At 39.1% G+C, this 212,110-nt stretch overlaps 3 protein-coding genes and 1 long non-coding RNA gene across 9 annotated transcripts; 2 read left to right on the forward strand and 2 right to left on the reverse strand.

The window, feature by feature from the left end:
* Positions 1 to 2,497: 2,497 nt before the first annotated feature.
* On the forward strand, positions 2,498 to 161,077 carry magi3b (membrane associated guanylate kinase, WW and PDZ domain containing 3b). Of its 6 annotated transcripts, XM_077198017.1 has the most exons (23): positions 2,498 to 2,951; positions 3,089 to 3,543; positions 104,616 to 104,732; positions 123,462 to 123,581; positions 132,087 to 132,293; positions 135,412 to 135,586; positions 137,161 to 137,240; positions 138,107 to 138,164; positions 138,255 to 138,367; positions 141,719 to 141,913; positions 143,117 to 143,731; positions 149,700 to 149,731; positions 150,708 to 150,867; positions 152,180 to 152,274; positions 152,403 to 152,595; positions 152,707 to 152,886; positions 154,266 to 154,451; positions 154,905 to 154,992; positions 155,146 to 155,251; positions 156,391 to 156,528; positions 156,843 to 156,978; positions 157,214 to 157,298; positions 158,111 to 158,916. In XM_077198017.1, the coding sequence occupies exons 2-22, from the start codon at positions 3,237 to 3,239 to the stop codon at positions 157,264 to 157,266; spliced, it is 3,354 nt and encodes a 1,117-aa protein (XP_077054132.1). In that variant the 5' UTR covers positions 2,498 to 2,951; positions 3,089 to 3,236; the 3' UTR covers positions 157,267 to 157,298; positions 158,111 to 158,916. The 6 variants fall into 6 exon arrangements, with proteins under 6 accessions (XP_077054132.1, XP_077054128.1, XP_077054129.1 ...); XM_077198013.1 differs by lacking the exon at positions 157,214 to 157,298 and having other exon boundaries at positions 154,254 to 154,451; positions 158,111 to 161,077; XM_077198014.1 differs by lacking the exon at positions 157,214 to 157,298 and having other exon boundaries at positions 158,111 to 161,077.
* Positions 161,078 to 173,057: 11,980 nt separating this feature from the next.
* Positions 173,058 to 184,695, forward strand: LOC143706267 (membrane cofactor protein). The gene is made up of 12 exons (XM_077197988.1): positions 173,058 to 173,380; positions 174,381 to 174,566; positions 174,667 to 174,766; positions 174,847 to 174,917; positions 175,131 to 175,310; positions 180,932 to 181,105; positions 181,507 to 181,608; positions 181,695 to 181,730; positions 181,990 to 182,025; positions 182,654 to 182,711; positions 184,196 to 184,265; positions 184,489 to 184,695. The coding sequence occupies exons 1-11, from the start codon at positions 173,317 to 173,319 to the stop codon at positions 184,242 to 184,244; spliced, it is 1,056 nt and encodes a 351-aa protein (XP_077054103.1). The 5' UTR covers positions 173,058 to 173,316; the 3' UTR covers positions 184,245 to 184,265; positions 184,489 to 184,695.
* Positions 184,696 to 185,236: 541 nt separating this feature from the next.
* Positions 185,237 to 190,420, reverse strand: LOC143706268 (uncharacterized). Its single transcript, XR_013192959.1, has 2 exons — positions 190,296 to 190,420; positions 185,237 to 188,459 (listed from the first exon to the last, which is right to left on the reverse strand). It is a non-coding gene; the product is annotated as an uncharacterized LOC143706268 (long non-coding RNA).
* Positions 190,421 to 194,283: 3,863 nt separating this feature from the next.
* On the reverse strand, positions 194,284 to 209,940 carry LOC143706289 (uncharacterized). The gene is made up of 8 exons (XM_077198039.1): positions 209,788 to 209,940; positions 200,333 to 200,416; positions 199,560 to 199,711; positions 199,315 to 199,395; positions 196,030 to 196,150; positions 195,513 to 195,565; positions 194,911 to 195,060; positions 194,284 to 194,811 (listed from the first exon to the last, which is right to left on the reverse strand). The coding sequence occupies exons 1-8, from the start codon at positions 209,885 to 209,887 to the stop codon at positions 194,638 to 194,640; spliced, it is 915 nt and encodes a 304-aa protein (XP_077054154.1). The 5' UTR covers positions 209,888 to 209,940; the 3' UTR covers positions 194,284 to 194,637.
* Positions 209,941 to 212,110: the final 2,170 nt, after the last annotated feature.

A 212,110-nucleotide genomic window follows, 5' to 3' on the forward strand; every position in this document is an offset into this window, starting at 1 on the left:
AGAGATCTAATAAACTATTTTATTTGTGTTCCCATTCACTTGGATAGGCTACGTCACAATAACAAAAGACTAAAACACAACACAATGCAAAGCGGGGGCAATGCAATGCAAATGCATTTTAAATAGGCTACACCTGTAAAAAATTGTGGATTTTTTTTCGATAGGCTATTAACAGTAAATTGGGCCCTATACTTTTTCTTTGAGTGAAGAATAAGCTATTTAAATATATTTTAGAATACAAAATCACTCTTTTTAATAGTGTCAGCATCAATATCCAATATGCAATAAGAGCCAACTAGACTTTTATTATGCTTTTATTGTGTTTTTCGACAACAAATTCAATTCAACTGAAACAACACTGAACTGACCTCAGCTGATCAATGACCGTTTTTCCTTTTAGAACTGCTTTACAGTCTAAATGAACTCTGCTCGTATCATTAAATATTTTTTTCATGTTATCATTGCAAAGCCGATTTGAAACATTCAAGATTGTATAGAGCGCTAAATAAATAAAGGTGACTTGACTTGACTTAATTGTAACTGCATGGAAAAGCAACTGGAACATTGTTCATAATTTCACCTTTTGTATTTCACAGAAGAAAACAACATGAGGGTGAGTAAATGATGACAGAATTTGCATTTTTGGGTGATCCCTTTAATTACCAAATCTGTGTAAATGTTTGAGTAGGATTTTTTTGAGCAAATGCAGTTATTATTTTGTTTTGTGGTAGTTATTTGTTCTGCCACATAAAAAGAAAAAACATCTTAAAGGTTCTGCATTTGGTAGGCTATATGTTATTTGATCTCAACTGCATGTGTGAGTGGGTTGGTTTATATAAATAGCTCAGAGCTTGAATCTACCTAACACACTGAAATTAGTTTTATGTCTGGTCTTGTACTATAGCAAAATTAACCATGTCTACACACTTCCTGTTGTGTTTCCTGTGTCTGATCTCAATACTCATGGGAAATACAAGTGTTCTGCGTTTGGAAGTGCACAGGCTGATTTGGAATTAAATTGGATCCCTTACAAACTCGAGAAAGCACTGTTTGGATTTGTCTTGACTTGTCTGTAATTAATAAGGGAAGTGAGCGCATGAATAATGTGTCTTTGTCTTAAACCATGACAGATTGAATGAAGCAACTCAAGTGTAGTTACAACAACATACCATAAGGTGGCAGCTTTGAGTCTAACGCTTCACTACAGGACTCTGCTATTAAAATAATTGACCCTATAATTTGATTACAAGATGAAATATTCACTGATTACTTGTGATATCCTCACCTAGGCTTAAGTTATGATTAAATTACTTAAGCAAATTAATATGAGAGAAAGAAAAGAGGCAAGCACCGACGTTACATTTATTACTTTATCATATCTGGTATGTGAGCTAATTCTGAAATGTTCTTATACATTTATGTAGGCTATTTGGCAGACACTTATCCAAAGTGACTTATTGCATTCAAGGTATACATTTGATTACTTCATGCATTCCCTGTGAATCGTACCCATGACCCTGCGTTGCTAGCACCATGTTTGATAGTTTGAGCTGAAAGAATAATGTTAATCTTAGCCTATTATCTAAAAAAAGTACATTACTTAAAAGAAAGAAAGAATTTTGGGGGATTTGTAGTATAATACTTTGTTTTTTGACATTCGGGATTCTTTGCAGATTAGAACAAGTTAAAGTGTCTATGTTTTCTTTCATTAATGAAAGCAGACTTGTATAATTTTGTTTGTAGCAAAAAGGAAATACTGGCAATTTTTCAGAAATAAAAGTTACTCAATATTAATTAAATAATTATTGCACATTACTTTAGCAGCTTGCACTTGCGTTATGTTATTAATTGCATTTAACATTTCTGAGCAGGACAACAAGCAAAATTGATCATATCTAGAGTATTCAATTATAGTGATTTGCTGATTTTACCTCAATATAAACCTATATTATATATATATATATATATATATATATATATAACAGTGGCAATGGAAATATTAGGCTACATAAATGTTGCATAATTTTAGCCTAACAATTGCTTATGGCTTGCTGCTAAGTAGAAAAACTTGCAATTTTAATATAGAATTAACCCGTTACAGGTGAGGTGAGCGTTTATATTTATCTTACAGCGTCTTAGTATCCTACTATAAATTCTGATTGAAGGAGTCGCGTTCTAAGTACGATGATACTTAAGATACAATGTCTGGAGAGTGAGACATTGGAATGAAAGTTTGTATGTCTTTAACATTTTCTAGTTGACTGTCAAAATGTATGAAATGTAGGCTATATACTGTCAAACATTTTTTTTTCTTTTTTTCTTTTTTTGATATGGACCCATGGTTCTGAAATAAAGAAATATACATACATATACTAAGTCGGTTTTATAATTGTTTCATTTGGATCTTCATTAACTAAATCAGTTGAGCTCTGTTTTCATAAACCTCCACCCGAGAGCCATCCAGTCACAGGCCGCACTAGCTGTGAGCGCGCGCGCGCACACACACAGCTTCAGTTGACGAATAGAAGCTGAGCGCAACAGTAGCCGCCGTGACTGGAGATCTGAGAGATCAACCGCCGCGTATGACAACATCGCAGGGACCATTTGAGGCGATAAACACACATTCGACGGGTAATTTCTCTAGTAGGCTATTCATCAAGGGTTCATAATGTGTGCAAAGCTGATAGTTCGGGCACAAGCAAGGAATGAAGAAGCGTCAGACGCATCTACTCACTGACTGGGAATCGCGTTTCGTAGACTAACCTGAGCTTCGGCCGAATATCTCGAAGACAGCCGCTTCGCTGGCTCTTTATACCCGTCAGACACTATTTAGCCTCTAATTCCCTTTATAGACACGCGTTTTTGTTACGCTGTACTGACAGACACGTTTAACAGTGTTTCAGTCTAGTGCGCTTGAAGCTGTGCATGCAAAACCTGAGTGAACTTAACAGGTAAACAGTTTAACTTCATTCTTCTATTGATTGTTGTTTACTTTTGATATTATTTTGCATAATGTAGCTATTGTATCCTCGCGCATTCGTAAAAGAAGTTTTGATGATTTAATCAAATGTTGTCTTGAACTAATAAGGATGAGCCTTATGGAGTTATCACGGGCTGGATGGCGTTTCACATCCGCGCGCTGTCATCCCCTCACCGGGTAAAGTGAACGACACACCGGGAAGAAAGGCTTCAAAACCTGTTAACGTGGAACTGCACTGAAACTTAAAGGATAAAGGATGTCTAAAACGCTGAAGAGGAAGAAACACTGGTCCACTAAAGTGCAAGAGTGCGCCGTGTCCTGGGGAAGCGTTGGGGAGTTCGGTGATGTTGTGGAGATCCTTGGAGGCGCTGAGCGCGGGGAGTTCCCGTTCCTCGGTCAGATGAACTTGGACGTGCTGGTGTGTCACGTCGGGAGACTACCGTACTACGGGGATGTGTTATTGGAAGTGAACGGGACACCTGTCAGTGGGCTGACGAACCGAGACACGCACGCGGTGATGCGCCACTTTCGGGAGCCGATTCGAATTAAGACTGTCAAACCAGGTAAACTGAGATAACTTGTTTTTGCTGTTGTTGTTGTGGTTGTTGTTGAAAATCAATGTTGCCAAACAATAACTGTTGCCAGGGGAGTTGTCGCTCGCAGCGCAACCTTGTAGTTAATTTTTACATTTAAAAGGACACTTCATCCAAAAATAAGTGTTTATAGCCTACTTTGTACACACCATCATTTGCAGACGCACATGATTTTCTTTCTTTTGTGGATCACGAAAGGTGATTAGTTGGTTTGCTTATTGATTTATTTTTATGTATGCAGAATGTTCACGCTTTTCTCGATTCAATACAAACAATAAAGTGGATGGGGACTGAGGCTATAGCGATAGCCAAAATTAAAATTTGGGTAACACTTTACAATAAAGTTCCATTTGTTAACACTTGTTAACATACAACTAACCAAAATACTTAATTGATGTAGTCACACTTTAGTTTAAGGTCAAATCCTCACTATTAACTAACCATTAACTACGACTTTTGCCTCAATACATTTCTAATTACTGCCCTATTAATAGTTAGTAAGGTAGTTAAGTTTAGATATTGGGTAGGATTAAGGGATGTAGAAGATTGTCATGCAGAATAAAGCATTAATATGTGCTTTATAAGTACTAATTAACAACTAATATCCTAGTAATATGCATGCTAATAAGCAACTAGTTAATAGTGGGAATTGGACCCTAAAGTGATTTCATTCATTTTATATTGAACAATCACTAATCCATTATTAAAAGCAAAAGTTGTAGGCTATTTGGTAATATGATTTAATTAACCTGAGCTAACATGAAATAACAATGAACCGTTGAATTTTTAATAACTAAAACAAAAATACATTATCTAATGTTAACTACTAGAACCTTATTGTAAAGTTTTACAGAAAATTCTGTATTAACTCAAACTCATGTCACTTAAAATCTGAATGACTCTATCTCTTCTTCTGTGGAACCCAACATAAGATCTTTTGAAATGTGCCTAGGTGTTTTTTGTTGTTGTTGTCCATATAGAATGAAAGTCAAAGGGGTCCAATGTTGTTTGGACCAAATGTTCTTTCAAATATATTTTGACTTCCACAGAAGAATTAGTCATACAGGCAGGGCTGGACTGGGACTAAAAATCGGCCCGGGCATTTTGGCCCAGACTGACCCACTACATATAATCATAAACACAACCGATCTTTTCACAACCCTGAATATGTATACTAACTCCTATTAAAACCACTAATGCCATGTAGCCTAATGAGTGAGTAGGAATGAGTAAGAGTTAATAGATGAAATAACTACTAATTGTAAAATACAATCGAACTACCCCACAATGATGAATCCTAAAACAAGCTATAAGCTGCATTGGCATAGCAATACCAGTGTTTGACAAATAATTTTTGGTAAATCTGTGGTGGGTGGACCTCTGTCCCTTTAGGGGGGTTCGGGGGAGCCCCCCGTAAGAAAAATTTGTGCTTTTTAATGTTAAATTCATCAATCTGGTGCACTTTGAGAGTTAAAAATTAAGAGCTCCAACCCTTAATCGGTGGGCAAATTGAACAAAGAAAAACTCAAAGCTGTGATATAGTGTCTGTCTGCATTACACTACTGCATAATAATAGTTATAATATTAATTCCATGACAGTAATAGCCATATTGTAAAACAAATGCACTGAAAAATAAAAGGAACTTTCATAATTAGTTTTGTACTCATTTCCATGCTTGAAAGAGATACACACATGATCTTTTATTTTGGCCGAAAACATGGTTTACAAACGCGTCTCATTACAATTCTAGTAAAATGCGTAATCATCAACTATGCCGATGTGTAAATAATGCGTAACTGGGTGATGGGTTTCTACACTCATAGCCTACCTAAGTGTTCTGAAAGTTGCCTAGTTCTGCTTAACACAGTTCTCTACACTCACTCATTCTCTCCTGATCCTCCTCAATATCCTCATCAGACACTTGAAGGGCCCGTTTCTTTTTTTCACGCTATTTCTCTGCACATTCCTTGTGTTTCTTCTCCATCTCTGACTATTTTGACAGATACACACTGACACTGCACGTGCACTCAGAGCCCAAAGGGGGAGGAGTTTAAAGATGTGATTGGACCAGCCCAGTGCCAATCAAGAAAAGAACCAATGGGCCGCTGATCTACGTGTTTCATGGGCCGGTCTGTTAAAAAAAAAAAAATACTTTTTTTGTCCAATGCATTACACCGGCACAAAGATCCCAGCGCCACCAATTAAGCAAAACTAAACGAATGGGCCGCCGATGTACGAGTATTATGGGCCGTTTAGAAAAAAAAAAATGTTTTTATATATATTTTTTAAAGAATGATCTGTATCGGCCCAAAAAGCACGTCGGCCCACCGGGCAAATGCCCGGTATGCCCGATAGCCAGTCCAGCCCTGCATACAGGTTTGGAATGACATGATGGCAAATTAATTTAATAATTTTCCTGTTTGGGTGAATGCAGAGTACCATTTAAAAAAAAAATTTCTAGCTTATATGTCATTCTATGTCATTTCATGCCCCTCTTAACCACCAAAACAGTGTGTACATTCTGTAAAACATATTTTTTTATTGTTTCATGGAAGAAAGAAATCATCCCTGTCTGGCACTTCAAGGTTGAACTGTTCCTTTAAGACTGACTTTGTAATTTCTACATCATGGAACACTCAGCCGATGGACAAGTACTTTGCCGAACAGCATCCAGAAGAGTCTTTGTTCTCTCCCCCATAGTGGTTGCACCACATGCCCTGGCTTTGACATGTGCTACACTTAAAGTTTCGGAGGCACAGTGTTTGCCTTAGGGTTGGTGGGGTGTAAACACTCCACACATCTTATAAATGCATGAGTGTCATTTCACTGTTGGAGTGTGTATTGATCAAAGCAAGGGGATCACCTTTACATAGGACCGGCCTGTGAGCACCTTACTGGTTTATGAGGGCATGATGAAAAAAGGGAGGACGACGTTGTTACCATGGACACAGAATATCTTAGCATTATTGATGGGTCGAATGAGTGTATTCTTAGCAGCAGGAGGGGAAAGGCACAATATGTCAGAGTTGTTATGGAGATAGGAGGATGTTATTAGCATGTAGATGTGAGAGTTGTTGCCATGGAGAGAAGGAGAGGGTACAGAAGGATAGCATTAACTGGATGGTTGATTGTTGAATAAATGAGAAGTATCTGGGATTCTGAGAGCATCCACATCAGTGGCAGCTGAGGCCCTGTGGCCTTTAGGACATAAACAAGTTTATCCCGTCTTCCGTGGTTAGGGTGAGTTTATGTGAGGCTTTTGTAAGATTGTGATAATTGTAAGGAATTTACTGATTCTTGTTCTTTACAGCACTCTGATTACATCTGATGAGTTTGAGACTAATTTGAGGATATTCTTTTACCAATTCATTAGCTCATTAGAGTTGCTGGCTGAAGTGATAACTATTGAGTTCAATAATTATTTGGTAGTTTTAGGACTGATTCAAACCAGTAACTCATGAGTTTGAAACTGATTTGTGAGTTTTGGACCAATTTATTAGCTCATAAGAGTTATTAGTTTCACACTGTTAAGAGGAGTGAATGAGTTGTTGGAAGATTTAAGCCAATGACTCATGTGTTGGAGGCTGATTTGTGTGTATTTTTAATTTTTTTAACAAATTCATTATCTTATGAGTGAGTGAATTGTTAGATTAATTTAAGTTAAGTTAATTCTGTCATGACAACTCCCGAGAGATTGGTATGGTTATTGAGATTGGCATGGTAATGGATATGGCAATGGTAATGTATTTGGTCTTGGCGGAATAGATCTGCTACACTGCTGCAGAGCAAGTCCTGAGACTTGCTACTGTGAATACATTCACAGACTTGCTGTGAGCATGTAAGACACGCTGCTGCTGCTGCACATGTAACATACATGAATTAACCCCGTAGCATATCTATGCAGGTGGAGCTGGGGAAGAGGGAGGGTTTTGAAAGCACGCTGCAGATTGTAATAGCAAACAATGCCAAGTATTTGAATATTTGAGCAGCAAGCTCATTGGACGCTGATGCAACAGCAACCAATCATCTGAGATTACGACATGATTACTACCAGTAAGTTAAAGACCCATCAGCCTGCACCATTCAGAGTTTCATGTCAGAACTATGTAGTAATTCACGAGTATTTTTGCTCATGATTCTAGCTCATAACAGCCATAAGCAATCAGTTCTAGTTATCAAATGAGTTTTTAGATTGATTCAAACCAATTACTTATGAGACTAATTTGTGTCTATCATTCATTTTATTAGCACATGTGTTTTGTTTGTAAATAAGGCCATCCTGCTGAACAATTCATTATTATTTTATATGTATAAGTGGTTCTTAGTTCCTGACCCTGTTTAAATGGGTTTGTGTGTGTTCAAGTGTGCTTTTGCGTTAATGCAGTTGTTTAGTACTGCTTTTGTCTAGCTCTTGATTCAAGCTGCACAAAGAGAATCTCATTTGAAATGCTCATGAAAAAAAAAGTACCTTAAAAAGTACCGTACTGTATCCTCTGTTGTGATGTGTGAGCACAGTAGTATGTAGGCCGCTTTGTGTGTTTATGTGCATGTCGGTCTACCATGTCCAGGTCTCATATGGGATTCAAAGCATGTGAATAATAGATGGAGTGAGTGAAATGCCTATACACACTAAGGATCAGCTGATAACAGGAAATGATGCCGCAGTCTTTGCCACAGGCACAAAAACAGCAGTTCTCCCTCCACCAGCTGCTTCATCTCCCTCTCGGACTACCTTTGCTTTCCTGTAGTCCAGCGAGGGTATTTCTTTGTGTGTCATTGGAAAATTTCTATGGTTATTTCTTCAGGTGTATTGGGATGTAGAATTTCTCATTGCACATCTGAACAAAGTTGCAGTAGTTCTTTTATGCAGCAGGTCCAGCAGATCAGTTGTGTGCATTAAAATGCATCTATGACTTCATCCCTCAAGCTTTCGCTGATGGCTAAAGCAAGATAAGCTTCATTGACTGCATATATCGATTACCACAGTGCACAGGCATTTTTTTTTAGAAAAAATTGCATTTACAGTAAAGCACTTAATGGAAGTCTAGACATTCTGGATAAATGGTTAAATGGCAAGTCTATATATTTATTCTTCAAAACAGAAATGGGTGGTGTTTGCACTGTATAGTTGTATAAATTGTCCTTTTAGTTCTAGGTGGATTAGCTTCTGGCTTCTTTATGTAAACAGTGCATTTCTGGCATCACTGCGAGTATCATATTAATGATGACATGAGTTAAAATGCTGGATTTTAAAATGCACAGATTTTTTAAATTTATTTTATTTAGCCTTTTAACTCTTCAAGTCTCGTGTTAAAACTTCATGTGGCTATACTTTCTAAACTGTGTATATTTTTATTATTGCATCATATCCATTATTTTACTGCTTTTTTGCAAACTGACATGAGTTGAAAGGGTTTTCTATGGTAATTAACAACCGGTTGCAGATTAGCATTAACATTAGCCTTAGATAAGGCGATTTGACCTTATACTTGATGCACTTTACATGACTTCAGAGGAAAATTGTTGTTTATTTAATTCAAATTAGAAATGGTTACTGCTGTGTTCAAATCATCCTAGAATGAGTTAAGTGCACATGAACGCCACCATCAATTTGTAATTATCAGTAGGAAACTTGGCAGAAATAAATTGTTTTTAATCAGAAATTTTGATGCATTTTTTTGGTGTAATGTTAATTAAGAGTAGCAATAAAACTTGCCAGAAAATACTATTTATTTATTTGGCAGCCTGATAATAATAAATGCACAGATAAAGCATTGATTGCCGATCTAATGTGCATTCTTTTGCTCTTCATTATGTTGCATGAGCACTAAAATTCCTTTTCTCTTTGTCGGGAAGTGAAAGAGAGAAAAATGAAATTGTACCCAGCAGGTCCATTTTATTAGACTAAAATCACTTAAATAAACCCATCATATTGTAATCTCGATTTCTGAACCGTAAATAGGAACTTCCCTGGAGAACTTGAACGCAGCATGTCATCGACAGTGCTCAAACCTCGCGCCTCTACTTTAGGTGGGCTGCACGCCATCGTTGTTGTTTTCCAGAACTAGCATCGATGTGGGAATTCACAGCAATTCTGATTCATAGTGCTTCTGAATTGTGCTATAGTTTCATCTCTCTAGGAGTGAAGTGCTGTAATTGCAGCAACAGTTTTAGCTCTTTGAAATGGAAATTACCCAGAGCCTGCTATTCCACTGTTCATATAATGAGAAACTGCATTGCTTTGTCCAAACAGCGTACCTTTGATTAGAACATATGAAAGGTTAATTCGACCTTTCATCTGGGCCAAATTAAGTTATTCCTTGCATGGAATATCACCTCCTAAGGGCCTTACATGCATATAAAGACATGTTAAATTGATGGAGGCCTTGCAGCTCTATGACTCAGAATAAGAGCAATAACACTGATTGACTGTTTTAAATGGATAGCACACCAGGGCATAGTGTTATTTTGACTTTAATGAGCTTATTAAAGCTTTAGTTAAAGGTTTTATTAAATATTACCCAGCACGCTAATTTATTTTGATAAACGATCTAGTTGCATATCAAAACTGTGATTCAGCACTTACTTTAAAGGTGTTAGCCATTGTGTATCCTTTGCGCTGTCTGCAGCCACGCTATATTTCATGCTAATGAAGAATGTTCCAGCTTATTTACTTACAGGGTATTGTGCCTAGGTAAAGATCGCAGCGTGGAGATAAACCACTGTGGAATTGAGGGACGCTGTTTGTCCCCCTTGTGCTGAATGTCTCTGCAACCTCTAATTATCATTGCAGCCTCAGTATGTGATGGAAGGGAAGGACCTTGTGGTATTGTTTTCAAGCTATGGGAAAAAATGTGCACATGTCAGGAATGCACTAATTAGCTTAATTTAACTACCGGCAGACTTCTGCAACAGTCTTGGTGTAACTAGGAGCACCGAGAGTTCGTCAACGTGGAGTAGGCCTATGTGTGCCTGCGGCAAAGCAAAAACCTGACAGCAAGGACTCAAGAATTCAGCACACTTACCGCAATGCACATCCACTCTTCTTTATTAGCGTTTCTCTCCTCTCTTTCTTTTCAACCGCTTTTCTTCGTTCCACATCTCTTCACTCTCTCCACTCGTAACTTCCTGTTTCTGTCCTTTGAAGATGCTAATCCCATCTTGTTGGCAGGTGCACGTCAACCAAATGAACTGTCAAGTACAGTAGCTTGTCAAAGGCCCCGATTGAAAACCGAATTCATTAATCGCTGATGAAGTCGTCCTTAAAGGGAAATTCACCCGAGCTGCAGTCAGAACTTTCACCATGGGAGTTGCTTGCCTGTTTGTGAAATATTCCTGATAATACAAACTGAAAATGGATTTGACTTATCTATAATGAAAGTTGCCAGAAGTTCCTAGTTAGTGTTTGCCTGCTGATTATATTTACATATTTAGTGAGCTGTCGCAGATGCAGAAAAACCAATAGATTGTGTGCAGTAAGTTTATTAATATACCTGGATGCTTGTTGTTAATTTACTTAGATTGTTGTGGATGTTCTGTACATAGATACTATTATTAATAAAATATTACTGTAAATAATATTCACTTTCATGCAGCGTTTACAATGCATTTCAGCAGTCGAGCTTAAGGTTTGGTTTGTACTGCAATATTACAGTATCTGTATACTGAGCAACACTAATGTGCATACTGTGTGGATTGCAATAAACACTCAACGTATTTAATCACATGAATTATACATATCTGCTTTTTGGGTGTCCCATACAGAAATGTAATATATGTCAATATATCTAAATTACATATATAATGTCAGTGCCCATGTATGTCTGCTGCCTATATGAGAATATATGCAAAATTCATATATATAAAACACAGACATATATGAAACATATATTTCAAAATATAGCAAAAATGGCCGTTTTCATGTAAGTGCCATATATTTTCCCATATATATGTATGTCACATATTTATACTTAATGTTGTCCATATATGCGAGAAACCAATACTATACTGTAATATATGCAGATATATGGTATCATATATGGATGAACTCAAATATTTTCTTCACATGTTTGGACACATAAATGGTCATATATGTTGCAGGCATATATTGTGTTCTCAGATAAGTCAAATATATGTATAGATATATGTCATGCTATTTAAAATATAAGTACATATATGGCCATATATTACATTTTTGTATGGGATCAACTTATCAATACATAATATATAGAGTAAAATGTCAAAATCTGTCTCTGTTCTGTGTTGCATCCTTTTAGGGTATTAAGATTCTGGTGCATGTGACAGATCTGCGCGACTGTACTGTACACTAACCTCTTGTTAGCTCATAAAACAGCATCACCAGCTGTGTTTATGGGGGAACGGATTATACTGTATCACCTCCAAATGGCACATGTGGTGGCCTTTTTGTCCTGTCGTTAATTACCAGCATTAGCCTGGATAAAACTGATGGATTGTGCCCCATATACAAGAGATGAATCTGGGCAAATGTTTCATGTGTGTGTTCTTTGTGTGCCATATGTGCTGACGGCGTCACTGGATTTAATATTTGGCAACGTTAAGACAGCAGATTTGTAGGAGGCACTTATGTTTCATGGAAGAGAGTGATATATGTTTGGGTGTGGTTTCAAGGATGTAGAGGTGTTATTTATGTAGATGTTTGTTAAGGGGGTGTGGCCATATAACAAAAGGCAGATTTGCTGTAGAATAAGATCAATGAGGGAGGAGATGTTGAGCGTATCAAAGGGTGTTCTCCACAAACCAATAGACACTATTTTTTTCACGCTCTTTCTGTTTGGAACACGTAAGTCAATAATAACCGGGAAAATCTAGAATATAAAGGTAAAATTAGAGACTTTGGCAAATGCTATTGCCATTCATTTATTTCTTGTGTTGAACACACAGGAAGAATATGTAAGCTGCTTTTTCCAGTATATTGAATGTGCTAACCATTCACAATCATTGCATAAAGAGCAGCTTGGATATCCAGCTCAGGATAACTGAATTTATGTTATTTTAGTGTATATATATATATCTGAAATTATAAAAATATAAGCTAATTATATATATATATATATATATATATATATATATATATATATATATATATATATATATATAATTTTTTATATTATATATTTTTAGTTTTCATTAAACTCATTTTGGTTTCCATTTTTGCGATTTTGTATATGGTTTTGTCAGTTTTATTAGTTTTAAATATTTCAACTTAGCTTTAATTTATCTTTTATTTTAGTTTTACTTATTTAGTACTTCACCTTATTTTATTTATCTTAGTTCTAATTCTTTAATCAAGATTCTATGTTTAAGTTTTTCAACTAAAAATTATATTTCATTTTATTTCAGCTTTATTTAAATTAAAGGGTTATTTCACCCAAAAAGGAAAAAAAACATGTCATCATTTACTCACCCTCATGTTGTTCCAAACCCTTAAGACTTTTTCTCATCTTCGAAACACAAATAAAGATATTTTAAATGAAATCTGAGAGGTTTCTGACTCTCCTCACGTCTGCCATTGTTGGGCCACACGCCCACATAATCATGAGAAAGAAAAGAAAGGAGGACATGCAAAAAAAGCTTGCTAGGAAAATGCATTTAAGAAATGTGACACGCACCCTTGAGAAGGCAAGTTGAGTGACTGAGAGGTAAAAGGAAGCTCTAATGAGGGAAGTGAGGCATGATTGAGTAATCGATAGGGGAAGAGTGGACTGTGTGTAGTTTATTTGTTTTGCTCTAATCCCTAAAAGAAAGGCTGGACATGACATCTGCTATGGGCATGCACCACATACAGAACGCATTTATATTGTATTTCTGTTGTTTACCCATAAACAAATCATAAACAATTTAGAGCTGCCTGTTAATGTGTTCATTTTAGACAAGTATATCAGCTTTAATTTTTCATTAATTTAATGCAAACAACTAAAAGTATACTGCTGCTAGCTGCAAAACCTATTTTAGTACTTATTATGTTGTTTCTTTTCCTTCAAAGTGAATCTGAAAAAATGGGGAAAGAAAATTTACAGAGGTCAATTCAAAATTTTAAATTATCACATACACAAATGACTGAATTTTTGTAATCTGTTGGTAGCCCTCGGACAAACACAAAAGACAGCATCATCTCCACAAATACCAAAAACTGATTAAGATCAAACCGTAGAATCCGTTTGTTGCTTGTTGTGGTTAACACAGGAACCGGCATAATGCCAGCTAGGTCCTGTTGGCGTAACATTTCTTTCCCACAGAGCCCTGCTGCATGCACACTACAAGAGCTGAACTACAGTTGGCTGTCTGAACAGTTGGTCATGCTGGCAAGGGCAAGTCTGTGCTGACGTCTATGTATGTAAATAATAATTACATAATTGAGGTAAGGATGATACGCTCTCTGTCTTCCCACAATGTATTGCAAAATGAATGCATACTCGGGATAGCATTCGAGAGAGTCAGTGTCAAACCACACATGCTAAGATTATCACAGCATGCAACAAAATTAAAGTGTGGCACCAATTAAAATTGCAAAAATAATTGTTTCTCAAATTTCAGCCCTCTCTGCGTCTGCTATTTTTCAGGAAAAAAAGGTGGTCCTGCTGTAAACTTGCCCGATTAGTTGACAAATGTGCCACAGATCCAGTTTGCACAAATGTTTTTCTGTCAGTTGTTTGTGATATTATTACCCTTCTTCATTATTGCTATAGATGTTAGATGTTATAATAAATATGTATTTTCATAACGTTGGCGAAATGTTATAATGTGGATATTTTGAGGCTATTTCCCTAATTGTTTTTTTTTGGTTAGAAAAAATCTACTAAAATAAAACGGTAAATTGGAAGTTTTTTCTTGATTTTTTTGGATTCATAATCAGTAAACAGTACTTCATGTGTTCATTATTTGTTTTATCTTCAGCATAGTATTGTTTTCTACACCATTTTAAACTTATGATGTAACCAAAATGCAATGTTGGGAAAATGTTTTTTGCTTGTTGGGTATAAACCTACGAACATCGTATTACTCAATGGTATCCCTGCACACTACACAGTGATAATAGAAAGTATTTTAACATTAAAATTATGCCAGTGGGCTTACTGTGGGGCAAGGAAACACATTTCCGGGTATGCAGAGTTTTATGACTCCCTGACATACGCTTTTTCTCTGTGTCACTGTCAAACACACTCCTTTCACCCTTTCTCTAGCACACACATACACGTACGCAGTATATGGGGATTACTAGTATTATGTAACCCCCAGTGCAGACATCCTCACAGGGACATTGCTTTCTGCTTGCTTGCAGTAATCCAGAGCGGCTGTGTCCCTAAACATGACAGAGACTGATAACAGGGCTGACGTGGAAGGGCAGCAGGTCATTAATATTAAGAGCTGGACATACATGGGTCAAAAATGGCATGCCAGTGTAGGATGGATAGACTAAGTGGTAGGATAAGACATAGACCGATGGGACTCTCGGGGATACCATAATGTAATATGTTTTATTTCAAACAAAGGTAAACAAATAATTATAGGCAGCTACAGATTGATCTATAACCAAAGTCCAGACTTCTTAACATTTACGCAATGAACAGATGGCATCATATATCTCTGTACTCTTCTTTAATCTGCTTAAGACCCTTTTCACTGACCGTGATGGCACGTTTTAACGGTCATCTGCATTATAAATTTGTAACGTTTTTTATATTTACATTTTTTAAAATATGTCTGTATATTTATAACACAATACTTAGTATTATATTACCTTTGCATCAAATTACAAAAAAATTGGTTAACGCTGCTGTGAAGGTGTTTCTAATACGGTGTTTCTATCGTAAAGTTCACATCTTTCTCTCTTCTGACTGTGGTTATCAATCTCTCTCTATTTTCTTCCTCTTTTTGAAAGTTTTTTTTGTTGTTTGAGCAAATGGCAACACAAAAAATATATTTAATGTGTTTTCTCATTCACCGTGATGGAATTTTACCCAACTATGACGACTTCCGCTTCCGAGAAACCCGAAAATGTGAAATGGTTCTATACCTGGATCATTCATTCATTCATTCAACTTTTCATTTCTTAGTACTATTTTTGTGTACTTACTACTTACCCTAAGAATTAATTTTTTTAGCATGTAACTTATCTCACTTCATTTGCTCTACTGACTTATACTAGTTAAATAATAATAATATTAATAATAATAATATGCTGTTTGCTGATGAGAGACTCTGTGCTTTTAGTTTTCTAAGCAATTTGGCATATGATTTTTACCTGGTGGGCGATAAAATGTGCAAAAGAGTCATACAGTTACATGAAAGTGTACTTGAGGCATATTGACTTGGAAGTGGGCTTTAAGGATTTGAGCATTTCAATTTTGTTTTGGATCGGCTAATGGATGAATAAAGATTTCACTATTAGAAAGTACGAAAAATACTGTTCAAGTTGATTAGTATGCAGCTTAGCCAGAATTTTTTTTTCTTTTCCCCTTAAAAATTGATGTTGTTGGATGTTGCATCATGTGCTGTCGAGTATCTGGACTTGTTCTCTGAGGCTAACAGGGTTTGTGTAGGAGTGTGTGTGTCTGTGTTTTCAGAGACCCTGTTTCCTCATAGACACGGCTGACTGCACCAGAGGTCTACACCATCGGTACACATTCAATCAAATCGTCCATAATGTCGTCCCAAACAATTAAGGAGCTCAGCAGAAATTGCCCTTATGTGTGATAAATGATGCATCACATTGTTGTTTTATATGGATCTTAATATTTAATTTAGTTTGTGGATAACAGGGTTATGCCATCCATAAACCATTAATGGATGTTCCTTAGATGCTCGATCACTTTTTTGGCTTCTAATGTTATGAACCTGCAAATAATATGCAGTTTTTAATACTAATGTTATTGTTCCTTTAGGTGACGCTAGTTGCATCGTGTTTCATGATTTTTGAGTATCCCTCCATGAGCATTCCATTTAAAAGCAGCGTGTGATGTTAAAAATAGTCCACATTTTTGTAATGTTTCATTTCATTGTGCTGTTTTTGTATGCAAGAACACATCTTGTGTAAACTCCCCCAAAGACATGTGCTATAGATCGAAGTCAGATGATTCTGAAACCAGACTAATTATAAAAGATCTCCAAGTTTAATTTGTTGCCTCTTTGTAAAGGCAACCAACCAAAAAGGATTTGTGGAATTCAGACAGGACAGGGAAGTTTTACACTCCGAGTTTCAGAGTTGCTGTTTGTTTCACACACTCCTCAAGTATATCTGCTGTCCGTCATTCACTTAAAACCGGTCTGACCCGAATGAGGCATGAGCAATGACACAAGCATTTGTTGCTAATCAAATACTTCAGGTTTTAAAATAGTCTTTTCCACAGACACCTCATGGGCAGACTGAATAAACCTTCCCTTCCCTCTGCTGGAGGTGCGTTTTAAACTTTCACCAGATGTTTATAGGTGTAGTTCACCCAAATATTGAAATATTGAATATTGAAATAGCCATGGTAGCTGTGGTTGTTGACAATATTTATTTGTATAGAAGTAGAACATTTTTATTATTTGCTAACCATAGTAAATAGTAACCAAAATGTCGTTGTGATGCTGCTGTTGTTGCTGCTGTTCACAGTACAGTATAACTGTGATGGCTTGATATTTGCCACTTCTGCTGTCAAAAAAGAAGTCAATATTGATATTCTGATCTTTAAATATAACTCAGGCTCCTCCTCCAATGTAAGACTGTGGGATTTTCTTAGTTTTATCATCTACAAGGTGAATATCATATTAGGAAAATTGCTTAAAACAAAAGCACATGATTTGGGGGTATCAGTCATTGTCTGAAGCACAAATGACTCGTGATGAGTTACTAACGTTCAATACTAATGTTCAGGGTAAGTGGTTTTTAGTGGGTTCTAATCCATAACCCTTAATATTTCCAAAATATACACTACCAGACTTTTTGCAAACAGTGATGAAGCAAATGTGAACTTTAATAAGATTTCGACCCTGAATGTTGCCCATCAGCGATGGAGCCATTCGTAGCTAAAATTGTATTGAGTATTTGGCAATTAACACTTGTTAATGATGGTTTGAGATCCTCATAAAGGGAATCGCATCATTAAAAATAACCTTTAAATGAAAACACAAGCATGACGAAGCATGAAAGGTTAATCTGTTTTTGTCAGCATATGTTTAAAAATGGGTGGCACGTTGAAGAGATCTCTACTGCCTTTATATCTGAGGATGTAAATGCCATTTCTTATCTGCATATGTACATATATTGACCTAAGAGAAGCATTTGGACATTTACATCACACTTTGAAAATGTATATATGTCATTGCATTAGATAATGTTTTAAACTCAGGGGGGACTTATAAAAAAAAAAAAAAGATTGCACAAGCATACAATTATAGATAATAAATATGGTTCAGAATGTAGACGGATGCTCCTTTGTTTGAAATTTTGTCTCTTATGCCATGACGATGCCATTAAGCATCCAAATGCTTTTTGGACCCACTGCATTGAATTGTATGTCCACATGAATTATATCCATGTCCTCCTCCTCTTAAACCGGTTGTTTGATGGACCAGTATGCCAACATAATGTATACTAAACCAAGATGAACTGCTTGAATTTCTCTTAAAATGTTGTGGTGGCAATCTAACTGATGGAAGGGATGGAGTTTCTCTCGGTGGCTTGATATAATTAGATTAGACCTGAGCACCAGGTGATTTGAGACTAGAGTCCCAATGTTCAGATCTCATTGTGATTGATTCACATATCCGGTTGTTGTTTCAGGTTTCTTCGTATGTCATGAGAGCAGGCCACAGTTATTAAGGGGCTGCAACAAAATTTAGCCATAATTTTGACTCAAAGCAGCTTTAAAAGATCACATTTGATCTAAACAGGCCCCCGGCAGCTTACTTCATTCCTGGGGTGGGAGAATATAGCGTTTTCCTGCACCTTTCAACTCTCTAAACCAGAAAGAGAGCAGAAGAGAGAATGATAGACCCTGAGGCCAGTGGCTTTCAGACGGAGGTCTGGCTTGTCCTTGTTATTCCCTCGTTTCCCCGCTCTATCCCTCCTTTGCCCTCTTTCCTCTGTATTTCTCGCCAAACTGTTTCTATTATTGGGCAGCATTCACATTGAGCCATCAGACGCTGCCATCTGATTTAAAGTGGCAGACCACAGAGGCAGCCGAGCTTTCTGCTCCAGGAGCTCTCTCTTTCTCTCTCTCTCTCTCTGCATTTCTTTCAAAGTGATTTGAAACGTCACTGCTTTTATTTTAGATATACAGGATTTCGAAACCCCTCTCATGTATGCATGTGTGTTATCATTTGAAAAGCTCAACACATCCTTCTCAGAGTCAAGCGGTCTCCACATTGTGGGTGTTGCTATGGGTTACGTCCCCTCCGGGTGAGTCAGAGGCCAGTGGTGCTGAAAAGATGCGAGTCTCTTTTCATGATACTCATAATGAGTGTGTGTGTGTGTGTGTGTGTGTGTGGAGTGATTCCAAATTGTTTGTGCATGTTTATATGGCTGGATATTAATAAGAACCTTGATTATGTGATGCAAAATAAATGTTGCACTTCATGTCAGCATTCATGTCGGTTTATGTGATATAGTATTTACTTATATTAAATACTAATAAAACGGAATAGTCTGCACTTCCCAGAGTTCCCTAATATGTATTTGTGAATATCCATATAAATAGGTTTAAATGCACCAGCTTGTGGCTATTGCACAAACATATATTCTCTCTGTATTCGGAAAAGCACACTACCATAGTACTCATACAATTTCAGACTATATTTAGTATGTATACAGTTAACCACGATTTTGATTAAAGAATATTCTGTATTTTCTTCAATTAAAATAAATTGTAATTTAGGGGGATTTTTTTTCAAAGTTAGATTTTATTAATATTAAAATATATTAATAAATAATTTTAAGTCATCCTGTGGTCCCCATGGAAGTTGAGAACCACTGCAATAGGTCACACTGTGAAAACCATGGTATCCTGTAATGCAGTGTGCTTGACTTTACCTTGCATTTTAACGTGTCCTTTAATTTGACTGCTAAGACATTTTAATACAAAAGTGGAATTAAATGCAAAATGAATGTATTTATGACATTTGCTGAATTTAACATGCAACTTAATGAGGTCATGTGACCACAGTGTAGCATACTCTTGAATGAAAACTTTCCATAATGCATGTTTCACAGGCTGTTTTCTTTTTCTAAGACATTTCTTAGAGTAAAAGAATAGCTTGTTATGTTACAAGGCCAACTGGCTTTGCATACCTCTGTGCACGAATGTATGTGACCTGCTAAGGAAAACTGGCTTGGCCTGTTTCTGGATGTGTGTGTGTTTTGTGGGTGTTTTCAGTTACATAAACCAGAGACAATGAGATGGCAGAGCAAATTCTGTAAAAAATGTAAAACGTTTGAGTTTTGGCTTTGGTGTGGTACAACTGTGCAAACCGACAGAACACTATAGTCTGTCAACAAGAAAATAATCACCTTCGTACACTAGTTTTTTAGCAGGCATTTTTAGGTGTTTCTTCGAATATGTCACAGCTCGTATTAAGAGTCACACATTTCGATTTCAGCAGTAGGTAGGGCAAAAAAAGTACTGTATAGAAAGTTGAACTTTTACAACGTTTTACCTCCTATTAATGTTGGAATAGCAGTCAGGCATAAACTCATGTTTGAAGTGTTTCAGTCTTCCACACTGACATTTGCCAAAGCTCTACTGTAGATTTCACCTCACTTATGATCGTATCTCTTTGAGCGCAGATTTGACTCTTTTGAGCTCGCTCTTCTTTTTTTCTGCTCCACATCGCTCTCATTCTTTCCCATGCTAAAGGCAAAGTTCAGCATGGTGTGTATTAAACGTGTACACACACACATAGTGTCTTAAGTGTTCCTAAAATAGAAGTAGCCATGACAGCTGGGGTTGTTGACAATATTTTTTTGTATAGAAGTAGAAGATTTGTATTATTGTCTAACCATAGTAAATAGTAACCAACATGTTAAGGTGCTGCTGCTGTTGTTGCTGCTGTTCACAGTACAGTAAAACTGTGATAGCTTGATATTTGCCACCTCTACTGTCAAAATAGAAGACAATATATTCTGGTCTCTAAATATGACTCAGGTTCCTCCTCCAATGTAAGTCTGTGGGATTTTCTTAGTTTTATCATCTACAAGATGAATATCATATTAGGAAAATTGCTTAAAACAAAAGAACATGATTTGGGGGTATCAGTCATTGTCTAAAGCACAAATGACTCGTGATGAGTTACTAGCAGGGTAAGTGTTTTTTAGTGGGTTCAAATCCCTAACCCGAAGTATTTCCATAATATATATATACAGTATATATATTATGGAAATACTTAGGGTTACATTAAGCATGGCATTTTGACGGCATTTTGAAACTATGGTACATTTGTGCAATAATGTTTACTTGCTTTTTGAGCAATATATTGAAGCTCACTTGCATGGAAATAGAAAACAAACCACTTGAATATCTAGTTTCTCACTTGTCCACCCTGCGGAGTTCCTTAGAATTGGATCGATTTGTTTGTGCATATCGACAGCAAAGCACTGTTTCAATTCAACATGTGCTCCTGGGAGCTCGGTTAGAACCAGCTGCTATAAAACGAAAAAGGATGCAAATGTCTAAATGTCTCACTGTGACTTGAGGTATCGTGGCCTGCTGGTGAGACAGCTATTTGTTGCAAATGACTCATCCATGATGGTCAGTGAAGTGGATGCAACACATTAACAAGCCGGAAAAATTCTTAAGCTGCCTGCGGTGGTCCCATTTACTTGTGTTTTGCCTGTATTAGCGGCCCAATCAACGTCAGCACTTTATGTTAGCGCCACAGTTTCCGTCGGCCTGGCATCTGGCGATTGACAGCGTTACGTATAGTGTTGATGTTGCTTTCTTTCCCACATACAAATGATGGAATAGGAGCAAAGCAGCACAAGATGTTGACGTCTGATCTGGAATAGTTGTTTACAAGTGAAGTTTGATGGCTGTGGGCGTTGCGGGAAGCAGTTTCTAGTCTGGAGCATAGTAATCAAACTGACACTTTTACTCATTCTGAACACATTTAATCGTGTGATTAACAGTGTTTAAGCATTTGAATGGTAATTAATTAATTAGCCATGTCATTGAACAAAAACAATTGTTCAGGCTCATTTTTTAGGACTGGCTGAGTGTTTAATTTGGTTAAAATAGCTAGGTTTTAATGTTGTGATAGAACGTTTAGGAGAATGAGATTGTGTAACGGTTGGATCAATACTAAAATTTGGTCTGTGGTACGATATCAGCATCTGGTACCTCAGTATCAGTTACGGATGTGACGGTCAGGGAAATTTTCCCACCAGTTACTTGACCTGTGACAACAGCAGTAATACCGGTATCACCGGTGTTTAGACTTTTTATGATGTGCTTGTGTGTGTTTATTCATTTATTTATATATTTAAATTGTTTTAGATTCAATTATAATATATAAATTGCCATATAAAAGTTTGGGGCGGGTACGATTTTTTAATGTTTTTGAAAAAAGTCTCTAATGCGCACCAAAGCTGAGGTGGCTTAAATGAAAAAAACAACACCGTAATACTGTGAAATATTATTTCCATTTAAAATAACTGTTTTCTATTTTAATGTATTTAAAAATGAATTTAATTCCAGTGCTGTTACAGCTAAATTTTCAGCATCATTACTCTAGACTTCAGTGTCACATGATCCTTCAGAAATCCTTCTAATATGCCGATTTGAAGCTTAATATTATCAACGTTATTGTAAACAGTAATACATTTTTTTTAGGATTCTTTAATCTAATGAAAAGAAATAATTTTTTCTAGCTAAAAATCTTTTGGATTTAATTTAATGTAAGAGATTTGCTTTTTAATTAAATCAAATTGCACAGAAAAGGCAAATGAATCTTTATTAATTAAATAAAATTTTCCCTACACTGATTTTGCAGCAGTCATCCGATGGCTTTCTAATTATTGTTTGTACAGAAATGTGATGTTTCATACTTGTTGAGCTTTGGTGATAATTAAAATCCACTGTAGAGTGCAAATGACTGTCATTTACATTACAGAATGAAACTGTAAATTTGCTAAACATATTTAATGAATGTCAACTTTTACGCTTTACGTCATGCAGTTTGAACTGTGTTGGATAGCAGTGCATTGTTATCCGGATGAGGTCCTGAAATATGTAAAATTCTTATATCAAACCTTGGCAAATTCTTGATACTGCACAACCCTAGTTTGTATGCTGCCAATAAAATGCTTGTTGTTAGCTCAGGTTTTCTCCGTTAGCTCTGATCGTTGGATGAGGAGAATTCCAGATGCTGTGTGTGTGTGTGTGTGTGTGTGTGGGTGAACCTCTGATGTATTTTTAGCCTTTTGCATTATGAATGCCTGACAGGCTTGCCAGCGCTACTCTCTACAGAATACCGTTCCTTTTACCTGTGTATGTTCACACACACACACACACACACACACACACACACACACACACACACACACACACACACACACACACACACACACACACACACACACACACACACACACACACACACACACACACACACTCACACGTGTGTGCGGGTCGTACGGCATAAGTGATAGATCATAATGTGTGAACCAGCACCTGTTCTTGCATGTTTATTGGGAATTCTGCAAAAGTGGAAATCCATTTTCCTGCTTTATCCTTGAACTCTAAACTTATCATTCTTTTCATCTAGTCTACCTCACCCCTCCAATTGGTGAAAAATAGCACCTGCGTTTCTCACACATGCATAAAACCCAATTTTAATCACTCTCTCACATCAAACCCCAGGGCCTTTGCTGCGTTTGCATGAGTGTCTGTTTGTTGAAGTCCACGTTTGTTAGTTTAGTTTAGTCGTAACACTCAAAACCCGTCAAATACATGTTTCACCTAGTGAGGAAATATTCATAATAGCCTAAACACAAATGCTTATTTTCTATCTCCGTCCCCTGTACATCTCTGCGTGTGTATTTGAGAGGGTTACTAGAGGCGCTGTCTTGTCTCTATGAATGTCTCTAAGTCGGAATAAATCCTCTTTAAGCTCTGGATTTCAGACGTGCATGTGGTGCCGCTTGCGTCCCATCAAACAGTAATGCCTCTGGACTTTTCCAGCATCATCCGTCTATCTCTCTTTCACTATTAAAACTAAAGCATTCCAGCTCAGTCATACTTCACAGATGGTCAGCAAGCACTCCAGGAACCTGGATGTAATTAGCCATAGCTTGGTGAGATGTGTGTGATGTATGGCTGACGTGGCGTGCTTTTTTTACAGGTCCATTTCGCCAGCATTTTGAGCTGATCATCATAGGGTTATGTGTGTGTGTGACAGTGCGTGACACATTTTTTTCTGCTCCTGCTAAAATCGAATAGAGAAAAATTTAAAGACACAGTTTAGCCAAAAATGCAAATTCTGTCATCATTTGTTGACGGAATGTTGTTATAAACGCATGTTGTTATAAACCTTTATGACTTTTTGTTTTAAAAGGCCATTCTTTTCAGTTTTATTAAAAACAAAAACAAAAATGAGACAGACTGGCGCTCAAAAGTTTTAAACAAAGAAAAGAACGATGGAAATATATTCCAAGTCTAGGCTGATATGTAAGTTGTTATCCAATGAAAATCATGACCTCTACCCTTGCTTTCCTCGACACATTCATGAGAAAAATAGCAAATGTCCGATTCATTAATTAATCATCTTTTAGTCTTTTCAATGAATCATGGGATTCCGTTCACAAAACCAGTTTGTATTTGTTCATGAATCTGAATCACCTGATTTATGAATCACCTGATCCATTGTTCATGAATCAAACTGATTCAGCTTTTCAGTGAATAACTTTTATATAACATCAGAAGACTTAGAATATTGTATATATATCACCACATTTATGATACCAATATACTTCTATATATTCTTTTTGAGTTCCACCAAAGAAAGAAAGTTTGGAACAACATGGGGGTTTGTATATGATGACACAATTTAGATTTTTCGAGTTTGGTTTAAAGATGAAAAATTTACCAGCAGAAAACACAGAGAAGCTGCTGTTCTCTATATGTTTTTCTGTTGTCTCTTGTCGCGTTTATATGTGAATTGCGTGAGCTTATTTCGTCCATTAGATTGAAAGATCTGGAAAAGCCCATACATTTACCCATCCATAGACCTGCCGCTTGAAGAAATCAGAACAGAATTGGTTGAAAGTGGACAAAAGAAACCCATTAAAACACCAGGTGTAAATGGGAATGTGTCTTTATCGTGTACTTGTGATCCGATCGACCAAAACACATCTTAATACCATGTGTAAACAGGGCCTAATATACTAACTACATATATTATTACAATATTACAATATAAATAATAATAATAATAATAATAATAATTCATTACATTTATATAGCGCTTTTCTCTGCACTCAAATGGCTTTACATGGAAGGGGGGAATCTCCTCAACCACCACCAATGTGCAACATCCACCTGGAGCCATTCTGCGCCAGAACTCCCACCACACACCAGCTTACTGGTGGAGAGGAGACAGTGATGAAGCCAATCAGTATATGGGGATGATTAGGAGGCCATGATGGACAGAGGCCAATGGCAAATTTGGCCAGGATGCCGGAGTTACACCCCACTCGTTTCAAAAGACATCCTGGGATTTTTTGTGACAACAGAGAGTCAGGACCTCGGTTTAACCTCTCATCCGAAGGACGGTGCTCTTTGACAGTATAGTGTCCCGATCACTACACTGAGGCATTAGGACCCACACAGACCACAGGGTGAGCGCCCCCTGCTGGCCTCTCTAACACCTCTTCCGGCAGCAACCTGGTTTTCCCAGGAGGTCTCCCATCCATATACTGACCAGGCTCAACCCTGCCTAGTTTCAGTGGGCAACCAGTCTTAGGCTACAGGGTGATATGGCTGCTGGCCAAATGTTTCATGCATAATAATGATTTGGCTCTGGATTGGTCAAATAGATTTTCACTGATAATGACACTCTTTTTGGGGGCACCTTTGTGATAAAGCTGATAGCATCTTTTAAAGACATCATAGAGGAAAGAGATAAGTTTGCCTCGCAATTTTTCGATAAAATGACACTTTACAAGTTCATGGTCAATATTTTGTCTCTGTTCTACTGGCTTAATATGGTGTGATGTCAAATTGTGTTAAACAATGTGTGAAAAATCCATTGCTCCATGGAAGATGTTACTGGGGAGAAATAAATCTGAAGGGATGCAAATTACAGATCTAAAACGTCTCGGTTACGTATGTAACCCTAGTTCCCTGATAGGGAACGAGACGCTGCGTCAAACGCTGCGGGAACGCCCCTGCGTTGTGCGTCATGAAGCACGTATGGAATCAGCCCAATGGAGAGATGAAACGTCATAGGCGGGTGACGTCATCGACCAGGAAACTATAAAGCACCCCAAAAACACAAGCGCATTAGCTTCTGATAGGCTTGAAGGAAGCGCTAACGGGAGTGCCGGGAGTATGGCGGAGCGACGCAGCGTCTCGTTCCCTATCAGGGAACTAGGGTTACATACGTAACCGAGACGTTCCCTTTCAAGGGAACTTCGAGCTGCGTCAAACGCTGCGGGAACGCGAATACCCACGTCGCCATAGGACCAAATGACCGTCATGTGAGACTAGCGCACAGAGGACGAGAGCACCTGTGCCCCAGGGGTAGAGCTTAAGTCTAGGTCATAGAACTTAATAAAAGTATGCGGTGAAGACCATCCAGCCGCATCACAAACATCACTCAGGGAAACCCCCGACAAAAGAGCTTTAGAAGCAGCCATACTCCTGGTAGAGTGAGCTCGGACAACCAAAGGTGAAGGCTGGCCAGCCGACTCATAAGCAAGTGAGATAGCCTCAACCACCCACTTGCTCATTCTCTGTTTAGACGCCGGACACCCCTTCCTGGGTGGCCCGAAACATACAAAAAGTTGTTCTGATTTCCTCCACAGGGCAGCTCTGTGGACATAAGCGTCTAATGCCCTAACAGGGCAGAGTGAATTAAGTTTCTCCTGGTCCGATGACATAAATGGAGGAGGACAGAAAGCCTGCAGAACCGTAGGTCTAACAATATTAGTAGGAACCTTAGGAACGTAACCTGGTCTAGGATGCAGAAAAGCTTTAACCATGCCAGGTGCAAATTCCAGGCACGAGGGTGAAACCGACAGAGCCTGCAAATCTCCGATTCTTTTTAGTGAAGAGATAGCAAGCAAAAAGATAGTCTTAAAAGTGAGAAACTTCTCGGGAACTTCTTCGATAGGTTCAAAAGGAGCTAGGGAAAGACCTTCTAATACAATGGCCAGATCCCAAGTCGGCACCCTCGTACGAACTGCTGGCCTCAGCCTCAAAGTGCCACGGAGGAAACGAGTTATAAGCGGGTGTCTCCCAAGAGAAACTCCACTGAAAGGGACGTGGTAAGCAGCTAGTGCCGCCACATACACCTTTAGTGTGGAGGGGGATAACCCTGTGGAGAAGCGCTCCTGCAGGAATTCCAGCACTGCACCCACTGGGCAGTTAACTGGGTCCTGCAGGTGTTCTCCACACCAAGAAGTGAAAAGTTTCCACTTCAAGGCATAAAGCTTCCTCGTGGATGGAGCTCTGGAGTTAAGAATGGTCTCAACAACCTCGGTTGAGAGACCGGAGTCTATGAGCTGGGCCCCCTCAGAGGCCAAGCCCACAGTTTCCACAATTCTGGGCGGGGGTGAAGTATCGTGCCCCCCGCCTGGGAGAGTAGATCCCTCCTGACCGGGAGCTCCAAAGGAGAACCGTCCAGGAGAGAAATCAGGTCCGCAAACCATACTCGGGCCGGCCAGAACGGGGCTACTAGTAGTAGACTGACCCCGTCCCGGCGGACCCTCTCCAGAACTCCTGGTAACAGAGCAATCGGGGGAAAGGCGTACAGACGTGACCTCGGCCACGGCTGCACCATAGCATCCAACCCCAGGGGGGCTGGAAGAGTGATGGAGAACCACCGATGACAATGAGTGGTCTCCTTGGAAGCGAATAGGTCCACCTCGGCGCGACCGAAACTCAACCAAAGGAGCTCCACCACCTCGGGGTGGAGTCTCCATTCCCCTGGCCTCGGCCCCTGCCTCGACAGGGAGTCTGCTACCACATTCAAATACCCAGGGAGATACATTGCTCTCAGAGATAGTAGCTTCCCTTGGGACCACAGGAGGATCTGACGGGCCAACTTGTAAAGCCGGCGAGACCGCAGGCCCCCCTGATGATTTATATAAGAGACCACCGACGTGTTGTCTGATTGAACTAACACATGATGGCCTCTCAGGTCTGTTAGGAAGTGTTTCAGAGCCTGAAACACAGCCAACATCTCTAGACAATTTATGTGCCACGAAAGATGATGATCCTGCCACAGACCTTGGGCTGGGCGACCACTCATGACCGCCCCCCACCCTGTGAGGGAAGCATCCGTCGTTAGCGTTATGCGACGACAAAGAGCCCCCAGCACAGGACCTTTGGATAGGAACCAAGTTTCTCTCCACATGACCAGAGCACGAAGGCAGCGCCGCGTGACTTTGAACGTGCGGAGCGGATTTCCCCTCGGGGAGAATCCCTTGGTCCTGAGCCACCACTGTAGCGGTCTCATGTACAACAGGCCGCAAGGTATAACGTTGGACGCTGCTGCCATCAGACCCAACAGTCTCTGAAACTGCTTGACAGTGAGTAGCTGGCCTAGCTTCACTTGTTTCACAGCTGAGAGAATCGAAGCGATGCGGGTCGGAGAGAGTCGCGCCCGCATCGATACCGAATCCCAAACGACACCCAGAAAAGTGGTCTTCTGGGAAGGAGATAATACACTTTTCTTTGCGTTCAGCCTCAACCCCAACTTTCTGATATGAGCGAGGACGACATCTCGATGCCGAACCGCCATCTGCTCGGTCTGAGCTAAAATCAACCAATCGTCGATGTAATTGAGAATACGAATGCCCTGAAGCCTCAGAGGCACTAGTGCTGCATCCATGCATTTCGTGAAAGTGCGGGGAGATAAAGCTAGGCCAAACGGAAGAACCCTGTACTGGTACGCCTCGCCCCCGAAGGCGAACCTCAGGAACTTCCTGTGTTGTGGAAGGATGGACACATGGAAGTATGCGTCCTTCAGATCTATCGTGACAAACCAGTCCTCGGACCTGATTTGAGACACGATCTGCTTGATAGTGAGCATCTTGAATTTTAGCTTCCCTACCGAGCGATTCAATATGCGCAGGTCTAAAATTGGACGCAACCCCCCATCCTTCTTTGGAACGATGAAATATCGGCTGTAATAACCTGACTCCAAACTGGGAGGAGGAACCCGTTCTATAGCCTCTTTTTGAAGGAGCGTTTTCACCTCTTGTTCCAATACCAGAGCCTGCTCGGGGCCCACCACTGTGTGCAGAACCCCTCTGAATTTTGGTGGACGACACCTGAACTGGATAGCATAACCCTTTTCTACTGTCTGCAGGACCCAATGAGATATTTTTGGAAGGCTTTTCCACTCTGCCAGAAATTCTACTAAGGGTACCAGCCTCTCGAGACTGGCCTCTGGTGTAACTTGAGCAGCAGACGCAGCGCCCTGTAACGGCGCACCGGCAGGGAACAACTGGTCTGACCGCTCTGAGACCCTCCTCAGAGGGAGCGAGCGTCCCTCGGGAAAGCGCTCGCTGGGATCGTCTGTGCCCCGGCATAAAGGCGGGGTTGGCAGAACGAGCCCCTGAGGGCACCGAGGAGGAATGGGCACCGTAAAAAGAGGTGAACACCTTTCCGCCTCGGTGGGGACCACCCTCAGCATCCTGAACGGCTTGGCGTCAGGACTTCTTCTTAGCCGAAGCCTTCTTAGCCAATATAACTGTCCTCAGATCAGTTCTACTGGGAGAAGGCTTCGGCTGAGAGTGTCGCGGCTGAGCCCACTGTCCAGCAGGGGGAGCACGAGACGCGACACTCTGCCTCTGCTGCGCTCTATGTGATGAGCTCGAAGACGGCCGGGGCTGCTCCCGCCCAGCAGCCCCAGGGACATGAACTTTAAGGGGAAGAAACTTTTTAAAAGCTGCAGTTTGTTTCTTTTCTTCTTGGAATTTATCGATAACTGAATTCACAGCATCACCAAACAACCCCATGGGAGAAAGAGGAGCATCTAAAAGAAAAGCTTTTTCTCTCTCTTTAATATTAGTCTGATTTAACCACAAATGTCTTTCTGCGGCCACCAGAGCTGCCATAGAACGACCCATTAATTTGGCCGATTCTCTGGTGGCACGCAGGGATAAATCAGCAGCCTGACGCAGTTCACGAACTACGTCAGTACTGACCTCCTCACTCTCACTCATGTCCCTTAGCAGATCAGCCTGGTATGCCTGCAAGATTGACATAGTATGCAGACATGACGCAGCCTGACCTGCTGCCGAATATGCTTTACCCACTAAAGCCGAAGTGTTTCTTAAAGGCTTGGTGGGTAATGCCGGTGCCTTAAAAGATGATGCTGCTTCGGGGGAGAGATGGCTCGCAAGCGTCTCTTCCACACGAGGCAAAGCACCATAACCATGAGCCTTGGCTCCCATAATATTAGCGTATGTTGAAGTCTGGGGACTAAACACTCTATATGACACCGGTTTTCTCCATGATTTCGACACCTCGGTGTGGAGATCATGGAAAAACGGCAGGCACCGGCGTGGAGGCTGCACACGTGACGGCAAAAATCTCTCATCCAACTTTGATTTAGAAACAGACTCCTGTCTAGTCACTGGCCATTCAATATTAAGTTTTTCAACAGCTCTTGTTAACACCTCCATAAGCTCATCACTCTTAGGAGTGTGGGGTGGCGAATCCTCCACATCTCCCTCAACACTAACAACATCAAGTTCCTCAGAACTGGATAGCTGCAGCATTGGTGCCTCAGCCCGAGCGGAAGAAACCGCAGCGCGTGCTTCCGAACCCGGGACTGAGGCACTGGATCTCACAGGTGAAGGGAGAGATAAGGCAGAGCCCGTCTCAAACCCCGCTGTGAGATCCATCTGCGATCCCCACGATAAGCGCCGCCGCTCTGCCTCGGCAGAAGCGGGACCCGAACCGCGGGGAGCGCGCACCGAACCGCTCTCCTCAAAGAGCGACCGGCGGGAGCGGAGCGTCCTTAACGGCAAACGCTCGCAATGCTCACAGTCTGCTCCCTCGAGAGCAAACTGGGCATGCTGAACTCCCAAACAAACAACACAAAGATCATGTGTATCCCCGCTCGTTAAATAACGCGAGCAGGGAGGAACACACTTTCTAAACTGCTGTTCGTCCGCCATAATCTCTCAATATATATATATATAGGGATAAATTGTTTGTGTGGTGCAGGGTATGTAAGACAGACAATATCACACAGGGACAGATTCACATGTAGCGCGACTGAAAGCACAGAAGCTAATGCGCTTGTGTTTTTGGGGTGCTTTATAGTTTCCTGGTCGATGACGTCACCCGCCTATGACGTTTCATCTCTCCATTGGGCTGATTCCATACGTGCTTCATGACGCACAACGCAGGGGCGTTCCCGCAGCGTTTGACGCAGCTCGAAGTTCCCTTGAAAGGGAACTGGCATCCTCAGCACTACAGCTGCACAACTTCATTAACTACAGCGACATGCTGGATTAGGAAGTGTCTACATCATTTGTTTGTGTTGGAGTCCAACCAAACACACAGCTTGGTTCTGTCACTTTACCTTTCTGTCTGTCTTTATTTTTGCCGTACAATTGCTTCTAAATTGCTAAAACTAATACTGCAAGCTTTGCTTTTTAAACCACTTATATTGTTGTGGTTCTGTGACTAATTTCAGAGCCTGTTCAATTAAACTGAATGAATTTAAAACACTGCCATTATTAAAATCTCATTTGTGTGACTTAGTTCTGTTATGAGGATGGAAATGAAATTAATCTCTAATTGCATCACTTATATAATTTATCTAGAAGCATCTCTTTTCTAATTAAGAGCCAACATTGTAGAAGCAGTCCTTTTTTGAGAAAATCTGTGTTTTGAGATGTGTATATGCAAATATAATGTGTATAATGTGTATGTAGGGGTGAATATGCATGCATGCATATGTGTGTGTGTGTGTGTGTGTGTGTGTGTGTGTGTGTGTGTGTGTGTGTGTGTGTGTGTGTGTGTGTGTGTGTGTGTGTGTGTGTGTGTGTGTGTGTGTGTGTGTGTAAGTTGTTTTAAAGTTCTCAAGAAAATGTGATCATCAACACTGCATTTCATTATTTAATTACCTAAAAATATGGGTTGTTAAATATTGATATTTTAAATTAAATAAATAATGCAATCAATGAACAATTAACCTTGCACACCAGCGGTTAATAGATAGGTTTAAAGGCTAAGAGATCTATTTAAAAACAAAAAGCAATGTACTTGAGAAAATGTAAAATATAACATAATACATAAACCATTATAAAAAATTATTTATTGAGCGCAACGTTTCATGCGACCGAATTTTTTCTATTTTTGCAAATACAGATAGTGTGTGGGTTTTTCTTGTATTTTAAATTAAATAAATTAAAATAATGCATGCAGCCTTTGAGTATAGTCTTTTCAAGTATGTAATGGTACGGCTTTATTAAAGCTGGTGAGCGTTTTCTCTTTATCTTGTTAATATTGCTTTTATTATGAATGGCAAAGCAGACAACAGGTTAGCTCTCACAGTGTAAGTGTGATCGGTTGTGACATCAAATTTTTGCCACTTCTATTTAGATTCACTTAAGATGTAACTGTTTACATTGATATCTTGTCAAGAATGGATTGATTAAGAAGTCCTTTCACAGAACGCAGCGTTTGAAAAGAGTCACTTGCTAGTCATTCAGTCTTTCAGTGTGGATTTAGTTTTTATAGCAGTATGTACAGAGTGTGTTGCTTGTCACCTTCATGGCTTTTTATACAGTGTCGACTCCGAGCCACCCCTGGTTGTTCCTGGTTGATCAGTAGAATACATAGGGCTGCCAAGAAAACCAATCATTTGACAGCATGGTGCCCGCTCCATTGCCTGTAGGTAATTGAGGACCCTTCTTTGTCTTGTGTGTTTCTTCTAGTCCCCTGCCATAATAATTATGCATGCTCAGACAAGGTTATTGATTGTCTCTGTAATACTGGAGGGAATTGTTCTCAGTCCCAGCTGGGTTTGGAGACCAACTTTGTGCATCTTGTCATGATGAAGTCACTCAAATGGAGTTCTTTTCATCAATGACCTCCATCTCTTCTCTTTCCATGCCTGTTTTCCTGGTTTCTCTTCCATGGGTGTCCTCTAATGCCACCAAATAAGCTTGACATATAGAATTGGCACAGTTGTAGCAACACATATATTGGCACACAAAGTGTGAATTCGGTCTCCCCAAGGAACGTCGTGGCAATTGTCGAAACTGAAGCTGTTAATCTGATGGAATCAGATATTTGTTCTGGATTGATTAAGAGAGAGGGAGGACACAGACGCATTAGAGCTTCACTCAGTACTCTGTGTATGCCAACTACGTGTGTGTCGTCTTTGCTCAACAGAGCGTGGCTACAAATCTCAGGGGCATAGCCACCCCCTCCTGCCTTGCAGATAAACAGCAAAAATGTTAGGCGCAGTATTGATGTGCTTCTTGTGCATTTGTACATGGTATTTGTACAATATGTGCACTTAAAGCTGAAGTGTGTTAAAGAAGTGGTTGTCTCTGTATATTATGCTGAGATAGCATAAGTAAGCCTTTTTCAGCTTGCTTGGTTCTGGAAGTATTTTTCCCACAGGGATTTTTGAAATGTCTTTGATTAACCAAACCAGCTGCAAGGTGAATAAAACTTTACATTTGGGATTTTTACTTTCGGAACTCGACTGTTGCAATTGTAATGTTCCATGTATTTCAGCATCCCAACCAGCCCAACACAGCATTATTGGTTCGTCTAAGTGGTGTGCGTTTAGGAGCAGACTGTCTGTTTCTAATGGAAGATGGAGGATTGTTTGGGAAACTTGAATTTCATTTGGTGATGCTAGGGGAGCAGCAATTACACACTTAACTTAAATGAATTCTGTTTGAATGGACCCTGATTCATGTTCTTATTTATATACCATAACTTTAGGGACGTAGAAATCTTTATCAATCCTCAGGAATTGATCGAATCACAGGTAACAAAGTTCAATAATACTCAGGCACACAATTCCACCGCACAGCTCTTGCTTAAGAATAAATGGCAAAACTTTGTCCTAGAAAGACATTTTTAATGTCAAGTTTATTTATAGATGTGACTTTCAATAAAAGTATAATCATTTGTAGATTTGTGGCAGAATTTAAGTCACAAGCTTCAAATGTGATCTCATGATCTCATGGTGATCTCATGATCTCATGACATGGACTAATATATCAGTTTCCCACTGTTTGTTTACACTAACCATCCTCCTACCACTGCTTCTTTTCTTTGTTTTGAAAAGCAAACTTTATATTTATCTATTTCGGGTCCTTATTAGGAGACGATCAGCACACTAAGCTTTGTGCCGTGCTTCTAATCAAGCAGTAAAAAAGCCCCTTCTCACGCCCAAAACAAGCTGTCTGTGTATGAGAGTCCAAAGCGAGACGTGGGACAATGTTGTCTTGCTCTACTTTACATATAATGAGTAGAAGGAGAATATTAGTTTGACACAACAGTCATTTATAATACTATATTCAACAGCAACAGCTTGTTCAGTGCGTCATACATCATTACGGTATTTCTACGTCATCGCACATGCGTAGAACTTTCCAGTTTCGGTTTTCAATCCCATCAAGTGTTTACATGTCCCATCGAACGGATTATAAAAGATTAAATCCACCCCTTACAATCCGAATACAATTTCAATCGGATTTGACCAATTCATTCTGATTGACGTGGTTAAATGTGACTTTTTTATTCTGACTGTGCGATTACAATCCGAATATTAGGGTCCATGTAAACACAGCTATTGATTAAAAGGATTCGATTTCAGGGGCTATTTACACAACACCATTTTCAACTAAAAACGTGAAAAACTTTTTATGCGTTTTGGCGTTTTTAAAAAAGGACACCATTATTGTCTCCTGTTAAACTACAAAAAGGGTGATTTGTGAAAACAGTGATGTCATTCTAACATACATTATCCCCATTTTTGTCCTCTCTTCAAGAGTCACACTGGGATCATAACATTTTTCAAGTTTTTGAAAATGATACCATTATTGTCTCTGTGTAAACTCCATCTACAACAAAAGATGTTTATGCTCATCTGTATATTTTCTCCCATACCGCTTCCATTAAATACACTTGAAGTCAGCTCTGTCTTGGGTACTTTTTAGAGGAGTGTTAAGCTTGCGGCATAGCTATGTACCTGTACACATAGTGAGGGCAGTAAAATCATTTTGACAATGTTGCACTCTTTACGCGAAATGCAAAGGAAAAATGTGTATCTGTTATTAGTACATCGCTGTCATATAAACGTACCCTTAGAAGCCTTTTGTTGATTTTGTGCCTCAGAAACATCAGCAAAACCAATGTGTAAATTGTTGTTTTGAGCTTAATGCAATATTTGTTTTTAATGGTTTACACATTGTAGATATTAGTGTCTATCCAAATGTAAAGAACAGAATGTACTAGATCAGTTATTTGATATGCCCATGAAATATCCAGTTGGCGTGTTAATATCCTCTTGTGTTTAGCCACATGGTTTATGAGGCTATACATACATGTGTTTACTTATTTATTGTAAAGTATTAGTGTCCAAAGCACCGCTGTTCCCTTTTAGCTTTAGCTCAGCCCACCGCCTGAAGCATACCAAACAGAATGGCTAAGTTTGTCGTAATGTTTTAATGCGATTATGTGGCTTTGAGTCTTTTCAGGTGTCATTTTTATCTTCTTAGCGGCTTGTAGTCTTTCATTTATCTCTCTCTCTCTCTTTTCCTCCAGCCTCTCAAAGTAAACAGCCCAAGTGTTTTACTTTCTTAACCTTGGCTGTACTAAGAAGCTTTGTCAACACCCACCACACAAACAAACATCCTTTGCTATAAAACGTCGTAATTGTTGAGTAGATTGACTTTCCCTCCCATCATCACGTAAGATCCACAGAAGCCGTCTTATTCTCGGTTTCTTGTCTGCCATTGCAGACAACAGAGTAATTGGCCTTATCTTCTGAGGCGGTGGATTTGCCAGGAGTTACACATAATCTTATTATCCAACCAAACACACAACAGAGAAATGAAAGCACTTCCCAGCATTCCTGCTTGTAGTTGGAATCCCATGGTTCCAGAGACAATGAAAGAGCCCTTTCCAAGAATTCAATGTCATGCATTAATTGTCTGCTATCACAGTTATTTTTGGGATGTTTGTGAATGATACCACACAGTTTGTTTATATAGCAACATGCGCCTTGTTATTTTGGTCAAAAATTATTTTATTTATAATACAAGAAAGGAGTGAAGTGCTCTATTTATATTCTGCATGATATGAAATCATTAGTATTCATATGTTCATATACAGATACAACATCTTTTATTCAAGATACGTCTTTAATTTTTGGTACTTGTGTTCTTCTGTAAATTACCATTTAAAGTCAACATGAAATCAAAATTGACATTTTTGTATTTTTTTTAATGTAATATTGCAGTATTTATTATAAATTATTTATCCGTGCACATAATTATTTTTTTTAAAAATGCACGTACCCTTGTAATATTTAATCTTTAAAAATAACGTCCTCTCCCTGTTGCAGCGACATCTCTTCTCTTCTTTGATGATGTGTTTAATGACGCGAGGGCGGGGCAACCTGTCACTCACATGACATCACAGTAAAAGCAAACCACAACCATCCAATCAGTTCCCAATGGACAAAATCAAATCCCACCTTACATTTTTTCTTGTTCGAGAAGCAATTTTATTCGGATATATGTCACAATAGGGAAGAAAAAACTGTTGCAACTTCTGTTTCTTGCCAACTTTAAGCTTGATTGTTCTAGACTTCTTTTTGTGTGTAATCCTTATCAAAATGACTGTTGAGGCAGTGATACACATAGGATTGTGCTGATCAACTGCCTGCTTCAACAAATTCATTACTCAAGAGGCTTGTTCATTCTGGAGTGTCCATTTAAAAAGGTATTAGAGGGGTTCTTCGGAATGGAATAGTTTTTGGTGGAATAATTAGTGCTACCTGATTTATTGCTCTCTTCATAGTGAGTTATTGCTAATTTTATATTTCCTGGTCTGCTGCTGTGGACTTTGGACTGGAGTGAGGAGTTTCTTTGGTAAAAACAATGATCCTGTTTTCAAGAAAGTTTTTTTTTGAAAGGATGCTTTTGGTTGTAGTTAAATATTAAACAGGACAAAAATTAAACACATCTGTTAAATATATCTAAATCTTCCTCTCTTTTACTATTTTTAAGTTTGAGTACTTTAAGTAAATTTTTTTTTGGTCAGGACAGTAATAGAAAAAGCACAAGTATATTCTTATACCACATTCATTCATTTTGGTCACTTTTTTTTGGTCAAATTTATTTATTTGTTTGTTTGATCATTTTTTATGGTTTGAAAGGACAGTAATAGGCAGATGTGTTATTCCTCTGCATCCCTTGTCAGAATGGCTGCTATGACACTCCAGTCATCTATTACTGGTGTTGTGCTGTCAAAGTATGCTAACATACATCATCCCCCATTTTTGTCCTCTCTCCGAGTCACACTCGGGTCATTACGATGTGCCAGAGTTGTTTTAGCGTGCCAGTCTCCACTGAGTCGTTATTAGATCAGTGCGATAACACACCACGACAACTCACAAAACGCAATTTCACACTCATTGAGTGCTATCAGTGGTTAATGAGATGCCTCTCGTTGGTCCTTACCCCTTCAGTTTACCCCTCCTTCATCTCTCATTTCTTTTCATCTCCAATAGGCACCTGTCACTGTGGATATGAGCACGGCTGAACACTTGAAATCAAGCACCAATTACGGCATTGGAAAGCATTTACGGACGGCCAAGGCTATTGATAGCACTTCTTCATTGCCTTGTTTTCCAATTTAAAGACCTTCTCCATTGGCCTGAGCTTTTTTTGCTATCAAATGTGGACCGCATTCATCTAGAGAGTGGAGAATACGTGAAAAAGCTCATTGAAGATGTTACCTTGAGAAGGTTAGAATGATTAGCCCAAATTAAAGGACTGTCAACTGAAAGTGGCAATTTAGTACAATTTAAAAATGTGCAAAACAATTTACACATTTTTTGGGACAACAATTTACTAAGTTTTTTCTTTGCTATTTCACGTACAGATGACAATGTTGTCAAAATGATCCCCGTTCACACGGATCTGCGAAACCGATTAAAAACGCTGTATTATGCTGCCAGGCCAGTAGTTGGATCTCACTTTGTAAAGAAACACTACTTACCTATAGACTGAATACGTAATACACATGCACATGACTTCACCCTTTTCACAAATTCGTGTTTTTGTAGTCTACACGGAGACAATAAATGTATCGTTTTCAAAAATTGCACTTTGAATCCTGTCTTCAAAAGTTTGCATTTTCAAGGCCCCCAAAATGCAGCTGTCATGCAAATGAACAGCTAAAACGCATAAAAAGCTTTCCGTTTTTTTTCTGTTTTTGAAAACGGCCCCTTAATCGTGCCTATTGAAGCGTATGGATCTTCCAACCATACAGATTCACACAGACAGATAGATTCAGTTAAACCATTTCTAAGTGCTTGTGGAACAAGATGCTGAAGAAACAGCATGATGCAATGAAACAGTATGCCTGTCTTTTTGAACAGACTAACATTTAGTTGTTTTGCTTTGACGAAGGTTTGTTTGCTTAAGCATTTCCCAACACTCATGGGCAGCATTGACTCACACGGCCACTCTGTGCCAGTCTGTCACCCTCTGCCCACTATAATTTTATAATCTCTAGGGTCTGACCTGACCTTCCGCCCAAATCTTACTGATTCATTTCAGAAAAGTAGCTGTCTGTGTGGGAAGATGATACTTCAAGTTATTTATCTCATCACTTCCACATTTTCCATAATGAGAATTAAAGTAATAGTGTTAATTGGAACAAATTGTGAATATTTAATTTGTGACTTTATCGCTCTGTCGTTGCAGGGCGAATGTTTGTCTCTGAGCGAGAGTGGAGGAGTTTTCTCATAACTTTAAAAAGTGGAAGCGTGGGAATTGCAGTTGCCATGTGGTCTCAAAGCAGATAACAATAGAAAGGGACATAAGAGACATACTTCACAATGATATGTTGCATGCTTTAAGGAAAAGTGATACCAGTGAAGCACATCAGATCTATGCTGCAGTTGATGTGAACTTCACATGAATTTATGGCTTTTCACGTATGAAATGAAGATGGCATTCCATGTGCCACAATGAACACAATTTTGCACTGAATTGTTTTTATATACTTATAAAATATATTGCTATATAAGTCCATCTGCCCATTATACTTTTGAATGATAACATTTTAATTGTACTAAGTTTTTTTTAAATTTTTATGCCAAATGTTATGTTACTAAAATTTATTTATTAATTGAAAACTTGTTTTACTAAATCATTGTCAAATAGAAAATATAAATGCAAAATTTATAGGCTAAATTCTGCACAGTACTCAAACTTGCATCATCTCAAAATTGTATTTGTTGCAAATACAATTTTTGAGATGATGCAAGATTTAACCTATAGGCTAATTTTGAAATTTTATTTTCAATGTTTCTGTCATTCGTCCTTCCTCAGGCTTGAGGCTGAGGTTAGTTGATTGTCTGAAACATTGCAAATTAAATTTTGAGATGATGCAGTTTGAGTAGTGTGCATTTTTTTTGCAAGTAAATTATTTGTCACAATCTTTAAAGTATTATGTCAATTTTTATCATTATTTTGGCTGGTAACACTTGATTTTAAGCCGACAGTTAGATTTTACTTACTCAAACAAGTACTGAGTAATAATAATTAACTACACTACTATAGAGTTACGGTTAGGGTTTGGTTTAGGGTTAATTACTTGTAATTATGTATAATTTACTGTTATTACCATAGCAGTTACATGCAACTATGTCACCTTTTGATAAAGTGTTGACTTTATCTGACCACTCTACTCTCTAGATATTATATTGATGTTTTCCATAAAATTGATCTCATTTGGAAGGATATTACAGGAGCCATTCAAACTGTTGAAATACTGATGCTCTTCTATCCGTTGAATTGCTACTGTTGCAGCGGTAGTGTGCCAGACATCCATTTTTAAACTGCTAAAATGACCTGGAAGTACTTTAATGTTGCAGTTGAGGGCTATTGAGCGTGGAGGGCTAATCTCCATGGCTCATGCTCTTCCTCATGATCCACATTAGGACAAAACCGCTGGCCGATGGTGTGTGTCAAATGCAGCGGAAGTCATCCTGAAAGGACAAACTGAGATTACAGAGGACAAACGGTTTATTTTCCAACACAATGCTGTAGATAATGTCTTAAATTAATGACCCAGCATATGATGAATCGAGATTAATGTAACATACAATTGGTGCTATGAATAACTATGAAAGTGTCATGTGGAAGAGCTTCCGTTTAGATATTTCTCAAAGAAAGACATAATCGAAAATGTCAGCTCAGCAAGAAGCAGCTGACTTCCTCCCGCCCTGTCTTTTGTATTCCTTCCTTAGAGAGTCTGTCCCCCAGAACGCCGGCTCTTTCTAGAATCCCGTGACCTTGAGCACATTACCCAGCTTTCCTTTTGTGTCCCTCAGTTATTGTCCTTTCGTTCCATTTTTTTGTCTTGTTGCATTTTATTAAATCTGTTAGCTGTGAGCTGGTGGATGAAATCTGTGGAACTCAGATGGCTTTTTATAATACGGTGATGGATCATATTGAGGGCTTGATGAATCGTGCCATCATTACTGTAATGAAATGTTTTCCGGCGACAGACATGATTTTCACAGAGCAAATTGAAGCAATAGAAATGAGCAAAGCAGCGCTGTAACTGACTTGGTTTGAAGCTTAAGAGGAATAATCATTTTTTGTATCTATATCTAATATGAATGTGTATGTGTGTGAGAGTTTGGGTGATTGCATTTTTATGAAACCTATTTCCGGCCACATTCGAAGCTGCTGTAAAATAACCAAGATGAACACACCTATGACTTTTATAATGCTCATTTGCTCACCATTAACGGTTCAGCTAATGAACTCTGCTACATTGCTGAATAATAGTTCCCTTTCGTTGTCACTCCGAGTTACGTCGGATGACGACGAATGGGGTTTCGCTTAGAAAGCCTATCAACTTCGAGTATTACAAAACGAGCCAATGGCAAAGAAATGCCATGGGTCTGCGGAATTTGCATGGCGTAACTCCGCCCCACCTCGTGGGTATAAAAGGAGGGAGCCGGCAGCAAGCAGATATGTTTTCGCTTCGGAGCCAAGTGTATTCTTCTCTCCACAAGCCATCTCTGAATTGTCAGCTTTACAAACGAGTACCTCGAGTGTTGGTGTGACGGCGATCTACGGCGAGAGCGTGCTTCCTGCTGATCTGTTGCAGTGGTCTGCCAGTCGGTGCGTTTCTCCCCGGGTGCTTCAACACTTGAGTTTTCTCTCACTAAAAGAGCTTACACGTGGCACGTCTTTTTAAAGATGTCTCGCCCGTGTACTTCTGGTTGCGGCAGATTGGTATCGGACTCTGATGGGCACGAGCGTTGCATAGTATGTTTGGGCATTGATCATGCTAGAGCAGCGCTCGTGGATGACTCATGTTCTCTCTGTGGGAACATGACCATCGCGTCATTACGGTCGAGACTCGGTGAACTCGCAAGAGTGAGAGTCCCCTCATCCACCCCCCGTCCTGCGGCTGGTGGCCAGGGTGATCTGAGGGTTACGGTCTGGAACAAGGCGCCGACTATGATTGCTTCATATGAGACCGCTTCAGCTTTGGCTTCGCGACCGAGTCCCGAGGTGGGCATGGCAACACGGCACGTTCCGAGTACCAGTTACTCCGACCTGCCGTCAGTTCTTCACCCCGTGGACGAACCTCGATTTTCTCAGGGCCGGTGTCCCCCTGGCTCGAGCTTCCCGGCATGTTGTTGTCTCAACAGATGCCTCCACCACGGGCTGGGGCGCCATGTGCAATGGACATGCTGCTGCGGGCTCCTGGACAGGACCCCAGCGGCTATGGCATGTCAATTGCCTCGAGTTGTTGGCAGTACGCCTTGCCCTGCACCGCTTCCGAGCGTTGCTCAGGGGTCAACACGTACTAGTCCGCTCAGACAATACCGCCACTGTAGCGTACATCAACCATCAGGGTGGTCTACGCTCCCGCCGTATGTCACAACTCGCTCGCCACCTCCTCCTATGGAGTCAGAAGCATCTGAGGTCGCTTCGAGCCATCTTCATTCCCGGAGCGCTGAACTGTGCAGCCGACGAGCTCTCACGGCTTCAGCCCCTCCCTGGAGAATGGCGACTCCATCCCCAGTCGGTTCAGCTGATTTGGGACCAGTTCGGGGACGCGCAGATAGATCTGTTTGCCTCTCACGACTCGACCCATTGCGCCCAGTTCTATTCCCTGACCGAGGGCACGCTCGGCACGGATGCTCTGGCGCACAGCTGGCCGCAGGGCCGCAAGTATGCGTTTCCCCCAGTGAGCCTTCTTGCGCACACTTTGCGCAAGGTCAGGGAGGACGAGGAGCAGGTCATTCTGGTTGCCCCTTACTGGCCCAACCGGACCTGGTTCCCCGAACTAGTACTCCTCGCGACAGCACCTCCCTGGCCGATCCCTCTGAGGAAGAACCTTCTTTCTCAGGGACGGGGCACCCTATGGCACCCTCGTCCCGATCTTTGGAACCTCCACGTGTGGCTCCTGGATGGGACGAGGCAGGTTTGAGTACCCTACCACCGGCGGTGGTGGCTACCATCACTTCCGCTAGAGCGTCGTCCACGAGACACGTCTATGCGTTGAAGTGGAACCTCTTCGTCAACTGGTGCTCTTCTCACCGTGAAGACCCCCGGAGATGCCCGATCAGTGTTTTGCTTTCCTTCCTTCAACAGGGGCTGGAGCGAAGGCTGTCTCCCTCCACCCTGAAGGTCTATGTTGCCGCCATTGCCGCACATCATGACCTCATCGAAGGTAAGTCGGTGGGGAAGCACGACCTGATCATCAGGTTCCTGAGAGGAGCGAGGAGACTAAATCCTCCTCGTCCTCCTCTCGTTCCCTCTTGGGACCTCTCAGTGGTTCTAACTGCCCTGAAGAGTGCTCCCTTTGAGCCCCTGCAATCAGTCGAGCTTAAGTTCCTGTCTATGAAGACAGCGCTCCTGGTTGCACTGGCCTCCATCAAGAGGGTTGGGGACCTGCACGCATTCTCCGTTGACGAAGCGTGCCTGGAATTTGGGCCGGCTTACTCTCACGTGATCCTGAGACCCCGGCCTGGATATGTGCCCAAGGTTCCTACCACTCCCTTTCGGGACCAGGTGGTGAACCTGCAAGCGCTGCCCTCGGAGGAGGCAGACCCAGCCTTGGCACTGCTCTGTCCAGTACGCGCTCTCCGCGCCTATGTAGACAGAACGCAGTGTTTCAGGACCTCAGACCAGCTCTTTGTCTGTTATGGTGGGAAGCTGAAGGGAAAGGCTCTCTCCAAGCAAAGGTTGTCTCACTGGATAGTGGACACCATTGCTTTGGCTTACCAGCAGCAAGGTCGACCGTGCCCCCTTGGTGTGACTGCCCACTCCACCCGGAGTGTGGCGTCCTCTTGGGCTCTAGCGCATGGCGCCTCGCTAACAGACATCTGCAGAGCTGCAGGCTGGGCGACACCTAACACATTCGCCAGATTCTATAATCTCCGAGTGGAGCCTGTGTCCTCTCGTGTACTCGCTTCAACCAGCTAGTACCGGACCCGCTCAGGTGTCTTCGCTTGCTCGCCATTCCACTCCACGGACTGGATACGTGCGATATTTTCCTCAGGTGAGCTTCTCCGAAAGCCCTGAGCTCCTCCAGCACTCCTGACGTCGGCGCCAGTGTCTATTGCCTGTGCGTCGGCTAGGTGCCTCCCGTGTGCATGGTCCCTCCTCTGAGCGACCCCCACATGTGTATTTCCACTGTAAGCCTCTCTGAGCGTGTGTCTTTCCTTTGGCAAGCCATCTTGCCACCCCTGGGGTTGAAATATTCCACCTGCGGCTGGACACCCCAGTGTTTTCCATATGCTTCCTTCGGGTCATATGTGTATTCTCTAAGTCCCCCCCCTCCGGGCTGGAATTAATTGCATACTTCCCCTAAGCTTGGGATATGCTTCCCAGTGTACCTTGGTATTCCTGTGTTATATGGAGTCCTTTGTCCAGGCTGACAGGGATCTCGATTTACGCAGGGCACTGGAAGACAGCTGAGAAGGTGGCGTGATTAGACTGGTAACCCCATTCGTCGTCATCCGACGTAACTCGGAGTGACAACGAAAGGGAACGTCTACGGTTACGTATGTAACCCTCGTTCCCTGAGTAGGGAAAGGAGACGTTACGTCTGCCTGCCACTTTCCGCTGTACCGCGGGGATCGCCTGAGCTCAGTCTTGGCTCCTCAGCGAAGAAACATATCTGCTTGCTGCCGGCTCCCTCCTTTTATACCCACGAGGTGGGGCGGAGTTACGCCATGCAAATTCCGCAGACCCATGGCATTTCTTTGCCATTGGCTCGTTTTGTAATACTCGAAGTTGATAGGCTTTCTAAGCGAAACCCCATTCGTCGTCATCCGACGTAACGTCTCCGTTCCCTACTCAGGGAACGAGGGTTACATACGTAACCGTAGACGTTTTTTTGGCATCATTATTACTAGTACATGTAATGATTTATTGAAACTGACATTTATTCCCATATTCATACAATAATCCACAGTAATCAAGGTTAATAGCACTGCTATAAAATCAGTCCGGTTGGACGTTGCAGTGAATTTGACCATCATTGAGGGGAATTAATGTCGACATGAAATTGAAATTTACTATTTACTTTATATGTTCCAGGTCTTATTTGTTTTCCTGACGGTGCTTTTGCATTCCCAGTATTTCATTTTCATTATATTTTAATGAGTGGTCTGAATAATCACTACAAAAATACCTTTTGTATTCCATGCAAGGTCATCCTTTCTAAATCTCCTTTCCACAACAACTATTTAAAATGTCAATGTCACTATTTACATTTTTAATTTAACTTAATTAAATTTAACTAAATTTAATTATTTTATTTTTTATTTTATTTTATTTTTCTCTAGCATGTTGTATTTTTGTATCACCTTTTGTGTTCCATGGAAGTGATTTGGGTTTTGGGGTGAGTAAATGACGAGAGATTTAATTTTAATAAGACTATTCTTCTAAGTATGGTTACATCAATGTAACACAGTCTCTCGTGGCTTTATTCTACCCTAATTGCTTAAGGCCTCACATAGTTGGATCTAATGTCCATCGTTGAGCTATGGATCTGTGAATTACCTGTGATAGTCTTTCTGTACCCCCTTGAGACTTCCACTTTCCTCATTTCTCCATCCTTAGTCTCTTTATTGCAGTTCACATCTGTTTCACCAGCTCATCTAGCTAATTCCGGTCTTGCATTAAGTTTTCATTACAGTTCTGTGCACACGCACATCTTGTAAGGTACAAGTTAATTAAGTTTATGCATTTTCTGGCACATAACCTAGGCTTACGCCGCGACGTTTGATTTATGCTGTCGACAAGGACGATCTATACTATAGCTGTGTGGAGGTGTAAAAGGATAAAGCAGAGATGAAAGCCTCAAAGAGTGTGCCCCAGCCCATCTGTTTCCTCCACCGACGCCACCAGTGTTATTTGTGGCGTGTTTTCAGGTACAATAAGTGAATTTCAGTGACAAATCTCATGGCTGTTCAGTGTCAGTGATTGAAGTAGAATTGCATTCTTTTGCGCACGGACTAGATTGTGCAATTATTTACTGACCTTGAATCAGTTTCTCCCTGTCAGATACAAAGCTACGTCGTGTATACACTACCAGTGATGTGAACAAACTTGTTTTGACGTCACAAAATAGAAAACAAGTTCATAAAAACGACACTGCCCACTTATTAAACAGCAGCAAAAGTTTTGATTAAACTTGGTTACATTTTTCACCCTACTCTGCCAGTGTAATGATTGTAAAATTGTGGCTTTTCCTTTTTTTTAAATGCATTAGCTTGTGAATTTTAAACCAAGGGCCATTTGGGAATTATTGCACATTACATACTGTGGTCTCCTTTTAGATGAAGGCGTGCTGGGACATTATAAGAGGCTTCAACCTAAATTTCTTTCCGGATGCACCCTTATATTACAGTTTGCAGAGTTTTTTCCTACCAGCAGAGTCCACCGAGAGCAGGGGAAAGTTTGATTTCCTCCATAATTACAAAAGTGCTGTGAAACGCAGCCGTTTCAGAGCAGTCTTTATTACCTCTGAGTCTCAGGAGGAGGCTGGCCAGGGAAAATATTCTACAAGAATCACTGTATTAGTTGAAGACGACTAAAAATACCCCAAACACTGGTACAAATACAGATCCAAGTTCAGCGGTTCTTGGTTAATTGATCTTAAATGCATGGTTATTTTATTAGTAAACATTGCATAGGTAAAAATTAGGGCTGGGAAAAGATTAATCGCGATTAATCGCATCCAAAATAAAAGTTTGTGTTTACATAATATATGTGTGTGCACTGTGTATAATTATTTTGTATATATAAATACACACACATGCATGTATATATTTAAGAAATATTTGCATGTATATACTGTATATATTTATTCATAATTTATATTATATATAAATATACATTTTTTATATGTAAATATAATTTTTTTCTTATATGTATACATGCATGTGTGTGTATTTATATATACAAAATAATTATACACAGTGCACACACATATATTATGTAAACACAAACGTTTATTTTGGATGCGATTAATCATGATTAATCTTTTCCCAGCCCTAGTAAAAATTAATCATATTCCTTTAAAACTAGATAGCAGGATTGTATATTCAAAATAAAGTTTCCTCAGTAACTCTTTGCAGAGCCTTGCTGTTTAACAAGCTTCTTTTTTATGAAATCCCATTTTTCACTGAGTTCTTTAGTTTGCTTTCATGGTTCTTTGAAGATAAAAAAAAATCTCCAAATGAATACCTAAAGAATACCCCCCCACCCCCCCTCAAATTAGAACATGTATTTTTTGAGTTCTGTCATAAAACCTGCTATGATACCTTGTTGTCTGCATAGGCAATGTTGCGTGCCACACAAATACACACACATGATGTGTATCAGAGAGGATTGCAATAGAGTTAGTGTTTTGCCAAACTAACACTGCGATAATCGCAATTATATATACATATACTATGTGTTTGAGTATATGTGTGTGTATAAATATATAAAAAGTCTCTTATGCTCACCTTAGCTGCATTTATTTGAATAAAAATTCAGTTAAAACAGAAATTATATTGTGAATAATGTGAAATATGATTACAATTGAAACTCTTTCTATTGTAATATAGCTTAGAATAGAATTCATTTTTGTGACGAACAACTGAATTTTCAGCATCATTAATTCAGTGTCACGTGATCCTTCAGAAATCATTTTAATATGCTGATTTGATGCTCAAGAAACATTTATTATTATATGCAACAAGGTAGTTAGGCAAGGAAGCAGGCAGAGATTAGGATCCATGTGCAGTTAGGTTTAATAATAATTATCCAAAAAAGAGAACAAACACAGGGAGAGCAAACAAAGAAACACAGAACGGGAGCATATACAGCAAACAACCACTGACAGCCAAATAAGGGAAACACAGGGGTATAAATAAATGAATACACAAGGGGTGATTGGCAAGCAAGAGACACCATAAAACAAACAGGAACTAATCAACAAGAAAAGCTACAAAGGACTACAAAACATGGCACAAAATATAAAATAACACAAATTCCAGGGTAGCACAAGACAGGAATAATGACAGGAATCAATGTTGAAAAAAATGACAATTCGACAATTTCATTTCGAAGTTCGAAAGAACAGCATTTATTTGGAATAGACATCTTTTATAACATTACAAATGTCTTTAAATGTATAATGTTTAAATGTACAAATGTAACTTTTGATCAATCCTTGCTGAATAAAAAGTATATATCTTTTTAACAACATTTTACTGATCCATTTATTATATATAAAAATATAAACAAAATATATATTATATTTTAATTATATATATTATATATTTATAAAAGTAAAAATAAAAGAAATATGTTGAAATGATTTTACTGAGCATTTTACCTGAGTAGTACTGTATGTTTGTGATGGCTACTTCACAATATAGCACACTGGGTTTTGGACCAGAGCTACTGTATAGTGTAGGCTGTGTTTTAAACATTGAAGATGTTGTTTTCACCAGAACTGTGGTTTGTTTCTCAGATATGAAAGTTAGCGGGCCTCATTTCAACTTGAAATCAGAGCGAGTGTTGTAATCTTTCAGGCGAGTCTTTCTTGTGTCATCTACCTGTTTCATATCCATTATTAAGTGCTGATTTTATCCATGCGCCACTGCCTTTTTTCCCCAGCATGCACTACTGCAAATGACGCTTATGTGAGACACTGAGCAAATTAAGTCAGCAAGTCTTTGTCATTCACACGACTCCTCCTTTGAGATGCGTTCCTTCATTCTGGATCTCCCCCCTTTTCCTTAGTTCTGAATTGCAAATTTCTTTTGGGATTGGAAAACTCCTGTTATCTGTGTCTTTCCTCTCTGCTTTGACTTATTCAAAGCACGAGTATTAATCTAAGACGTCTCTATAGGGGGAGAGATAACTATCTCCTTTGGCGCATGGAAAGAGAGAATTGATTAAGACGGAGATGAGGACGAGGGACACATGAGATTCAGAGGAATACTAAGGAAGCTTGTGTGTTTGTTGCTGTGGGAATTGTGCCAGTTTGACAGCAGGGCTGATTGGCACTTGCCATGGGTAAACTACACGCTATCAGCAGCCTGGCACCCGACGTGTGTGTAGCGTGCACGCGTACACCAGCGTATGTTTTAGGATGAATAAAGCAGGATATGAATGCTGCCCCATTGTCCTGGCACAGCTGGCATCTAATAAAGCTCACCAGGGACTGCGCTGCCATACTGATGCATATTTATACAGAATCAGCAGCAATGATCTACATGATTTATGTGAGGTGCATGAAGGGTATAGTGAAAGTGATGGGAAACCAGGATGGGCCCTACATGGCTCCTGCGTAAACTGATGAGGCAGATCTTGCACATTTATATACATGTACACGTATATTGGATGAAACGGGGGATATTTAAAGTCAACATGTAATCACAATTGACCTTGTTTTCATTATCAATACATGCATCTTATTGCACAATTTCACACACACACACACACACACACACACACACACACACACACACACACACACACACACACACACACACACACACACACACACACACACACACACACACACACACACACACACACACACACACACACACACACATCTGGCTTTCAAATCTGATTAGCTAAGAGCTTTTTCCAGACATTCCCAGTATCAGCAATGGAACCTTTTCACTGTTTGTATCACTCCGCTTGCGGCGACTGTCATGGAGGTCGAGCAAACCCACCATATTTTAAAAAACATACTATTGCTGTTGTGTCATGATTCATGAAATGTTGTTTTAATAGTTTTTTAGGCGAGAATGTAATTATTTAGACCTCAAATATGTGACTCATATATAAACATATCGCCTGTTTTACAATTAGTTCAGACGCTTTCGCAGATGTGATGTGCGTCCGTTCAGCGCTCATGTTCCTGCCGAGAACAGCTTCATCTCGGCCAGTCATGTATGTAGATAGTGGTTAAACATGAGATGGAATTCATTTGGGGTATATTAAACGGGCAATTTTTGGTTTTCTGTTTTCAGTTGAAAACGGTGTTGTGTTAACAGCCCCTGAATTAAAAACTAATGATTGTTTACAATGGAAATGAATCAGTACTGAACTTAAACCAGACTGGGACTTGTTGCATTCATTTCCTGTTATCACTGTAAAGCTGCTTTGAAACAATCTGTATTGTAAAAAGCGCTATATAGATAAACGTGACTTGACTTTTATATGTATAATATATGTACAATCGCAATTGATCGATTTGACAGCACTCTACACCACTAAACCTCATTGCCTTTTATGGTATAGTTTAAAAACCCAGTAAATATCTTCTTTTGCGTTCCGCTGATGAAAGTAAGTCTTATGAGGGAGAGTAAACAATGACTGAATTTTCATCTTTGGGTGAACAATCCCTTAAGGCAGAACAGTTGGTTTTGAGGGCCATTTCATGTGGATCACATGATTTTCCTTCTTCTGTTCACAAAAATAAAAAGTCAGGTTTTGAAACCTTGTGAGCTTGTAAGGGGACTTTAGGTGGTTAAGTGTGTATTAAAATGTTCTTTGTATGTTTGTACGTCTGTGAGCGTATGCACACATAACTGGTCAAGATTTAAACTAATAGGCTGTGTGATTTAAAAGCTGCTGTGATTAAACTGTGATTTAATTAGATATGCTGCTGATAATGGGAGTGCCTGAAACGGCAGAGCTTAATCATTTACGTGGATAGGGAGGGAAGGAAAAGCAAGGGAATGAGATGAAGTGAGGGAAAGGCGGATAAGTTTGCGATTGATATTCTTGGTAGCTGCTCATGTTAGAGCGAGAATGTACATTCCCTCCTGGTGGTTAAAGGGACTTTAAATCAGGACAGGAACAGACAAGCTCTTGAAGGCTGAGACCAGACAGGCCACTGATCTGCGGTCGGGCTCTCTGCCATATCTTACAGGCATTTTATGCCTGGCCTACCAGTCTTACCCTAGACAGTCAGTATCTTACCAACATGTAAACCATTGGAAGGTCGACTTTTGAGGATGGTCAAAAGGGGAATGCTAGAGCAACATTGAGGTCCCTTTAAGGCAAATCGGTTCACAGCGGCCATTTTGGTAATGTCCTCAGGCAGCTTTTTTTGTAGGTTATAGGCATACAAGTACATATTCTACATTTAATAGAGATTGAAAATATGTCTTTTTAACAGTTTATTTTTTATTTTTAGCACCATAGTGCAGCTCTATATTACCCTTATTTTTATACTTTTAAATGCTTATATGAAACCAGACCTTTCCTTTAGGTTTAACCTTGTGATTATTAAGTTTATTAAGTATTATTAAGTTTTTGTGAATTTTTTGTGATTATACCTATGTGAAAAGGTAAGCTTAACGGAATGATAAATATTTAAAATGTAGTATGCAGGACTGTGTATTTAGAAAATGGCCTCCGGTTTTGGAAATAAAACGTTATTTTGCAGTTTTAATCCATTTTGTGGATTATGATAAAATTGGATTTGTGGGGTTTTATAAAAAATATCTTAACTCTTGGCAGTTCAGTCAAATTTTCGAGGAGATTATATATATTTTTTTGTGGTTGATATATCTCACTGGAAATGGAACACAATGGACACATATTGTGTAATGCATATTTAAATCTAGTAGGTCATGCTGTGCACACAGAAATTACATGAATATACTTACTGTATACTTCAAAACATACATATATACTTTATAATTCAGTGTTGTGTGCTAGTATGTTGTCTATTATACCCTTAAAAGTACAATGTTTCTTAGCAGCACAATGCAATGAGCCCTGGGTCTGTGTTGTCAAAATGTGATGATAATAACATAATTTACATTTGTGAAAGTAGTCAGAATAACCTGGTTTCCCAGAGCTGTGCAGCCATCTGTGAGAGGGAAATAGATTCTGTTATCCAATTCATTTGATTATCATTTTAAACGTAATAAACTTTGGCATGTAACTCATCCCAGTCCTTTTGTGCAACAGATAGGATACCTCAAATCGTAAAGCTTTAGGAGAGGTGTATTACTTTTCTAAGAGATCAGACTTGGTGGAAAAATGTAATTACTCTGATATTCTGGTCCCTAGATATGATTCCATTCCTACATAGAGATTTGAGATTAGGTTCTATTGACTTTGGCCACCAAGCAACACCTTAACAACTGCATAGCAACACCCTTGAAACCACTCTAGCAACATCCTGGCATCATGCTTGCAAATTTTGTGCAAGAACCACTCACATTTTCTTTTTTAGAGTTCATAATGTTCTCAACAGAGAGAGAGCGAGAGAGAAACAGATGGGAATGTCACACTGCTTATCAAAGCACTGTTAAGAGACCACATTAGCCAAATCTTGTTTATTACCTACTGAATAAAAGAGGACGGCAGACCTGGCATACCGCACTGGTGTGCTCACATTGTGCAACATTGTAGTTACAGACTTTTTCTTGTTTCCAACGAGCACTAAAAGGAGTGGGTGGCAAACAGACCTTTGATGTCAGAGTGGAACCCACGGGCACTACCTTCCAGAGTTGAGAGAGAGAGAGAGAGAGAGAGAGAGAGAGAGAGAGAGAGAGAGAGAGAGAGAGAGAGAGAGAGAGAGAGAGAGAGAGAGAGAGAGAGAGAGAGAGAGAGAGAGAGAGAGAGAGAGAGAGAGAGAGAGAGAGAGAGAGAGAGAGAGAGAGAGAGAGAGAGAGAGAGAGAGAGACCTAAGTAGGTCACACATCCTCAGCTGTAATGGATTCACATTTAGTTCTGCTCAACAACAAGTAGGGCTGGGCAGGGCAATGTAGTGAAAAACATCTCAGCATTTTTCGTCCTATAATAATATAATTAATATAATATAATTAAGAAATTACTGCAATATATTAGAATTATATTTTAAAAATTAATTAAATGGAAAATTAATTGAGTTGTTGTCAAGTGTCAGCCACACCCTCAGCACCAGATTCCTATACACGCTCCCAATCACCTGATTACACTCAATCATCAGTCACTAGAAACCAGTGCACCCCAGTTCACATCTGCTGGTCTCGTCGGTTTACCCTGAACACCTATCCGACTACCCACCTGTGTAAACTCACCACTGTCCAACCGTCTGTCTTCTTCAGTCCTCTACATCTCATCTTCCAGTCACCTGTCATCTCCTCCTCTAATAAGATAAGAACAGTCATTCTCCTGCCAGTTTCATTCAGACGATCTACATACCAGTTTCTCACCTGTTTACATCCTGTGTGTTTCAATAAACTCTGCTTCGATTTTACTTCTGTCTGTATTCTTCTGATCTGTGACATCAAGTAGATTTTAAAAAAAAAAGTACAAATCTAAACTAGTTTAAAATGATTAAGACATGTGTTTCCATGTACACAAAAGTGTGTGCACCTGTGTTTGTATCTTTTAATGTAGCTACAGCCTTAAGGCACTGAGCAGTGTAGTCAATATGGTTTGTAAAAATACATTTTCTTGTTTATGAAAAAATGGGCAAAAAATATTTATATTTTTAACGTAGTATTGAATATATATATATAAATAGTGTAACAATGCTTGCCTTTGATATGGGAAGGGGTTTGATTGCTCCTAGAGCAGTGCCAGAGACGGGAAATGAATCCTGTTCAGTGGAAAAGTGGACCGAAGAGATCATTCCCAGAGTGCTTGCACTAGCAGATGTCCTGATGTTTGCTCTTTAGCGGTCATGCTGGACTCCTCTGAGAGAAGGTAGATTTATTTAGCAGCGTGCTAAATGGACTCGTGTATAGATTTTAAAATGCCTAATGCTGTCTGTCTAACTGCAGCACAATGGCTTCATAATGTATGCATCACCACAAGCTTTTGTAACCAGAATGATGAGACCTTTTTCTATACATTTAAGTATTTAATGCATATTTTAAGGGTATTATAGGGTTTTGTTTAACCACATATTATGTATGCTTGTGTGTGTTTGTGTGTGTGTGTGTGTGTGTGTGTGTATATATATATATATATATATATATATTAGTGGTTTTCCAAAGTTAGTAGCATTTTCACTGGCCATCACTTGACATCCATACCATGGGAAAAACTGCCATGTAGATTTTTTTTAAATATTATCTCATAATTTGGTATCAGATATATTGGGGTGCTGTCACTTTAAGACCTGACGCATGGATCCATTTTACACTTTATGCCGAGTTCAGACTGCACGATTTTCAAAATAATCGTGTCACGGTTGTTTTCACACTGCGTGACTATCTGGGGTAACATTCAGTTGCTGGTGTGTTCCCACTGCACGAAGGATCGGCGACAGGAGGTTTCACACTGCATGACTTTACAAAAGAAAGAATCGCCGACAACTTCTCCCTGGTCCGCAAACTACGTTTCACAACCAAACAAACGCGAGAAGTGATAAGGAAATAACGGAAGATCACGCGTGCGTGAGACCGGAGTTCTCGCGCGACACTGAATTTGTTATTAAAAATGATAGCCTACAAGAAGATTGCGATCCAAATTGTCTGTGCGCTGATTTGCAGCGAAAATTAGAAAAATAAACAGTTTATGCAGGAGGAAATGGTTGGGAAGACGAGGGGAGCAAGGACTGTGTTTTGCAAAGAGAGTTGGGGGTAAATAAATAATTTTGCAAATGTCCTGCTGTTGCTGCTGGTCATGCAAATGCTTGTGCTTTGTTTCTGTTTGATATAATTGTAAATATAGGCCTATCTATTAAAATACTGATATTCTGGTCTATAACTCCTCCCTGAACATCCTGCTGTCCTGTATCTTGCTCTCTCATTGGCTGTCGGTCATCGCCGATGTAGTTTTCAGTCAGAACACTTTTCACACAGCAGGATTGTGAATCGCCGACAGGTCCAGATATTTAGCATGCCAAATATCTCACGGGCGTTGGTGACTCGTCGGCGATTCTCTCAGATCGTGTCTTTGCTCATTCACACTGCGTGATTGTCACTCGCGTGAACGAGCACCGATTTGCCTGTGATTTCGGGCATTTGTCTGCGATTTCTCAAAACCTGTCGGCGTGCTAAAATCGGGGCTAAAATCGTGCAGTCTGAACTCGGCATTATACGTGTTTTTTTCTGAACTGCATTCACTTAAACAATAACATTTAATATTTAACAATATTATTGATCTGCCTGCATTGAAACCATTAAATGAGAACTGAACTGAGCTTGACGATGACATCACTGTTTTCTCCAGAGCAGCTTGTAACGCGCTGTGTCTGGAGGAAAAATATTGATTTCAATGAGTTCAACAGGGAGCAGCTCTTAAAGGGGCCAGACCTTATTTCCACTTGTTACAGGCTATATATATATAAATTAACTAAATTAATAACATTTTTAAGCTGGACTAATGGTGCTATTTTCTTCTAGATCTGCTGTACAGCAGAAAATATCTTTGTTGCATTATTTTCCTGTTATCAGTGACCTGACTTACTGTCTAGGTGAATATTTGTCAAGGCTGGCATTTTGACAAAATGTGTATTTGACTGTTTAAGCGCAATAAGCAGCAAAAAAACACTTCAATGTAGTACTGAGAGGCGGCTTTATATGCTTGCACTTTGGGTGTGAGTGCAAAATCTGTTTGAAGGAGTCAAATTAAATCCAATACACACAATGCTAGCTGAAATTCAAGCCCTGTAACCCCAACAATATTCATCCGGAGCGAGCAAATGAAACGAGTGAGTTAGGGGAGGCGGGTTTGTGTGTCAACTCGCTATTGGAGAGATGAGAGGGCGAGAAAGCGGTATGGTGTATCTATTCTGTGGAAAATAAGTGCTGGAAGCATTTCAGATATTTCAGTATTGGTATGTATCGAGAAATATTTATTTTTGACAACACTACAATTTACTCATGGCTGGAAAACTAAACATTAAGGGTGCTCCGATTGATCGGTCGCCGATCATAATCGGCCGATAATTGCTTTGGGATGTGTGATCGGCGGTCTCTATAAATGCCGATCCAGAAAAGCCGATCAGATGACGCAAAAATCGCGAGACAATTTTTTACGCGCTGGTAAAAATTGCTTAGCCGGTCTGGTGTGTGTGAAAAAGACAATTCATTAGCAATCTGCAATGTGTGTACCCTGCCGCTGCCCGCTTGTCAAACTGTGCAGCCTCAGCTCAACCCGTAAATAAATGCATCAATCTGCAAGTTTGTGAATTCTTAAATGGTCTAGTGTTAGATATTTTACCAAGCGTGTTAGAGGTTATGGGTTCTAATCCGCACTCGCATAGGTCTTTTTTCTCTCATCAAAACTGAATATGTTCATCAGTGGTTACAGTCTATATCAAGCAGGGTCACGTTTGTGTGCATTTTATTTTGTGATTTCACCGGAATGAATAGAGAGTCTCCACAACGGCGATAGACTTAAAGCAACACTATGACGTTTTTGCGGTTATGCTCTCGGGGTCCCCCTACAGTTGGGAAACAGTATTGTCTTCTACTACTGTCGTAAAATCTGTCATGGTTCCACCAGGCAATACACGTGTGCATTTGTTGACAAGCCGATACTGTCTTGAGTTCTCGCGGGCAGACTGCCAGCGTTGCGTGTGAAATGTCTTCATCCCAGGTACATTGGCATATTTTTCAGCATGTCATATGAATATAATTTCATGGGTTTTATTTTTTTCAAACGTCAAAAGATCGCGTAGCTCACGTTTACAAGACAGCGTCATTATAGTAGCCTATTGTCTACTGTTTTACATAACGGATATTCAATTCAATTCAATGTTTGTGTGGTAGGTATAGCCATATATCGTCAATATTATAATATCAAGCTACCACAGATGAATCTGCAAATTTGAAAATCGATTTGCATTATAGCCAGAGGCAAGACACTTTCACCAGAAAAAATAAATACACAAACATATCAGCCTGCAGACATTAGGATAGTTATCCTGAAAGATTATTTATTATAACCATCGTAAACTAGTATGTTAGTGTAGCTACCAGATTGATAATTCGCTATGTCGCTAAGATGTTTTATTTATTTAGTTATATCCGTGGCTCAAGTTGTGGGACACGACTTCACTGGATCTAAACAAATCAATTATATATCATTATATTATATATCAATCAAATTATATATCAATCAACTATAGATAGTGACCAGTAGTGGTGGCTTTCTTAATCTATTTAAAATAATTTTGCAAGGGTTCCTGCAACAACAACAAAAATTGATGCTTAAGAAGTAAGCTTTGGAGAGATATGAATCTAATAATCTCTATCCCCCCTCTCTCTTTCTTTTCCTCATTCTCCCTCTAAATGCCCACAAAATCTGACTGAGAATCCCAGAAAAAAAGCAAAGTTATAGATAGATACAGATATGGAAGTTGTTAGTTATTTGTATTTTTTGTTGCTGTGCACTTTACTACCTGTGGTCCTTTAAGTGTATTAGAAAAACTGATGGCTGACTGACTCAAAACAATATTTTGGCTGTAGCCTTTTTTGTTGCAGTTTTTAGTTTAAAGTAGTCTAAAGCTAAATTTAAAGACTCAGATGTTCTGTCTTTTATCTTTATTTATTTATTTTATATTCTACAGGAAATATGTATTTGTCAAGCCCTAAGCTGTTCCCAATAACCAAGCAGAGGCTGCTAAGTTCTGGACATGTGGCTTATGCTAAGTTGCTTGCAAATAAATACACAGCTGTCAATTCATGATACATTGTCTTCTCTTAATTGTAAAACTAAATGTACATTGTTGTTAAATATAGTTTAATAAATAATGCTAGATGATAAATAGAAGGCTTCAAATAGACCCTGTAATCGGTGATCGGTATCGGTATCGGGTAATACAGTTTCCAGTAATCGGGGATCGGTGATCGGCCCCAAAAATCCTGATCGGAGCACCCCTACTAAATATTAGCCTGTCATGTGTCGGCCTAAAACATGGCTTATCATTTGAAACATGGTAGTAGAATAATGTTAGCCTCTTTAAATGTCCACTTGCTCTAGCGTTAGTGTGCACTATTATTAGACGCATAACCAAGTGTTCTATTATGTGCAAGCTAAATTAGTACAGTGCTTAATGCGTGATGTTTAACTTGTGCATTTTTCTCTCGCATCCACTTCACCGTGGAGATGACAAATCAGCGTCAGAAAATTCGTTTATTGCTAAATTATTAAAATGTTCAGACAGTCCCCTTCCTGTTTTTTCCCACAAATTCATAATCGTTACTTTTGCCGGGTCACTGCAGCAAGCTTTATGTGTACGCTTGAGCACTTCATTTATATTTGAATGGCTCATTATTGTGGTTTAGTATTTTTCTGTAATGTAGAACAATGTTAGCAATGTTATAATCTTTCTCACTCAAACTTAGTGATTTTCCACCCCGCAGTGTATATTTAAGTAATTAAATTAATAGCATAACATGTGACTAGTCTGCTAATGGCTTAAATGAATGACTACTAGCCGACTGGAAAAATCTTTGAACGAGGACAGCCCTACAAAACAGAAAGTCCAATACTTAAGTTTGCAAGGCATAAAATCACTGTAGTGACACTGCAGTACTGTCAACTGGCTGGAGTCACTCTCACAATGGCCCCGGGCCATCGGAACATCCTTATTTTTAAGCTCTGCGTAACAGAATATTGTTCAAATGAAGTGATTGTCAAATCGGACGCACACGCACGCACGCACGCACGCACGCACGCACGCACGCACGCACGCACGCACGCACGCACGCACGCACGCACGCACGCACACACACACACACACACACACACACACACACACACACACACACATACACACAGAGGGCAAGTGATCTGCACTGTTAAGGCATTATATGAGGCTCTTAAAGGTCATTTCACCATCATACATATTAATTTGTTTCGCACTCATTTGTTATTTATGTCTAGTTTTATCCGAGTTTAATATAACTATTCAGCCTATAATTCACTGCGATCTCCGTCGTGTATGTGTATGCGTATGTTTAAAGGAGATGGAGACAGATATAAAAGGCAGTTGACCATGTTTATCTGGTGAGCCTCTCTTTAATGAGCCACTAATTAATGATGAATGTAGATTTCCCCTTAAAAATGTGTGTGTGTGAAGTTGATGTGATGTAGCAGCGCCATGTCTAATTGTTCTGTATACTTCATGATTTGCAGAATTCTTCTTGCTCTTCATTAAGGGCTCTATGGCTCGGGTCTAATCTCATGTATAATGTATAGCGCTGTAGTGTTAGTCTCTCCAGAGCTTGAATTTGTCTCAGTGAGAGCGGGCCTGGTGCTTTGATGTATCACAGTGATTAGGTCTTCCTGTCAAACACCCACCACATACACACACGCTCACTGAGGGCTTCAAGTCAGTGTTAGACCCTCATTAAAAGAACTACAGTGGGAGATTTGAGGGCAGGTTGCTGTAGCGTGTGATAAATGTGTGCGCAAATAGTGTGTTTATTATTTTATAGGACTGTAGAAATGGAGATCTGTGGAAATGGAAAGCAAAATGAGATAGAGAAAGGAAATTGGAGGGGCTGTTTGTGAATATGATATTTCTAGGATACATGTAAAAAAAAAAAAAGGTATGTACCATGGAAATACCATGTTTTTAATATATATATATATATATGTATGTGCATACACTCAGAAAAACTGTGTGGGTTCAGGACACTATAGTTCATTTATGTAAGTGAGGATAGCAAAATAAAGTAAACTGTGACATACCCAAAAAATCCTTCCCACAGTGGACTACCAGTAAATTTATAAAAATATGGGACCAAAAATTATTCAGACACTTTGACCTGACCATGTTTTGCTTAAGTGTTTTTTCTTTAATTGCTAATGCGACCTTTTTACACCACAGACTGAACAAAATGAAACATTGCTTGGTGGTTGACCTTAATTGGTATTATCTAATTGTGTACTTAAATTTACCCGCTGACAGTTGACAGATATTCAACCTAATTTATTTGTGAGACAGTCTAACAGAAGACTGGCCAAAACCAGTGAAATATCAACTGATTTGATAACTATGAGTTCTTGTCATATTTTATTACCATTTTCTAAACTACCGAATTTTCCGCACTATAAGGCGCACTATAAGGCGCCTTATAATCCGGAGCGCCTTATATATGGATCAATTGGTTAATTGGATCAATTGGTTAATAACGCTCCGCGTTATTAAATTCACCCGCGAACTCGCGCTCGTGTCCATCTTATGCCCGCTCTGTCACACGGCCAGTTCAACCTCGTATAAATCAGGTTATGTCCGCTCACGAGCGCTCACTCTTACTGACAGACATACGAACAGACAGACTGTCCCCGGCGCTGCTCGCGCGTCACAGAGTGTTCATAAAGCGTTCACAGTAACCGGGTCGTCTCATTCAAAACAGCCAGCTGTTGCTGTTAGCGAGCTGCCACACATGAATACTCATATGAGTCAGGCTGCGAATGTAAGTTACGTGCCCGCCCCAGCGCGCTCACGCTTACTAATAAACGCCTCGCCTCCGGTGCCGCGCACTCGCTACAAAGCTCTCAGAAAACGTTCCCCGTTCAAGCCAAGGTAACGGGGGCGTCATATATGAAACAGCGTGCCATCGCTGTCAGCGAGCCGCCGCACATGAATACTCATATGAGTCAGGCTGCGAATGTAAGTTACGTGCCCGCCCCAGCGCGCTCACACTTACGAATAAACGCATCTTTATTAATACTACTTACTAATAGCACTAATAGCACATTAAATAGCACATCTAGTGGATGCACAACGCAAACCCAGTCAAACGTTTGACTGCAGTATCTATGCGCCTTATAATCCGGTGCGCCCTATATACAGTTAATGTTCTAAAATAGGTCACTCATTGAAGGTGCGCCTTATAATCCGGTGCGCCTTATAGTGCGGAAAATACGGTATATCGAATAGACTGTGATATATATATTGTTATACCACATCTTTCTTACACCTATACCATACTATCAAGATGTATTAAAAGTGCAGGAAGCGATTTCTGAGAAACTCTGTTGATATTTGAAATCACCAAAACAAACATGCCCCTACCCAAAAGGATCACACCCCTTATCTTGAGGGGTAACCCCTTATCCCCCCCACCCCGCATGAATGGACACACCCCTTACTGCTGATTGGCTAGAAGTGTGCTTTGGTGCTCGGGCCGATCCACTTTCAACAGCGTTTTTCAGAAATCGCTTACTGTACCTTTAAATCAGTAGATGAAGTGATATCTTTAATAGGGGTAGGGTTAGAGTGTAGTTATTATAATAGGAGTCAACATGACTGTTATATGTTTTGACTCTCTAATTTAGCTATTAAACATGCAACATTTTCTTTATAGAGTGTTAAGCATCACAGAAGCACACAAACGTGCCTGTAAGCATACACACAAGAAAGTCGAGGGTGTATCTACCTTTAATTATATGAGGGTGAATTGCTTTGACCTGTACCTGTGGTGTTTGGCTCTCACCACACGCCTCTTCCATCCACTTCGACACACATACCCACACGCACATTTTGTTGTCGTACTAAAGGTGAGGATACACTGGTATTTATTTATTCATATCATTGATGTTATCACCATGACTATAAGCGTTTGTAAACACATGACACACTGTTTTCCAGCTAGATGTTTTCAGCCTTCAATCCAACACGAAGTGACAAGCTATGCCAGCTCCTGCTTGTGTGCGTGCGCGTGTGTGTGTGTGTGTGTGTGTGTGTGTGTGTGTGTAGCATGCCCCTGAGCCCCAGACGGGCATTTCAGTTTGCCCTCAAGCCTTAGTGGCATCAGACATCAGTAGCACCCCTGCTGTCAAGCGACACACACACACACACACACACACACACACACACACACACACACACACACACACACACACACACACACACACACACACACACACACACACACACACACACACACACACACACACACACACACACACACACACCACCCTTCACCACATGTTGATTATGGTATGCTACTAAACATTAGATGTGTGTGTCTCAATTGTCACACACCATAAATCTGGAGTATAAACCTAAGTACATGTATAGCAACTAACTTTTTTAGTAGTGTGACTGTAGCTTTTTTTTTAATAAGCTCTGTTCTCTGTGTGTGTGTGTGTGTGTGTGTGTGTGTGTGCATGCGTGTGTGTGTGTGTGTGTGTGTGTGTGTGTGTGCGTGTGTGTGTGCATGCGTGTGTGTGTGTGTGTGTGTGTGTGTGTGTGTGTGTGTGTGTGTGTGTGCGTGTGTGTGTGTGTGTGTTTTTATGTAGTTAATCATTCATATTTTATGTACATTTATATAATTGTTTTTTTTTTATTGTTAAAGTCCATAGTTTAATTTTATTTCTTTTTTTTTGTAAGTTGTAGTAATGCTATTTTTATTTTAAATAGCGTAAACTTTTGTTTCAATTCCTTTAACCACTGCGTACTTTCAGTACTTCACAACATGTCAACATTTTTCATTATGATTCTTTGCAAGGTTGCAGTCGATCACAAAATCAGAAATTTTGTCACAATTTGATCTAATCTGAAGTAATTTGTTACACTTTATAATCATTTTTCAAAACCATGCTGAAGACAAATTTATAATGTTAAATTTATTCTGTTTGCCACTGCTGCATCAATTCACACCAAAGGGGATCTTTGTGATATTTAGTGTTTGTTTTTTCCACCTAAAAATAATTGTTTTGATTATTGAATAAGAATTAAATGTGTAATAGTAAATTACTGGTATAGTAATAATCAAGGCATTGTGATGCACTTTACACCCACATTCACAGCTGATTGTCTTGCAATAAGAGTCTCTAGCTCAAACATATTTCCACTGACAAATTTTGACCCTGCCCATGATTTTCTCTTTCCTTTTTTCTTTTAATCTTTTGATCCTGCATCTTAGTAGTGCAATGATTAAATCCAAATTAGTGGAATTTTTTTTTACCCTTTTTTTACAACTTTTATATGTTGTATATTAAATTACTCTATATTAACTTCTTGTTTACAGAATTTATAGAAGCTATGACCTTAGCCATGCTGATATATGTAGCGATTGTGTGCTTGGCTTATCTGAATCAAAGATTTGCAAGGTGCATTATTACAGAGGTCTTTCTTCGACCTTATACATTCATCAACACCCAAAGGCATGCCATTGCCATGGGAACTGCGTAGGCATTTGAGACTAGGTTTCTTATGATTGGCTCTCCCAATTGTAATGGTTTTCATATGTGCGCTGCAATCTTTGAAGTTGATTTTGAACATGGACCGTATGACTACCAGGTGTCATCGCCATAAACAGCCACAAACACCAATGCTGTTTTGGCACAGTCATCATAACTCTGGCCAAAAGCTACGCTTGACAATGATGTGCTCACACACTCATCCTGCAACCATGGAGACATTCTGAATGTGTTTTTATCTGAACTACAAATATTAGCATACCCTCTTACACATTCCCCAAGGGTAAATGAGGGAGGGAACAACACATGAAAGCAAAGAGAGGTGGGACAAGAGGAATGGGCGGTCATGTTGAGGACAACTATGGCGGGCGAGAGCGGAGAAAGCATTTCACTCGATCAGTGCTGTCGTGAGGGGAATGATAAAAAGGGGGCAAAGAGAGAGAAACGTTTACTGCTTAATTGGTACAGAGAGAGCAGATAAGAAAAGAAAATGGGGACGTTGAGGGTGAAATTCTGAGAGACCCATAAAAATGGTCCAGGTTGCTGATGGTGCCACTGGACTGGGTGACAGATACTTTATAATACTTATACTTTATTCAGAAAGGATGAAAATTGAATTGATCAGAAGTGACAAGGAAAGACATTTATAATGTTCCAAAAGATTTTTTTTATTTTAAATAAATGTAGCACAACTGTAATAAGTAGCACAACTGTTTTCAACATTGATAATAATAAGAAATGATTTTTGAGCACCAAATCAGCAATTATTTCTAAAGGGATAATGTGACACTGAAGACTGTAATGATGCTGAAAATTCAGCTTAGGCCATCACTGGAAAAAATGACATTTTAAAATATATTAAAATAGAAAACTTTAAACAATAGTTGAACATATAGGTCTGCAAAGTTTCAAATATCAAAATGCAATGCAAATGGAGTCTTCCAAAAGAAAGGACCAATTCTGAACTGCCTGAAATGAGTCGTCAGTAATTTCAGTCTTACTTCCTGCTCGAACCCGTAAATTTGTTAAAAATGTGATTAATGGCAGCCTATGGTCTTCATTTGCTGTCTATGAACATGAACAACATCTACTCTCTCAAACACTGTTGTATCTGAGGCCTGGAAGAGTTTGGTTCACGTTGTCGACAGCTGCTGTTTTTTGTGCTGTGAAAGCAAATTCACCTTGCATGTTGATACGGCAACACCTACGCCATCATTGCTGTTCGTATCACTATATATACTGTTCTGAGGAAGCCTTCTCAGCTGAAATTCAAATTTCAAATTCAAATTTCCGGCACGTTCTGTAAGCGGTAGACCAGTCACAACAGACTGGGCCATCTGACCAGGCTCTCGGAAAGGAGAGGTTTAGAGGGACCGAATCCTTGATCGAACCGTTTCAGACACTGTGAGAAAAGAGGTGATGCTGCAATGTTTATTATGAGAAAATTAAAGTTTTTGACCTTGGATGCATGTAAACCTATTGTAGGAGACCTCCAAACAAAATTAGGAGCCTTTAAAATACTGTAGCATATATGGGCACTTTATGTTGTAATAATATTTCAAAAATATTTCAGTAATTCTTCAAGTGTGTGGATGCCTATTTTTACTACACGCACATTTTAGTCCCATGACTAACTTCAGTGCTCAATACACCTGTGATGCACGCTGCAGTTAAATACCATTATACATCAAAAGTTTAGTAGTCCCAGTAGGGGGCGAACCTGAGCTCTCATATACTCTCATATACACTGTCTCCATTAGCAATGTTTCATTTGATCCCTGTGTCCTCATGTAATGGGAGGATCAATCATATTGAGAGCAATGAGGTGGGGAAATGCAGTCCACCGTTTGAGAGCGCAGAGGTTATGTGCCCAGTTTTTACAGAAACTCATTCCATTTTTTTTCAGTGTCAGGCTTTTGATGGGATGCACCACGGTAAACCAGGCATGGCTCTCCGTCACTGTGCGTCCAGCGTTCTGCTGGGAAGGTAATAGCCTGTGTCGCTTATATGACATTTCAGAAAAGTCTTTTCCGCAGCCTTTACTTTGCTCTAATGATATTTATCTAGATATTAATGCAATAGTTCACCCAAAAATGAAAATTCTGCCATCATTTACTCACTTTCATGTTGTTCCAAACCCATATTACATACAGTAGGGTGATTACTTTATAAAGAATGTACTGGTCATTTTTAATGCAGTTACAGTGAATTGGAGCTTTATAGATTAAAAATGACACAAAAGTACTCCTTATGAGACTTGTGCACTATCTTATTACGTTTGTTGAGGTCATAGGATATCTTTATTTGAGGAATAGACAGAAATTACCACCAAAATGGTCTAAAACAGTTTACAAAGCTCTTTTGTCAATCATTTATCACAAAACACCCTTTTTAGCTCAAATCAGGCTATAAAGCTATAATTTTCAGGTTGGTTCAGCTAATGTTCATGCATGTTCTGGTGTTAGGACTGTTGTACAGACCAGCTGACGCCCAATTGGCTTGTGTAATTGAAAGGCGAAACTTCCACCGCAACCATGTTGTTCTTCACATTCAATTTTCCCTTGTTTTCTTGTCCTCCTTACAATGTCTTTGATCGTATTCAACAGTTACCCTTGGGGCCTTTTGTCTCCGCTCCACTGAAAGAAATTGCAAGGCTCAATTCAACTCATATCTTCCCTGGAATTCACCATTTATATTGTAGAAATTATTTTATTATTCCTAAAAATGGTTGTCAAGGATACCAGGAATTAAGACTTTATGGTTCATAATAGTTCCACAACAAATGCTGACTCCCCGAAAGCTATAACCATGTTTGTGCTGAACTCCAGGAAGAGGATTACATTGTTAAGTGGTATGAATTTCCAAAATGTTAGCACAGTTGATTAAATTCATCATTGTCGCCCCCAAAAAAGCCTTGACGCTTCTTCTACAACATTCTTTGGGCTATTTGTCATAATAAATAAAGGTTTCTGGCAGTTTAATTAATCTTTAATTAATTCAACCCCCGCTAAGGGGATCTTGGCACTTGTGTCCAGAGAGAGCAGCAAGAGTCAGCAAAAGCTTGAGAATGAAGTGTGGCTGCTGTCAAACTCGGTTTTTGTCTTTTTCAATGAAATTAATACTGCATTATGCAGATCTATTTTGGTAGCAGTGCTGCAATTATAAAAATGCAACATTAGCGCTCATGAAAGTGGTAAATGCATTCATTAAAGGAATATTCTGGGTTAAATATAACTTACTGTAATCTCTGTAAACTGGGATAAAATGTGATTTAATTAGCTGTATTGTAGAATAATGGTACAAGAAAAACTGGAGGCTAATTTGTAACAGTTTATGCTGTCAGAACAGTGTAAGAGTTTAATATTTTAAATGTTTCTATTCCGTATTGCGGGTATTCATCTTACAGACTTACATTGTTACAAAACTACTGTATACTAATGGAGGAGTCAAAATGATTGCTGTCCATAGAGCTTAAAGGTTTATGTGATGTCAGTAATAACTTCTGCACAGTTTCGGAGTTGAAAAATCACTAATTTATGTAATCACTCCTTTAATTTTTACTTAACTAGGAATATTCCTTTAATGAGTTTACATGGATGTGTAAGTTGTTCTAAGTTGTTCTGAAAAGATGCACACCTTTTGCGGATGAAGTTGTCTTTGTGTTTTTGTAAATGGTCATAGGTAATGAGGCTTTACTAATAGAGTGTAGAGCTCAACCTTTAGAAGATTGAGTTGTTTTGTCCCTCATTCTGGTCTCTCTCCTTCCCAAGTGTCTCTGTTGTGAAATAATATCATCCTTCACTGTGATGTCCTCAGCTGGAGCGTTATAAAACCAAACAAAACCTCATTATCCAGAAACTTGTAGCTAACTTTCATAAGTTACTGAATTATTTTGTCTGAGGTGCCATTTACTCTTGCCTTCGGGAATATCTTTACTTAAATTTGTTGCTTTAAGATGAGTTTAAGTTCAGTTGAGTTTAGTTGGTAAAGTTACAAAAGCTCTGTTCCAAAACCTAATTGCCTACATAGACAGCATTTTAAGATGACATAGGCACCCTCCCTGTGCAAGGCTGTCCCATAATGTAGATGTTTTGCTAAGATGGATGGTGTGAGCTAAACTCTAAGGGTGTGTTCACACTTGTAGTTCGGTTCTCTTGGTTATTTTGGTACAGACCAAAAAAGAAAATGATACATTTAATCCTGGTTATAGCGTTCACACTGTCATTGTCACTGTTCAAACTTGTCGAACATCCAAAACAATGCTGTGTGCTGGCCTAAATGCACTCACTGTATGTGTGTACATGTGATGGGATATGATGGAGCTGACAACTCGTGAAAAGCTTATGAAATGTGTAAAGGAGTCAAAACAGCGGCAAGAATCCCTCCGTCACACACACAAACAAATACCTGCTGCGAGGAGACGTGGTTCTGATGCCTTTACTGATCCATGATGGGAAACATCATGACTATGACTAGAAAAACAGGTATACTTGAGCATTCTGTCCTTTTTATGACTTCCTTCCTGTCACTTCCTGTTATTGGTTTGTTTACATGTCTTTGCTCCGTGTTGCATTCATATTTCAGTCGAACCGCTCCAGAGTTCGTTTTGAAGAGGACCGAGACCCATCTTTTTTAGCATCTCGGTCCGTTTGTTTGGTGCGCACCAGAGTTCGGATGGCAGCGTTCACACTTATTCAAATTAATCGTACTAATAGGAATCGCACCAGGGTTCGTTTTATTCGAATCAAACATGCCACGGTTGAATACACCCTAAAAAAACATTGGGTGTATCATGTATCAAGCGTCTATTGCAACACGTTCCAGGGATGGCGAATTGAGAGGAAAATACATGCTCTTCTGTAATAAATAAAATATATTGATAAAAATGGTAAACCCATCAATGAAATGGGTTGTCATCCAACATATTTGTGTTAGAGTATTGTTATTTTAGCAACATTCTAACATCAAACTCAACTGAAATGAATTCTTAGTTGAGTCTTTTGAATGCTATTTTGTGTAGAGTTGAGTGCTGAGTGTTCAAAAACACAGAAGAAGACTAAACCAGAAATGCAGTCTCATTGTAATAAGATTGTGAAAATGAGAAACAACCTCAGATAGCATCTAAAAATATAGGATAATTATAGATTAATATGAGATTAGTGAGCTTAATCAGATTAGTAGCATGAAAAGTCAATTAAATGAGGAATAATCGTGCTTCTCTTATTGCAGCTGCAGTCTAGATGGATAAGACACAGGAGCATGTAGTCTGAGCCACACACTGTTAAAATTCATCGCATGATGTGAGATATTTACTCAGCAAACTCTTCCGCCCAAATGCCTCTCAGATTTGACAGCTGTGCCGAGCACACACCTTTTGAGGAGGCTGCTTATGTAACGTGTCAAAACTATAAACTCTATCTTCACAAACTCCCATCAACCCCTCACCCTAGATGGGTTTGTTGGAGCTGATGGCTATCCAGATCGCCCCCATCTCAGTTTGTTCTGTAGTATAATGAATACACTTTGTATGTCACAATGGGAGGCTGAAATGGAATTTTGTTGTTTGCCAGAATAGAAGACAAACAAGTTTTGCTGTAACACATGGTGCAGTGAGTTTGAACTATTAGCGTTTACAGAGACAGCACATAAGCAATGCTCTTCTCTTGGCAGCTGAAAGCAACAAACAGTACCCGAGTTTGTTTGCTGTTTACACTTGAACTAACCTGCAGTTGAGGTAACATACAACGAACTCTCTCTGAATCTTGTGACCTAGAAAGATAGTTTGAATGTTGCATGGTAAAATCTTGAAGGTTGAAGGTATTTATTTAATAATGTATGTTATTATTATTACATTAAAGCATACATTTGAATTTATACGAAGTTACATCTGTACTTGCGTTACTAAGCCATTACTATGGTGCTTGAATGATTTCTAATGCATTGCTAGGATGTTGCTTGAGCTCTGGGTGGTAACTAAGGTGTTCTGGTTGTTTTTAGGTCAATGCTAGGAAGTTGATATGGTGCTGTGTGTGTAAGCTAGGGCATTGCAGTGCATTTCCTTTCAGGGTGGTTAATAGGCAGTTGTTAAGGTGTTTTTAGTGGTACTAGGCAGCTTATTGAGAGTTCTAAAGGGATTTTAGGGTTGCTAGGTAGTTGATAGGATGTTGTGAGTGGTTGCTAGGGTGTTGTGGATGTGTGCTAAGACATTGAAAGGCATTGCTAGGGTGGTTGATAAACGATTACTAAAGTGGTTGTTTTGGTGGACAGACAGACAGACAGACAGACAGACAGACAGATAGATAGATAGATAGATAGATAGATAGATAGATAGATAGATAGATAGATAGATAGATAGATAGATAGATAGATAGATAGATAGATAGATAGATAGATAGATAGATAGATAGATAGATAGATAGATAGATAGATAGATAGATAGATAGATAGATAGATTGATTTCATGTGACGTCACACAGTGGTGCGGCCGCCATTTGTAGGACCGAATTGCAACATGCCGTCTATCTGCTTTGCTGTAAACTGTGATAACAGCAAATCACAAAGATTTGACGTTGATCTAAACTGATCTTGAATAAAAGTAAAATTAGCAAATTACAGGTTAGCTAGCTAAATTAAAACATGTAGTTTACAACTGGAACACATATAACCTTATTCTAGACCATTATCTATATTTACATTAGTAACCTTAGTTATACGTTTGGCAGGATTATGTTGTTGTTACCTGCTTCAGTATGCTAAACTACTGCTCACTGTTTCTGCCTTCATAAATTGTTTAAATGAATAGATTATTAGCTAACTGCATGATTTGTATACATTTCTGAAATGCATAACTTGGACACTCTAAATTGTAATGTAGACACATGCATTTTCTGTAAAGCTGCTTTGAAATATTGTGAAAAGCGCTATACAAATAAATGAGATTTGAAAATAAAGGTGTCCAAACGTCATTGATAATGCAAGAGATGAGCTTTACGACATTATTAGCATTTCAGTTCAGCGATGCTTTTATGTTCAGCAATTCAGCAATTACTCGTGTAACGTTAATATCGCTTAACAGAGTGCCACTTACCCTTCCTTTTACCAAGAACGTTTTCTTCATGGGGGCATTTAATACAATGCTAAACCGATGTCCAGCAATCGATTTAAATAGTACATTGGGTTTAATTTGTCATTTAATGAGATCTAATATATGTTGTTAGTACTGAGAATAAATACATAGATCCGACTGTGTACACATGTACTTTGATGGTCCAGTGGCAGACCTTTTGCCAAGCGTGTCAGAGGTTCTGGGTTCTAATCCGCACTCGTATAGTTTTTTTCCCCTTATTAAAACCGATTATGTCTATCAGTGGTTGTATATCAATCAGTGACACATTTATGTGCATTTTATTTTGTAATTTCACTGGAACGAATAGAGAGTCTCCGAAACGGATTAAAGCGCGCGTCCATGTGTAGACTGTGCGGTGTGCGCGAGTCACGAGAGAACACTTTTTCTGCACCACTGATAGCAGAGTCAACGACCACTTTGATCACTTGATTTCAAAAACAACACATTTCAGCGTGCTAGATCACCTCTTATTTAACAAACGAACGAAATGAATGCACTGCAAGTTAACTGGAGATGTTTTATTTATTTGTATTGGTACATCTGTGCCGCGAGATGTTTCAAAAGTGGTGGGGACAATATCGACCCTAGCAAAAAGTGATGGGGACATGTCCCTCACGTAAATTACGCCCCTGCCTTGAGAGCTTCGCCGTTGTATGGAGAGGGATTGTGAATGAGGAAGATGTAATTGTCAGCAAACGTAAAATTAGGCAAGTTTTTACTAGACTTTAGTGGAGTCAGCAGTTCGTTTAACAGTAAATACGGATCTACACCTAAAGTATCTATTTTATTTAAATACCATTGCTTTTCATCTGTAGTGAGGTGTGCTATTTTAGTGTGCGATATCTTTCCGATCACCAGGGAGAGGTTGCGCAATTTAACGCAAAGGTCCTAAAGGCCACAACAAAAAAGTCACGTGACTGAAACCCATGATTTGATTGAGTGATTGATTGATAGATAGATAGATAGATAGATATAGATCTATTTCTACAGTACTCCCAAGTATGTACGATTTTCCAGGACAACATAAGAAAAGGAAGATTTGGACCAGTGAAGTGTTTAGAATAGATTTGACATCGTCATCTTCAAGAAGTCCTCAGGTGTGCGGTTTTGACTAACTATATTATTTATCACTAGCTTGCCTTGTTGTCAAAAGCTGAGCGTCAGGAAGTTTTTAAGCATGCATGTGTACAGTAACACACACTGTTGCCCATTAAGACTTGCTCTCTCATGTACCTGCAGAGGGTGAGACATTCTGAATAGGGGATCATTATTAATAACACGGCAGTTAGAAAACATATGCATGCACACAAAGTTCACTAACGAGGGCAAGAGAAGGGAAGTGCTTCTCTCTCTCTCTCTCTCTCTCTCTCTCTCTCTCTCTCTCTCTCTCTCTCTCATACATTATCTATAATCGCACTGGAAACTTTACCTCAGAGAACCCATTCTATGAGTAACGGAAAACATTGGTTCCAATTAATACTCTTTTGAATGGACTTCGGGTCAATTGTTTCTATATATAGATGAGATTATCATTACATCATAGCTTCTTTTTGAACAACAGACAAAGTTAGTTTTTGCTTTATTCCATATTAAATTTGTTGGACATAGCAGGTTGCTGAATACACATCCTCACATCTAATGTCTAAGAAATATTCTGTATATAAAGGCAATGCATCTTTGCTTAAAGGGATAGTTCACCCAAAAATGAAAATTCTGTCAGTATTTACTCACCCTCATGTTGTTCCAACCCTGTAAGACCTTCGTTCATCTTCGGAACACGAATTAAGATATTTTTGATGAAATCTGAGAGCTGGATCACTCTCAGACATAGAGCTACGTCACACGTAGGCTCACTATTGGCCGACGCTGGTCATGTGTGATGCGTGTGACGTACAACAACAGAAGCGTACGCTGTTAAGCTAGTAACCTGACTCGAGGCCCAGAGAGAAGGAAATGAATAGTTGAAATAAAGTCGTTATTTTTTTTTTTTTTGCGCACAAAAAGTATTCTCGTCGCTTGATAAACTTAAGATTGAGCCACTGTAGTCACTTGGACTATTTTAACGATGTCTTTAATAAGTTTTCGAGGCCGGCAAGTTCAATCCCTCAAGAAGCCTATGGACTAGTATGGAGGAGTGATCCAGCTCTCAGATTTCATCAAAAATATCTTAATTCCTGTTCCGAAGATGAACGAAGGTCTTACGGGGTTGGAACAACATGAGGGTGAGTAAATACTGACCGAATTTTCATTTTTGGGTGAACTATCCCTTTAAATACACATTTCACCACGTGAGTAATACTAATTCATAGAATTAACATATTACTGTAGACAAAGATGTATTTTTTATTAGAATTACATGATTTTTATTTACGTATAATTTCATGAAGAGCCGGAAAACACAACCGTTCTGAATGCAGGTCTTGTTAGATAATTGATGGTCATTTAATATTTTTTTCCTGCATTTTTTGGATAATTTATAGCTCAATTTGAAAGAAGTACTAATATACAGTAGATCAGCTCTTTTCTGGGATTCCTGAAGTTTCTCGGCCAAGCGTTTATTGTAAACTGTGATTTAATGTATAGTGTATTGATTAAAATGTTTATTTACTTTTATTTTACCTTTAATCTTCACAGCAAGATTTAAGACATTTTTAATGCATTCTCGGTTTTGTATTTTATTGGATTGTTTGTCTCTAGTTTACTGGAATTTCTTCATTCTATCCTGTGTATATCTGTATTTTAGGACTGCTATTCATCGCAGCACTGCACAATACAGCACATGCTGACCTCTGCATGCACAGCTGTAACTACATCATCACACAGACACTTTCACTATCTGCAAATATTGTTTTGACAATTGTATTTTGTTTCTTCTCCTGTTTTCTAGGAGATAAACAAACCGACTTTGACTTTGACTGTGACCGCTAACCGGATTGGTTCAAAATCTCCAACCCCGACCACACTCCTCTCCACGATAAACCCTCTCACCTGGCATCTTACTCTCTGACCTTCAAGGCTTTTTGCACTCTTTGCTTGTAGCTCATTGGTTGTAGAATTTAAAATGATGGAGGAACAGAGAGAGAGAGAGAGACAGAGAGAGAAGGGGGGTGGGGGGGGTGGGGGTGTCATTAACAACGGTGAAAAATCTTACACAATTGCAGCAACATCCTTAATTAGCACTCTGTATGGAGGCGCAACGGTCGGTTGCAGGAAGTAAAAATCCCATTCATTTTCTCCATAGAGAAATTGATTTTTAGGGATACTGTATAAACCTTTTAAGATGAACCTAATGTGAGGTCCGAGGTTGATAAATGATGATATAATGTTTGTAGAGAAGGCACAAGTTAGTGTGATTTCAACTTCTTATTTTAAAGCACCATGTTTGATTTTTGAATTCCCAGTGAAGTGCTATACTCTCTCCTGAATAGAGGCGTCATATTCAGAAACATTTCTGTGAGCATTGAAATAAGAATTGCAGCAAAAGAGTTCTGCAGTGTACGTCTAGTCCAGGGGTGCCCAATCCTGCTAATAGTCCTATAAAGCATTCCGAATGGCGCAGTTGTGTCTGCTTACACTGAAATGATATGTGTATACACATGCATATTAAATTGTCATAATCACTCAGGAGTTTTATATTGTACTACTGTTTCCGATCAAAATAGATCTATCTATCTATCTATCTATCTATCTATCTATCTATCTATCTATCTATCTATCTATCTATCTATCTATCTATCTATCTATCTATCTATCTATCTATCGTTCGTTCGTTCGTTCCTTACTTTCGTTCTCTTTCGTCTGTCAGTATGTGTAAGTCTTCGCCATTATAATTTTTTTGATAATACTATTGGTCACCCTTTACATGTGTTTACAAATATTTAACAAATGAAAAGTTTTAAAGGAGCTTGCGACTTGTGTCAAACCTCGTAACTCGTAATACGATGCACTTACTACCTCAGATGTGGCCAGTTTTATGACAGACAAAACACATACGTGCGAAATTCTCCAAAAAGTTAATTTGAGCTTGATTTTAGTAAAATTTTAATATAATGACACATGGAAGTGTCTGACCATATAAAGCCACAACATCAACTTTGACAACACAGTGTTTAATTATTTAAATAATACATCGTTTTTTCCCGTTTGCTGAAAAGTAGCGTTTTTGGAGATGCGAGATTTCAGCCCGACAGCACCGATATTCACATTTTATACTCACAATCAATTGTACTCTGATTTATATTGTACCGTTTGTCATTTGCAAATCTCCATAGAATAAGTTGTTTCATACAGTATTTTACCTTTGTCTTTTTTCCATTTTTCAAATATATATATATTGGAATCGATTGTTGTAATGCTGTGATTTACCTCAAAGCTGGTAAGTTTGGTTCATGCATGGTTTGGAAAAATACATCTAAAAGGGATGTTCAAAAACACCTAGACAGAACTTTACAGGCTTTCAAAGATAAATTGTCCACTTGACTTATTATTGACTTGTCAGTTGCTGGATGACTAGCTAACCATCCCTTGCAGATAAATAGACAGAGGTTTGTTCAGTCAATCAGATGGTCTGACAGATTGATAGATGCCTTTCGCAAAGTCCTTTCATATTTATGTTAGAAATCCTTTTTGTGGAGGCTTTTGAAAGTCTTGGTTATACTATAAATCCATTCTCATGTAGACAGCAACTGCTTGCCATCATTGCAACAACTCGATCTCTGTCTTTGTCAACAACAGGCTTGCCACATGGCTCCCTATTTAGCTTCAGTGGATCAAACGCTTGACAGTCTTTTCCTTTGTAACTTCCCTCCTTCCTCTCTGCATTCTGACACAGAGAGCTCTCCTTATCCTTGTATATTAAAGTAACAAGCCACAAGAGGTTTCCCATCCGGCTTAAAAAAATGCTGTAATATATAGCTTCGGATTCATTTTTGATGTATATCACCAATATTATATTATGACAATATGACATCAAGGTTGTTAACCCACCCCCAAGTCTCAATAATATTTAGGTCCTTCATTCAATGCAAGACTATGCAAAAATCCAGCTTTATCTAGGAGCAGAATACACATCATGACACTCACATTTTGTCAAGTGGTTGTTATAGTGCTGAGAAACAACTATACTATGCGAGAACAAACTTTGAAAGATCTTTGAAAGACAGATAAGAGAGAATGACCTGAGTTTGTTCTCAAAGTGAGAAACAACATTGAATTTTCTGTTCTGTCAGCTTTGAATTATTTTCTGTTCTACCCATTTTCCCTTATGTGCCTCATTTTCTCATTGTCTAACTCTATTTTTCTGTTCTGATTAGCTTTGTTCTCTTCAGCAGTAACAGCTTTTTGGTCATTGTGCCATTAGGCAGAAATCATAACTCCCTCGCCTCACTGTTATGACAGACCGAGCGTTCACATTGCCATGAAAAACATACGAATAATGGCTCCCCACACTGCTTTCAAGAATAACTGCATGCTGTGTTCATGTGCCTGTCTTAGCGATTGTCGTAATGGCTCAAATCTGTCGTCAGCGAGAAGCTTTATCAGGACTCTTCCGGGGACACGGTCTCAGAGAGGTCGGGAGTGCGTTCAGAAAATAGTGATTCAGCTGTCTTACCGCTCTCCTCAACCTCTTGTTTTCAATCCGTTCTGCAGCCAGCTGTTTTTCGACTCTCACGTTCCTGCAATGATTGTGAACTGCAGTTTTAGCTTCAGAAGTGCTGTCACCTTTGAGCGCTTCAGGAGACATTTGCAGGAACATTTTAGAGCTAAAGACGGATAATTTGAGTCACATAACCAGTGACGTCTAATAGATGCATGTGTAACAGGCCTCCTCAGCAGTGCTGTATAGAGAATCAATGGGGAATCGGAGCACAGCTGAGAAAACGAGCCCTTATTTAAGCTGTCGGTGACAAACAAACCAAATCAGGCGGAAGTGCCATCTGCTCCTGAACAGTACAGTATATAGAAGTTTAACCAATTAGATAAATGTGCTGTCTGAGGGGGAGGGGAAGGCTGTAGGATGGCCTTTATAACAGTTTACCATGGTAACCAAGGTTCCTGCCACATTTATTGTTACTATAGCAAAATTGTAAAGGATTATAATGGGATCTCTTTGAAGGGGTCTTTCACACAGTACACACACGCACGCACACACACACACACAAAAACACAAACAAACAAACAAACACCTTAAAAAAAGACATGCTTCAACAGCCAAAAATGTCCAATAAAGACCAATAATAATAAAATTGTACACACACACACACATATGTGTCTGTGTGTGTGTGTGTGTGTAATTTTATTATTATTATTTTGGCTTAGTGCTGGGCGGTTTAACCAAAAATTTATTTCACGTTTTTTTTCAAAATTATGCCGGTTTTCCAGTTTATGACGTTTTTTTTTCATGCATAATCAGGTGTTCAAAGTATTTTCTACTGGTTGAGAGAGGAATTACTGCAGTAAATTATACACATTATATTCGCGCTCGCGCATTATATTAATGTACTTTTGCGCTACAATAATGCGCTCTCGACATTTGTCAGGAAAATAGCGCCAGAGTACTGCAGCATCCATCTTCCCTGTAACGTAACACCAGAGCACTGCTGTTTACCCATAGACAGTAAAAGAAAACTGCTGTTTACCCCCTGGCCTCGCAGTCGCTGCTTAGAAGTGCAACATTGTAAAGGGTCCGTCTGAAACAGTGTCGCGCAGCGTAACGTTCGTTCCGAACGTTGTGTAATTAAATAAATCGGCATGGCGGTATATTCAAAATTAATATCATAACAAAAATATTCACCGGTTTTCGGTATGAACTGGTATACCGCCCAGCACTATTTTGGCTGTTGAAGCATGTCTTTTCTTCATGTACACAAATACATGAACACAAGCTCCTCTAGTAGGGATATGCAATAACATATCGGCTATCAGCTATTACATTTTTTTATTGCATCAGCCAATATTGGATGTTAGTTGTACATGATGCTCATTTCTTTTTTTTTACACCTAAATCAATTTGACACCTTAACTGTTAAATGTAGGGTCTTTATCAAATGTCAAATGACTATACATTTTAAAAATGTGATGTCTAAATTAAATGTTAATTATTTTTATTGATTTTATTCTTTTATGTTTTTATTATTTATTTAGACTAAATAGAATATAATTTTAGTTGGTCATAATATTAAAATAATTATCGTAGTGAATTTTAATCTTTTAATTCTTGATGCTCTTTCATGCATTGTGTTTAAGAATGCAGTGTATAATAGAATTCAAGTTTGTGCCGTATTCTTGCCATTTCTGCAAGATGTTCTATATTGAATTGTAGAATTTGCTAAATGGTGTTTGAAAAGAATAATGCTATAAGCTAAAGTGTATTTACAGTACTTTTTCCTGTTAACAGCAACTGTATTTTTATGGTATTTTTAATGGAAAACATGGCACATGGCTCAAGTAAATGGAAATTTCTTCTCTCATTTTAAAACAAAGAACACAAATTATAATGCTCCTGTGCCTTCTGTTTGTTATGTGTCTTTTTTTTTTGTGGATATGTCCTTGCCATGGTTTGTGAGCACTGAGACATGAGGGAATTTAGGCAGATTATGAAGCTGCTCTGCCACTCCTGATACCTATAAAAGAAAATAGAGAAGGACAGAGATAAGCTAAAGGAGAAAACTAAAGGAAAATATGTCAACGTTAAAAGGGTTATGAGAAAAAAAGGCAGAGATGAGGAATGACCAAAGGTATTGACAGATGAAAATGGGAAATAAAGAGAGTGGCATAGTGATAATGTTCTCTAAAACCTCTGGTCTTCCCCCTAACAAATTCTCTGTCTTCCCTTGACAGGATTATTATATTATTACCTCATTTTATTGGAGGAAGAAGAAAGTAGGCGAAGCAAAGGAAGAGAGAGAGAAAGAGCGATACAGAGCATCTGTTTTATAGCCTCAGACGGCTCTGCCTCAGAACTCACAATCCAAGAATTTAAGCTGAAAATGATGAAGAGAGTCCAGACCTTTGTTCTGTTGAGGCCAGGAAGAGATAGAGTACTAAAGATACAGTAAAAGTCTTCTTCTGGAGGTCCTTTTTGACCCCAGGATGTTAGCTGAGTGCTACTTAGCCACAAGTTAGAGACAATTAAAACATATTAAATGTTTAATACAGATTTAATACAGATTTCACTGTGAATTTGCATGTGTATTAACTCGAAAATGTATCTAAGTCTGATTTAAGGCATTTTTTTAATAGTTTGTAATTTTATAATGCTTTTATAATGATTTTTAAGTGAATGTAAACAGGCACGAAATGTAATATGGGATTTGTGCATTGGATCTTGTAGTTTAAATGGAGCCCTCTTGACATTGCAGTTGACATTATTTCAATTAAATATGCTGTCTTCTCTGACTAATGTCCTTAGACATTAGCGGCAATAGAGATGATGTGGCTCAGATGGGCTTTTATTAAATTAACATACAATTAAAAGTAAACAAAGTGGTATTATCATCATTTGGGAAGTGAGATAAAGGTCACAAAGATCCATTGTGATGGTGGACCTTTAGCAGCGTCAGTCAGGTTATATTCACTTGGTGTGACCCTTCAGTAGCGTTTCTTGCTCATTTTGCTCTACTTGACCACATGTGCTGTGTCAAAGTCACTCAATCGTTCACTCATTCACGATTCCCTGTATAGTCAGTGCCACATGGTGCACCATATTGGGAAGCAATGAATGCAAATGAATGAGCGATTCTGGATGCTGATATAAATATTGTATGCTGGAGAGTACTCCGGAGTGGTCTCGATGCCTCCTTACATGTAACTCACTTTGTAATCCCGAATCAATATAAGCAAGCATACTTATTTTACATACTTATATCATTTTTGTATGTTTTTCAGTGTTGTGCAAGTTACTCCCAAACTGTAATACATTATATATTACTTGTTACTGTTATTTAAAAGTAATTAATTACCTTACAATATTACTGTCTCAGAATTGTACGTTTCATTACTGCTGTATTACTTTTGAGTTACTTTCACCAAAATAACTATACAAGAGTAGAACTTAACATTCTAAAATGACTAGGGCTGTAAGGATATGCCATATCATATGAAACCGAAATCGCGACACTCAGATCCACGAACCTGCAGAATCAAGACACACCCCTTCCAACTCCCAGCGTTATCAATACCGTCCAGATCCAAAATACCACATCTTTAAATTACTATTAGTATTATCTGAAGTTAACTTAACATTATAAAATACGTAGACCTACACCACAAAACTAGTTGAGGATAAATTATTTAAAATTTGGGAATTCCAGCGTAATGGACATTACATTTGCAGTCAAAACTTGAAATATAAATTCTCAGAAAATGCATTAATACCAAAATATTGAAACGTCTGTTTATCCATAGGCTCCTCCCTGAAAGGAGTCCAGACATTAGAAAAATATCAGTCTACACATGCGTTTTATATTTAATATTAGGGAAATAGACAGTCATGCGTGACAAAAAAAAATCTTTAACTTTTAGGAGGCAACGATTTTTTTGTTGTTGTAATTCTGTGAATTAAACTGCGCAAATCGGATGAAGAAGGGTTGGCTCTCCACAGAACATAAAATATTCATTTTATTTTATTTTTCGTGTTCGCATTTATGAGGAAAAAACAATGTTACAGACGTGACAGTTCTCCGTTATGGACGCGACCTCTATGAAGCGGCACTAAAAGACTGCTTTAAAACTTTCACAGAGACCTTACACACACAAAGCCTTTCTTTAAAGTGAATTTCGTTTTGTATTAATTGTATCTTAATTTTAATCAATGTTTCGTCAACCAATTGCCTGGATTTAAGCGCGTGAACTGGAGCGCGTCTCATAAATGAACCGAAACTCAGCGTATAAGGTAGCCTATTCACGGACTTGAAAAATATATCTATATTGAAATGTCTACTTGTAAACAGAACAATTCAAAACGAAAGAAAACAGACTGCTCTCTGCTTATGAAATGAAATGTGCATTTCTCTCTGGTGCATTCACTAGGCTACTGCGAAGATCGCGAGGCAGCATCGTCAACTTCATCTTGACTTTATTAATAAACAATTAAAATGTCTCCTTGCTATATTTGACATATTCATAATCATTGCTTTTGCCGGTTCTTTGTGACAGCTTTTAGGTGCTTTATCGGCAGCGCCGCCGCCCTTATGAACGCGTCACCACCGCATCAAAAACATGATTGCGTGATGAAAACATGAAAAATAGCACATAAACATAGCCTAACTGTTTAGAAAAAAAACACAGAACGAATAGCCTAATGCCCATACGTCCATCTCGCGAATGTATAGTCTTCTTCATGCCATCTTCACCATTAGCTACTTTTCCACTGGCCAGCGCGAGCACAGAGGCCTAAATCATACCTCACGGCACTCCTGTAAAAAATAAATCGCTATACAAATATATCAGACGCTGCCATTTAGTCTTTATTTACAGACTTGGACACCACACGCGGCTATTGACTGACAGTGTTGGGAGTAACGCGTTACAAAAGTAACGCATTACAGTAACATATTACGTTTTGCTGTAACGCAGTAGTGTAAGGCATTACTAATCAATTTTCAGTAATATTTTACTCGGTACATGTTCGGTAAGGCTTGCGTTACAACAGACTTTTAGTTTTAATTGTAAAACAAACAAACAAACAAACAAAACAAAAAATACAGCAAGACCGCCAGACATTAACGAATGAAAGATGCAAGTAGGCTAAATTACCTGTTCGTGGTCAGTCAATAGCCGCCTGTGGTGTCCAAGTCTGTAATTAAAGACTAAATGGCAGCGTCTGATATATTTGTATAGCGATTTATTTTTTACAGGAGTGTCGTGAGGTATAATTTCGGCCTCTGTGCTCACGCTGGCCAGAGGAAAAGCGCCTAATGGTGAAGATGGCATGAAGACTACATTCGCGAGATGGACGTATGCGCATTAGGCTATTCGTTCTTTCTTTTCTTTCTAAACAGTTAGGCTATGTTTATGTGGTATTTTTCATGTTTTCATCACGCAATCATGTTTTTGATGCCGTGGTGACGCGTTCATGTAAGGGCGGCGGCGCTGCCGATAAAGCACCTAAAAGCTGTCACAAAGAACCGGCAAAAGATTTTGAAAATGTCAAATATAGCAAGGAGACATGTTGATTGTTTATTAATAAAGTCGAGATGAAGTTGACGATGCTGACTCGCGATCTTCGCAGTATTGAATGCACCAGAGAGAAATGCACATTTCATTTCATAAGCAGAGAGCAGTCTGTTTTCTTTCGTTTTGAATTGTTCTGTTTACAAGTAGACATTTCAATATAGATATATTTTTCAGGTCCGTACAATTAATACAAAACGAAATTCACTTTAAAGAAAGGCTTCGTGTCTTCTGTGTAAGGTGTCTGTGAAAGTTTTAAAGCAGTCTTTTAGTGCCGCTTCAGAGCGGTCGCGTCCGTAACGGAGAACTGTCACGTCTGTAACATTGTTTTTTCCTCATAAATGCGAACACGAAAAATAAAATAAAATTAATATTTTATGTTCTGTGGAGAGCCAACCCTTCTTCATTAGATTTGCGCAGTGTAATTCACAGAATTACAACAAAAAAATCGTTTCCTCCTAAAAGTTAAAGATTTTTTTTTTGTCACACATGACTGTCGATTTCCCTAATATTAAATATAAAACGCATGTGTACTGATATTTTTCTAATGTCTGGACTCCTTTCTGGGAGGAGCCTATGGATAAACAGACGTTTCAATATTTTGGTATTAATGCACTTTCTGAGAATTTATATAATTATATAAGTTTTGACTACAAGTCTGCAAATGTCATGTCCATAATGCTGGAATTTCCAAAATTTAAATAATTTATCCTCAACTAGTTTTGTGGTGTAGGTATACATATTTTATAATGTTAAGTTAACTTCAAATAATACTAATAGTAATTTAAAGATGTGGTAGCATTGGATCTGGACGGTATGGAAAACGCTGGGAGTTGGAAGGGGTGTGTCGCGATTCTGCAGGTTCGTGGATCTGAGTGTCGCGATTTCGGTTTCATATCGCATATCGTTACAGCCCTAGTCATTTTAGAATGTTAAGTTCTACTTCTGTATAGTTATTTTTGTGAAAGTAACTCAAAAGTAATACAGGAGTAATGTAACGCATTACAATTCTGAGACAGTAATATTGTAAGGTAATGAATTACTTTTAAATAACAGTAACAAGTAATATATAATGTATTACAGTTTGGAAGTAACTTGCACAACACTGTTGACTGACCACGAACAGGTAATTTAGCCTACTTGCATTTTTCATTCGTTAATGTCTCGCGGTCTTGCTGTTTTTTGTTGTTGTTTGTTTTACAATTAAAACTAAAAGTCTGTTGTAACGCAAGCCTTACTGAACATGTACCGAGTAAAATATTACTGTAATGCCTTACACTACTGCGTTACAGCAAAAAGTAATATGTTACTGTAATGCATTACTTTTGTAACGCGTTACTCCCAACACTGATGTTTTTTATATTTTAATTTATTTTTATTTAATTTTTATTTAATTTTTATTTTTAAATTTTATTAAAAAATTATTATTTTATTATTTTTATGCAATCTTGAATATGTCCCATCCAGGCTGCTTTCGGGTAATATACGTCAATTTTCAAAAAAAAATACTCAAGAAGCATAGTTTTCTCATCCTTATATATATATATATATATATATATAAGGATGAGAAATGTTGTACATACTGCTATATATATATATATATATATAGCAGTATGTACCAGAGGTGGGAGTAAGTCACACATGTGCAACTCACAAGCAAGTCTCAAGTCTTAACCTTCGAGTCTCAAGCAAGTCCAAGTAAATTTTTTAAAAAGGTAAGTCAAGTCAAGTCAAGTCACTGCCTTATGTCAAGCAAGTCAAGTCAAGTCGTAGCTTGGGTCACAAGTCACTGGCAAGCCATACAATAGTTTGACGATTTCACTGAATTTATATATTAAAATAAGTTAAAACTACAGAAGTTGTGGACTATGGTTTTATTTGCAACATTTTTATATATATATATATGCATTTCCACATATAGCTGAGTGGTTACTACAATAAAAATCTAAATGTAACTGAAATTAGGCCAACATTAAAGCATGAAAAAATAAATATGCCTCAAACATTGCAGAAGACCATTAAAAGGTATTAAACAATTCACACTTCAAGTATAATTCCTATGCGACCAAAGGCATTCTTCAAACTGGCATCCCCTTAATAAAAGTTTTTTATTTTTAATTATGAAATTAAAACCGCCAATAGGTGGCGCCAAATTACCGTATTAATGTACAAGTTATAGAAGCATTCATTTAACTAATGTTCAAAACGGCAGATTCGTTCTGGAACTAAGCAACTAGGTCACTGAATCAAAAATACGCATAGCTCTTTCTGTGGCTTGTTTGGAACTGTTGTCATTGGAGAAATCGAGCAAAAACAGAAAATATTTGGAATATTAGGCTATGTCTAATTGTCACATGACAATATTCACTGTTACTGAACTGTTTTATAGAATCATTATCACATTTGCAATCGCGTCAATATTCTGGAAATATTTTTAATATAATATGTTATAATTATGAAAATAACTCGTACTAGGGCATTTTTTTCACCACATTTTGAATTTTGGGTGCCATATTAATTCTGCTGGCATTTTGATAACATCTAATGTAACCCCTGATAACATCTAAACCAGCTTTAAGAGAAACATAAAACAAGACAACACATTAACAGTTCCCTATCGAGAGGTCTCTCCTATTGCGTAAGTAGCTTACGCTATGGGAAAACTCCTTTTCTCGAGAATATTGAAGTCTTTATGTAAAACGCATTGCAGCTGCACAGCTGACAGCAATGAACGAAGGAAGCTCGGTCATTGGCTGTGCTGCGGCAACTTGCTCGAACCAATGATGGGGCGACTCTGAATGCGCGACCAATGAGCACGCTTCGCGCCCGCGCGCGTCAGAGCCCGCCAAGATGGGCGTGGCCAAGAGCTATTTATTGTGCGCCCCGTCATGAGAGTTCTTTAGATTTAATCTCCTTCAGCGAACACCTTCTTCGCTGGATCCTCCGGATTATTGAAGCCTTCGCCGCCGTCGAAAAGCATACCAGCGGGATTGATACGAGGACGTCGGCACCTTCAGCCGCCTTCGAACGCCATCCTACTGAGCCATCCGGCGTGACACACACGCAAGTATCTTTACATCTGTTCGCCCCGCGACACTTGTAAAAGAGCAATTTTCAGAGGCGTTGTTTCAAATGCCTTCCTGCGCGTCGTGCAGAGACCTTCTCCCGGACGGGGATCGTCACATCATCTGCGCTCGCTGCCTGGGCCGGGACCACGCAGAAGCTGCTTTGACCAAGGGCGGATGCCCGGAATGTGATGACCTGGGTCTCTCCGCACTGCGGGCTCGCCTCGCCGCTTTCGCCGTGAGCGAGCCCATCGCCCCCACCCCTCTGTTTGAGCCGCGCACTAAGAAAAAGCGCCGCTCACAGAGGCTTCCTGAACCGGAGCTCAGTGACGTCACGCCGAGCCAGTCTCCGCGTGCTTCACCGCCGCTCTTACCTTCCCCACCGCCGGTTCAGTTCACCCAGCCGGACCCACACCCCTCTAGCAGAGCGGTGGGCCTTGTGACTTTCGGCGTGTCCGAGGACGATGGGGGAATGGATGACAGCTTGTCCATCGACGCTGCATCGGACGACTGGCCGGGCTCCACTCTCGACCCCGCCCCGTCGACGCTAGATAGCACGAGCGGGGGCTCCACCATGGATACGGAGATTATCCGCGTCCTCTCGAAGGCCGTAGAGGACCTCGGGCTCGATTGGTCTTCTCCCGAAGAACCAACCCGAAGCCGACTGGATGAGTGGTTTCTGCAGGGGCGCCAGCAGGCCCCTCGGCAAAGGCCTTCTCCCTTCTTCCCGGAGGTTCATGACGAACTCACCAAGTCATGGAAAGCCCCCCACTCTGCGCGTCTGAAGCCTTCTTTTTCTTTGTCGCTCTCCTCTGTGGACGGCGCGAAGGAAAGAGGCTACGAGGGAACGCCGCCCCTCGAGGAGGCCGTGGCCAATCATCTCTGCCCGCCCTCCACCACCGGATGGAAAGCCAAAGCTTCCCACCCCTCGAAGCCCTGCCGCACTACTTCTGCTCTCGCCGGTCGCGCCTACGCCGCCGCCAGCCAAGCTGCATCTGCGCTTCACTCAATGGCGGTACTTCAAGTGTTCCAAGCTAAGCTTCTCCGCTCTATGGACGAGTCTGGCCCCGAACCCGAAGCCTTTAAGGACCTACGCAGCGCAACTGATATAGCTCTGCGAGCCACGAAGGCCACCGCCCAGTCTATTGGCCGCGCCATGGCTAATTTGACTGTTCTCGAGCGCCATCTGTGGCTGACTCTGACGGAGATGAAGGACGCGGATAAGGCGCCGTTTCTCGACGCGCCTATCTCCACCAGCGGGCTGTTTGGACCGGCGGTTAAAGGTTTCGCCGAACACTTCACTGAGGCCCAGAACGCTTCACAAGCTATGCGCCATTTCCTGCCCAAGCGCTCCAGCTCATCGCAGAGCAGACAGAGACCGCCACAGCCGCAGCGGGCTAGAACAGCTCCCACCGCCTCTCAGCCCGCGCCTCATGCTGACGCTCGACGCCGCTCGCGCTCCCACAACCGCAAGCCGCCTCCTGAGCGACGGGGTCCTCGGCCCAAGATTGTGCTGAACCCTGAGCCTCGAAAGCCGTCCTAGCCACAGGAATGAGAAGAGAGAGTGCGTGTCTCGCAAAAGCCGGACCACTCTCTCTGCAAAAGCTCAAACATTACCAAGTCCCCTTACAGGCGGCTGGAAATGTCCATACAGCAGTCAATGGGCCAGTCACAGAGCTCGCTCACCTGCAAACAAACGCCGTTTTTACGGCGACGCACAGAAAACACAAAAAGAGTCTTTTTCTGCCTGTGTCACTAAGGGTTCACATGTCCACAAAGTGTGCATTCCCAGATACTGTCAAAACAGTGCCAAATTCATTCCCAGCTCAGGCTGCGCGCCCCATGAATGTAGATCACGTGCCTACGGTCATGTAAGCACCACTACACACAAGCACTGTTCACACAGTTATGAATTCATCCCCAGTAAAAGCGGGAAACATTATAAAAGTGACGCGTGTGCCTACCACTGTTTATGCACCCCCACTTATAAAAACTGTCCTTACAGTGTCAAACACAACCCCAGCTCAGGCTGCGAGTTTTACAGACATAGCGCGCGCTGTTGTAAGCACAGACGCGCCCATTTACTCAGCTGCTCAGCGCGCGCCCGCGCCTCTGAGAGCTACGAGCTCAGGCGATTCGCTGGCCGGGTCCCTACGTCACAGCGGCCCGCCCCTAGCCTGTATTCAGCCCATATCTGTACACGCAGCGGCATGGGAAAACATTCCAGATATGCCGAAATGGGTATTGAATATAGTAAAGCACGGATACTCGCTCCAGTTCGCTCGCAGACCACCACGTTTTACGACTGTGTTCGAGACGAAAGTGAGAAAGGAGTGTTCACAGGTTCTACGCACCGAGGTGCGCAAACTAATAGAAAAGGGCGCTGTGGAAACTGTTCCCCCCTCTATGAGCGAGGCAGGTTTTTACAGCCGCTATTTTCTCGTCCCGAAAAAGGATGGTGGTCTCCGCCCCATCCTAGATCTCAGACACCTGAACAAAGCACTAATGATTCGCTCGTTCAGAATGTTAACAACCAAGCATATCCTCGCGCAAGTACGCCCAGGAGATTGGTTTCTCTCAGTGGATCTGAAAGATGCTTACTTTCACATTCCAATAGCGCCTCATCAGAGGCCGTTTCTGAGATTCGCTTTCGAGGGACAGTCTTACCAGTACAGAGTACTTCCGTTCGGCCTGTCCCTGGCTCCCCGTACATTCACGAAATGTATGGACGCAGCACTTTCCCCCTTGAGACGAAGGGGAGTGCGAATACTGAATTATCTCGACGATTGGCTGGTCCTAGCACAATCAGAGAGTCAGTTAATAACACACAGATCTTGGATTATCAGCCATTTAGAATGCCTGGGTCTAAGAATCAATTTTGCAAAAAGCATACTATCTCCCAGCCAGAGGATTTCTTTCCTGGGAATAGTTCTAGACTCGATGCAAATGACAGCGCGTCTCTCATCAGAGCGCGCGCTCACGTTCCGGCGCCTTGCAACATCATTCAGGGCGGGCACACGCGCCCCCGTCAAGCGGTTTCAGAGGATGCTCGGTCTCATGGCCTCAGCATCGGCCGTACTCCAGCTAGGATTGTTGCATATGCGCCCTCTCCAACACTGGCTCAAGAGCCGCGTTCGGGCCACTTTTTAATCAGAGCGAACCACGGCTGTATAAAAGCCCTGACGCACTGGAAAGCCGCCGACTGGTACCAGTCAGGCGTGAGTCTGGGTGTGAACACAAGGAGAAAGATGATAACGACAGATGCCTCCAAAATAGGTTGGGGGGCCCTTTACGAGGGCAGGCCTGTCTCCGGCTTTTGGTCAAACCCGGAGAAGCGCCTACACATAAACTGTCTGGAGATGAAAGCGGTCGCTTTGGCTCTCAGAGCCCTGCTTCGACATCTAAAAAACAAACACGTCCTGGTCCGAACGGACAACATGACGGTAGTGTCGTACATAAATCGCCAGGGTGGACTCAGGTCGAGCTCCATGCATTCAATGGCCAGGAGACTCATTTTATGGTCCCAGCACAACTTGCGCTCGCTGAGAGCAGCGCATGTGCCAGGCCCCCTGAACCAGGGGGCAGACATGCTATCCAGAGACAAGATTCTCCCAGGAGAATGGGCTCTCAACCCGCTGACGATTCAAAGGTTATGGAAAACCTTTGGCAAAGCGGAGATCAACCTCTTCGCCTCCAAGGAGAACGCGCACTGCTCTCTTTTCTTCACGAAGAGCACGGACGCGCTCGCCCAGAGCTGGCCGAGCCGCCCCTTATATGCCTTTCCCCCGATCGCAATGCTGCCACAGGTCATCAGTCGGGTCAGAGAGGAGAAAAACGCAGTGCTTCTGATAGCCCCACTCTGGAAGAACCAAACATGGTTTCCAGATCTGATGCAAATGCAATCTGCACCACGGCCGATTCCACTGAGGCCAGACCTCCTCAGTCAGGCCAGCGGGATGATATTTCATCCCCGCCCCGATCTGTGGGCCCTTCATGCATGGCCCCTCAACGGGTTCCCAGGAACCTCACGAGCGGAGCGCTAAAAACCATCGCTGAGGCGCGGGCGCCCTCCACGAGACGCTTATATGCCCAGAAATGGAAAGTGTTCAGTGACTGGTGTAATGCCAAGGGCCTGAACCCTGAGACATGCGAGATTACGAACGTACTCGCTTTTCTACAAGGGCTTCTGGAGGCGGGCCGCACCCCCTCCACGCTCAAAGTATATGTGGCGGCCATCACAGCGTCACACAACCCTGTAATGGAACGTCCATTGGGAAGAAACGACCTAATTATTCGTTTCCTAAGGGCCGCTAGGAGGATGAACCCTTCACGCCCCCCCTCAGTGCCGATCTGGGACCTAGCTACTGTCCTAGACGCTCTTAAAGGGCCCCCGTTCGAACCACTCCGAACCGTGCACCTTAAACAGCTCTCGCTCAAGACTGCGCTCTTGCTGGCACTCGCCTCGGTCAAGAGAGTGGGCGACCTGCACGCGCTTTCGACAAGCGCTGCCTGCCTAGAATTCGGAACTAACGACTGCAGGGTCGTCCTTAGACCGAAACATGGGTATATTCCTAAAGTGCTCACCACTCCCTTCAGAGCACAGGTTATCTCCCTAACTGCGCTATCGTCTCCAGCAGACGAACACGACGCTAATCTACTCTGCCCCGTAAGGGCTCTCAGAGTGTATTTGGAGCGTTCTGCCCTATTCAGACAGACAGAACAACTGTTTGTATGCTTTGGCGGCCGTACGAAAGGTTCCGCCGTTTCAAAGCAGAGAATCTCTCACTGGATAGTTGAGGCTATAGCGCTGGCTTATGAAGCTAAGGGACTTCAATGCCCCTGGGGAGTCAAAGCACACCAGGAGTGTGGCTTCTTCCTGGGCATGGTCGAGCGGGATACCGATTGAGGATATTTGTGCGGCGGCAGGCTGGGCCTCACCGTCCACATTTATCAGGTTCTACAACCTACAGGTCCCGACATTGCATTCCAATGTACTATCAGCATGATACTAGTTGAACTACGAGTTCGTATCTAGATTATGTATGTGCTTGTGTCACACTGAGCGCCTTCTAGCCACTCTGTATTTTTCCCACATATAAAGCTCGCCTCTGCCAGCTAGTTGGATGATAACTTTGCTTTTCAGCTCAGGCACCTGCCTCTGGCTATCACAAGGCGTAGTTCAGCACGCACGGCGTTTTGCATGGTGTTCCCATAGCGTAAGCTATTTACGCAATAGGAGAGACATCTGGAAAGGGAACGACTCGGCTACTAACGTAACCTCGGTTCCCTGAGAGGAGGGAACGAGTATTGCGTAAGCTGCCGTGCTTGTGCTTGGTTAGTTCGCTTCAGTCGTTTTAACCTAAAGAACTCTCATGACGGGGCGCCCAATAAATAGCTCTTGGCCACGCCCATCTTGGCGGGCTCTGACGCGCGCGGGCGCGAAGCGCGCTCATTGGTCGCGCATTCAGAGTCGCCCCGTCATTGGTTCGAGCAAGTTGCCGCAGCACAGCCAATGACCGAGCTTCCTTCGTTCATTGCTGTCAGCTGTGCAGCTGCAATGCGTTTTACATAAAGACTTCAATATTCTCGAGAAAAGGAGTTTTCCCATAGCGTAAGCTACTTACGCAATACTCGTTCCCTCCTCTCAGGGAACCGAGGTTACGTTAGTAACCGAGTCGTTTTCTATGTTGTTTTTTGTCATTGGAAAGAACGACATATTTGGCTTTAAAGCATGATTTAAAAAGAAATGTGGCAAATGTTATACAAAACATATGACATCATTAATTATCATTTAAATATTGACAACATTAAGCTACATTTGAAAACATAATTGTGTATAAAGAGGCATGCTGTTTTGACCAATATTCTCTCTAGATTTAAAGATAGTCAAATTAACTATAACAAACAGGTTAAACAAGCCATAGCTTGCTTTTAGACGTGGTGAATGAAGTTCGACTGTTTGAGGTTGTGATGGTCGTCCGATATCCCTTGCCAGTTATTATGCGTACAGCAAATCTTCTTGTATGAATATAGTCAATTTCTAGTATTTATGTCCAAAAAGAAACGATGCAGGGAGATGTTTTTGTATTTAGCGCGCTCACCGCGATGTATGTTTTTTCTGGGCTTGTGCAGTGTCACGCAATCGCGCAGAATCTGATGACTGGCGTCAATGGTTCCGTTGCTTTCATTTTGTTCATCAATTGATGTTGCGATGATAAATGTATATCAAGTCATTCTCGAGTCATACAGTTCAAGTCAAGTCAAGTCTCAAGTCATTGGATCTCAAGTCAAAGTCAAGTTGAGTCATTTTCTTAATTTAGTCAAGCAAGTCTCAAGTCCTTAAATTTGCGACTCGAGTCTGACTCGAGTCAAGTCATGTGACTCGAGTCCCCCATCTCTGGTATGTACAGCAGGCACTGGTGCACTACTATGGCCATGCTTAAAAACTGCATTCATCTCCAAGTCACATTAATTCATCAAGCCATTAAAATGGTGCAAATATCAGCTCCTCATGTAAACACTATGATAATTCCTGTTTTATCCCTGTCAAAATAAATTAGAATGATGTGATATTTCAGCTTTTCGTGGTTGGTAAATCCTGCTTAATTCAGGGGTTCTGACGGGGACACCTGCCTTTCCACCCAAAGGTTATGACAAATAAAGGGTCATGCTGTGTTTATGAGGAGATTATGGTGCTTTATGAGACCTGGCAGCATCGCACAGGGGTAAAGACGAGAGATTATGGGTGAGGGGTTTAGTGGTTTATGGCATCTGTCTGCACATGTTCACACTTTCATTCTTAAAGGGGTCATGTCATACATTTTTTATCATTATAGTTTTTTTGTTCGTGGTCCCTGTTTTTTTTCTGTTGTTCCTTTAATGGATTCATTTTACAAGGAATCAAATTTCACTAGATCTTTTAAAATGAAAGAGCTTGATGAACTATGAAAACATATTGTAGCTTTCAAAACTCAAAACTTTTCCCCAGCCCAAAAAGTCTGATCTTAACAGTTTGTGCGGAACATTTCAGTGTGGATTGGTTTGTGATTTTGTTGCGATGTAATGCAAGCTGTTGTCTATACAATTAAAAACTACATTTCACACAACAGCAAAGCTGCAAGCTGGTGTGTGAGCACTGAAATGCACTGTTTATAATTTCCTATGCAAAGCGGGGGTTTCTTAAAAGCCACAGTGGCATTTTTTTTTTGTTCAGAGAGATGTAAAATGCCAATGAAAAACTAAAATATGACTGTATGCTGTGAAAATGGCCTCTTTTATATGAAATCAGTAGTGATGGGGCCAAGACCGCTTATGCCGAGTCCAAGTCAAGACCGAGTCTTTGAAGAGTCGAGTCCGAGTCGAGACCGGGTCCCTTGGTTTTCAAATACAGTCGAGTCTGAGTCAAGACCGAGTCTTTGAAGGGCCGAGTCCGAGTCAAGACCGAGTCTTTGAAGGGTCGAGACCGAGTCCCTTGGTTTTCAAATACAGTCGAATCTGAGTCAAGACCTAGTCTTTGAAGGGTCGAGTCCGAGTCGAGACCGAGTCCCTTGGTTTTCAAATACAGTCGAGTCTGAGTCAAGACCGAGTCTTTGAAGGGCCGAGTCCGTGTCAAGACCGAGTCTTTGAAGGGTCGAGTCCGAGTCGAGACCGAGTCCCTTGGTTTTCAAATACAGTCGAATCTGAGTCAAGACCGAGTCTTTGAAGGGTCGAGTCCGAGTCGAGACAGAGTCCCTTTGTATTCAAATACAGTCGAATCTGAGTCAAGGCCGAGTCTTTGAAGGGCCGAGTCCGAGTCAAGACCTAGTCTTTGAAGGGTCGAGTCCGAGTCGAGAGCGAGTCTTTGAGGAAGCAAGTCCGAGTCGAGATTTTGTCTCGACATGTCAGTTTTGATATTCATGATTTAATATCACCCCAGTTAATAATCAACAGTTAGGCCTACAGACTAAGCTAGATTGGGAATTGTTTAGAGGAGCAGTCTTAATGTCTTAATATGGACTATCCTTTTACTATCATTAAAAATATCCCTACCACCTGCATCATCTTCTGCCTATTTTTCTAAAATGCTTCAACAGTGCTGCTCTTTCATCAACATGTTAAGCCCACAATGTCTTTAATCATAGTTTGGACATGCAGAGCAAATAAAAATTTTCTAGTGGCATGTCTAAATTAGTAGGCTTAGCTACTTTATAACATTTTCCAATATTTCCCAATTTTAAATATTTTGACAATACACTCGAATTCAGTATCTTTTAAAACTTAATTCCCCCATAACTAGTGATGGGGACGAGACCGCCTATGCCGAGTCCAGGCCGAGTCTTTGAAGGGTCGAGTCTGAGTCAAGACCGAGTCTTTGAAGGAACAAGTCCGAGACGAGTCCGAGAAAGCAGAAATCGGAGAGCAATAAGCAGAGACCGGACTCGAGTACTACATCACTAGAAATCAGCAACACCTCTCTGGCTGGACAGGTTAATCTGGTCAATCAAAAGGGTGCGCAAAAACTTATGGTAACACTTTATTTTACATGTTACATGTAATTACCATAGTAATAACAGTAAATTATGCCTAATTACATGCAATTAACCCTCAACCAAATCCAAATCCTACCCTAACCCTATAGTAAGTGGATGTAGTTAATTAATATTACACTGTACTTAAATATTCAATTACACTTTAACAATGACACCTTAAAATAAAGTGTAACTAAACTTATTTATGAGTCTGAAACTCATATGTTGAATTTAGGGCAAGGTAATGCAACAATAACACATTAACAATTTAAAAACACCAAAAAGCAACGTTACCTTATGAATCACCCAAAGTTCAAGCCAGGGTTGCCAGGTCTGCGGTTTTTCCCTACACCAAAAATTAATTGTTGCACGTCTCCCATCCAATAATCGCAAAGAGCTTTGTGCTTTGTTACTTGTGATAAGAAACATAAACATTTGTCAATCTTTTTACGAAATTCAAACAATAAATGGCATGTTGATGCTCTTAAATGTGACGTGACAGATCGCTGTAGCGCCTCAGTTCAAGTCTTTTCTTCCACTTTAATAAAAGTTATAGCTAGAAAAAACAAGCAGGAACAATAAAAGGTATGTTAAAAGATACAGTATAACTTAATGAAATGAATCATGTCTCATGTAATCGCTCAATCAGTGTTTCAACTGCAGAAAGAAGTCACTAAAAAACAGCTTGTGAACAATGTGTTACTTTGTTGCATTTACCTCAGAAGTTATCCAATGTTCATCATTAGTTAGCTATAAATAAACACTCGAGAGAAGCTTAGTTAGAGCTTCATTTTTTAATTATATATGTGCGTTTGAATAAATTTGCCATAAAGATAAGTGTTTATGAAAACTACCTTATGTGCAACTGATTAGCATACAAATATTTCAGTTTTTCTTTATTCATTATTCTTCATTATTATATCTGAAAATAAACAGAAGTTGAATATAATAGCTCTGTTGTTAATTTTAACCTCTAATATTATAGTAATGTACAAAATGAGAGTTCCCTGTATAGTTTGCAGCATTATTTGGGAGAGATTTTTTTTTTCCCTTAAGAAAATCAAACTATCGGTGTCAGCAGATATTATTCTGATTAATCGGCTATAACGTGTCGTGAGAAATTTAGTTTTAGTGCATACATCTCACCCAACTTCATTGTTTCTTGTTACAAATCAGATTATTTAGATCAGTATTGTAAATGAGTTCAATCTGTTCACTTAAAAAAAAAAAAAATATATATATTTTTTTTTTTACAAAAGATGAAAGAAAATGTGTTCCCTTTCAAGGGAACTCGAGCTGCGTTGAGACGCGGTGGGAACGCTCTGCATGATTGCGTCGTGAAGCACGTGTATAATCAGTCCTATGGAAGAGCGAGACGTCATAGGCAGGTGACGTCATAGACCAGGAAGCTATAAAGCACACCAGAAAACAGACCGCGACAGCTTCTGTGCCTTCAGCAAGCGATCTGTGTATTCTTTCCTTGTCATATTAATTGTTGTCTGTCAAGTTGCAATATATATATATTATGGTAAAAGAGAGCAAGCAGCTTTGTGTTGTTCCCTGCCCACGTTATATCACGGGTGGGGACACACACATCAGCTTATTGTTACTATTTGGGAGTGGAGCATGCCACAGTCAGTTCTCGAGTGGGCTGACTGTGAGCATTGCGAGAAGCTGTCCGTGAGGATGCTCCGCTCCCGCCGGGCGTTCTTCGAGGAGGACGGTTCGGTTCGCGCTCCCCGCGCGGGTCCCGCGGTTGCCGAGGCACGGCGGCGACTCGCATTTTGGGACGGATCGGACAGCGGGGTTGGGACGGTCTCCGCCCTATCTCAGCTTTCACCTGTCAGATCCAGTGCTGGCGATTTCCAGTTCCGAGGAATTGGTATCGTTAGTGTTTTGTTTAGAAAAAAGAGAACAAAACAAATAAAGATATTAAGAAAAAGGCAGATGTTTGAGTTTTCAATAAATAAATAGATAAGTCAGCTCATAACTCTGTTGAATAAAGAGGAGCTTTACAAGGAGGTTTATCTAGTGCTTTGCTAGTTAAATATTTACTGGCAAGCTGAACATTATGAGAGTGAAAATAAAAAGAGTTTATTAGATGAAATATATCTAAAAACAGAAAAACTCTGTATCTCAGCCTCCTCGTCGGGGACTGCTGTTTTTCCCTATCTCCACACTGAGGTGTCGAGATCGTGGAATAAGCCAGTCTCTATTTTATGTGTTTAATGCCCAAACTTCTAACTATAGTAATGCTTTGGGTATTAAGTATCATGGTATGACAGTGCCTCGGTTTAAAGAGACGCTTGTGAGCTTTCTCTCTCCCAAGTCGGCGTCATCGTTTTTTACCCCGACGCTACTCACCTGCCATCTTAAATAAATAGACTTTATTAGGCAGCGCTGGTGGGTAAAATATAAGGACATGGATGATTGTGAGGATGTCAGCACTGACGCTATTCGAGAATTGCGTCGTGCAAAAACAGATAAACTATACTGGGGAGGGACGGTTTCGAGAAATCGTTTCTCCTCGGCACCCTCTGGGGTGCGACTCTCTGAGGAGAGTCGCAGCGCTGCCAGTTCGGTTATTCCCTGCCGGTTCGCCGTTCAGGGCACCGAGGTGTCAGCGTCCCCATACGATCCTCCAAGGAGGGTCGTAGAACGGTCAGTTCGGTTGTTCCCTGCCGGTTCGCTGCTTCAGGGCACCGTAGTGACTGTTCAACCAAATCCAGAAGCCAGTCTTGAGAGACTGGTTCCCCTAGTAGAATTTCTGGCAGCGTGGAAACTACTGCCACATATTTCTCAGTGGGTCCTGCACACTATAGGAAAGGGTTCAGAATTCGGATCTTGTCCGCCCAGATTTATTGGGGTCCTCCCCACTGTGGTGGACCCCGAGCAGGCTTTGGTTATGGAGCAGGAAGTACTGACACTTCTGCAAAAGGAGCTGTAGAAGGGGTTCCTCCTCCCGGCAGACAGTCAGGGTTTTACAGCCATTACCTCCTGGCCTCTTAGAATCTAACAAAATCTATTGAATCCTTTCTGGTATTACCAAATTTAGTGGTTAATTGACTCAAGTTGTATTTTATTTAAATTGCGTCTCAATATTGGGGACAATATTTCTACTATCCGCTGAGCTTGGGCTGTAGCCCAAGTTGATGGGCTTTTGGGCCTACTAGGATCTTGACAAACAAATCTGTCACCATCAACATTTGCAACTTTCTTCAACTTCCGGTACGTCCTGGTAAGACACATTATGCCGCCTAAAAATGCTAAAACATCTCCTTGTGAGGAGGATGCTGTTGTCACAATGAGTGTACTCTCCCAGTTAATGGAGCAGCAGAGAGCGATCTATAAAGATATGTTAATGCAGCAGCAAGATAACTTCAAATGTTTCATTCAGCTGATCATGGATGAAACTAACAAAAGATTGGATGGTGTTATCAGAGATGTACAGGAGCTGAAGACCAGCTTGGAATTTACCCAAACAAAGTTTGAAGAGGAGAAGATGGGATGCACTGAGATTGAGTCAAAGATAAGGGCATTTGAGACAAACATTACTACTTCCAAGCAGGAATTGGATGTAATGTTCAACAAGCTTGATTACATTGAAAACCAGAGCAGGAGAACAAATATTTTAATTGATGGCATTGCTGACGAGAAAGGAGAGAATTGGTGTGAATCAGAGAAAAAGGTGCGAGATATGTTTTCAAAAAACTTGGGCTTAGATGGAATAAATATGGACATTGAGCGTGCCCAGAGACTTGGTCAGTTTCAGGAGAGGGGAAGGCCAAGGAAAATTGTTGTCAAACTTCTTCGCATTAAAGATAGAGAGCTGATTCTTTCTTCTGCCAAGAAATTAAAGGGCACTAAGATCTACATTAACGAAGATTTCTCTGAAGCTGTGCAACTGGGGAGGAAGGAGTTGTGGCCGAAGGTGAAAGCTGCCAGAGAGAGAGGTGATAAAGCGAGTTTGAAGTATGATAAACTGATTATCACCCCAAGGGATGGACAAAGTCAGTTATTGGCCTAATGAGCTTTAATGCTCAATTTTATATATGTTTGTGTACATGCATGTGTGTCTGTGTGTAGGACTTATATGTATGTAGCCTACTTGATGAAGTTAAAATAACTTAGGGTACAAGATATTCAACTAGATTATAATATAGGACTTTAATTGAAAAAAAAATGTACCTTTAATTAAGATCACCAGAATAAATAAATTGCCTAAAGGTTTAATCCTTGCACATATTAATATATGTAGTCTTAGGAACAAAATTCAAGACCTGTCTTTATTTTTGCAACTGAATAAAATAGACATACTTATGATTTCTGAAACTCATCTGGATCACTTCATAGACAATTCAGATGTTGATATAGGGGGGTTTTCAATTTATAGAAATGATAGAAACAGGTTTGGAGGAGGTGTGGCCATTTATATACGAGATCATTTCCCTGTTAAACTGAGACATGACTTAATGATTGATGATGTGGAAGTGTTATGGTTACAGGTACATCTTCCACATTTAAAACCTATTATTCTTGGTTGTTGTTATAGGCCACCTAGTGCCAGGATAGAGTATATAAATGGTTTATGTAATATGCTAGATAAGGTGACTGAGGAAAATAGAGAGCTATACTGGTTGGGTGATTTAAATATTGATTGGCTGTCTGATATTTGTCCTTTGAAGAACAAGCTTAAAACCATGACAGACACCTGTGGTTTATCTCAATTAATGGATCAACCAACAAGAATTTCTAGTAACAATACAGGATTTTCAACATCAAAATGTATTGATCATATCTACAGTAATAATCCCGATATGTGCTCAATACCCATTTCTGTAACAGTTGGCTTTAGTGATCACAACTGTATTGCTGTCTCCAGGAGAACTAAGCTACCTAGAGCCTGTCCTAAAATTATTATGAAAAGATCTTATAGGGTATTTAATGAGGAGAGTTTTCTAAATGAATTGGATAATATTAAATGGAATTTGATAAGTGACATTGATGATGTTGATGCATCCCTTAATTTATTTATGGATTGTTTTATGAGAGTTGTTAACAATCATGCCCCATTGATGAAATTTACAGTTAAAGCCAAAAGTGCTCCTTGGGTTGATACTGAGTTAAGGAGTTTAATGGCTCAAAGGGAAGAGGCTAAAAAGGTTGCAGTTATTTCTGATTCTCCTAAGGACAGAAAATTGTATTGTATTTTAAGGAATGAGGTGACCAAGGTGAACAGAGTGAAAAAGAAAGAATATTTTAAGAAGAGAATTGATGATAGTGGTACAGATAGTAAGAGAATGTGGAAGGTACTCAATGAAATCATGGGGAAAAAATCTACTTGTACTTCTTTTGTTGAAGTGAATGGAGTTTATTTGACTAAGCCAATACAGATTGCAAATTATTTTAATGATTATTTTGTTAATAAGGTTTCTAATTTTAGAGAGACAATGAAATACAATGTTGATTACAACTCAGTTGAGCTAATTGAAAGGTGTATTATGAAAGATAAACTGTGTAGTTTTGAATTTCATCAGGTTAATGTTGTGCAGGTGAAAATGTTGTTGAGATCTTTGACTGTTGGTGGGTCTGTTGGCACAGACAACTTGGATAGTCGGCTGTTGAAGTTATCAGCTGGACATATTTCTAAACCAATCTGTCACATTTTCAACAGATGTTTGATTAGTGGTGTGTGTCCAAAACTTTGGAAGGAGGGTAAGATAATTCCTTTACCCAAAGACACGAAATCAACTTTCTGTGGTCCAAATAGTAGGCCTATTAGCATCTTGCCTATTCTAAGTAAATTATTGGAAAAGATTGTATTTGAGCAAGTGCAAGATTACTTTTCTAACAATGATTTGACTACGATGTTTCAGCATGCTTATAGGTATGGTCATTCCACCTGCACTGCAATGACACAAATGTCAGACAGCTGGTTAACATCAATTGATAACTCAATGCTAGTGGGTACACTACTACTAGACTTCAGTGCTGCCTTCGATGTGATTGACCATGACATTTTGTTTTCTAAACTTATTAGTTATGGTTTTACTTTCTCAGCAATCAAGTGGTTTAAGAGCTATTTGTCGGAGAGGTCGCAAAGAGTTTATTTTAATGGTGCATTATCTAGTAGCAAGTCCCTGGATTGTGGTGTTCCTCAAGGAAGTTGCCTCGGACCTTTGTTATTTTCAATTTTTACAAATGATATGCCGTATATACTCAGTAAGGCTACATTGACTATGTTTGCTGATGATTCTACTCTTTATTATGCAGCCCCTACATGTTCAGAGCTTAATCAGGTTCTGTCTAGCGAGATTAGCAAATTGTATAATTGGATCAAAACAAATAAACTTGTTCTAAATATTTCAAAAACTGTGAGTATAATATTCGGTTCTAAGTATAGATTATCTGATAATCCTAAAATTGATATACAACTAAATGCCAAAATGTACAGCAAGTAAAAAAGGTGAAGCTTTTGGGACTTTGGCTTGATTCCACATTGTCATGGTCGGATCACATCAACAAAGTTGTTGCTAAAATGGGCAGAGCTGTTGCAGTAATGCGTAAATGTGCACAGTTTTTAGACTTACAGTTGTTTAGTCGTGTTGTTTGTACATTGGTTTTGTGTCATTTGGATTACTGTTCTGTTGTATGGTCTGCTGCATCAAGCAGTCATTTAAAAAAAATACAAGTGGCGCAAAATAAGGCTGCAAGACTGGTTCTCGGTTGTTCTTCGAGAACTGGTGTTGCAGAGATGCATGAACGTCTTGCTTGGCTGGTGGTCAAGCATAGACTATCTGTTAATATGTTAGTATATTTTCATAGAATTATTAACACTCGGATTCCTAAGTTTTTTTATGATAATATAATTTATTGTTCAGATATGCATTCACATTACACAAGAGGGGTGAATAGTCGACAGGTTTGTTTACCCCTACCTAAATCTGACTATATAAAGAGGACTGTGTTGTATAGGTCAATTGTATTTTGGAACACTCTTCCAGTTGGGGTTCGTGAAACCAAGGGAAAAACTGGTTTTAAAAAAAGACTTAGACTGTATTTGTTTTCAATATCATAATATTGTCTGGATTGGTTGAGTGAGGTTGTATTATTTGCTATGTTATTCTTTATGTGTATTTATATATGATATATTTGGGAGTAATTGTGATTGTAATTATTGGCTTTTGGATGTATTGTTTGGACCCCAGGAAGACTAGCTGCCGTCTCGGCGTCAGCTAATGGGGATCCTTTTAAATAAACAAATAAAAAAATAAACCTCGTTGTTCCGAAAGAGGATGAGGGGTTGCGTCCTATTCTGAGCTTGTGAGCTTTCTCTCTCCCGAGTCGGCGTCAACGTTTTTCACCCCGACGCTACTCACCAGCCATCTTAAATAAATAGACTTTATTAGGCAGCGCTGGTGGGTAAAATATAAGGACATGGATGAATGTGAGGATGTCAGCACTGACGCTATTCGAGAATTGCGTCGTGCAAAAACAGATAAACTATACTGGGGAGGGACGGTTTCGAGAAATCGTTTCTCCTCGGCACCCTCTGGGGTGCGACTCTCTGAGGAGAGTCGCAGCGCTGCCAGTTCGGTTATTCCCTGCCGGTTCGCCGTTCAGGGCACCGAGGTGTCAGCGTCCCCATACGATCCTCCAAGGAGGGTCGTAGAACGGTCAGTTCGGTTGTTCCCTGCCGGTTCGCCGCTTCAGGGCACCGTAGTGACTGTTCAACCAAATCCAGAAGCCAGTCTTGAGAGACTGGTTCCCCTAGTAGAATTTCTGGCAGCGTGGAAACTACTGCCACATATTTCTCAGTGGGTCCTGCACACTATAGGAAAGGGTTCAGAATTCGGATCTTGTCCGCCCAGATTTATTGGGGTCCTCCCCACTGTGGTGGACCCCGAGCAGGCTTTGGTTATGGAGCAGGAAGTACTGACACTTCTGCAAAAGGAGCTGTAGAAGGGGTTCCTCCTCCCGGCAGACAGTCAGGGTTTTACAGCCATTACCTCGTTGTTCCGAAAGAGGATGAGGGGTTGCGTCCTACTCTAGACCTGCGTCATTTAAACAGCAGGTTTCAGAATCTTAAGTTCTAAGTATTGTTACGTCCAAGGACGTATTCATTGTGTGTCTGTAACACACTAGGAGTGTTATGTGCATGTGTATTCTCTTTCTCTTTTCTTGTGCCTTTGATAGGATTAAGGGCTACCACCTGTGCTCGTTAAACTGTGAGTGTTGTCCGCGCACTGATTGGTGCGTGTCCTGAGGAGTCTAATAAAGCAGCAGAGAGAGTGCTGAGGAAAGGGAGAGACATCGCGGCGTTTGAGGTTGTTCCGCTCTCCAAGCCCAGACAAGTGAGCGCTGGTCGCGCTCTTTGATGTGTGTGGTCACAATGTGTGTCCTAACGTGACTCTTGAATTTATTTTTCAGTTATGATTAGTTAAGAGTTTGTGGGTAATGTAGGGTGGAGGATACCCAGAACTTTTCTCTTGTTTAATGGTTAGTTAGGGAGTGAGGGAAGTTATCTGTTTTGTTTTGTTTTCTGTTTTGTATAGGTAAGGTAATGTTATTCCCCTTTTAGGTAGAGGTTATTTTTGTTTTCTTTTGAATTGGGCCCTCCTCCCGAGGTAACACTTTTTGTTTTGGATTTATTTGTAATGTGTTTTGTTTACTTGATGTTATTAATTTTTTTTGTTTAGCTTTGTCAAAGGGTACAGAAATAAAAGGCAGACATGCCATTTCAAAGTGAACTTTGTTTGATTATTTGGTGAATCTGGGACTGGAGAGCTGGAGATCCTCAAAGTCTCTTCACTATTTGTTCGTCGTTCCCTATTATCCCCTGGACAAAGAGGGGAGACGTAACAGTATGCTTATGCTAAAAATGATTGTGTCACAGACTCAGTCCGAGACACTGGTTTGTCACAATAGACTTAAACGCTTACTTATCTATCCATCCTCATCACAGGAAGTTCTTGAGGTTTGCTTTCAGGGGCGAAGCATACCAGTATCGGGTTCTTCCATTCGGCCTAGGTTATCACCCCGCACCTTTACAATATGCGTGGATGCAGCTGTGGCTCCTCTGAGATTCCAGGGCATTCGCGTATTAAATTATATCGACGATTGGTTGATTTTAGCTCAGTCAGAGCTTTTGGCAGTTCAACATCGAGATGTCGTTCTGTCCCACATAAGGAGGTTGGGTTTGCGCCTCAACACCAAAAACTGTACTCCTCCCAGCTCAGAGGACCACTTTTCTAGGTGTAATATGGGATTCGACAACATGCAAGCACGTCTGCCTCCTGCACGTATTTCTGCGATTCTCAGCCGTAAAGAATGTAAACTAGGTCAGTCATTCACTGCAAAACAGTCTCTGAGACTGTTGGGGCTCATGGTAGTTGCGTCCAACGTAGTTACTTTTGGCCTTCTGTACATGAAACCCCTTCAGTAGTGGCTCAGGACCAAGGGGTTTTCTCCGGGGGAAATCCGTTTTTCGCATGATCAAGGTCACGCGGCTATGCCTTCGTGCCTCGGTCATGTGGAAGAACCTCGGTTCCTCGCCCAGGCCCAGTGTTGGGGGCTTCTTGTCGACGCATAATGCTTTCGACGGATGCTTCCCTCACAAGTCGGGGGCAATCATGAGTGGTCGTTCGGCGAAGGGTCCGGACAACACACTGATGGTCTCGTATATCAGATCAGATATCCTGTTGAGGCAGGGGCTGTGGCCCTGGGAATTGAGACTTCACCCCGAGGTGGTGGAGCTTCTTAGGGAGAACTTCGGTCAACTCAAGTCGACCTTTCGCATCGTTTGTACAATGCATTGCCCTTTGTGGTTCTCCCTCACGCATCCAGCTCCGCTTGGACTGGACGTGATGTATTAGGTGTGGTTGACGCTACACCTGTACGCATTCCCGATATCTTTGCTCCTGGGAGCTCTGGAGTTATGGATACTGTGGGCTCGGCCTCTGAGGGTGCCCAGCTCATAAATTCAGGTCTCTCGACCGAGGTCGTGGAGACCATACTCCAGTCCAGAGCTCCCTCCACGAGAAGACTAAATATGCATTGACATGGAAACTGTTCTCTGCCTGGTGCAGAGAACGCCATCTGAATCTTGTTTCTGCCCTGTGGTACAGTACTTGATTTCTGTAATGAATGTTTCTTTGCTGGGTTATCTCTGAGGAGAGATCCTTAATTTCGTCTTCTCCGTGGTACATGAGGCTGAGGCCTGCACGTACTTGGATTTGCACCTGGTTTGGTGGTAGTATTTCTTCACCCCAGGTCGGGTTGTATTTCTTAGTTCCCTACTAAATGTGCGGGTCATTTGTGCTCCAGGCCTTCTGTCCTCCACCTTTAATACCCCAGATCAGGAAAAACTTAATCTGTTATGCCCTGTCCGGGCTTTGGATGCGTATGTCCACAGAGCTGCTCAGTGGCTTATATTAGAATAATTATTTGTCTGCTTCGGGTAACTTACGATAGGTTGCCCTGCATCTAAACAGATAATGAGCAAGTGGGTAGTTGAGGCTATCTCACTTGCTTATGAAGCGGCTGGACAGCCTTCACCTATGGCTGTTAAGGCCCATTCTACAAGGAGTATTGCTCCCTCTAGGCTTTAATTTCGGGGGTTTCCCTTCAGGACATTTGTAATGCGGCAGTTGGTCCTCACCACATACATTTGTCAGATTTTATCACCTAGACCTCTCCACTCCCGGCGCTAGGCTGCTTACTTCTTAGTGTGCGCAAGGACTTCACACAGAACGGGCATTTCTCATTATGGCGTAGTGGGTATAGGGTTCCCACCGCGTCTCAACGCAGCTCGAGTTCCCTTGAAAGGGAGCGTCTCAGGTTACGTATGTAACCCTGGTTCCCTGAGAGGGAACGAGGCGCTGCGTTCTCCTGCCATACTTCTTGCATGCCCTGATCGACTTGCCTCAGACTTTTTCAGAAGCTGTCGCGGTCTGTTTTCTGGTCTGCTTTATAGCTTCCTGGTCTATGACGTCACCCGCCAATGACGTCTCGCTCTTCCATTGGACTGATTATACACGTGCTTCACGACGCAATCACGCAGAGCATTCCCACCGCGTCTCAACGCAGTGTCTCGTTCCCTCTCAGGGAACCAGGGTTACATACGTAACCTGAGACGTTTTCTCATATGACCTCTTCAATGAAGTTGTGCGGTTGTACTCTCTCTCTCTCTCTCTCTCTCTCTCTCTCTCTCCCTCTGTCTCTCTCGGTTTCCCTCCATTTTCCACCCTCAGTCTTTTATCAGCAAACAACCTCCTTCTTCTTCTGCAGAGCAACTTTCCCCAACTCTCTGTGAACTCTTCCAGAGTTGCGTCTTTGGAGTTTGGCAGAAAGAGGGAAAGAGAGGCTTTTAAAAGTTCTATGTGTAGAGGTTTCATTAGGTTTCACTTTTCACAGTTGCTGCTTTCGACACTGTGTCAGCTTGTTTGTGAAGTCTTTTCTGAGTTAGCAAAGCTTATGAGACTTACGCCGTGTGTTTTTGTGCAGCTGGCTCTCACATGGAGTGTGCACGTGTATGTGCAGAGTAAGATGTTACTCTACTCCTAGAAATCAAGTACTTTTCGTACTAGTAAAAGTACTTGTAGGAAAGCAAAATCACATATGCCATATTTCAGTTGTTTTCCTCTGCAGTAAGGAAATAAATGGTTCCATTTTTATGCTACTCATAAATGCTACTCATCTCATGATTTTTAGATTTTTCTCCTGTAGTTTTTGTTAATCTCTTAAGGTTTCACAAGAGATGTCAATGTCTGAAACTGCTCATGGTTTCAGTAAGAATGCTCTTTCTGTGTCAACATTTCTCTCATTTTTAGAGACAATCATCTGATTTTTTTCTCTCTTTCAGTTTTATGGTTAAAGAACACAAGTGAGAACCCCATTAAGTCTCCTTATCCTTTGAAAGAGCATCCTCAGAGCAATAATGTATCTCTTTTGCGAGTCTACATTTTAATGCCAAGCTTACCTACTTCTGTTTCCATAACCTTTGAAAGGATTTATAAATTTCCTTTTGCCTTTCTCTCTCCCCCCCCTCCCCTCCAACTCCCCCCCCCCTCTCTCTCTCTCTCTCTCTCTGCAGGTAAAGTGCTGAACACTGATTTAAGGCATTATCTTAGCCTGCAGTTCCAAAAAGGATCAATCGACCACAAACTGCAGCAAGTGATCCGAGACAACCTGTACCTGCGCACCATTCCATGTAAGACACACACATACACACCCAATCTAGTCATTTTTATTCATTTCACTATGTACTTATTTGCAACATTGTTTTATACAGTGAAAGCAAAAATTATTCAGAGACCAGATATAAGGTTTTTTTGTTTTACTAGTGGGTGCAGGACACTATAGTTCATTTATGTAAGTGAGGATAGCAAAATAAAGTAAACTGTGACATATTATACCCAAAAATCCTTCATACAGTGGACTACTAGTAAAATGTATAATAAAATTGGGACCAAAAATTATTCAGACACTTTGACCTGACCATGTTTTGCTTAAGTGTTTTTTCTTTAATTGCTAATGCAACCTTTTTACACCACAGACTGAACAAAATTAAGCATTGCTTGGTAATTGGTTGACCTAAATTGGTATTATCTAATGTGTGCTTAAATTTACCCGCTGACAGTTGACAGCTATTCAACCTAATTTATTTGTGAGACAGTCTAACAGAAGAATGGCCAAAACCAATGAAATATCAACTGATTTGATAACTCTGAGTTCTTGTCATATTTAATTACGATTTTCTAAACTATAGTGAATAAATTGTGATGAAGGTGTCTGAATACATTTTGGTTTGATTGTATAATATAATATAATATAATATAATTGTAGTGAAACTCAGCGTGGGTGTAGGAAGAAGAAGACAGAGTCGGCGGAATTGGGACTCGCACTTTATTTAGAAACAAAATAAAAGAAACAAAAAAAGGGGCGCTCGTGCGCCTTCACCGTAGTGAAACACTACAGCACAATATATGAAACACTCTGCCCGCTGTACCAGCTCAAGCTGTATGTCTCCAGCTCTCACAGTTCAGTCAGATGACCACTCTTTCCACTTTAGCAAAACTCAGTCCGTTTGATCTGCAACTCTTTCCACTTGAATAAACTCAGTCCGATGCCAGCGTGTGCTGCGGGTCGCGTGCGAGTCCCAAGCCTCTCTCTCCCTGCTCACTCATTGATGGCAGCTTATATGCGGTCTCCACGCCAATCACTGCAATCAGACACAGGTGTTCATCATCTGCACTTGAAAAACTTACTCACCGCACAGCCCGCTGACTCGTCTCTCGCTACAGACTTTGCGAGACCACGCCCCCCTCGCCAAAATAATATAATATAATATAATATAATATAATATAATATAATATAATATAATATATATATATATAATATAATTTATTTATCGCTCACAATTGCTTTGTTTATAGCCGACTGATTCTTTTGTTTATTTTGCTCACATTTGATTTGCTTAGAGCAAATGTAGAACATTGAGTTCCTCCACATTACAGTTACAATAAAACAGATTGAAAAACAAAACCTTTGAATCTCCTCTTCTTTGTTCAGGCCATGGGCCTGTTCACTTAATGGGCCATTAGCCATTGGAGGAGTGTCTGTCACACCCCTGGTCTGAATCTCATTAATATTGATAGGCCATTACCACTCCCACGCATAAACCTCTTCTGACAAAAAAACTGTTTTACAAAGTTTAAATCAATGTATTGTTTTATGTGAACGATTACGCAGGATGATTTTCACATCATTTTGAAGCCAGAACTCGAAGCGACAACATCCATTAGTCAAAAGTCTTGTGGACACATATTTAGTATGTGTTTTGTGGTCTTATTTCAGCAACTTTCATTTTTATTTTTTTCAATAACCATGCATAAACATTATTCTCTTAAAAATACAAACATGTACATACATGTTGCTCACATATTACGGTAGCCCCGATTGTGCTATATAGAGTGAATTTACACCTTTGCCATTAACATGTTTATAAATAACTGAAATAAGCACAAATGTCAGAGCATGTCAGAACACCTCCAGGACCCAGAAAACGCGTCGGACCCCAGAGGGATAATATAATATAATATAATATAATATAATATATTATAATATAGGGATCCTTCGCCAAAAATGCAAGTCCGCTTCGACAGAATTCTCATTTTTGGATCATTGAAGCATTTCATGAAATTTAAGAAGAACATATGTTCTCTCCATCTTTCTCTGGCAGTCTGGTTATCTCATCTTACCTCTCAGTGTTTTCTCATTTGGTGTTTGGAGCAAATCCTTTGGCCATTTCTCACACTGCTGTGTCTTTTAGTGTAGCTGTGAATACAGAGGCTGTGCTCTCCTGTTGGTCTGGCCCTCTGCAGCACTCCACCAGCTCTCCTCTGATGCGCCCCATGAGATGTTTGCTGTTTCTCTGGAGAGTTGTGGAGTGGGTTTCTGAGAGCATGTTTCTTCTCCAAGCAGTAGCACACTGCTCATTACTTTCTCATTCAGCTAGTTTGTTATTCCTTATTTAGTCTAATTTAATAAGTGACAGTGACAAATGTGTCATAAAACACACTGAGGGGGCGAATTCACAACGACACTTTAGCAAGTGGTATTTCAGAAATTCTGCAACTTATTCATATACGACCCGCGGTACGATCTGGATAGTCCCATTTGAATTAGGTTTTGTTTTATAAAATAATTTCAGTGTTTTTTGGGGAAACACAGCTTTCTTTGCAATTGTAACTTATTATAAAATGTGCCAGAAGTCCAAACATATTACAGTAATTGGTTATTGATTTACAAATTCTTTTTAATGAAGGTTTGTCACTATACCAAATAATATACCGGCAGAATAAATTTGTGCTAATCTGGTAAACAAAAAAATAACTGAGCATTTTTGAAAATTCAGTTTGATATCTGATTATGGTAACGGTTTGTAATGGTTCTCGGTTTAAAAATGATCCATACCGTTCTCCACCCATGGTTCGGCCACGCACTTGTACCGCGGTTCATCTCAAATCTGACGACGCATAGGCATATGGTTTGTTTAAAAAATAACAATGCGTTAAACGGACAGACAGAGTTAGGCTAATGCATGTTTCTGTTGATGGATACACATTCCTCTAAACTTTGTTCAATGCGCTATTGCTCTTTAATTGTATGCTCTAATATGACCAGTCATTTGCGCCGTCATCACCAGGGTGTTGATAGCGCTGGTGAGACCTGAACTGCACATGTTGCAATCTGTTACAATCTGTCTAAACTAAACTAATTTAAGCCTTGCCAATTCAAGCCAAAGCTAACTTGCTGTGAGAAGATTTGTGTTCACTCATCCGAAGCACGCTTCTCAGACATCGTGCAAATATTGAGATCTCTTTCAAGTCTTGCGCTTGAACGGACAATTTCACACAAAGATTATGTCAACATGCCCGTCTTGCCGAGAATCCTAGCAAACATACTGGGTTATATCTTAAGTGAACATAAACAGTCGAGAAAGACACCGCATGTGTATCAGCATCAATGTACAGAATCCGTACATTATGTCTTAAAGTGACAGCAGCCTAATATTCCTGCTGTCTGTGTTTTTAATGTTAATCAAACAACAAAAGACAATGAGATCATCCACTGCTCTTGACTGAATAGTTTTTGCAACTTTAATAATAATTAATCTTTAATTTATACAGTGAAGATTATATGTAATGTTGTTTTACATTTGATTACTTTTTTCAATTTCTGTACCTGAAAACTACTGCTAGATACCTGAAAAACATGAAAAGCATGTTTATTTTGTTTGCATATTTGATCTATTGTATTTATTTGTTCTGTAGCTTGTAGATTATTTGTTCTTATTTTCTATTTTTATTTGACAGTTTTGACAGACTTAAAACCGTGATAAAAACCGAACCGTGAGTAATTTGAACCGTTACACATCTAGCAGACACTATGAGTAAAAACAGTAAAAACATTGTGGAACTTTTTTGAATTAGTACAATTAAAATAAAAACCAATTATATTTTAATATATTGGAATATACATACATTTGTGATGGCAAAGCTGAATTTTTTAGCATTACTCCAGTCTGCAGTGTCAAATGATCCTTCAGAAATCATTATAATATGCTTATTATTATCAATGTTGCTTAATATTTTGTGTGGAAACAATTTTTTTCGGATTCAGCATTTTTGTTAAAAATTGAAATTCTTCCATACCTCTAGCTGTTTCTTGCTTTTTGCAGCTCTTGTCACTCTAAATTTTCCTCTGAAGGATTGTAGTGTTAGAAATGAGCAGCAAAAGTTTATTTTTAACAATCCATGATCATCAAGATCATCACCAGTTTGCTTCGGCACATTCCAGTACAGATTTTTTCTGTGAACCTGTCACAACCTAATGAAGACTATTGCAAAGAGGCTGTTACTGAAGGCAGCCTGAGTTGGTGCAAACCATATTAGACTTGACAGCAAACGCGCAGCTCTCGAATAAAAGCGCAGCAAAATGGCGTTACTCAAATCACGTGTAAAGAGGGCGTCTGTTTAGATGTCTTAAAGGCACAACAAAAAAAAAAAAAACTGTTTATTTTTAAAGGTGAAAGAGAAGGTAGAAAATGGTTGTAAAAAATAAACTTTTATTGATATTAGAAGTGGATTTGAGGGAAGGTGACCCATTTTAACAACTTGAAATACAGCCAGCGGAGACTGTTTAGTTGTGCATTTTATCACTGGCAATAACTGTAGCAGCTTTTATATCCCAGCTGTCGAACTGTCTAATAATATACTTTTTGATAAACGCATTTTTGTTTTATTTCTAAATCCGTTGAAGTTTAAAAAAGAAGAATTAATTATAAAAAATTCCCATTAGAATAAAGAATTACTCTTTGATGTTTTTGGAAAATTAGAGACAATCCGAATTAGCATAAAATGACAAAAATAACTTCCATTGGGTGCCATTTTAAGCATGACATCTTCTTCTCTTTTCCTTAGGTCACTCTGTGCTTGGCCTAGTTACTCTCTCTCTTATCTCTCTTTACCTTAGTCAGTAAATTATGAAAAGAGCCTGAAACAGCAAAGTAAAGAAAAGAGTAAAGAAGGGAATAAATGAGGAAAAAAGTCAGAAAAGTAGAGGAAAAAGGGAGTTGGAGGAAAAGACAGCCTCTGGTATTTGCAGTCACAAAGCTGCTTTATGGAGCTATGAACAAAAGTTTTTAAAAGCTCCTCTGATGGAGAGGAATAAAGAGTAGCCTAAGGTGCCACTCATATCCCTTCTCCACCAGAATGTGCCGGGGCAGGTGGTCGCCCGAGGGATCTGTGGACCTCTTTCAGAACCGGCCTGTGATTAAACTGACTTCAGAGGCCAACAAAGATGAACCTGGCTGTTCTTACATAACCTGTTTACAAGTCTTTGGGCTCACAAGAGTTTCCACTACGTCAGAGAGCAGTGCAAATGCATTCATTTCTTCTGAGATGTTACTGTATGTTGCAAGGACGTAAAGGGAAATACACAAGAGTTTGCGGAAAAGGCGTTGCATTATGCAACCAAAAGTCTGGAATAGTTGAACATTCTCTGATGTAGGTATTTGTTGAAAAATGAGAATTTTAAGAAAGTCAAATTCCCTGATTGTTCACATAATTTTAAAGGGGTGGTAAAACGCATCTTTTCTAAGGCTTGATTGTGTTTGTGGGGTGCACTGTAATATGTGTTCATGCTTAGTTTTTTAAAAATTGGATTATTTTTCATATATTTTACCTTTATTCTACACTGCTCTGCCCCTCTTTGTAAAAACAGTCTGATGGTTTTTCTGGTTCTATGAAGCCAGTCCCTCACACTACTCAATGGGCTCAGATTGGTTAGCTGGCCCAGTGTGTTCTGATTCGCTAACCGTCTAGTGCACGTCTCCCGGAAACGTCAATCCCCGTACCTTTACCGGTAGTTTGTGCTTTGGTGTATTATAAACAATGGCGTCAATAAAACCAATCGGACCCGGGGAAACGTTAGTGAAGATGATCGAGCAGAACCTGTTCGAGAACGGCTGTTAAACGACGTTTCAGAAAGGTTTGTTTTTTGTTGTTCTCTCATTACTTTTTAGATACGCTGTTATTTAATTGTACTAATTATTATAGAATTACAAAAAAATAAGCTTCATAAACAAGAATTTCATATAATCGTTCTAACAAATTATACTACAGTCCTCACAGGGATTTTTTTGAGTTTCTGACTGTATGCCACCGTTACTTTTGTATTTTTAGAACGATTGGAAACCAATATCTGTCGACAGAACTACTGACCCAAAACGAACACTAAACATCGGCTGCCAAATCAAAAAAGGAACCATGTTTAGCATGCCTGTAGATAAACAAGCATGTAGATAAACATAAAAGCTCTAATCAAAGAATAATTTACATTAATTCCAAGTTCGCTGTTGAGATTAAAAAAAAGTTTGTAACGTGTTTGTCGGATAACGTTAAGTATGGATGAGCATTTAACAAACCAGCAGAACCAAACAGCGTTGTCATTTGTTTACTTCCTTGCTACAACGTACAATTAACAATACAAACTATTACAGGAAAACACATCAACGAAAAATAAATCATACTTACAGGTTGTGGCTCGTAAACAACAGTTTCTGTTTTTAAAGTTGGAACTGCTCCATCTTTCAGGACAAGCCGATGTGCGAATCCTGCATTGAGCTTGCGAAGATTGTGAAAGCTTTCCTCCGTAACATGTGCAGCACAGAGAGCGAGATTTGGGTCATAATTACGAGGGACCGAGTCAAAAATACATTTTAACCATTGATCCCTAACTCCCTCGTCCCTAGGAAGGCTGAACAAAGTGGACCTGCAACCGGGATGAGAATAACAGCAGCGTTTCGACGCCATTGTAACAACTCATCTCCAAAACAGTAATATAAAATAGCCTCGGCCCGCTTATTAAGTATTCTCGGAGGGGTTTATGTAAATAATGGGATTTGCTGACGTCAGCAACTCCGGAGGAATGTCGTGTAGTCCAAAACCGGCTGTTTGCTGTAGTCCTTAGAAATTGAATTTTTTAAAAGCAAATATCCCCCTTTGCTTTGAACTTAGAGCGCTGTAACTTTGCATATGTTGTTTATGCTCAAACAGCAACATTACACACTAGCTAAAGTTAGAAAAGTGAAATTGTGTTTTACCACCCCTTTAAACTGGCCTGGGGCCAATTGCATAAACTTAGCCACTATGTTAAGACTGCACCTTAGTGTGACCAACTAGCAGTTAACCAAGAGATAATCAATAGAACTTTTCCAATTCAATCTAGACTGATCTACCTTTTTATGTAACTGACTTTAATTTAGACGACTAACTTTCAAGACTAGTCAAAGCAGTTTATGGAACCGGCCACAAGTTCTATGTAACTATTTACATAGTCTATTTGTGACTTTTATGTAACTATGATATTATAAATTTGATTTTTATTTTATCTTTACTTAAAAAGCCATTGCTGTCTCAGAAAAACATCAAAGACAGAATGAAGTTTTGGCAGAATATGGGAAGTTTGATTCTGAGTGGTTCAGCAGAGTTGTATGGTGTGAGGAATCACAATGAAACATGAGTTGCAAATTGATACTCCAGAGCAGTGTCTTCGAAAATCTGCTGAGAAATATAATAATAAATGCATCTCTACCATACCAGTGAAGCAAAGAGGAAGATGTGTCATTGTGTGGGGAGCTTTGCTAGCTGCTGGTATTGATGAACTACTTCACTGTGAAAAGTCTTTTAATGCTTTGGAGTACAGGAGAATATTGCAGAATAAATTGCTTCCCACTATAGAAATGTTGTTATCTAAAGAGGAATGACCAGGGGCCTCATTTATAAACGTTGCGTACGCACAAAAGAAGGCGTACGCCGCTCTCTACGCAATAATTGGTATGTATAAAAAGCAAACTTGGCGCTAAAATGTGCGGTCCTTCACGCAAGCTCTGACCATGGCGTACGCACAAAAACGGGTGAAATGAGAAATGGCGACACCGTCGTCAGATGGAAGAAACACGTGAAAGTGTGTGAAACTGTAGACCGTTGTGTAAAATAAATGGCAATACTGCCTCTCATAAATAACACGAAGACTTCACAAAGCAAGTCTTACAATTAACAGCCTACACGAACACCCGTTTGATCGATTTGCAACAGAAATGCAAATTAACGCATGTTTGCAAAAAGAAAAGTGAAATATGTTCTGCAATAATATTGGCATGTTATACAATTCATCCCCATAAATAAGATGATAAACAGAACGAAATAATGTACAAAACTGATATTCTCGCCGATGTGTCCGTCTGGCGGAGCAGATATAGATGCAATTAGATAGTCAGTCAGATAGATAGATAATTAGGGAGATATATAGATAGATAGATAGATAGATAGATTGATAGATAGATAAATAGATAGATAAATAGATAGATGTATTATTTGTCCACTGGGGAAAGTTGTTTTCATAGTTAAAATGTATTTTTTAAATGTCGGTGTCCCCTTTCCCCCACCCGTGGCAGACACATTCTGGCGATGGAGCGCTAGAAGCTTTTTTGCCTCGACTTTGATGTTCGACCATTTCTTTTTTATTTCGGCCACAGTCCGAGGTTGTGAGGCTACAGCATTTACGACGTCTGCAACCTTTTGCCACGCAAGTGCCTTTTTGGCATTAGTAATGCCCACACTGTGCCCTCCAAACAACATTTTTCTCCTCTTTTCCAACTCGCCAACGATAACTTATACTTCACATTGAGTGAAGTTACGTTTTTTTGATTTCCTCTCTGTGTTTGCCATGATTTCGCAATCGATGAATATGAACTTGTGGGCGTTTCACGGACTATTTACGGGCAACTATGGGCGTGACATGAAGCCGCAAAAGCCGCGCTACATTTAGAATTGATTGTGATTTATTAAGGGAAAAATGCGTAGGATGTGCGTGCGCACGGTTTTATAAATCCGAACAACTACTAGACACCGTTCCGCTATTGGAACGCTTAAGCTTCATCCTAATCTTCATGGCTGTTGTCTACCTGCAATATGCTTACCTTGAATAAACATTTGTTATTGTTTCTCACTACTTTTCCAAGTCTTTGTATCCTGAAAGATACACTCTTATTCTCACCAAGGGTGAATTTATTTGATCAAAATACAGTATAACAGTAATATTGTGAAATATTATTATGATTAAAAAAAGTTGCTATTTTAATAATGTAATTTATTTCTGTGATGCAAAGATGAATTTTCAGAATCATTGCTCCAGTCTTCAGTGTCACGTGATCCTTCAGAAATCAGAACACATTCAGTCTGCTGATTTGCTGCTCAAGAAACATTTCTTATTGTAAAATATGCACAAAAGAAAATTGTTTTGCTGCTTAATATTGATTTTAATGAGAACAGCATTTATTTGGAACATAAATCTTTTGCAGCATTATAAATGTCTTTACTGTGGATTTTGATCAATTTAATGCATCATTGCTAAATAAAAATAAGTTCATAAAATGTCACAACAATCAGCTAAATTTACAAATGATTTTTTTTTCACATTGGAAAGAAAAATGGAAAGGAAATCTGTGCAACAACACGTTTAACAACATCTCTTATCCTCTACTACCTTCTTTATCATTATTTTATGGACATTGAACAAGGTAATGTCACGTGTAGGAGAGAGGACCCAAAAGCAAAGGGCAGTTTGACAAAGTTTATTAGTTCAGGCAAAATAACACAGGTGGCACATAAGGCGAATAAATCCAACTGAAGAAAGTCTCATCCAAAGGAAAACGGAAAGTCTCTCAGTAATAGAACAGAAATGTACGGTCAGGACCGGCAACGGGAAATCCCCGGAGGATGAGACAGGCTGGGTCCGTAGAGAGCACGGGAACGCCAATCCTTGACCACTCACGTTAGCTGAAGAAGTAACAAAGCAGAGACGAGGTAACACGGTAGACAGATTGAGGCACGCACCAGACAGGACACGACACGACAGGGTTTGGTTCAGCAGGTACACAGGTACGTAACCTATGGCAATAATCTGACAAAGAACAAAGGACAGGGAAGACTAGAAATAGAGAGTCTAATCAGAGAAAGAGGGAACCAGCTGGGGAGGAGAAGAGGGAGAGTGATGAGGTGATGAGAGACAGCTGAGAGCGGCAGAGATAATGAATGGGAATGTGTGTGTGTAAATGGATGTAATAAAGAGTGTGACCAGGAGAGGGTGGTAGAGTGTAAGAGGAGGATACCGGGATCATGACAGTACCCCCCCCCTCAAGGAGCGCCTCCTGGCGCAACGGAGGAGGAGGACTGGCGGGAGCGGTAGAAGTCATCGATCAACGAGCGGTCCACGACGTCCCGGGAAGGAATCCAACTTCTCTCCTCAGGACCGTATCCTTCCCAATCAACCAGAAACTGATGACCCCGACCCCGGGGGCGCACGTCGAGAAGTTTGCGAACCCTGTAGATGGGAGCGCCTTCAACACGGATAGGGGTAGTGACAGGACGGGGAGGAACACGAGTAACGGGTTTAATACATGATACGTGAAAAACCGGGTGAACGCGTCGAAGATTGGCAGACAATTTGAGTCTGACTGAGACAGGACTGAGTATCTTAAGGACGCGGAAAGGCCCGATGAATTTAGGGGCCAGTTTACGCGAAGAGGATTGGAGAGGAAGATTAAGGGTAGACAGCCAAACCCTCTGCCCAACGGAATAACGGGGGCTTTTGACACGACGTCTATTAGCGGCCCGCCGGGTGCGAGCACGAGACTTCAATAGAGCAGACCTGACCCTTCTCCAAGTACGCTTAGCACGTTGAATGAAGGCTTGTACCGACGGCATCTTAGAGTCTGTATCTTGTGACGAAAAAAGCGGAGGCTGGTAGCCGAGACAACACTGAAAAGGGGATAGACCAGTGGCAGAAGACGGAGCGGAATTAAGTGCGTACTCCGCCCAGGGGAGCTGCTCTGACCAGGAAGCCGGATTGCGGAAAGCGAGGCTACGGAGAATGCGACCGATTATCTGGTTTGCTCGTTCGGCTTGGCCATTGGTCTGTGGGTGAAAGCCGGAGGAGAGACTAGCCGACGCTCCAATAAGGCGACAAAACTCCCTCCAGAACAGGGAAGAGAACTGGGGACCCCTATCGGAAACGACGTCGGAGGGAAGACCATGTATCTTAAAGATCTTGTCGACGACAATCTGGGCGGTCTCCCTAGCAGACGGGAGTTTAGGTAAAGGAATAAAGCGGGCGGTCTTAGAAAAACGATCAACGACAGTAAGTATCACGGTGTTCCCCTCAGAGGAGGGGAGACCCGTGATAAAGTCCATGGCGACGTGAGACCATGGGCGAGACGGTAACGGAAGGGGACGCAGCAACCCGGCCGGGGGAGAATTACCAGATTTAGTCTGAGCGCAAACGGCACACGAAGCGACGAAACGGCGAATGTCGCGCTCACGAGAGGGCCACCAGAATCTTTGGCGGACCGCGGCGAGCGTGCCCCTAACGCCGGGATGGGCAAACAGTTTGGATGAATGGCCCCACTGAAAGACCGCGAGACGAGCAGAAGGAGGAACGTACAAAAGACCCTTAGGACAAAGACGAGGAGTAACGGCGTGGGCCAGAGAGCGCTTGACCAAACGTTCTATTCCCCAGACAGCTGCGCCCACCACCACGCCCTGAGGAAGGATCTCCTCCTTATTGGGAACAACCTCTGGGGAAGCAAACTGTCGCGAAAGAGCATCAGGCTTGAGGTTCTTAGACCCGGGGCGGAAGGAGATGGAAAAATCGAAACGCGTAAAGAAAAGTGCCCAACGAGCCTGATGAGCGCAGAGCCTCTTCGCGGAACGAATGTACTCTAAATTTCTATGGTCCGTCCAGACAACGAACGGGACTGAGGCACCCTCAAGCCAGTGACGCCACTCTCCGAGAGCTAAACGGATGGCCAATAACTCGCGATTGCCAACATCATAATTTCGTTCGGCGGGCGAAAGACGATGCGAATAGTAGGCGCAGGGATGAACCTTCTCATCAGAAGATGAGCGTTGGGAGAGAATAGCTCCAACGCCCACCTCTGATGCATCAACTTCAACAATGAACTGTCTAGAGATATCAGGAGTTCGTAAGATCGGGGCGGAGGAAAAAAGGGACTTGAGGCGATCAAAAGCTGTCTGAGCTCCCTCCGACCAGGAAAATCGGACCCTGGCGGACGTGAGGGCAGATAGAGGGGCGGCGATCTGACTAAAGTTACGGATAAACCGACGATAAAAATTTGCAAAGCCTAAAAAACGTTGAAGAGCAACGTGCGACTCAGGCACTGGCCATTCCGTGACCGCACGGACCTTGGAGGAATCCATGCTAACGCCCTCAGCGGAAATTACCGAACCAAGAAATGAGATGGACTGCGCGTGGAAGGTACATTTCTCGGCCTTAACAAACAGTCGGTTCTCGAGGAGACGTTGGAGAACTTGTCGAACGTGTAGAGTGTGTACTTGGAGAGAGGGAGAGAAAATTAAAATATCGTCAAGGTAGACAAAAACGAAAATGTTCAACATGTCTCTGAGCACGTCGTTAATTAACGCCTGGAACACGGCGGGAGCGTTGACCAGCCCGAAAGGAAGAACGCGATATTCAAAGTGTCCTAAGGGGGTGTTAAACGCCGTCTTCCACTCGTCCCCCTCCCTAATGCGGACAAGGTGGTAAGCATTACGAAGATCTAGTTTAGAAAAGATCTTGGCCCCCTGCAAGATTTCGAAGGCAGAAGACATGAGAGGCAAGGGATAACGGTTCTTGACCGTGATGTCATTCAAGCCTCGATAATCTATGCAGGGGCGTAATGTACCATCCTTCTTTTTAACGAAGAAAAAACCCGCACCGGCAGGGGAGGAGGAAGACACAATGGTACCAGCTTCGAGCGAGTCAGAAAGATACTTCTCTAGAGCTTCGCGTTCGGGGGCGGAGAGAGAGTAAAGTCTACCCCGGGGAGGGGTGGTGCCAGGAAGGAGGTCGATAGCGCAGTCATACGGTCGATGGGGAGGAAGAGAAGTGGCCCTGGAACGACTGAAGACCGCTCGAGGATCATGGTACTCCCGCGGGACCCCGGACAAATCACCCGGCTCCTCCTGAAAGACAGAGACAGAAGAGACAGGAGAAACAGCAGACATCAAACACTTGACATGACACGACAAATTCCATGAAAGAATTGAACCTCTAGACCAGTTAATCTGAGGATTATGCTCGACTAACCAGGGATGTCCTAAAACAACAGGGTTAAAAGGAGAATGCAAAACTAGAAAAGAAATTGTCTCTTGATGATTACCAGAGATGGTGAGACTCACCGGAGCAGTGGCAAAGCGCACTCTAGAGAGGATACTACCATCAAGGGCGTGGACAGGGGTGGAGTCTTTACATTCAATGAGGGCAATCCCCTGTTCTCGAGCCCAAGTCTCATCCACAAAATTTCCCTCGGCTCCCGAATCGATCAAAACCGGACAGGAGGTGGACAACCCTGGCCAGCGGAGAAGAGCAGAGAAAGTAGTGCGTGCGCGTGACGGAGGGTCTAGGGTTGAAGCGCTCACCAGTAACCCTCTCTCTACTGGTGAGCCTTGGCTTTTACCGGGCAGGAGGCGACACGATGGGAGGCGGAAGCGCAGTACATGCAGAGACGAGCCGTTATACGGCGCTGGCGTTCGGCCGCGGAGATTCGTAAACCACCCAGCTGCATAGGCTCGGAGTCAGTGAAAGGCGGCGGTGTAGAAGAGCGAGCCGGGGTAGAGAAAAGTGCCCTCTCAAGGCTGCGGCTGCGGCGGCGCATGTCGAAGCGCCTCTCCACACGAATGGCCATATCAATAAGAGGATCCAGTCGAGTGGGTGATTCACGGGCGAGGATCTCATCCTTAATGTCAGCATTGAGCCCTTCGAGGAAACGGGCTACTAAGGCAGGCTCGTTCCAGTCACATGAAGCAGATAAGGTACGAAATTCAATCGAAAAATCTGCTGCTGACCTTCTCCCTTGACGAAGCGTAGACAAAAGACGGGAAGCCTCCGCTCCGAATGCAGAACGGTCAAAAACCCGCAGCATCTCCTCCTTGAAGGAGGAATAACGGCTGAGACAGTCAGCCTCCGAACTCCACACAGCTGTTCCCCACTCCCGCGCCCGGCCAGCCAGCAAGGAGATGACGAAGGCGATGCGAGAGCGATCCTCAGCGTATGTGGAAGTCTGTAGTGAAAAGACAACCTCACACTGAGTCAAAAAGGATCTACATTCCTTGGGCTCACCGGAATAGCACGGCGGGTTGTTCACTCTCGGCTCAGGCGTGTCACGGCTTCTAGAGGTGGAGGATTCCACTCGGAGGTGATTAAGCTGTTGTGAGATATCGGTCATGCGAGTAGCAAGAGAATCCATGGCATGGTGAGCGGCGGCCAGTTCATCCTCATGACGGCCCAGCATGGCTCCCTGGATCTCAAGTGCAGATTGAAGAGGACTCTCCCTTGCTGGATCCATTTCTGGTCAGATTATTCTGTCACGTGTAGGAGAGAGGACCCAAAAGCAAAGGGCAGTTTGACAAAGTTTATTAGTTCAGGCAAAATAACACAGGTGGCACATAAGGCGAATAAATCCAACTGAAGAAAGTCTCATCCAAAGGAAAACGGAAAGTCTCTCAGTAATAGAACAGAAATGTACGGTCAGGACCGGCAACGGGAAATCCCCGGAGGATGAGACAGGCTGGGTCCGTAGAGAGCACGGGAACGCCAATCCTTGACCACTCACGTTAGCTGAAGAAGTAACAAAGCAGAGACGAGGTAACACGGTAGACAGATTGAGGCACGCACCAGACAGGACACGACACGACAGGGTTTGGTTCAGCAGGTACACAGGTACGTAACCAATGGCAATAATCTGACAAAGAACAAAGGACAGGGAAGACTAGAAATAGAGAGTCTAATCAGAGAAAGAGGGAACCAGCTGGGGAGGAGAAGAGGGAGAGTGATGAGGTGATGAGAGACAGCTGAGAGCGGCAGAGATAATGAATGGGAATGTGTGTGTGTAAATGGATGTAATAAAGAGTGTGACCAGGAGAGGGTGGTAGAGTGTAAGAGGAGGATACCGGGATCATGACAGGTAACCCCTTTTAACCTCGCCAGTAGATATTCACAAATCTGTAACCAGCGCTGCTGTTCCGATTCCCTCTTCTTGTGGCATTTACACAGTTGCTCTCTAAGGAAAATGTAAAGGAGCTTGTTTTTAATATTATTTGCTCTCAAGGTAGAGTCAAGTCTCCTCAGACACTTGACTCTGGCATTTTACTTTGCTGCATCTAATGTAAATGTCCTTCAAATGACAGTAGAGCCTGGTGGCATTTCCTAGCACACAAACGAACAGAGCCGAGAAATGTCATCTTTTATTTTTGGCCTTTTATTCGCAAGAAATGCCACCCTCAGATGTCTCTTATGAGAATTTTGCTGCTGAACAACCCACCTCTGAAATTAGGTCCATATGTGTACTGTTTCTGTTTGATATTTTTTGAGCAAACACACTCACGCAGGCTTAAACACACAGAATTAACATTTTTATCTTGTTTTAGGGGTAAAAATGCATGCTTTTGAGTTGATTGGAGAAATAGTTCCCCGAAAATTTAAATTCTCATGATGTTGTTCCAAATCCATATTACTGTTGTTTGTTGACACAAAAGAAGAAATATACAGTGTGATATACGTATATATATATGTTAAGCCAGGCCAAGGCTTAGTCTTACCATGGCCATGGACTTTTCTCACTCAAACCACTGCCTGCTGCTGCTTCTGATTACTTTTAGAGGGAAAAGCTGCCCATAACTGCTGGTATTGGATCAGTTTTCTCCGTAATGATAGCATTTTGTTGAAACATATTTGGCAAACGATCCAGTGTGTATCTGTGTTTGCACTGGAGAACTTCAAAGGTTTCAATTTACAACATGGTTTGCAGCATTTAGCTATATAGCCAATCACAGACATATCTGTTGATTTCTTGAACGCAATGGCCAATCAGAGGTGTTTAAGTGTAAGCACTGAACAAAAACTCCAGGGTTTTGAGTGGTGAGTGGATTCTGAGTTCTGCACACTCGCAAATCCTCTCATTATAACAAACTAGGGCTGGGCGATAAATCGATTTGCTCGATTAACTCGAATGTGTAGTTTACGTCGACTTGTTTGAATGAAAATCGGTTTTCTCTTTAACATCCGCCGACGCTCCCCTCTGGGCTCCCAAACTATACACAAACAACATGGCAAATGAACAAGACACACCCGCCAAAAACATTTACAAACTGAATCCGCAGGGCTTCCAACTCTCACGGATTCACTATGAGACTCACGCAATTGTCGCTTTTTACACGCTCTCACGCCACACATCCATTTCCTCACGCAGAGAAAAATCGCAAAGCAAAGAGGACACTGACACCGACAAACAAGACAGAGAAGGTTATAATAGATATAAAACAAATTCTCAGCTCTCAGATTCTGTCAATTTAATTATGAAATTCAAACAATAAACACTGTTTTGGCGCTTGTAAATGTGACGTGACAGATCTCAGTTCAAGCGGCACGTGAACCGATCATCTGTTACTCTTTGCTACTAGTTTATAGTAAATAAAAATGAATGATCAGTTGGTAATTTGAAAGATACAGTTCAACTTACCGAAATGTAATAAAATCGATCGATCAATGTTTTTCAACCGCGGAAAGAGGTCCATAAAACAGCTGGAAAACAATATGTCATGTAACATTACATTTACCTCAGGAAAGCCATTTAATGACCAAAGCGAGTTAGTTGGACTTAAAAAAATTGCTAAAGTGAGGAGTATTTTGCTAAATATGATAACTATGATAACTAATTACATATTTATTATATTTTTACCTATATCATTCAAATATTATAACGTTGTTATTATAAAAAACGCATTATATTTAATTTGAGATGTTATTTTTAACCTTTAATAATAATACCAGCTGATAGGGCTCTGTATGTTTACAGCATTAGGTGAGATATTTTTTTGGGAGGAAAAATAACATAACACATTATTGTATCTACTGTACCTAATATTTATCCAAAGGAATTGATAATGAATCAAGATCAGAATCAAATCTCAAGAATTGAATTAAAGGGGCATTCAGCAGCTATTTCAACTTAATAAAACCGTTTAGAAATCATTTGGATGGTTTAATAACCTGTTCAGGTGAAAAAGGTGACTTTCCCCGCTCCCCTCAACGTTCCTAGGCATAAAACCAACCTTGCAACATGGGGACTAACGTCCCGGTACGTTGGAAATAGGAAGTCTTTTGAGAAGCGAGAACGAGCGAGAAACACAAACTGCTTTACGGCAATTCGACATAAACACACACGCCGCCCTCAATGTGTATTATGTATTACCCACCTCGGTAGACATACTCCAAACGATAAAGTTGGCCGGCTCTGATAATAACAACTGCACATGAGCAGCGGTAGAAAGGGGGAGAAGGGGGCCGCAAGTGAGTTTTCTTACGACATTGTTGTGAAATATACGCCCCACAGCTGTAGGGGGAGCTCGTTGAGACAATATGCGACAACAAAAGCGAAAATCAGCGAAGAAATAGCTAGAGTTGCCGAATGCCCCTTTAAAATTGTGAAATTTGTGTCAAGCAATAATAAAAACAGTAGCATACCAGTCATTGTACCATGTAAACATTCTGTTGTCACTAAACTTAGTACAATTCTGTTTAGTTACCAAATGTTTTGAAAATCACAATACACTTATTATGTTTTTTACATTTTATGTTATGTTACATTATGTTACATTTTCACTGTTTACAAAGGCAGGGCCTGCCATCTTGTCTTTTTGGCTTGTTGTTTCTGATTGCACTTTAACCCCAAGGGGGAAATCCAGATCAAATCCCAGAAGGGAAAATCAAAACAAAATAAAGTTAAAACTTGTTTTGAACAATTTCTTTGTCATCTACAGATAGATTTTAAGAAAGAAAAAAAATCAATTTAAATCAGAGATCAGATTTTTACTCGGTTCGAAACTGTTTGCCGTGAGAGCCAAATCGTAGCGCTGCCAGTCAAGACTAACCGATTCATGATTTATTAGCGATTTATTATAGAATGCAGAAGTCGGAAATTATAATTTTAGTACATTAGGCAGGCAATAATATATAATTATATATAGGCCTGTATATTAAAAAAAAGGCAGCGGGAATTCTCCCGGTGCTCCCAATCCGGGCCTGTCTTTAGCCTCACCATGGAGTTGGTTCACCCTCCGCCTATGATTATAGATCAGCTTGAACATCCTGCAAAATATCTACTTTTGTGCCTAGCTGAAGAAAGAAATGTATACAAGTTTGGTACAACATTAGGATGAGTAAATGTAGTCTGGGCTGAGAAACCGAAGGGTAAAAATAAAGTATTACTATAAATATAAAGATTACTACACTGCAGACACACACCTTTTTCAAAAGTGTTGAATGCTTCAGAGACTGAATCTCATTGTACAGTCTGTGCACACTTTCCACCTCTGTGTCACCATCTCCCTTGTGAATAAAGCGATCTGTGACTACACTATGCTCGAATAACACACTAAATAACACAAGATTTCCTCTGATATGATGTAATATGTCCTTGTTCTACTAAGTTTGGCTAATACTGTACATCACTCTGTGTGGCAATCCCTCTTTTTTTAAACCACTTTTCCATGTAACCCGTCCAGTTTCCAGATCGTATCTATGGGAGTTTGAGATCAGTTCTATTTACAGTTCCGAATGGAGTGCACTTGTTCTCAAAGGAAATTCTGAAATGCAACCAGGGAATCCAATTTTAATTTTGGTCAATCTGAGGCTGTGTTTAGACAGACACAAAGTTTGCAGCAAAGGGGATTGTGGGTGTAGGATATTCTTACCAGAACTAGTTTACTGTCACTAATTGTGTTTGTTTTACTGGAAGGTACCACTCGGATGCCCAGAGATGGGGAGGTTCCAGGAGTGGACTATAATTTCATCAGTGTGGGGGATTTTCGTATCCTGGAAGAGAGTGGATTACTGCTGGAGAGCGGAACATATGATGGTATAAAACACACTCTCTATACTGATATTCTTCACACAAATATCCCAAACCATGGACATGAATGTTACCTCAGATCATGTGTTGTAAAGATGCTAGTTGTTTTCCAAGTCTTCCTGGTAGACGATATACTGTAACGGGTGAATAATTCACATCAAACGCAGTTTTTTATTTAAAAGAACCAAAGCCTAAAATCTAAGCTTAACCAAAACTTAATCACTATTCTTATGCTGCAACATTTCTAGAAATGCACATTTAGTGTTAACATTTGACACATTTGTGTTTTTTGCCTGACTGAAGTAAACTTTGACACCAAAACCTCTAGGCATTCATTTTGTCCAAAAAGAATTTCATGATAGTGCAGCCTCAAAAATGTACTGTATGATGGATTTAGCCTCCAAATCTTACAGGCAGAGTCAGTGAGTCAGTTAGCACAGGTTTACACCATGCAAACAAGCTTTGCGGAGCTTGAGGAAAACTGCTGAAAAAGTACACATAAGGAAGACAAAAGTCCCAGTCTGTTCCCTGTAATGGCACTTTCCACAGATAGATATATACTGTATGTGTATGTATGTGTTAAAGGAGCTGTGAGTGTATGTGTGTGCATATACAGGTCCTTCTCAAAAAATTAGCATATTGTGATATGTTCATTATATGCAGTTCATTATTTTCCATAATGTAATGATAAAAATTAAACTTTCATATATTTTAGATTCATTGCACACCGACTGAAATATTTCAGGTCTTTTATTGTTTTAATACTGATGATTTTGGCATACAGCTCATGAAAACCCAAAATTCCTATCTCAAAAAATTAGCATATCATGAAAAGGGTCTCTAAACGAGCTATTAACCTAATCATCTGAATCAACTAATTAACTCTAAACACCTGCAAAAGATTCCTGAGGCTTTTTTTTCAAACTCCCAGCCTGTTTCATTACTCAAACCGCAATCATGGGTAAGACTGCCGACCTGACTGCTGTCCAGAAGGCCATCATTGACACCCTCAAGCAAGAGGGTAAGACACAGAAAGAAATTTCTGAACAAATAGGCTGTTCCCAGAGTGCTGTATCAAGGCACCTCAGTGGGAAGTCTGTGGGAAGGAAAAAGTGTGGCAAAAAACGCTGCACAACGAGAAGAGGTGACCGGACCCTGAGGAAGATTGTGGAGAAGGACCGATTACAGACCTTGGGGGACCTGCGGGAGCAGTGGACTGAGTCTGGAGTAGAAACATCCAGAGGCGTGTGCAGGAAATGGGCTACATTCCCCAGGTCAAGCCACTTTTGAACCAGAAACAGTGGCAGAAGCGCCTGACCTGGGCTACAGAGAAGCAGCACTGGACTGTTGCTCAGAGGTCCAAAGTACTTTTTTCGGATGAAAGCAAATTTTGCATGTCATTCGGAAATCAAGGTGCCAGAGTCTGGAGGAAGACTGGGGAGAAGGAAATGCCAAAATGCCTGAAGTCCAGTGTCAAGTACCCACAGTCAGTGATGGTCTGGGGTGCCATGTCAGCTGCTGGTGTTGGTCCACTGTGTTTTATCAAGGGCAGGATCAATGCAGCTAGCTATCAGGAGATTTTGGAGCACTTCATGCTTCCATCTGCTGAAAAGCTTTATGGAGATGAAGATTTAATTTTTCAGCACGACCTGGCACCTGCTCACAGTGCCAAAACCACTGGTAAATGGTTTACTGACCATGGTATTACTGTGCTCAATTGGCCTGCCATAGAGAATCTGTGGGATATTGTGAAGAGAAAGTTGAGAGACCCAAGACCCAACCCTCTGGATGAGCTTAAGGCCGCTATCAAGGTATCCTGGGCCTCCATAACACCTCAGCAGTGCCACAGGCTGATTGCCTCCATGCCATGCCGCATTGAAGCAGTCATTTCTGCAAAAGGATTCCCGACCAAGTATTGAGTGCATAACTGAACATAATTATTTGAAGGTTGACTTTTTTTGTATTAAAAACACTTATTTTAATGGTCGGATGAAATATGCTAATTTTTTGAGATAGGAATTTTGGGTTTTCATGAGCTGTATGCCAAAATCATCAGTATTAAAACAATAAAAGACCTGAAATATTTCAGTTGGTGTGCAATGAATCTAAAATATATGAAAGTTTAATTTTTATCATTACATTATGGAAAATAATTAACTTTATCACAATATGCTAATTGTTTGAGAAGGACCTCTATATATATATGCACACACATAGTATAATTTATTATATAAAAAATATTATATTTTGTTATATAATGAACAAATATTTTCATTTTTATTTTATGAATTGTTCAAAGAAGTAGACACACATACTACCATTCAGTTTGGCGTCAGATTGTTTTAATAATTAATACTTTTATTCAGAAAGGGTGCATTCATTTGATCAAAAGTGACAGTATAAAGACATTTCTAATGTTACAAAAGATTTATGTTTCAAATTTTCTATTCGTCAGAGAATCCTGAAAAAAATGCATCATTCTTTTAACATTGATAATAGTAAGAAATGTTTCTTGAGCACCAAATCAGCATATTAGAATGATTTCTGAAGAATCATGTGACACTGAAGACTGGAGTAATGATGCTGAAAATGTATCACAGGAATAAAATAAATTTTAAAATATATTAAAATCGAAAAAGTGTTCTTTTAAATTGTAATATTTCATAATATTGCTGTTTTTACTATATTCAAATAAATGCATGCCTTGGTGAGCATTAGAGCCATTTTTAAAGAACATTAAAAATCTTTTGAAAGGTACTATATTTAATTTTTTTTCAGAGGACTTTCTTTTTCCTTTTTCCCTAAAGAATAAAAGCAATGCGTGTTTGTCCTCCCCTCTGCGGTTTAGTTGGTTTGAATGTCTCTGTCCTGAGAGACAGATAGCGTGCCAGGCGAGTGCATTCACTGTGGCCCCATGTCGATAATGGGACCAGGGACTCATGCCAGGCAAAGCCTGCTGGGACAGGGAGCCATGCCAGTAAGAAATGTAATATGTGCTGTGCTTTCGAAGAGGGAGACTTTCTGATCTTCGGACACACACGCATGCATGAAAACACACATGCATACTCTAATCTCAGCAAACTGTTCCCCAAAGGAATAGTTCACCCTCAGTTACAATCAGGTTTTACAACATATTTACTTTAGAGCAAGAATGATATTTTACCTTTGATGCAGCTTTATATAGGTTTACAACATCTAATGTCTCAATGTGGTCATGCTTGAGCAATAGCAAACAGTTTCTATGCCTTTCAGATTCCCTCATTCCAGTAGTGTTGATAAATTTACAACCCTCAAGGCAGCTTTTAATGTAATCCTGTCTAAGCAAGCTTGGTTGAATTAAGAGTTGATCCTGATCAATAAAGATTTAGCACTCCTTGTAAACACACAGAAAATCTCAGTGGAGGCGATCTGTAAACATGAATAGGCTGTGGCACAATTCACTGTACTTATTGCCTGTTGAGTCACATGTCAACACCATTCTATTCCAATAAATAGATAGATGTTCTCTGCTCACATGGAGTAATGCTCATTGAAAGATCACATATATTGTGTCTGAATATACATGATAAAAATGTTGGATTAAGAAACTTAAGTCTATTTTTAGGGCAGATAAGTTGTTTATTGACAGTTATAGATGGGGAAAAAACATGTCTGGACACATTCAAAAATTACATTAAAATTAAACATTTTAAACAGTTTAAATATGCAAATAATGCAAACAATATTATTATTATATATTATATATACAATATTATTAAAATATAAATATTATTAATTTTCTTTATTCAAAGTATGTTTTTTATTTTGATTTATGGGGTGAAATAGGACATTTTTCTTAAATTAATTTGCAAAAAAATTGTATACATTCATAAAATGTTTGCAGTATGGTTGCTACTTTGGTCCACTTAAAGCCTATTAAAAAAGCCTATAAAACTCTGTTATCTGTCCATATCTATCTATTTTGATATTATAGCTGCACTTTATGTGCACCAAAATATTTTTGAGATCATTAAGAGAACGCTGGGACAACGTTCACCTCGTTCTCAGATTATTTGGCTCTCTGCAGATTACTGGCGACAGATGACGCTGTAAATCTGCTCAGATACTGAGAGTAGCACAGACCTTTATGATTCTGTCATGGTTAGCTGAGTGCATGGGGTGATTAATCAGGGTTACAGCTAGGGGTGGGCGATATGGCAATCACTATTTTTTCAGGCAGAATGACAATCCAAAATCTTATCACGATTCTTTTTAATGTTGGATTTTAAGACTTTTTTGCAAAGCACTGAGCAATGCAGCCAAACTAATTTCCCTATTTGAAAAAATGTAACCTTACAAGGTAACAAAAGAAAAAAAGAAATACAATGACAGACCATAGACTGAAGTAGGGGTGAGCACCTTATTTCACTTTATTTTATTTCATTATTTGATCTTTTTTTATTAAAAATAAGAATAAAGATGCAAATGGCAAATAATATTACAAATACAATATAAGGTACAAATTAAATAAACAGTGCTTTATTTTTTTCTGCTCCAGTAGGTGTATTTAACAGTAACATGCAAGTAAGAAATTGAATACATGTAAAAAATAAAACACTACATATACACTGTATAAATTACACTGATTCTTATTAAAGCCCATGAAGTTATTCAGTCAAGAGCAGTGAGTAATTTTCTCTTTGCAATTTGTTTGATTAACATAAATGACATAGATGGCAGTAGCTTTATTAGACTGCTGTCACTTTAAGACCGAATGTACGGATCTAATATACTGACACGCATCCGAATTGTTTACGTTTACTTACGATATAAATGTATTTATGTAATTTATTGTGGTGTGAGGAGAACAGGCCAGGTGTGTTGATGAGAGACCAGTGTTAGTTCTAGTGTTAACACTATGCTCAGATCACAATATTGTACAGATTATTAACATGTATCAGGCAATAGCAAAGCTAGTATTTGGACCCTTACCTGCATGTGTTGTGTCAGCCATTAGGAGACAGTTTTCCAGAGGTAGTGGGGCTTTATAAAGGCTTTGAATGGCCCCATTTTGGTGACGATGAATAAAAAAAAATCACAATCACAATTGTCTTAACATTAAAAACATTAAAAGTTAAAGGGGTTTTGTACAGATTGAAAATGAATTATATAACTATTTATGATAATAATAAGTTTCGGCTGCAGACTAATAACAAACACAAATGCATTACATTAAAAGTTTATGTACACTAAGTGATCTCTTACTGATCCGTGACTATCACGTTTCCCACCGGCGGCCACAACAAATGCCGACGACGGACCGGGCGGACCCGATGAAGGAGCTACACACTGGGGGAGGAGTTAGGATTAGGGTTGGGGTTAAAATTAGTCAGTCAGGTACTGATTTCAACGAGGGGGGTAATAATTTGGCATAACACAGGCAAATGACTCCATCTGGCGACGTAATGTGACGCGATGTTGAAAAAAAAAGTGTTTTTTTTAACAGTCAAGGAAACTGTCACGTTTCCTACTAAATTTGTGCCCTTATGTCTTGCAAAACAATTTTAAATCCTGCATTAAGTTTTCATATGGTATTTTCATACAAGGTTATATATTACCTGTACATAACCTGTATATGACCTGCACTGTGCCCTTTAAGTAGCCTACTTACGTGGTTTGACAGGTTTTTAGTTTGCTCACGTTTCGGGTATAAACGTTCAGATTATGACAGAACAGCGTGCAAATAAAAGTTTAACTGGCAAGACTTTAACACTCATGCAAATAATAAACTTTTGTGATGGCGAAGATTTGCAATGTCTTGTGAGTGCAACCCTACCGCTGCGTTACTAAACGTGATATGAATGAATGTTACATTGTACAGTATATTGGGATGGTGGTGCCAGAGCTGCAACAGATGAATGTGCGCTGTAACATAATACTATGATCTCTCTTCAAACGCAGATCGTGGAGACAATTTAATCGTTCAGGATCTGAAATCGTCATATCCCTACAGCATAACGCAGCCTAGCATTTATTTCAAACCATGTTAAATAGGTTTCAGTTTTCCAATTGGGAAGTCTGACATCAAGCAGTCTATTTGAGTTTTATTAGTCCAATTATTCCAAATATTCCAAGTCGTATGTAATGTGCCATTAACATCTAGTGCTGTTGTAGTCAGACCAAGACCAGTGTGTGTTGAGACCAAGACAAGATCAAGACTTTGAGGGGTTGAGACCGAGACTGGCCTTGAGTTCTACAACACTATTAGCATCACATCTATTCTCGCATTGAAATGTTTGGAATTTTTTTTGTTTTTTAAAAGAAGTCTCTTATATTCATCACCAAGGCTGCATTTATTCTATCACGATTCAGTAAAAACTGTAATATTGTGAAATATGATTACAATTTGATATAATTGTTCTCTGTTTGAATATATTTAAAAAAGTAATTTTTTCTTGTGATGGCAAAGCTGAATTTTCAGCAGCCATTACTTCAGACTAGGGCTGGGGATCGATTCAGATGTTCCAATTTGATTCGATTTCGAATGCAAGCTCTCAATTCGATTCGATTTCGATTTTTGATTCGATTTTGGTTCTAAATTTGATTTTCGATTTCGATTCCGTATTCAACTCTCAATTCGACTCAGTAAATATAGATCTAATACAAATCCCATATTTATAAAAAAGAACAGTGAACATAAGTTTACAAGTGGTTCATTAATAAAAATAAATTAAGAGCTACAAACCTGTGTATTACACTTTTTATTTTAGGTACACTTGGGTACATTAAAACAGAACCCAACTCTATATTTCAAATGCATACAATGAATAGACAGGATTTTGATGCAAGATGAAAAATTTATGCTGAAGTCTGAACAGTCGCATGCCTTGATCAAACAGGATCAGGTTATTTTATGTTTAAGATAAAAAAAACATAAAATCTCACAGCATTAGCTGTAACATGGAGGCTGCAAGCCTATGAACAGTGTATGAAAACTAATACTGGCTTTGGGTGATAGATAAATAAATATGGGAAAAAAAATTGATTTTTGGCCTTTGAGAATCGATTTTGAATCGACCACATTTTAAAAAACAATTAATCTAAAAATCGATTAATCAAAAAAAAATTTTTTTTCCCAGCCCTACTACCTTCAGACATCATTCAAATGTTGGTGCTCAAGAAACATTTCTTGTTATTATGTTGAAAACAGTTTTTGCTGCTTGATATTTTTGTGTAAAATTGTGATATATGCTACTGTTAAAAAAAGTTTGGGGTAAGTATGATAAAAAAAAGAGGGTTGCTTGCCCAAAGTTGTTGGTTGATTTAAATGTTGTTCAGGCAACCTTCCTGTCTAATTGTGCTGTAAACCATAATAAGCTGCAAACTGGACAGGAATTTATCCTGATTTTAAAATGTGTCTCTCAGTGAGACTATAGTCTTGGTAACATGCTGTTTTCGCATGATGACGCACATAATATATAACAAATGTTGTGGTAGCAGCACAAACACTTTTCTTACACTGTGGCACTGGAAAGAAGGAGATCCATTTGTATAATGAAGAGAGACAGAGAGGGAAGGAGTGAAGGGTATTCATCACTGCATATTCATGAGAGGTGAGCGAAGTTGTCAACAGTAGTTAATTGCTTGTGAAAAATCCTATTCCCACATGGTTTCAGTTTCTATTTGCTAATTAAACTCTTTAGAATTTACAATCTAAAAAAAAGAGGATTAATCTTTCGACTGTTTACAAGGATTATATTTACATTGGCAAAAGATGAAAATGTGACCTTAAAAAGCTGTTTTTCTTTTTCTTAAACAGACGCTAATGATTTCTAGGGGCAGCATATTTATTTTCAGGATGAAGGGAGCGAAGAAACAAAACAACAAATTTGGATAATTTAAATTAATCTGTGTATAATTGGTGAAGGTTGAATGGTTGATTTGAAAAGACGCCTTTCCATTGACTGAATCTAATCATACTGAGAGTGATTTCTTTAGTCTTACATCAAGAGGGAATGATGAAGCACAACCCTTCAACCCCACACCCCACACCCCACACACACATGCATTGACATGTACCATCAAATTAGTAATTAATTTAAATGCATTATGCTGCTCCACTGATTGGCTGTATCATTGTTTCTGATGCATATTAATGAACTGAATTTTGCATGAGATGATAGTGGGAAAAGTTTCATTACTGAATCCAGTGGTGAGTGTAATTACTTTCAAGGCACCACTGAATGGAAAGTATAACATTTCACACTGCATATTAGATAGTCGACACCTAGATCTACATTTTTTGAGAAAACTGGAACTGAGGAAGAAAGCGGAGGTAGCGATAAAGAAGCAGATTTGCATGTAGCTCCTGTCCCAGTGTTACCAAATCAGCTGTTTCATCAAACTAAAGTATTTGTGGCTTTATAAATCAAAGCTTATGTAGCAAAAATGTTACACAAACCCTCACAAGTATCTATTTTTATGACTTTTTTAAAGATGTCATGAATCAAAATAAGTTCTTTATTTCTCCAGGTAACTTCTATGGCACACCCAAACCTCCTGCGGAGCCAAACTTGGTTCAGCCTGACCTCGTTGACCAGGTTCTGTTTGAGGAGGATTATGGCTCCGAAGTCCAACGAAAGCGAACCACCTCTGTCAGTAAGATGGACCGCAAAGACAGCGTGGTCCCTGAGGAGGAAGAGGATGAGGAACGGCCACAGCTCCCAAATGGCATCCCAGGTCAGTGGATGAACTTTAATGTGTGTGTGCTTGTGTTAACCACAATCTGTATGACTGCAGAGATAGATTTTGGTCTAAAAATTAGTCACCCATAGTGACACAGATTGTGCAAAAAACGTACAATATACATCTTAGGACTTCGGCCCAGTGTTATTTTAGTAGTATTTATATAGTATTGTATTATTTTTTCAAATTTTGAATTAGCTTTTGTTTTTCTATGTTCAGTTTTTATTTCAATTGTAGTTTAAGATTTGGTAATTTTTCTATATGCTTTTACCTTTTTTATTTTTTTATATATTTCTATTTAGCTATTTATTTCTATTTATTTTTATTTTTATTTTTAATAATTTCAGTGCTTTAACTTAAACATTTATTTTTGATTTTCCTCTAATATTAATATTGTATTTTACTATCAGTTCTTTATTTAAAGTAGTCATACTGCAGGATTGTGACGCAAAATATGTGTCAGAAATTAAGATTCATCGCAAAGGCGATTGGCTATCGGGGAGCATGTCAAATGAAGTGATCAAAGACTGCAGATTTTGCCCTACAAGAAAGATATCTTTAATATTCCTGAAATTTGTCTCAGACAGCAAATCTTTTCCAAACTTGCTGTGTGCTTGAGGCTTTAACCTGCAGTCTGCTTAACTCATGTGCAAATGATCAGTCTCAGGCCTTAAATGATCTCTCAGAGAAGATTCTTGTCCTTTACTCAAGGAGAACTCAGCACAGAGAGGCAAGCTTTGCTTAAAAAAGAGCAAAACCCTCCGCTCACATGCTCTCATTAGTTCACCTTATAACCTTATAATCCTTTTGAGATCAGCGGTTGTGCATTCAAGGCTCGAGGCCTGAAATTTATGCTCTATTTGTATACTGGAGTAATTCAGTTGCATTTGGTAAGCGAGTCATTGCTCCACTGCTTGCTTAATGCGTGAATGATTCATGTCCATGACCCTGGTGTGGATCTGCCTTAAACATAAATGAGTTTTTTAGACGTTTACAGGGCTTTAACTTTTAACCCTTGCTTTTGACTTTATACAGTATAAGCCACAAATGTCCCCAGGAGGAACCAAGCTTATACCCTCAGGTTTTTTTTTGCCTTAAATTATGTTCTTATACTATTCTTCTGTTGTGTATATCGGTTTGTATACAAAATGTGTGTTATATAAAGGTGTATAAACTGATTTAAACTTTCAGGCCTTGAGTTTCACCAACATAAAGTACCATGGCAATTAATTTATAAAATTACTATTGTATTTCAATCTAATACGATGGAACCTCTTCAGTACCCTTGTTTAATCTTTCCGTAAATATATGGTTGCCTTCTCTTAGCCTCATTGACACAGTTGTTGTCTCCTGCTATTAATTAAAAGCTGTTGTGTTTGTATAGCTATGTTTGACTGCTGGGACTGGTGAGGTCTTTCCCCCCCCCAGCATTGGTATAAGCCAGTGAAGAGGGAATTGTTGTTGAATATTCACTGAAGTAAGTAGTCCCTTGGCTCATGTTAAAAGAGTCATTTAATGGGGAGTGTCCTTGCTGCAGAATAGTGTCATATTTGCTTTAAAGGCTTTCTGCCACTTCAAGTGTGTTTAAAGAGAGAGAAAATGGCAGTGAATTAGTTATCATGCATGCACACACATACTTACTGCTTTTACATACAAACACAGAGAGCTGATGTTACCACAGGCATTTCTTCCTATACTGTAGATTTCTTTTAAACTCTTGTCATATTACTGCATAAAATGATGTACATTTAGTCAATTTTCAGATTTTGAAGGATGTGTAAATCTATGCAGAATCCATCAGATGTGTAATGAATCAGAATCAGATCTAAATTAGTAATGCGTGGTAAGATACCTTAAATCCTATTGCATGCTAATAACCAAGTCAAATGTTATTTTTATTGCACTTTTCACAATACTGTTTTAAAGCCACTTTACAGAAAAGTGTGATGTTAATGTTTGTAATATCTTAATATTTTCATGCCTTTCCACATTTTGCAGATTAGAGCTGGGAAATAATATAGTTTACATTTTGTGACGATAAAAGCAATCAAGCAGTTGAGATACATATGCTATAGTGTATATTGCCCTACCTGAGTATTGTATGCATGTGGAAGTTTGACGTGCTTATTATACATACAACTTTATAAATAGAGCTGGACAATAACAAAGTTGCATTTAGCAACAAAATAAAATCAGGCAGTTGAGATTTTCTATAGTATACAGTGTATTGCTTTACGTGAGTGTACTGTATGTATGCGGATATAGTTGGACACAATAGGAGCCTTTGCAATGTTTTTAGCATGAAACGAGCCTCGCAACAGAAGGGGCCTCCACTTGTGCTCGAAAAAGAGCCCTGCCCCTCCATGTCTATGAATGACCCAACTACTCACTCATAAAGACACCTGCTTTGTACCTGAATGAATCATCCGTTTTAAACGAATTGTTTGACTGAATGATTCAATGACTCACGCGTTAAGACAATGATTTTGCAGTTTCAGTTTCATATTCAAAGTATCTTTTCAATTTAGATGAGGGGCTGAGAGAGTGACGGAAACTGAATGTTGTTCAATATATATATATTTATATATATACAATTTTATATAAAGAGCTGTGCGATAATAGAGTTTACATTTTGTGAAGATATAAACAATCACAAAGCCGATTGTTTTGTTTATATTGCTATATATATTGCTTTACACGAGTATACTGTATGTATGCAGATTAAGTAGGATGTACAATATATATAACTTTCAAACTATTAATATAGTTACATTTTTTTGATGATATAAGAATCAGGCAGTTTGAGGTTTACGATTTTATATATATATATATATATATATATATATATATATATATATATGTGTGTGTGTGTGTGTGTGTGTGTCTATATATATGCAAATTTGATACAAAAATGAAAACTCAAAAAATATTTATGTATAATTATTTTGTATTAATAATATTTTAACTATATCAATAATTTGTGGTTATATATTTTTCTGCTATGTACCTGCAACAGGAAAAGGTCTTGTTTGCACACCATCCTACTTTGACATGCAAAATATCACCCGACTTAGTTTTGCATTATATTTTTTTGTCGTCTTTCCTTCTGTAGGGAGGACAGAGGAGTGGAGGAAAGCTGTGCCCAGCTACACTCAGTCCAGTGGTGGAGGCAGTGGGACACTGGAGCTCCGCACCTGGAGCTCTTTACCCAGAGACGACAGCCTGGAGCCCCTGCCCTACAACTGGGAAATGGCCTACACAGAGACGGGCATGGTTTACTTCATAGAGTGAGTGTGTGGCCATAAGAGGAGAGATTTAGCCTTTATGACTTTATAACTGCATGAGGTCTGTTGCTGTCACCTTCTGGTTTACCGCATTCATAAATAATAAGACTGTTCATAGCATTGAGAAAATTGTATTTGAAAGGTGAATTTCAACGTTCAGTTACGTGATACTATTCGTGAGATTTGAGAGTAATTTTCAGTAATAATTTTTAATTATAAGAATAAAATATTTCATGTTATTGAAAAAATCAATTTATATATTCTGTAAATGATAAATAATATTAATAATATCCATTATAGACTTCCTTTTGGATACTTTGAACCAAATGTCTGTCTACCCTTGAACCGAATGTTTACCTTGAAGTGTTGATGTTTTTTTTTTATTGTTACCACATTGCTTAATGCCGTCTGATTTGACACACTGTATATCACAGGATATTGTTTTCTGTGTTTATTATTGTTTTCATGCCACTGAATGTCAAATGGGATTTGATGCACTATACACAATACCACAGGATATACTTTTATTTGTTTTTGTGTTTTGTTATTTATAATGCCACTGTAGTATTACTGCAGAGTGTTTTCATCTTTATTTTATTTTTGCCGGAGGCTCTTGAAGAGATATTTTGATGCAGTAGTAGTATGCAAAGACATTATATGTAAATTGTATATTTCTACAAAGGTTTTATTTACTGTTTTTAAATTTTCTGCCCAATATTCCCTTTTTTACGCAGGAATATTTATTAGCAAGCAACGCATTTTCCCCTCCATAGCACTGCTGTCAAGATTCTTTTCAGGTCGAATCTCAAACTTCATCAACATAGTATTCCAATTTCTATTTTCACAAACAGCATACTTTATCACTTTCTCTCCCCGTCTTGCTGATATCTGATGTTTTTCTCACTTTTCTCAAAGTAGTGTTGCTTTTAAAAGTCAAGAGCAGAGCTGTCAGAACAGAATAAATATAGCTTGCAGTGTGGCCTAGATGCTCTTTAAAGAACAGAGTCAAAGTTCTGTTTCTGTGTGTGCGTTTGGGGTCGCAATCATAAATATTTTAGCGGTTCCAAACATTTTCCAGTTCAGTTTATAAGACTCATAACTACAGTCCATTAAAAATCTCACACTCTTTGACCTGCCACGACTTTGTAATGCGACTTTCTTTGATGCATCACATTAGCCCAAATCAGCAGTTCTCAAACTTTTAAGTTAATGCAATGAGAAAAATAGACCTAAATAATACAATTATTGATAAAAAGCACTAACATTGAATTAATCGACTAATTGATCTATTCATAACAATGAATTAACTAATTATGATAGCATACATTTTAAAATATAGTATTTCTGCGGTTTCGATTTAATAACGTAACTCATTTGCATCAGTGAACATTCGATGCTAGCGATTAATCAGTTCATGAAGGTTCATTAGCTGAAAGTAGCAGCCTACTTTATTTTAATAAACAAAACAAAAGAACAAAACAGTCTAGCAAAATTTTGGTGAGTTGGGGTGTTAGGTTGTAATTTGAGTTATATTTACAGGTATTTTAGCTAATTACATTTTTTTGTTTGTTTCATAGCCACAACACAAAGTCGACTACGTGGTTGGACCCCCGGCTGGTCAAAAAAGCTAAGCTCCCTGAAAAGTGTGAGGATGGAGGTGAATCATTGCATCTACACATTTACACATGAAGCTCCTGTATGACAGATACATGCATATGCAAATAGAAATTCAATTGCATTCTATCAGATGTGTGCAGCCTTCCACATTCACATGCCGGCACACATAGCAGAGGGCATGATTGCATAACCTCATCTGAATGCATTCACTTCCTCTTGTCTTTTCACATGCACACATAAGCACACATGATGTCTAACAAAATGTAGCCGCTCTTTTAAGCGAGTTTTATAGTCCTGTGCTATATGCTCACTGGTGCACAATACTTTTCTTTGAGTGTGTGTGAAGCTCTCTGTAGCGTGAACAGCTTTTTTTTTTCTCCTCATTAGTTCATTTGGGCATAATGTACGTACAGCAGAGGGGATACACACACACGCACACACACACACACACACACACACACACACACACACACACACACACACACACACACACACACACACACACACACACACACACACACACACACACACACACAAACACACACACACACACACACACACACATTTCATTTATGAATGTTTTCAGTCATTTTTATTTATTTAATTATCCCCACCTCCCCCCTCAAAAGTCAATATACTATAATGTTAGTTAACGTGACATTTTTGCACTAAACAAAAATAGTCATTTATTTACTTTTAGGTAAAAACACCGTAGCTTTGTTATGATTGGCTAACCTATGAAAGTTCAGAGTATTTTTACATTCAAAAGACCAAGGAAATTTGATTCTTCATGATATGACCCCTTTAAAATGCTGCATGCTGTTATTAATGATGTAGTGGCAGCCAGAAGCGTGCGTTTGTGTGGATTTGCATATAAACACAATCCTCTTATTCCTTCATCATCAGAACTTCCGTACGGATGGGAGGAGATTGATGACCCGCAGTACGGCACGTACTACGTTGAGTAAGTGTTATGATATGATTGTATTTTTTTGAATGCTTATTAAAGTATAGGTTAGCGATGTACTTACAAAGTTTCCCTGGTCTTCCTCAGTCACGTAAACCAGAGAACCCAGTTCGAAAATCCGGTTCTGGAGGCCAAGAGGAAACTGGGTTTGGACACTGCAGTCGCAACCCAGACCCAGCAGAGGGCAGCACCTCCTCCAGGTACAAGCGCACACCTCCCCATCTGTGAATTTTAACTGAGTTTATGAGTGTAAAGGAAACAGCAAAGACACTCAGCATGTTCGAATTTCCCGACAGCAGCCCGGAGACAAACACACGGGCTGCTCACTGTTTGAATGATTGTGTATATGAGGGAAAGAGGACAGAAAGATAAGATTAAAGAACAGTGAGTCATCTGCCATTCTCAATATGATTAATTAAAGATTCTTCCATTACACTGGATGCATTATAGATGTGTTTGAGCATGTGCGCAAAAAAAAAAACCTGAGGAGGAGAGAGTGCTGTTTTAGGGTGAATGAATGGGGATATAAATGTTATAGAGATTGCTTTGCAGCACATCACAGGCTGCATTAACATAAAAGAGAACATTAGAGCATCCATCACGCATTCACATTGCCTCTCTTTGATCAGTCCCTCTCTAAAACATGGCTTTACTGCTTCATATTCATTCTGAATTTCTGGAAACAGGGACTACTGTCCATTCGGGCCAGTAAATCCATATCTACTGAAGTGAACTGTGGTTATCGAAGCAAAGATGACAGTAACAGCAGGGAAAAGGATGACACATGAGTCTGAGGGCCTTGATTGGATGGAGCCTAGTGTAAAATAGACCCTCTATTCAGTCATTATGGGTTGAGGGAAGGACAAGGGAAAGCACATTTTCTTTTACTTCACTGAAACGGTCAGTTACCATGGCAGTGGAGAGACAAGTTTTATTGCATTTGATAAAAAAAACGCCAATCAAGTGTCATCTACAGATACATGATGCTAGAGCTTTCTCAGAAATATGTTCACCAACATGATTTTAGTGGATGTATAAACTCAGTTATCCCTCACATCCAAAAAGTGTTTTATCAATTTTGAATAGTATATTTATTTTTTTACCGTTAAAAACCTTTTGCAAATGTTGTGACGTTCCTAATTTTTTACAGTTTCTAAATATTACCATAGTATTTATTATATTACAGTACCGTTCAAAAGTTTGGGGTCAGTTATCTTTATTCAAAAATTAATAGATTTATTCAGCAAGGATACATTAAATTGATCAAAAATGACAGTGCAGAAATTTATGATTTTATAAAATATTTCCATTTCAAATAAATGCTGTTTCTATTTATCAAAGAATCCTTGAAAATACGGTTTCCACAAATCTATTAAGCAGCACAGCTGTTTTTAACATTGATAATAATAAGAAATGTTTCTTGAGCATCAAATCAGCATATTAGAATTATTTCTGAAGGACCATGTGACACTGAAGACTGGATTAAGAATGCTGAAAATTAAATAAATTACATTTAAAAATAAATTAAAATAGAATATATATAATGTATTATATATAATAATATTTCACAATATTAATGTTTTACTGTATTTTTTGAAAAAGAAATGCAGCCTTGGTGAGCAGAAGAGACTTCTTTCATAAACAATAGAAAAACTTACTGATCCCTAACTTTTGAGTGGTAGTATGAATAAAATAAATATACATTATTTGTGATTTATATGTATTTTATATAACCTATTTAATTATTATACTAATATTTAGAATGTTAAAACAAAAATATTCATATCATAACACTGATTGTTTTATTATTAATACATAATAATACATATTCATATATTTTCATATTCTATTAATATAACGATTAAGCCAAGCGGACTAACAATAGGTTGCAGTTACAATAGGTGGCACTAACCGACAACTAAAGTTACTTTTGATTAAGGGATGTGGCATGCTCAACTCTTTCAACAGTACTACACCCCCCCCCCCCCCCACACACACACACAATCATCATTTCCTCTCTTTTCTCTAATCTGTCCTGTCAAAATGGCTAAATCAATGTTTTGATTGGCCTTCCTCCCAGTAATAGAGATTCTCAGCTGTCATTACAGCACATGCAGTCAAAGCACACATGTACATTCTCTCTCATGACACATACACACACACACACACACAACCCAAGCTTCTTTTTGCTCAGTATGATTCTTCTTTTATTTTTCAGCGATATAATATCTCATCAAAACAGTGTGATGCTCACTGTCTTCTAAACTTCACTGGTGACTTGGCAAACTGTTTCTATCTTTCCTGAAAGGAAGTACAAAACATGTGCGTCAGCGCAGTCATGGGAGTAAAACACAAACAGTTTCCCCTATAACTTTCGCTTACAGCAGTGGAACATTAGCTAGAAAACTCCACACCCTAGTGATGAAAGTTTATGAAGGTTATCCAATGCACTCCCTCAGTAAGAGTACTTGAGGTTGAGTCGCTAATGGTAAATGTTCCTGTCTACGCTGTCAAAGAGAGAGTTGTTAATGGTTATGTTTACTACGCCAGATGTTTGGAATGATTTGCTGTTTAAATTACATATCAGTCATACATAGGAGATTCTTGCTCAAATAAATGATGGTTTCATGGAATCTATCTATCTATCTATCTATCTATCTATCTATCTATCTATCTATCTATCTATCTATCTATCTATCTATCTATCTATCTGTCTGTCTGTCTGTCTGTCTGTCTGTCTGTCTGTCTGTCTGTCTGTCTGTCTGTCTGTCTGTCTGTCTGTCTGTCTGTCTGTCTGTCTGTCTAGAAATTTCACAAAGTTTTTTGCAAATTATCTAGTGGCACTTAAAATTTGCTGCACATGAAGCAGTACCGTGGAAAGGCAAATGAATCATCTCAACCATTTCCTTATTTTTTTGAGGAATCCACCTATTTTTAGGAAACCACTAGATAAAAAACACCAAGATGCACATAAAATGTAAAAATGCATATAAAAGCGTATGCGTTTAATTGAGGCAAATAAGTTATATAAATCCTAATTACATTTGAATTAAGGTTCATTTTTTAACCCTGTTACCCATTTATATAGTGTCTTTCATTTTCTAAAACAAAATCTACAATTTATATACAAAAGTGCAAACCTCATATAAAATTGATAGAAAATAAAACCATTTAATTTGACCTCCTGAGGTTAATGGTCCATTAGGCATCTCTTTTCTATTTGTTCAAAAAGATAAAAGTCTAATTTATGTTTCAGGTCTGTTTTTTTTACCATATTAGTGAAAGTATCCCATAATGGGCTTTGGTTACTGATATTAGGAAAATAATAGAAAAAAGTAAATGTGTGCGTTTTGTTTGTGGACTTCACACATTATTTATGGATCTGTCATACATTTTGAAAACATGTTTAACAGCATTTCATGTGGTGTATTTGTTGCTTGTATATATCAAACACATCTACTATATCAATGTCTAGTTGTTTACAGTTTCGTCTTTGTTCATATTTGATGTGAAGTCATCACAGATGTTCTTCTACTCTTCTGTCTCTGTAGGTGGAGCGGCTGGTACGCCTGGATTCACGCGGGACCCCACCCAGCTGAAGGGGGAGCTGTATCACACGGCTCTCAGGAAGAGCCAGCAGGGGTTTGGTTTCACCATCATTGGTGGAGACCGACCTGATGAGTTCCTGCAGGTGAAGAACGTTCTCTCTGATGGCCCCGCCGCACAGGACAACAAGATGGCCTCTGGTGAGTGATGCCTAGTTTGGTAAAAGGTGTTTAGGGAAACATCCACAATTCACATTATGGATTATTAGAAAGTTAACCTATGTGTGACTTAATTATAATTGTTAAACTGGGCCAGGAGAAGTATGTTCACAATAAAGAGCTACACCGTTTACCTTCAATGATGGCTTTATTTACTCACCTTCATATTGCTCCAAAACCATATGATATTATTTTTTTGTAATATAAAAAGTTTGATATTTTGAAGAATCTTTTTTCTATAACAGTCTTGTTTTTAGTATTATTTATATGATATCATATTTTTATGAATATTTTGAATTAGCTTTTAGTTTTATATTTTCAGTTTTAATTGTAATTTTAGTGTAACTTTTGGTAATTTTGTCATGTGCTTTTGTCAGTTTTATAGTTTTATTTTCCAATATTACTGTAGGTTGGCTATAGTTTATTTATTTCTAATTAGCAATTTTAGTGCTTCAACTTATTTCAGTTAGTTGCCAATGCAACTTTCCTGACTTTTGTTTAGTTTAAATTTTTTCATCTAATATTTATATATTTCTATAGAAAATATATACATATTTAAATTTAGTTTTAGTTAAAGAAAAACACTTGGTTACATATAGCAACAGTTCATTGTGATCACAGTGGTAAGATCCCAAAAACCTTTATAAAAGTATGCTGACTCCACATGATAACCAAAACAGTCTGAAATTTACGTCCTTATTCACTCATAATATTAAATTCCAGTGAGCTGTTATCTAGAGAACTACTGTGGATCATTGAGTCCATGAGTGAAAAAAAGAAAAAGTCTGATTCATGAACTGGATCTGCTGATTCATTGAAAATAAACCAATTGAATAGAATAATTCATTCACTGATCCCATTCTAAAAAACCTGGAATATGCCACATAAGTCACACAGACTGCTTGGTGTGTCTGTCATTTTTGTAGCTTATCAGATGTGTAAATAAAAAAGATCTGTTTGAAAAAAATCATCAAAGATTCATAGAGAAATATACAGGTTTGGAACAACATAAGGCTGAATAAATAATGAAAGAATTTTCAATTTTCGAACTATTTCTTTTATCTATTATCTTTCAAAAGCACAAATGTATTAGAAAAGGTGTTCATCCACTTTGTAATGATTCTTTTCTTCAGTTCTTTCTTTACTCATTCCCATGCTGTCAAATTTTCTCTATTCTAATCCAAGGTGATGTTATTGTGGAAATCAACGGCACACTTGTCTTGGGCAAGACGCATGCTGACGTGGTCCACATGTTCCAGTGCATCCCAATTAACCAGTACGTGGACATGGTCCTCTGTCACGGATACTTGCTCCCCCCTGACGTGAACGCGGACAGCGAGGACCTTCCTCCTCCTCCTCCCCCTCCGACAGGAGAGATCGTAACCGCTGTACCCCTCATCAATGGCCAGCCGCTGCTGGTCAAAGGTGACGCCCTCCACGGTTCCTCCCAAGAGCTTCACTATGTAACCACAGACGCCAACGGGCGGCCGGTGGTCACTGCGCTTCCGGGAGGCATCAGTGCCAACGATAAGCCAGAGACGGGGATGCTGCAACCGGAGCTGGTGACCGTTCCAATCGTGAAGGGGCCTGGAGGATTTGGCTTTGCCATTGCAGACTGTCCGTTGGGGCAGAAGGTGAAAATGATCCTGGATGAGCAGTGGTGCCGAGGACTGCTGAAAGGAGACGTGATAAAGGAGATTAACAGGCAAAATGTGCAAACGCTGAGCCATGTGCAGGTGGTGGATATACTGAAGGACCTCCCTGTGGGGAGCGAGGTGAATCTGTTGGTGTTGAGAGGAGGTAAGAGAGCAGGAGGGTGTATGGAACATCCCGCTGATCTGTTTAGGCCATACACATGGACTACACAAACAGAAGAAGCCGAAAGTTTACACTAATGGTGGCTCTTGCGGCGATACTGAGAATGCAATGCCCATTTCTTTTGCATTATGACATGCATTCTAACACAAAACACAGCATAATGTAAAACGCAGCTAGAATCCTTTGCATAATATTCCTGTAGCTTAAACAATAAAGCATGGGACTACAACACTAGGTTTGATGCCCAGGGAACTCATGTTTATTTGTGTAGCACTTTTCACAATACAGATCGTTTCAGACAGCTTTAGAGAACATTCAATTCAATTCACGTTTATTTGTACAGTGCTTTTCACAATACACATTGTTTCAAAGCAGATAATTTACAGATAATGCATGAGTCCATATTACAATTTAGAGTGATCTGTTTTCAGAGGTGACTGTCTAAGTTATGTATTTCAGAAATGTACATATACAAAATCACAGTTAGCTAAAGATAAAATGCTAAACGAATAAAAATGTAAGATGTATTAAGTTAAACAAATTAATAATTTAAGGCAGAAACAATGAGCTCATTGAAGTAATGAATACTGAATATACATGGTTTTACATTTATTCATTTAGCAGACGCTTTTATCCAAAGCAACTTACAATTGCTATGTATGTCAGAGGTCGCACGCCTCTGGAGCAATTAGGTGTTAAGTGTCTTGCTCAGGAACACATTGGTGTCTCACAGTGGATTCGAACCCGGGTCTCTCACACCAAAGGCATGTGTCTTATCCACTGCGCCATCACCACCCCTGGTGGGTTAAATCACAAAATTCATACCTGAACTGAAACAAATGAAAAGCAGCTTGATTGCAATGTAAGTCACTTTGGATAAACGTGTCAGCCAAATGCATCAATGTAAATGTTCTTGTGTAGAGTATGTTTTGGGCCTTTGGGTAGTTAAAGAGTTTAGGTAGTGTAGCCATAGTAGGTAGGCATATGGTGACCATTAACAATTTCAAGGGGTCTTATCTTTTATGAAATCTTTATTTATTTTTATTAGTTGGTATTTTGTACACTTTCAAACTAATACTTTCCTCCGCTCTCCATCATACACACACACACACACACTCAAAACGGATCTTAAGCATTCCTAGTAAAAACCCTGCTGAAAAGACTTTAAAGATTTTAACTTTGACAAGCATGAAGTGAATATAAATGCGGAAATGAATAACGTCTCGGTTACGTATGTAACCCTAGTTCCCTGATAGGGAACGAGACGCTGCGTCAAACGCTGCGGGAACGCCCCTGCGTTGTGCGTCATGAAGCACGTATGGAATCAGCCCAATGGAGAGATGAAACGTCATAGGCGGGTGACGTCATCGACCAGGAAACTATAAAGCACCCCAAAAACACAAGCGCATTAGCTTCTGATAGGCTTGAAGGAAGCGCTAACGGGAGTGCCGGGAGTATGGCGGAGCGACGCAGCGTCTCGTTCCCTATCAGGGAACTAGGGTTACATACGTAACCGAGACGTTCCCTTTCAAGGGAACTTCGAGCTGCGTCAAACGCTGCGGGAACGCGAATACCCACGTCGCCATAGGACCAAATGACCGTCATGTGAGACTAGCGCACAGAGGACGAGAGCACCTGTGCCCCAGGGGTAGAGCTTAAGTCTAGGTCATAGAACTTAATAAAAGTATGCGGTGAAGACCATCCAGCCGCATCACAAACATCACTCAGGGAAACCCCCGACAAAAGAGCTTTAGAAGCAGCCATACTCCTGGTAGAGTGAGCTCGGACAACCAAAGGTGAAGGCTGGCCAGCCGACTCATAAGCAAGTGAGATAGCCTCAACCACCCACTTGCTCATTCTCTGTTTAGACGCCGGACACCCTTTCCTGGGTGGCCCGAAACATACAAAAAGTTGTTCTGATTTCCTCCACAGGGCAGCTCTGTGGACATAAGCGTCTAATGCCCTAACAGGGCAGAGTGAATTAAGTTTCTCCTGGTCCGATGACATAAATGGAGGAGGACAGAAAGCCTGCAGAACCGTAGGTCTAACAATATTAGTAGGAACCTTAGGAACGTAACCTGGTCTAGGATGCAGAAAAGCTTTAACCATGCCAGGTGCAAATTCCAGGCACGAGGGTGAAACCGACAGAGCCTGCAAATCTCCGATTCTTTTTAGTGAAGAGATAGCAAGCAAAAAGATAGTCTTAAAAGTGAGAAACTTCTCGGGAACTTCTTCGATAGGTTCAAAAGGAGCTAGGGAAAGACCTTCTAATACAATGGCCAGATCCCAAGTCGGCACCCTCGTACGAACTGCTGGCCTCAGCCTCAAAGTGCCACGGAGGAAACGAGTTATAAGCGGGTGTCTCCCAAGAGAAACTCCACTGAAAGGGACGTGGTAAGCAGCTAGTGCCGCTACATACACCTTTAGTGTGGAGGGGGATAACCCTGTGGAGAAGCGCTCCTGCAGGAATTCCAGCACTGCACCCACTGGGCAGTTAACTGGGTCCTGCAGGTGTTCTCCACACCAAGAAGTGAAAAGTTTCCACTTCAAGGCATAAAGCTTCCTCGTGGATGGAGCTCTGGAGTTAAGAATGTCTATGAGCTGGGGCCCCTCAGAGGCCAAGCCCACAGTTTCCACAATTCTGGGCGGGGGTGACCCGCCCAGCAGCCCCAGGGACATGAACTTTAAGGGGAAGAAACTTTTTAAAAGCTGCAGTTTGTTTCTTTTCTTCTTGGAATTTATCGATAACTGAATTCACAGCATCACCAAACAACCCCATGGGAGAAAGAGGAGCATCTAAAAGAAAAGCTTTTTCTCTCTCTTTAATATTAGTCTGATTTAACCACAAATGTCTTTCTGCGGCCACCAGAGCTGCCATAGAACGACCCATTAATTTGGCCGATTCTCTGGTGGCACGCAGGGATAAATCAGCAGCCTGACGCAGTTCGCGAACTACGTCAGTACTGACCTCCTCACTCTCACTCATGTCCCTTAGCAGATCAGCCTGGTATGCCTGCAAGATTGACATAGTATGCAGACATGACGCAGCCTGACCTGCTGCCGAATATGCTTTACCCACCAAAGCCGAAGTGTTTCTTAAAGGCTTGGTGGGTAATGCCGGTGCCTTAAAAGATGATGCTGCTTCGGGGGAGAGATGGCTCGCAAGCGTCTCTTCCACACGAGGCAAAGCACCATAACCATGAGCCTTGGCTCCCATAACATTAGCGTATGTTGAAGTCTGGGGACTAAACACTCTATATGACACCGGTTTTCTCCATGATTTCGACACCTCGGTGTGGAGATCATGGAAAAACGGCAGGCACCGGCGTGGAGGCTGCACACGTGACGGCAAAAATCTCTCATCCAACTTTGATTTAGAAACAGACTCCTGTCTAGTCACTGGCCATTCAATATTAAGTTTTTCAACAGCTCTTGTTAACACCTCCATAAGCTCATCACTCTCAGGAGTGTGGGGTGGCGAATCCTCCACATCTCCCTCAACACTAACAACATCAAGTTCCTCAGAACTGGATAGCTGCAGCATTGGTGCCTCAGCCCGAGCGGAAGAAACCGCAGCGCGTGCTTCCGAACCCGGGACTGAGGCACTGGATCTCACAGGTGAAGGGAGAGATAAGGCAGAGCCCGTCTCAAACCCCGCTGTGAGATCCATCTGCGATCCCCACGATAAGCGCCGCCGCTCTGCCTCGGCAGAAGCGGGACCCGAACCGCGGGGAGCGCGCACCGAACCGCTCTCCTCAAAGAGCGATCGGCGGGAGCGGAGCGTCCTTAACGGCAAACGCTCGCAATGCTCACAGTCTGCTCCCTCGAGAGCAAACTGGGCATGCTGAACTCCCAAACAAACAACACAAAGATCATGTGTATCCCCGCTCGTTAAATAACGCGAGCAGGGAGGAACACACTTTCTAAACTGCTGTTCGTCCGCCATAATCTCTCAATATATATATATATAGGGATAAATTGTTTGTGTGGTGCAGGGTATGTAAGACAGACAATATCACACAGGGACAGATTCACATGTAGCGCGACTGAAAGCACAGAAGCTAATGCGCTTGTGTTTTTGGGGTGCTTTATAGTTTCCTGGTCGATGACGTCACCCGCCTATGACGTTTCATCTCTCCATTGGGCTGATTCCATACGTGCTTCATGACGCACAACGCAGGGGCGTTCCCGCAGCGTTTGACGCAGCTCGAAGTTCCCTTGAAAGGGAACTATTTATTCTTTCAGACAAGCCTTTGTCAAGCCATCATTCAATACGTCTTCTTTTTAGTAACATTACACTTATTGCAGTTACATACATTTTATTGTTACTTCTTTAAATTCAAATTCTGTATCATGTTTACTAATTTAAATTCAATCAAAATTCAGAAATTGAAAAATGTATTTAATTCCAAATTCTTAGAAGAGTACACTGCAAAAAGTCACTTTCTTAAGCCCTATTCGCGTTTGAGTAAAAATTCTAATCATTTGAGTCAATGTCTGTGATTTTATGTACTGATTCGGACGGGACTACATCTCGGTGACGTGTTTATTACAGAGGTGGTAGTGTGTGTTTTCTATATATGGGCGTTATAGAAGGTCATATACTGTGCTTGTGTGCATCACTTGTAAGTATATGTCTTCTAATTTATTATTTGTTGATATAATTTAGTAAATGAGTTTATAGCAGTGGATGTTTATAACAAACCAGCATAAATGAGCAGAGAAATCTAGACAAATATCTTACTCTTACCTGACACTGATAATAAAATGATCAGTGTTCGCAGTTTTGTTTTCTGATAAATACATCAACATTATTATGTTTTTTAATAAATAAATGTAAAACAATCTGCCAAAGGGGTAAGAAAAATCAACTTGTTTTCTCTTTAAATTAAGTTGAATTGAATTCTACCCCCATTGTCAGATTTTTCCCCCTTATTTTAAATATGCACTTCACTTAATATTTGTACATTTCTCAGAAAACAACTGGCATCTGTATACTGGTGAGCAGCTCCAGTATGCTGGTCTTTTCAGCAGGGAATTGCACAAAAGGCTCTTTCCCCTTTTGTCTCTCTTTTTTTTATCTCTCCATTTTTCAGCAGGTGAGAAATCATTTCCATTCTCTTCCCTCTTCATAATTTTACATTTTAGCCACACTTGTTCTCCTCTCCTCCACGCTCACTGATCATACTCGGGCTGTGTTTCTGTCTCTCAGGAAGACATTATGTAAGAATGATGGACCGTTGCTTCTGACACACTGTGGGGTTGGCTTGGAATTTGGGAAATGAGTCTAGATTACAGGGCAGGAGAATTTCAGGATGTGTCTGCAAAGAGTTTGGTGAGGATTTATTGTCTGCTGAACGAAACAGGGAGGGGGGAAATGAGACAATGCTTTAATCAGTTCAATTAACGCTCAAAGACTTGAGTGAGTTGCGTCATTCATGGTTTAGCCGTTAAATTCAGTGGAAATCACACGAATCAAGAGAAAGACAGAGAAAACAAAGGGAATGAATAAACGGCGTGGGTTCTGAATTGACAGATGGAAGTGTATCTGCGTCATTGTTTTATGCATGACTTCTGTCATTTGCAATGTCTCTCTCCCTGGAGAATTCATGTGTAGTATCTATCATCATTTTCTCTTATGTACATTTATTTTATCCATCTTTAATGGCTCCTGGATGATGCATGTGTCATGATTAACTCAGCTCGGAATTGGCTCAGGAAACACCCCACTTTAAAGCACTTGAATGACGTTTCCTCCTTGAGTAGCTTTTTAGTTAGATGGATGTGAATTAATAATGTAGAAACAATGTATTCTCATGCCTTTTTCATGTTTGAGAGGCAACAACCATGAAGTGCTGTCATTATAATAAGGCTAGAAACTTTCTCAGTAATGAGTTACTGTTTTTTTTCCCATCTGTATGACTCTCATTTGCCTTTTTTCTGTTTCTAGGTCATACATCACCAGTGAAGAGTTTACGACCTGTGAGTATGATAATAGATTTATTTAGAGGTGATTTAGAGGTGATAATGACCTTGTAGAACTGAGAAAAAGGCAGAAAATTTTGTTTGTGCTTATGAAATTTCGTCTAAATTATTGCTGGTTCTATTAACATAGAAACCACTTAGAGCAACTTAGAAACGCCCTAGCAACCACCTAAAATACCTTAGAAACCATAAGAAGTAGTTATTTAAAACCCAGGACACTATAGAAACAACCTTGTAGTAAACATACAAAAAAACAAGAAAACACCTAACAACCACCAAGAACACAATAGGAATCCCCTAGCAACCACCCAAAACACCGTAGAAACACCATAGCAACCAACTAAAATACCGTAGAAACCATAAAAAGCAGTTATCAAACACCCAAGACACTATAGAAACCACCTTGTAGTAACCACAAAAAAACAGTAACAACAAAACACCTAACAACCACCCAAACACCATAGAAATACCCTAGCAACCACGCAGAACACCCTAGAAACCACCTACAAACATCTAGGACATCTTAGTAACCAAATTAATATCATGGTGGTGAGTTTTGTGTGGACAACATCACTTACATTTTCTACAGTAAATGTAAAAATGTAGTTGCTAAAAATGTAATGCTTTAAAAATCCTGTAACTTGACCAAAAGCAAAAACATTAATATTATGGGCGTGTTGGGCTTCATTTTCCTATGGGTTTCGTGAAATACACTGTTTTTCAGTGTCACTCTTAAAGTGGAAACTGTATTCGCATATGAATTTTTTTTCTGCTTACCAGACCATGAAGGCAAGATCCAACAATAACAATGTTTCTGTAGTCTATCTGTATACACATGCTTGCATTCTCTCAAAAGACACACCCAGCAATCTGTTTTAAATGTTGCTTGTTCAGGTCCATATCTATGTTCACTCTGCGAGTCACTGTGTGAAGTGCTATTAAAACATGTTTTATTCCCCTTGTATTCCAACAGAGACCGGGGATGAGTGCCAGTACTGAGACTCTGGACCGTTGCCATGACATCATGGTTCCCCAGGCTTTGACCTATCACTCAAACACACTGCCATGTAGCTCTCCAAAACAAGACGCTTCCCTCCACTACAGCAAGCCCAAAGCTTTGCCGGAGAGCATAGGTGAGTCTCTGCTGAACTGAGACAGCAAGGAGGAAACTCTTTTATGTTACAGCACCATGATGTTGAAAACATTCTGGTAGGTGGGTCCCCAGCCAGGATTGAAGTTATGGGAAAATAAAAAAATAATATTAATAAAAAAATAAAAATAAAATTAAATATTTTAGAATAAAGATATTTTCAATATATATATAACACTTCGTTTTTAAAGGTATTGTTCATCCAAAAATAAATTCTGTCATCATATTCAAATCTTGTTAACAAAATGTTGTTCACAAAAACAAAATAAAAATAAAATTTTACAATGTGGTCATCCTGGTCTTACAACGAAAGTGGTGACAAAAAGAACAAAACACTGAGGAACACTGTTCAAATCATGATACAAACAAGAGCTGTGGGCAGATGTATTGTTCTTGCATATATTGCACCAGGATTAACAGATTTATGAGTAGAAGATTTTCAATTAATTTAAATTTTGTACGTTATTGAAGGGCTTTGGAAGACTTTTTATACTTTGGAAGATATCTTTATGGTACTTTTTTGTGCATTTGAAACTTTACAGTCACCAACCACTATGGCATGGAAAAGAGCAACTACTTCTCTCTTTCTCCGACAGTGTTTTTTTAAGAAAGTTGCGAGCCACCGCCAGCATTTTTGATCATTTTCACAAAATTTTCATGCCCGCCAGAATATTTTGTTGCATGAATATTGGAACATGCATTATTTTTTTATTAACACTTGAATGTGGGTAAGTTTCGTAAAAAAGCAACATTTTGAGCAAAAAGCTGAGAAAATCTTTTCTTTTTTTCAAAGACTACATCTGGATCGGATTTAGAACGATGAACAAAAGATAGATGGAGTAGATTGAGTCCTAAGGTTGCACGGTGCTAGAACTCATCCTGGGTCGACATTTCATTCGGCAACGTTAGGCAGTTTTGATTTATATGCTGTTTAATGTAGATGATTGTGTTGTTTTACATAATCCATCTCCTTATATGCTATCGCTTGTTTCTGCTTCTTTTTCGCCTGTGTTTTGATCTGGAGATTCAGTACTCTTTCAGAGGGTGTCATAGCGCCCCCTACCATTTAACAGTGAAAACACAGACAGCCGAAATTTTTTGTCAATAGCAAGGAAAAAGTTAATATCAGCATTTGATCAGAACTATCCTTTTAATTTTTTTGACCTGAATGCAGAGACACAGAAAAAGTCTGTGTTCAATTGAATTGTTTTTACTTTTTTGTGATGAATTGATGAATATGGTTGATTCCAATTTATTTATCATACCTCCATGTAAATCTGCCTATTGTTATGCAGCACCATACTCTAAGGAGTTGGACGTGTTCATTAAGCGAGATCAGGACACAGGCTTTGGCTTCCGTGTGCTTGGGGGAGAGGGCTCAGAACAACCAGTAAGTCCTTCATACTTCTGTAACCAGATTACTAAATATTTGTATACATGGACTGTATTTATGTGATTTATTAGCAGATCGACTTTGTGTCTTAGCTCTAAAATGAGCTATCCGTCTAATTTCATTAGGTCTACATCGGTGCCATCATTCCCCAGGGGGCGGCGGAGAAGGAAGGCCGTCTGAGGGCCGGAGATGAGCTCGTTGGCATCGATGGCATCATTGTAAAGGGGAAATCTCACAAACAAGTTCTGGATCTGATGACTAACGCAGCATGTAACGGACAAGTGCTTCTTTCAGTGCGCAGGAAGGTCATTTACAGAGGTGAGCACTGCTGACTGACATGCCTTAGACATAAAAACCAGTGCTGGAGTGTAATTAACTGCCCGAATAGCTTTCATTAAAGGTCAGTCTGTGTAATCTTCTGCTCTATAGATGCCACAGTGGATGTTGGGAGCGGGGCAATGACACTTGTGAATGGCTCACCTCGGCTTCCCCGTATCCAGGTGCCAAGTGTCAAGGACCAGGAGTCATTTGATATCACACTCCATCGTAAAGATAATGAGGGCTTTGGATTTGTCATTCTCACCTCAAAGAGCAAACCGCCACCTGGAGGTAACAGCAGATTCATTGACATTATTACCACAACATTTTTATATTACTAGGATTTGGAATCAAGAACCGGTTCTCATTCAGAACGGTTATATACTAATATTTGATGTGATCTTCAGTTTTTTACTACATAATACTATGACACTGTAGCCTGGATGCCAGCCGAACTTAGCCCCACCCACAACATTTGAGGATGGGAAGTTCGGTCTGGACTTGATCCGTTGTGAAGCAAGTATGCCTGAACCAAAGCTGTTCGGACCAATCAAATTGTCAGGGCAGGCTTTATAAGATGATGGACAGATGATCAACCGTAATGTAACTATCCACGTCACCAAAGAGCGCTTGGGTTGAATTCGTTTACAACAAGAATGGCTGCCGCTTGATAATTTAAATGTGTAGATTCAGCCATCGCGTCTGTTATAGAAGATTCAGACAGTGCATTAATTTTAAAAGAGGAACAGAGAACCGCAATCAAGGCATTTGTCAATCCATTTGAGTGCAGAGACATTTTCTTTCCTGGTTCGGTTTAAACACGCCCCATAATCATAGCCCAGTGGAGCAGTATCAGACTCACATTCTGACTAGAATCGGAGTATGACGACGTCAGGCTAATGACACTGTTTCCTTCACCAGAATTTCACTGCTAATCAATTTTGTGGTTGTTTTTAATTAATTGTTTAAAAAGACAAATTTTGAAAAACTATTGTTAGAATACACATTCAGAACAGTTTTTTTTGTAATTTAAAAATAAATAAATGGCAAAAAAAGGATATATATATATATATATATATATATATATATATATATATATGGATATTTAATTTTTAAAAACATTAAAATATTTTACCTGAGTTCTTACATTTTATTTACTTTTAATATTTGATTTAGTTTTATTTTATTTTATCTTATCTATCAACAACTAGTAAAGTCAACTATTTTTAAATGTTGTATTATTTATTTATTTATAATTTAATCATTTAATTTGACCTTAATAATGGTGGTTTAATGTCATGTTGACCATGTGCTGTTCTTTAAATGTTTATCATTTTGCATCTCAAAGTTGTTTCTTTAATCTTTTTTATCACCGCTACACCCATACACATGTAAATGGAAGTCTGTGGCAGTTGTATCAAAACTTGTTGCTGTTTTTTGAGCATCTTGTGTCATCAGCATTCCATTTGGCATGTTATGTTAAATATACATTAGTTTTACTTTTTAAAGTGTTTTGGGACCCATGCGCTCTCTTCCATTCCGCTCCATCCAGCAGTTTTGCTGAGAATCAGAATTGTTATATTTCCTACGATCAATTCATTATTTCTATAAAAAAAAAAACACAAGCCATTCTAATTCTGCTAAGTGATTTGCCTAAGTGTGTGTTGCAGTGATTCCTCATAAGATCGGTCGAATAATCGAGGGCAGTCCAACTGACCGCTGCGGATTGTTGAATGTGGGAGACCGCATATCCGCTGTGAACAGTCAGTCCATTGTGGAGCTCTCCCACAACGACATTGTTCAGCTTATCAAAGACGCGGGGAACTCAGTCACGCTCACCGTGGTTCCTGAGGATGGTGAGTGAGATAATGAAATGTCTCATAAATACTGCCGCTGTACATATTCCTGCATTCTCAACCTGTGCCTCATGCTTTGATTTGTCACACTAGGGCAATGATGTAGCTTCAATTAAAATGCTAATATCCACAGCAGAATTTGATATTAATTATGCATGCATATTTAAATTGAACGTTTTAAAAAGGGCACTTAGACCAATTACTTGCTTATTTCAAATACAAGGCATGAAAATACACAGTTCATTTTTCTCTGTCATGTTTAATTGGTGTTGGCTCATAGGTATGAATATCATACAACAAAAAAACATTAATTGGCAGAGGCTTTTGGAGTTAAAATGTTCTTGATCTTATGTATTTATCATTAGTATGTTATAATACAGAGGTAAAAAGGACTTTAACACTTGAAGTTTAGCATTTCATATGACAATCAATCTGTTTTGATTGGCTGTTTAGAGTACAAAGGTCCGCCCTCAGGTGCAAGCTCGGCCAAACAAAGTCCAGCACCACAGCACAAGATTTTCAAATCCACTCAGGATGAGAGGTGCAGTCCACTATTACATATTTAAACATAAATGTGCTTATTTCCTATTTGTTGTAAATTCATATAAAAGCCAATATAATTAACCTCCAATCACATATGGAGGATTTAAGCCACCCTGCCTTCTGATCTACAATACATGTTACTTATGTGCAGATATAATTTGGATATGGATAAGATCAGGGATGAGCTCATCTGGACGGAATATAAAGCTCTCCCCATGAGTGAACAGGGAACATTGTGTGTCACCAACTCAAAACAGGTAAGAGTCACAATTATATCTTAAACTGTACCTAAACTTTATTTAAAGTCATCACATCTAGTGTAATTTATGATGCAAAATATTTTTTTTTAATGAAAATAATTATATACTAGTATATTATGTATAGTAGGGCTGGATGATATATAGTTTGAGCATCGATACTGCGATGTGCGCACACCACAGGATGTGCGATGTCAATATAGGGATCGTAGTCCAGCAGCCCACTAGTTCGGAACGCAGATAAATTGCAAAGTTTAAACATCATAGAGTGAAAGTTTATCATTTGCATGTGTTTTTAAAGTCCTATCTGTTTAAACATCCAAGCTCAAGAAGACTGGAATGCACACAGAGACGCGCAGACAGCACGTGAACACCGGATTCAGTTCTCTTTCGCTTCTTTTTTAGCTTGAACGGACAAGTGCACGCAAAATTAAGTTAAAATGCTGAGTATTTTCAGTTGATTATGTGTTGTAAACAATGGAGAGAAAAAAACGTATGCGTATCATTATATTGGATCCGTGCATTCATCTTAAAGTATACCCGCAGCTGTTTGTGTCACCAGTGTTAATCAGACTACAAAAGAGAAAGAGAAAAATCACTTTTGTAGCTTTAACAAAGGTAAATTATATTAATGAATTAATTATACTGACTATATTTAATTTATACAGTGAAGAATGCAATGTCATTTTAGATTTGATAATTCAATTGAAAAAACATAAAGCACTGCTAATTTCATTTGTATCTTTGTTCTATTGTATTTATGGTGCCTGCGAGGACGCTCTTGGAATTGCTCCGTTTATTATTATTATCTTTGCTTGTAATGTGTTTATTATTTTCTATGCAGATGTGCTCTGCTACAAAATCACTCCAATCATCCTAGAACGATTGATTCTTAACAAACAGAGTCATTCAAATCATCTGGTGAAATTGTTGTCATATCGCAATATATATTGCGAAAAAGCAAAATATTGCAATGTCAGTTTTTTCTAATATCATGCAGGCCTAAAATATGTCATACTTTATACATATACTAGGTATTTAAGCCAAGACTAAAGTAATTTAATCCAGGGTTATACTGTACTTCATATATTCATTCCATCACTGGAATAATTTGCATTTTGTGTGTATTTTCTACCTAGGGCTGTATTGCGGTTGAGTTGGAGCGCGGTCCTCGTGGTTTTGGCTTTAGTCTGAGAGGGGGAACAGAGTATAACATGGGCCTCTATATCCTACGGTTGGCTGAGGACGGCCCCGCTCTACAAGATGGCAGGATACACGTCAGTACAGAACACCACTCTTTAATAACTCACATATTGTGGATGGAATCGGCAGACTTTTTGCATTTTCTGCAGCAATTTTGGGGAAGCATCTGCAGAGTGCAGTTACATGTAGTAAAAAGTTAAGGAGCTTTTTAAGGAAAGCTGAATACTACGCCTTTTTTTAAAATCAAAATCAAAATGTGTCAAACCGTTGTTTACAGATGTCTTGAGAAATGCTTTTTTGTTTTAAGTGCTGTGAAGTACAACCTTATAAGAAGGTGACAATGTTTTCCATGAGTTTGATGATCTTACGCCTGAATGTGTCTCTGTAGGTAGGGGATCAGGTAGTGGAGATCAATGGAGAACAGACTCAAGGCATCAGTCACACTAGAGCCATTGAGCTGATCCAAGCTGGAGGAAACAAAGTGCTATTGTTACTGCGACCACAAGCCCTCTTATCAGAGAACAGTGAGTAATGACACAAACAGAGGATACTGCTGTTGCTGATATATAAGCGTACTGTAAGAACATCAAGACCACACAAGTTAACTTGCTAACTTCAATTTTCTCTTTCTTTCTTTCTTTCTTTCTTTCTTTCTTTCTTTCTTTCTTTCTTTCTTTCTTTCTTTCTTTCTTTCTTTCTTTCTTTCTTTCTTTCTTTCTTTCTTTCTTTCTTTCTTTCTTTTTTTTCTCTTCTGTGCAGGTTGTGTAAGCTCATCTGCAATGTGTTACTGCCCCCAGGAACATCATCACTAACAGCCTCTTTTCCTCTAGGTCTTTTTTCTTTGGTAATGGGACTTTCACTATACTTTCTATGCTTCCTAATTGCTATTTTTTTGCTTTATTGTCCAAATTTATATTAATATGACATTATATATATATTAGAACTGCACGATTAATCGTTAAAATATTATATAACCCACACAATCTTATTCCTAAACGACAACAATTTACCTGCCTATTAAACCTTTGACAAAATCATATAGGCACTTCCAATAACGAATGTATCGATTACATCGTTACATTACCAGGCGACAAGTGACTGTTAAAAATGTATTCTCATTGAATCATTCATTCAAGAGTTTCGTTCAAAAACGCTGATTCATACAGTAATGAAACAAGTGAAAAAATTAAGAGCAAGTCATTGAATCATTCATTCAAAACTTTTTTTTAAATTATAATTAATTCATATTAATTAAACATTTTTAAATTGACTGCAGTGCTTAATATTTTGTTAGAGCCTCTAGTAAATTACATGTTATTTTGTTTAATTGGCTGTTCAGAATCGGGATCTCTCTTTGAAACAAAAAAAATTGTGATATATTCAGAATCGTGCAGCTCTAATATATACACTAGCAATTACTTAGCAACCTCATAGAGCACTCTAGCAATTACATCATAACCACCTAAAACACTCGAGCAATCACCTAGCAACCACCCAGAACTTTCTCTCAACTACATAGCAATGCATGTGCAGACAACAACAACAACCTAGCATTCTGGAATAAAGCACATGTATGCAAAATCACTCATAATAAAATAGGTTATCATGATACATTTTAATAAGGCTTTAATTAGCTGCAAATCTTTTCACCCTAAGGTTCAACAGGAGATGTTATCCTTCCTGATCCGCCGGTATCCAACACTTCCAACATTCCTCTCAGTTCTCCTCTCCTTCATCCGTCATCCACCTCAGCGAAGAAGGGAACGCCAGACCTGACAAGCTCCTTTGCCCGTTCTCGCGGCTCCTTGGATCTGGCCTGCGAGGATCCTCGCACTAAAGACAGCAAGAGGGAGAAAAGTGCCAAACCACGAAACACCAGCTCTTCCAGAGTCTCGCAGCAACGCCGCATCAAGAGTCGGTCCGCAGAGAATCTCCTTGATCTCGGAGAAACAGAGAAACCCAAAAGCCCATCCAAACACAAAGACAAAGCTCGCAGCTACAAAGAAAATCTGCAACAAAGCACTCAAGACTCCCACAAGAACAGAAAGTCCTGCCAACACAGTCGCTCAGTCAGCCCCCAGAAGTCAAAGCGTGAAGGACAGGAAGTGGTAATTGGAGAAGCGCAGGGACAGAAAGAGGAACGCCGTGCGAAGGGGACACTGAGCGTGGACCAGAGAAAAAGTGATGCTGAAAGGAGGAAAAAACAGGAATCTAGAGGAAGGAAACGAAGTGAGGCCCAAGAACGGGAGGAGAGGTTGAGAGCCGAGAGAAAAGTGAGGAGCAAAGTAGAGGATGAAGCGGTTGAGCCAATAGGGGAAGCTAAGCTCAGAAGCACCCATCAGAAGAAAAAACAGGAGGGAGACAGGAAGAGCAAAAAAACAGAGGATAAGGGATCTTTGAAGGATCAAAGGGAAGAAAACAAGAAGGAAATGATTACAGACAAGGATGAAAACAAAAGAAAAGGAAATGAGAGTGAACACCGGAATGACGACATTGTCACCACAGATGCAGCTTCAGTCACCACTAGAGCGAGTCTAGTGTTTGATCACCCAGGACCCTTAAACAATGGCCTTTGGAAGATCCCTAGTTATGCGCGCATTCTCACTCACGAGGAAGTGATGCGAGATGTTTGCGAGCAGATTGAGGATGCTTGGGATTAGAAGGTTTAGGACCAGAAACATATGCATGTATGTGAATGCTAACGCTTCTAGCTAAGATTTCACACATTGTTATTCATGCATTATAAGGAACATTAGCAGAAACTGTCTGCTGTCGTGGTAGAGCAACATCGGGAAAATAATCTTGCTGAGCAAGTTAGTAAACTTTCGACATGTTTATAGCTAGCTACCTGAATTACAACATATCTGGTTTATTGGCACATACATTTGAAGAAAACTATTGGCCCCTTGACTACAAGACTAAACATCTTGTACTCAAGGGAGTTTTCTTTACTAGTCTATGTCCAATGACTCAGTGTTACATGAACTTGCATACTTGTGCAGAATGTTATTGCCTAACTTCTCTTAACGGGTTTCCGACACTGTAAAAAATCAAGTTGAGAAAACTCAAAAACTTATACAACCAGCTTAAGGACTTTTTTGAGTATACTCTGGTTGTGGAAATTTCTAATATTATCCGATTACTGAAATTGTGGGTCATTCAACTGCAATTATGCATCCATAGAAAGCAAATGCTGGTCTGGGACTTGGTTCTGTCCATCAGATTTTTATTGGATGGAAGTAGGTCTGAATTGGAGCATGCAGTCAATGACTTTGAGTCAATGAGTCAATGAATTTTCATTTCATGCCAACTTTTAGCTCTTGACTTGTTTCAAGCTAGCTATTTGAGTAATAAACAATCTGGTTTAAAGGCACAGACATCCCAAGATCTTACCTTTATCACGTGATTGAATAGAGAGGTTTATAACCACCACAATAACGCAAGCTCTATATGTACCTTCAGCGCATAGGCCAAACATTCACACGTTTGTTCACATACTTTCCACGAATATGTTTTTGGCCTTACACCTTGTTTTTCTCCAGGTGGTCTCTCATCCAGGGGCCGTACATGCTTACGTCTGCTTACAGTAGCTTATGATGTGAACCATGTTCATGTCCTTCTCTTTGGACTGTGGTCAGCATGAGCTTCTCATTGAAATCATTTATAAATGTTTGTAATCAGCAGTCTCACTGTTATACAAACAGACTGATTCAACATGAGGCTTCATCCAAACTGCTTTATGGAGATCATTGATTAATCATCTTGGACAGGCAATTTCTGAGCCTTTGTGGTCAAACGCTCCATTTTAATTTCCTTCAAGCCAGCTGACATTAAGCACCACAAGGAATCTCTTGACATCACAATGCAATCCTTCCTTATGCAATTTAAGAGAACACGGCACGCCCCATCAATCATCAAAACTACAATGCAAGTTTGTTTCGGTTAAAAACAGCACGTCCTTACCACAAAGAATCTTTTTTTTTTTCCTGCATGCAAAGTTAAACACACAAACTCCTTGTTTTGTTGCATGACCCGTGCAGGTTGTCTCCAATGTTTCCGAACCTTGTAAATAAGAACTGTTATGATGATTGGGGGCTTTACCAGGCACTTTTCAGACTGTTCTCTTTCTCTTCCATGTCTTTGACTCCCTGATCTCCAAATATTATAACTGCAAACGACCAGAAACTTGTGCTTTAAGATACCAAGAAGATGATCAAATGTTTTATTTATTGAAATATGTATATGAATAGATACATGTAGCTATAACAGATTGTGACATTGATTTCGGTGTAGAGATCCAGGCTATTGCTAAGCACCGTGGTAGTTTTACCTTGTAGCAACTGTTTTGACTTGTTACAAAACAAATGGTACATGCAAATGTATTTTTAAATATTCTATGAAATCAGAATATATAGTAGATATTTATTTTATCTTTTATTTGTTTCCTGTACATGCATGTCCAGTCTGCTCAAGATGAAGACAAGCAGTGCAAGCAATTCAAGCCCTCAGTTATGAAGCTATACTTTACTTTATGCTGGTCAACCTTTGATTCATGACCACCAAAAGCCAATGTACATGGGTGAACCTCGTAAAGGATGTAAAGGGGTCATATTTCATCTCAAATTCAAAAGGAGATATAGTAACACTTTACTTAAAGACTTGAAGTACAATGCATTAGAAAAGTATTCATAATGTACAGTACATTATAATGCATTATATATTTTCTCATAAATAATTGTAACCAAAGTTAAAATGCATTATATTTCCAGATTCCTTGTTACATCTGAAATTGGTAGCTTGTCATATGTTTTAACGGAAATTTCAAAAGGTGTGTTTAATGGATAGAAAAGTATTATAATTATTATAACAATTATTACAATTGTTACAATTATTTTAACATACAGTGCAGCATAAGAAGAATTAAAAGGCATAATTAATTAATTTAAAAATTATTTTAATTTTATAAATATTTTTGTATTAAGAAAATTAGGCCTGTTTTACCTTTAACTTACACTTAAAATATAAAAAGATGTGTGTGTATATATACACATACATTTTATATTAATATATATTTATATTAAAATAAATACATTTAATATTGCAGTCAAAATCAGACTGTTTTGCAGTCAAAAACCGTTTTTCTTTGGGGAGAAATTTGCTTAAATTTTATGCAAGTAATGTCACAATGCCAAAAATCCTAAGAATAGACTTCATTAGGCTTCATTGTCTTAATGCAAATTAAGGTTTCTTATTTTTTTTCTTATTTTGATTTGGAGGTGAAATAGGACCCAGACAGGTTTTTTGTGTGTGCGTTTGAGATTCACCCTAATGTGAAAAGAATCACTGTCTGAAGTAGGGGAGAAATGATTTTTACTCCTAAAAATAGGATTGTTGCGGGTATAATGTATTCTAACTATCTATTTGATGATCATCAGCTAATTTTGTATATGCTTGCGTCACATGATCAGTTGTGGGAGGTTTCTGAAAGGGCTTATTTATTGGGGTTTTGAGGTCTGAAATGTGGCCAAGATGAATGTGTAAGGTGTGAATTAATAGGAAATGATCTATCAATACCAAAGGACTGGTGGCCATTCCATATGTGTGTAAAGTGACTATGACCTCAGGGTTTGGATATGTAACTAACAGCTGTGTGACACAGCTTTGATATAAAGGATGAGAACGCAAACTAATAACAAAGACAAGATTATTGTTCATGATAAGTTGTGGTGGTGTTACATTGTGTTTTTGTGCATATGTCAGACTTCGAAACTTCGACAACGTGAAGAAATGTTATAAAAGCAATGTTAGCATCTGCTGTACATTACTCATATCAGTGTTCATATTTTAAAGTTAGGCCTAGAATCACCTCATATTAGACTAAATACATATGGTCTCAATATAATGTGGTCTGATTCATGTAAATGTTTAAATATTGTACAGCACACTTTATAAAAAATAGCTGAGTGCTCTCTCAGAACCAAGAATAGAAATATGTAAATTTGTGCCGTTATTTTTCTAAGTAATTATTTAAGAATGGGAGGAAATATTTAAAGTCAGTGTAAAGAAAATAAAATCATATCATGGTGTTCTGGTCATGTAAAGTTTTATGCAAAATCAAATGTATTTTTGAAAAATCAAGTGAGTTCCTATATTATTTGAATGGTCTTTTAAACGTGCAGTAGGTGCTTTCTGAGAAACACTTGATATTTGAAATTGACACCCAAACAAACACACCCCTTTACCCAATAAAAACACACACCTCCCTTCCAAAAATAATGGAACACACTAACAACAGGCAACTGCAGCTGGGGCATCAGACAGCTCGCTCAAGTATGGATGAATCAGCTGTGATTCAACAACAACAGCATATCTCGGTTCTGTGAAACATCAAACAACCAATGTTACTGTACAACCAATGTTACTGTAGTCTGGTTTCAAAAGCAGACACTCAACTGAGACTGCCCTGCTCTCAGTAATTGAAGCTCTGAGACTGGCAAGAGCAGCTTCCAAATTCTCAGATCCCATCCTACTGTATCTGTCTGCTCCCTTTGCAACAGTTAACCACCAGATCCTTCGGTCAATCCTAAAGATGAAGGCATCTCGGGAACCGCACTCCAGTGGTTCAAGTCTTACCTCTCAGGCAGGTCCTTTAGGGTGTCATGGAGGGGTGTGGTGTGGTGTCTAAGACCCAACATCTAGCTACTGGGGTGCCTCAGGGCTCAGTGCTTGGACCACTTCTCTTTTCCATCTACATTACATGACTAGGATCTGTGATTCAGAAACATGGCTTTTCTTATCACTGCTACGCTGATGACACACAACTCTACCACTCATTACAGCCTGACGATCCGACGGTAGCTGCTCGTATCTCACCCTGCCTGACAGACATTTCTGGCTGGATGAAGGACCTCCACCTTCAACTAAACCTTTGCAAAGACAGAGCTACTTGTGGTCCCGGCCAACCCAAGACTTCATCACAACTTCTCCATTCAGCTAGGCTCATCATCCATAACTCCATCAGGGTAAGCCAGGAACCTTGGGGTTGTAAATGATGATCAATTGAACTTCACAGACCACATTGCTAGAACTGCCCGGTCGTGTAGATTTGCCTTACACAACATTAGGAGGATCAGGCCCTTCCTAACACAGCATGCTACACAACTCCTTGTCCAAACACTTGTTCTATCCAGACTGGACTATTGTAATGCTCTCTTGGCTGGTCTTCCAGCTTGCTCTTTCAAACCTCTGCAAGAGATCCAGAATGCTGCAGCCAGAGTGGTCTTTAATGAGCCGAAGAGAGCACACGTCACTCCTCTCCTCACAAAATTGCACTGGTTGCCAGTTGCCGCTCACATTAAATTCAAGTCACTGACGTTTGCCTACAGAACAACCAATGGCACTGCTCCCTTTTACCTAAACTCATTACTTCAGACTTATGTGCCATCCAGAAACTTGCGCTCTGCAAGCGAATGTCGTCTTGTGGTACCATCTCAAAGAGGCACAAAATCTCTTTCTCTGACCTTTACCATGTCTGGTCCCTGCTGGTGGAATGACCTGCCTAACTCTACCAGAGCTGCTGAATCCGTAGCCACCTGCCTGCTTACGTCACGCAGTACCACAACATCCAATAGGAAAATTCAACTGCAGTAGCTACCGTTCAACCTGAAGAGGGCAGCACTCAGACGTTTTTACACCATATATTGTAGAATTAAAACACTTTATACCCAAATGTCAAAATATTTACTCGAAACAATGAACAGCATTAATAAAGCCCCAGTCTTATAGATCATTAAATAAAAAAAAAGTTGTTTTATGGTTTATTTACCCTTTAACATTTCTCCGGTGCTTTTCCAAAATTAACGTGCGTAGCATTTGCCTGATCATAACCCTTTCTTTTTCCAATATATTCCACTGACCCTTTTCTCTTTGTTAATATCTCAGCCATCTCTCTTTCCATAGACTTTCTACAAAATATCCTGCCCTTGCTCACTCTCTCTCCTCCCCATCATAAGTGTATATGCCCCTTATTTCTGATTGGCTACAAGAGTGTTGTGCTTGGTGAATTCACTTTGTTTTTTCTCCTATTTGCAGAGCTAGGACCTTGTACAAACATAATTTTTCATCACACACACACATAATAGACATCTAGCATATATTCACACAATGTTGATTTAAATTTTTAACAGTGTTTCTCAGAAATCGCTTACTGCACCTCTAGAGGGATAGTTCACACAAAAATGAAGATTCTGTCATTAATTACTCACCCTCATGTCGTTCCAAATACGTAAGACTTTCGTTTATCTTCAGAACACAAATTAAGTTTCTTTTGATGAAATCTGAGTTTTTTCTGTCCCTCCATTGACAGTTACGCAACTACCACTTTCACGCTTCATAAAGAGGTCGTAAAACGTATCTAAATTAATTAAGCTGTTTAGTCCAAATTTTATGAACAGACTCGATCGCTTTATATGATGAACAGATTGAATTTAGGCTTTTGTTCACATATAAACATTGATCAGCAAACTCAATCGAACCTGCTTGACGCTGACAACCCAGTTCTGTGTAACACGAGAATAAACCTCATTGGTTCTTGCCAGAGGTGGACAAAAACAATGTACATTTACTTGAGGACTGTACTTAAGTACACTTTTTGAGTATTATTTTTTCTGGAATCTTTTTACTTTACTTTTGAAAGACTATAATCATACTTTTTACTCCACTACATTTCTGTCAAGGTCCTTGAGTAGAAAGTAGTAACGTCAGTCAGGGGATGATTTTGGTTACAGGGGTTGCATTTTGGTTGGAAATGAAAGTAAGGTTGACATCAGATTTTTTTTTAGCTTGTAGGATGTTACAACGGCGTCCCTTGCTGAAGTTCAAATGTCCTGCGTAACACGAGAACAAACCTCATTGGTTCTTGCCTAAAGTTCAATCGTGCTGCGTAACACGAGAATGAATCTCATTGGTTCACGCACGTCAAGCGAACATGCTTGAGCTTCCGTTTACCACAACTGATTTGAGTTTATGAATGTTTATATGTGAATAAAAGCCTAAATTCAATCTTTTCATTATATTAAAGTGATTGTGTCTCTTCAGAAAATTTTGACTAAATCACTCGATTCATATGGAAAACTTTTATGGTCCCTTTTTATGAACTTTTTGAAGCGTCAAAGTGGTACTGTTGTTGCGTTTCTGTCAATGGAAGGACAGAAAGCCCCCAGATTACATCAAAAAAGATCTTCATTTGTGTTTCGGCGATGAACGAAAGTCTTACGGGTTTCGAACAACATGTGTGAAATTAATGACAGAATTTTCATTTTGGGTGAACTAGAGGGTCAACAGCCTACTTTTACTTCAAATAAACTTCAATGATTAGTCAAGCACACATGGGCTCATTTGAACTCTAAAACAGATGTGTCCAACTCTCAGAAAAATCTACATTTTGTGACTTGCCACTTCAGAATAATGATGTTATCATAGTATATAAATTATTCCTTGCTATCGTTTCTATATTTAACATCAAGATAATTTTCTGCTGAGCTTTGGAAAAGAAAAGGCAGTGTGACCAAGCCGAGCGCACACAGATAAGACATATTTTTGACTAATTGAATTATTTTAAGATGACCTGAAGTCATACGATTTTAAAAAACACAATGACTGTGACATTTATTATCCCAGCTCAAGTTGTCTACAGGAAGTCTTATCCCGGTCTGTCACGCCTACAGCATTGTCTAGATAATAAAACCTATGGCCTGTCACACACAAAGTGTAGACTACTTTAATGGCTTACAGTAAAGAAATATGCCAGTCTAAGCAGCATTTGTTCTGCTGAGTTAAGCAGAACACTGCTGTCTCGTTTCATGATTGCTCAGCGATGTGTAAAAGAGTACTCAGTTCCATAGAGACTGGTGGAGGTATTTTAGGCGGTAGCAGAGATATAAAAGAGCAGATAAATGTATAGCAAACCATTGGAGCAGTGGTGGTGAGAATAGATAATAAATGTCTGACAGGTAAAATGTATTAGGATTATTTAACACGCAGTCCTTATGGATTCTGTGAACTGCCACCAGGTGTCACTAACGAGTCGTTTCCATTGAAACGTCACTAATGTGAGAAAAACAATAGCTTGTATGGTATAATGAAAGTTTACACATTTGAACAAATGAACAATTTAGTATATTACAGTAAATTAATTCAAGATTACGCAGCTTAAATTCTATTCTTGTTAAAGTTGAGATGTACCTGTGCTATAGCTAGTACAAAATACATTTGTAAATTTGTATTACATTATAGAAAAAAATTGTCATTTTTTACACACACACACACACACACCACACACACACACACACACACACACACACACACACACACACACACACACACACACACACACACACACACACACACACACACACACACACACACACACACACACACACACACACACACACACACACACAAAAAAAAAAAAACTGACAGCTGCGGATGCCAGAATAATTCTGTAAAAAAATTAAATAAACACAGTAACAATATAAAACATTTATAATACAACAATGTACATTTTACATTTTGAAATTGTATATACACACTCACATAAATAATTTTAAGCATGTAGGCTAAATCCACTAACTTTTTTTTCCCCAGCTGAATTAGCAAGGCTTGTTTCTTTAAAATATACTGACAATGTCCATAAAACAGGGAGTTGAAAAGAAAGACACATGAATCAAAGTTCATCACAAGTACAAGCTGAGGTAAACGCCATTATGGTAGTGTTGGGGATAACGCATTACAACTTACATGAGTTATGTAATCAGATTACCTTTTTCAAGTAACTAGAAAGTAGTGCACTACTTCACTAAATCTGACACCTCTCCTGTCACGCATGTTGAGAAATCATGAGTAAGTGCAGAGGTGTTGTGTGCTCTGTGAACATGATGGCTATTGTAGGTCTAAACTAAATGTGACCATGCATTTACTCATCCCACTTGCACAAAAACAGATTCAGTGTTCCTCAAAATTAATAAAAACAGTGAAATGCAAACTCAGAATATTATGCAAACATGCAGTAATTAATATGTTAAATTATACAAATTTACTGTATTTAATCTCACTTTGCATTTCCTTCAGGCCGAGGTGTATTCTTTGCAATTTTGGTGTGAAAGGGCCTTTCCATTTGCAGAAAATATGTCCCTTTTTAGGGAGTAACAATACTGTAATGCATTACTTACCTTACCTTCCCCAATGGCAACATACATGACACTAAAATAATGCAATGAACGCTCCCTTCAGGAAGTCTAATGATTAAGGGTCAAGGAAACAAAAAGAAGAGAAACTCTGTGGGGAAACTCTGTGGAGTTCATACTTCAGGAGGGAGCAAGGCCAAAATAATAAATAAAAAGTTTCTAACTGAATTTTAATCTTTTAAAATGACTTATAATAAAAAAGAAAATGATAAGAAAAACAGCAGTACTTCCAGTCTAAAAAAAAACAGGAGAAAAGGAGGAAATACAACGAAAATGGCACCCACTTCCCCAAACAGTTCAAATAACAGAAAAGAAATAACAAATTAAAAGTGCAGTAAGCGATTTCTGACAAACGCTCTTGATATTTGAAATCACCGAAACAAACATGCCCCTACCCAAAAAGATCTTGAAAGCTCCGCCCCCAAATTCCCGCTATGCAGCACAGGCACCTCCCTCATGAGTGATTGGCTACAAGTGTGTTTTGCTGCTTGGTCTGATCCACTTTCAACAGCGTTTCTCAGAAATGGCATACTCCACCTTTAAACTGTCAGCAAAAGGTATACCAAAGCACTTTTTTGGGGGCATAAATAGTCCAATACTTTCAGTTCAACACACACTTAATATCAACTGATTAACATCAAAGAAAAGCAACAGTTGGCAAACTGTCTAGGGTAGATGAGAAAGTAAAGAGTCAAAACATAAAAAGTATAGGTTACGACTATAACCTCTGTTCCCTGAGAACAGGGAACGAGACACTGTGTCGAAATGCATTGTGGAACGCCTCAGAAACCCGAATTGCAGTTTCAGACACCTGTCACACCTGAGGCGTTCCACAATGCATTTCGACGCAGTCTCTCGTTCCCTGTTCTCAGGGAACAGAGGTTACAGTCGTAACCAAGACGTTCCCTTTTGTTGAAACGCATTGGAGAACGATATACCAACGCCACCATGCTAAGGGGAGTGCATGCCAGTGGCAGTGACAACTGTCAGAACCAGCAAATTCAAATGAAACGCTAGAACCACTCACCCTCAGGTCACACTGGGGTGTCAGTGACAGCATTCCCTACAGTTATAGCCCAAGCTATAAGCCTCACAGGAAAACCTCCATAAACATTGTTTACCTGCTCAAGGGCCTGGAACCCCAGCTTCAAATTAGAAGGGGTCCCTTCTATGGAATGTGGCTAGGTAACCCGAAGGAGCCCCAGCCAATCACTATTCAGGGGAACATACTCCCCTGAAATGCCACCATTAAGGCCTGACCTGGCGTCACTTACATTGGATACTTCAGCCTGGCCAACTTCCTGTCAGTCCGAAGACAGAGCCTCTGGACACTTGCCTTTAGATAAGGCATCCAAGCCGAGGGACTTCAAAGCTGACAGTTAACCACTCGGCCCAGATCTCAGAGACAGGGTATCCCAGAGAGCATGACTCCAGCGAGGGGAGTTTCTCTGCTCGATCCACGGATCTAGCCAGCGTTTGTGTTTCAAAACACTGAGGAGGCCTGAGAAGGCCTAAGGGCTGATCTAACTGGGTGGCCTCGCGAGAGTCCTACGACCGTCTGACCAGACAGTCCGCGTACTCATAGAGACCTTCAGTGAGGGGAGCACTTGGTCCACCTGGTGGGTAAAACCGGCTGTAGGCAGGATAAAAAGAGGTTCCAGGAGGGAACCAGTATGAATACTTTAGTCGAGCCAAGCTCAAGCTCGCCTTCAGAAGTTGCCTGCTAAGGCCAGCTGAACTGACAGCAAACGGCCACTAGCTCCCCGAACCCAGCATTGCTGGGAAACCATTTACAGGGAGGCCTGGTGAGGCCTACTACCTGATAGCTAGTCAGACTAGCTGTCCATTTGCCTGTCCTTGGGACATTAGCCCTCAGGGAGGCCTAGTGAAGCCTACTACTGTACCTGATAACAACCATATGGAAATTCGCCTTCAGGGAGGCCTAGTGAGGCCTACAACCTGATAATCACATTATGTGGGAACTCACCTTCAGGCAGGCCTGGTGAGGCCTACTACCTGATAACCATCATATGTGGGAACTCACCTTCAGGGAGACCTGAACAGGCCTACTACCTGATAAGCTACATATCTGGTTGCTATGAACCCTGAATCTGGGTGTCAGTCCTAGGGCGGTCAGTCCCTGCAGCCGGTCCTGGGGTTCAGTCTCAGAGCTGCCTGTTAAAGCCAGCCTCCTGAGAGTCTTATGTAAGAAACTAACTGTCACGAACCAGAGAGGTTGAAGACTGAGCTACATGGTGGCCTGAGAAAGGCCTTCTCTTTCTCCCTGATGTCAGCCAGGTTTAACCACAGATGCCTCTCCGTGGCCATTATCGCCGCCCTCAACCGACCGATTGCGGCAGCAGTATGTTAAGTGGCCCGGAGAGCAAGATATGTGGTGCAGCACAGCTCAGCAACCGCCTCAGGGAACATTCCTGTCCCCTGGTCAAGATCCCCCAGCAGGTCGGCCTGGTACGCCTGCAACACCGCCATGGTGTGCAGGGCAGCACCGGCTTGACCCGCTGCCGTGAATGCTCTGTCATTCAAATGTGCTGTAGTCTTCAGCGGTTTGGATTCAGCAGGTTTGGAGTTCTTAGTGTCGACGCCCGCCCAGACATGAGATAGTTCGCAAAAGTCTCGTCAATATGCGGCATCGACACACACCCATGCGCTCCGATCCCCTCAACATCAGCGAAACTAGCCCACTGATGTCAGTGGATCCGAGCAGAGTATGGGTTCTTCCATGCCCTCTCGATCTCCGTGTGAAGATCAGGAAGGAATGGAAGGCTTGTCTGAGCTGGTGGTCCATGGCCGGGAAGAAACCGATCATCAAGCCTGCCTCGGGCGGTCTCTCCCCTAACGCACCGCTACGGCAGCTCCAGCCTGCCAGCGGCGCGTTCCATAACATCCACCTCCTCAGCATACACGGGGCTGGGTGGCTGAGAGGGTTCATATATAATCTACCTGATTATACCATCATCAGCCATCTCCTACTCGTCCTGATGACCACTCACTGCAGGAACAGTATAGGAGAATAGTCTTCCTCATCCACCTCCAACTTACCCTCGTCAGCCACCGAGTCGTCTGAGAGGTTTACACCCCTCTCAAGGCGATCGACGAGGTCCTTCTGGGAACCTCATGATGCAAGTCGCTGCTGTGTCTCAGCATGAGCGGGATCTGAACCACGAGGTTCAGATGCTGAGCCCTCCTCACTCGAGAAGAGGGCCAGAAGAGAGCGGAGCATTCTCATAATCACTCACAGTTTGCGCACGTGGTTCCCTCGAGAACCACGTGCGCAACGTGCGCTTCATCCAGACAGAAAAAGCACAGTTCATGTCACCCTGTGTCAAATATCTTGGGCACGGGTCAGCACACTTCTGAAACCAATCAGCCTTCCCCGTGCATTTAATTTTTCTGTAAATTTCTCTTACTGTAATCCTTCAGCGTTTACAAACAGAATAGTCGAATGTCAGATGAATGAATATCATGTTTGCAAGGTGCCCCTTTTATACTTCCGGGTCGTACGATGATGGAATCATGGGCTGTCGCAGGTCAATAGGATTGTCGTGATACGATAATAGCTTCAGACACCTGTACACCTGAGGCGTTCCCCAATGCGCTTCGACGCAGTGCGATTTCCCTTTCGAAAGGGAACCCTTATAGGCCTAAATAACTGATAACAAAAGAACTAAGAAGAATTATAAAGAATTCAAATGAAAAACCATCCAATGTCAAGTGTCACACAGGGTCTTCTGGGAATGTCAGTTTACGGCCTTTCACTATAAATTATAAGATGGTTTGTTCTTTTTAATCCCCAAAACAATACATTTAACAGTACTGTAAAATTACATGCAATGTTATATCTAGCAGTTTGTCCTTACTTTTAACCAATCTTTTATTGTAGATTTCTTTTTACAGTTAAAATTGCAATATTTTTTTTTTTACAGTGTTCAGGAAACGATGGAAAGAACAACTAACCACTTGCCATTTTTGAACTTCACCCACTTTATACCTTAATGGCTGTGGACAAGCTGATGAAAAACAGAGCAGGTTCTGCTATAAATAAGAAAAGGCAGAATGAGGTTTTATCTCCCTGCTCAGGCGAGGAGAAAATGGGTGGAGTGCGTGTTTTTGAGATAAGAGCGGAGAGCACATTTGGAGTCTGATATAAATGTCTAACCCCTTTTTTGACCGTTTCAAATAGTTGAGGGAAAGGAGGTCATTAAGATCCTCTGGTAAAAGAGGAAGAAAATACTGCGGAATACATTGAAACTATCATACATGGGTGTGCTTCACTTTTTCCTTGGTGTTTATTTTACTTTCTGGAAAGATATTAACATTGATGATCAGAGTTTTTTTCTGTAGGACAGCAGTGGTTCAGCTGCGCCTGGGTTCCCTGTTTGAATCATTCAACTTTTTTGTGGTTGAACATGTTACATAATATATAAACTCATAAACCGTGGTTTTGATTGCTATGGAAGTACAAACACTGAAGTTAGCCATGTATCCCCAAAACACAGCAAGATGTCAAAAAGTACAAAATAAATCATAATGCTGATGTAAACAATTAGACATAAATAGTTACCATAATGAACAGAGGAGGAAAACATCATTGTAACTAGGCACTGTGAAACATAATCACATTAAAGTTTGAGGCGGGATGCTCTTGCTGGGGAACACCCTTACACTGACTCACACATTCCATTTAAATCTGTAGATGGAAAGTGGAGACTGCCTTCAAGACCTCACCAGACTGGATTCATTTGATTCAGTTTTTTTATTTGTTATAGATGCATTCAATAGCAACAGCAGTCATTTATTAAGGCTGTTGTACAATAAACACACTTAATCATGCACACCTTTTGGAGATGTTTTTGCCATGTTTTACATCTCAATGTCATCCACAATGTAAAACGTGCATGTTCAGAAAATACTACTACTATTTCTCCAGTAACCTATGTGGTTGGCTGTACTGCATACTTTCTATTTGTATGGAATACCAGATACATAGGCCTACCAAAACATTTAAAAATATATTTTTTAATGTCCTTGATAAATATTGAGTTCATACAGACAGCATTTATTTGAATATGCATATTTTGCCACATTATAAATGTCTTTACTGTCAATTTTGATCGATTTAATCCATCCTTGCTGAAGTTGCAGTTGTATACATATACCTACATTTAGGTTGCCAAATAAAACCAACATATTATACTGTCAAAAATACATACTTGTTTAAAAGTGTATACTGAGCTGCACAGTAAGCACGCAAGTAATAGCGAGTAACAGCCAATTTACTTGAATGATATTTTAATCTCAGGGGAGGAGGTTTAGGAGGGAGGACCTAGACTTCATAGAATGGGCGTGTTTCTATGGTTGCCTAATGTTTAGTCGTGTATGCGAATCCATGAAGCGCCTTTTCCTTTTATATGTCAGCTTTTTTAAAATTTCATTCTCCGGGAAAGTGACCAGTGAGCATATCATGGGGAACATCTTTGTCCGTGTAGTGTTTTCCTGTTGTTTCATCTTTATGTATTCAGTCCGCTAAATTTTCTTTCAGTTGTTGTATATTTTGGACAAGTGTTTAAAAAAAAAGAAGAAAAATCTATTTTAGAGACGATGACAAGTGTGAAGACTTGGCCGCTGCTTCTGTTGCCGTTTTCACTGCTATCTGTAGTGAAAGGTAAGCTGATTTTCCTCACCGTTGAATTAAATTAAACGTCTAGAGTAGCCTATTGTTTTTAAACCATGTAAGTTTAAACTACATAAACTTTTCAGTGCATTTAAATAGCCTGAGCAATTTATTAAAGAGATGTTTCTGATGTAGTTACACTTTTGTTTATAAAGTATGTAATTTAATAGCTGAACAACAACAAAAAACAACAACAATAATAACAACACTAGCCTAATAGGTCTACTGTTTAATATTTTTTTCTGCGTTTTCAACATTAAGATGTTATGTGAAAAAAAACATTGTTTGGATAAACTGGCTACTGCAAAACCATGAGATAGGTCATTTGGTTGATCTTTTTGTTTGAATTTGATTGAATTTTTTTTTTTTTTTGACGGAATCTCTAAGATTAATAGAATGGAAAAATAACGTTCTGATAACAGGGTATAAAACTATATTTGGAACTTTCCTATAGGTGGAGCCACAATAACTTTCAAGTTCATACACTTGACTGCTTTCAGGCTTTGTAATACAATTAGAAGGAACATTACTACCCTAATTTTGGGGTTGGTAAGATTTTTTATGTTTTTGAAAGAAGTCTCTTATACTATAAATACCGTAACACTGTGAAATATTAGGCCTTGCATTTTTAAAAAATCATTAAATTGCTTTATCTTCCTGTGATAGTAAAGTTTAATTTTCAGCATCATTACTCCAATTTTCAGTATCACATGATCCTTCAGAAATCATTCTGTGTTCTGTGCTTATTTTGTGTTCAGAAATACATTTCTTATTATATTATTAACGTTCAAATTAATTGTGCTGCTTAATGTTTTGTGTAATCCATGATGTTTTTTCAGGATTCAAAAGAAAGACATTTATTTGAATTGAACAGAAATAGTGTCCTAACTATAACAATTTTTTTAAGTCTTACTGACCCTAAACGTTTGAATATTTGACTTAAATCAAGTATTTTGGTTGATGATCTATCTTGTGTCTGTGGTTTATTTAGCAGATTGTAATGTTCCTGATTTGAAAGGCAAATTTATCTTGTCTGCGGAAACCATACAAAGGAATCATTTCCCAGAGGATTCCAAAGCATTTGTGGAGTGTACTAAAGGACAGGAGAGAAAGGAAGGTTCAAATTCAATCACCTGCACGAATGGGAATTGGAGTGCTGTGGAATTAATCTGTAAAAGTAATTGAATTTTTGATTTTTTAATTGGGCCGTTCCCTCTAAACAAAATGGTGTCCAGAAAGGTATATGTTGTAAACTTCTGTGTTTGCACCCATTTCAGAGATAGACTGTGGTTTACCTGAAGTTTCACTACATATGAACTACTCCATCCCAAATGGAACGTTGTTCGGTGCCTTGATACAACCTAAATGTGAGAGGGGGTAAGAACTGCTGCGGCCTCTGCTGTCCATATTGCACTCAAAATGTAGCAAATGACTTATTTCTTTTCTCTTGAAACCAGATATGACCTGGAAGGAACAAGTTTCAGGCAATGTCTTGTATCTGGCTGGAGCGGAAAGTCTAAATGTGTATGTGAGTCCTCATCTTTGCATTCTTTATTTATTTTTAATTTTTTTTCAGTTAACATTTATTTTATTTAAAGGAACAATTTTTTTTTTATAGTTTCAGTTTTAGTAAACTATAATAACCCTTATGCATATTCAATATTAATATCAATGTTGTCTAGAACAACTTTACAAAAGGTCAGAGATGTTGTAACAGCCTCTGTCATCATGTCTTTCATAGTGATAACGTGTGATGAGCCACCTCCAATTGAGCATGGAAAGTTTATCAAGCCCAGGAATGTTCCGGAGTTTGATGATGTCATTGAATATTCCTGCGATGAAAACTACACCCTCTCTGGAAACAGATTCATTACATGTGGGACAAATTGGAAATATGATTCACCACCTCCGAAATGCAAAGGTTAGTTTTTGGAATTAAAGTTTTTACTCCAGTATATTCCAAGCATAAAATCACACACAGTCATCAAATGCTCGACACTGCTGCATTCCTGTCGCTCGAGCAGTAGAGCATGGCGCTAGCGACGCTAAGGTCATGGCTTCGAGTCCTAGGGAATGCATGAGCTGTTTTGAAGGATGCATCGGATGTATCCTTCGTGGCCTTTAATCACTCAGAATCCTTCACACACATTTAAATTCACGAAAATAATTGGATGGAAAATAAAAGGAGTCGGTACTGAGCTTGTCTGAGTTTATTATGAAATGTAAGACAAAAAAAATAAAGGGGACTCTAGCCTGCAAGCCTCAGAAGGACGGGACTAAAAAAGGCTGGTAGGATGCAGCCTTCCATTTGAGAAACACCCTATGTAACTTTTGGCCCTCTAGCATTTAAAAAACAAAACTGCATGTATTATGCAGGAGAACATTGTTTTAGTCATGCTTCGGCTCTGTGTGATGTCCGGTTGAATGTAGTTCCCTTTCAGTCGCTCACGTTCGACATAGTCGACGTGCCGACTGATTGGGATCACGCATAGGGAGCCTGTCATCTTCAGGCCAGCCGATTGGTGTCGATGTCTCTGAAGAGTGTTGAAGTTCTCAACAAACGAGTGTGTCTATGTTCTTCTGGAAGACTCTCCCAGTGCTGGTGGTTCGACAGCGCGAGTGCAGCGGTGATCGCGAGCTTCTGACCTCTCCACTTGTTAGTTAGAGGGCAAAGAAGTGAGTGCTTTACTGTTACAGACTGCACCATCTCCTGTCAGTGTTGCCGCGGTCATTCCCCCGTGTGCTCCGGCACTGGTGAAAGGTCCCATTTCCTGAGCAGCACGGGTGAGTGTTAAGAGCAACACAGGTGAGTGTTGGTGAGTTTGCGTCTTTCTCAAGATGTCATTCCACCCGTGCGTTTCTGGATGTGATCGTTCCCTGTCCCCCTCGGACGGTCACAATACTGTAGTTGTATCAAATGTTTGGGCTTACAGCACATTGAAGCAGCTTTTGTGGATAGTTCATGTTCCCATTGCGAGAACATGACTAACGCGGTGTTGAGATCAAGACTCAACTTGAAGTCCCCATTACCACTCCGCACCCCAGGGTGCCGTGTGGGATGGGTGATCAGAGGATTATAGTGATGGCTTCCCTGCCCGGTAACCAATCTCTGTGGGCCCCTCACTCCTCTATCACACCACAGCCGGTGGAGCTCCCCGTTGAGCGCGCTGGTCCCACTGTAATGGACCGACCAACTATTTAATTCGGGGCCCCTCCAGAGGACAGGACGCCGATTGCAGCATCGGAGGGTGAGCTGACCTCTGGAGATGATGACTCGGCTGCGTAACTTTTTTAAAACTAAATTCCAGCACAGCTCCACAACAACCCATAATGAAAAGACCCTTCACAATAGGTATCGCTTTACAATGAAATCTGTTAGAGAGCGACATATGGCAACTTATCTCTTGAGTAATAAAAACATGACGTATGTACACAATTTCCCGCGAAAACCATCCCGTCAGGTCTAAAATATAAACACTTATAATAGGCTTACCATCGTGCCCCAATCTGACTCTTAAATAGTCTGAGCATGTCTTTAGACTCTGGCGCTGGTGTTGTATAAGCATCTGGGCACAGCATGTTAGAACTGGTGGAACAACTCTAGTAGCCTGCCGAACTCATCTTGCTTTTCTTGCACAACACAGTCTCATTGCCCTTTCTCTTTATTGCATTTTACTGATTTGGTTCCCTTACTGACAGTGTTGGGAAAGTTCACTTTCTACACGAACTAGTTCAAAGTTCATTTCACAAATTTTAAAATGAACTAGTTCAGTTCAGTTCGTACTTTAAAATTTTGAACTAGTTCATTTTTTTCCATGTTGCTGCAAGCTATTATTTTTCAAAATTATTGCCACAGCTAGCCCATATACAGGTGAAATTCGAAAAATGTGAATATCCCGCAACAGTTCATGTATTTCAGAAATTCAAATTAAAAGGTGAAACTAATATATTTAGTATATATAACTATATACAAGGCCTATTCATGATTATACTTTTCAGAGGGCTGACATTTCTGTTTTTAAAATCTTTTTTTTTTATAGATTTCATGTAATATTCTAATTTTCTGAGATTTAGAATTTGGGGTTTTCATAAGCTTTAAGGCATAATCATCAAAATTATAACTTTTGCACGGTATTATAATTTCTCAAGTTTCACCTGTAGAACTACAGACAGCAATTATTTTATCGGCGGGCAAAGTTTGAACAGAAATGTAAGATTTTTCCCATCCTCACCGACCTTGTCATAAAACTCGTTAAAATGATCATACGACGCCTCCTTTCTGCTTTGTGTTTTGATGACACATGCGGCGGTGCGACACTGGTGCCTGGTGTTGCCAGATTGGGTGTTTTTTCGCTACATATTAACATAGACATAATAAATACATAGACGCCCTATTGGCCGCTGGAGCGTACGTCAACGGCGCCGCCATATTGCGGAGCGCAAGTTTATAATACTTATCATTACGAGAATTGAGAAAAATGCCTGTTTCGTGTGCTGCTTGGGGCTGTACAAATCACCACACAATTGAAAACAGGTCTCGAGGAATTATCTTTCACAAGCAAGACTGAACATTTGTTTCTGGTTGTATTTGGTCATGATATAATTAGTAATAGTAATGTTCAGGGGAGAAAAGCCGCGAAATTTAAAAATACTACTGTTATTGTCTGACGAAATGTAGTTTTCATAGTTTTTCAGTCAACAATGTAGTTGTTTAAAGCTTAAATCTGTGGTTTATTCATAAAGATAGCGCCTATTTAAAAATTTGATTTGTTGTGAGATCCAGGCGTTCACCGGGCGCTCAGCGCTCATGTACCCCGCCTGGAACAGCCTTACCTCGGCTAGTGCTTCTGATGTGTGTCGCTGGTTCTGATGTCTCTAGTCTAGTGGTTGAACATATATAATTTGTCTTGTGTATATCTAACGGGCAATCTTTGGTCTCATAAAAAGAGACAGGGTTGTGACATTTTATTTTATATAGCCTATTTAGGAATATTTTAAGATATATAAATTATTTTATATACATTCTCTTCACTGTATGTAGGCCTATAATAAAATTACACACATCTTTTTGTTAAATGTCAGTTTAATGATCAATATTATAATGTTTCATGTTTTTTCATATTTTCTATATTAATCTGCAATTGATATTAAATTGTATTTGCTGTTCTTATTATTATTGTAATATTATACCACTTGCAATTATCAATCTATTACAGTTATGCTGTTAAATGATTGTACTATTCATAGTCACTATTTAACTTATTATTTTTTATTGTCTATATACTTTAATTGATATTTCTTATTCCATTGCTATTATTATAGTATTATACATAAACTATATGCTATTATCAATATTTGTATTATTATATTATGTAGCTACTTATGATATTATATAATTATACTATTCATTACTATTTTATTTGCAGTATACTGCTTGTTTATTTTATTGACTAAACTATTTACTCTTACTTCTCACTTTATCTTATATTTACTATTTGCATTGCACTGTAGTTGTACCATATCATATACCATAAAGGATCCATCAGTTATCTTTGTTATTGCTAAAATCGGGTCAATCAAAGAAAATGCTTTTTCCACGATAAGAAAACTTTATTTTATTTAATGTAAAAATTAAATTATCTTCACAATTCTTATCCAATAATAAAAAGGCAGATAGCCTAAATGACAAGCCTGAGCTTTGACAATTCCTTATTTAAAAAAAAGTTTTATAAGTCTAACTATCGAGATTTTAAATAACTAGAGATGGAACTTTTTGTACAGCACGTACAAACCACTGAAATCAGTTGATCAATGTTTTTTTTTTTTTTTTATCCAGAAAAACGCAGCTCACCGTTTACTTGCATTTGATTACAGTGCAGTCTTGCCCTCCTCAAAATGGCGGACGCGTTGACGTATCGCAGCAACGTTGCAAAGCGGCCAATAGGGCGTCTATGTATTTATTATGTCTATGCATATTAAGGCCTGTTTACGGTGTGTTTTATCTGGGTTTTTGCCTGGAAGGCTCTATAGAAATCTGGCACCCTATTGAATGAAGTTAAACTTAGAGAGCGTGCCGTTCACTGACACCAGAATGAACGAGTTCACAGTAACGTTCATCAGGCAGTAATACAGTACGTTCAGTTCACGTTCGCCAAAAATATGAACGAGTTCATGAACTATCACAACACTGCTTACTGACCTGTTTATTTATGTTTGCCTTAGCTTGCATCTCTAGGTAACCTATACCTGAAGGTCGTCTTTTTCTTGTTCAGCAGTCCCTTCAGGCCTTTTATGATTTATGGATATATATTTTTTTTTTAAAGTTATGTTAGCTGTATATGTTGATGTGATCTCTTGATGTATCCTTATAGAGCAGATTGGGGGTATTAGGTGTTTTTTTATGAAAAATACCAAGCATTTTTGTTTAAAGGTGCTCTAAGCGATGTCACACGTTTTTTAGGCCAAAACATTTTTTGTCACAACAGCAAACATCTCCTCACTATCCGCTAGCTGCCTGTCCCCTGAACACACTGCAAAAAAAAAAAAAAAACACGGTCTCTGCAGACACCCCAGGCTCCACAAACGGCAACAAAAACAAACTGGGCTTACCGGCAGGGCTCTGACCCACACCACGAAACATAACAAACTGTTCCAGCCAATAACCGATAAGAAGGGTTTGGGGGGTTAGTGCGCGGATGAGGAGGAGGGAGGGTCTAGCTAGCCTCCGTTTTGTTTGACAATACTTTAAACGTCAACAAGAAGTGATGTCACCCGACATCGCTTAGAGCACCTTTAAGGTTCACTAACCAATAAGCAGAATCAATTTTTATATTAATTTTACTAGATTTATTTTGGCTCATTAAATTAGATTAATAATAAAACTGTATGTTTATACATATTTATGATTATTATTATTACAATATATTAATATGAACCAAAACATGAATAATTATTAATTATCATTAAAATGCAAATATATCTATGAAATATTGTTTTGAGATCTAAATAGATGAAATTTTATTTTTTATCTCTGATGTGATTTTGGGCTACATGTACCCATTAAACTTAAAATGCTACTGTTTCTGACCTGAGAATGAATAGTTATTAAAATGTAAAAAGTAAAATACAAACCACATCACCAGTTAACACTGTTGTTTCCACTGTTGTGGTTTAATGGGTGTGATCCCCCCCCCCCCCCCCCCCCCCCACCCATTTTATAGGCACACCTGATATTGAAGAACTGATAAACATTTCAGTAATGTTTAAAACAGAAATCTTTCTGTAAATGTTTCTTTCCAGAGAAACATTCTTTTATAGGCTCGGTTTATAAAACGATTTGGAATGTTGTTGACATTTTATTGGGCTCTACTTCACATTACTGAAGTTCCATGCATGCTGTAGTGTTCCAGATGTCTTGACGTGCATCCTGATGTGGTTTCTTTACCATATTTAGCATATTACATTCTGCCAGTATTTACTGCTTCACAGAAGAAAAAAAAAACATTTTTATTGACTTAAATCCAGTTTCCTTTCTATTCTCAGAAATTGAATGTCAAGTTCCTGAAATTAGTTTCGGTAACCAGACTGAAGGAAATCCTCCATACTCTAATAAAAGTAAAGTCACGTTTGAATGCTGGCCAGGTTACAGGATGAAAGGTTTTGCTACATCAGTGTGTGAAGAGAGTGGTTGGTCTGCCCTTCCTGTTTGCGTTCAAGGTAAGCTTAACCTTCTAAAATGGATGGGACTTTTTCCCCAAGGTGTGATTTCATGATATGTGTGACAAGTAGACCCGTACAGATTCTGCAGCGTTTCCTGCGCTGGTTCCAAGGGAAACTCTGCTGCGTTCTCCATTGCGAAAATGTGCCAAACTTAGCTGATGTCAGGGTTGAGGTGGCTGAAATCAAGTGCATTGATATTAGTACTGTATGCTTACTACATAAAGCATACTTAAAAATATACTTAAACTTCACTTAAGTATACTTAATAAATTAATCAGAAGTATACTTTTTTGGTAAAGGTTATGTTGCCCTCAACTGAACTGCTGAGATGTTTACAACATGTTGTATTGAAGAAGGTCGCAAAAGTAGATGATGACATGCTAATATTTTTTTTTCAGTCATCATAACACAGACAACAGCAAGCACTATCACAAACAAAACCACAACAACAGCAACAGCAACAATCACAGCCACAGCCACAGCCACCACCCATTCACATGGTAAGAAGTCCAGCCCATACAGTAGCATTCTTTATTCTGATTCCTCATCATTTGTTATGGTTATGCTGTGATGTATTTTATTGCAGGAAGACATGAAGAACAGCTCATTTTTGAATTCCCCAGTGAGTCATCCGTTAAAGCCAATGATACATCTGCTACTGAATGAAATGTCTGACTGCATCACCCTCAGGGTGCGGTTACTGAAGTCAGAGCTGTGTTTGACGTGCAACATATGTCACCATATAATATAACAGTCAATGATGATAATGAGTTATTTTGTCTTGTTCAAGTTTAAAGTAAGAGGAGTGAGGCCACATATCAATTAAATGCTAATTTTCCTTTTGTTCGTGTATTTCTAATAACACAACGTTGATCTTTCAGGTAGTGGTTCTATGATTGCCATGGGTAGTTTTGTCGGTAAGCATCTGAATGATTTGGACTAAACTATAGACCCTTATATAAAATTATGTTTATTTTTATATATACTTTTCAAAAGTTTGGGGTCATTGCATTTTCTTGTTGTTATTGTTGTTGTAAGAAATTAATGCTTTTATTCAACAAGGACTCATTAAGTTGATCAAAAGTGCAGTAAAGACATTTTTAATGTTACGAAAGATTTCTGTTTCAAAATGCTGTTATTTTGAACATTATATTTATAATTCTGAAAAAAATATATCACCTTTTCTAGAAAAATGTTAAGCAGCACAATCAGAATGACTTCTGAAGGATTATGTGAGACTAAAGACTGGAGAAATGGCACTGAAGATTTTGCTTTACCATCACGAGAATAATTATATTTGAAAATATTAAATTATAGAAAAGAGGTATTTTTAAATTGTAATATTTTTTCACAATTTTAAAGTTTTTACTGCATTTTTGATCAAATAAATGCAGCCTTTGTGAGCTTAAAAGACTTCTTTCAACTACATAAAAAATATTACTGACCCCATACCTTTGAGCGAAAGTGTGTATACACCTCTTACTGTTTACTACACTGTTTAATATTTAATAATATAATATTGTAATATTTTCTTCGTGTCCACAGTCTGTGTTTTCTTAATTTTGGCATACTGCATAGTTATGCGTAACTGCAAACAGAGAGGGTGAGTATATCTTTTAATCTGTCGAATGCTTTAAAGCCATTCTAGCTCAGCTGACCTAAGCATGGCAGACTGTCTCTCTGCTTCAACTGTATGCTGCTTTAGACATGCAGTGACTTGATCCTTTCTTTTGCTGTCTCTTGCATGAATCCCATCTTTTCATATGCTCTTCGTTTATGATAAGGGGGGACAAAAAATACTTCACTTAGATGTGTGTTTTAACTATCAGTCCGGAAGCTAGCTGTCCTTGTGCTTGATTTGTAGTTGATTTGCAGCTCACTTTTAAATAGCCCCTATTATGTTTTTTTTTATATATTACCTTTCATGTAGTGTTTGATATAGCTTTTGTGAATGTAAAAGGGCTGCAATGTTTCAAAGATCAAAGTGCAGGATAGATTGAGTTATTGTCTCCCACGAAGGGGAGGGGGGATTGTGGGGGGTTGTTGGATGGTGGGGGAGAGTCGAACAATTCTCATGTCCTTGGTCAGAGAGGGGTACTATTGAGGGATTTTTAACAAATTTGCATACTGCCAGCCATGGTTTTCATTGGCTGCCCATGAACAACGTCAACTTTGACCCGCCCTCAAACACTGTAAGCTCAGGCCTGGAAGAGTTTGGTATGTGCCATTGACATGGTCATGAAAATCCACTTTGCGCGCACTTTCAAAAGATGAGGACTCAGGCTCGAATTGATATTTGCTTGACAGCAATGCTACAGTTCATTTCACTGTGCGGAAATTCAGATATGGTAATTGGGCGTTTGTTTCTGACGAGCTGTATGCAGTTGACCAATCACAACAAACTTGGGCCATCTGACCAATCAGAGAATTGTAGGCTCTCTGCAAAAAAAAGTTTTTCTCCTTTATAAAACCATTTCAGAGACTGAGAGAAAATAGTTGAGGCTGCAATGTATATTATGAGAAAAATAATGTTTTTTGTTGTTGTTTTTTTTTTTTACATTGGATGCATGTAAACCTATTGTAGGAGACCTCCAAAACAAAATTAGGGCCTTTAAAATAGCATAATAGGGGCACTTTAAATTCTCAATTAATAATTAGTGTCTGTTGTACATTGACAGAAGTTCAAGGTTTCAAGGAAGTCCATTAAAGTCCCATACATTTTTTGGGAATTTCCCAGCATGCTCACCAGGTTGCTAACTATTGGCAAGTAACCTCAATCTCAAAAATAAATTATTGCTGATGTATCAAGTGAAAAACATTACAGTATGTCTGGGCACATAATGATCTGCAGAATGTTTAAAAAAACACATTTTAATTAAAAGGCTTGCTGTCACAAAGGAAAAATTGGTCTGGTGCTGCTAACAAAATGACAAAAATAACTATGCAGAGCTAATGTCTGACCAGATACTAATTACATCCAAACAGCACGCAGAACGGATGGCTAATTGAATATTAACAAAAAATGAATGTGTCCAATAAATAATGTATTATAATGACTCTATCTCCTCGTTTGATAATGGTGCATAGTTCATACAATACTGGAGAAGACAAGAGGACAAAAGGAGAGTATTGCTAAATCAAAGTCTGTAAACCCAAGGTATTTACCTGTCAAATTCTTCACAAGCTTAATATGAGGTTTCTTTTGTTGTACAGTCACAATCAAATGCCTTCATCTCAGACTAATACACTCATAGTTAGAAAGTTTTTTCTGGCATTAGTTGCAAAATAGTCTCCATTAATTATTCTTAATGTCTTGTTGTGTTGAATAACAGTGATGTTTCATTTTCCTGAATGTGTTTTCTCTGGACTCTCCACTTCAGGGCAAACAATCGGACGGCTCCTTTGGTCTAGCGCTGTTCCAGCATGTGGACTGCTTGAAGTTGAAGTTTTAAACTTCAATATTGTATTTTATAAACTAGATATTTTATTTATTCATAATTGCTATATAATGTTTTGGATCCAGTTATTGATGAAAACACAAAATGGTATTTTTGTATATTTGAATAAAGATGTTTTAAATACTTGAATGTGTTCTCCCCTTAGTATGACTAAATCCTGACCTCAGAATTTCCCCATCTCGTAAGCAAGAATCCACCCAAAAGGATCTCCCAAAAGGCACATGTTTCCACTCATGCCTATTCACTTTTTAAAAGTGCAGTTTTAGTCAGACATTGTAAAGTGAGATTTTGATAGTTCACCACATCCTGGATCAGGTTTTCTGTGACCATTGAGGAAACCTGATACCGAACGAGTAGACGTTCTTGATGTGAGAAGTAATAATAATTGTTGCACTCCCCTTTCAAAAGAATTCCTTTTATGTCAGCAGTAGACCAAACAACAATGTGGTTACCAGGACAATGGCAGAGATAGTTGCTGCTATTCAAGTCAAATACTTCATCAACTGTAGAGTCATTTAGACAATGTGCTATTCAGAGACCTTGGCCAATCCCATGAAAGCAAAGAGAAACTCTCAATGTTGTTCTCAAAAAGCTGTAAGATTTCAAATTTTAATAATAATAGCTTTTCTGACAGCTTTTTTATTTTATCAAAAATGTATCAAATGTTATTTGTTCATTTAAGTTTTAATTGTTGAAGAGCAAAACTTGCTGCTTGGCAAGTGTGGAAAACTGGGTGGACAAGATGTTGTTATGTGGTTGCTAATGGTTTTCATCCATTTAATTGTTTCCTGGTTTTAAATTGTAAGTCAGATCACTTAGTCAACATTGAGTCAAAGTACACGCTAAAGTGTAAACTATAAATTTAAGTCTTTTTAAAAAAAAATCCCTAACCTTAGTTTGTTTAATAATAATAGTGATGGTAACTCTTACAAAATGGGTAACATATAAAGCTTAAAGGGGACATTCATCCCAAAATGAAAATTCTGTCATTTACTCAACCTCAAGTTGTTCCAACCCTTTATGAACAACAACCAACAGATATTTTGAAGAATATTGGTAACTAAACAGGGGCCCCATTGACTTCCATAGTATGGAAAAAAATTACTATGGAAGTCAATAGGGACCATCAACTGTTTGGTTACCAACATTCTTCAAAATATATTCTTTTGCGTTCAGCAGAAGAAAGAAATTCATACAAGTTTGGAACTTGAGGGTGAGTAAATGATGACAGAATTTTTATTTTTTGTGAACTAAAAAAGTGAACTATCCCTTTAAAGAGTTCTGTCAGGCACTTCATCGAACCTTTTAGAGGTTCCAATCGTGCGACCATTTTATGGATTTGGTTTTAATTAATTCATTTTGTTTTAATTATTTTTTTATTTTGAATCAATTTTTATGAATTAAACATCACATAAATATAAGAATGCTATAGTAGCCTATAGAAACCCAGTAATCATTTTGAAAAGAGTGTAGCACCACTAAAATCTAAAGGTTTCTAACACGCTAACTGCATTAAGAACAGTTAGCAGGACAACATGCCTTCACAAACTGCAAAGAATGTTTTCTTCTTGTGTCACTGAAATTGAATTTGTAAAATGTATTGCTGATCACAGTAGGTTTATTCCCAGTCTGATTTGGAAGAATGAACCCATTATCAGTGTTAAAACTTCCTTAGTGGGTTTATCTCATAGTAACCCAGGTCTTTTGTTATATGTTTGAGTAAGCCTCCTCATTTACACTGGATCATTTCACACTGCAGTCGACGGTACACAACTTTCCAATTACAGTTGGTCATCTGTAAGGAGACTGCAAAGTGAAGAATTACAGAAAACTTTTAACCATTAGGCCTAAATCAATGTAGTATAATTAAGGATATAATGCAGGCTATGTCATCTTCCTGAAAGGCCACATGAAGCAATAGGCTACTGATGATGATTCATTGTTTAGGGTGTAGCTTAGCTGTAGATTAATGAAGGGATATTGAATGGAGGTGTATTTACCCGCTGTGGTAAACAAAACCACAAGGAGACGTCAGGTCTTACCAGACCAATCAGAATAGTAGGCGGTTTTAATAGGGTCATCTAAAAACAAGTCATTTAATAAGCTTGCTGTTGCCCAATTCATGCACATGGTCAACAAACCACAGGTTTTATGGGATTCAGGAGTTAGGCTATTTGTTGATTGTTCTTTTTTTATACTGTTGCTCTTAAAATTGTTTGGTAATGTAAAAGATCTCTCCCTGGCAGAAAGGAAATGCACATCCTTTTTATTCATTTATCTGAAGTAGCCTATCTTTAAGAAGGAAAGAGCTTCTAGCATTGACATTGATGAATGCAGCACATTTCCTGGGCCTCAAAGATACAGAACACATTTAGCACAATGTCCCTCATATTGTGGACAGCAATTTTAATACGATACTTATACAAGATCTAAAAGTCTGCCTGTTTAAAGTGAAATTTGTTATTGGCGCTCACTTAACAGCAGCTAAAAATAGCACATGCTATGGTTCTCAGTTGCTGGGATCTCAGTCGTTCAATCAGCTGTGTCATGCTCCCTAAAGACAGCAGAATACATCCGGTTTTAATACAACCATTCGTTAGACCATTAAATCCAATCAGCTGGCATCAGTTACAGATGTTGGGAAAGTGATCCCAAGTTCAAAAGTAATGACAAAGTTGACAAAAAGTCGCGGTGTCAGTCTTGAAACTCAGTTATTGAGCGTTGTCCCATTACATGATCGAATATGATTAGGTCTGGGGAATCGGGAGTAGGCCTGGTGAAAAAATGGGTTTCGCTAGATCAGAGTGGAGTAACGCGTTTGGAGATTAGCTATTGTTCGTCTGACTCTGGAGAAATTGAGAAGAACCGTTTCATGTTTTGGTCGGATCGGTCAGTCTGTAGATTAGGCTATTATAATGTATTTTAGAGGTCACACGGTGCCATCTAGTGGTGAAGAATTGAAATGGTTAATGAGTTACGTAGAGAGTGAGCGTCAGGCGCTTGTTGATGACGTCACCAGTTTCACAAGCAGATTTATCTTTCTATCATATTTTTTTTAATCTCTTTGGAGATGAATCGTTATAGGCAAATTTCGCCACCTGTAGTAATGCCATTTAATATACACATATGTGGCACGGTGGGAAAAATATTCAGTTGTCATTTTTGCACTTACAACGCGACCTTTTTATTTTATTAAACGGAGATGCGTAAATTATATTCTTATTTGCGAGGTTCTGAGACGGTTCTGGGGCTGCAGTGGAGGTCCAGGGTGAGCAAGATGAATGTATCAGGTAATTAAGTAAAGATATTTAACAAGTTACTCTGATGTAATACAATTTTGGCACGAAGAATAAAAAAGGATTCAAAACATGCGTTCAGATCAGATCTTTTTGAACTGTTCGTAAACCTGTAACGTTATGGTATGAACTCCCCCTTCCTAGATATTTTAACTGGTAAATTATTATTTATCATGGATATCATCATATTTCCGTGATTTTTATTACAAATATTTATTACAAATACAAATATACAAATATCTGACCACTGCAGCTTCTTAGAACACAATGACAGACTATTTGATACTGGGTATGTTATTATAACAGATATCCTATGATATATTGCATGCCGTGGTACTGCAGTATTGTAGAGGAATTACATGAAGTTGTAGTTTAAGAATCATTATTTTTATTCAATTTATAAAGTTTGTGAAAATCAGACATGGATCACAAATGTTGCAGTAAAATTTCAGTAGTCCACAGCATTTAGGTCTCCCGTCCCATGTGATGTCAGGACCGACCCAAGAACACTGATTTCAAATGGTGCTAGATGCCATAAAGTACTCTATTGCACCATTTGAATCCAGCTTCCAGGAGCAGCATATAGAGGAGATGGCACTGCAAAACAAAATACAGAATAGCCAAATGCTAAAGATGCTATACTACACATACTGGAGCTTTTAGACCTCATTCTGTAAAGATAGTTTTGAAGAGAGTTCTGAACCATACATGCTTTTAATATGTATTGCTGTGCAACTATGGTAAACCTTTTCCCTATACTTTACCTTGAAAGTAAGCTGTGAGATTTTGTGCACCTATACCCATACATGAGAGTCGAGGTGTTATGATTGAATTACTTTAGACCTGAGTCAATAGAATAAGTGTAATAGAAAAGTATAGGGAGTGACCTAGAGGGAGGGAGAGCATTTGTTTACAAGTTTCATTTTCACTTATGTACATCAGTTTATTCTTGGTTTGCTGCAACTGCGCACCTGACCGCTTGTGTAATGCTGATCCAGCTCTTAAAGGGAAAGGCGTCTTTATTGAAGCTTAGCGTCTGCCATTTAAATGGGGTGGAAAAGAGAAAATACAACAGTAAATATACAGTCAGCAGATTGCAAACGGTTGAGACATGCAGTATGTTAGAAGATTAAACAGACTTTTTATTTTGGGATACGGATTTTTTTTATTATTATTTAACCTCGGCATTGAACAGGCATTATTCCCAATATCATTTCATATTTCTTGTGTCGACTGTAAAGTTGTCTTCAGGGACTTGTTGACTTAGGACTATCTTAAACTGTATGGTGTATCACTAATTGTATTGTTGGGTCTAGAATTACTTTTTTTTTATAGCAAAGGATATGAAAGAGGCCGATATATTTTTCTTGGACAGGCCAGACAGGATACTAAATATAACACTTTGTTTTGAAGTGATCTCTGAATCACTAATAACATTATCTCTCCCTCGCCTTATCTCTGTTCTCATAACTCTTATATAACATAATAATAAGCTGGGGGGGGGGGGGGTAAAAAACACAAATATAACGTCTAAACGTCTTTTTTATTAGTAAAATCGCATTTCTGTAAATAAATAAAATATGGGCAAAAGATTATTAGTATGACATGTCTACCTGTTTCAGTACATTCAACAAGCGTATGCGGTCTGACTGCGCCCCCTAGAGGGAAAAGTGCGCACTGCGCTAATGATTTGTTTACCTCGTATAGTCAAGTGCGCACTAGAAAATAACTACTGCAAGTTTATTGTTAAACTCGCTGAATAAGACCGACAATGTCGCAGTTTGACGTCATAAGCATTAATTTATTGAAATGAAGTGTCTATCCTTTTAAAGTTTTGGTGTTAAAACAGGCGACCAAAGGTAGGCTATGTTGCACCTTTTAATGTGTGATCCACTATTATTTCTTGACAATAACACTTTATGGTCTTTACGGTCCCTCTTTAAAACGGATTAATCTGAATCGACAAAAAGTGCGCACTTTTTATATTGACGTACGCAACGCATCTCTTGCTCGCGCAGCATCCCATTCCTGCCGTTGTCTTGAATGCGACGCATCTAGTTGGATGAGACTGGAACACTCACTTATGATTATGTCATGATCAGCCGTTACGCGTTAATGTAAATAAGGAGCGCTCCACGAAATCTCTACGCAGGCGAAATTCCCTAACGAATCTCCATATTGTCGCAATAGCTATGACGCAGTAATATATCTTAACTAATGCCTGTTGGAATAATTATAAGTACACTTCGCTCTCAGATTTCAATTGATGACATCAATTCTTCAAACATTATTTGTCAGATAATATTTATTAACTGTTTATTAACTAAAATACTAAGGTATTTAAAAGAAAAGAACTATTATTATCCTGGTTTACAAACATAAATTAATCATACATATCCAAAAATAATTATTCTACTTACATGGATAGCCTACCTTCAAAAGATTGACTTTCAATGCAATTTTTTCTTAGTTGTCTGCATGCCATGGATGCCTGCACTCTTCCATTGTTTCTGTCCGACCCAACTCCTCAGTTTCCTTTCTTGAGACATAGTCTCCTCGCATCATTACAAGATCCCTATCGATTTTTCCAGTGCGAAATTCTCAAGCCCCGCCCCCCCAGACACTCCCCCGGCGTCTGATTGGCTACAGCGCGTTACACGTTCCAAAACACTTCTGGATCACATGTGCTTGACGCATGTTTACAAACATTGTACAGGTCACATGGTATCGGCCACATTTTAATGCGCATCGCTGGACACTGTCGCAACGTCTCATAGAAGAAAGCAAAAGGTCCGGAGCCCAAGTTTACATGAAACCATCTGTTGTAGCATTCCATCGTGTCTAAAAAGATCTGAAGCACTGCTATCTCGTTTATATGATCTTATAGTAAGGAAAATTGGCAATAACATTTTCTGTCATAACACATAAATCTTTCCTCCATGTTTTAGAAAACATTTATAAATGTTGACTAACTAAATATCAAATAAGAGCATATGCGTATGACAAATTATTTGATCACTTTCTGTTTGTCATTGCTTCAACCTTAGTGGAAGATTTTTAATGAGATGAACTACGTAACTCCATAGTAATATTATTGCATTAATTTTTGTCATTTTACTGGAGAGTTTTTGCATTAGTAATTATTTTAGCTGTTCAAATGATAGGCCTATGTTTAAAAGTCTAAATGAAATCCACATTAGACTATTGTTTATATATTGTCAATATCATTATAAAATATTTTGACCAACCAATAAGGAAATAACAGTTTTCAGTGAAATAATTTCATGTTCATTCTGCCTACCAATTGTAACAATAATAATAATTTTTTAATATACTTTTTGCATCAGAATTGTAGACAACAATAAGAAAATAGCTAATAAAACAAAACAAAAAATCACTTTTATACCCCAGTTTGTTTTTTCACATTTCTTGTTCTTGATAGAGAGAAAACTTTACCAAGTGCATGTTTGTGACAATAAAAAAAAGTTGATTGTTTTACCCATAGACTGGTTTTACATCTTCCTTTTGTCATTGTTTTAAAGCAGATTATTATTGTCCAGTAACATCCTTGCCATGCAAGAGCACTTTATACACACTAGGGGGCACTATTTACTTAAAATACTGTTCACTAAAGCCATTGCTGAAGTTGTTGTCACTCTTACAAAGTGGACTATTTCATAGGTTGCCCACTAATGTAATATTTAATGTTATATTTTTATAATAAAAAATAGGTCAGCTCGGTCGTTTTATTTCAAAAGCCATATTTTAAACAAAGACATAATCAACATCTTATACCGATTCATTGTCATTCTCAATGCAGTCTAATATAGACCCCAGCAGAGACAGAGGCACAGTGATTTATAGTACCGGTATACAGTTGTGCACATATGTGAAAAAGAGGTGGAGGGAAGTGTCTGGGAATAGAGCATGAAGTGTACATGTGTTGGTCGTAAAACTGAGCATTGGGGGAGGGCATGACATCTGGGTGAAACCACCCCTCATGTTCATTCTCATAGGGATTACAGCTGACAGGTTTATCTGTGTGTGTGTTGAGGTTGATGCATTCTTCTGCAGAACAAAGATAGTTGTCTTGGTAATTAAATATAAAAGTTTTTCTCAAACTTTTTCAGGTGGCGGATCATCTATACCCAAGTCAGTGTTGCTGTGTTGAGTAACTAATTGCATTACTTGGTTACTTTTTATGGAATTACTGCATTACATTACATTACATTACTTTTACGTTACCTTTTTCTCACCTGGGCTGGGATTGTTTTAATAACAAAATATATATATATTTTCGTAAAATATAAAGGCCTTTTCACACCAAATGTGAAATGAATAGCCTAATCCTCAGGCTGAAGGAAATGCAGATTACAGGGCGCAGCTCACACCTTTCAGCTGTGCTGTTCATCGAAGGTCAGCTGCAAAGACATTGCTTAATAAAATGAGTTTAAATACATAAAGTATATGTGTGTAATTTAATTATTACACGTTTGCATAATATTTAGAGTCTGTGTTTCACTGTTTATTCATTTTGAGGAACGTTGAATTTGTGCACAAATTCAAACAAACAATGCCTCTGCACTCCCGATGTGGACAGGAGAGCTGTCAGTCAATACATGGGAAAACAAAGTAACTTGCGTTACTTGTTTGAAAAAGGAACTAAGATATTTTTTGTAGTAAATTTAAAAGTAATGCATTACTTGAAAAAACATCCATGATATTATAACACTGTCCGAAACAATTATTAATAATTTAGTTGCTAATGAAGGTAGTGTTACATTTCTAAAACTTTAGTTATTTTCTAGCTGTTGTTCATTTGTCTATTTTCATTGGGTAGGCCTAAATTGACTTGGAATGTTAATGATTTCTGTATTCCCCCTTCTTGACCCCCATTAATTGGTTCATAGTTGGTGGGAAATATCCGCTCAGCCTTCAGTATGCCATGGTAATGTAGGCCTTTCTTCCTGCTGTTGCTGAATTCATAACACACACACACACACACACACACACACACACACACACACACACACACACACACACACACACACACACACACACACACACACACACACACACACACACACACAGAGATACAATACCATAGTAAAAAATGTTCCACAAATGGACTCCACAGAGAGTTTAACACACTTCACTTGATCCCATGACCGTGTGAATCCACTGAAATTTTAAAGCATGTAGCAAGTTTGATGTGGCCCAGGGGACATTATCACTGCCATACTAGTGTTTTCTTTGTTCTAGCCCCACTGTGCTTATAGATATAGTAAAACGTGATGTAAACAGTTCATTCAATTTTCAGGATTTCTCAGAATGTCAAAATAATAACAGCAAATAAAGATACTATACTAATCACTCTAAATTATTGATATGGTGGTCAAACATTATGAAAATTGTGTTTATTCTGTTGCAGGTTAGAACTTCGGCGTCTCCACAGTAAATGGAATGCGACAAACAATTCAACTATTCAGGCATACACATACAATTCCACATGCACAAAACAACAACATATTCATGCAATACCCCCCCCCCCCCCCCCCCCCCTCCATTAGTAACTGAATGTCTAGATTACACACCAGTCCAAAAAGGTATAAAACAAAATATACTTTGTATAAAAATATAGGCAATTACAAAAACCGTAAAGGTAAATGTCATTTGTTCTGTGGCCTATCTGGTCAGTGATGCTGACAGTGATTTATCATTACCATCAAGACATGCAAATGTGTTTTTAGTGAATGACGTCTCTCGCACAAGGTTTTTAGGCAGTACTTGTGTAATGAGTTACCGCTCTGCCACTCATGCTTTTTACTTATTACACATTTTTCCATAGTTCAACTTGTAGAGCATAATGCTAGAAATGGCAAGGTCCTGAGTTTAGTTTCCAGAAAACACACATTCCGAATAAATGTATTTTGAACGGACGAATTGCTTTGAATAAAAGCATCTGCACATTAATGTCTGAAATGCATAAAAATCCTGAACATTACTGAAATAAATCAAATAAAAGTAGCAAGAGGAATACCTGAACATAGGCCATTGACTGCATTTATGTCCCTAAACCTAACCCTAATGCTGTAAGAGTTTTTAGTAACACATTTTTTTACAGTGTCTTTGCTACAAAGTACGTTACTATTCCTTACCCTATAGTAAGTACATGTAATTCATTAATATTACTCAGTACTTAACGTATAATATAATGTAATTAATAATAATAATAATGTAATATAATAATGTATAATGTAACACTGACACCTCAAAATAAAGTGTAACCAAGTTATTTTATGAAACTTAATGCATAATGTAAACAAACTTACTTGATACTTGATTGTTAACCATTACTATGTATGTAAAAATGCATTCTTGAGATTTTGGCTCATCTAAACGTAATGCAAATCCTGTTTATTGTACCGTTTATAAATTACTTAAGAGAAGCTTTGGCATGGAAGATCGAGAATGTTTGCATTGTTGGAGTTTTAAACATATTTGAAAGTGTAAATGTTTGTATAATAGATGTGGTTTCTGAAGGGTTATTCATATTCTGATAACATTTTCAGGCTCAACTGGAGCAGACTTACACAAAAAGCTCTTCTCACGTTACGTTTTTTAATTTTTTTTTATAGACGTTCAGCATTGTTTCTCTCGGCATCATCTCAGTTGTAGTTTTCATCACTCCTAATGTTGTTGTGTAATGTGTATGATAACCCATGAAGTCTGTTCACTCTTGTTGGTCATTGGATTGATGCTGACTCCGAGCCTCTTACATCGGAGTATCGGCAACCTGTGTCTGGGTGGCGGACTGTCCATTGGTCATTGAGTCTGGAGAATCTCCGTTAATGATGGGCTTGTCCAAAGGCTCCTGTTGAGGCAGAGGAGCCACAGACAGAAGTGTGTTGCCTTGGTTATCTTGATCCACTTGGAAGGAGTCCTCAGCCTTGATGGAGACATTAGTTATACATACACAGAGCATTGGCGCTACTACCCCAAGCCTAATTTTGATTAATTTGGTATGTGATTAGACGGTCACACTCACCAGTCGTAGCCCTTTGGATTGTCCTCGATGAGTCTTTAGAAGGTATCCAGCTATTAGCAAAGCGGCAAGAAGCAAACCCGTAATCAGAAGAGAGATCAGGACAATTTTCGAGCGCTGGCCCACGCGAGACACCGCCTCATCGACTTCAACCTATAGAGACAAACCATTACCCACACATTCTCTTTACTACCTGGAAGGTGTTGTATAGTTTTTATAGCATTGCGTTATGGTATTGTGTGAATTAAGTTTATGTGTATTATAGAGTGAGTTTATCTGATTTGTCAGCACAGCTATTTACCTCATAATGAGTTACAGCCTTTCCTCACCCAAACTTAACCCTAAACTAAACCACATGGCAATATGTAGTGTTTCTGTTTCAGAGGCCTAACAGGGCGCATATTGTTCACATGTCCTGGAATCTGGGAGTAACGCTTTATTAAACCACTGCTATGCAAAATCCCAATAGCAGATGTACCAGGCTACGTTTACTCTTCCTTATTTCATACTTCACTTAAGTGTGATTTCTTTTGGATGTGTATGTGCATTCTCTCATTTTCATCCTGTGTATTTCATTACATTACAGAGTTTTCAGTGTTGCGGACCTTATCCGTAATGTTGTCATTGTTGAACTTTCCAGCCATTTCTTCAGGATCAGCTTCATGAAACAAAAAAATGACGAGAGTTTAGTCTGATTGTTCAGTTGTAGTCTGTAGAGTTGTGCACCATTCAGAATTTAAATAAGAATTCCTGAATTTAAATTGAGGAAGCAAACAGTAAGCAGCAGACGTTTTGTAGTTGTAAGAATTAATTCAAAGAAATTCAAAATTCATAGCAATTCTACTGTCATTTTAAACTTGTAATAAAAGAGAAACTTCGGCTTTAAAAAGCCAGATAGATAGATCGATATATAGGTATTTTATTATATTTAATAAATTGTTAACTTTTGTTATTTTATGGGGTGGAGACATTTCAGTTCACATTAATGAAGGTCAATTAAACTGAATTTGGATTAATATTAATGAATTGATATTTGGTGATTCCATAGGATTGATTGTGTCTTTGTGGAATACTTTGTGGAATTTAAAACAAGCAAATAAATGACAAGGAGACAATACAAACCTTCAATGCTGTCTCCATAAACCATGACCTCAGCTGTGTTGTCTTTCTGATAGATTTCAAGTTTGCAATCTTCACCACAGAGATGTTCTAGAACACTCTGTATCCTAGCTTTAGTCTCTTCCTATTGGATGAAAGGGTTTTGTATTAAAAGTGTTTGTAATAAATGTTGGACACTTAAAAAGTCATGTTTCTTTAAAATCAAATCCCATGAAAAGAAAGTGGAGTGATGCATCAAGCCTTTCTTTCATTTCTCTCTCTCTCTCTCTCTCTCTCTCTCTCTCTCTCTCTCTCTCTCTCTCTCTCTCTCTCTCTCTCTCCATCTTTCATATTTCTTTCTTTCCTGGAATGTGGTGTAATATGAAACCTGTATGTTCAGGTTTTCTCTCATAGCAACAGCCTCCCTTTCCGCTGAATCACAGTTCTCCAAGGGAACATTGGTGAATAGAAGAATTCCAAGAACACCAAAATATATATCAAAATACTGAAATAGATAAGTATATTGCTAATAAACTGAGTAAACTTTCAAAAATTAAAAATAAATAAGGCATATTTGCTGAGGACAGAAGCTTTCTGACTACGATCTATATCTAACTTTCCTTAAAAAAGTCAAATTTGTGCTGAATTTTAGCTGAAATCCTCAGACGTCATGAATACGTCTGTTTTAGTCACATACACGTCACATACACAATATTTATCCATGTAATTTACTCTCATGATGTTCTTCTATTTTACTGTATATACTTCATTCTGTTGGGAGTTTGGTACTCTACTGGCTCTGAAACTAAACCTAGAGGCCCGTCTATGTATCTTGGCAGAGTTCCTGGCGTGAATTCCGAACTGCCGGCCGCCCATAGCGTGTAATGGAATGCCATTGATGTGCAGGCCTCAAGGCCTCTATGATGGTCCAGCCAATGAGACTTGAGCACAACACACTTAGGGTCTCTAAAGGCTGACTTATAAAAAGACTTCAACTTCTTATACAATGTCGGCAAAAAGTAGTCGCATCTGGCAGTCTGTCTATAATATGTGGCAAGCTAAAGGCTCAGCAATGATGTCTTTTTATTCTAGATCAGTGGTTCCCAAACTGTGGTCCGTGAGGGTACTGCAGGTGGTCCGTGGAAAGGCAAAATAAAATATAAAATAATATTTTTTACCTTCATTTTACCAGGAATCCCCATAAAAAAAAATAAAAAAGTAAAAAGAATATGTAGGCCTCTATTGATATAAAATTTAAATTAAATTGTCTGGTTATTGTGTGATTACTAAAATAGGCTAGTGGTGCTCGGCCGTGACGTTCAAGTTCAGTGCCGTTAGAACCACAACATGGATCGGTGGATAGCAACAGGTTCTCTGAAGAGGAAAGCGGCAGAGGCAAATATTTTTTCATTATATAAAATATTTGTCTGATTATAATTTCACCAACAGTAATTCTGAATTGCCTCCACCAAACAGGTAAATAGGAAATAAGCAAATCAGAATACTGCACGCCAAAACAGCAGTATGCGCGCAAGCGTGAAACGCTAGTGTTTCTTCTTGGTGCGTATCTTTTACTGGGGTCTCCAACACGTCGCTCGATTGGAGGTAGCTCATCAAGGGGCCGTTCATATATCGTGTCTTTTGCGCTCTCAAGTTCATTATTTCATGTAGGCGCGCGGCAAGTGGGCTCATAATTGAAGTGACGCACTCATTTTTTTAGGCGCAGCGAGATGAAAACACCTCAACTTTTCATAATGCCGCAAACGCACCGCAGTTCATGTGACAAGAACAAACAAATCAGCTTCATCCTTTCCGTAAACATTGAAAGCTCAGTCAATGAAGAATGTAAGAATGCACGTGCACCCAAACACTACGTGTGTTTTTCTCTTCTCCGTAAATAAATCTTGTAGCAGAGCTACAGCAAGCGTTTTTCAGTGGTGGAAATCTATTAGATACTAAGCACAACTAAGTTGTGGAGAGCGCGCATAGCAATGACAGACGGCACGGGAAAATCGGACCGAATTTTACTATTAGCTAATAATAAAAGTTAAGCTAATGTGCATCGATGTAAATGTCAAGTAATTTATCTTTTTTTGACTCATTCTTTTTATAAAAATGATTTAAAGGCTGAAATATGTGAGGTTTATCTTTTTATAAAACCTTTTTTTGTTAAAACTTTATTTGAATTACATTTTACTATATGTGCCTATAGGGGTGGCAGGGGTTGGCGGCAATGTAAGTATCTGGATATTTGCCGCGGGGCGAGGGCTTCGATTACCTCTCTCTTTTTTGACCATACATGTTTGCATCCCTGAAATGAACCTGATTATGCCCTCGGGCGCTTGAGTAAATAAATAAATTAAATATGCGGCAGCCGTTGTGTGCAGTAAACTTTCTTTAACAAGCTGTTGTACTGATGTGATGACCAGTTATAGTTTTAATGTTAGTAAGCCTATTTAGAGGTGCGGATTAATTCAGGAAGGACTGTGTGTAGATATATTTTATTATGTGTATTATGAGGTGGTCCGTGAAAATTCTTGATTACAAATAGCGGTCCACACACACAAAAAGTTTGAAAACCCCTGTTCTAGATTATGCAGATCACTCTTTGTTGTGGGTTTCCTAACATTTTAAAGGCGTGTCTGAGTGATTCCTGTGTATGCTAAAGGGTGATTCTCACGAAAACACGTACAGGTCACATTACACTACATAATTCTCTTTACCGTAATGCCTCTGGTAGTTCCCCTATAAATAATCTACCTCGACGATGTGGGTGCAAATAGGCTACCCGCAACCTATTTGCTAATTAGATGAAAACTTTTATAGGAATAAAAACCTACATTTAATCTATTCATCAAATAAAGCGATCGAATCTCTTCAGAAAATATTTGACTAAACCGCTCAATTCATATGGATTAGTTTTATGATCTCTTTATGAACTTTTTGCAGCGTCAAAATGGTAGTTGCATAGCTGTCAATGGAGGAGCAGAAAACTCTCAGATTTCGTCAAAAAGATCTTTATTTGCATTCCGACGATGAACGAAAGTCTTACGGGTTTGGAATGACATTATAATTAATGACAGAATTTTCATTTTTTGAGTGTACTATCCCTTTAAGAACTAGTCAACACTGTTCAACTTTAGTCTCTCTTTAGCACACAGCACTGTACTGTATTTAACTAAAGAGTTCTCAAACTCTACTTAAATTTTCAACCTTTTAAATTAGCCACTGATATACAATCAGCTCCCCCACTATTATTTCCCCAGATTCTACCCAGTTATCACAGGATAAACGTAGACCAGAACTTACACACGTGGAGGAGGCCTTTAGTTTCAGCAGCACATCATACTTGTAGCGCTCTGGTATTTTATCCACACAGACCACATTACCCTACAAAAATAAACAAAAAATATAAGACCAGAAGTAGTCTTTACTGAATGGCACACACAATGTGGACATAGCCTTTGAAAAAAAAATAAAAAAAAATATATATAAATGACATAATTTAAATATAATTTTTGACATAATATTAATACAATATCTGGTGTCCCCACCTTTGAAGTAACGCTGTTTTTTTCAGGTGGGTTCGAGTGTGTCTGATCTGGGGTCTGTGTGTTAGGTTGAGTGGTCTCAGTGTCTGATCCTGGTGTCTCTGGTGTCCCTGAATCAAGTGATATGGAGGGGAAAATGACACTCTGAGAATCTCCTGTGAAGGAAATGTATTTGTTGTTACTTGCCCGATTGCAGTTTTTCCTCATTCAGTTTAATTTTAAATGGTGAGAACATGGTTATAGTTTAGTGAGGTAGGGTATTGTACAATCTACTTTTTAGACTTCAAACTGATATAACATATATTATACCAGTCAGTCTACAAAGATTAGATCACAAACATTTGTACGAATGGATTAGAAATTAAAAGTTAATGGAGCGAGGTGTGCAAGTTAATGATATCATTAAAATAGCATGTATTTACACTGCATCTAATCCAAACTTGGATGGTAATTTAATTTAAAGCAATGCCATCACCTGTTTTGGTCATAAATACCTAGTTAGTTTCTTGTTTGCTGGCTAATGATATATATATATATATATATATATATATATATATATATATATATATATATATATATATATATATATATATATATATATAAGTTAATCAGCTCCAAAAAAGAAAAAAAAAAAAAAGGGAAAAGGAGCAAAATATAAAGACTCATATCTTTAATTACAAAGAATGCACAGAAGGGTAATATGAAGAAATTGCACCTTTATTCATTTATTCATTAATTTATTTGTTGAATTTAATATGTCATTATTATTATTTTACCTTTGCTGTGCACCTTTTCGGTTGGAGTGACTCGATCACCATCTCCACGGATGATTCCTTCCGAAACCTCTTCACAAATCACAGCTGAAATACAAGGTACATGTTGTCAGAGCGTCTGCATCCATGAACTGCATCCAAAGTGTCATGATATAATAATCTATCTTACTTGGCGGATGATGGAACGAGCAAAAAAACAAAAACAAACAAAAAAACAACTACAACCATAGACTTACAGTACATTAAATGAGGGATCTTAGACCTCTGAATATCATATAGTATATTACATTACACAAAGGTTACACAAACTCAAAGGTTTTTCCTTTAAAAAAAAAAAAAGAATACTTTTATTCAGCAAGGACACGTTAATAATTAAAAGTAACAGTAAGACAAAAAAATAAATAAATGGTATTGTTTTGAACTTTCTATATTTCCATCAAACAATCCTGAACAAAATAGGTTTAGTGTACACAAAAATATTAATCTAGACAACAGTTTTCAACATTGATAATAATAATAAATGTTTCTTGACCAGCAACTTAACATATTATAATGATTTATGAAGGTTCATGAAAACTGGAGTAATTCAGCTTTGCCATCACAGGAATAAATTACATTTTAAAAAAAATCACAATATTAAGATTTTTGTGTTTTAATAAATAATAAATGCCGTCTTGGTGAGCATAAGAGAGTTCTTTAGAAAACATGAATAAATCTGATCCCAAACTGGTAGTACAGTATACTAGCCTAATAACCTAGCATCACTTTTGTGACTTTTGCATGGGTAAGCACCACTCACATTTTATTCTCAAATGTATCTAGATAATAGATAATTAGATTAAAATGAACTGGCTTAAACTGAGCTGTAAATCATGAATGTTGAAGTGTTATTTCAAATCTCTTGTCACAAAATTGTGGCCTTGGCAGAGTTCCACAGACTCAAACCCAATTAACATTTCAGGGGAACGTTCGTTTTCCCCCCTATTTAATTTAGTTATTATCTGTCTTTATCACCCACAAGCACCGTAGTGTATGAATAAAAAAACTCACTTGTGTTAGAGCCGATGCATTGAGCCCTGGTGCTCATGTGGGTGATGTGAGTTTGAATCAGGCTTGTTTGACCCTTATTCTGTCCTCTTATGCTTTTTAAACTGTTGCTAGTGCTGAAGTTGGTTATGATGGTCCTGGTTGACTAGAGAGCTGAATGAAAACGTAACTGACTGTGTTCAGTTGATCACATCCAAACTAATTAAATTGAGTGGCACTTTACAAAAGTGAATCTTTGAAGAACTACGGTATGCTAGGTTCAAGTCAATTCAATTGCATAATGTTTTTTAGAGGAATGAATACTGACGTCATTTTTTTTGGCTCTAAAGGGCTGCGGTGGTATGAATTTCTGAGCTGAATGTGCTGTATGTCATTATTAGCCTGATTGAGCGTGAATACATCGGCACAGACTGAGCTAATAAAACCTTAACCTTCCCCCTCCCCGTGCAACAAGAGGTCCCGACCTCTGACCCCGACCCTGACTCAACACACTCCCCTTTTGCTCTCCGCAGAGAGTGTCAGTCAGAGGTTAAAAAGAAAAGAATAGTGAAAGAAAAGGAGACAGGGAGATGTATAGAGGAAATAAAGAGACTCTTATGTCTCAGAGATCCTTCTGGAGCCATTTCTCATTTGCACACAATTTCTGCTAGAGATGTTTTGAATAAAAGAGTGATTCTATTTTAGAAGAGTGATCTTTTTTTGTTTTTGGTCATGTGCTCAATGCTCGGCACGATACTTATGAAACCTAAAGTGAGACATTCAGGTCGGTGTCAGGATGATTTAGTGCGCTTTAAGACATCCGTTCCATCCATTATAATGAAACTGAATGTTTAGCATTATTTACATAATTCTATTGAGCAAGTTCAAAATGGGTGAATTATTTTGAATCAATCTTTTGATTGGTTACCCACTAAATTTTGACCTTTTTCAAAGTTTTCTAGTCAATAAACAAGATTTCCCATGTTTGTCTTTAAATAATAATTGCTAAGTGAAATATGTTATGGTGGTGTAAAGAACTGGCCTCCGTTACTTGAGTATTGTTTTCTCTCTTTGATGAATTTCTTTGGCTTGCATTATATTTGTATGTCTTTATACAATTCTATTTAAAATGTTTCCTGATGCTAGCCTCTAGATTTTTCCATGCTAATGTTTCAAGGGGAAATTCACCAAGAATAATTTGGGTATATTTGCCTTCTGTCTGGTTTGTTTTGACTAAAGGTGTTCATGCAATTCAGGTAATGGCGATTAAAAAATAAAAATTATCACTGAATGCAATTTACGCAGTGCAATTCCCCATCTTTTAAAATGGTTTTGAGTGGTAGTTTGCGGAAGCATTGTTTAGTGAATTTGTCCCTGAGTGTTTTGTAAATTTGATTTAAAAGCAGGATTAAGTAGCTCCTCAAGAATAACACATTCCACTTCTTTGTAATACACTTTCCAATTTTGTTACTGGCGGATTTAGTGAAAAGTTTTTTTTTTAACCAGGAATGGTACAGTGTAAAACTGGACTTTAAACTAACTAGGATTTGCTTTAGATATAGGCTACAGCAGGGGTGTCCAATCCTGCCACCGGAGGATCACTGTCCTGCAGTATACAGGCATACTAGAAACTTCCAGGCAGGAGAGTTGAGGCAAGTTGGAGCTACACTCTGCGGGACAGTGGCCCTGTTTTGACAGAGTTTGGACACCCCTGGGCTACAGTATATTGCAATCATTTTTTATTGGTCCATTTTCTTTTTATGGAAGCTCCTTTCCGCCACTGAATAAAAAATAAAAAAGGTAAATGCGACTTTTTGTCTCATAATTCAGACTTTTTTCTCACAATTGTGAGTTTACATCTCGCAATTCTGACTTTTTTCTCACTTGCGTCATATAAACTCATAATTGTGAATTATAAAATCCGAATTGCGAGATATGAACTTGCAATTCTGAGAAAAACAATTCCCCTCAGAATTGGACTTTATTTACAGTTTATATCTTACAATTCTGAGAAAAGAAATCAGAATTGCGAGACATAAACTCACAATTACGAGAGAAAAAAGAAGAATGGTGAGAATAATTTGCAATTATCTTTTAAATGGTTTTATTCCAAACAAGCTTCCATAGCTTTTTACATATTCCCAAAAGACAAAAAAACACATTTGTGATATCTTTAATTTCTCAAATGTGTCTCCTTGCCAGCAATGAGATTAAATAGAGATCAATGGAGACTTGGCCACTGTCCTGCAGAGTGTTGCTCCAACCAGCTCCAAAACACCTGCCTGGAAGTTTCTACGGCTGTGTCCGAAAACTTAGCCAGCACGTTTGCGTGTGAAGGTACCTCACAAAACTGATTTCAGACAGACTACTGAGGCAGTGTAATGGTTAATGATCTACAGCAAAATAGTGCTGGCTTTGGTGAGAACTAAACAAATATTGAATTACTTCAATAGTAATTTCTAGCTAGAAATGACATCAGAAATAGAGAACGTTGGTCAAAAACATACATTTACACACAAACTGACAACCAACCACAACTTTCAGCTATGAAAGGACAACCTAAGTTTTAAATGTTCCTGTGGGTTCTGACATACATTTTCAGCATTACAGATTAATTTCCACCAAGGGGTTTATTTTCATCACATGAGCTGAATCATCCGATGGGCAAATTCATATCTTGTTTTCTCCTCCTCCTGCTTCTCTGAGCCTGTGTTCCTAACATGACCTCACACCAGCGGTATTCACTCATTCGCTCGCTCCCCCTGGGCTCCTACCAGCTTGATACGGCTTTATTTATTCCCCTGCTCATTAATAGGTTAAACGGAGACGAATGTGTCTGGTATCAGGCATTTGTGTTTCTGTGTGTCTGGTATTTAGAGGCGTATTGTTTTAATAGTTTAATTTAATTTAGAGGCACTTGCAAACAGAGCAACTGCGTAAACGTCTTAACCAACACAGATGTAATGATGCTTATGTTCTTGTTTGTTTTCTTTTTTCTTGAAGATTTGCTTTGCACAGTAGTAGGTTTGCTGAACTAAAATATTATATTAGGTATGCAAAAAAAAACATAGAGGTAACCTTTATTGACCCTCGGCTGGAATTACTTACTCTGCTTCACTTCCTTCCTTTTGATCGATTTAATGCATCCTTGCTGAATAAAAGTATTAATTTCTGTAAATAATTTCATACTGACACCAAACTTTTTAATGTATAACAGGGTTTACTGTCTTATAAATAAACCATCTATTTACTGGTGCTTTATTGAGACCAGAAACCAAAATTGTTGATCTGAAGAACTTATAATAACATCAATAACGTTTGTCTCTGCATAGCCAACTGTACCCTAGCATACAGTGACATTTTCTTAATAAAAGAGGGTTCTTGAACCATTGGACAACCTAGAGGATAAAATTGAGATTTGGATGCTAACACTGGTTTTCTCTGTGACACACATGCCCGTCACAGCTGTTGTGTTGTGCTATAGAAAGCATATCTGAAGGTGACAGCAACTTGATAAGTAGTAGGCTACACCAGTGACTTATGGACTTAAATGCTCACGTACACTCCTAAGAGATCTATATTGTCACTCTTTGGTCTTGTTTTCAACACTACTGTCTATCTGCAATTTGATGTTTGTCTTGTAATGGTTGTTTAGAGAATATCTTAAATGATAGAATCATGTAGAAACTACTTTGAAAGCATTAAAAGTTTCAGCACTGACACATTGAGACTTTGCTCTGAAAGCTCTAGTTTAGTAGCTGACAGTAAATTAAAGCATATTAAGAGGTCTGAATAGCAGTGGCTTGAGGCACAATAAAGTGCATTACTTAAACAATCATATGAAAGCATGGCTTCAGTTTGGCAGGAGGTAGTGACCCAGTTTTTACTCAGTTTTGCAAGTTTTTGTTATGGTGAATTGGTGGTACGAATCTAACACATCTCAAAACGCACCAGAGAGAATTAACAGCAGGGTCCCTGCAATTCATTCAGCAGGGAATGAATATCTGGCTAAAATAGAGAGAAGTACGGATGGAAATGCATTTAAAAAGGTTAAACAAATGCAACTCAAAAAAGACATTTTGGCCATACATTGAAAGTGTGGGGTCCAGTCAGTTGGTTTGGAACCCAAATATAGCCAAAATTATATATATATATATATATATATATATATATATATATATATATATATGTATAAAACTTTTAGTGTTCCACAGATGAATATGTAAGCTCGTTTCCGCCATTGAAGTAATTGCGACTTTTTTTACACCCAGTTCTGACTTTTTCTCAAAACTGCAAGTTATAAAGTCAGAATTGTGAGATAAACTCAATTCTGAGGAAAAAAAGTCAGTCTTTTTTTTCCTTCAGAATGGGACTTTATAACCCGCAATTGCGAGTTACTGTATATCTCACAATACTGAGAAAAGAAGTCAGAATTGCCGGATATAAACTCGTGGAAAAATAGAGATAAAAAGGTTGCAATTATCAACTGGAAACAAGTTTCCATAGAAGAATGAAAGAGCTGACAGAATTTTTATTTTTGGATAAACTGTCCCTTTAAGAAAAATGTATGTATGTATTTTAGTTATTTAACTATTTTGTATTTTTTTGTTGTTGAAAATTTCAGTGAGATTTTGCATGATACTAATTGCATTTTCTTTCTGTACAACTCTTCTTGTTACAAGTGAACCCCTTACAACCATAGGGAACATTCCTACAACCCCCTTCCACACAGATGTTATATCTATTCACTCCCATCCCCCTTATTCCTCAACTCATCTTCACCCCATTCCCTCCACTTTTCCCATCACATAACAGGAAGTTACATCCCTCATTCGTTTACTGTCTCTTCCATTCCCTCAAAGCCTCTGGGAATTCCCAGTCAAGGAATGTTTCGACATTCCAACCCCAGGAATAACAGGATCGGATGGATTCCTTTAAAGCCGTAGGCAAGAAGGAATGATAAAGGAAGCTATCATGCAAGAAAAGAAAGGCAGAAGGGGTGTGTGGGTGGGGGGGTTGTCAATAAAGTGCTGTGTATTTGTTCTACATCTGGACTGTGATCCTCAAGGCTGCTCACGCTATTGGTGACGTCCCATGTCGCAGCTTCTCTGTGAGTCGACAGCACGCTCGATACATCATGCCCTGCTTCACACTTGATAACACTGACAGTTTGTCAGCTGCTATGAGAGATCAGTTTTACTACAGCAGATGTATGAGCATATGCCTCCAATCCCCATCTCAAGTACATCTGTCACTTGTGCCTATTGAAGGCAAAGAAATTGCCCTCAAATATCATTCATAAATTAAATTTTTCCTGGTGGAAAAACAAAAATTCCATTGACTTGCATTGAAGGAGGACCAGAATGTCAGAGGCTTGTGGATTGGCTCTTTCGACTTGGAAGAATAAACAATCAACCAGAACGCCCTAGCAACCACTTAGAACACCCTAGCAACTGTCTAGAACACCCTACAATCAACAACATCTAGCACTATAGCCAAGTTTACACAGGCACATATCATATTTTATTCAGTAAATGTTTGAATCTAGTTTAAAAATGTATTAGGTACTAAAACATTATTAATCTATATTAATTTTCATTTATAAATTGTAAAAAAAAGAGGTATGATACATTATCTGTTAGACAACATGAAATTTTATGCACCGTTTAAACATTTGGAGGTGGCAATATTTTTATATTAAAATACAGTAAAAGCAGTAATTTTGTGACTGTCTTTGGTACACTGCAGTTTAAAGGAGAAAATATTCTGACTGATGACTTTTCAAATTATTTGTCTGAAAGCATATTAAAAACACCACATAGACATTTAAACAACATGAAAAGTTTTTTTTCACTTTGTTTTACTGATGTACTAAGATGTACTAAAAACATTCCCGTTTTTCAAATACAGATGACAACGTTGTCAAAATGAGCCCCGTTCACGCGGATCTGCGAAAACGACTAAAAATGCTGTTATACTGCCAGGCCAGTAGTTGGTGATGTCACTTTGATGTCACAAATTCAAGTTTTTGTAGTTTCGTTGAGACAACAACGGTATCGTTTCCAAAAACTTTCACTTTGAAACCCGTTTTCAAAAGCTTTTAGTTGAAAACAGTGTCATGTACACGGCCCCTAAATGTCTTTACAGTCACTTTTTAAATTGACAAAGGTTTTAATTTTTTTAAACTAAACTTCTTTTTAGTTAAAAAAATTATCATAATAATCTTACTGACCAACTTTTGAACGTGCATGTACAATAATTCGGTAACACTTTACAATAAGGTTCATTACTTAACATTAGTTAACTGCATTAGTTAACATGAACTAATAATGAAATACACAGCATTTATTAATCTTTGTTAAAATTCATTTCAACATTTACTTATACTTTATTACAATCTGGTTGACATTAGTTAATGCACTGTGAACTAACAATGAACAGCTGTATTTTTATTAACTAACGTTAACAACCATTAACAAATACAGTAACAAATGGATTAATCATGGTTCATGATAACATACATTAACTACTGTTAACAAATGAACCTTATTGTAAAGTGTAACCATAAATTCTGTAAAAGTATTGTTCATTGTTAATTCATGATAGCTAATGCCTTTACTAATGTTTTTATTTTTAAAAATGGAACCTCATCATCTCTCTCTCTCTCTCTCTCTCCCTCTCTCTGATGCAATATAACAATATAGGACATTTTGTTCAGTTCTGCCCTGCTCTACTAAAACATGCCTGGTTGTCTGCTGCAACACTGAGCGTTCCCTTAAGTACGCTGGAATTTGAGACTCAAACAATCCATTTAAATAGAAGGAGCAGTGTAACTTTACCCTCACCCCCACTATCTCTCTCTCACACAGCATGCCCCCCTGACCTCTGACCCCGCAGTCTCTCTCTTCCTGTCTCAGTAAAGGAGTGTGGGGCCCACACTGTCTCCACCCAAACAGGGAGGGCAGCAAACATATGGAGGAAAGACACTCTTATGTTTCTAATCAGACACTTTTTGAGCAGCCCAACCCCTTCACTCTCTGCCAAAGCATCATTATCGGCAGAGCTCATACCCCCTTTAAGCTACAATAACTGAGTTATAGGACCTATGCCAATAAGAACAAAATCTGTTCTTGGTTGTCGTGAGAAATGCAAATGGAAAATAAACACGATACTGAATTATTAGAATGACACGAGGACTGAAACAAACCGAAATTTGCTCATTGTATTATTTTGATGTTTAATTGATTTGAAACCCCCCCCAAAAAAACATGTTTCTTCATATTAATGCATGGTTAAGAGTATTTTTATACATTTTTAATATCATTTTACGCATGGACTTATAATAATTCATATCATTATTTTACTCATTTTCTTCACCTAAAATTGTTTACTTGAATATATTTATATTTGTAATACTCAATATTCATAGAATCTTTCATCAACAACTATTGGGTCATATCTGCAATTTAGCAGGATTTATTGCCAACATATTATTGCAACATTTATTGCTCAAACATTTTCTTAATTGGTATTTTGTCTTGTTTTCCAGTAATAAAAACTATATTCCTAAAACAAGATACATTAAATTGAGAAGTACAGTGATAATATCTTGTACTTACTTTTTAAAAAAATATATCAAGTAAATTTTAGTTAGATATTGGCTTAAAACAAGAAATACAATGAATTTAAAGTGAATTAAAAGTAAAATAATCTTAATTCTAACCTAAAAGACATATTCTCTGAAAGCAAATTTGCTTTTAAATAAGTTTAGATATTTTACTAGAAAACAAGATGTATTAATAATGATTAAATATAGATTCAGAAAATAACTTTGCACCACTGCATCTGCTATAAGCAGTTTTGGTAATATAAACATCAGTGTTTATTTCTGTCTCTTGAGTGAGTATGAAATGTGTATTACATCATACGGCCCACAACTTTTGCTGCCCAGGGTCTTTGAAACACCTGGATGCTTCATAGTCCGACAAATGAACACAATCCTCTTTATGCATAATGGAATAACAACAGATGGACTTTTTATTTCCCATACAGATGCACACACGGCCACATGGTGATATAATACATGCACAGATACACTGAGTGGAAGAGAGCGATTCAATTGATCTCAAGCCATTAACTTGAGAGGAAACTCAACAACTTTATCTAAAGCGTATTGCTGTGATGCAAAGGGCTGTGGTAGATTCGCAGGAAGAAAAAATAAATGCTTATATGATAGCACACACTGAAACTTTAACACTATATAGTATTTAACACTTAATAGTTAGTAAAAGTTTGGAGTAGATCAAATCTCTTTAATAGCAAAATGATAATATTCCGCACACTACTCCCTTAAAGCTGCACAACATCTTGAGTGATGCAAAGTTAGATCCAAACATCTGCAGTAGAACAAAAGTAAAGTAAATTGTACTTACCTTGAAAAAATACAGCAAAAATACAGACTAAGAAAGCAACTTCTGAGGATTTATGGCATTTCCTTTGTGTCACCATCCTGAGCGAGCGGTCCTGCAGCATGTGGTGTGTGTCTGTGTGAGAGGTTTAGGTTTGTTTCACTGAGAGTGTGACACGAGGGATAAAGCCAATGCCTGTGCTCTTATAGATTCAAGTGTGCCCCCCCCCCCCCCCTCTTTCACTCCATTCTGTTTTTTCTTCATTCCCCTGAGCTGTGTTGTAATTATAGTGTCTTTATTCAGAGTAGATCAAATTGTATGTTTCTAAGTCTTTTGAAATGTAGATTGAGACAAAATAGAGACCACATCAATGCACATTTATACATCAGCTTGCTGTGATGATGCCATTCTGAGAACTCACATTGTAAAAAACATATATTATCTCTTTAGTTATCCTATAACACTGGAAAAAAACTGTTTTCAATAGTTCAATAGCAATTTCTAGTTTTATGTTAATGCATACTTTCCAGACTCAACAAAGTGAATCAAGTGATAGCAATGACTTAAGGGACTTTAGTAGTCAACTAACAATTAGCGATTTTGGCGATCTGGGTTTTAGTATTTTATTGTCTATGCAAGTTTCTGTAGCTAGATTTTAAGCAAGCATTTGTTTTCATTGTTTCATGGGCTGTTTTCATTGGCTACAATAAAACTAGGACACAGTGCTGCCCCCTGCTGTTTACATTTTTTTTTAAATGGACTTACTTTGTGTATCAGACTGCAGCATTGAAAACAACCAAAATTTGCACAAATAGAAACATGATCACCTAGAAATATACTTCTTTAACATGGAACAACTTATTGTATATGGCACGAAGGAACAAAACAAGCCCTGGAATGGTAAAAATGTAAAAAAAGAAGTTGTCAAGAAATTGTTAACCATCAACCCGAGGTCAAACCAAATGTTATATTATGTTTTGATATATTTTAAAATGCTGAAATGTGAGATATTTGCTATATTCTAGCAGGTGGAACGTCATGCAGTCACTGATGTGCATGAAATGTGGGACACATCATATCTAACACTGCTCACAAAAGAAACTCATCAAAGTGTATAGGCCTACTGATTGGAAAGTCCCATACTGCATAGTCATCATGCTATCAGGATTCTTCCATTTGGATATACTTCATAGAATTGTAGTTTCCATCTGTGACTATTGAGGCTGGATTTAATTAGATGTTTGCAGGGTTTAATCGGAAGAGATGAATGACAGTGTGGTTCTGGAATGCTGTGTTCAGGGAGTCATATCTCGAAGGAATGGTGTGAAATGATTGTGCCTGTTTTCTTGCTTGTTATGAATCAATACTCTTGCTAGTTCGAATACAGCAAAGTCATTTAATCAAAACCAGATCAACGTGAGGACGAAGTATGTAGTAACGTGTGCAGATGTCAGGAATCTGCTTAGATTGGATGGAATATTAAAGTGCTTGAAGTGATTTATTTTGGAGCCTATTCCATTTTAGGTATCTATGATCTATGATTGTTCTTGCTTAATCTGAGAAGATCTTTTTGATGAAATCTGAGAGTTTTCTGTCCCACCATTGACAGCTACGCAACTACCACTTTGAGCTTCAAAAGTTCATCGTAAAACTAATCCATATTAATTGTGCGGTTTAGTCCAAATTTCCTGAAGAGACTTGATCGCTTTATATGAAGAACAGAGTTAAATGTTTGATGCTAAACGTTTTTTTATTTTGGACATCTTTGAATGTTACCTCAGTATGTGGCGTAACATTATTACAGGAAATACAGCAGGGGATGTGAGAGCATACACGAGAGCCTTCTGCATTTCTGCTTATGAAAATAAAGAGACTATAATGGATTTCATGCATTACAGCCCATAGGCATTCATTCACCATGGGAACTTCTGAAGAGAGTGAGGTTAGCCACGATTACCTGTCTTACCCCGAGGCGTAGCAAAATGTGTGATGTGAAGCACAGATCGTGAGTCTGTAAACATTGTTACCAAAATATTTACAGTTACAGTGCAATGTGGAGGCCAGTACCCCAGAGAAACACACTCAGTCGGTGTGTTTCGAGGTTACACAGGGCCTATTTAATGCACATTGGTCCTATTGTGAATAATTCATGAGTTCATGATATTCAAAAGGATAAAATGTTTTTCTTTTTAATCTTTCAAAGTGTAATAACTTGCTCCTAACTTCTGCTTTTAAACACATTTCTTTTTAGATTGTAATGTTATTACAATAGAATATAATGTGATTTTAACCCTTTTTTGCACATATAGCATAGCCTTGATGGTTACATTCATACATTCACCATATT

This window comes from Siphateles boraxobius, unplaced genomic scaffold (assembly GCF_051911475.1).
Source record: "Siphateles boraxobius isolate OS27281-9 unplaced genomic scaffold, OSU_SipBor_1 41, whole genome shotgun sequence".
Taxonomy (NCBI): Eukaryota; Metazoa; Chordata; class Actinopteri; order Cypriniformes; family Leuciscidae; genus Siphateles; species Siphateles boraxobius.

What these genes read in the sequence shown, in the direction of transcription:
- magi3b (XM_077198013.1), top strand. Translation starts at nt 3,237, where the DNA reads ATGTCTAAAACGCTGAAGAGGAAGAAACACTGGTCCACTAAAGTGCAA. An exon ending in GGACAACAAGATGGCCTCTG is followed by an intron (nt 141,914 to 143,116) that starts GTGAGTGATGCC and finishes TTCTAATCCAAG; the next exon opens with GTGATGTTATTGTGGAAATC. An exon ending in CAGTGAAGAGTTTACGACCT is followed by an intron (nt 149,732 to 150,707) that starts GTGAGTATGATA and finishes GTATTCCAACAG; the next exon opens with AGACCGGGGATGAGTGCCAG.
- LOC143706267 (XM_077197988.1), top strand. Translation starts at nt 173,317, where the DNA reads ATGACAAGTGTGAAGACTTGGCCGCTGCTTCTGTTGCCGTTTTCACTG. An exon ending in ACTGCTATCTGTAGTGAAAG is followed by an intron (nt 173,381 to 174,380) that starts GTAAGCTGATTT and finishes TGGTTTATTTAG; the next exon opens with CAGATTGTAATGTTCCTGAT. An exon ending in CGGAAAGTCTAAATGTGTAT is followed by an intron (nt 174,918 to 175,130) that starts GTGAGTCCTCAT and finishes TGTCTTTCATAG; the next exon opens with TGATAACGTGTGATGAGCCA.
- LOC143706289 (XM_077198039.1), bottom strand. Translation starts at nt 209,887, where the DNA reads ATGCTGCAGGACCGCTCGCTCAGGATGGTGACACAAAGGAAATGCCAT. An exon ending in TTTTGCTGTATTTTTTCAAG is followed by an intron (nt 200,417 to 209,787) that starts GTAAGTACAATT and finishes CTTGTATTTCAG; the next exon opens with CTGTGATTTGTGAAGAGGTT. An exon ending in AAAACAGCGTTACTTCAAAG is followed by an intron (nt 199,396 to 199,559) that starts GTGGGGACACCA and finishes TTATTTTTGTAG; the next exon opens with GGTAATGTGGTCTGTGTGGA.